Below are 288,358 nucleotides of genomic sequence, written 5' to 3'. Positions count from 1 at the left end.
TCAGTTGTTTGCATTAAATATTATCTTGAAATAGTGATCTATGATTATATTTACTGACTTGTATATGCTATTTTTATTTTTATTCAGTTCATTTTAGATGTCGAAAGGATACCCTAAAATGTTCACTTTAGTGACTATAGTCGTTTATTATTTTTCTCTTACTCTTGTGATTATTTTTTATTTCTTCATTTCTATGGAATATTCATCTTTTTGTTTCCATAATTTGTGTTTTCTTTTTTTCGTTGTTTGTATGTATGGATATCTTATCTCTTATAATAGAAAGCAACTGGACTTTAAAAAAAAATAAAGATCAACCGGACAAGCACACACACATTATCATTCACAACACCCTTCACCATTTTAAATGATTAAATTATGTACTTTAAATGTAAAAGGGCTAAACAATAAAGATAAACGCATAAAAATCTTCAAATGGTTAGACAAAAAAAAAATAGTATATGCCTAATACAGGAAAGTCACTTGACACATACTTTAGCACAAACCTTAAAAGATGAATGGGACGGAGAAATCTATCTCAGTGGACAACATACTAATAAACAAGGCATTGCCTTTCTGATAAAAAGTAACATAGGGATCACAGTTGATAACCTTAACGAAATAATAATTGGCAGACTAGCAAGTATAGATATAAAAATACATGAAACACAACTAACATTAATCAACGTTTACGGTCCTAACATAGATGACTCCACATTTTACGAAACATTACAATCCATTATAATTAATAACCAAGATAAAAATATTATAATCGGTCGTGATTTCAATACTGTCCTGAACCCAGTATTAGATAAAAAGAATGGAAACCTTTATACTCATCCTAAAAATAGAAATATTTTAAATAACATAATTGAAAACTACAATATGATAGATATCTGGCGTACAGTACACCCAAACGAAAGCAAATTCACCTGGCACTCAAACACAAAACCAACAATATTTTGTAGACTAGACTATTTTTTAATATCTGAATCTCTTTGCAACATTATTGACACATGTAACATAAAACCAGGATTTATGACTGATCACTCTCTAGTTGAACTTAAACTGCATAATATACAACCTGAAAGAGGCCCAGGATACTTTAAAATTAACAACAGCATCTTATTGGATACACAATATCAAACACAAATAAAACAGGAAATATTAAATACAGTTCAAAATAATAAAGATGCAAACCCAAACACCTTATGGGAAGTAATTAAAGGAAATATACGTAACACAACAATTAGATACACATCATTTAAACAAAAAGAAACACACAAACTTGAAACTGAAACCATCAAAACCATTGAAACACTTGAAAAACAATTGCATCAAACAAACACAAATGATACCACCGACATTGAAAATGAAATAACATTTAAAAAACAAATATTAGATGGAATCTATCATACACGTCTCAATGGAATAATACTAAGAGCGCGTGCACAGCATGTTGAACACAATGAAAAAAATACAAAATACTTCGCAAACATTGAAAAACGTAGAAGTGAACAAAAAACTATACACAAATTAGTAGTCAATGGCAAAGATATAACAAACATGACTCAAATACTAGAAGAACAACGTTTATTTTTCGAAACCCTCTATAAACGAAAACATGTTGAAAATAACACCCTTTTTAAAAATACACATCATGCTTTAAACGAAGAGGAAAAACAACTGTGCGACGGATTGCTTAATGAATATGAATGTGGATTAGCCCTAAAAGATATGCAAAATAACAAAAGCCCAGGATCTGATGGAATCACAATCGAATTTTATAAAATATTCTGGAATTATATAAAAACACATCTAATTAATTCACTAAACTATTCATTTAACAACGAAAACTTAACTACGCTACAAAAACAAGGTATTATATCACTTATTCCAAAACCTGTAAAAAACTTAGCATCCTTATCAAACTGGCGCCCGATTAGTTTACTAAACAATGATTATAAAATTGCAACTAAAAGTATAGCAAACAGAATAAAAAAAGTATTACCAGCAATCATTTCAAGATCTCAATCTGGTTTCATAATGGGACGTTACATTGGTGAAAACGTTCGTCTTATCCAAGAATGCATAAACTATTTCAACAATTCAAATAATCCTGGTCTAATATTCTTTGCAGACTTCGAAAAGGCATTCGATTCGCTTGATCATTCATTTATGTTCTCTTGCTTAGAAAATATGAACTTTGGTGAAAGTCTCATTCAATGGGTCAAACTATTCTATACCGATATTAACAGTTTAATCATTAACAATGGCTTCTTTTCAAACAGTTTTAACATCGAACGAGGGGTTCGACAAGGATGTCCACTCTCATCATCGCTTTTTATTATCTGCATCGAGTATCCATCACATCACATCCAATCAAATAAACACATAAAAGGCATATCACTAGAACCTGACGAAGAAATCAAACAGTCCCTATTTGCTGACGATGCAGCTTATTTTTTAAACGACAATTACGATTCTTTCCATAACCTAATAAAATCGCTAACCCTTTACGGAATGACATCGGGTCTGAAACTAAACAAAAGTAAATGTACTGTGCTACGAGCAGGTACATTAAAACAAAGTAATGTTCTATATAAAAAAGAAATGAAATTTAATTGGACATCCGATGAAGCCACAACGTAAGGAATTACTTTCACAAATAATGACAAGATACAGTTCTTAAAAACATACTACCTAAATTACAGAATTTTAAAAACTGCTTAAAATCATGGCATCACCGTAAACTTACACTTATCGGAAAAAACACAGTATTGAAAACGTTTGCACTTCCTAAATTAATTTATGTATTAACAGTCCTCCCAAATCCACCAAATGATATTATTAACGATATAAAATCAGCAATATTTAATTTCATATGGGACGGTAAGCCTGATAAAATAAAACGAACTCAGTTAATTCAATCTGTAGAAAATGGAGGTATCCAATTAACGAACATTGACTCATTCTTGAATGCAATCAAATGCAGCTGGTTTAAAAGATACCTAGACAATGCCAATACAAGTAAATGGAAATCATTCTATCAGAAAATCCTAAAAAAATATGGTGACTCCTTACTCTTTGAATGTAACATCAGCAAATCTATCTTACATGAAATTGCAAACGAAAACATGTTTCTGTCTGATGTTCTATCAGCATGGTGTGATGTCACGCATAACCTAGAAACCCAAACAAGCAGTAAAACTATTCTATGGAACAATAAAGACATAACTTCAAACAATAAGACGTTTTTCTATAAAGATTGGTTTGAACGAAGCATTAAATATGTCGACCAATTATATGACTACAGAATTAAGGATTTCTACTCTTTTAATGATATATGCTACATATACGGAATACCTTCAAATAATTTTCTGAAGTACTACACATTAATCAAAAGCATACCCATACATATTAAATCTGAAATCAATACAAATAATACACCATGTACTCAAACAACATTCGTAGAAAATATACTTGGAAGAAAAAAAAACAAATAAAATATTTTACACACTACAAATTAAAAACCCTACAGAAAACTCAAAAACCCAAAATAAATGGCAAGTCCTTTTCGGAGTACATGAACTTAATTGGAAACACATATTTACCATGCCATATAAAGCAACTATTGAAAGCACTCTGAGAAATTTTTAATATAAATACATACATAGAATTATAGCTACAAATAAATACCTCTTTAAATGCAAATTATCTAACTCAAATCTGTGTGACTTCTGCAGTGAAAACATCGAAACTATAGAACACCTGTTTTGGGAGTGCAAACACATCCAGCCTATTTGGAATCATTTAACATCTTTTCTTGAACAACAGCAACTAAACGTTAAATTATCTTTCTTAAATGTAAGTTTCGGAATTTACTCATTGAAATCAAAAGATTGTAATAATATTGTGAATTTTATTCTTATAATGATGAAATTGTTCATCTTTAACATGAAGTTCAAAAAACAAGTACCAAATTTTAATTGTTTTATCCATAGTCTTAAACTTAAAGTCCAGATTGAGAAAGAAATAGCCCTCAGTAATGACACATTACAAAACTTTGAACAAAAATGGAATCGGATTAAATTATCATGATGCTTGTCCACTTATATACATTTCACTCTAATGTAAGTTATCTTTCTAAAATATTTGTGTATGTTTTTTTTTTCAATCTTATAAGATCATTTTGAATATACAACGAAACACACAAGTCCAGTATGCTTTCTTCCGACTTTATACAACTCATCATTTTTCATAACAATTCTTCTATTATTTTTTTTTCTTTTCTCTTTAAAAAAAATACATATTAGCATATCTTGTATAGCATGTCTGAACTTTATTGCTTTGTACAATCACTATGTTGTATATATTCATGTATACATTGTATGTATTATATTGAAAAAAAAAATGAAACAAAATAAAATTCTTCAACTTCGAAAAACGCATTAAAATATTGACACAGGGGTTGAGGTGTTAGAAATCTGCATTGCATACTGACATAATCCTCAGACAATGGATTCTGATTGTGTTCAAAGGACATATCTTCCTATTATCAACTCTTATTCTTTCTATGTGCATAGATTCTAGCTCGCTTCTTTTCACGTGACTTGCTGTTACAAGTTTACATTAATCTACATGTAGATCTACTTGTCTCCATTTCAACACTACAGTAAGTTGTAATCGATTATCGTTGGATTTTTAAGAAACATTCCGAATGATGTTTATGACCGCGAAAATTTAAAATGGAGCACTTGCCCTCGTTTCACGATCCATTGACTAAATCCGGGTAGGTTCGGTCCCTTGATGCACAACATAAATAAAATTTAGTTCTCTGACATTTAGATAAAACAGTAAAAAATCATAGAAAAACTGACCAAAGTCTTATATATTTTCTTATCTTATTATTTGTCTAGATATGCTTTTAATCTTAACACAGCCGTTATAGGATTTAAAAAAAAATTCTGCGGGAGAACCCCCGTACTTATCTATCAAATCCGGAAATACAGTTAAAAAATGCTATCTATGCCCCTGGTCGCCACAGCGAAAAACACTCGTCATCACTATATGAGTACATTCCGCAAAGGGAATCAAGACAACCATGTGCGATTTGGTGCCCGTATTATTAACTAATTCGTACGTAAGCAGGGCATAAGCAAACGTCATTGTGAAATTATCGCGAACTGTAAACATCAGCACGGGAGTTACAATACAGTTACGTAACATTAATTAAAAACACAAACACAAGTATTTAATTTAATGTTTAACTTGCTCTAAATGTAATAAATAAAGTGAAGCTCTCTGAAGTACATTATTTGATTAAGAAAAATTAAGTTTAATTATTTGTAAGTGGCATTTATGAATATTTATATTAAATAGTTTATTACTATAATAATACTAAAATATTGTTAAAATGTATTACTTTTGTCTTTAATAATCATTTTTTCTTTTTGGATCGGAAATGATCAATCAGGACCGGCAAAGGCTGCATAATTATATGACCTCCTGGCCGGCAATTCCTTTTAATTTTAGGAAGGACTGATAAATGTATTCAAGAAGACCCGGCGACGAATGTGAAATCAATCAACGTGTAGACAAAATTTAATTATTCCGATTTTGGTTACGTCTTACGGCATATTTTTATTCTTTTAATGCTGCAGACATTATAACAAAGTCTCTTTTTCTACGCTTATGTTACGATACCTTTGTTGCAAATAAAAACCAGTATTATAGTGATATAGTTCACGGTACCGAATTTCTATAAGTTGCGCTACGTGGTGAAATTGAAAGAAGCTTCTATGGTACGAAGCGGGGTAGCATCATATATAAACCAAAATTGACTGTTTTTGAGATTTGTTTTTAAAAATAAAGTACTTCTTTACAAGAATGCTTATTGAATTGCTGTGTTATGCTGTCTTTTTTCGTGTACATTTAGCAATTAAACAGTAACAACGACATCTAATACTCTCAACAGAATTAAGACATTTAATCAAAAATTCAAATCTTACGTGTTTTATACACACAAAAAGAAACATCGATGTTATATAATTTTCTAAATACAGACAATAAACTTAAATTTAGAGTTTATAGTTGTATAGCATAAGTGTAGGCATTTTAAAACAAAATTCATTACATCGACAACGGAGGCTTTTGAGGCTCTCAAAGATACACTGATTTGTAGTTGATAAAACTATAGGATTTCATGGTCTTTAAGCTTGACTAAAATTTCGTTTAGTATTAGACGGATTGGTCAAAGCATAGTTATGATATCAGGATGTTTACTAAAGGTCTTCTATTGCGGACCACGAACTAGTCAACTGAGCGGTAATACTTGCCCATCATTCCAGGAATATAAACTGTAAACAGCTTTATGTGAGCTTTTTAACATATGCCCACATATGGGTAGGTTATTTAAATAAATAAATGTGTATGTTAAATGTGCGTGTCATCTGCGTATTTGTCAACGTGATTAAAGTTTTCCATGTGTTGTATCTCTTTGACGAAAAAATGTTGTGCTAATTTTTTTATATAATAACGGCCGTTAATCACGCGCGCCACATCTTTTTTGAGATGCATTAATAAATGAGTCAATGCTACTTCCGAGGTGGCGCTCAGGCCCGGATGTTTTGAAATTAACGGATAATTTTACAGGGTGATTAGGTTTTATATGGGGGTTTTTTTCAACATATTTCGCATTATTATTAAAAATCGGCCAATGTAGTGCGATTCTGCGAGTATAAATTCATTCAAAGATGTACAAAAAGATACAATCAAAACCCATTTGGAAACGTGAGGACCTTTATAAGTTGTGGCATGGTAGAATTCGTAAAAGCAAATCGGTGTCTTTTGCCTGTGTGACGAGCCAAATCCCAGCCAATTAAATCGCTTTTTACATGAAGCGATTGCTTTGAACCGTTACAAGTTAATGGGTGCACAAACACATCGGCTTCTAACCGATCTTATAGACAAATTTGCATGTTTCAAAAAGAGATGGAGCCAATGCCAAGGAGGTGGCGCTCAGATTAGGAGCTGGCGCCAATGCACATCTATAGCTTTTTTTTAAGTGAAATATTTTATGTCATGGTTTCAATTATGTTTACAGGACTTACATACATTTTTGTAAGTTATCTACTAAAGCACATTTGAGTCGCGTTCGTTTTTAATTAGTATAAGTAGTTTTCTTATAATGTCTTGATGGGTTTAAACGTTCGTCTTTATAAGATAAGAACATTTAAAATCTATTATACAAAATAGTTGACGAAAAAAAACCGAGTTGTCTTCATTTTTTGAAGTTGATAGTTGGAAAAACGACATGTATGAGCCTAATTAAGATTCGTTGACCTTAGCCTTTAAGTTAAGTAAGCATTTGAATTAAGAGACACAAATCATCGTTTCAAGAAGAAATATTATCTTATATTTATTTCGTGAATTATCATACTGTATACAAATATTGCTGTCGATGAATTATTTTGATAATGTTGATAATGTTGAATATTAAGTTATTGGTTTTATTGAGAATTACAAATTTAGGTATATATCGTGCAATATGTTTTATTCATGTTGGTGACTTCTTAATTGGGTTGATTACTTATGTATTTAATAAACTACATCTTATTTGACATAGAATGTATTTATGTTCTGTAAAGATTTCGGACTATGTATGTAAGTTTTAAAATAAATTATATATAACACATAGCATTATCTTTCAAGTGTACGTCATGTGAGAATGACATTTCGATACGACTGTTAAAAATACATCCTGCATTGGCGCCACCTCCTATCATTAGCGCCATCTCCTAAGCATTGACTCCATCTCTTTTTGGGAAAATGCAATATGATCTTCTACGTCGACAAGAAGACAATATTGTTGTGCATGCAAAATCTAATGTATGTTGTACGCAATCGTTTGATGCCGTTTGCGATTTAATTGGGTGGAATTATTCTCGTTACACTGGAAAAACTCATCTAAATTCTTTTTAAAAATCCACCATGCCACAACTTATAAAGGTTCTCACGTTTAAAATGGGTTGAAAATGTATGTTTCTGTACATATTTGGACGAATTAATCTTCGCTAAATCGCACTACATTGCCCGATTTTAAAAATAATGCGAAATATGTTCTGTTGTTTTAAACATATAAAACATACTCACCTTGCAAAATTATCCATTAACTTTCAAAACATCCGGGCCTGAGCGCCACCTCGGATTTTGCATTGGCTCATTTATTAATGCATCTCAAAAATAGGTGTCGCGCGTGATAAACGGCCGTGATAATTGGCGAACAAAAAGACTGTTGACATTTCTTTAACTTTTTAAACGATAAGAACAAAATAGAGTATTGCAAATGATTAATATGACAAATACATCAACGGTATTTAATAACATTTAACGAATGTTATAACCGATTCATCTGAGAATAGCACGTTATGGTTTGTGACTCGTTGTGCATTGGCTGTTTAAATAATAAAACATGATACTTTTATGTCATGTCAGTGCAAGCGAACTATATTATATTATTGTACTGTGGTATTTAAATGGGGTTTCAAATATCTTAGTAGTGAATGCACCGTATTTTTATCCCAACTCTTTTCCTACATGTAAATATTTTAACCTTATGATCACGTTTGCAGTAACTTATATCGCAATCTTGATTTTCTTAGTATATGTGTGAATAATCAAAATCAGGGTGAACATGATTGACATATTCCGTTGTTGTTGTTGTTATTTTAATTTCGTTTACCAAAATGAACCCTGGTTATTTTTTACAATAAAAAAAACAACAACCTTAGGTGCAGGACTGACAATAATTACGGCCATAACTTCATTTCAGATAAGAAACAAACAAAATAAAGTTTACTCCAAAAGGATAGCTCCTTCTTCTAACACGTCCCTTTCGTCAACATATGCTAACCACAGAGCATTTGTATCACGTATATTCAATTAACAATATTTTTTAAGTGTTCGGGATATGGAAAAGCTATTAACGTTCTTCACCAGTTGATCTCTCCATACATTTCTGTTGAATCGTAAAGAGAATTATAATTGTTAAACAACTTGTGACTAGTTTTATTTTAAGTGTTTGGATATATGTATATAATTTTCCTACTAAAATACCCACTTCTATTCATTGGCAACAATCGGTTAATGGATTAAAATCGGTGACGCCCGGAAACTCATTCCGTCAGCCATATAAAGAATTTGATTAAATAGTTGATACAGAATAATGAATTTATTTGTTGAAATCTTAATTTTAATTTCGAACCATGGTCCATTTTTATTTACGTTGCAATTAGTTTCCCTAATCTTCGTAATGAGTATACCTTGACATTTACTCAGGTCTTAATTTAGCAGCCTCATACAAACAATAATGTAGTATTCAATTTGCGCCGCCAGATTAGCTCCAGACAAGGCACCACCAGTACAGTCAGGTGTAACCTTTCCGCTATAATATAACGCATTGTTACGTGATCCCAGCAGCCTACATGGTATCGCCTGGCCAGTCTGGTCGCATATGCCATGAGACCAATATGTACATGGTGCGGTTTTTATAATCAATCTGGTTATTTATGAAACAATATTTTTAAGTAAGCAATATTCCTATATTTAATGAAACATCTTTTAAAAAAAGGATTTTATTGTTTTAAGTTTAAGGCCATTTTAATATTTGTATTTATAAGAAACCACAGGTTGACGGGAGATAGTTAATCGAGTATTAAATATGAATTTCATTATGAATGCATAGCTGTAGATTGATTGATTCATTCTAGAACCGTATTATGTTACGTTGGGAGACAAGACATTGGCTTAAAACTTTCAGTGATCATGTGGTACTCTGTAAGTCAATTATAGGGGCGGACGATTAATTATAAAAAAACAAGCTCTGACAATAGATGTTAATATCAAAATATACACATTTGAACCAACTGTATATTTTTACAAAACTTATCACACATTTAAAAGTCCCAGTCTCGTCGAAGGCTGTAGATGATTAGGACCGCGTTTTAAACAACACACATCATTTTGCATGCAAACTGTTGCCTTGATATTTGGGAGATTTTGTAAATTGATTTCCGTATTGCTGTGGGTAATACTTTATAATTCATAAAATATCAATTCAAATGTGCCGCTCTACTTCCCCGTTTGAACAAACAATATTCGTGGACTAACAATCATTACCAATTATTCACTTATATAGTCATCTTATCATAATTAATTTAATGATCATTTTAAGGCACGTTACCTTGTGGGGGGTCTAACCCATTTATGCCTAGTGGACTCTCCCATCCTTCTAAATTGGATCAATTAATTTGAGGGATGTCTAGTACATTTGTTTCCATATTTAGAATATTTCTTACATAAATTCATTTAAGCAAACAGCGAAGACCCAGATGAGACGCCGCATCATGCGGCGTCTCATCTGTGTATACGCTGTTTGCCAAGGTCTTTTTTCTAGACGCTAGGCATAAATGGGTTCTAATGTTCCGAAGTATTTTTGTTCGTTTTGGCGAGCCTTTAATACTAATACTTCGGCTCATTTTATTCAGCTACTCACGTAATTTACTTCATCGTTTGCATATCCTGATGTGCAGAATCAACTGGATGGCACTGTCCATGTGTGCGTACGTGCGTGTGCGTGAATCTGTGCATTTGTGGCTGTGTGCGTACGAGTGAGTCGTGTTTTAATCGTTTGGTCGTTGATCTCGTGCTTTATCTGTTTAATAAATATTAAGCTTTAACCATTCGATTTTTTGTACGCCTTATTGCTGGTTAAAATGACAGTATTATCTAAAGCCTCGATGCTTTTAACACGTATTTACGGATTTGAATGCAACGGACAAAAAGTATAAAAGCTTTATAAATTTTATACGTTTATAAATAAATTAGAACAAATCAATTGTGTAGTTTGTTTCTTTAAAATTAGACAAAGTGATAATACATTACCTATTCAATGTATTATACAATATTGAGACTATTAACAGTTATTGAAATTGACAAAACTAAACACCTTTACACAAATCATATGTCACTGTCATTTATTAATAACAAAATTAAAGATTTCATTAAATATTGTTTACATTAAGCCTTTAAATGAATGTGTCACTTTAACAATCGTCCGTGTCTTATGTCGCTTATCGTTTGCTATAATCAGTTAAATTATTAGTTTCGTCTAAATCGAATACCATGCATAGAGAAACAATGTATTTATAACCGACTAACCGACTAATGACGTAACACTGTGCAACTTTCAATTTACATTGCTATATTTCAACAACTGGAGCTAGGACAATGGTAGTGTTTACGTGGTGTAAGTTTTTATAAACATTCTTCTAATACAATTAGTTATTTATGTTCAATAATTCTTGCATGATTATTCTGTGCTGTTATATGAAGTTGCAGCCGCTAAAGCTTCCGACATGACTTCATAGAAATTATTATTAGAAAATATGTTTTAGATACAATATTTTATTAAAAGCCGTTCGTGCACATATACACTAATATATATATATATATATATATATATATATATATATATATATATATATATATATATATATACCAATACATAGTGCCAGTTACGCGGTCTCTGTAGTTTTCAGACTGTACTTACGAGGTCAATAAAAAAAACGGGGTCTATATACAACCCCGCAATCTAGGCTCCTTTAATTACTATGAGGGGGGTGTAGGGGAGGTAATGCAATCAAATCTCACAATAAGGTCTTAAATCGAAAACCACAATCACGTCTGAAATTGAAATTGTATATACCTCGCAAATAAGTTCGCTATATATATTCCTTGTATAAGACGTTAAATAAATGGCGTGTTCATAAATAACAATATATAAGGTACCCTTATATACCTTAATTCGTGTTAATATCGGATAAAAAAGGGTATGGAGATACACGTGTTTAAAGTGGGAACCCCATGACCTATGTCTAAATCAGAGACCCCGTAACTGGTCATATGTGTGAATATATATATATATATATATATATATATATATATATATATATATATATATATATATATATATATATATATATATATATATATGTGTGTGTGTGTGTGTGTGTATTTCAAATTATGTAAGAAGAATGATGTTTTAGCAGCATGGATACTTTAACATTGCACATTTTAAACTGTTCAATAAAGAAGAAAAAAACTAGGAAACGTTTGGCTCGCAGTTTCTAGGGCTGGAAGTTTTGTCGTGCTTGCCGCGAATTTAACCTTGTTAGTCAATTGTTTATTCCAAATTTAAACAGAAACATGATCAATTATTCGTTAAAGACGTGAAATTGTTTTAATAATGTTATTTGCAAATGCCAAACGCTCGTTGTACAACGTATTATAATGTTCGTTCACATATAAATTTTAATTGGGTAAAACATGTACGGTCGTGAAATTTGAATCCGTCTTGAGGACGTATGGTAACACAGTCCTCGTGTTGGTGGTTATCGCCAGTATCGTCAGGCTGGCCACGCCCCCATTCAGTTGAATGCGATGGCAGTGATGCGTTATTCAGCCAGTAGAAAGAGCGGGTTTTGTCAACAACTAAGGCACCAATCCATATATCTGAAATAATGTTACGAGCTTGTTTTCAAACTTTGGGAATTAACATTATATTTGCTATATTTGTTATTAAAGGGATCTGGTTATCTTATTCGAAAGTCTGCCACCATAGATATTAACCCATTCATACCAAGTGGACTCTCCCATCCTTCTAAATTGGATCAATTTATTTCCAAAACTAGGGATGTCTAGTATACTTAATCTAGAATTTATAATATTTCGTACAGAAATTCCTTTAAGCAAACAGCACAGACCATGATGAGACGCCGCACCATGTGGCGTATCATCTGGGTCTAGGCTGTTTGCCAATACCCTTTTTTCTAGACGCTATGCATAAATTGGGTAACCTTACAGATCATATTTGACAAGAATCGAATATTCTACTAGAAGCTCTCCAGACAATCCAGATACACATGCTTGTGAACAGGAAGTTAAACGTAACGGAAAGTTGTTCATGGTAATAAAACGGATATAATTTATTACCACTTAGGATGTGTACGCTTCGAAGGTGAGATGTCATTGCAGCGTGTTTGTCATGACTGTCCAAGACTACGAGATCTGCGTTCTCTAACATGCACGCATGGCGAGCTACGCCCCATTCCTTGGACTCATTATGTATTTTAATACAGAAACGTTTGTTGATGTATGACAACTGATGATAGTTGTTGCTCGAGTCGCAATTGGAGGTAGGGGTTGGTGTCATGGTCGTCCCTGAAGTATCATAATTTATTACAACAGGTTGAAATTTGTTTTGTTTAAAAAATCATATCGTTGTTTTGTGTGTGTTTTTTGCATGTCAAATATAGCTACGTTTTATATCTGAATGTTATAAAACCAAAATATGTCATGTTAATATACAATAAGTCAAGTACGTAATAAAAAATATCCTACTTATCGACGTGGTGGTGGTGGTTGCTGCGTTACATAAATCAGACGAGCAACATTGGATGGCAACGTTTCTGGTATTGATGCTTCGACGACCAAAAACAACTTGCATCAGTTCTTGACCGAGACACACCTTTTAAACGTACGTTAAAATCTAAATCAATAATTAAACTAAAGGTCTTTTAAGAAAAGTAAAGTATATAGATTATTATCCATGTACATAACATTTTATGTATTTATGTTTGATAGGTAAATTGTCGATTATATGTTTAAGCTATTAAAAACAATATAATGCGAGTGCATAACGCTCGAGTCTTGGAAGTCAGAAGATTCCATTTTGAAATAATAGTAAAACGTTACATACTTTGTTACTGGCACACGTTGATATGTGTTCTGTTGATCCCGTGAGTGGGTCTGTAATCTCTCTGTATACGCATTGCTAACAAATTAAAGTGCGATACAACTATATCGTCTGCTTGTTTATTTGTCCATCAAACACAATTAATTAAGGATAAGATGGTCTTAAAAGTATTTGTTCATGTGCTTTAAACAATACACTGATACATTCTGGTGATAGCTTGGTTGTAAAACATAAATAAAATAACATGACTAAATAAGAGTGGAATTTTATCCCATAGTAAACATTTGAATAATGCGAAAAATCGTAAGAAATGTATCTAATTGTGAATTTTTAACTGACAATGGCTATACTTGCCCACTAAAATGAGACAGTGTAATTATTGTGCATATGTGGATCTACTCACCTCGCCTACTGCGCATGTTTTCTGTGTTGTACACGGTACATTGTTTTGTCCGGTTGTCTGACAATGGTAGCACGTTAAGGCTTTAAATATAAAAGACAAGACAGTGAGTGTCAATTTGGTCGCGTCGTTACTTGGCGTTTTAAAATTACCTGTTAGATAATACATTTTTATAAATTTAAGTATGAATGTTATTATATTATATATAAATAAACACATTAGTTTACTTTTTTATGTGTAATCATATATACCATATATCACAAACGAACAAACACATTTACTTAAATAATAGAGTGACACAAGTCCATGAACTTGTTGTATGATCATATATTTTAGAATTATTATTAAATGAGATCTGTATTCAGCGGCTAGCGACTACAGTCTAATATCATCAACTTTGCGTGTGCAATAGGGTGTACACTTACGACACTTTTTGCAGTAGCTGGGACATGCAGTGGTGCTCAACACTGGATCCTGGCACATGTTCGGGTCGGCCGCGGCTTGTTCTCGGCACGCAATGACGTCAATGTCAGCGCACGCTGAGTTCACGTGGCTGATGCACGCAATCATTGCTAGTTGTCCTTTTATAAAAAAAAAAACATGACGCATATTAAAAATGATAAATACCACGTTTCGCTTTACAGTTGTTCAATTACATTAAAGTGACATTCCATCGTTATACACATGGGCAGAATCGTTAGAAAACGTGTTTTTATTGAGAGATCTTAATACAAACACGTTTTCTTACGATTCTTCCCATGTGTATAACGATGGACTGTCACTTTAATGTAATTGAACAGCTGGAAAGCGAAACCTAGTATAACTTTTTGTTAAAGTCACTTTAATATTTAAATAGATAACGACTTTCAATTGAGTTCATTTCAAGAAAGTAAATGTTTATATTTGAAATAGCCCGACCCCGAAGAGTAATGCCACTAATGAGGTATGTGTCAAATCATATGGGACAGGCCGTTTCAAAAATAGAAATTAAAATATAGTAATATTTAATGAAAAACAAAACGGAAAGGTATATGTTAATTTTTATAAATAACTTACGTAAAAGTGTGTTTGCCATCGTTTTGACACAATTTCTTGCTATCTATGACTTCGGTAGAAATGTCGCATGTATGTGCTGAAGGTATCGTACTATATAGTGTCTGATAAGTTTGGGCGTTGAACACGATAATGAAATTTAAAGGTAAACTAGTGAGTACAATAACCATATTTGTATATGATTTGTGCAAAGCGATGTTGTTTGAAAACATAAATGACAATTAATGAAAGTCTCATTTAAAATGTGCTTCCGGTTCATACGTCGAATTATACTTGACAAATCGCCCGAAAAAGCAGCAACAAAACAAAATACAACAACAACAAACAAATATTAATGACACACTAACAATACTCAAACAATTAAACACACAAAACCACATTGAACACAACAAAACACAAACAAAACGTTCATACAACATGTTTTTGCAATCGCAGTGTTGACAATCAATTGACAGTCGTCATCATTTTGAACTCTTTTCAACATTTTGTGGTAATTATTTAACTGTAAGTCATAGTGTTTGTTTGTTTTTTCGAATGTCAACCTATCCTTCCGATATGTCGTTATTCCCGTTTTTTATCTGCACGATTTCCGGCCAGGTGGTGTTTGCCGACGGCTATGGCGTGACAGACGGACAAACAGACGACCAGTGACCAGCCAAACGCTCTTCGGATTAGCTTCCATGGCCAAGGCTTTTCAATCGGGCTCATGTTTAAACAGCTGCGTGAGCGGAAGTAAGTTTTGATATTTATGGTTTTGGGATACCACATTTTTAGCATAATAATATGAGGTAAATCCGAATTACGCTATAATTACAAAAAATGTAATATAAAATGAGTTGTTTTCATGAATCTCAATTTGATTGGTCATTATTATTTAACAGCACAGTTCAGCAAAAAACAATTCTAATGCGCACTTTTTATGAGCGAATATAGTCAATTTTTTTGTCTTTAAGTGCGTGTGCTTGTCGTCAAGTTTTCAATAAAACATATCGCCTCCTTAAACATTGGAACATTTGTTAGGACATTTTAAGAAAGGAATTACTTATAAATGAAAACAGATTAACAAAGCTCTATTTTCCATAGACAATGTAACCTATGGAGGCAAACAGTATATACTGTATTTAGCGTAATTGTATGGGCGCACGTAGACACACTCGAGTGTCGATAGTCAAGACCTCCAAAACTCCAACAAGTAAGATCAAACCAGGGCCCGTATTCACCAACAATTCTTTACTTGAGAATAAAGAATAAAGAAAATGCTTTATTCTTTACTTTTCTAAGAACGTTCTTAGGTCGATTCTTTATCGGTATTCACCAACGCTATTTTTAGCGTTCTTTACTAAGAATTATTTGTTATTGATGTAAGCGACCTTGGTACCCGGCATAAAATAATAATACATAATTTATTATACTATTAATTTTTAATTATACTGATATCATAGTGAATAATGTTAGTGCTATTGAAAATAGAATATTTAATATTAGTTATTGTCATACATCAGTGATAAAAAAACACATAATTATGAGTACTGAAAAACTTTGTTGTGGCAAAAGCAAACAAGATAACATACTTGCACGTTCAAAGAATGGTAGCCTTTTCTATTTATGAAATCGGCTTCGTGGTTCTTTGGCCTTTGAATGCGAACATGAGTTCCATCAATCAGTCCGATTACATTTGGAAATCCTGAATAATCAATAAGATTATTATTTAACAATTATGTTCATTTATTTAGGACAGGTAAATGAAATTCAGCTGGCATGACTGAATCATTTCTTCAGCACAACATCTTAATTCCCGTAACATTGGAGTACCATTTGTAATAAAATCTGCAAAAAATGGTCTTATAGACATGGAGCGGAAATAAAATAGGTATTGAGGACCTACAGACTGATGGGAAGACTAACAGCGTTGTTAAAATCCCACACATCCTTTGAGGGGGGACTTTACAAAGACAGATACATATGCAGGTGTGGAGGATACCATGCTAAAACCAAGAGTGAATTGAGATTAAAAGAAGGGTACATAAATGTATAATTATTTAATCATAACACTGTTATATTCCATGGAGTGATATCAAAATGGCATTTACAGTAAAGAGTGAAGATATAATATTACAATAACTGCGAATTAGGAACGTAATGAAACAAAGATTCAATTTGGACTAAACTCGGGTGACATCACCCTTATGTTTATATATGCTAGGCCTCTATCCCCTGTGAACTTGCCCTAGGCATAATTGCATAATGTACCAAGCTATACATAAAACTCTTAGAGAAACACACATAATAAATACTTATATTCTCATTTTGATCGATAACGCTTAACGGCAGATTAATAACCACAATGCCGTAATTATCAAAATGTCATTTTCAGTTAAGAATGAAGATATATAATATTACAATAACTGTGAATAAACGACATGAGAGAAGTATCCACTTTGGACTAAACTCAGGTGACATCGCCCTTCAATTAACGTATGCTTCACCTTTCTGTGAACTTGCATTTGGCCTAATGCAGAATGTATCATACAAAACATGAAATGGATACAGTGATAAAAATTACTGAATAAAAATAGTGTATAAATCATTTGATTAAAAAAAATCACATCAAAAAATTGTTGGTCCTAACTGCGTATGTTGTTTATGCAATAACGACTACAATGCCCCCACAAAAATGAAGTGCAAGTGAATGATTTCCCTTGGATAAATGTTCTCAGTCAAGGTCATTTAGACAAACACAAATCTGGCACTCACCAACAATGGACTGAAATCTGGATTTTAGAGTTTTGCACTCTTCACTGTCAGGAAACCGTACGTAACGGCGAGCTAGTCGAGCTATTGCTCGTCCAACTCGTCGGCAGCATCTTGATACGGATGGCTGACTGACTCGAGCAGTGTCTCCTACGACGAGTTGGAAGGATCCAGTCGCGATGGCACGAAGAAATATGCACAGCTGCTGGATCGGCAGGAGAGGAGAATTCCTCAGCGTTCCAAAGTCCAGAGAATCGGCGACCAAATTTAATAAGGTCAGTATAGTTGCCGGAATAAATCGGTATCTCCTATAAACCTCCATTTCCGACAAACCGTCTAGAGGATTTTCTCTGTCAAACAATCTTCTACGCGGGACATTTTCGACGTTTTCAAACAAGATATTGGCGTAACGCATAACGCGAACGGCCATCTTGGAAGCTTAAAGAATTATTCTAAGAATGCCCCGAAGCATTCTTAGAATTTTAAAGAAAATTCTTTATTCTTAAGAATTTTCTTTAGCAAAATGAGTTCGTGAATAAGACTTAAGAATTTTTTCATAGACTTAAGAATTTTCTTTATTTTCAAGTCTAAGAATTGCTAAAGAATTGTTGGTGAATACGGGCCCAGGGAGCTCCCAAGTCGCAAAGCGGAAATCATATCCATTACCTCATCGCGACCTCTCACATTTGATATGGCATCATCTAAATGTCCTGAACGAGTTTTAAGGTTATTGGTGATCACAAGGGTCTCATTATATCGATTCATCAGAGTCACCTAATAAGTTTTCATTGAAAACGAAAGGCCCAGAAGGTATGTAAATATTTTGTCTCATGCATAGTCGTCCTCTTAAAATATACTTCAGATGATTTCCTTTCTGACAATACTTGCCGCGCTGACGTATTTACATATGGTTCAGGCGTTTTTGCGCATTATAATATGAATATTTTCCAGAACGACATACATACCCATCGAACAAAAGAATAAAAATGTGAACCATATTGGTAACATATGGGTTTGGCAAACGAGTTTACCCAAAAAGACGCATATTGGTCCTATATTGGTTGCATATGAGAACTTTATGGGTTCACTAAAGACGGCCGATATACATTCTATTTTGAGCTTAATGGCATATTTTTGACAAAACAAATGTTTCGAGAAGTCCAACTTCATTTAACAGCAACATTGTATTGCGGATAAGGCTGTGTTTGTCGCCATTTTGCCATGATTTTGACATAATATGTCTTCCAATCTCCGTTATCGGATCGTTGTCTCGCGGCTACTTTAACTTCCGTGCTCATTGTATTTATGGTTGTTAAATGATGTAGTACATAATACAGAAAACATTAAATATTTACGCTCTGCATTTCATGGCTACCTCCTCCTTGCAACATGTTTAACAAACTGTGTACACAAACATGAATATAATGCAAATCGTACACAAATCTAGATAGTATCAAATGAAACATGTTATCAACTGTTCTTAACATATGAAATGTGCATGAATTTATGGCAGATTGATAAGGTCAAATATCAACGTCATGAATAAAACGTTTTCTTTTATTAACCATGTAGATTTGCAATAATCGTTTGTGCATACTAATTGTCTGCCCTTCCAAAAGTTTAGTATTTCCTATTTAATTTTGATCTACTGTTAAGGAATATGTTTAGTTCCAAATGCGGCACGTTGCTCCCACATTGGCCATACATAATTTGATTTTAAGTGTTATTTAAATGGTATAGGATAAAATAACAATTGCATACAACCATGTACTCACAAATGCGCGCATACTCAAGGATTAAAAAAACTAAAGACACGTCAATCAATTCAAAATTCCTTACAGTGCTGCATATGGAATGTTTCTTGACATTTCCATAACATCTTGACCATATATGTATCATATATGTCCAATATGGGTTTGTACAAATACGGATCGCATTGTATCAATTTTTGTGCAGCATAAATTAGTCATAATAGCAATCTATATGCGCATGTTTACTGCGCACGTGTCGTTTCTGTTTCGTTCTTTCAGATTGAAAAGCTTATCGAAATGTTAATAAGCACACGAAGTTAATTTTAATTGAAGTTGGAAAGATGTTGGCATATAATCTCTTTGACAATACGATAGGATAACGTATATTTTCATCGAATTTTGTTTTGTTTTATTTCAAATACTCAACACAATATGAAATGTCATATTTTTTAAGTGCATGTCAATAAACAGTACCTGCATGTACTTAAAGGACGATGTACTAAAAGCAAGATTTCTAAATCGTAAGACAAATATATTCGTTTGATCAAATCTTTTGCAGAACTTACCGACGCACTGAGAGCGCTGCGCCATCACTCCCCGGGTTATCGTGTGGTGCGTTTGACGATTTGCTATTTATAAGATTTTGGTCAGGTGGGGAGGGAGGGGGGGGCGTCAAACAAGTGGTTTCCGGTCAATTACTTTAGATTATATTGACCAATATTTATCACACTTTGAAAATAACAAACATTGTGAACGACCTAACTATAAAATGTATTTTAGTCTAGACAAGGTCAATGATATTGTTACTTAAATTTACCATACAATTTCCGCTTATATGGAGGAATTGCACTGAAATTGTGCGTGTAGGTAGCTTGCATGCAAAGATGGGTTGGGATATATAAGATGCAAGTTCAGGTCAAATAAACTGCAACTTCTTTAAACGGGAAACATGTGAATGATTTTCAGTCAATAACTTAAGTTGCAATGACCAATCTCAATGAAACTGTATATAGCGAGCTTGAATCTGGGAATTGTATTTTTGAATTTTCGGGTAAAAAACTGGTCATGCTTAATTACTTGAGTTATTGTTAAGAGAGTGTTTTATTACATACTTAAATGCAGAGATAGCTAGATTTTGCATTTGGGCAAAAATTTAGAAAAACGTTTTCCGCTAATAAACTTGGGTTTTATTGGAGGTATTGAGCAAACATTTTGTACGTAAGTTGCTTACATGGAGGACTTATTTTGGAGTTAAATTGGTGCAAATGGTGTAAAAGATAACATTGTCAAATTGCAACAAAACAGGTAGCTTACGAGCAGAACCGCAAAGGAATTTACACGGTCATGTGAAAGCAAGTAAATTAATTAGAAAAGCTTGGAAAACATGGTTTTGTTGCATTGCCATGTCTTTTCTTTGTCGTCTAGTATAGATACAAAATGTGAATACCCATCAATCGCTCATAACAATAAGAAAATTAACATACTGTAAGCTGATGCTCGATCTGTACTTCAAACGTTTTCTTATTCTGTATATATTAAATATAAAACGTTTCAAATTTCGCGACGCGTAGACACAAACCCGTCTGGGTGTTATTAGTCATACAGACATGTAAAATCACAGCTAGTACCGTATACTATAAATAGAACGGTGCCTTATAAATGTTTCCATCCTTAATTGTTTGAGTTTGGGTGGGATTAAAGACATACACACAATTGTGTATGTTAGCAAATTGTTATTCAATACTGAAGTTTTGAAATTGTGTTGTTTTAGATCCGCTGTCCTTTTTTAACATTTGACTATCAAATTACAATAATTAAGTAGGTTATCAATTTTAAATTGCATTCAAAACTTCAGCCTGTCCATATACACGAAACCTGGCGACATTATTAAGGAAGGTTTTGCGTACAACGATACAATCTCCACGCAGAGTTGTCGTTCCTTGCTCTCACATACAACTCTGCATAAGGCTCAGCACGCCATTTTGTCTACCAAATAGCTAAAACCGAACAAACGCATACAATGTATATTTGTGTGGATATTTAAGATCGCATGCATTTGATTAAGAAATATGACTTTTAAATGTACGATAAATCGTGCAAAAACTTGTGAGTTTTAATGCAACTCTTTGGAACTATTTTATTGCCCATTTACACAGATGTAATCATTCCACGCACTTCACAAATGTAAACAATTGTACATATTTTTTATTGAGTGACGTTATGCATTGTTTCGACGTATTTATGTATGTTGGTTTCTTAACATAAAAAAAACATATCAATTTTATAATAACTAATTAAGACTGATATAAGATATCATGGTATGAGATGGTTTTCTTTAATGCAGTTAATGCAATGTAACCGTCGTGCAAGAGATTGTTTAGTATACTGTAACCTCAATGATGAACGCTTGGAATAATCATGACATAAATGAGACGCTTTCATAACAATAGTCCGTTCTGAGCCCAACACAGAGGTGAATGTAATGTGACCGTCGTGCAAGAGATTGACAACGATAGCGAGCACACGAATTTCGTGACCTTATGACGCACTGTCTGGGCGTACCGACCAATCAGCTTTTGCGCCTGGATAAGAACCTAACGCGAAAAGAGGCGACATGGTTTGCACTTGTAGTTTATCGGGTTGAACTTAATTCCGATTTAAAAAGGAAACAGATACTAGAGCATCGCTGGTCAAATGATAATAATCCATACATGTACATACTATTAACATTAAAGGTCTTATGGTATTATATTTTGTACCTTTTATGCCAAGATCCTTCTCGTATCGACAATATATATATATTATATTCTGTATTTAAGATGTAAGCTCATTAAAATTCACATTTTAATCCTACTTTTTTCAGACGCATCAGGGATTTTCCACCGATCTACAAGTTCGGAACGCGTAACCTCTACAGCAACCTGCATTATGCAATTTTGTCTTATATAAGCGAGGTCCTGGATGAGAAACCTTGGGAAGATCTCATCCAAACGACCTTCTTTGACCCTCTAGGTAAACTTATTTTTATTTTTATTTTATTTGCATTCGGAACGATAATAATTTACTTTAACAAAAACAATCACATAGTTCGTAAATACAACGAGTCCTTGATGCTTAATGCAGATATGCGCAACTCTGACTTCACGTTTCGCGTCGACAGAAGGGCTAAGGTCGTGGCCACAGGTTACAACGATGACGAAATAAACGGTGTGTTGGTCCCTGTTCCGGAAGAGGTTTAAAAGTAAGTAGCAGTTTCTACGTTGGCGGACCCATAAAGTCGTGCATGCATCGACGTTGCAATATTACTTGTTTATGTTTATGCGGATACCTGGGGTGGAAGCTCTCAAAATAAGTTATTTGGATAATGAAATATGCTTTGTTAACTGCTACAAGACTTATGATAGTTTGAACTTATTTATTTAAGCTCGATTGCATCAAAGCCTTATTGAAGCGCTCACAAGTCTCGAAACGGTACTTCTGTTAACTATTATAATGTCGTTTTTTTACATGAGCAGTTGCAGCTGTTACATCAGAAGTAGGTCGACTTCAATATTCATTCTGAATTATGTAAATTGTTTGGTGAATATGCAATCTAGTAATTTAATGTTCAAGGGTTATAAGTCATTCCATTGAATTAGATTTGAGAACTGTTACCTCGTAAATTCCCTTACATTGTTTCCCATATGCGGCCTTTTTCGTTGTTGAATTTAAATGACAAACATGCGTATTAATATTTGACGAATGATACAAACATTAGTAGTAAAATATTGTCTAAGAAGGTTTTGGTCGCATGGTCGAGAACACCATAGAAGCGTGTGGTCCTTAGTTACGTAGAATAAATGTATTATTTCAGGGACCGCTAAAGTGATAGTTATATCAAGAAAGTAATACTCGAACGCACACATAAAAATACTTTTGATAACAATCCTTAAATGACAAGAGCTATAACACATCAATGATCTATTAAATGTGATTAACAGAATGCGAACAAATGTACAGAGCCAAAGTAAGCACTTTATCAAAGTATATATATGTTAAGACATTGGAGCCATTACGCCGGATCTACCGGTATAATGAGCGGCTCGGAGGACTTCGCCAAGTGGATGCTCATGCATTTGGCAAACGGCCGCAGTCAGAGCGGGCCGCAAGTGCTGAACGCCGATGACCTCCAACAGATACACACCCCGCAGACGGTCATTCGACCCTCCAAGGCAATGAAGATCTTCCGGCGGCCACTGGCTCCCTTCACTGTCACAGAGACGGGCTACGCATTCGGATGGAAACTGGACATTACAAAGGTAAGTAGAAAAGGCCTAGATTGACCGAGGTGGACAGGCTTAATACGCCGCATCCTTACAATAACACTAAATCCAAACTATTGACAAAATAAACACCCAAATCTGATTTATGTATGGTAATTGTAAACCATCAAGCAACACTCCGCGTATATGGTAATAATTCTCAACAAGTTGTCCTTTTTCTTAATTACGTTAGAATACGTCTTTTTATTTGTTTGAAGCGATACATAAGGCTAATAAAACATTTTCCCCCATAGTGAATTATTACAGGCGTATTCAAAAAGTATCACGTAACCAAACCCGGGCCGCTAACACAGCTATTATCGCTCATCCCTATTAAGTTCGGATTCGCGACAGATTAAAACTGTAAAGGATATTATTACTTCGCTAAAACAAAAACAAATAGATGAGAGACATAAGTCAGTCAGTTAAAAGTATCATCTGAAAAGGCAAGAGCCAGGGATTCAGTATTTGTTTTGTGACATTGTATATTGATCATCTACCGATTTTTGTGTGACAACATTACCTTTGGGTTAAAAGTGGACCCGCCCTAGGAGTATGTTGATTTCAGATCATTGTCAGCAATTGGAATATCTTGATTTTCATCCGCCGTTTAACTTTAATCTGCTTCCCCTCCTGAACTACCGGGCAGATGTTTATTGTCACTGTACATGAATGTTTTTAATAGTCCTTTTTGAAATTTCTCCAAATGGATCCACTAAGTTTATTAATTAAGGCAAGGGCTTAAAATGTTTAACCATGATAACTTTACAAAAAAAATACGTTATGAAATGGCATGGTCTTTATGTCTTATATTTGGTATGTAACATTGTATTCTGGTCCCTCGTCGAATCTGTTCAATCATCGGCCCAGATGTTTGGTCATTGTTATCTTACACGGTACATATCATTTGGATCCTTTACCAAGTGTATTCATGACAAGGCACACCGGTTTTGCATTGCCCTATATGGATAATATTATTAAAAAATATAATTATCTGAAAACCAATCCAAGGCTTTTATAATTTGTATGAAGCCTCATATAGTGGCCCTCTACGAAGTTAATTCAAATCATACCCTGGGATAAACAATTGGTAATGCACTAGGGCTCGCCAGCTTTAAATACACTCATTGGGTGTGAACTGCCATCGTCCAAGGGTCACATATGTCACTGGAATCGAAAATCTATCAATGAATATGATTAGGAGGAACGTTTAAATTATTTAAAATGACAAAAAGGGCCATCAAATATGTTCAACAATCACGTATCTACAGAAGAAATTCAAACAAACTAGATGTAAGAAAGATCGTTAATATGTTTCCAACATTTCACAGATAACTCTACTGTTTACAGCCTCTAAAGACTGAAAAATGAACAATAATAGCGTGCCTTAATTTACTAACGTTACTTCATATAAGAAAGCATTCCATTATATTTTTAACAGATCTCTGGAGATGATGTTTAAATATTAATGGAAAACTATTTAGTGTAATTCATCACAGTATGCTAAATAATAATCATGTGTCAGGAATAATGAAATGTTATCTCACTCATTTACTAATGAACTTAGAAACAGACAATTTAGATTTATCACGTATCTTGTCCTTCTTTCTGAATCATATGTGTCTACCCACTGGAAGTGCTTTCAGTTTCTTTCTAAAAAAACATTAATGAACAACAAAATTTTGATGATTGTAATGTATTCTTTAAGCTAAACATTCTCTCGGCTGCTGTTAGTTTTGTTCAAAAATGTTACTAAAAGCAATAGGCTGAATGCTTTTTTCACCTCGGTGACTAATAAACATACGTTTTAAACTAATAAAAACCGTTTTGATACTTATTTATATGATGAATCAACCAGTAACAACAACTTTTCCTGCGGTATAAGCAGAATAAGGAGCATGTCTTGTGATGCAAAAACGACTAAAAAATGTTGGTAGTTCGGTGAAAAATAGTTTCTGGTTAACCAGATAAAATGTGTAATATATTATAGAAAACTATACATAATCAACACCAAGAAGGTCTCATTCATTGCCAGTTAATAAAAACATTAAAAGCTAGCTAGTAAACATAAGTTAATCTGATTATTGTCTTTAAAATCACACACCATATTTTAATTCATTTCAGAGAAAAGTTAAATCTTTATTAAATGACCCATGTAGCCAAACTTTGAATTGCATTTTTTTCTTGAGTGTATTTACTCAAGAATTTCAAAGACGAAATATATGAGGACCTTTTCACGGATCATCATAATAGGGATTAAAAAAATCATAAATCGAAATTAGAAAATTATCAAGCATATAATTATTTTCATCGAAAAGGACATTCAAATTAATCTCACGTAATAATATGGCTCTAAATTGCTGGAGGTGGATATCGAAAGTAAATCGTAAACGACAATATGTACAAATGATAACTATTTAAGACAAAAATTCAATTCGCAGTGTCAAATTCGATTGGCAATTAAAAAAGCCTTTCTGTTACATGTTTTGGAAGTGCAAATATCTTCAAACGGCTACATTCAATATTGAAAGAATTAAAGGACAAGTTTAACCTTTTTTATCATCACTTTTTTATCTTTATAGAAGCAGTACTGCGGAATAAAAATATTTCACATCATCCTGGTGTGTTAAGCTTGACTAAACCAAAATGTGAAGGGAACTTTATTAACAATTTTAAGTGCATTATAATCGTTATGATTCAACAAGATAAATTATTTAATTTTACTGAAAATCAGTACAGGCTTTTACAAATAAAACAAACAAGAACGAGTCTAATACCAAAGGTCAGGGATTCAAAAATCATACGCTTGAGTCACAGACCCAATACATTACACTGTGTTGTGTTTTTATACAAAATTTAACAAATTGTCAATTTCAATTGTTTTTAGTCACAGCTACTTTTGGTTTATGCGGCAATTGTTAATCACAAAAATGGACCGAAAGGATTAAAAACGGTTGTACAAACACGACTTTTTTTGTTTTATAATCTTACGTTTAATGCGTTTCGGAAGAATTTGATAGACGGGTTAAACACGTAAGTTAAAATGGAAAATTAAGGTTATAATACACATTTTTAAGGGTGGCTTTGCATAAAATAAACATATGTTATATTTTCATAGCATTTTTCTGGAAAACACTCATGTCTAGTTGGGCCAAAAGCATGTTTAAAACTGTATGACTTAAGATGGTGTGCTCGTTTTTTTTATCGTTGTTCCTAATACTCTAAATAGTGCACAGTTTCACGTTTAACTCTAAACAAATGTAAAGCTTCTAGACTGCACAATTCACTACTTTCTTTTAAAATATATATGTATAGACTATTTTATTGTTGAATACTAAACTTAAACTATCTATGACACAAAAGACAATAACACCCTGCAATTTCACAATGGCTAGCACAAATAAAAAAAACAGGATTGTAACGTGTTGGACCAATATACAATTTATCAACCTGCTAAGAGAGATAATATAAGGTCGAAATATTATTAAATTGTACCAAACAACATTTTACAGGATACTACATGCTGCGAAACACCGGTACGACGTTCGGTTTTTCGTCTCTTGTAACGCTGTTGCCGGAGGTTAATATCGGCGTGTTTACCACCATGAATGGAAAAGACGATGATTTTATCGGACGAACCTTGCTGCACAGGTGAAGAATGCTCGCATTACCAAACATAATGAACATCACAACCAAGACATGCATCATTTGCACAGGGATACCGATATTGTGCGAACGTTAAAACATAATTCTAATAGTGCAAGCATATGTATATATTTATTATCGAACGTCGTTCGACTACGCTCATGCGTTGTTGAGTAAACGTTTCTTAATTCATTGTTATTTTAACTAGATTAAGTAATTCGAAGTATATACAAATATAATTAACTAGAACTTATGGAAGAAATTGTTTATCTGAGTTATTTCTGTATATCCCTTGTTTACATATTTCACCCATTTTATTCTATTTGTTTTTGGGCGAAAGTTTTCTCTGAAGGGTTGTGTGTTTGTGTTCAGTTTCCTCCTGGACACTACTGGGCGAGGAACCAACCATCAACGAGACAACCGTGTGCACGTATCCGGAGCCCTGGTTTCCGGCCAAGGACACCACACCAAAACCATTCGTTAAGACGATAGCACCGAGTCGTGCACTCTCCCAATACACGGGCGTGTACAATCACATTGCTTACGGAGATCTGGTTATGTCCATTAACCACACCGTCAATTTTCTGCAGGTCATATTGCCTAACCGTTTCATTTGTAAATTGTATGTTAGTTATCATACAATGGAAGCTTACATAAGATTGCACACGTGCATTACATTAAAACAATTTAAACGAAAAATTATTGAAGCGGGTGACATGAGCGGGTGACATGATGACAAGTTAATAATGTACATATGTTTTTTTATGATTATCACTAAAGTTACTGATGCCACATCTATGATGATGATGATGATAATGATGATAATGATGATGATGATGATGATGATGATGATGATGGTGATGAAGATGATGATTATGATGATGATGATGATGATGATGAGCATGATGATGATAAGCATGATGATGATAAGCATGATGATGATAAGCATGTTGATGCTGATGCTGATGATGATGATGATGATGATGATGATGATGATGATGATGATGATGATGACGATGATGATGATGATGAAGATGATGATGGTGATGATGATGATGATGACGAGCATGATGATGATAAGCATGATGATGATAAGCATGATGATAATGATGACGATGATGGTGTTGATAAGCATGATGATGATGATCATAAGCATGATGATGATACGCATGATTATGATAGTGATGAAAATAATATCAATAACTAACATTCAAGTGATATGCTTATGGAAAAAAGTGATTATTTTGGTACGATTACAATGCCAGCAGTATTGTGTGTACATCAACTTGCCTGTGGTCATCGTAAATATTAAATGCACTTTACCGCGAGATGTAATGGCATGTTTAATACCAAATGCTTACCAGATTATTTAAAACGCGAACATACAATATTACGACATAGGTCTTAAAACTTTATGACGAAAACGCAAACGGAATACGAATGAATGATGATGAAAACGTGAAAATATGATGACGACATCCATCAAACCACGATGACAAAACATGTTATAGTAGTAATATATGCGTTTAAATAGTCATGCAATTGTCATCGTGCTCCGACGTTTTCATCATCGTTGTTTTACGCTGTTGTAATTGAACCATTAAGAATTCGTACTATCGCGTCAAAGACGAATATTCATGCATTGTTCCTTTTGGAAATTCGTACTTTATATTACAGCTGGACTACGGTATTGGCCAATGGATCTTGTACCCGACCCAAGGACAGGACACATTTGTTGGAGAAGCGTTTGGGCTGTTGTACCGTCAATGGGAACTGTACACGGAACTGCGCTTCCACATGAACACCCATTCCCCTGTCACAATCGTGATACCAGACTTCGAGCCGATGTATCCGCCAGTGTTCGTGAAGACCTCCAGACATGCACCCGCCAATCCGGGCATCGTCGGCTAACTGCCCCATCACATCGTCGAAGCCCACATTGACTTTAATATTCTTGTAAAAATTTATGATGGTATTTGTTTCCCATACGGCGACCGACCAAAATAACCAACAAAATTTTCATAACGAAGAAAAAATATTTTATTAAGAAAAATATTAGAGAAATATTTAGTAAGAAAAACCAACCCGCAATATGGTGTAATTCGTCGTATTTAAGTGCATACCTTTCGAAAACGGCGCAGTTCGATTTCTTACGAGCAGCATACACGGACTTTTCAAACAAAAACATATAAAATAGCTTACATGTGTTTGAAAACACACACAAACACACAATTAGCTTCCTATACACCCTTTATTGGCATCGGTCGCGGTACGATAAACAATAAATTACTGTTATTTTGATTCCATGCTGTTTGATCAGCTTATGTTAGTTTTGTAGTGGTGACGGGATACATCGTGGGTTTTGACGATAGCTCCACCAGTGCACGTACCATGTCCGAAATAAATGATTTACTGTACAAAATAAAAAGAATCGCAAGAAAGTACCGTGTGTCTCCTTATTAGTATAGCATATATGTTTACCGTATTAAGCACATGGTGCTTTGAATGTTATCGAAGAAAAATGTGAAAAAGTTCATTGGCCGCAAGAATTACTATCAATGGCCATGTATTTTAATTAGCAATTAGCGATCTGCATGTGATGACCAAGACACCTGTCACCTTCTCGAAAAAAGTGTGTTCATTATATATGCGATCACACTCATGAAGAATTAATGTAAATGTGTGAAACTCCGTGTAAATGTTGGGATGATAATTTGCCGATACAAAGCAGTTCACAATAAATGTCGTCTTGTTTTGCCAAAAGAAATACAGAGCTGGTGATGTTCCCAAATAAAAAGAATTAACGGCTTCGCACATTCCAAAATTACCTGAAAAGAAAATGCAAAAATGTGGTAGTTTTATGTTTTAGTATCAGAAGCAATATGCTAGCTAGTAAAAATTATATCTTAACTGTACCGACAGTTTACAAGATTAGTGAGCACTGAATACTAGTAAAAGGTATTAATTTCGTAAATCGCGGTTGAAAGTCCCTTTAATATAACAATTAACATTATCAGCAACTCCGATGTTGTATGTTCATGTAAAATGACCCAGTCTTCATTTCCTACCATAATAGTTGGTTTTGATTTTCTGATGCTTTAATTATCTAATAAGTGAAAGGTTGTGTTTGTATCTGCCTAGTAATGCTTTGTCTGCTCTTTTAAGTCGAACATACAGCTATATATTATGTTTTTCATCATTCACCTTCGTTTAGTTTCCTACTATACGTTCCTAAAAATGTTCTGCATTCTCAGAACGGAATTGTAACAGTCACAGAATGTCTTTTTCTCCATTGTTTATTTATTGTTATTTCTACAAATAAATATACCTGACACCGACATAAAAGCAACTTATCCAAACTAATGTGCACTACATTTATCATAGATGCACCGTGAATAGTATTTGACACTTATTCATGTATTTCTGCTTGAAACTTTAATACTGAACATCTCTTATGACAACACGGTCTATCTCGACCATCCATGTCCACATTACCCACCCCAGGGCCATTGATAAAGGTAAAGGCAGCTTGGTTCCCGTCCTCTTTCAAATTTATCGAGAGGTCCACGGGTACTACTTCCCCGTACCCCCAAATTTTTTGTTCGTACCCACAATTTTTCGTACCCAATTTTTTTTCGAACACAATTTATTTTCTGTGCCCAAATTGTTGTCGTATCCAAAAATGTTCGTACCCAATTTTGTTTCGTACCCAATTATTTTTAAGTACCCAATTATTTTTTCGTACCCAATTTTTGTTGTACCCAAATTTTTTCGTACCCAATTGTTTTTCGTACCAAGTTTTTTTGTACCCACATTTTATTTCGTATCCAATATTTTTTTGTATCCAAAAATGTTTTTCGTACCCAAATTTTTTCGAACCAAATTTTTATTTCGTACCCATGTTTTCTCACCCAATTTTTTTTTCGTACGCAAATTTTTTCGTACCCACATTTTTTTTCGTACCTTAATATTTTATCATACCCAAATTTATTTTCGTACCCAAATTTTGTTTTGTACCTTAATATTTGATCACACCCAAATTTTTTTTCGTACCCAAATTTTTATTCGTACCCCAAAAAAAATCGTGCCTAAATTTTTTCGTACCCAATTTGTTTTCGTACCCAATATTTGTTCGTACCTTAATTTGTTTTCGTACCCAATTTTTTTTCGTACCCTAATTTGTATCGTACCCAATTTTTTTTCGTACCCAATTTTTTTCGTACCTTAATGTTTTTTCGTACCCAAATTATTTCGTACCCAAATTTTTTTCCTACCCATTTTTTTTCCTACCCAAAATATTGATTTAGCATAACTTCTTCATTTATTCACATATTAACTTCAATTTAATACTGAACATCTCTTATGACAACACGGTCTATCTCGACCGTCCGTGTGCACATTACCCAACCCGGGGCCTCACCAGCATAGGCCCCATCCAAAATTGCCTTTAATATAACATCTTTTCGGCTTGGGGATACGCGTCAGCCTCTTCCACGCCACTCCTATTGTTAACATTAAAACAAATACATGTATTAAAAATACATTAAAATTTAATTTGGTCGTAATAAATGGTAAAACGTAACACATACATGATTTATACTTAATATAAATAATACATTGTTTTGCTTTGAAAACTGGATACTAAAATATTTACAACAAACCACGTAAAATGCATTGGCAGATATCCATTTCATCGTTAGTCCTATACATACAAATTAGTGAGTCTATTGGCATTCAAGACTGAAATATGTGAAGCGTTTCCCATTCGCACTGCATCTCCGAAGGCAAACTATTGCAGAGGCGTATCCAGAAATTTTTTAGAGGGGGGGGGCTCAACAGGGGAGGGTGCGGGAGGGGTGTCCCCTTCCGTCGACGATTTTTTTTTGTGAATTGGCACCTTGAAATAATGCGATTTCCTGCTATCTTATCAGCATTTTGCATGATAAAAGTGCATGTAAAACAAATAAGAACTTGAGTTCACACATCAAGTGTGACAGACACACGGACAGACAGACACACATGGGTAAATCAAATGTCTCTCAAACCACTTAAGTGGTGGGAGACATTATCTTTATAAATAACTTTTTTAACAGAGTAAGATGGGTGGACCTCCTATTTAACCATGCTGGATATCCTACTAGGTCAACTTAGGTACAACATTAAAATGTTTATGTCCATGTCCCTATGAATGGAAAGTAGGCACACAGCGGATAACCTGTTCTGACCCATTGATGATCTTAGTTTTGTCTTAACAAGTGCTTTGGCACTAATACTCCTTTCACACTCGCATGATGTAACAGGGAACACACATGATATGGACAAAACAGTGTCAATGGTGGGGTACAGCTGGGAATAACAATGTGCAACAGAGCCCTGAAGGGTAGTAGGTGGGTTGGGTACACCTTTCCACCTAGCCTGCCATATAAAGTGCAACTTAGCAGGGAGGGACTGAGGGGAAGGGAGATCATCAATGAACCATTCAAGGTCACTAGCACTGACAGGAGAGGCGCACATTTGTTCAGGTATAAACTTCAATCACATGGCTGCCTTAGTCTGCAAATCACTGAATCGGGTGTCCATTTCGTTCACAAAAGTGTTAACAAAGGGAGTCGTTAGGTTTCTGTGTAGTTTAATTCGGGTGTTGCTGCCTCGATGTTGTCACGCTTTAAGAAAATGATTTAGTTTCATATAGCAAAGCAATTCTTCATTTTTGAGTCTTTTTTAATTTTAAAAAGTATGGATGTACATCAAAGCAGTAAGCCCGATTTGTAAAAAATATAAAATAAAAAAATAATAATTGCCATTCATTAAGTGTGCAGTTGAATTTCGCTGGCAATAACTTGTTACTCAAAAGGATTATCACTCTAAAGAGCTTATACCAATTAAATTCATCAAGTTGAAAGATATTACCGAAAAAATAATTATGATTGTTCATTGCGTTCGTCTAAACTCTTTAATTGTTACAAATTGAAATATTGTTTTTCACAAGTCTCATGCAGCAGCCATTTGTAAACATTTATCTATAGCTTAAATGTGTGGATGAATTTCATTAGTTGAATGTATCTTCATCAGCCAATCAAATAGCGCAGTTTATTACTTACAGTCAATGAAGCGTTTAGCTGACGAAGGTTAGATCGTCTGTACACATGCCTGGGGGGCAAATCACACAAATCGACAGCTGTTTATGGCTTAATTAGGGACATATGACAGGAAATACACAAGTGGATTGAAACTGTAAGGGGCTCATTTTTATTAAAAATCGTGTCTAGCCAGCCAGCTGGGGGGGCTTTAGCCCCCTAGCCCCCCACCTAAATACGCCCCTGTATTGTGTACGATGCTGGTGTACGTTTTTTTCAGACGAGAACAAGAAAAAAACTTAATTCATTGACATAAAAGATAACTTTTTAAGAGTAGTTTTGTTTAACAATCCGAAACATTTACTCGTACGTTGCTAAGAAAACTTTAACCTTTTCCTACTCAGGAAATAATCTTATATTTTTTCGACATGCGTCTTTTATTATTTAGTCTCTTTTTCTTAATCGGCGTGATTTTATTTTGAACATAAAAACAATACAATTTTAGTAAAACGCAATTTACAGCAATTTACATCTTCGAAATCTTGAATTAGTTATAAAAACACGACATAAAATTGTGTGTTTAATATCTGCGTTTCATAAATTATGCATTAAGTCGCCGTTAATAGAAATAGAAAACCTCACTGTGGGCCCTATGGCAGAAAAGTGACCAGCAAAGCAGCCCCGAATAGTATATGGAGCGAACTTTTTTTGTTCAGATAAATGTAAATAGGAATAAAAATAAATAACACAATATAAGTGCCATCAATATTTATCCGTTACTACTAAAAATATGTAATGTATTAATGTGTTGTGCGCAAGTTGCCTCCCTGCGAAATTTGGACAAGAGAGAGAGAGAGAGAGAGGGGGGGGGCATATATGGCTTTAGTAAAACCTTGTTTACACTGTAGAGGCCACATTTATTGTCCAATCTTCATGAAATTTGGTCAGAAGATTGGTCTCAATGATATCTTGGATGAGTTCGAAAATAATTATGTTTGCTTGAAAAACATGGCTTCCAAGGGGCGGGGCATTTTCCTTATATGGCTATAGTAAAATCTTGTTAACACTGTAGAGGACACATTTACTGCCAGATCTTCATGAAACTTGGTCAGAAGATTCATCACGATAATATCTTGTAAGATTTACAAAATGATGCGGGTTGGTTGAAAAACATGGCTGCCAGGGGGCGGGGCATTTTTCCTTATATGGCTATTGTAAAACCTTGTTTTCACTCTAGAGGCCACATTTATTTTCCGAACTTCATGAAACTTGGTCAGAAGATTTGTCCTAATAATATCTAGTTATATTAGATGAGCGACTTTGGGCCTTTCATGCCTTCTTGTTTAATTTTCCCAATATATTGATAAAATAAACAATCTAACCCAAGTTGTTTTAGAGGTTGGATGTGTTCTCTATAGTGCTTACAAGACATTTTCTACGATTTGAAATTGTGATTGATTTTGTGAATGCACATGACCCAGATTTAAAATCGACCTACAAGTAGCTATTGTCCAGATGATCATTCTAACTTAGTTTCGTTGAGATTTGAATAAAACTATTGTTGAGTGTCTACAAGCTGAAAGATAACAGACCACAACTAAGGACATAGGGTGACCACACATCATGCTCCTGTGGGCTTAACAGTGAATATTTATTTAAATATTTGTTGTAGCAATGGTTATTATTAAGATGGTGCAGACAAAAGTTAGCTTTGAAAAATATTGTGTACAAAAAGGGAATAATTCTGCCAAATTGCAGATCGGAGAATAGGAACATGGTCATTGAAGTTTAAATTGAATTCCTGAAGTAGCAACTTAATCTAACCATAAAAATAAACAGAAACCAATAAATGACATATGTACCTGCAGTTTTATCATGGTGCACATGTGGATGAAAGTATGTCAACAGTAATGATTTTATAAGCTGTGTAAACGGTCCTTTTAGCTCACTTGGAAAATCACTAGCATAAGGTTCCGGACTGGCTGCACACTTATTGCCACTCAGTGATAAAATATAAATGACATTATTTACAGCAAAATCGAACCCATCAACCTTGATATAAATAATACACTTCTAATTGATCTTATTGAGCTTTACATACACCCTCTAATTCGCAATTTGCATTGCCGCATGGGTTGGTTAATTAATTTCTGGTTGAGTTTTGGATCATGCATTTAAGCTGAATTCGATCATAGTCACTATGATTGTTATAATGTTTGGTTCATTAGATCATTTTCGCTAAATAAACTTTTATTCAATGAACTAAAATAACTAAAAAAGAAAGTTAGAGATCCAGAAGATTTCAGCATGTCATTGTCTATCCTTATTAAACGTATTAAAGACATAAAGTTATCATAAACAAAAAAGTTCCACGGAAATACCAACCCCTTTTGCAATGTTAGTGGAAACAGATGATGTTTTGAATAGGCCTAAAATGAATTTTTTAAAGTTGGTTTACATACACTTATGAACTTCTCAAAACAATATATAGCTGTAGTATAGAGTGTACATGTTCATATGATCAATAATATAATGGTACAACAAACTATTACACATACAACATACCGTATGTGAGAAAGCTTTATTTTATTGTAACTTTTTGTCTGCATGCTCTAACCAAATTATTCTCATCTAACAAAAACAAGTTTTACCGGAGAAGTTAATATCTACATATCTCTAAATAATAGGCATTTATTTACATGCGTACGATAAAACTATAAATAATAGAAAAGGATAAAACAATGACTGTTTGTAAAACATGCATGTCCCCAATATGGGCTGTCAGTTGTAGTGGCAGCCATAGTGTGAATATGTTTTATTTGTTACTGTGACTTTGATCTTTGACCTAGTGACCTGAAAATAGGGGCCATCTGCCAGTCATGATCAATGTACCTATGAAGTTTCATGATCCTAGGCCTAATTATTCTTGAGTTATCATCCGGAAACCATTTTACTGTTTTGAATCACTGTGACCTTGACCTTTGACCTAGTGACCTGAAAATTAATAGGGGTCATCTGCAAGTTATGATCAATGTACCTATGAAGTTTCATGATCCTAGGCATAAGCATTCTTGAGTTATCATCCGGAAACCATTTTACTATTTTGAGTCACTGTGACCTTGACCTTTGACCTAATAACCTGAAAATCAATAGAGGTCATCTGCCAGTCATGTTCAATGTACCTTTGAAGTTTCATGATCTTAGGCGTAAGCATTCTTGACTTATCAGCCGGAAACCATTTTACTATTTCGAGTCACTGTGACCTTGAACTTTGACCTAGTGACCTGAAAATCAATAGGGGTCATCTGCCAGTCATGATCAATGTACCTATGAAGTTTCATGATCCTAGGCCTAAGCATTCTTGAGTTATCATCTGGAAACCATCTGGTGGACGGACGAACCGACCAACAGATTGACGGACCGACATGTGCAAAACAATATACCCCCTCTTCTTCGAAGGTGGGCATAATAAATAAGTGTTTTCAATCTAACAAGTTCTAAACAAAAACAGCATTCGGTATAAACATGTAGACTAAAATTATGTATGTATGTTTAAGTGTACTTAAGTAAGTTGATAATGTAGAAAATCTCTGATAATGTTTTTAGTTTCAAAGGTTTAAAATTTAAAGATGAAAGCGTTCACAGCCAGATCATGTCGACTGTTCCACTTGTTTTAACATTGCTAAGATGGCAATCCGTAGCCCTTCTGCCATCTCGTGTACTGTATATGGCGTGTTCAAGGGAGGCACATGCACAAACGCGCACCTGTTGCGGTCTATATGTAGCGATGAGTAGAAAGAAAAATCACAAAGGTATCTGAAACGGTAAAGTATGGAGCTGCAGACACTAAAAATGTTACCTTTATTGTAATCAGTCAGAAGTTAATTGCTGCTTACCATTTGCGATGTAACGTTATTGTAGCAAATAATCGAGAAGTAAACTGCCAAGCAACAGCCTTACATCCAAATTACAATATATTTCAATTTCAATAAAATTGTTTGAAATTAATTCATTACCAGCGGTTCCAGCCATAAATAAAAGAGAAGAAACACAGGAGAGAGCTTGACCACGTACAGACAATAATTATTATGATATAACAGTAATGTAACGAATATACATTTAGTAAGATAAATCTAATATACAAATCATTGCCCATATTGAATCACAATAAAATGTGATAAATTGCATTATGATTTAAAAATGATAATAACCTTCCTGCGTCATTTGATATAACGGCTTTAACTTTGATGTTAGCTTCATTCAGTTCTTGGCAGACGAGAGCCATATTTATACCAGACGTGATGCAATCGTCTGCACCATCAACACAACACATGCTGTCTGCTGGGCATCCATCTACATCCAGTCTGTGGTATCCCGTGTTGCGTGCCGTCTGCTCTAGTGTTAGCTCACGTGCAGAACCAGATACGCCTACGTGAACCACAAGCTATTAAAACAACAGCTATCAAAATTAGTCATAAAAACAACATCAGTTCCGTTTTCTGTGGCCATCTTCCAAAATAATGTTCAAATTTACGCCATTGTGGTTTGGATTAAATGCTATTGACAGAAGAAAAAAAGGAGCAGCATACGTCTTCAATAGTAAACGCATCTTGCAAGTTATCATGAAGACCAGTTACACAAGAAGCTTAACACAATGGTTTTCACACTGTATTAGACCAACGTTTATATATTAGTGTAATATAACCATGTATGATGGTTTGCAATATAACATCTTAAATCATGTATGCTAAAATATAAATTAACAACAATTTGCTCTTACATCCGGCTTGTGATCAGCCCATATTTCCGGAACTTTCTTCTTCACAGTTGTGTAAACCACAGGTAGCTCATGAACAAATAGCCTGATGTCATCGCCAAGCGTCATCTCTTGAAGACATTTAACGCATTCCCAGCTGGCATTGACTGTGTGGTCTCCGAAAGGGCCAAACCCTATAAGTTTAAAATAACATTTGCAGTTGTATGCGATGCTATTATGTCCTAATAAAAATGTTTTAACTGAAAGGTAAATTAAGTGTTCTTCATAGAACTGTACTGGCTCTAGGAATACCCAGAACAAAAACAAGAAAGATCAGAAAATGTTTATGTTAAAATTAGAAGCAGTACTCTTTTGAAGTAACTCTGCCTTAGCTTTCACCAAGGTGCCTGTACCAAGTGACATTTTTGGCTATGTGTGGGACAATCGGATGTCAACAATCCATCGCTTCAGGTAAAGTTTTTAATAATCTCTTCATTAATTCAAAACCATTTTCAAAAAAACAAAGACGAGAGCCCGGTCATTGTAAAAAAACACAACTGTGTTAAGTTTGCGCAAAATTTATTTAGTATTTTTTCCAAAAAATGCAACCGCGCATTTGAAAAGACACGAATAGAAATGCTATGTGTGGTATATTTTTTATTCAATCAACAAAAAAGTTCATTATAATATTGTTGAAGGTTTAAAAAATAGGGCGGACATTGTAATTCTTCATAGAGAAGCTACATACATTGTATGTTTGCACAAATACTTCTGATTCGGAGTGTGTGCTTAAAAATGCAATAATGCTATGTGTGGGACACGTTTTTGAAATGCTATGTGTGGTATTCAAACAAAACTATAGAATCGAAAGAGTGACATAAACATCAATAATAGTTTAAGTCTGTCTAAATAACAAAAGTTGGTCAATAAAACATTGTTGGTACTGTTTTGCATGCTTTAAATATGATAATCACGACGTTCATGTTACTCAAAATTATCATGATTGTCGATAATTTATATTCATATTTTTTACTTGTAGAATGCCATTTGTTTGGGAACAGTGTGGTAGAGAGGTCAAAACACAGTCGTGAATCTCCAAACACAAAGCCACCCACGCACGGGAAGGAAAATATTTCTGTTGCGGCAAACCTTTTCTTGTGAGTTTCTATAAAATTGATTATTACAAAATGTTAAATTTTCAGTTAATTGTTACTTCCAACTAAAGCACTTGTTTAATACAAAAAAACGTAAGGATTGTTTGTGCAAGGTGTCATGTGAATATAAGTGTAACAAAATTACAAAAAGTGTTTCTGAACTTTATAATGGTTGTGTGCTTTTTATCAGGAATGTGTAAACATATAAGACCGTAACGAGAGTTATTAAATAAGCATAAAGAGATAATACAGCATTATTTAAACAAATAGACAAAAGGATCAATAACTTCTTTTTCTGTAAAATCATGTATTCCAGTGTTTTTTTCACTTATAGGGGAATGGTGGCGGGGCCCGTCCAATGGGGAAAAAATGCGTCTTTTTTTAGGAAAAGGTGAAAATTAAAAATTCACTTGTTTATATGTAATGTTATTTATTATATTAATACACATGTTTGTCCTTTTTCTTAAAATTAAAAAAATATATATCAATGATATTTTCAACATTAGTTTCAGTCAGTTCAGCCATCATGCACAGTCTCAGTTTTCTTAGCCATTTTGAGTCTAATTGGGATCTTTTAAATCAATAAAATGGCAAATTTGAGCATTTTTATCAATAAAATGGACCAAATTGGAATGATTTTATCAACAGATATTGACACAATATAGATACATCAGGCCTTTTCTTGACCATTTTGGGAGAAAAATGCAATTAATGAGAAAAGTCCACTGATTTGGGAAAAACTATTTAATACAACTCTTTAAAATAATTCAAAATAATATAATTATAGTTATATACTTTGTTAAATGTTTATGAAATAAATTTGAAATATATTTATCATGAGACAGTTCTTTCTAAAAAAAAAATAAAAAAAAAAAATAAAAAAAATTGCCATACAATTTTTTAAAAAACACTGTATTCGTATCTAAATCCTATTGAGCTATCTTATATGTCACGCATGACAAATATTTATTTATTTTTTTAAGTTTTACAGTTTATTGCATGTGTATTTTGTTCTTTTCAGGGAGATTAAAGTATTTTTGGAAGCGCTGCACCTTCAAGAGACGTACTGATATCTTGATCAATGAAAAGTTGTCATTTATAGTTAATGTTCAAAAGTTTAAAAGACTGTTTGTTTTGTTACCAGATGGTGCAAGTATTGCAGTGAAAGAAAACAATGAAAGTAAACATTAAATACACATTTGACAATTCAACAAATTGAACAACATGTATTGTTTATTACTTAGTGCGGTGGTAACAAGATCTTGCAGCCCCTTTCATGACCGGGTCGAATGAGTATTTTCATTAAACATCTTACACTAATTTCAGTTATTCAGATTTCATTTGAAATTGAGTTCATGAAGTATTTATACAATTAAATATGTTTGTTGGTATAATAAACCCCCAAAGCCAAGACTTTTTTGCGATGATCATTTGTTACGTGTTAATTAGATCATTTATATGTTTGTATAGCAAGATTTTTTACTTTGCGAATACTGATGTACTTCTTTATGTACTTGGTGCTTTAATTTCTATTGTAACATGTGCATGCTGGTTATATAGCAATGTTATTATTAATGAAGTGTTTATTTTGATATACATGTACTTAAGATATTCATATGGAGATGATATTGGAAACTAAATGAACTTAATAGACCACAAACAATCATCATTGGATTTATATTGTTATTTGTTATGAAACAATTGTTTAATTAACATATATACTCAGATTTTATATTCATCTAATCAATTTCATTAATAACATAGATACAAAACACATAAATATACACAAATATCAATACATACACTTTGATTTTGATTATGCCAAAATACATATTAAATGGTATGTTTGCATAGTTAGTTGAAATAGCTTTCCGTAAACATCACAGAATGAAGCTGGGTCCGTCTCTGTCACTGTTGTTTTGATAATTAACTTGCCGCATAACACCTTCCGTGTGGTTTGATGGTGTTCATCTAATTCTAACACAGCTTCACGCCTTAAAGCGTTACAAATCCTTCAACTTATCCTTGTCAAGTCTGAAAAACAACAGAAGTAAAACCTATTTTAAAGCAAGTGCTTTTACTTTCTTTGTCATTCATTTATAAAAAAAGGACCGAATTTAATAATCAGGCAGAAATATTAATCATGATATTTATTTAAAGACAATAAGTAAAAAAAAAAAAAAAATATTATAGTTCAACATAACGTGTTTGTTAAAAAAGATCATTGGTTGGATAACAATTATGCAGTGTATTTTATTTAAAATTTATGTTCAATTTAACATAAATTGTTTAAACATTACACAATTACTTCAGTATTCCATCATGTAACATTTGGTTAATTTGATATATTTGCAGTACAGACTGAAGTATATGTTTTAGATTCTTACAAAACTGTGTTAAGATTAAATGCAGAACTGACAGGAACATTCTTGCATACCACACATAGCATTTCAAAAATGTGTCTCACACATAGCATTATTGCATTTTTATACACAGACTCCGAATCAGACGTATATGCGCAAACATACAATATATGTAGCTTCTCTATGAAGAAATTATTACAATGTCCGCCCTACTTTTGAAACCTTTAACAATATTATAATGAACGTTTTTGTTGATTGAATAACAAATATACCACACATAGCATTTCACTTTGTGTGTTTTTAAACAAGCGGTTGCACTTTTTGGAAAAAATACTTAATTAATTTTGTGCAAACTTAACACAGTTGTGTATTTTGACAATGACCGGGCTCTCGTCTTTGTTTTTTTATAAATGGTTTTGAATTAATGAAGAAATTATCAGAAACGTACCTGAAGCGATGGATTGTTGACATCTGATTTTCCCACACATAGCCAAAAAAGTCACGTGGTACAGGCACCTTGTTCACAATACCTTAAATACCCTTGCAAAAAGTTAACCCACTTTCATACCAAAACACACTTAAACCAACATAAAACTGTGTTTTTTCTAAGTTTTTCTGAGCGGAAGTTGGTTTTTGCTAATAAAAGCAAGTTTTATGTGAGCTAAACTGTGCTTAACTGAGTTTAAAGTTGGTTTTTTAAAGTAGATGTGTGTTAAAGCGAGTTTTTTTGCTGTAAGAAGTTGGTTTTTTATGTGACAAAAGTGAGTCTTTTTATTTATGAGTTGGTTTATGTGTGTTTAAGTGTGTCTTTTTGTTTCATAAGCGAGTCTTTTACAACAGAAGTGGGTCTTTTTATAAACAGAAGTGGGTTTAAGCGAGTTTAAGTTGGTCTTTTTATAAATAATTTGAAAGCCGCAACAAGGCTAAAAGACTCACTTTAACACACTTTTCAATAAGTTGGTCTTTTGTTTATTAACATAACTCAACAATAAAACAATAATTCTTCAACTAGGTCTTTGTTTCATGTTTATAGCCATATATTATCAAGGTGAATTGTAAAGGGGCTTTTTTACAGCTTGTTTGCCATTGCACCTGTTGTACATTTGTGGGTTCCCCATAATTTTAAGGAAATATTGGATAAAAATTGCTCTTTCAGAACATCACAGGTTCACAGATACTATAAAAATGTTAAAATGTTCAAACTTAGTTTTATACCTGAATATGAAATTGTTTGTCTTTCACTTTGAATCAATACATAAATATTAAATATATTATGAGAACAATCACACATCTATAAAAATGTGAATACTTCCATTTAATTCATGTTCTTTGGAGAATTCAATAGACTTACAGTGTGTTTTTTTATTCATTTTTTTGAGGGGGAGGGTGACACTGTTTCTATAATAAATAAAACTAGTTTCAGTGTGAAAGTGTTGATTAATATATGGAAACTTATGTGGGCTTGCCAGCATCAATTATATCTCCTCAACACAAAAACAATAACTATTTTAACTTTCTTATACTGATATTTAACCCCAATACAATTAATGTCTACCACATTGACCTTTAACATACAATTTAAAAGGCAATAAAAATAAATAATATTTATAATATTATTATTTGCTAACACCATTCAGCATGTTATATTGAAATATTCACAATTGAATATAATATGCTAAGGGTGCTGTGTATTATTCAATAAATACATATATGTTGGTGTTGAAATCAGTAGATATTTCTCAGATTTAGTAATTGGCTGACACACATAAGAGATTAGCCCTCCCCCCCCCCCCCCATTAAATCATAAACATTAATCCTTATCACTGTATCAGTGCTCCATCTATAGGCCTAACAAAGGGGTGTTGATAGACTTTTGATTGGCTGAGCCACCATCTATTTGAAAACAAGCGACTTTGATTGGCTGGAGACAGGAAGTTATGTTTTGAAAACAAAGGGGGTTTTCATCAACTGACTTTGAGCGAATGCCGGACAAAAACCCTCCCGGATAAAAACCCTCCCGTCAGTTTTATAGGGGCCGGACGAAAACCCTCCCATGAATGAACGGGGACGGACAAAAACCCTCCCATGAAAAAAACGGGGAGGACAAAAACCCTCCCATGAAAAAACGGGACCGGACAACAACCCTCCCGTGAAATCTGAGCCACGAATTCAAGTACCAACGATTATTTATGAATTTTTAATCATTGCTTTTTATATGTTGCAGATTCACAGTATGATATTTTGAGCAAATGTTGTCAGCATTGAGTGATTTTTTCGGATTAATGAATGCAACATTGTGTGAAGCAAATACATTTGTCGGCGTTTAATTGCTTTTAATTGATTCTGTGATTAAACTAATAAAAACTCAAAGTAGTTGCAGATTCACAGTATGCTATTTTGAGTATATTTTGCGGATTAATAAATGGAACAATGTGTGAAGCAATTATATTTGTTGGTGTTTAATTGCTTTCACGGGAGGTTTTTTGTCCGCAGTTGCAGATTCACAGTTTGCTATTTTGATATATATTATTGTATGACATTAACTAGTTAATTGTTATGATTAGCTGATTAGTGGGCCTAAATAACCGAATCATTGACATATTTGAAAATACAGTATGCTTTATATATTGTCTGCAAAAATGCAATTGAAAACTTGACAGTCAAAGATAAATAAAATAAGTAAAATAAGACAAATTAGTTACATGCTAACGAATTGTTAGTTGTTAACAGAATTTTACTTTCATCTTCGCAAAGTTTTTAGAAACTTCCTGTAAAGCATGTTTTTTGCATGAATGAGCGTATGACGCGATTAAACGTTGCACTGTATCGTTTTGCATTCAATCTAAATTTAAATTCACTTGTCTATAAATGGCCTCATTTTATGTTTTAATTGATGTTGTTATCATATTGGATTATCGGATATATATGCACATTAGAAAGCGGTATGTTTGCAGTTAATGGATACACATTTTCTTTCAATTTCACACCCCTGAAAACACAATACACACAATGTGTAATTTTGTCGGATTAATGAATGCAACACTAAGTGTAAAATTTCTTTTACCGGAGGGTTTTTGTCCGCCTCCGTTTTTTCATGGGAGGGTTTTTGTCCTCCCCCGTTTTTTTCATGGGAGGGTGTTTGTCCGCCCATGTTTATTCATGGGAGGGTTTTCGTCCGCCCCCTATGAAAATGACGGGAGGGTTTTTATCCGGGAGGGGTTTTGTCCGTATTCCACTTTGAGCTTTAAGTTATAATTGAGTAACATTAAGACTTATAATTCTAGTTTAAAATGTCATGAATAACTTTAAGCATGAAGTATTGTGTGGTGAAAACAATGTGTATTTACTACAATGTGTAAATCAACAATAAGTTTGTTGCAAAGGAGATTCAAAGTGGATGGTTAAAGTGATATGGTCTCATAATTCATCAACTGCCTGTTATCTTGGAATACTGAAGAACAGTTGTTTTAGGTTTGTATTTTCATTTTTACATCACTTTTTTATTTAGTTTTATATTGAATTAATTATTATCATTATCATATTTATGTATTGTCACTGGGAAATGTAAATGGATAAGTATAAATGTAATGCAATTATAAGGAAAAACAACACCATTTGAATAATTATGGCTGTATTTTATGATTATTGTCATCTTAAATGTTATTTATACCTATTTCTGGTCATTAATGAACAGATTTCTTTCCCACATATTCAATGAAAATTTTCATATTTTAAATTTGAAGGTTTAACTCCAAAGGTGAAATTTACATTGATTGGAAGATTCTTTGGATAGAATATTCCTGCCAAAAGACAGCAGAAGGGGGACTAACTGATGTATGGATTTTGACACCAGATTTTACCCTGCACGAGTAGGCCAACTTGAGGAGATCAGGAGTGAGAAAACCGAGCCCTGTCCTTGATCAAGAAAAGTTGGATTTGTTGAGAGGTAAAACTAAACAGGTTTTAGCATTTGAAAGGCGTCACACTTCCGACCAGTCCACACAGCCAAATGAGATCACATATCTTGGTACATTTTCAAACAGTATTTTCTACCACACGTAATTTCTTTTAATTATTTATGACAAGCGTTAAGTCACATGTGATCACACGATTTAAATTGCAAAAATAAACAAACAAAAACAACAAGCAAACAAACTTGTTTTGATTTAAATTAATAATATTTATAGTAACAAGATATACTATAACAGCAATATTTATCACTTACATTATAAAATATCTTTCAGGACCTGATCTCAAATGAGATCATGCACAAGACGCACCTCGCAAAGGCCATGACAGTATAGTTTTCAGACCTGATCAGCTGGTGACTGCTCTATGAAGTGTTGTTCAACCTACCCTAAGGGGGAGATTCGAGAGGGTCTCCTGATTGCTGAACACTACGCCATGGTTGGTATGATTCTTTTTTTTAGGGAAAAAGGGGATTTAAATATATAGGTGTTCTACTGCCTCCATATTCATTTTGAAACAAACATAATGCAATTAATTCAAATTTGACTCCAGCACATAATCTGTCTTGCGTTAATTTAATACTACTGCTCAAATTTAAGAGTTACTAAAAATTGTGTTTGTGTATAAAAAAGTTTTGAGAATTTAACACATAGGCAGACAAAAATAACCTCAGTATAAAGTTAACGATCAAGCTCTCATTTTGAACGATATAAAAAATTAAAGCAACAGTAATTTGCCTTCTTGTTTCAAAAACCTCTTTTGAAATCCTTCTAATGTAGATGATGTTAAAATGGGATATCTGAACTGATGATATTGATGTAAAAGTTTATTCCACCAAAATCAAGTCATTCAGATCAGACTTGATTTGGGTGGAATAAACTTCTACATGTTTTTTGAATAATGTAATGTACAGTAAAATCCTGCATTGATTGTTCATATACATTTCAGATGTCATCTCCAAAAAGTTTGCCCTGCCCATATCAACAGTGGAAGAGAACATGAGATTGGCCTTGAGGAGGCTTTGTGTCATGTACTGCGGGGAGAATATATAAACTGTGTAGTGCTGAGCACTATGTTCTTTTGTTCATAGGTGTAAATATGTGTAAAGGGCTATTCCAGGAAAATATAGGATGAAGGATTCCTTAATGGCGTCATTTTATAAATCCGGTACCACCAATACAGTTAAAAACAATTATAATTAATTTTATCCTCTGTATCACCCCTCACTAACTGAAACTGTATATATCATGGTTCATACCCTTCCTCCCATTTTACCTGTGGTAGCCCTAAGAGGAGAATGTTATTTATTTTAATTTATTATGCTAAATGTGCTCGCATATTGTGATAATGTATCTTGGGTAGATGTTTTCCTGGTTATGTTAAAAATGCACTGTAAAAATGTTCACATTATTTGTTTTTTTAATATAAACATATTTTTTTGCAAATTGTGTGTGTCTTTTCTTTTTAATCACATGGGGCTTGTAATGATCTGTTGTGATTTTATCTCAAATACCCTTTTTACCATAAAGGTGAAAATATATTTTTTTACAAAGGTTACAGGTCAGACAAGCAAAATTTTATGATCCCTTAAGCGAACAAAAGACTCACAAAAACAAACTTAAACACACTTTTGTAGACAGAAGTGTGTTTAAGTTGGTTTTTTGTGAGTTTTGGTATGTTGGTTTTTTGTGAGTTTTGGTATGTTGGTTTTTTGTGAGTTTTGGTATGTTGGTTTTTTGTGGGTTTTGGTATGTTGGTGTTTTGTGAGTTTTGGTATGTTGGTTTTTGTGAGTCTTTGTAACACACAAAAAACCAACATACCGAAACTCACAAAAAACCAACTTACCAAAACTCACAAAAAACCAACTTACCAAAACCCACATGTGTAACAAGTGAGTTTTTTCTGTGTTTAACTCAGTTTTAACCAAGTTGTTAAAAACACCCACTTTAAACACAGAAAAAACCAACTTACCAAAACTCAAAAAACCAACATACTGAAACTCACAAAAAACCAACATACCAAAACTCACAAAAAACCAACTTACCAAAACCCACATATGTGTAACAAGTGAGTTTTTTCTGTGTTTAACTCAGTTTTAACCAAGTTGGTAAAAATACCCACTTTAAACACGGAAAAAACCAACTTACCAAAACTCACAAAAAACCAACATACCAAAACTCACAAAAAACCAACTTACCAAAACCCACATATGTGTAACAAGTGAGTTTTTTCTGTGTTTAACTCAGTTTTAACCAAGTTGGTAAAAATACCCACTTTAAACACAGAAAAAACCAACTTACCAAAACTCACAAAAACCAACATACCAAAACCCACTAAAAACCAACTGCCAATACCGCTTGGTTTAACACGGATAAAACCCGTGTTAAACTCGAGTTTTACACACTTATTTGGGAAGGGTAGCTTGCACATACAGGATTGTTATTCTAGTTTCTACACCCTGGATAATAAAGTAATTGAAAGATTAGCATTTTTTATGTTTGTAGATACACAGGCAATATGAAATTTTGCTTCACCTGTCACAACCACGGTTTTTGATGGCATAGAATGGCTTCCCATTTCTGAAAGCTCAGAGGATTCTGAAACATTTTACAAGCGAATTAAAGGGTGCCGGTCAACTTGTACCAAAGTCAACTCCTACTGTGCTCAATGCGTAACTATTTTGGTGAACTTGTACCTATTCTTTGGTTAACTTGTACCTATTGAAGTCATCCGAAACACAAAAATAATAGAGACCATGTCTTCTTTTCTCTACATGTTTCCACTTGAATTAATAAGCAGACGTCAATTCAAGGCCTGATATCTCAATTCCTGTCATTGTACTCTAGTACCAAATGAATAGTTTGAATAAGGTACAAGTTGACTACAGTATGATTATGAGTTGACCAAAACTGGTACGTGTTATTAGGTACAAGTTGACTGTAAAAATGAAACAAATTGGAGCTTCTGGTGTATTCAACACTTTAAAAGTTAACAGTGTCTTGAAACATAGTCAGTCCTTTTATGTTAAGTAAAATTATACCGACAGGATCGAGTACATGTTTGGACAAATTAATGTTACATGCAGCATGTCCATACAACAAAAGACCTCTGCTTAAAAGGGCTATGACATTTCAGTTCTATTTCAAACAGCGGAGTAGTCCAGTCCTCCAGCTAGGACTTAATCGAAGGGCGCCGCGCCCTGCCCTCCCGAACCTCCGCCCTGCTCCCCCTCCCCTCCGCCCTGCCCCCTCCCCCCCCCCCCCAAAAAAAAATATAATTTTTTTTTTTACATTATTATGATTATTCATAAATCTCTTATTACATTGTAATTACTTTAATCCTCATTGTAGACAGTATATTTGAATGGTTTAATAATAATGGGAATAATACAATTATTTATAACATATAAATTAACATGCAATAGGAAGCATTCCAGAAACACCCGCGCGCTCATACGTGCCCTTTTCACAAAATACTGCGCGTCGAAAGTGCCCTTTTGACAAAATACTGCGCGTCGAAAGTGCCCTCTTGAATAATAAGCCCCCCTGCCCTTTTCAAATCCTAGCTGGAGCACTGGTAGTCGTTTATGACATCAAGATTTCATGCAAACATCGCATTATGAAAACAGAAAATCTTATTACCCCACTAGCACTCAGTTATTTGTGTTCACTATTCAAACGAAACTTAGTATACAATTCAGTATATTGGTAATAATGAATTTATAAAAAGTACATAAAGAACACTTCCTTGTTTGCCTTGCGGTTTTTATGATGTAAAAGAATTTCGCACCGACATATTGAGCGAACAAGAAAGTGTGCGCCTGGCAAATTTTGTTTATGAATACTTTCAAACTTTAATCGTTTCATTAGCTTATAACTGAGTAAATGTATCTATAAACTCAAATCGTAAGTACATCAATTCTGTTGTTCTTATGTGTATGTAGTTTTTTGTTACATCAAACTTTTAACACTAACAGATGAAAAATAATAACTTTTCGATGTTGTTGTTTTCAAAATACAGAGCGTTGACGTTGTCGTTGATATGACTCGACGCTTTGAATTGAAGAATGTTTCTTTTGCAGTTACAGATAAAATCAAATAAATGCTTTAAATTCAATTCGATTTGGTTGTTTGCCTCGCACTTACCATCATCTAAATCACAATGTATGGGATTCCACAGGGGAAACCCCTTAAATGATGATTATGTAGACCTTCGATTTTCAAAACAGTTAAGCAGAGCATAATAGAGTTTTTGTGAATTCTCAGTTGGGGAAAAGTCGCATCACTTTTTATGGGGCTTGATACTTAGGTAAAAAAAACAATAGACCAGTTGAATGTTATTGTTTACATTCGGGATTTTCCGCGCATGCGCACTGACTGGTTGGCAAAAACACTGGTTACAGTAACGTAAAACATGTATAAAGGGCTTTTGTTTAGTCAATAAATTGGTAATAAAACCGAAATAAACATTAAAACTCTTAAAAAATAGTGCAAATATAATATTTAGTACCAAATAAATGTATATTCACAAATAAATTTCCTCTTCATAAAAATACAAAGTAATTATAAGCATAGAGTAAACGTGATCAGAAGACTTAATACTGACAATTCCACAAAACAAAACAATAAATTAGCCTTATTCTTTCTGATAGTAACTTACTAAGACTTAAGACTTAGTAAGACTTAAATAAATTATATTTCAACAATAATAAAACATATATTAATTGTATTATAAATTTATTATTATAAGTTATGTGGATAGTGTTATTTTTCATCAGCGATCGATAGTGTCAGAGATACATTTAATCAATTATAAAACAAAGCTCTAAAAAGCGGAATACATTTCAATTTTTTAATATTGTGGGTAATTTTATTTTACATTGAATGAATTTTCGTTTCGTTTACATTGAATGACAATATCAATACAATTTTGCATGCAAACGGAAAACCCCTGCATATTATGCAAATTGAACTCTCTTTGCATGTATATTGAAATCTCTTTACTAGTAATAAGGAGTGATAAAAATCTAGCGTTATATGACAAAAGCATATATGTAATTGTAATTTATTTAACGCAATGATTTTTTACCCTATTGTGATTGCTTGTGTTCATGATAGTGTTTCGTACACTGCAGTAATTTACAAACATGTAATAGCGAAGTTTACTTTTGCCGGTACCCGTTAAATACCTTAATTGTGCAGCAGTAAAATTGCAAATTATTTTAAATGTATAGTTATTAAACAATGTATTATTATGATCAGACTGGCTAATATGTATATATTTATATATATATATATATATATATATATATATATATATATATATATATATATATATATATATACACACTAGTTCCTGTTAATCCATTTCCGACAAATGTATTCTCTTTTTATCCCCCGCCAGAGGCGAAGGGATATTGTTTTGGCGTTGTCCGTCCGTCCGTCCGGCTGTCCTTCCGTCCGTCCGGCACTTTTGTATCCGGAGCCATATCTTGGAAGTGCTTTGGCGGATTTCATTGAAACTTGGTATGAGTATATATATGCATAAGAGGATGATGCACGCCAAATGGCATTGTACACCATCTGTTAAAAACAGAGTTATGGCCCTTTGTATCTTGAAAAAATGCTTTTTACTATAGGCACTTTTGTGTCCGGAGCCATATCTTGGAAGTGCTTTGGCGGATTTCATTGAAACTTGATATGAGTATATATATGCATAAGAGGATGATGCACGTTAAATGGCATTGTATACCATCTGTTAAAAACAGAGTTATGGCCCTTTGTATCTTGAAAAATGCTTTTTACTATAGGCACTTTTGTGTCCGGAGCCATATTTTGGAAGGGCTTTTGCGGATTTCATTGAAACTTGGTATGAGTATATATATGGATAATAGGATGATGCACGCCAAATGGCATTGTACTCCATCTGGTAATAACAGAGTTATGGCCCTTTGTATCTTCAAAATAATGCTATTTTAGTGCCAAACATAACACTTTTGTGTCCAGAAGTATATAGGCGGGGGATATCAATTCAACGAATTTGCTTGTTTAATGTTAAAATATTTCATTGTAGCAACTGTTCAGTATTTTAGCTTTTAAATTTGGCTTAAATGACTGCTCAATATGCCAAGAGATGACATATGGAGGTATCATAATTTGTGTTTTATGACCAGACACTGATCTGCCACATGTGGTTTATGCAGGGACCCAAGTATAGGTCCCTATGTTTATGACACCATGTTTTCTTTGTAATTGTTTGGACAGTATCCGATCATAACGAGATAATCGGTTTGTGATGAACACAGGTGCAATTAAACACCGGGATATAAATGCTGAAACAAAGATTGTCAAAATTAGAGTGAACAATTAAATAAAACAATTACATTAATCAAGAGAATTTAATTAATGTGTAACAAGGTTAGTTTTTTCCAAAGACCTATAAAATACATTTTATGGGTCTTTGTTGTTTTTTTTCAGACATATAAAGGTTCAAATCAGTTACCCTATGTTGCGTACATAAAATTGACCTATTGGTTGTTTGTTATCATCTTTATTTGTTTTCGTTCATTAAATTTAATTTATTCTGAAAGAATTTCAATTTCAGAGAATGTTTAAACTAAAAATGGTCGTGAATAAAGTGCCTAGTAGAGATTTTTGTGGTTACCACATATCGAGCTCTTAGATTGTGTTCTACTCCCGAGTTCGTTGTTAGTAAAAACAAAGAATAACAACAATATAATCGTTCCAATGATGCATTTTCTTGCATGCTTATGTTTTATTCAGACATAATTAGTAAAATTATATTTGATATTGTGCATGATTATCCTTAAAAACGATGATTTTGTCAACATTCTCTATATGCGCTTATATGATTTCTACCTCTTTTTTCCAACCAGTGGGCGGAGTCTAAACTTTGCAGGTGCGCGTTACGTCACTCGTCAACTGGTCTATAGGAGGTTTTGGGGATTCCGATAATTACTTCACGTTTTTCTCATGCTCAAATTTTGGCCGTCAAAACTGCGGCCATTTTTCTATTGCCTTTGATGATCGTGATAAGGTTACCATAACAATCTCTTATGACACATATTCGCGACCCTTTTTAACAACAACAAAATACTCAGAAATTGAAATTCTTCAGAATAAATTAAATTCAATGAACAAACACAAATAAGGACGAAAACAAACAACAAATAGATTGATTTTATGTAATTAACATATACTAGAAACTGATATGAACCTATATGTCTGTAAAAACTTACCTTGTTACAGATTAACTAAATCCTCTTGATAAATGTAATTGTATTTAATAGTTCACACCAGTTTTGACACTCTTTGTTTCAGCATTTTTGACCCAGTGTTAAATTGCCCCTTTGTTCATCACAAACCGATTATCTTGATATGATAGAATACTGTCCAGACAATTACTAAGAAAACAGGGTGTCATAAACCCAGAGACCTAGACTTGTATAGGTCTTTGCATAAACCACAATAATGTGTCTCGTCATTAAACACAATTTATGATAACTCCATGTCATCTCTTGGCATATTGAGCAGTCATTTAAGCCAAATACAGTTGATTTTATAAAATATTTGAACATATTTAAAAAATAGACATTTGTCCGAAACGGATTAACAGGAACTATAAAGTGTATATATATTAGCCAGTTTAAACATAACAATATAGTGTTTAATAACTATAAATTTTAAAATATTGTACAAATTTACTGCTACACAATTAACGTATTTAACGGGTACCTGCAAATGTAAACTCCGCTGTAAGGTGTAAAGATCGTGTGTTACTGTTACTGCAGTGTTCAAAACATCATCATGAAAACAAGCAATCACGTTTAATTAAAATAGGGATATAAAATACTTGGGTAAAATAAATTAAATGTATATATTTATGGTATCAAAAAATGCTATATTTGTATTGCTCATTATCACTAGTAAAGAGTTTTCAATATACAAGACAGTTCAATTTTCAAAATATGCAGGTGGTTTTTTTTTCCATTTGAATGCTCAAATTTCGTAATATTTTCAAATTCATTCAATGTCAGCGAAACGAAAATTCATTCAATGTAAATGAAAATTAAAAGTACATTTACAGATTGTAATGTATTACGCTTTTTAAGGCTTTGTTTTATAACTGATTCAATGCCCCTCTTACACTAAATTTCGATCTCTCATGAATAATAACACTATTGCATCCACAGCACTTATAATTATAATCAAATTATTTTTTGTTTTATTATTTTTGAAATATCATATATTAAAGACTTACTTTAAGAAAGAATACAGGTATTTATAGTTTTGTGTAATTTAGTCTTCCGACGACCTTTACCCTGATACAATTTAAATGGCAGCGATTGAGAGGTGTGACGGTCAATCTATTTTAAGTAACGGAAAACCCCTCTTGTGACGTCACACCAAAACCTCCTATTATTGAAAATATGTTACAGTCTGTTGTTAATAATTCTCATCTTCTCATGATTTGTTCAAGTGTTTGTTGGAAAGTAGGTCATGTTTATTACAGAGTGATGCTATGATTTTTAATTATGTTGTATGTTATTTTGTTTATAAATGGATTAATAGTAGTTTTATCAAATGTTTTATATGTTGTTATGTCCAACAATACACATTAAACTATAAATTGACATATAACACATGCATGTTTTTGTATTTGTTCACTTCCAAAATTCATATGTATTCATTAAAAGAGCCAATACTACAGATAGACATGCTCCAAAACTTGTCATGTTAATTAACATACACAGAATTTGTAAGTAAGGACTGTACCAACCTAACATACAGAAGCGTATGTTTTAAACACTGCTTTAAGTACTACTGGGTTCATCTTGCTTAGTTTCACACTTGAAAGCCAGGGTTGGCATAAAACCCGGGTTTTATAGTATTGACCGGCCCGGGCGGGTAATTCTGGGAAAACCCGGGTTTTACTGGGCAATAGTGGGCAATACTGGGAAATAAAGATATTGCAATATTGTATAACTTGTACGATAATAATGAGTTTGTACATATTAAAAGAACATATCTATTAACAATTTTTAAGTATTAGTTACATTGTCAACTACTAATTCATGTGAAAACAATTCCTTCTCATTTTCATGAAAATGGAAATTCTTTTTCTTTGTCTGTTTGGATGGGCATTACTTGGGTATCAAAGATATTACACAATTATACAACAGCACAACTTGCATAATGATAATAATGATTTAGTACATAACGGAAAAAAACTATTAAATTTAGCAATTCTATTATATTATTTACACTGTTAACTTCTACTTCATGCGGATGCATATTAATAATTACTTTTTTCTGCAAAAAAAGGGCAATTCATTTTGTGTTTGTTTTGGATGGTTTGGATGGGCTTTATACTGGGTAATAAAGATATTACACAATTATATAACTTATATACATGTAATTATTAGTCTCTATAAAAACATATCCATTAATTATTAATAATTAGAAACTATTTGTTACATTTTAACCAACTACATCATGTGGAAAGTTTGGAATCCTAATTTAAAATACTTTATTATTTTGACATAAATGAAATTCAATTTAATGGTCTTTATGGACAATACTGGGTATAACTTGGTATCTGTGTTTTATCTGATTTACATTTTATTAACTCACATTGTTTTTCTAAAAAATATGATATGATATGTAACAGAATGGTATTTATGAAGGAAAAGGGAAATGGGTAGAGACATTATCATTCAAATAATTTAGTTGATCTTATATTGCATTAAGACTCATGCTCCTATTAAGTGTTTTAAATTATTGACACAGTTTTGTGTCATCATTTATGAAACACAGTTTGTACAACTAACAGTAACACTGGGCCACTTAGATAAACATTAGACCTATTCGGGCCACATAAGGGCCCTATTTGGGCCAGACAAAGGCCCTCTAACTGTTTAATAGGGGCCATAAAAGATACACAGACTAGTGCCAATCAGGGCCCTCCCATAAACTGTGAAAACATGCTTTGATTGCTACAGTAAGTGACAGAATCTGTTAATTGTGTTTCAATATAAAAAGTATTTCTTCAATGATCACTCATTATCAATTCTGACTTTATCGTTTAATGATATTGTAATTAATAAAACAACAGTCACTTTGAAGTCTGTATTAAAATTTTATCTATCATACAGTGACAATATGTAACTTCTATTTCAATATTATTGCCAACAGCATTTGCTCTTTTTTCTTTACAATAGAGGCTAGCAGAGAAGTAAGGATGATAAAAAACAATTAAAACTGCATGTTTAATGAAGAAAAAATAGTATTGCCCAGTATTGCCCACTTTCAGAGTATTGCCCGGGGCGGGTAAAACCGGGTTTTCCCGGGGGCGGGTTTTTCATGCCAACACTGATTTCTAGTTATATGTAGGTTAAACAATAAGTTATATTTGTTATAAGATATTGCATTAACCAAAACTAAATTATCAACTTGAAATTATCTAGGTAATATATTTCATTTCAGGCACATAATGTACCACCAAACATCTCTGCCTGGTACCAGCTACCAGCCTTACAGCACTTCAGTTCCATCACATTTTGTGTTCCAAGAGCCATATGTACAACGTCAAGTACCCCAGCGATTAATTGCACAACAATATCCAACATATGGTAATTAACAGGCCAAAAAAAATAGGTCCGTTTCTGGTCCCCCGACCGTGTCTCCCAAATCGGCTTCAACCCTCAACTTTTTATTGAGGACGCCAAAAAAAAAAAGTGTTCATTTTTGTTAATATAATTCATATAAGATATTATATCATGCAAACAAAGCATATGTATACATGTATTTCTTATTATCAGCTTTAGTAGCCCTCCATTCTAGTACCACCCCACACAAAAAATCCCTACCTACTGACCCAGTTTTTTCCAAGGAGACCAGAAACGAACCTTTTTGGGGCAATAGTGTTACGATTTTCGAGGGGGGGGGGAGTTCATAACTTCACAACACAGTATATATACTCTACATTTTATTTACACACTACAAGAATGAATATATACACTAATAATGTTTATCTGTTAACTGTCTTCACAATCTAGGTAAATTCCATTCTCTCTCAAACTGCCACCAACTCTTTCTATACTACTAGTATCTTTACATCTCCACATCCAATTCTACTCTCCCTTAGCAGCTCCCTCACAGAACCTGGCTTTCCATACAAATCTGCCCACCCTCCCATATTTGGATGTGTGGAAAGACACTGATAGGACCTAACATTTTATTGATATTTATTATGGCAACTGTTGAAATATTTGACAAGCAGACTTTGCAGAGCAACACACCAGACTAGTCTTTATTATGAAATGATGACCACATGGTATCCTGTTCTGATAACACATGTCCACCATGCCCTGATGGCATCAAACAAAACAGTCTAAATTGAGTTCATAAACTAAAAATCACAACACTAGGAAAAATATAGAGCTTACACTGCCCTTTATTGAGGCTCATCAGGGACAGAACCTCTGTCTTAACTGGATTTTCATTTAGAAGAGACTTTCTTTCAACAAAAAAATCATACTAGTGTAAAGTTTATCCGAAGATTAGCTTGTGTTAACTGCACAGGTAAATATTTGACAACAATCTACATACATGCATAGAGCCCACTTTCACAGAATGCATTGTTTCCATCAAACAAAGTATATTGTTAAAAGTTTCATTCTCTAAATTTTAAAATGTGGTCCTACTCTATTGGCATTTTATTTTATGCATGTTATCATTTGGACATGCATGCTTTTTATAAGCTACTGGTTTATATTATGTGTGTACTTTTGTGCTTTTTCCTTGTTTATGTATCAATTTTAATGGATATGGGTATTAAACATATTTTTTGTAGTTAATATTTTCTTATGCTAATAATTTCAGGAATGCCTAGAGTACATCAGTGGAACAACCAGCCAAGTGTCAATTACCCCACTCCAGTTGTGTACCCACAAACGTCAGGGTTCCCATCACAGTCTAACAGAAAGTCTGCATTTATCTCACACCAGAGAGATGGCCCTAATCCTCTTGTTCACACGCCAGGAAAGTATGTGTATTGGAAACCTTATGACTTTTTTACTTTATCAGGGGCTGAAGTAGGCCTATTTCCATATGTCAATAAGTTTGCAATGATGCATTTTTCTCCAAATTTCAAGTTAAACATAGAATTTAAGAAAATGTCTTCCCATTCTCTCAGCTCTCTTGATGAAATAAAATTCTCCAAAAGGGAATGCAAGGTTCTCTCCTCAGATCAAGAAAAAGACCTGACTGTATGAGTGTGCAAGCTCATATGCAGTTAGCAACTTTCAGTGGCCTTGGAGCAGTACTCTGATACTAGTTGGCTTAGCAAGAGGCAATTAAGATTTATTCAAAAATGTTGCATGGGTGCTTTTGCCTTTAAATGTCCTGGGAAAAACACTAGCAAAGGGTAGATTTTGAGCTTAAACATTAAAAGTGGCATAAAAATTGTGATTGTATATGTTGATATTAATGTGAAAAGGATGTGAAAGATTCTGTAGTTACTAAGTATTGTTCAATTGAGCATTATAAGAAATTATATTTTTAGATATTTTTTTCTTGACAAAAAACTATGCAAGATTGAATTGTGACAAGTACCCCCACTATAATTATCTTACGGGTACTTGTTCTCCCTTCTTACAATTTCTTAACGATATTTGGACATTTCTAAAGGTTATCATCTAAAAACGGGAGCTCTGAATTCAGATTCAGTTCATTGTTTGGGATCATTACCTTAAGCAACTTAACAGAAAGTATTGCAGTAACATATTTATGGAAACGAAGCTTTGTTGATTTGCAGACGATCACATGACAGAATATCTTCTAGTACAGTAAAAATTACAGATGAACCAACATTAAAGAAGAAAAGAACAGAAAGATTGCCACCATCAATAAAAAACGACCTGAATGGCACGGTAATAAAATAATTATACCTTTATTTTACGACTGCAACGATATAACAACACATTACTCCATTTAACTAGTTTAATGAACCGATTCCAAAATATTTGCCTCCCAATAAACATCACAAAAATGTAATAGAATGCACAAAGTATTCACAAACAGATCTCAAAAGTGGGATATAAAAGGCCGCAGCGAAAAAACAGCCGGTGGTAACCACGAGCCCAACGAAAGATCGGCTACTCACTCGTGGAAACCTGTTACTTTGAAAATATACCTACCGGAGGTGGATGAGCACACGATCAATTTACAAAACGTGAAGTAACACCGTTATAGTAGCAACACCGCGTACCCAAAATAAAAAATGCTATTGCTCAACAAGCGACCGAACTAGGAAGAACCATATACTTTGCTGGGCTAAACCTAGTTCTACCAATCGCTTGACCATTGGATCCACTTTTATATGATAATCGCCTTGACACTTTTAATAACACACTAAAACTTTTACTTGATCACTACACTTGTGATCACACTTTTTTCGCACTTGCGAATTACATACTTAATCGGACATTGATCACTACACTTGTGATCACACTTTTGCGCACTTGCGATAACACTTACTTGATCACTACACTTGTGATCTTTTTCATACTTAATCGGACATTGATCACTACACTTGTGATCACACTTTTTGCGCACTTGCGATAACACTTACTTGATCACTACACTTGTGATCCAATACTTTTACTTGTACCTTTTACATACTTAATCGGACATTGATCACTACACTTGTGATCACACTTTTTCGCACTTGCGATAATATACTTAATCGGACATTGATCACTACACTTGTGATCACACTTTTTCGCACTTGCGATAATACTTTTACTTGATCACTACACTTGTGATCACTTTTATCGCCACACTTGTGATAATATTACTTGTACCTTTTTACAAACTTAATCGGACATTAAAATACAACTTATCGCTCAGCCAGCGATTTGACGCCTAAACGTTTTTTACCCTACGGTATTGCTACTATTTTTTATTTTGTTTAAGCTTAAACTTTAATAACTTGGAATTACCCGAAAGGACAAGGATGATAAACTACGCAAGTAGTCACAGAGTCCATTCAGATAAATGTATAAATGCGCATGCCCATCCGACCCCCGGCAAACAGAATTTTCCGCCACAATAAATTTTACAAATTTATCCCCCACAAATTCTGGATTAGCCCTTTAACAGAACTTTAAGATGACGTCGCGAATGCAATCCAAATACGATTCGAGGCCAATATCCGACAGATGCACACCATCGCTCCGAAAAAACCCTGGTGTCGCGGAATCGATCGGCCCCGACACTATTTCGTGCTTGGTAAACTTTTTCGCGCGCAGCCGACCCCAGCGATTGATGTGCGATCACACTTTTACTTATCACACTTTTACTTGATCGCTACACTTGCGATCATACCACTTTTTATACCAATGGTCACTTGACCATTACACACTTTTTAACTCGGACATTTAGTACCAATGGTCACTTGACAATTACACGCTTTACCAATGGTCACTTGACCATTACGCACTTTTTAACTCGGACATTTAATACCAATGGTCACTTGACCATTACACACTTTTTTACTACGACATTTAATACCACGGACATTTAATACCAATGGTCACTTGACCATTACACACTTTTTAACTCGGACATTTAATACCAATAAGCGCACTATTTCGTGCTTGGTAAACTTTTCAGCGCGCAGCCGACCCCAGCGATTGATCTGCGATCACACTTTTACTTATCACACTTTTACTTGATCGCTACACTTGTGATCATACCACTGTTTATACCAATGGTCACTTGACCATTACACACTTTTTAACTCGGACATTTAGTACCAATGGTCACTTGACCATTACACACTTTACCAATGGTCACTTGACCATTACGCACTTTTTAACTCGGACATTAAATACCAATGGTCCATTACACAATTTTTAACTCGGACATTTAATACCACGGACATGTAATACCAATGGTCACTTGACCATTACACACTTTTTAACTCGGACATAACTCGGACATTTAATACATCTCGGACATTTAATACCAATAAGCGCTATACAAGTTTTTCCCTGCGGCATTGCTACTATTTTTAAAGCCTTACCTTTAAATTAGGTTGATATACTACGCCTGAAACCCAGAGTCCATTCGAGCCAATGTATTGATTCATAGTCGCTAAGGTTATGGACCGACTTTATGGGGTCGTACTGCGAGGTAGTCTGTAAACGACCGAACTGGACACAACGCAGACTCCGGCTCGTATGGGATCTTAATTGTGACCGGAATACCGCGCTGATTTGTTTTATGTTTCCTGAGTGTGACCAGTATGGCGTGTTTATCCCCCGTGACCCTAACGTCGGCTATTTGCAACTGATAACTGTATGTTGCTGTTGCTACCAATTCACTGACTCGGAACGGACCGAAATATGCCAGAGTAAACATAGCATTGAATAGTGAGCGCTTGAAGTCATTATAACACACCTTTGCTAATTGCGAGATAATAACCGTCAAGACCTTGCGAGTGATTGGTGCCCGCGTATCAACCATTTGTCGCGAGCGAGAACAGCCCTCAAGCATTTTCTTCACTACAAAAAATGTTACTTATATCGTACTAGCCCATGTATTTATGAATATAACTCAATCCAGAAATGTAGCTCTTGATAGATTTAGGTGATAAACCCTTTTCAAAACAATAGGCTACAAAGAGAACAAAATGTTGTTGATCCGCGGGCCAATTGTTGTTTAGACTATATGCAGATCGAAAATTGTTGAACATAATTTTTTTATTTTTTAAATCCTCGCCCAGAGAAACAGTGCAACTACAATTGGAAATAATTCGAGAACAGTTATGACACTAGTTACGCCCTTTTGCCGCCATAAATTAGGCCAACAAGCGTTACACCAGTGACCTTTAAAATAAATCCCAAAAACCGAAACCAGACCCGCCAGCACTATCTGTAAACAATTCAGTGTCAACATTGAATATCCAGTATCGGTCATGGAAAACCGACACGCCGTTGTAATCGCGCAAAAATGTCAACCAGATTTCGAGGTCTTGCCTAACAGCACGTGTTATACGTATGCGGTGGAATGCTTTTGTTATGTCACAGGTGGTGTTAATTAATCAAAACGGGCGGCCGACTGGGATTGCCCTGCACACGAAGTTAAGAGACCTTATTAACGATTGCACTTGCTTTAGGTTATTTTTTTTATTTTATTTTTTTTATTTTTTTTTCTGCACGATGGTGTGAATTTGTTTCCCGTAACTCAACGATTGTTATTTAAGAATGCGGACTACTAGTTCCGCCGAATCTTATTCTAAGCCTAAGAACACGATTATTTCCGTGGGCCGTTCTGTTTTCTCCGTGGCTAACAGCACGTTTAGCTCGTCCATGCAATTGATAAACGAATCCATCACCTTGCGGCAACCTAGCTCAGATTTATCGCCACCCAGAAAATCGTCTAAATAGTGTATAAGCTTGCCCAATGACATTTTACTCTTAACGCAGAATTCAAGGAATGAGAAAAACTGTTCAAATGTTTTGCAACTGACTGAAGCTCCGAATGGTAATGCTTTTTCCACATAAAACATACCATTAAACTGTATGCCCAGTATTTCGAAATCTTCTCGCCGAACTGGGAGTAGGCGAGATGCAATCTTAAGATCCATTTTGAAAAGTTTACAGTGTGGCCCTAAATCTTGAACCATGTGAACCGCCTCATTGAAATTTGTGTACTGAGCGGATGAGTATTTTTTATCAATGAAGTCATTCACCTGGTGTCTTTTTTGGCACCAAGCCAACTGGGGAAACCATGAAATTAAAAAAAGGTTGTTCGCTGAAAGGCCCAGCCAACCTCCCAGCCAAAATCTCCTTATTTATCTTATCTTGAATTATGTCAGCATTTGCGATTGCAGACTTTAATTTTTTACTAAATCTACTGACTCTGGGTCCGTTATAATTCATTGAAAACCCATTTGTAAAAAACATTTAAAAGGTCATTTCGATCTGTAGAATTATACGATGTTAAATATTCACGTAATATTTTGCTATTCACCGGCGATGGTGCGAGATTAAGTAGGTCATTACAGGGAAAGTTATTGTAAAATCTCCTGCACTTTATCGCGTCGCGTGCTATGGTAGATTGACGCATAAATCAAGAAAGCGTCCGACCACCGTTCGATGTTATGAATTTTATCCCTACACTCCTTAGGGCGCTGTTCAAGAGTTCGCTCTGCCGAAAGTTGCAAAACACTACCGTTACAAAAAGCGGATAATTTGAAGGCACCTTTTAACAGTATAGCCAAATTGACATATTCGCCTCCATAAATTTGTTGTTTCAATGCGGCTGGCACGTGTGCAGCCAAGTCATCGTTTGATAAGTGCGTTAATTCCTGACAACTATATCATGTTTTGACCCTGATTAATAGCCGAAGCAAGAGATTGAACTTGTGTATTTTCGATTACCGGGAAACTTAGAGTTGATTCCCCGCTAACACCGCACCCCTCAACGTTACGTGTATTAATTTAATAGGAGGAACGATTTTAGATGCCCTTAGATCTATTATCTTCTCAAAATCAATAAAGCCTCTACCTGGGTCCGGTTGTAAGAGCCGGGTATCGTCCTCTCCAACCTCTTCCACATTTTCCGGTAATTTCCGCTTTGTTCCACGCGGCATTATTTCAGATGATTCGAGATTTAATTTAAATTAAGTTTGTTTACGATCCGAACAAAAGCACAGGCAGTCTGCAAAAGGCGGAAAGACGTAATATCACGTGGTACGGAAATGCGTAATTTCATTTTTTTAACGAACTCAACCGAAGCATTTCGTCGTACATAACGTTACATCCGTAATCGTATCTATAGAAACCAGCAAACAACATTCTTTTCCGCGAAAATAAATATCATTAATTTATATTCAGAAATTAATAAGTCTTATGAACACAGTTTTGAAGGGTAATATAGGAGTGAGTTTGTCTGTCGGATAGTTGTCATGTTTTCCGGAATATTACTCAAGGATGGCTTGAAACTGTCAAACTATGTTTGGTACATGTACATACAGTCAAAACTGAGAACAGTGGTCAGTCAAGGGAAATCAGTCAAAGGCTCATTGCCAATAACTAGGCCTAAGCATATTAACATAAATAATTCTATTTAATAATAAAGAATAATGTTTTATAGATTGATTTAACAGTGTTTTTTTTCATTCAAAATCAGGTCCGGTAATCAGCCATATTCCCAATTGAAAAAGTATATATTTTTCCCAAATGGAATCTGAAAATTCCCAATGAGAGGTTTCCAAATTTTATTTTTTATGCCCCCTTTCGAAGAAAAGGGGGTATATAGTTTTCGCACTGTCCGTCTGTCTGTAACACTTTTCGTGTCCTCTCTCTAATTCAAATAGTTTTCATCCGATCTTTACGAAACTTGGTCAGAAGTTGTATCTAAACTAGGTCACCGGGTCGAAAAAACAAATCCAAGGGAAGTAATAAGCTTTAAATTGACATAATTATCTGACCTGCCAAATTATGTATTTTTGTTAATTAAATCAAAGCGGCGCAGTAGGCGGCATTGTGTTTCTTGCAAACACATCGTGGTATAAGGTCAAGGTCATCCTTCAAGGACTAAGGTCAAAAATACAAATCCAAGGGAAGTAATAAGCTATAAAGGGAGATAATTATTCAATATTGAACATAGCAACTTGATATTTGGCATGCATGTGTATCTCATGGAGATGCACATTTTGAGTGGTGAATCTACAGTCACGGTAGTGGCTTTTAATTATTTGCCACTAAAAATAAAGATTTGTTAGAGACAATTATTTTCAAGGGAAGTAATTTATATAATTATAAATCTCAGATAATATATTTCCTTACCAAGAATTTAAGTTCTTTTCACAGTTACTGTACAGATGTTTTATTTTGATTATTTATAACTCAAATGATTGATTTGTCAAAGTTTTTTTTTAAATGATTTAATTATCATTTCTTTCCTGTACACAGGTTTCTCAATAACTTTTGAGCCAACAGGCCGAAATGTGGAACCAACAGGCCTTTTAGGGGGGTTCGGAATTGAGTGCTTGATTTCCCGCATTTTGGGCCAATTTACGGCTATTTTAATGGTCAACAAAGCACTTATATTTGAGCATTTTTTGTGCATTTTATAAAGTTTAGCTTTTTAAACTAACAACACTTTTGTAAAATTTTAACTCGTATAAAATGCAATTTTTCATAAATGAAGTGTATCATAATTCGGATAAATACGACTTTCGGCTACGTAATTGCACTCGATTTTTAGGGTCAATTTTAATGTTTTTTTGCACAAGGTTCCAATTTGGACATTTTATTCTGATAAGGAAAAAAAAAGATTTTGGATTGGGAATTGGGCCTAAATTGGGCCCTACAGGAATGGGGAAAAGGCCTGATCGTCCTTCTACCATGCACATTTTGCGTGGCTTTTCTTGTTTGAAACATAACTTAATTAAAAACAAACTTTCACAAAAACAAAAACTTTGCATTAACACAAAGAACGCAAGCAATCAGAAACAAAAATTCACCATGTGATGAAAAGAACGTCAAAATATTTTACTGGTTTTTGACAGATTCCAATTTGCACCATTTCATTGTTGTTGTTGTTGTAATGCATTAAGGGAGATAATCAAGCGAAGTCTTTGCTTAATAGCAAAAAGGAGCAAAATTACCAAAAAGACACACACATTTTGGAAAGTAAATTGCCGATTTTCAGAATCTGAGCGATTTTCAACCGGCCAAAATCTGATTTCTAATGGCTGATTTGGCCGGCTCTTATTGAGAACCCTGGTACTAATTTGTGAATGGTAGGGTTCATTACATACTCGTGGACTTATGTCCATAGATACATGATGAACTCTGGCTATGATCTCTTTGATAAACCACAGGCCTTGGTTGTCAGTGATGTTTGACTTGGTCATTCTTGACTGTCTATAGACCCCCCCCTGGTTGGATTGGACAAAAACCAAGGGATGTAAGCTTTAAAGGGAGAGGATTTCTATACCTGCAAAATGATAAATAGAAATTTTATTTCTAAGCACTGCAGTAGGGGGCATTGTGTTTCTGACGAACACATATATGTATCTTGTTTAGATCTCAATATTCTGTTCATCTTCCATCCTTATAAGTTCAACCGTAGTAAATATAATGCTGAAAACACGTGCAGTGTTTTTTTTCACCTATAGGGCAATGGTTGCGGGGCCCGTCCAAAGGGAAAAACACATGGTTTTTTAGGAAAAGGGGAAAATTAAAAATTTACTCTTTTATATGTAATGATATTTATTATATGAATAAACATGTATGCATGAATGTAATATTTACAGCTGTATGTCTTTGTCCTTTTTCTTAAATATATATCAATTAGTTTTCCTAGCCATTTTGAGTCTAATTTTGATTTTTTAAATCAATAAAATGGAAAAATTGAGCATTTTTTATCAATAAAATGGACCAAATTGAAATGTTTTTATCAACGAATATTGACACAATATAGATACATCAGGCCTTTCCCTGGCCATTTTGGGAAAAAAATGCAATTCATGTTAAATTAACTGATTTGAGAAAAACTAGCTTAATATAACTCTTTATAATAATTCAAAATCATATTAATTATAGTTATATACTTTATTAGTTGTTTATGAAATAAATTTGAGATATATCAGGGCTCAACATTAACCGAAAAACCAACTTGCCCTACCGGACCACTACTTCCAAAATCTACTTGCACTGAACATAAAGCAACTTGCCCAAACATGAAATATCACATCAACTGTAAACCTCATATTGTTTAATAAACCAAAATGATAAACCACAAAACCTTTTTTATTTTTGAACATATAACAAAATGATTACAGCAATTAAAGTCTAAATTAAATGCTGTTTGTTCTTTTTTGCATTTTTCCGGGCGGACAACTAGATTATAAAATAACTTTCCCAGACCCAACTTTTAATTGCCAGGGGCAATACGACAACCATTAATGTTGAGCCCTGTATATTTATCATAAGACAGTTATTTCAACAACAACAAAAAATAAAAAATAAATTGTTTTTTTTTCTTTTGGAGGGGATTTTTTCTACAAAATAGGGGAAAATATATACTCTTTTTTGAGGGGAATGGGGCTGAATATCGGCCCCGAAATTGCCATAATAACACTCGCCAGCTTAGTGTTGTTTTTAACACCTTATCAGCAACAAACATCTATTGACTTTGTCACGCGCTCATGCTTAGACATCATGAATGCAGCCGATAATTGCTACTAATACACATTCTTATTGTTACGTGCACCTGTTTCAGTTGTGTTCTTGATTTTCACAACTCAACCAGAAAGAGAGCATATATTGTTTGGACCGTCCGTCTGTCTGTCTTTCTGTCGATCACACTTTGCGATTAGGTTTTGAAAAATGCTCATAACTTCGGATAGCAGCTTGATATTTGGCATGCTTGTGTTTTTCATGGAGCTGCACATTTTGAGTGGTGAAAGGTCATTCTTCAATGTCAAAGGTCAAATATATGGCTTCAAAGCGGCGCAGAAGGGGGCATTGTGTTTCTGACAAACACATCTCTTGTTTCAGTTCAAACATGACTTTGGGAGTGAAATATACTGACTGTTGGCTGTTATGGATTATTTACCGTTATTTTTGAGTGTAATATAGAGTTATTTTTGTTGGGGAAATCCAGACTGACTGTTGTCTGCAATTGACCGTTATTTTCAAGTGACTGTTAGGTCAGTTTTTACTATACCATCAGTAATATTATCAAATGCAAGTCAAATTTGATTTTTCATGATAAAACACCAAATAATGAATGTGTTACAAACTGTTTGTTACTTTCCTGAACAGAACAGACCTGGTGAACTTTTTGTTATCACCAGTCGTCTGTCATTTACCATGTGAACATTCTAGAGGTCACATTTATTGCTCAATCTTCATGAAACATGGACCCAAAATTTGTACCAATAAATTATCTATGATTGTTTCCTGAAGCCTACATGCACATTTTTCTTGGGCTTATGGTTGGTTGGTATTTTTGCATTTCTAAAAACATAACAAATAACAGACTTGTTTGCCCTCTTGGATTAGGGTTTATCATTTTAACTTCTTCTTCAATATTCTTGTATTTGTAAGTTTTGTGTTCATGCATTTTTTAGCTCGACTATTACATATTAAATATATATAGTGGAGCTATCCTACTCACCCCAGCGTTGGCATTGATGTTCCCATTCCCGTGTCCGTTTGCGTGCAAATGATAAAGTTTGCGTACTACCCCAAATACAGTCCAACCCCTCTTAAGCAGCCAGTCAAGGGAAACGGCCAAATTGGCTGCTTAAGCGGGGTGGCCTCTTAAGAGGGGTTGGGTCATAGGGAGTGGAGTTGATGAGTTCATGGCCAACTGTTCAATTTTTGTATAAACAGAATGGTAAATATGTGTACATATACTAAACAATGTATAGACTTAAAATAATTTTATTTCTTCCCTTCTAAAATCAGCTATAAAACAATTTGAGAGAAACTAGCGAAGATATTTCGTCAATTGCAGTCCATGTCAGTACCATCTGCTAACAAATCGGAAATAAATAAATAAAATACCGGAGAAAATCGGTACCAAATGAACATTTCCGAAATGCCGAATTCATTCTCAAATGATCGCGCACGCGAACAAATTTTCGTAAATTGATAATTTGTCGGTTTATTTCCAAACTGTCTTTTCAGATTTTTGCTATCTCCAGAGCCGAGATTTCATCACATTTGCGATCAGGGGATGGGTTAATTATGCAGACTGCTTATTTTCAAATGCGTGTAATCAAAGTATTATCCGAAAAAATCAGGATTTTACTATTCACGGAAAGTTACGAAAATTCTAGCAACAAATAAACATTTCTCGTGTATTTCGTGTACAGATGAAAATCATGCAAAAATTAGACTTCATGCACAACGTAACGTCATTCTTCCACGGGGAAAGCGTGGACTCAAATATTTGATTGCTGAATAAAAACTTCGTAACGCAGAGGTCGCTAATATTGCTAATATTATTGTATACAGCTTCACGTGGGGTCGGCGTGTATTCGGTTGCCTGAGCACTGATTGGCTGATGCGCTTACCAAGAAGACTTTGATTGAGAGCTGGAAAAATCAATATTGGCCACTCGGTGAGAAATTCATTGAAAACAGTAGCTCTTGTGCGGAGTTAACGGTCTGAATAACCCCATTTACTGTTGACATTTGAACGTGTTGTGTATAAGAAAATAGGGTACATACATGCGGATTATCGGACGTCCAAGGAACTTCCACCATTTGCATAATGGACGTACGACTGCCAATTTCGGGCGTAATTTACGCCCGGACGTCCACTAACGGAAGCGCTGCTTATTTTTGAAAGATCATCGATTAAATAAATGATCACACACCCACATTATACCCCCCCCCCCTCTCCATGATGGCTTACGTTATACTGTCAAGCACTAAAATAGTCGAGCAAGCTGTCCTCTGACAGCTCTTGTCTTTGAATCTTTTAATGTATGTTATGAAATTAATTCTGTATTATTATTAGTATTTAAAATATAATCTATATATCATGTAAGTGCACCAGACAGACCAGATATCTTAAGCATGCTCAATAGTTCATAGTTCAAAGTCTTGTTTTTTTGTGTGTCAAATCTTTTATTTGTATTAATGCTGCAGATAACATCTGAGATATGGCGATACTTTGAACAGTACAAACAGTCAGATGAGAATTATGAACACAAGGTGGATCTGAGGAACGCTTTGTATGCAGTCTTCAAGGAAATATTCCCATGTAAGAAAACAGTAGAAAAAAAACTAGAAAAAAACAACATATTTAATGACAGATATTTTTAACCGAAAATTATTAAAAACTACAAAACTTACCTCTAATCATTACTCTGTAACTGTCTAGCCTAGTAAGCATTATGAAACTTACGATCATTTGAGTTCTGCATTGTAATGCTGATAGCACTCAATCCATTTCATGCCTTGAAATATGCCAAACTAAAACACAATTAATTTAAGTTTAAACCTATTTATTTTAGCTTGATTGCATCGAAAGCCAAAGGGTTATTGAAATGCTCACGAGTCTGTTTCCTCGGTAGAACCAGTACTTGGTGTTGAGTCTGTTTCCTCGGTAGAACCAGTACTTGGTGTTGAGTCTGTTTCCTCGGTAGAACCAGTACTTGATGTTTTTAGAGAAATATCTAAAGAATAATCACACAGTGAGGATCTAACCTGTGACCTCTCAGTCACTAGTTGTGTATGATATACGGTACACTGTATGAAATGTGTGACACTGTATGGTATATGTTACACTGTAGTGTATGTTAATTGGTTCACTGTATGATATGTGGTACTCTTTATTTTATGTGGTACTTTGTCTGTTAAGTGGTACTGACTAACTTAGTATGTTAAATGGTATTCACTATTCTGTATGTTATTTGGTACTCTGTATGTTATTTGGTACACTGTATGTTATGTGGAAACATGTATGAAGTGTGTGGTGTTCTGTATGTTATGTGCTACTCTGTATGTCCAGTGATCCTTTCAGTCTGTGGGCTGTACATGGTGGGATCCTCCATGAGTGGGTTTGCCACAAAGACCAGCGATATGGACCTGTGTCTCATGGTCAGCAATCAACAGGTAGGAACCCAGCAACTGTGTCAGCTGAACTTGTGATATTTTGTTTTGGATATCGGACCTTCATATTGAGTGCATCTCAAATTACCTGAGGCAGCAGACTTTCCAATTTCTTTGTATGTGTTTAGCAATTATAAAATGTGTACTGGCACAAGAATAATGTGTGAAATTGCTTATGGTTACCAGTTTTTAGCAAGGCTGTTTTCAAGAGAAAACCCGAGCTATTGTCATAGCCAGCTAGTCGTGTCGTGTCGTCCGCTGGCGTAGTGCTAAAACCTTAAAATTGGCTCTAAAATCAAAGTGCTTTCACCTTCAACTTTGAAACTTCATCCACACCCATTTTTGGGTCACTAGGTCAAAGGTCAAGGTCACTGTGACATCTAAAAAAAAAAAATCTGACAAGCTTTCGCAGCAGAGCGTGGCACCCGTTTTGCGGTGCTCTTGTTCAATTGAACTGTTCTGAGTTTGTAGCAGTTTGCATACAAAATGAGTTTTGGGTAAACACCTATTTTTGGGTCACTAGATCAAAGGTCAAGGTCACTGTGACCTCTAAAAAAAAATAATATGACAAGCTTTCGCAGCCGAGTGTGGCACCCGTTTTGAGGTGCTCTTGTTAAATTTAACTGTACCGAGTTTGTAGCAGTTTGCATACAAAATGAGTTTTGGGTTAATGATCCCAAATTGTTGGACGAAGAAGCACTGTACGAAAGATCAGTGGATTGCAAGTGCATTCCTGGCCTGGCTAGGTGTGGTGGAATAGGTCATGCAATTCTTTTACAGCAATTTTATCCCTTCATCTCATTTAAGTATGACAGTTGTCAATTACTTGCATATAAATATGTGCCCTTATTACTGTTTAACACACTAACCCAGTAAAAGCGTGACTAACTAGCTGTTTTATGGAAAATCCAACTAAACAAACTTAGTCAAAAGTGTGTCTACTGTAATTTGTTCAACAGATTGATGGTAAGAGGGAAGCAGTGGAAATCCTGATGGCAATACAGACAGCGTTGAGACGATCAAGTAGGTACTGGTAATATGTAGAAGGAAAGGGAGACGATCAAGAAGGTACTGGTAATATGTAGAAGGAAAGGGCGACGATCAAGTAGGTACTGGTAATATGTAAAAGGAAGAGAGATGATCAAGTAGGTACAGGTAATATGTAGAAGGAATTAGAGACAATCAAGTAGGTACTGGTAATATGTAAAAGAAGAGAGATGATCAAGTAGGTACTGGTAATATGTAGAAGGAAGAGGAGATGATCAAGTAGGTTCTGGTAACATGACCAAGAAAGGGAAGATGATCAAGTAGGCACTGGTAATATGTAGAAGGAAGGGGAAACGATCAAGTAGGTACTGGTAATATTTAGAAGGAAGGGGAGACAATCAAGTTGGTATTGGTAATATTTAGAAGGAAGGGGAAACGCCCAAGAAGGTACTGGTAATATGTAGAAGGAAGGGAAGACGATCAAGTAGGTATTGGCAATATTTAGAAGGAAGAGAGACGAGCAAGTAGGTACTGGTAATATGTAGAAGGAAAGGGAGATGACCAAGAAGGTACTGGTCATATTTAGAAGGAAGGGGAGACGATGAAGAAGGTACTGGTAATATTTAGAAGGAAGGGGAGACGATCAAGTAGGTACTGGTAATATGTAGAAGGAAGGGGAAACGACCAAGAAGGTACTGGTAATATTTAGAAGGAAGGGGAGACGATCAAGTAGGTACTGGTAATATGTAGAAGGGAGGGGAGACGATCAAGTAGGTACTGGTAATGTGTAGAAGGAAGGGGAGACGATCAAGTAGGTACTGGTAATATGTAGAAGGAAAGGGAGACGATCAAGTAGGTACTGGTAATGTGTAGAAGGAAAGGGAGACGATCAAATAGGTACTGGTAATATGTACAAAGAAGGTGAGACGATCAAGTAGGTACTGGTAATGTGTAGAAGGAAGAGAGACGAGCAAGTAGGTACTGGTAATATGTAGAAGGAAAGGGAGATGATCAAATAGGTACTGGTAATATGTACAAGGAAGGTGAGACGATTAAGTAAGTACTGGTAATGTGTAGAAGGAAGAGGAGACGTTCAAGTAGGTACTGATAATATGTAGAAGGAAGGGGAGACGATCAAGTAGGTACTGGTTATATGTAGAAGGAGGGGAAGAGATCAAGTAGGTACTGGTCATATGTAGAAGGAAGGGAAAACAACAAAAGTTCATGGAGATGAGTTATGGACTGTAGGACTGCGCTTGTGTTCGTGTAGGTGATATATTTAGGTTGAATTGGGTCTTTTCAAAACTGTTTTATCTTTCTTCAATCTGTGGACATAAGTTTTAACAGTTTGAAAACATTTATAAATATATTTGAGCTGTGCTATTGGAAAACCATTTTAAATGAATGTGCATATAGTATTGCCCAAGATTATCGTGTGCTGTCTGCACAGGCTAATCAGGGACAAGCCAGTTCGCCTGAACTGGATTTTCTTTTCAGATTTTCCTATGAAAATTTCCATAAAAAAGGGAAGAGTCCCCGGTCATCCTGTGAGGACTTCATTATACTAATCTGAGACAATGCTTAAAGCCGTGCTTAAAGCCCAATATCCCAGAGGGCGTCCTCATTTGGTTTGTAGGCTAAAGGAATGACTAAATGATATTGGCATAACAAACTGGTTTAGGTCTGTCTGAAATTTTAACTCTTCCACAACATTCTATTACAATTTATATGAATGATAATTACAGATATTCAATTTGAAGTGAACGCATGACATACACATAATGTAAGGTCACTTACTCAGTTCATATAGGCTGACTGAAATTTAGTATAATCCTGCCTCTTGTTGTACTTAATACTTCTACTGACCTGGTATTCATTTGCTGTATATTGCAAGGTTATGAGCTGCGTAGTTAATTTTTATGTCCCCCACTATAGTAGTGGGGGACATATTGTTTTTGCCCTGTCTGTTGGTTGGTTGGTTGGTCTGTTGGTTGGTCTGTTGGTTGGTCTGTTTGCGCCAACTTTAACATTTTGCAATAACTTTTGCTATATTGAATATAGCAACTTGATATTTGGCATGCATGTGTATCTCATGGAGCTGCACATTTTGAGTGGTGAAAGGTCAAGGTCAAGGTCATCCTTCAAGGTCAGAGGTCAAATATATGTGGCCAAAATCGCTCATTTAATGAATACTTTTGCAATATAGAAGATAGCAACTTGATATTTGGCATGCATGTGTATCTCATGGAGCTGCACATTTTGAGTGGTGAATGGTCAAGGTCATCCTTCAAGGTCAAATATATGTGGCCCAAATCGCTTATTTTATGAATACTTTTGCAATATTGAAGATAGCAACTTGATATTTGTTATGCATGTTTATCTCATGGAGCTGCACATTTTGAGTGGTGAAAGGTCAAGGTCATCCTTCAAGGTCAGAGGTCAAATATATGTGGCCCAAATCGCTTATTTTATGAATACTTTTGCAATATTGAAGATAGCAACTTGATATTTGGCATGCATGTGTATCTCATGGAGCTGCACATTTTGAGTGGTGAAAGGTCAAGGTCATCCTTCAAGGTCAAATATATGGGTCAAAATTGCTCATGTCATGTCACTTCTGCAATATTGAAGCTAGCAATTTTATATTTGAAATGCATGTGTATCTCATGGAGCTGCACATTTCAAGTGGTGAAGGGTCAAGGTCATCCTTCAAGGTCAAACGTCATATAGGGGGACATTGTGTTTCATAAACACATCTTGTTTTTTAGTATTTTGCCTTGTGAGGCCTCCCTGTCAGCTATTAAGTTTCCTATAAAGGTTTTGTTGTCTCATTAGTAACCATTATGACTCCTCATCAGACTGTACAGGTGGTGAGGCATTCCTGGAGCTGTGCTGTTAAGATATGTATAAGGTCCATTTTCCACGACGCGACACATGCATAACCTATAAAGACCACAAACCTTGCATGACTTTATGGCAGATACAGTAGCTCCTGACATGACTTCAGTAATAGGAAGGCTGGCCATGTTAGGCAAATACCCTTTTTGCAAAATGCGGCTTTTAAGTCACTGATTGCACTCTTGTTTCAGAGTTTGTACGCAAGGCACAGGTGATAAGAGCTAGAGTACCCATTCTCAAGTTCGAAGATTATTTACAGTAAGATTAAGTTCTTGTACGCATAATTAGTTGAAACATTTTTTTTAAAGTTTTATTAGGTCCCTTACCAGAAAGTTGTTTGAAAGTGTAAAGGAATCGACATAGATTTCTATCCATCACTGTGTGTTGATTAATGGTCTACACTGCTGGTCCAATTGTGAGAAAACCTTTATTTTAAGCCAGTTTCAATTACATAAATTTATGGATATTAAGAACTGTTTTTAACTTGATACTTTTGTATAAAATAGCTTTTATGATTTGTGTTTCTATATACATACCTTTCATATAAAGCTTGTCATGTGAAAGTTTTGTGTTTTTATATTGAAAGTGTAAAAAAATAGAATAAGCTTATCCTTTTAAAACAAACTCATCATATTCAAGAAACTGTGGCCATTGTTTTACAAGCTGGTGAAGTTGATAATTCAGTGAAGTGCCATTCAATTGCCATCCCAATTAATGATTAAAAGTTGAATTTTGTATTGAATATAATATTCTAATGTTTTCATGATATTCTATGCAAATTATCAACATATTTTACAAAAAATTTCAACAGTATTTTTTGTGTGGCTTTGCATCTAGGAACATGTGTACTCATCAGCATTTGTTTTTCTAGTGGCATAGAGTGTGATCTCAACATCAACAATTCCGTTGGAATCAGAAACACACACTTACTGCGATACTACGCAGCCAGTAAGTACCAGTGTTCTTTCAGAATGTGTATGCCCCGGATAGAAAGATCGGGGGTATATTGTTTTTGGCCTGTCTGTCTGTCTGTCTGTCATTGTGTCAGTCAGTCATTGTATGTGTGTGTCACAAACTTTTACCTTGGTTAAAGTTTTATAACTTTTGCAATATTGAAGATAGCAACTTCATATTTGGCATGCATGTGTATCTCATGGAGCTGCACATTTTGAGTGGTGAAAAGTCAAGGTCAAAGGTCAAATATCATTGTATTTTTCGTTCCTAAAACTTTAACCTTCGTTAAAGTTTGGTCATAACTTTTTGAATATTGAAGATAGCAACTTGATATTTGGCATGCATGTGTATCTCATGGAGCTGCACATTTTGAGTGGCTAAAGGTCAAGATCAAGGTCATCGCTAAAGGTCAAAAGTCAAATTTATGGCTTCAAAGTGGCGCAATAGGGGGCATTGTGTTTCTGACAAACACTTCTCTTGTTATTAGCTCATCTATTTTTTGAAAAAAAAAGAAGAGCTATTGTCATCACCTTGGCGTCGGCGTCCGGTTAAGTTTTGCGTTTAGGTCCACTTTTCTCAGAAAGTATCAATGCTATTGCATTCAAACTTGGTACACTTACTTACTATTATGAGGGGACTGGGCAGGCAAAGTTAGATAACTCTGGTGTGCATTTTGACAGAATTATGTGCCCTTTTTATACTTAGAAAATTGAAAATTTTGGTAAAGTTTTGTGTTTAGGTCCATTTTATTCCTTAAGTATCAAAGCTATTGCTTTCATACTTGCAACACTTACTAACTATCATAAGGGGACTGTGCAGGCAAAGTAATGTAACTCTGACTGGCATTTTGGCAGAATTATGTGCTCTTTTTATACTTAGAAAATTGAAAATTTGGTTAAGTTTTGTGTTTAGGTCCACTTTATTCCTACAGTATCAAAGCTATTGCTTTCATACTTGCAACACTTATTAACTATCATAAGTTGACTGTGCACGCAAAGTTATGTAACTCTGACTGGCATTTGGACGGAATTATGGGCCCTTTAGACTTAGAAAATTGAAAATTTGGTGAAGTTTTGTGCTTTGGTCCACTTAACCCCTAAAGTATCATAGATATTGCTTTCATACTTGGAAGACTCGCAAACTATCATAAGGGTACAGTAAAGATCATCTCACAAATTACCACCACACCCTCACACTATACACCCCACCCCCAAATTTTAATTTTTTTTTGAAATGGTTAAAAAACACAAATATTTATTTTTATTATTTTATGTTTGAAATACCGTCCAACCATCGCACCCAAGAATCCCCCCCACTCCCCCCCCCCCCTGAATTTTTTTTTTCTTTTCGCATTTTTGGGAAGATAGTGTAATAAATTCCACACCCCCACACTATACACCCCTCTTCACTACACCCCTCCCTCCTTTGTGATTGAAAATGAGAGTCCCTTCACCTTTAAAAAAAAAATAGATGAGCGGTCTGCACCCCCAAGGCGGTGCTCTTGTTTTATATTTTCACAGTATTTACAACAGTACCGTTTTTAGTATTTTTTAGTTGTGAAGATAGGTAAATGTAGGTAATATAATTTGACTTTCATATTTTAAGCTTTTTATTATACCAAATCATCGTTTAGTGTGTAAAACAAAATATTGATAAACTAAAATACCATACATAGAATACAGGTAAGTACATTTAGTATTGTTCTAGTAAGATGCAGTATTCCCAAAATAGAAAGTTTTGTTTTACTATGACATTAAAACTTCATAAGTAATTATACACTACCTGCTTTTTCTTATGTAAAAGTGCTTGTAAAAATATTGATGGTCCACCTTTACTAAAGTATTTTTTTCTCAGTTTTACCCTGAAAGCATACACATATCTCCTATGTGCAGCACTTAACTCTTTCAGTGCTGGAACCGAATTTTGAAGGCCTTTGCAAACAGTTTGGATCCAGATGAGACGCCACAGAACGTGGCGTCTCATCAGGATCCAAACTGTTTGCTATTCTGATAGTATTCTTTGAAAAAAATTGAAGTAAAAGCTAATTTGAGAAATTCAGCAGAAGAAATTTTAGCAGACGACAAATTACCCAGCATGCAAAGGGTTAATAAAAATCTGGGAACAATGGGGCTTTATGCATGTGCGTAAAATGTCCCAGTGAGAATGTGCAGTCTGCATGTGCGTAAAATGTTGTCCCAGTGAGCATGTGCAGTCTGCACAAGCTTTTCAGGGACGACACTTTCTGCGTTTATGGAAATGTTCATTGTAGTCTCTACTTAACGAAAATCCTGTATGGGGAAAGTGTTTTCCCTGAATAGCCTGTGCAGACTGAACAGGCTAATCTGGGATAACACTGTACATATGCACTAAGCGCCATTTTCTCCGAGCTTGGTTTATATTTTCTCCAACTTAATACCAGTGGACTGGAGGGTGCGTCCTCTGATACTGTATGCGAAGAAGTGGGCACGGTTTCATGACATCAATGACGCCTCCAAGAAGACCATCTCCAGCTACTCTCTCTGCCTCATGCTGATCAACTATCTCCAGTGTAAGGCTGTGCTGTAGGGTATCAATGTTTTGTTTTCATCTTTTAGAGAATCATCTTATCTTTTTGGATTGGAAATAATCATGTTGTTTTCACTAAAATTGGAAGAATAATTTATTTATTTTTTGTAACAATGATATTTAAATTGAGGATTAAAGTGTTTTCAAAAATATATTTACTATTAAAAGGTTCAATGTATAGAGCTTAATGGGAGATGAGTTTCTTTTAATGATTTTTTTGTTGTTTGCTGGACACCTTCAATTTGTAATTTTAGGCTGTAATGTGGGGAAAATGTGTACTTTTTAAGATGGGGATTGGGGCACAATTTTGGCCCCAAATCTGACCAAGAAACTTATTGTTTGAATACTACAGTTTCAAATGGGGATTGTGCCAACATGCAAATATCCAACAAAGCATCGGCTTGCAAGCCCTTCTCTGGTTAATTTCAGACTGGGCTTTGCTCAGATTTTCAATTTCAAAACAGGTTTGTAACATTCTTGCTCATAAGTAATTACATAAGAATTCTGGCTTGCCTAATTCAGCTGCAAAATTTAATGAATTTAACAGTGTGTACCCCTATGTTTAAAACACAACACAAAGTACTTTTAATACGATGATACTTCACCTTTTATAGAGTTTCATTTTTTTTAACAGAGATAAAAGAAGCTTTTGTAAACCCTCTGTGTGTTGTATTAACACATAGTTGTATTTTCTTATTCAGCAGGTTGTGAACCGCCGGTGGTGGAGTCTGTGCAGAAACTGTATCCAGTAAGTGTTCCTCGCTTAATTGTCCCCTACCGGTGAAACCGGAGGGGACTTATGGTTTGCGCTCTGTGCGTCACACTTTCCTGGATCTTGCGATAACTTTAAAAGTTTGTCATATTTTTTCATGAAACTTGAAACATGGGAAGATGGCAACGTCAAAATTTCTGGTTGCTATGGCAACAAATTAATACAAAAAATCTGACAATGGTGGAGTTTCACCGGTAGGGGACAATATTGCTTGGCAATCTCTTGTTTACTTCATAGACTTATTCCATGTTGAAATTTTACTTATCTGAATGATGAGTGTTATTGTCTTCCATTGATGATTCATAACGTAACCCTCCATTACTGCTACCTGTTGTCATGCTTGTATTCAAATTTGAGAAGAGTCATTTTGTTGTCGATTTAAAAATTGTAAGAGAAGGTGTAGACACATGGTTTGTATGCATGGATACAGCTATGTTGCAGTTGTTGAATTGTTAGTGTATTTTTTTTATTTAAGCTGCTTGCAACATATTCATGTAACATTTATATAGCTAGACTTTTTGAAGAAATCTAGCTAATCTGCTTGCCCAGCCCTCCGCATAAGGGCTAGGTAAAAGCTTTTTGTAAGCTAGTTTCTCAGCAATGGATTTTCATGAATTGGGATGTGGGCTTGTGATCTCGCTGTATTTGTGTGAAAATGATTGTAAAAAATGATATTTTGACTAAAAGTGTCTTTTTAACGAAACTTGTTTTTAAATATTGCTTTTCTAATTTTGCCATGTCTTCAGTTTCTTTTTGTTTGCAGGACCTTTTTGAATATGGGGACGACATTCGGAACCTTCAGATGAATGTGAAGATTGAATTCAAGAGCAAGAACTCTGAAAGTTTAGGGGATTTGTTCCTTGGTTTCCTCAAATACTACAGTACAGAGTTTGAGTAAATAGATTTCTTCGAGTGTAAAGTTCATACCATGCCCCATATTTTGTCCCCACTTTTCATAGCTTACAACTTTGATTTCTAAATAATAGATTTTAATGCTCCCTGAAAGGGTAGAATAGTATAGTCGCAATTTTGTGGATATGTTGAAATTCTAATTGTGATGGAATTGAAGTTGCATGGGTCTGTAATGCTCAATGTCCTTTCCTGCCTTCTGTCTATCCTTCCATCTTTCACACTTGTAGTCTTTGTGCAAGATCTCAATTACTGATGCTTGAAATTTGATGAAAGTTGACATTCAGTGTCCCTATAAGGTTGACATGTGCATCCTTGTAATGGTCATTCCATTGCAGTACTTGTTGATGGAGTGTTTCGATGTGGCCCTCACGTTTTCACGCAAGTTGTCTTTCATTTATCATAAGAATTTGATGACCCTTGATATGCAGAATCCCAACAGAGGGTATCATTGTTAGGGCATTCCAGTCCAATTATTTTTCAGGAAGTTATTACAGTTTTATTATTAATAATATGTTGCTTTTTATTCACACTTGCAATCACAGACACTTAATGACCATATTTAATGAAAGTAGATATGCTAGACATAAGCATGGTTGCAAGGTTCGTCTGTCAAAAGATTTTTCAGGGAGGTATTGCCCTTTGAGTTTTTATATGTGATTTTCTTATGATCTCATGAAGTAATAATCAGAATTTCGTTAAACTTTATACATCCTTCCCTTTAAGGGTTTACATTGGCAACTATTGTCAGATGGTTCAGCTCCATTGATTTTAAAGGGAGATATGGCATGTTAACCCTTTCAGTGCGGGAACCGAATTTTGTAGGCCTTTGCAAACAGTTTGGATCCAGATGAGACGCCACAGAACGTGGCGTCTCATCAGGATCCAAACTGTTTGCTATTCTGATAGTATTCTTTGAAAAAAATAGAAGAAAATGCTAATTTTAGAAATTCAGCAGACGACATTTTAGCAGAAGACAAAGTTCCCAGCATTCAAAGAGTTAATAATAATTCCTTTTCACTTATGATCTTGGGCACTTATATTCCACATTTTATAACACTTCATACCAAGCAACCCAATTGGCTCGACATGCGTATATTTTCAGGTTGTTCTGCTATACTTATTTTTTAGGCAATCATTGCCATTTGGGTGATAATATAACATTTTCTACTGAATTTTACAGTTCTGTGTCAGAATTCTGGAACAAATCATCAGAATCTGATAAAACTTTATATGCAATATCTTTACATGGTGGAGTTTTGCAAATTGTCACGTCTTTCCACTCCTATGAGTTTTCACGTGAGAGTTGTTGCCCTTAAACAATATTTTATTTTCACACTACTAGCCATATTGTGATAAAGTTTATCATCTGTAAGCATCCATCATTTCACTGATGTTCTTGTTTTGGGTTAAATTAACTACCATAGTGCTTTATTGTATAGAAACTTCAGAACAACAAATAAAGGTCAGACTCCACAAGAATTATAATATATAAACAAAATGCAGAAAGTAAAGCAATATTCAGCAATATCTACTTGGGTAATAATGTACTTCTTTATTGTCCCCTTCCGGTGAAATCGGAGGGGATTTATGGTTTGTCACACTGTCTGTCACACTTTTCTGGATCCTGCGATAACTTAAAAAGTTCTTCATATTTTTTCATGAAACTTGAAACATGGATAGATGGCAATATGGAGATTATGCATGTCATTTCATTTTGTTCAAGATTTCTGGTTGCTATGGCAACAAATAAAAAAAATAATCTGAAAATGGTGGAGTTTCACCGGTTGGCAATCTCTTGTTAATTATTAACAAGCAAACAATAAAAGCCTTGATTTCAATACATCAAATGGCATTTAAAAGTAGAACATGAAATATTAATATATTTCAGTACATTTACATGGAACTCTCACTTTAATTAAAAATGACTTCACATGTTTTCTTGTATTCAGCTACATACAATCTTCAATGTGCATGTCTGTTGAACTTGACAACAAAGTTTTTCCAAGTAAAATTAACACCTAACCCTAAATGTTTGTGTCCATTGAACATGACAGCCCAGTTTCTCTGTTTATATTTTTCAGTTTTGATCTTGATGTGGCCAGTGTGCGGCAGGGTTGTAGGCTGCCAATCCACCTAGCCAAGACCTGGACGCCATCAACTGAACTCTCCATGTGGAAGTGCCTCAAAGTGGAAGGTGAGCCGACAACTTTGGCAGTCTTAAAGAATTGTATGCTCATGATTTCCTTGCATAAGGGTGTGGGTTCCCTCCTTTTTATGCCCCTGAAGTAGGGCATATAGTGATCGGACTTTCCGTCCGTCTGTCTGTTAGTCTGTCCGTCACACTTTTGCGTAAAGGTTTTGAAAAATGCTCATAACTTCTATGTCACTTCAGATGTAACCTTCATATTTGGTATCGGCTAAAACACGGTATTGGTGCACATAGTAGTCTCACTCACCTAAAAAATTGAAATTGTAGATACAGCATTTCCTTGGTGTTATTTTTAAAGCTCAAGGTATCCCCTACTCATATCAAGTTGAATTTTATTTGATCATGCATGCATTATTTTTTTATCTAGCATTTTCATCCTATGGTATAATACAAGTTACAGACACTACACTAGTCATATAACATGCAAGAAAAACATAGCAGAACTTCAAAACTTCAGATATTTTCACTTTAACATCAACTACAGGTTATAAACTGTTGAAATAAAGCAAAAAAACATAAGTGATTACTATCTTAACCAAAAAAATAAAAGCATTAATTAATCAGGTATCAGACCAAAAGAGAACCAATCAAGAAACTTTTCTATAACTTGTATTATAGACACACAAGATAGCTAATTAGGCATTTGTCTGAAACCAGGAAGTATATTCAAACAAAATAAATTGAAACAATTGGTTTGAAAAAGCATAAGTTTTAATAAAAGGTAGAATTGCATGCTCATAAGTTTGGTTACAGACACTACCAAAATATATGATTCCAAAAACAGTTGCAGAATGGCATAAAGCATTAAAAAATGCACTATAAAAGCAAGTTTACATAAAAACAGTGACTTGAACATTATATCAAATGATTTTTGATCTGTTAGAATTTAAGTTAAAACACATTTTTTGTGTACATGATCTGAGTTGGTTACAGACACTACACATGGGGTAACAATAGCTGTCCAGGAGACGTGTAGCTAGACAATTCTCAGTGCTGGGCACATACAAGTCAAAGAAGACTAATCTGACATTATGAGTTTGGCATCTCATATGAATTGGCACACCTGTATAGAGTTTCAAATTAATATAATCTAGAATTTCATTATGCAGCAATAAGCATTACCAAATAATGTGCGGAAAACTTTTCAAGCATTTCAGTGTAAAAAAAATAATGTAATTTTGCAAGCAGCAAATCAGTGATGTATTTATAACCCTTTGTTTCTCTAGCTATCAAGATAATCACAGAGAAGTTTAAGCTTTAAGTAATGTTTGCACTGAATTTGAATTTGCGAAGTCCACTTTCAATAATATCTCTGGATCTTGTGCGCTATAAACAAGATGACATCTATTGATTCCTGTAAACAGTCATCTCTTCCAGGACAAATTTGCTTAACTTTCAAAATAAATGTATTTCAATCTGATTTCTGTTTCAAAGCAAACACTAAAATGTTCTTTGATTCCATTCTTTTGCTCTAGCCTAGCAGCTACGAAGGCATCATAGTTGTATTTTAGCTTCTCATATTTTCGTTTGTTCTCCCAATGCTTAACCTTCATGCAGCCAAACCTAGTCTTATTTTATATTTTATGCTTTCCGGTGGTTAATAGAGAAATATCAGTGAATTAAAACTGATCATTTCACTGTTTCAAACAGTGAAAATTAACAGTGAAAATTATCGATAATTTTCACTGTTTCCTGTGAAATGACGTCATTGTTTTACGAAATGACGTCATTATCGCAGCGAAATTATTGAGTTAAACTCTTTAAAAATGTATAAAAAGCATAAAATAAAAAGAAAATTTGTTGGATTCGGTGGAATATCGATTTTAATTCACTCGTGATCATAGAAGAAATATATTTTCAATCGTGGCTGCGCCACTCGTGAAAATATTATTTTATATGATCACTCGTGAATTAAAATCGATAATCCACCGAATCAAACAAATATGCTCTATATCTTTTCTTTTTTACTTGATTTATTTTTGCTTCCTGAAACAAGAACGGAAACAAAATTCATTTTCCTTTCTTCTTCTGCTACTAATTAAAGTATAAGAATGTAAATTTATATACATGTAGTGTAAAGCATACAGTGCGCATGATTGTCTTCATTGAACCATTCATAAGCAAAGGAAATGATTAAATGCAGCCATTTGGATCAAAGTAAAAAACAGAAGTTACTTCAGACATGGTTAAAACTCATCACTTTAGCTTTAAAAATGATTTCATATGCTCTTTGATAGCATGAACAATAATAAGTTAAATGTGTAGGCATTGTAGAGTCTGTAACCATATGACCATCAAAACAAACTGTTTGATATTGTGTCTGATCTCAGTAAATTCTCAAATGGTTATGTTTGGATTTACTGTTCTCATGATATTTAATGCAGAAAACTATGTTTCCAATTGCATATTCTAGGAGATAATTGAAACAATGCCAGTTTATAGAAAGCTACACTATGAAGACAATTTATTTACATTTGTATGATAAATATTTCAAATTTCAGACAGAAAATGTCTAAATAATGCACCTTAGACATCAGCAATGTAATACGAAATACAATTTTGTTTCATTTTACTCACATATAACAAAAAAAGTTTAAGGCTTACAGAAGGAAGTTAGTGGTTACAGACACTACGAATTTTAGCGTAGCATAATCAAAATGGTAGATACATACCTGAATCATTACAAGAGGTTTGCTCTTGTCTTCTCTCCATATTAAAGGGTTGTATGATCGTAAAGAACACAGACATATTTAGATAAATCATTTTAGAAAAAGAAAATCAGGTTATATTGTTCCTAAATAAATTGTTCATAAAATAATTCCACAAGAATGCTTAAAATATTTCATCCCAAGAGGTCTTGCTTTACCTTTTTTTGCACATTAATCTATTGCACAATGTATGATGTAACATTCCAACATAAAAGATGGAAGTTTCTCATGAGTAAAACAAAATATTAATGAGAAATAGAACAGGGATTTTTTTCCTTCATTTTTTACACATTTTTGTAGTGTCTGTAACTTTTTTTATTGAGTTGCTGTTTTTTAATGGTACAATACAGCACCACCAATTTTGGCCAACTTTGACATCACATGGATACACATGAGCCAATGTAGGATTTATACTTTTTCATAATGAAACAACAAAATTATTGCCATATAAACTTGTAAAGGTTACAGACACTACAAAATTAAGAACTGGAAAGTTTGACAAAGAACAAGCTCTCATTCGAATATCTTTGCTAGAAATGTGATTTAAATGGTTTAACTACTTATTATAATATGCAGTCGAGTTCTAGATGTCAATAAAAGTTATAATTAATGTCATTTTGTACACAATGTTGGCATATAACAACAGATTAGTGTTTGAATTTCAGTGTTGAAACAAAACTTCTACTGACGGTATTTTGCTTATAAAATCCATAATATTTTACCGATTTCTTTAATTCAAGAAGCAACATTTGCAGGATAGAATTCTGAATAAAACCAGACCAATAAATGCACAATTTCAGTATGATATTTCGAGAATTCTCTATTTTATATTCAAGCTTTTTTCGAGTGAGACTGCATAACGCTAAAAAATGGCCATTTTTAGAGCTTGTTTCCATGCATATCTCAAGAATGTGTTACACAAATCTCTTGAAATTTTCAGGAAAGTAAGAGAGGTATATGCCAGGCTTACCAATCTTTAATATTGGTTCTTATCGTGTTTACTTTTTCTTTTTCATGCATGTAACATGAAAATTCCGTTATGAGCACCAATACCGTGTTTTAGCCGTATGCATGTGTATATGGACAAGGCCTTTCCATACGCACACAAATGTTGACGCCTTTGACCTTGAACTAAGGGTCGGCGTTTAGGTTTCGAAAAAGCGTTTTTCAGGAGCATATGTCTTCCTATGGAGACAGCTCTTGTTACATATTTTCTCAATTTCAACTTGGGCCTCCTGTTTCCTTAAAATAAAATGATCCTTGCTTTTTATCAAATAGGTAAAGATTCTCTGAAATTTAGGTAAAACTCACAGGTTAGTTACCTTATGTTATTAAATAATATTTGACAACAGGTATCAGCATATATGTGTGATTACTATTCCAGAGCCATTTGACAGAAGCAATACGGCGCGATCATGTTTCGATGAGGCGACATTTGCGCGAGTGATGAGGGTGTTTGGTCGAAGCTTTCGGGCACTGAGCACAAAAAGAGATCCTATCGTCTTGTTTAACGAACCATTCTGATGCCTGTGCACTGTGATAATTAGTGACCTGCTTTGGATACCCGCTATGTGGCGACCAAAATTGCAATACTGAATAAATTGGTCAGCATAGCATTACATGAATATGTATGAACTATGAAAGCTGACTTTGTTCGTTTGTTCTTTTGTTATTTTCATGAAGTGAGTAAAAGTGTTTAAAAAGATGGGGAAAAAAAACAACTTGTGAGGATTCAGGAAGACTGTAACAATCATATTGCAGACATAAATTGCATAGTTTTTGTTCATTTAGGTAATTTTTGCTGATATATTTTGGATGGTATGGGTTGATGCCAAGGAAAAAGTATCAAGTTGAAGTGTTTTTTGTTCTTCTTTTAGTGAAAATAACACACATGTATAATATTTTGTACAGGTTTTTAAAAAAAATGTGCAGGCCTATGCCAAGCAAACATGTGTACAATGCTTTCAAATTTGTAAATATTTAACAAATAACATTGTTAATACTTTGAAATAAATATTATTTAATTATTTTGGTAACTGAGTTGTCCTATTTTTGTTGTACAACAGGAGCTGTTGTCATATTTATTGTGTAAGGGTTCATTTGGATTTTTGTTTCCATTCAATAATGTCTAGGAGCTGGAAGGATTTAAATGTTACATAAATTAATATTCTCCAAGGTCAGATGTGTCGAGTACATGTACATGGCCCATTCTTCTGTCAGGGGTTATGAACCCAATTACTAGTCAATGTAATAACAAGGGACAAAATTGTCACAAAACCAGGTTTTCATTGTGAAAAAAAAATCTGATAAAGGGAGAAAACTCAAACTGAACTTTTGAAATGAACAAAAAAAATTAACCCCCTTTGTAAGTTTTTTTTTTTTTTAAATCTATTTTTAGTCGTGGCGACCTTGACATTGGAGATATTGACGTGATTCTTTCGTGGGACACACCGTCCCATGATTGTGAACAAATGTGCCAAATGATTTTAAAATCTCACAATGAATGACATAGTTATGGCCAGGACAAGCTCATTTATGGCCATTTTTGACCTTTGAACTCAAAGTGTGACCTTGACCTTGGAGATATCGACGTAATTATTTCGCGCGACACACCATCCAATGATGGTGAACAAATGTGCCAAATGATTTTAAAATCTGACGATGAACGACATAGTTATGGCTCGGACAAGCTCATTTATGGCCATTTTTGACCTTTGAACTCAAAGTGTGACCTTGACCTTGGAGATATCGACGTAATTATTTCGCGCGACACACCGTCCAATGATGGTGAACAAATGTGCCAAATGATTTTAAAATCTGACAATGAACGACATAGTTATGGCCCGGACAAGCTTATTCCGCCAGCCCGCCAGCCAGCCAGCCAGCCAGCCCGCCAGCCAGCCCGCCCGCATTCGCCAATCTAATAACCAGTTTTTTCCTTCGGAAAACCTGGTTAAAAATTGGTTCCATAACCTTAAACACTGTAGAAGTCACATCTCATGCTCATTCTTCATGTAACTTTGTCAAAATGTTTGTCTTAATGATATGTTGGTTGGGTTCAAAAGTGGTTCCGGTCCGTTGAAAAACATGGCTGCAGTGGGCAGGGCAGTTTTCCTTATTTGGCTATAGAGAAACCTTACAAACACTAGAGGCCACATTTCTTGTCCGATCTTCATGAAACTTGGTCAGAAGATTTTCCCAATGATACCTCGATCGAGTTTGAAACTGGGTCATGCTGGATAAAACTAGGTCACTAGGTCAGCAAAAAGGAAAAACCATGTAACACTGTAGAAGTCACATTTCATGCCCAATCTTCATGTAACTTTGTCAAAATGTTTGTCTTAATGATATGTTGGTTGAGTTCAAAAGTGGTTATAGAGAAGTATTTGGCTATAGAGAAACCTTGTAAACACTCTAGAGGCCACATTTCTTGTCCGATCTAAATGAAACTTGGTCAGAAGATTTGTACCAATGATACATCGATTGTGTTTAAAACTGGGTCAAAAACTAGGTCACTAGGTCAACACAAAAGAAAAACCTTGTAAACACTGTAGAAGTCGCATTTCATGCCAAATCTTCATGTAACTTTGTCAAAATGTTTGTCTTAATGATATGTTGGTTGAGTTCAAAAGTGGTTCCGGTCTGTTGAAAAACATGGCCGCCAGTGGGCGGGGCAGTTTTCTTTATTTGGCTATAGAGAAACCTTGTGAACACTAGAAGTCACAATTTGTGCCCAATCATCATGAAAATTGGTCAAAACATTGGTTTTATTGATATCTCAGAGGAGTTTCAAAATGGTCGAGATCGGTGAAGAAACTTGGCCACCAGGGGGCGGGGCAGTTTTCTCTATACAGTGAATGTATATAGTGAAAACATATGAACACTCTAGAAGTCACATTTTTGGTCCAATCTTCATAAAATTTGGTCAGAACATTTGTTTTCTAGATACAAGAGTTGAGTTCGAAAATAGTTCTGGTCCGTTGAAAAACATGGCTGCCAGGGGGGATGGCGCATTTTCCTTATATTTATATAGTTAAAAAAGCTTGTGAACACTCTAGAAGTCACATTTTTTGCCCAATAATCATGAAACTTGGTGAAAACATTGGTTTGATTTATATCTCAGATGAGTTTGAAAATGGTCCCGATTAGTCTAAAAACATGGCCGCCAGGGGGGGGGGCAGTTTTCCTTATATGACTATTGAGAAACCTTGTGAACACTCTAGAAGTCACATTTTTTGCCTAATCATCATTAAACTTAGTCAAGATATTGGTTTTATTGATATCTCGGACAAGTTGGAAAATGGCTCAGATCAGTGGAAAAAAAAACTTTCGCTCACCTGATCGCTCAGGTGAGGTTTTAGGATCGGTCTTTGTCCGTCCTCCTTCCGTCCGTCCACATTTGGTTTGTAAACACTCTAGCATTCACATTCTCAAGCATTCTTTATCAAAGTTGCTGAGAAGCTATATGGCCACAAGTTTTCAGTCATGTTTGATAATGAGCAAAATCGCATATTAAATATCAGAATTATTGCACTTAGATTGTCAAAATTTTCATTATATTATACAAAATCCTTGTAAACACTCTAGAGGCTACAATTATGTTTCAGATTTTATGAATCTTTGTCTGAATATTTATTTTTGTAAGCAAAGTTTGATGTGGTCATGAGGGTTCAAAATATAGGTCAAGTTTGACGTTTGGAAATGTGGGATCAAAATCTTGGTCATGAGGTCCAAATCTTACAAAAACCTTGTAAACACATGTAGAATTAGCATTACTTGCAAATATTTGCATTGCAAAAAACCCATGCAAATGCACAGTACTCAATCAGAATTAATCATAGTGTTCACACTGCAAAAGTAAACAGAAGAGAACCAATCTAATATGCTCGTACTGAATTTTCAACTAAGCAATGAACAATCCCTTGTAAAAAAAAGGTGAGCAAACTAGGGCCATCTTGGCCCTCTTGTTATTTCTTCTGTTCAATTGTCTATGTAGGTCAAAATAGCTAAAAATAGATTGACAAAATTAAAACTTTAAATATTCTTAAAAAAACACAAGTGTTAGGGATGTATTATTTGTGTAACAATGTCTACTGGTCCTCTATCAAGCATGTTCAAATCATGCACTTGGGGTCAAAACTGGCCATTGTCAAGGGGTCACATGATGTGTTTGGAGTTGAGCAAACAAAAAATATTTGATGTGTAACATTGTATGCTAGTCCTTTATGAAGTGTGTTGAAGCAATGCCCCTAGCTAGGCTCAGAGGTTTGTATTTTGGCATGTAACTTCATATAGTGGTCCTCTGCTATGGATGTTGAAATCATGTCTATAGCGTCAAAGCTGGCCATTCCGCAGGGGTCAAATTATATTTTTAAGACTGTTGAGGGTTTTAGTATTTGGTGTGTAACATTGTCTAGTGGTTCTCTATTAAGTTGTTCAAATCATGCTACTCAGGTCAAAACTTGTTATTCCCCAGGGGTCACATGATTTATACAGATTTCTATAGTTAATAAAAATCCATTAAACAGCTGGGTTTGGGGATTTGTTATTTGGCATGTAAGTTAATGGTCCTCTGCAAAGTTTGTTTAAATGATGTTTTAGGGTCAATATTTGCTATTGCCAAGATGTCAAATATTATGTAAAGACTTGTATACTTTATTTCTATAAAAGTCAAAAATCTTTGAAACCACAAGGATAAGGGTTTAAAATTTGGTGTGAAGAATCTACTTAACTCGCTCAAATTATGTCCCTCTGGTCAGACTTGGCCACAGTCTAGGGGATCTTGTTTTTTTTTATATATGTTTACAGAAAAAAAGTCATTGTGTTCTAATATTGTCATGCCACATAAAGTCTGTGTCATACAGAGTAAAAAAAACACTAGATAAACAACACAAAATGTGCACATAACAGGTTAGTGTTACATGTCCCACAGGTAAGCAACGTTTATGCCATCTTATTTAAAAGGTAGTTGTAAGCATGGACTCTCAAATTTTTACATTGGCTTTCACAAACCTTAATCTACTTGTTTTGGGCCAACAGGCAACTGCAAATTTCTTTCCCAGATAATCGTGACAACAAATAGAGGAAATCTGAAATATCTAATATAGTTTGCTCGAGAGACATAATACTAGTAACCAGTATTATTGATTACTATTATTATGATTGCACCATAGCCTGTGGAGACTGTATTAAATGACAAATAGCTGAGTTGTCGATGCTCTCGGTGCATGCTTCTAGATCATTACCATAGTCTCACAATTTTTCTGTTAATCATGGTACAGTTCCCCAACATCAGGCGACAATTTTTTACAAGAAATTTCTGGTAACTGTCTACTGGCCAGTAAAAAAAAAAGAAACTACCGGTAACTTACTTATAGTATCAGTTGATAATGAATTGACAATTACGAATATAAACTGTTTTTTTATGCCCCCAAAAGAGGGCATATAGTGATCGAACGGCCCGTCTGTCTTTCCGTCACACTTTGTGTTAAGGTTTCGTGTTTAGGTTTCCATGAATGCTCATAACTTCTATGTCGCTTCAGATAGTAACTTGATATTTGGCATGCATGTGTATCTCATGGAGCTGCACATTTTGAGTGGTGAAAGGTCAAGGTCATCCTTGAAGGTCAAAGGTTAAAAAAAAAATCAAGGGAAGTAATAAGCTTCAAAGGGAGATAATTATCTGTACCTGCCTAATGATACCCAAAAAAAATCAAAGCGGCGCAGTAGGGGGAATTGTGTTTCTGACAAACACATCTCTTGTTTATTTTTTTTTTTCGAATGCAAATATTTAAGTAGCTGAGCTAGGATAAATGTCTTTAGCCTGTTAAGTATTAACTGCAAATCGTGCATATTCAACTCTTCAATAAGCATTAGATAAGCATCAGTTCGCTGAAGCAACAAATCGTGATAGATCAAATCAAGTCATTCATGCACATATGTAGATACATGTATATGTGTGTGTGCAATCCATTAGCATAGTTAGACGATCTCACATGATGTTATTAACCTACCTTTTTAACGCCCCTGTAGAAAGGTAAGCTTAAATTAAAGTATTGTACTTAAAGTAAATACCTACGTTTGTCCCAAAACGTGTACTTAATTCCAATTTAATAACTGTGAATTGCACTTATTCCATTTATGCCTAGTGGACTCTCCCATCCTTCTAAATTGGATCAATTTATTTCCAAAATGAGGGATGTCTAGTATATTTATTTCTATATTAGAATATTTCTTACAGAAATTCCTATAAGCAAACAGCGCAAACCCAGATGAGACGCCTTATCATGTGCCGTTTCATCTGGATCTATGCTGTTTGCCAAGGCCTTTTTTCTAGACGCTCGGCATAAATGGGTTAAAGTTAAACTTTCAGTCTATTGACCTCAACTTGTATATGATCGGATGGAATTTTGACTGCAACCAGTTTGGGCTGAATTATGACCATTTGTCTTATTTCCAGTGTAGAATATAAAATGTATTTGTTAAAACATTTGTTGGACGGGGGATGGGGGGGGGGGAATCAGTGTCTGTGAAAATTGCAAATTGTTACATTCAGTATGACTGTATTGTTAGTTATATCCATATTAGAAATATTTCTTTGTACTTTAAAATTATTCCATGTAGGTATTTTTAATAAATTTTTTACGATTTTTAAATAATGAGTGATGTTAATTTTGGTCTGAAATTTTGAAGAGTGAACATGTGTGTTATTTTGGACAATTTTTTTTAAAACTACTGGAACAATTTTCAGACTCACCTTGCAATGATTTTTCAAATTGAAACCACAATAAAATCTGTTAAAATCACAAATCTTTGATAATCATACAAACACTATCCACTGACTGCAAACTGTATAAATGGTGTTCATCTGACATATAAACAAAGGTCTTTGATGTGAGATCCCAGTTTATTAGGGCAAATTCCAGGAAGCTTTAAGAAGGCTATGTAAGAAGGCATCAATCAACACTAGTGTACTGCAACAATGCAAGCATAGGTATAAAAGAGTTTTAAAGAGTAAGATCAGTGAATGAAAGGTCTTAGAAGATTCATATGTAACAATTCTTGTTGTTTTACTGGTTTTACATCTGTACATAACTAAACTGTATATAACTTGAATTGTGTTTGACCTCCAATCATGAATGCATGGCTTGTCAGGAATGCACTCTTTAATCCATTCAGCCACCTTCTTATCAGCAACTAATTTATTCTCTATTGACTGTGCCTGAAATGTGCTGGTACAGTAGTATTCATTGATGCCTTTTGAAATGGTAATGTGATTGTGTAATAGGCTTGCAGCTTAAATGCCCAGTCCCTAGAAATAGGCCTCAGCTGGGAAATTGTTATGGCACACAGTTTATCGATGAGGTCAGTAGCTTTTGTGTAATTACCGGTATCAAAGTTTTGTGTTGTAAATAGGGTTGATTGTTGTTTTAATTTGAAATATCATTGCAAGGTGAGTCTGAAAATAGTTACAGTTTGTTTAAAAGCAAGGCCTTGAGGTGGGTGGCATATTTCTTTTTATTGCTATAGTGAAACATTGTGAACTCTCTATAAGTCATATTTTAGTTCAATCTTAATGAAATATGCTGAGAACATATGTTCCTACAATATCTTGATTTAGTTTGGAAATGGTTTCGGTGCTCTGAAGAGCATGGTTTCCAGGGGCGAGCAAATTTCTTCTTGTGAACCTTATGATTAAATATTTGTTTCATGAAGTACTTTATTTTTTTATTATTTTGAACTCCACCTTCCCAGAAAAGTTTAGTTCCTTCAATCTCAGGTGAACGCCTTAGGGCCCATGGCCCTCTTGTTTTTGTTTAACTACAGTAGTTAGTCATAGCTTCATATTTGCTATGGACGAGACAAACACCAATATCTGAATAAGGTTCAATGTACCAAGATGTAGGCAAATTGTGTGTGCATGGCCTAAAAGCTGAAGCAAAAGATATTAACCCTTTCAGTGCAGGAACCGTATTTTGAAGGCCTTTACAAACAGTTTGGATCCAGATGAGACACCACAGAACGTGGCGTCTCATCAGGATCCAAACTGTTTGCTATTCTGATATTCTCTGAAAAAAATCGAAGAAAATGCTAATTTAAGAAATTCAGCAAACGACATTTTAGCAGACGACAAATTTCCCAGCATGCAAAGGGTTAATGTTTTATTAACCCTTTCCCTCTTAGATAGGTATTTTCACGCATTTGCAGTCCCTTAGAAGGTTATATTTAATTGAAGGCCTTTCTCACTAAATTCAAGTTTTAAAGGCTTCATTTCCGACCCTTAAGTTACCGATGAGCAGCAAACAGCACAAAACCTGAACAGACTGTGAGTTACTCGCAGGCTGTTCTGGTTTTATGCTGATTGCAAAATCCATTTTCATTTTGCTTCTTATGGGGGAAAGGGTTAAGGTGAAATTCATCACTGGTATTGTGACCCCACACTGTATTTCACCACATCTGAAAGTACCATGTTGTCCCCACAAAACAAGTACACTCTGTACTGTAACATTTTATTGTCTAAATTCAGAGTAATTGGCATGTTACATAACATTTTATGGACTAAATAATCAGAACAATACAAAAGAAATGCAAACATGCAACATAAGGATGATAAATCAAATAAAGGTATAAGCATAGTGAAACAGATAACAAAGTGCTAATAGCAGAGTTATGTGCTGGGACCTCTAAACTGCACTCAAAATACCTTTGGTAAAATGGACAAGTTCAAACCCGAAACACATATACATGGAGCAACTGAATTCATGAAAGACAAACTAATTCTGATTGAAATTAAGACACATGGAAATTAATGAAACAATTCTTGTAGATATAATCGATGTACTCAATTATAAGCAGCTTAGTCAATCAAGTTTAGCTTCTTAAAAAAGTTTTAAAATATATTGTCATTTCTGTCCAGTTTGCATAAGATTTATTTGTGTAAGTTTTTGTGTACGAATTTACATAAATGTACTTTTTACTTAAAAAAAACACTGGGCCTGTCCAACAGCAATTGTCCACAGACTTTCACCTTAACAAAAATAGACATAATTTGATCAGTTATGGACTTGTTAGCAGAATTGTTAGTATCAGTCCTAATATAGCAAAAAAAATACAATTCTGTCAACACCCTGCATTAAATAACTGAGCAGAGACTTATGTAACACATATAACAACTGAGACAAACAATAGATAATTCACAGATAATGTATATCTATTTAATACATTGCACATTTAATATTTACATGTATTTTTATTTTTGTAAATCAAATATTGTAGTTTACAAAATGTTCAATACAATAGAATTCAACAGTCCATTCACAAAAATAATTCCAACTACAAGAGTTCCGCGGTCGGAGATGACCGCATTGAAGCCGGATTTTTGATTTAAATGACAGGAAAGTACCTTTCGTGTTTTTGTCAATGCAATACTTAAATTACTGAAATATTGTTCAAAGGTCAAAATGAAATGTAAGTACTTTTCAAGGCATGAGCAAACCTTGTGTTATGTTTTGAATGCATGCATATACATGAACAACAATAACATTTAAGGTCACAAATATGAACTTGAATTGACAATTAGGAAAGTTTGATCTCAATTTTTTTATTAGCAAATTAGTAACATATTGTTTGAAGTTTCCATCAATTTCATTATCAAATGTAAGAAAATAAACTTAGATGAAATAATACTATTTATTGTTTTGCTTTCACATACCTACACAGAAATCCAGACAGCCTTATGATCACTCCAAAAGGTTTCTATCACACCAGTTCTAGCAGATAGATTGGACACATAAATATGATCCAAGCTTGAATGATAGTCTGTGGTTTCACTTGGCGGGGTAGCCTTCAGTCCACTCAATTTTAACATTTAAGGTCACAGTGACATTGACCTTCAAATGAATGACATTGAAATGACCAGTGGTCATCTTCTAGTACTGGCCAATCTTTATTTCAAGTTTGAAGACTCTAGGTCCAAGCATACCAAAGTTATAACAACTTTAACATTTTTATATTGAAGGTCACAGTGACCTTCACCTTCAAATGAATGACCTTGAAATGACCAGTGGTCATCTGTTAATCCTGGCCAACCTTCATGTCAAGTTTGAAGACTCTAGGTCCAAGCATACCAAAGTTATACCATGAAATAAGAACTTTAACATTTTTACATTCAAGGTCACAGTGACCTTGACCTTCAAATGAATGACCTTGAAATGACCAGTGGTTACTAACTAGTTATGGCCAACCTTCATGTCAAGTTTCAAGACTCTAGGTCCAAGCATACCAAAGTTATAACAACTTTAACATTTTTTATATTGAAGGTCACAGTGACCTTGACCTTCAAATGAATGACCTTGAAATGACCAGTGGTCATCTGTTAATCCTGGCCAACCTTCATGTCAAGTTTGAAGACTCTAGGTCCAAGCATACCAAAGTTATACCATGAAATAAGAACTTTAACATTTTGGAGCACGCCGCCACCCCGCCCGCCCGCCCCCCCCCGCCCGCCCGACAACATCAATCTATAAGCCGAGATTTTTTCGAAAAAAATCCGGCTAAAAATGATGCATAGCAAGTAAATTAAGCAAATAAAATCTAATTTGAGGAAATCTTTGGAACTTTATTATATGTTAGGTTTTTCATTTGTTTACATTCTATGTTATACAACCACCCTGTATTACATCAAGTACAGACTAAACTGAGTAAAGTTTAAAATGTGTACCATTCCTATAACTACATGTACATTGTGTACATATAGAGCATCATATCCGTGGAACAAATATATACATAAATAGAAAATTCAAGAATAACAGCAACTTGTGTTGAAGTACCTACAGAGGAAATTAATTTAAAAATTAAAAAAACATCATTTAAATATAATTAACAGAACCAAGCAAATTGATTTAAAGACCACAATAAATTTAATACATAGGCATAAATCCCTGGTTAAAGTTGTCTAGCCAAAGACTCCAAGCAAACTTTTCATATAACCATGTGACATTCTTTCCCACTGGAACAAAAACCCATCATTTGTCTGATAAATGTTTAGTGACAAATAGTGACTGGTTAACTACACAGCGTTTTCATTTATGCATGCTGCAATAGTGCAATCATGCCATAGACCATAGAGGGATGTAATAAACAGGTTTTCTTAAAGGATTCACTTAAAGTTATTGTTCCAATAAATAAATTTGTATTTAAAAAACAAATAATCAAATCAGTGAATAGGAGGATTTTGACGAAAGTAAATAATCATTGTGAAACCCAGATGACATCCTTGCTCATTTTTTCTTAAATGCTTTTTAGTATTTAAATAACAATTCTATTTACTTCTTTAATACTGCTGGCAGCTGAAAGAAGCTTAAAAATTTTGCCATGGTTATTTTCAATAAAAAGTACTTGCTTCATACTATTAAATAACACAACATCAAACTAAATGAAGTGCAAAATTTGAGAATCTACCCTTATAACAACAACCAACTCCATTTGCTTTTCATTTAAATTAAATACAGCAGATAATATGGAATGAGGTTTAACACAACATTCTATGAAGTCACATCTATGTACAGTAAGTTAATGTAAAGTGACTACAAACACCCACAAAGTTCAACAGTTTTAACCCTAGGGATGAGCACAAAATATAAGACATGTTTCAAACCAGAGTTACGAAATGAACACTTATTTTTGTTTACTGATACAAACAATATAATCTTAAAAAACAAAACATTATAACATAAACAAACCAAATGCAAAGCATAGTATGAAGCTCTGTACCGGTACATCTTACAAATAATTCAGCACATTTGAAAACTAAATGTCAAAATGGGTCTTATACGACGTGCAACCAGTGAAGCTCGAGTACAGCCTTCGCAATTTTGCAGTGTGGTCAGGAGCTACACTGTCTTTCTCAAAGTCATGTATGGTGTCACAGTTTCATGAGTGGACAGTGTAGCTAGGCTGATCGCATATGGCAGAAGACACATTGTAAAATAATGCCGCTCATTTTACAGATATATCTTTATAACATATTCCACAAATGGAATATACTTCTTAAGTATGAAGAAACTGCTCACATTGCATGCGAAATTAATAAATGTATACTAAAAATATGAACACTAAAAATATCAACAAACCATCCCACAAACTTTTATGTTTTCTGATATGTATGGTAACACAGAACAACCTATTTGGAACATGGTTCACATGTATGTTATTTTTAAACTCATCAATTATCTTTAACTGTTGAACATAATATTAGTGGACAAATATTCCTCTTATGACTTGCAGCTGTGTCAAGATTCAGTCAAGAAAGCACATGAAAGTAATATTTTACGGGTGAGCCTGTTCTATACTGCCTAGTTTTTTATATTAACTATTCTATGTTATAATGTATTTGTGCTTCCATTGTTAAGTAAACTTGTATCTATTAAATGAAGATTTAGAATTGCGCAAAAAGATAATCTTCATCAAGTATGTGCAAGTCATATGATACATAGTAACATAAATCAGAAATGATATCAATTACACAAAATGTAAAGCTGACACCATTGAAAACTATATGTATATGTGTAATTCATGCATACATAGGTTAAAATTAAAAATTATGCAATACACAATAAAGTAATAAATGTTCTACTTTCCTGTCTACAATATACATGTACAAAACATCTGATTCAAATTAACTTGGGATAAGATTTACTGGCGAGAAAGGTAAGTTAAAAAAAAAAGGTTAAGTAACAAAATGGAAGAAGAAAAGCTGTTTGAATAATCTGCAAGCTAACATTCATTTTATGAATATAGTTATATATTGTATTCTTTCCGGTAGTTTATAGAGAAATATCAGTGAATTAAAACTGATAATTTCACTGTTTAAACAGTGAAAATTAACAGTGAAAATTATCGATAAAACTGTTTACTGTGAAATGACGTCATTTTTTTTTTAAGAAATGACGTCATTATCCTAGCGAAATTCTTTAGTTAATCTCTTTAACAATGTATTTGAACTGTGAAAAAAGCATTAAATAAAAAGAAAATTTGTTGGATACTTGAACGCTCGTGATAATAGAAAATATATATTTTCACTCGTGGCAGCGACACTCGTGAAAATATTATTTTCTATGATCACTTGTGAATTAAAATCGATAATCCACCTAATCCAACAATATCCTCAATTTCTTACATGTGTTTCAATAATTATTACCAACGTTTCTGTTATATTGTTTAAGGTTTATATTATCAAATCCGTCACAAACTTCCATGTGACATGTACATCAAATTACACTTAACCTGCTTAGGAATAGATTTGCATTTCAAACACTTAAACAAATATTTTAAATGATGTAACATGTTCCCTGCATTACAATGATGCATGTTCACACGGTTGTTATCAGTTTTTGAGCACTTGGTGCCAAATGAAAGATGCATGTAAAAATGAGTATTACTCCTAGAAAAATGCTTTTGGTGTGGGAGTTGAAAAAATAAACGCATAAAAGGAAGCTTATTTGCTTGAGGGATTTTATTAAATACCCATTTATTTGCATGCATCAATTTTTCAGCAACTGTAATCATTGCTTTATAACCAATAGTCTTCTTTTGAATTAAAGTTTACTTATAAATACATTTTCTGTTTTTTTCTCTGATGTTAATAAGTATAGGAATTCTGACTTGCTCGCCCAAAACAACCACTGGTATTTTCAAAGACCAATAAGACATACAACGATAGTCATATATTATGTAGCACATTTTTATACAGGCTACATTGCAACAATTCTTACTGGTGACCGCACTGTTTGTTGAAGCACTTTAAGGGTAAATATAACATTTTACATGCATTTAACTCTAGCATGTATTATTGCTGATATAATTCTACACACCTGTACATACTTTATGAAGGAATTCAAACATTGATCTTATCAGTACACTAAAACCATACGCCTGTCTCATGTAAACATATGCACATTCATAAGGTGCAGTAAGACATTATCCAGACATGACAGGAGTACAATGCAGGTTTGATAGAACATTGGATAAATTGGGAACATTCAGCCTTCAACTGAGTATAAAGTAATTAGTAAAGCACTCTCATCTGTAATGTGATAATTACAAGTACAAGTATGCAATTCATGATGATGTACATGTACACTGCAGGTAAGAGTAAATAAAAGAAAAAGACCTGAATTTCCTGGATAAATATTTGACTATTTTGAATTGTCCAAATTTTGTATTTGTTACATTTTGATTTATTCTTAAAAAAGTGCAGAAAATATAACAAGGCATTCAAATTCCTTTAACACAATTAAATTTTAATTAACCCCAAAAAGCTGTCAAAATAATAAATAAAATTTTCTAACAACTCGATGCAAGTTTTTTTAAAATAACAAATAGCAAATAGTTACACCAGTACAAACAAAAATGTTCTTATTTTGCAATTTTTACACATACCAAGTACAAGTATAAAAATATACCAAGAAAATTAAATATTCAACTGAGTGAGACTCAGTGACTTAATGATTATTCACTATAGTAACTATAGCAACAAGATGTGTTTGTGAAACACAATGTCCCCCTATATGACGTATGACCTTGAAGGATGACCTTGACCTTGTGAAGGATAACCTTGACCTTGACCTTTCACCACTCAAAATGTGCAGCTCCATGAGATACACATGCATGCCAAATATCAAGTTGCTATCTTCAATATTGCAAAAGTATTCATAAAATAAGCGATTTGGGCCACATATATTTGACCTCTGACCTTAAAGGATGACCTTGACCTTGACATTTCACCACTCAAAATGTGCAGCTCCATGAGATGCACATGCATGCCAAATATCAAGTTGCTATCTTCAATATTGCAAAAGTATTTATAAAATAAGCGATTTGGGCCACATATATTTGAACTCTGACCTTGAAGGATGACCTTGACCTTTCACCACTCAAAATGTGCAGCTCCATGAGATACACATGCATGCCAAATATCAAGTTGCTATCTTCAATATTGCAAAAGTATTCATAAAATTAGCGATTTTGGCCACATATATTTGACCTCTGACCTTGACCTTGACCTTTCACCACTCAAAATGTGCAGCTTTATGAGATACACATGCATGCCAAATATGAAGTTGCTATCTTCAATATAGCAAAAGTTATTGCAAAATGTTAAAGTTGGCGCAAACAGACCAACAGACAGGGCAAAAACAATATGTCCCCCACTACTATAAAGGGGGACATAAAAATCATTGATACTGGTAGTAATTTATTCACAGTTGATAAGGACACGGCCCGGCTTTGCTGCAATAGCTGCATCACAAAAGTGTTTCCAGCTCCGTGACCAAATCTAACTGGGCAACAGTTGCATTGTTACAATCCCCACCCTCTCCCGTCTGCTGGCGTCAGTTGACAGCCAAGTCCACAGTCACAAACTGTTTCAGTCGCTCAAGATATGGCCCAAACAATTCCACATCGTTATGTCCAGCTCCCTCTACCCACAATGGTTCAACTGTACGTGGGCAGCGTTCAAATATTGCAAGGCCGTGGGAGAAATCTATCACTTCATCTTCAGTTCCATGAATCACTAGCACAGGTGATGTTATTTTCTGTACTTTGTCAATGCTGCAAAACAACGATAAAGATTTGTTTGAGGGAGTAAATAATGGCTTATAACATACAGCAGGGCCCTCATTTGGCATTTTTTGGGGCCGAAATTCAGCCCTATTCCCCCCTTAAATAGTATACTTTTTTCCCCTTTTCAGCTAAAACTTCCCCTCTAAGAAAAATAATATTTTATTTACTTTTATAGATATTCTACGATTCCCATTTTCGCCCAAAACAGCGCAAAATTCCCCCATGTAACTGTAAGGACCCCGGCCCCAATCCCCAGTTTTATTATTTCACTTAAGTTAAAATTTACAAAACTGAGCAAGTCAGTGTCAGCTGCATGATTACCAACCGCTTAATCCTTTGGGACAAAAAGCCCAAGGAAAATACCAGAAAAACCTGTTTAATAATAATAAAACAAATACTCTTACTAACCAAATGAAATTACACCTGCATCAAGGTTACTATTTCTTCTTTAAATTGTATCAGTCTCCCACATGTTCTAACAAAATCTATATTGTATTGAGACTCGACATAGCACCATTAAACAACTCCATATTTGCCAAAACTAGAAACAATAACAGAAGACAAGATATTATTGGGTAAATGCTCAGATTTTGAAATGTCAATATGTCCCAATAATTGATATTAAATCAGCCAAAAAATGCCTAGAAAAGAATTAGATCTTTATCAATTAAATAAAGATTCTGAGGCTATTGGTCCTAGATCATTATGTTGAAAAATACAACATTTTCACTAGTAAGAAGTACTAGAATTAGGACATTGAAAAAAAAAGCATGAAAATAAATAATGGGCAAAACTATGCAAGAATAATGTAAGTACAATGTAATGATAATTTGCATTGTTAAACTGTAATTAATGATATATCAATACATAACATGCTGCCAAAATTTATTAATTAATGAAATTATAAATAAATTAACTCTACAAACAAGATACATTATATATAAAATTAGATCAGCTGTTGTCATCCTTCAAACAAAAGATTGTAGACATACAGTACTGTCTACAAGTTTTCCCAAAAAACTTACTCCCTCTGGGGGCTTTGGTCTGCTAGCGAGTGCTTCCGCTGCAGTGAAGGCAAGGTGTACGCGCTTAAACGCTTGGCTTTCCGCCGAGTTAGCTAATACCCGCGACATGTATTACTTTAGCCTAGTCGGTAAATGCAGACGATTTCTTTTATCAAGACACCGCCGGGCAACACCGCGGTAGCAGTGTGCTACTGTGCATGCCATAAAATAAAAACATTGTAATTATTTTTTTTTTAAATACTGTGGCTAATCAACCGAATCGTATCGATAAATGTATACATACTGCTTTTCTAATGTTCACATTTATCTGATAATCCAATATAATTACATCACTTACGAAAAAATAATCTTAAACATTTATGACGATAAATATGTTTAAGAATTTCATAAACACAACCTTATGCCTATGCCATTTTTCATTAGTGTAAAGAGTACAGTGCATTATGGGATGCAGCTTTCATTGGACGAGAAAATTTAAATTTTGATTAAATGCAATACGATCATGTACAAAAAATGTTTTATTGCGTCATACGCAGTATGTACAAAAACTTGTAATAAATGAAATTTTATTTAAATCAGGAAGTCAAGCAAAGTTAAATTGATCGTTATCTCGTTAAACACGAGTTTCCTCCGCGTTGCCTACAACGATGGCCGCCGCGTCGGCTTATCAATTTGCCGATTGTTAACCTCGGAGACCCCAATCAGGCAAACTCCAAGTATCACGGGATGTTCTTAATCTCCCTCCATAAGCGTGCCCGCGGAGTAGCGAGGAAAATTGGGGAAAACATGTGGACTGTACTGTAAACAAATGCAATATCATTTATTACCTTGGAAATGCATCAAAAAACCATGTGCGTTTTGTTTCTGGGAAAGCCACTCTCATTCCTGACATTAAGGGAGAGTGCAGTACAACAGCAGCTACCTCATATCGGGCGGCAAGATCTACAGTGGGAACTGTCCCTATACTTTGTCCATAGAGTATAATGTTTTGAGGGCAAATTCCATATCTTGACCTAAGCGACTGCCAAGCTGCATCAATGTCTGCATACAGATTTTTTTCTGATGGCTTCCCTGTACTAGTACCATAGCCTGAATAATCATAGCTAAAAATGTTACAATTTATTCGGGTTCCAAGTCCAATGTAGAAGCTGCTCATTTGCCCCAGATCAACAGCATTTCCATGACTAAATAACAATGTGTACCGTGCATTGGGTGAACACTTAGCGTACATGCACGAGATCCTATTCCCCTTTGAGGTTCTAGTTTGAAAGACTTCTATTAAGTCCAGTTCACGTTGTGAATACTGCCATTCGGCGCGGTCTGTGAGATGAAAACTGTATCTTGAGTTTGCTTCATCGTGGACCAGTGAGTAGGTTGGATCCGGAGGCAGAAACGCCAATTTCGCAGCAATTCTGGATGGACATGGCGGACAACAAAACAAACAACACAACTCACTAAAGGATAGCCCGTTCATTTTAGCGAGTCACAGAAGACTATTTTGTAGAAACGAACAATATGTATTACCGCTATCTAATTGACATGACTGAAAAGAAGCTGATAATTTTCATAAACCTCTCCCAGATCGATGACAATTCCTTTGATTTCCGGTGACGTCATAGAAGGAAGTTGTCTTTTACTGTAGTTTGTTCTATCTGCAAGTGTTTCCAATAAATAATGTAATGTGTCAAAAAAAAATGATAGATTTTTATTTTTAGAAGCGATTTTACTTCACTCAAAACATCTTCGTAAAGATATTTTACGAATTGTGAATACAAATGCACCAAATAATCGATTAGAGGGTTACTGATAACTACATTTTGTATATTTTGACGGTGTGTTACGGTTGATATATATATTTGATAATAATGTCTAAAAATTGAATGAAATTTCAAAACATTGTCTTTTTTTCAACTCTACATTCATATCAGCGAATTTGACAAAACAACAGGCCATCCTTTTGAGTCTAAACGTATCAAACAATATATTTATTGAGGGTCATGCAGATCGACCGACGGACGAACGGACGGACCGACCGACCGACTGCATCGATTTTTTATATTTATATTTTTACAGACGTTGAAATAGTCTAATACTAATTGCAAACAATTATTATAGTTTAAGTGTTTTGTTTCATTTCAAATTAAAACCCATGTGCCGTAGTGGCACTGTTTTACGATACCGAAGTCAAGGCCGCACGCAGGAATTTTTGACTGGGGGACCGAACCGGGGAGGGTGCAGTAGGGGTCTCCCGGCCCTTGGACTTTAAAAATTTCTCTACAATAACTGTTTTCCGGAGGCTTTTTACGAACCTCTTTCATATATTGAGCTGGTTTTGATGCCCCCGATAGAATGGCATATAGCAGTTGGACTCTCCGTCCATTTGGTCGTCCGGCATATCATTTTCCGGAATTATTTGCAAAACACTATAAGGTCTACCTACATTACTTACAAATGACGTATGAGTTTCGTTCCGGTCCATTGATTTTTTGCGAAGTTATGGACCTTGGACTAAGACAAAGATGTGTACCTTTTCAAAAAATAACGAGTATCAATACCTATAATTAATTCTCAACATTATTTGTTCAAACCGCGTGTATAAGTTACTTTGATTCGCTGATTCTCTTTCCTTGACCAATCAAAAGACGTGTTACATCAATCATCGATAGATAAAGCATCCATGATCACAAGGGGTAATTGACTGATTGAATATGTGGGGCAATTGCACTTTACCGGTACGTAAAAAAGAACGGAAAAGCGTACACTAACCCTAACCCTAACCCACAACACCGAACACTTACAGCAACACTTAATAATCCTTTTTATCCGATATATTTCCTTAGTATCGGGGGCTACCGCCCCCAAACCCCCGCTTTGTCAATAGTGGTTAACAACTGCGTACCGGTAAAGTGCAATCTAGCCGAATATGTGTGTACACGGCGATAAGAAAACATTGTCTTGGGGCTTATCTCCATAAGTAAGCGCTAATCCGCGCTAATCAGGGACAATAAAACACATCTGCTATTTTGTATTGAGAAAAGGTGTTCTGTTGGCCGTTTTATGAGAACAATTCGAAGAAGGCCCATTATTTAAAAAAAACAAACATAACTCAACAGCCAGCTGGAGGGGGGGGGGGGGCGGGCCTCAGGGCCCGCAGCTGGGTACGGGCCTTAAGTAACCAGGTGTCATAGTAACTAGACCATCTTTAAAAATGACTTTGGGGACGTTTTGACCAAAGTGGGGCCGTTTTGACTAGTTTTGACTTGGGGACGTTTTGACTTGGGGCCGTTTTGACTCTAATAATTTACGCGGAATTCAAAACTGAGCTACGCGGGAACTGGAAACAATTGTATATAAAACTGACTTTTTATGTGTTAAACATTTATAGGGGTGTCGGTGCATCTGTTATTGTGTCGTTACTTGATCCTATTGTGCCACTCTCTTACACTGCGGTTCATGTTGAGGTACGAACGACAACTCTGCTTAGAAAATGTGTGTGTCTGTTGTTACTGCAGTGTAACCAGTAAGGCTAAAACATAAAATCGGTTTATGGGAGAGCAGGTCAACCAATAATGCCATCAAAAAACTTCCTGTTTATTATTTTGTATTGCACAAGTGACACAAAATAACCAGCTTCAAAGAGCATATTTGTGTGTACTCATTTATAAAGTAGCGTAAAATACAGGTATTTTTTCTCTTTATCTTATTTTTTTTATTATATGTATACACACAAATGTTGTCATTGTCCAATAGACCAATTCACGCGTGACGTCACGCGCACCTGCGTGTCTTTATCCGTGCTACTCTGGTAGGCAAAAGAAAGACACGATCAAAGGGGAGATATCGAGCACGATATTTATTGTCACGCTCTACATCTATATTAAATACATTATTTAATATATTTTGATATGTATACGATCATTTTTAGATTTAAACATCCCAAAAGTTGTTGTACTGTACTCAAACAAATAAGAATAAAAACAAACAATAAATAGATCGATTCCATGCACACAGCATATATTAACCTACCACTATGATAATCCATAATCCATCTGTTATTAAGTATGTACAATTGCTGCAACTAAAGAACAGGGTCCGAACTAATAACACTTTGTTTATGTGTTAAGGAATCTTTGAGTATCAGATCAAATTTGTTAAATCGTATAACGTAATTTACCCATTGTTCATCTTATGTACCCCAATATACATTTGATTTATTCATACTCGTGTTTGTTGAAATATGTTTTCTGGCGCGTATCAATATCAACCACATGACTGTGATGTTGACGAGGTACATTGTGCAAGTCAACTAAAAAAAGTCTTCCAAAACATTGAACTAAATTTTACAATTATATCATTCTGTAATCTGACCATAGCTGATTACATCAATGCACACATTATAAACTCGGTAGTATTATTGGCAAAATATTTTATTTTTAAATGCAAACAGGCAAACGGGAAAAAAAACAACACCATAAATAGATTTTCTTGTGTCCTTTTAATAATATAATTTAACAAAAGGAATTTATCGCGACTTTACAAAATAAATTACATATATTGTATATTCGTTGTGCGCTTTTTATGCTCAATGGGTACACCTACCCTAAAAAAAATGTAAATATACTTTGTGGCATAGTTTCACCTACCTTAAAGCAACATATATGTATTTTTATTGTTATATACAAAACATATTATGTTGACGATGGGAGTAAAAAGGAAATTACTAAAAAAAGTATTGTCTGTCTGTCTAGAAAACTAACACTTTGACACATTAATTTAATTTAATTGGTTTGATTTGATTGTTTGCATCAATCTTAAAATCGTGTTAGCCTTTGTATCCCGATGTTTAATTGCCCCCTTTGTTCGGCACAAGCCGATTATCTCGTTTTAATCAGATATTGTCCCTACTTAACTAACAGCAAAGTGTCATAAACTACAGCAGGGACCTATACAAACAATAGGTCCCTGACCACAGGTGGTATATGAAAGTCTGGTCATTAAACACAATTGATGGTACCACCATGTCTTCTCTTTCTAGTAGTATTGAGCAGTTATTTGGGGTTGAGTAATATACCGCCAAAGTTCAACTGTTCAATTAGATATGCTACATATCGTAAAAATAATAATAATAATAATTTGTCCAGTATATATTAACAGAAAATGTACGCTTTGAAGATACTAGCCTGTTTGCTGGTAATTTATAACAAAACGTATTTAATAAATGGTAAATGTACATATAATCATTAAACGTATTTAGCGGTACCGGTTAATGAAAACTACGTCATTCCGTTTGAAGATTGAATGTTACGGCCATGCACAAACGACATCATGAAAACAAGAAATTACGTATGACTACCGGGGTAAATAATATTTACGAAAAATAAAAAACAATGTAGATATATATTATAAAATGTAAGATATTTGTCACTCATATACACGTGTAAAGGAATTTCAATATACATGAATTCACAGGTTAATTTGCATCATGTGAAGTTGTGTTTTTCAGTTGTATATTACGATTCATCTATAGTGTTATTCACCTTAAAAACAAATCATCCAATTTAAAAGAAAATGATCATAACATTTAAATACTGTCATGCACTTCGCTTTTAATAGGGCTTTGTTGTACCGGTATGTCAGATTTTAATGCACCCTTTTCTTTCACTCATTTTTTTTACCACACTTTCATACTCATACAATTGATAATTATAATTATATAATGGGATGCTTTATTATTTTTTGTAATTTTTGAAGTCCTTCTGCAAGAAATACAACGGCTAATGCATAGCTTTGTTTTGTGAAATTGTCGGTGTTTAGTCTTCAGACCACATTTACCTTGATGCTAATGACTAACGAGTATATATTTTTTTATAGATAAGAATACATGTATTAATTAAACAATATTGACATTAAAAATGCAATATATTTAATAGTATTTAGGTGTTATGATGTTGTTGTTAATGTTTTCGATATATTGACTAAACACGTGCCGTTATCTATATGACATAGTGTTTATCGTAACTGTACCCAGTGCTTTTGCCTACCAGCGCATCGCGCATGCGCGAAAATTCGGAATCAAAACAATAACAATGAATTGGTCTATAGTATGTTTCAATAATTAAAAGGGGGGAAAATTGTTCGATCTGGCTGAGGATAATCTTTGTGGTCATCACTTGAAACTAAGAGGCAAGAATTCAAAAAGTAATGTAAGACTCAACACCTTTAGTCAAAGATCAATTCATTACTGGAACAGTTTGGAAGAATCAACAATCGCTGCCACAAGTGTTAATCAATTTAGCCTTCTTTCCTATACATTCGGCCTAGCTAAAGAAACTTCAGCGTACAGTTTATATAGTATTGACATACCTGTACGCTGAAGCCAACCCCCTTATTTAAAGTCAACCAGAGTTGTAACATATTTATGTCAAGCTATAAATCAAAGAAAGCTCATTTTCTTGAATACATTTCTGTAGTGATTTAAGGTCACTTCCAACAGCCTTGCTGTTGAGCTAGCTTTTTAGCGACGCGGTTAGAGTGTCTGACTACCACTCTGGAGGTCGTGGGTTCGATCCCCATTGAAGCTCCGTATTTTTACAATAATGGCGACGAGGCAAACACGAACTGTGATTCAGAACGTGGGTGTGAGCTTTCTAATGGCTTCAAGGAGCCGCTTGTGAAGTGGTCGACACTATCATATAGCAAAAAGTGTCATATGACATGCTGTGGCAGGCATGTCTGGCCTGGAAACATTTCTAATGGCTTCAAGGAGCCACTTGTGAAGCGGTCGACACTATAATATAGCAAAAAAAGTGTCATATGACATGCTGTAGCGGGCATGTCTGGCCTTGTAACATTAAGAGGGGGAGGATTGTAGTGATTTAAGGTCACTTCCAACTGCTGTTGAGCTAGCTTTTCAGCGACGCGGTTAGAGTGTCTGACTACCACTCTGGAGGTCGTGGGTTCGATCCCCATTGAAGCTCCGTATTTTTACAATATTTCTACATATATTGGTGAATGAATATAAATTACTGCATCGGGGAATATTTTAAGTTTCAAATGCATCTTACAGTAGATGAAAATAGCTACCATCAGTCTGAAATTCACAATTTTGACGCCATTGTCGCTTTGTCATGTGACAAGTTTTCATTTGGATACTTTCGGATCGACCTTGACATTTTTTGCTGAAATTGTAAACATTACTTTCGTTTCCTGAAATCTATTATTTTTGATTAACAACTTACGTTTGGTGGTTTATAAGACTGATTTCAGTGTGAATCAGGTAGTTTTAAATAATATGCACTTTGAGTTTGTATTTACACTACCATTTGTTTACAAAACAAGCCAGAATAATACTGGGAAATGTCATTCTGAATTTGAAAACACTTGAGCACATGGTATGTTACTAAAAATAGAAATAACGTCATATGACAGTGAAATCTCAGGAGATTCGCATTTCAAGAAAGTCTGTCACATCGCTGTTTTTGTTGATATGTAAGAGCAGAATAGATAAATTTTAAATGTTTAAGATAGTATTTTGTGAAAGAAAATACAAATACAGTTAAATGTGAAAAATGTCAATCTTTCCAATCAAGTGGTTGATTTAAGCCAATAACTGCATTTAAAAGCTGTTTTGGACCGGTCTTTGTTTCCTGTCAACTTTTCGGGAATTTCTGGTAGACTTTTCTATTGGGGTTAGTCCATAACTATAAAGTCGCGCCAGTCAAAAATCATAAAAAGCGACATTTAAAGTTATGGAAGCCAGAACTACATTCGACCATTCCTATACATTCGTTATTTTTGTATTCGTGTTAATTTGCATGTCATCCGTGCAACGTGCGTGACCGAATTCTTTGCAAGTTAGTAAGAAAGTTTGTTGCTCGTGTAAAAAAACTGAAAAATGCGCACTAAAACGGTATGTACTGTTATTTAAACCCTATCCTACATGTAAATCTTACCTTCAAATCAATAATTCAAGCTATAGTATGCTTTAAAATCCAATGTTTACATTTTTTGACCCACATTCATGTCGACTTGTTTTGCAAGTCACGTGACCAAGTTGATGCAAAAGCTCATGATGTATTTGGGGCCGCACACAGGGTATTTGTATTGTGCGCATTGTCTTTTACAGCGACACAGTTAATTAAAATCCAATTTAAGCGCTAAGACAGCGTCAATTCATTTCATCTTATTTGAATTCCTTTTTATGTCCCCCACTATAGTAGTGGGGGACATATTGTTTTTGCCCTGTCCGTTGGTTGGTCTGTTGGTTGGTCTGTTTGCGCCAACTTTAACATTTTGCAATAACTTTTGCTATATTGAATATAGCAACTTGATATTTGGCATGCATGTGTATCTCATGAAGCTGCACATTTTGAGTGGTAAAAGGTCAAGGTCAAGGTCATCCTTCAAGGTCAGAGCTCATATATATGTGGCCAAAATCGCTAATTTTATGAATACTTTTGCAATATTGAAGATAGCAACTTGATATTTGGCATGCATTTGAATCTCATGGAGCTGCACATTATGAGTGGTGAAAGGTCAAGGTCAAGGTCATCCTTCAAGGTCAGAGGTCAAATATATGTGGCCCAAATCACTTATTTTATAAATACTTTTGCAATATTGAATATAGCAACTTGATATTTGGCATGCATGTGCATCTCATGGAGCTGCACATTTTGAGTGGTGAAAGGTCAAGGTCATCCTTCAAGGTCAGAGGTCAAATATATGTGGCCCAAATCGCTTATTTTATGAATACTTTTGCAATATTGAAGATAGCAACTTGCTATTTGGCATGCATGTGTATCTCATGGAGCTGCACATTTTGAGTGGTGAAAGGTCAAGGTCATCCTTCACAAGGTCAAGGCCATCCTTCAAGGTCAAACGTCAAATAGGGGGACATTGTGTTTCACAAACGCATCTTGTTTATTTTTAATAATAGTGCACAAGAAAATTCCATTCCAAGTACAAGAATTATTTGCCAGAAAACGTATTAAAAGCAGAGGTTGAGGTAAATAATAAACAACGATCGATCCGCGGGCTGCCCAAGAATATGGCATTCCATACAACACCCTGCGAGATAGGTTGAATTGTCGAATTGACAGTGATACTTATGGAAAGGAGATGCTGTTCTCATCCGAGGAAGAGTTGGGGTTAGTTGAACATGCAGACAATTCTGCTAGACTAGGCTACGGCTACTCAAACACCAGCTAGCAAAGATTAGCCGGCGAACTTGCATACAAGTTGGGAAAGCGGCCGTCAGATAAGCCGCTCAGCAACTGCTGGCTCTATAGCTTCTTGAAGCGATGGGGTGACAGGGTGTCTTAGCTAAAACCTTCATCCCTCGAGACCACCAGGGCTAAAGCCACCACTCCCGAACATATTGGGGCTTATTTTGAAAATTTAGAGAAGGCGGTAGCTCTCCACATGCTCCAAGATAGGCCAGAACTAATATACAACATGGACGAAACAGGTATAAGCCCCGAACACCGACCCCCTAATATTATAGCACCGACAAAGGAAAAGGCCCATGCTGTGACCTCACCACGTTCCGCTACAACAACGGTGATTGCTGCTGCTAATGCTAATGGAGTTTAGTTTACACATATTTATTTTAGCTATTGCATGGAAAGCTTCAGCTTATGGAGACACTCTCAAGTCCGTTTCCTGGGAAGAACCAGTGTCTATTGAGAATATAATGAGAACACTCCCTAAGTAAGGATCTAATCCACGAACTCCCGATCGCAAGGCGGACACCATATCCACTACACCACCGTGACCTCAGATGTTTGAGAGCAAAGCATACACACTTTAATGAACAGTAAACATACAAAAACCTTTAAGGGATTGAAATTACACAAAAAGTAATTCATTTACAAACGTTCGTATTAATTGTTTCATTTGTATACAATATTCTAATATTCTAAAGGAGTATGTAAAAAATTTGGGTTCTCGGTAAGTCATTGAACATAAAACTTAATAACACCATCTAACATTGCTAATAGATAACTAAAAAAATACGGCGCGTTTTCATCCGCAGGTAAGAGATACAATGAAGAGCTGATGGAAGGTGCGACACCGGGCGCACGGGCTACAATGTCGGATTCCGGATGGTCAACGACAGACGTTTTTAAGGACTACCTTGAAAACCATTTCCTTAAGTACGCAGCCAGAACCGACGAAAACCAGCCAATCCTACTTCTTTTAGACGGCCACACTACTCATACGACACCAGAACTGACCAGATGGGCGAGGTCTAAAAACCTGCACCTGTTTTGCCTACCCGCGCACTCATCCCACTTGCTGCAACCTCTTGATGTCGCTGTCTTTGGGCCATTTAAGAGGTATTATTACAGCGAGTGTGCAAGCTTCATGAAAGAAAATATAGGCAAAGCTGTCACGAGGTATGACATGGCCCGCATTGCATGTAAGGCCTACTTGAAGGCAATGAGCCCATGGAACATTGTTTCGGCCTTCAAGAAAACTGGCGTCGTTCCGTTGAACAAGCACGCCATTTCCGATGTTCAACTCATGCCATGCGAGGCCTTTCGAGATGAGACACCTGTGTTGAAGTGCAGGGCCATCCAGAGCGGAAAACATACGGTGGATGCATATCTAGAACGGAAGCTAACCGTCAACGCAACTTGTTTCTGCTCATGCAACTGCCAGAAGAAAAAGTCGCTGCCTTCCATTAAGGCGCCTGACCCCTCTGGCAAAGAAATCACCAGTGACGAATTTCTCGAAGAAATGGAGGTTTATGCTTCACAGAAGGAAAACCTGCCACCAAGCTCCGTCATGTCTACGGCAGGCACGAAAAAGCAAAAGCAGACACCCGTGGCCTCTCACATAAGCCCGAAACCTAGCACCAGTGTTCTTACAAAAATTCTTTACTGAACATGTAAACAAATGACCGAGGACCCTATTAAAAGACTCGGAAATCTGTGTGAATTGACAGTTTGACGTTATCAAAAGCCGCTTCCTGTCTGAATGCATAACTTACTCAAGTAAACATGTTTAAGGAATGCATAAGGAATGGTTTTAATTGTCAGAACAAAGTCAATTCACTGCTCACTAAAGCATTTATTTTCTCTTCGTAGGTAGGTTAATCCATTGATTGCTTAAAGAAGGTGGTAACTATTGTGTTGAGAGTTGCAATAAATATTCACAGTTGTGTCCTAGTTGCGTCAACATTCAAAACAATGTTTACCAGTAATTATGGACCAAATCGGCAGAGTGACATTCACACATGTTAATCCCTTTTGTCAAAACAACACATAACGCGAAACACTTTATCCAGTTCCGTCCAGATGTTCTCTTTAATCAGTATACAATACAATAACTGTTTCAATAATTACTATACTAAAATACCGTAACGATAAAGATATTTGAATTGAAATTAATTTGGAGGAAATATAAAATTATTCGTGATATAATTGTGTTAAAAAATACCAAAGAAACTTTTAACCGAAATCAACAGAATTCAGTGTTCTCTGCACTACAAAGTTTGTATCAAAAAATCAATACACGCACACTTTCCACGCATAAACCTTGAACTTGTACATTGTAGAATATTTTACACGCGCTTTTGTCGGGAAATATACATGATGACTATATATTGGAAGCATTTCTTACCATCGTGTTAACATTAAAAATCGGAAGCGTGTTTTGGATTACGAACAATTATTCTCATTTGGAAATTAAATGGAACATTTTTTCTGGTATTATATGTGTTATGAATTAAATAATAATTGGTAAAGACGCTTTATGTGTCGTATATTCATTCATATTGTCGATGTACCTGTGAAAAAAAACATATATGAATTGTTTATACAATTATCTTTATTTTTATAAGCAACAGTATTTAAACAATTTTAATGACAATGTTTTTATTTTTTGGCATGCCCAGCAGCACACTTTAAACGCGGTGTTGCGCGGCGGTCGCTGATAACAACGGAAATTGTCTGCATTTACCGACTAGGCTTAAGTACATGTAATACACGCCGCAGGTATAGCGAACTCGGCGGATCGCCGCGTTATACCTCGCTTTCAAACTCCGCATAAACACTCGCTAGCAGGAATAAAAACGCTGAGTGAGCGCGATTTTTGGGGAATATGCGTGGAGTGTATTGTCTGATCAGCATGAAACTTGGTCAGATGATTTGTTCCAATGATATCTTGGATGAGTTTGAAAATGGTTCCGGTTGGTGGAAAAACATGGCCACCAAGGGGGTGTGGCATTTTTCCTTATATGGCTATAGTTAAACCCTGTTAACACTCTAGAAGCCATATTTATTGTATGATCATCATGAAAATTTGTCGGAAGATTTGTCCCCATGATATTTTGGACAAGTTCGAAATTGGTTCCAGTTGCTTGAAAAACATGGCCACCAGTGGGCGGGGCATTTTTCCTTATATGGACTTATGAATCTTCATGAAACTTTGTCAGTAATTGTTTGTTTAAATGATATCTTAGATGTGTATGAAAATCTTTCTGGTCTGTTGAAAAACGTGGCTGCCAGGGTGTTCACTAGTCATGAAAGTTGGTAAGAACATTTTGTTCTAATGACATCTTGGGCTGCACAGAACAGGTCAGTGAATCCTTTTAATCTCAGGTGAGCGACTTTGGACCTTTCAGGCCCTCTTGTTTCTTTTGAACTCCTGCTGTTTCCAAGTTAGTAGTCCTTGGACTCATAAACCCTAAGACTCCTGTTTTCAAATCCTAGTGAGACCCCTGGGTAAAACCAATGACTTGGTTTGCTACACTCTCTAAGGTTCAAGTCCAACACTGGATGCCTTTTCCCTTCCATGTTTATAAACATGATTTACTAATTAACCAATCATTGCTTTACCCTAAATTTGTATTTTCAGGCATGCCTAAAAAATTTAAAGGGGAGAACTCAAAAGCTGCAGAGGCAAAAGAAAGGAAATCTGCACAGAAAGCAGATGAGGCAGCTAGGAAACAGGCAGCAGAAGAAGACGCCTTCTGGGCAGATGATGATAAGCATATTGTCAAAAAACAACAAAGGAAGGTTGGTAGATTGTGGTCATTTGGAATGCTTTTTATCTCACCTGAGCTCAACATGCTATTGGTGAGCTTTTGTGATCGCCCTTTGTCCGTTGTGAAGCATATTGTCAAAAAACAATAAAGGAAGGTTGGTAGATTGTGGTCATTTGGAATGCTTTTTATCTCACCTGAGCTCAACATGCTATTGGTGAGCTTTTGTGATCGCCCTTTGTCCGTTGTGCGTTGTCTGTCGTCAACATTTACCTTGTTAACACTCTAGAAGCCACATTTATTGTCCAATCTTCATGAACATGGCCAGAACGTTGTCCCAATGATATCTTAGATGAGTTCTAAAATGGTTCCTGTTGGTTGAAAAACATGGCCACCAGGGGGTGGTGCAGATCTCCTTATATGGCTATAGTAAAAGCTTATTGACATTCTAGAAGTCACATTGATTGTCCAGCCTTCATCAAACTCCATTTTATAATAATATCAATAATAGGTGGGAAAGATTTCCCTACATGAAGAAACCTTGTGAACACTGTGGAAGTTACAATTTTTGCCCAATTATTATGAAATGCACAGAATATTTTTTGTAATGATAATCAGCAAAACTTGGAACTGGTGCAGGTCCATTAAAAGGCAATTTTATTGCCACCAGCGGGGTTGGGCGATTCTCTTTATATGGTTATAGTGTGACCGTGTGTCTCAATCTAGAAGATTTATAATTGTCCAATATTAAAAAAACTTGCTAAAAACATTTGTTTTAATAATATCTCAGCCAAGTTTGTTAAGTTATTACAGTAGCTTATCACAACAGTTCAGTTACATATAAAAGTTTAATAGGAGTGTGACTTTGTTTAATAGCATGTCCTGTCTAGTAGTTTACCCATATCATGATTGGAATTGCCTTTAAATACTAGTATCATGTTATTAATTAGTTGAACTCATATCAGCCATGTTATTGACCTGACAACAGCAGTCCTAGCCTGAGGGTGCTGTCAAAAGTGCCTTTAAAACTGTCTGAAGCCCAATATGAATTGAAACAAATTCAAAATATTATACTAATTTTATTAAAGGCTTTTATATAAGTATGCATTTAATTTACAGTGTTATTAGCATCAAACACACATTTAAATATAAGTAAACATAATTTTCATCAGCTTGCTGGTCTGGTAAAAAATTCATGCAACTGATATACATGAATATAAATTTATAATATTGTTTAAAAGTGGATAACAAGTACTTCTGTGGACTAAGTCATGTATGTTACATGAAATCCTAACTAAGGTTTTTTTCTCTTTCTTGTCTTACTTTCATCATTATTTCAACTGAATCATTTGTTGTGAAAGTGAATAACACAGCTAACTGGCAAGTTCCGTTTCCTGTCTAGTGTGCATTCAATTAAATTTTAATCCAAATGATTGATGATTTCAATAAATTCATATCAGTACACAGAATGGACAAATATTTGAAGGGCAATTTATCTGTCATGCTGTGTTACATTGGTTTTTGTTGTCACCATTGGGCTTGACCTATTTATCACTCAATAGACTATTGCCAATACATGAACACTTTTCTTAGCTCACCTGAGCACAATGTGCTCAGGGTGAGCTTTTGTGATCGCCTTTTGTCCATCCTTCAGCTTGCTGTGTGAACATTTGCCTTGTTAACACACAAGAGGCCACATTTATTGTTGATCTTCATGAAATTTGGTCAACAGATTTGTGCCAATGAAATCTTGATTTTTAGCTCACCTGTCACGAAGTGACATGGTGAGCTTGTGTGTCCGTGTGATGTTCGGCGTCTGTTGTGCGTGCGTGTGTCCGTCAACAATTTGTTTGTGTAGACAGTAGAGGTCACAGTTTTCATCCAATCTTTATGAAATTTGGTCAGAATATATAAATGTTTATCTTGGTGAAATCTGGGTTGGGATTGTATTTGGGTCATCTGGGGTCAAAAACTAGGTCACTAGGTCAAACTAGAAATGGCGCGGCAGAGGCCGACGCGTATCCCCACGCCGAATGTTCGACCTAGGTGTGCCCCAGGGTTGGTAATGGGGCCATGCATAGCTGAGATTGACCGTATTGTCATAAGAGAAGTTCATCATCAATTAGAAGTGAATTGGTGTAGAAATGAAGAAGTTATAGTAAAAGGCAATTTTGGGTGGGTGTGACATATGTGGGCAGGGCGCCCCAGGGTTGGTAATTGGGCCATGCATAGTTGAGATTGACCGTATTGTCATAAGAGAGGTTCAGTATCAATTTGAAGTGAATCGGTGTAGAAATGAAGAAATTATAGTAAAAGGCAATTTTGGGTGGGTGTGGTCTATGTGGGCGGGGCGCCCCAGGGTTGGTAATGGGGCCATGCATAGTTGAGATTAACTGTATTGTCATAAGAGAAGTTCAATATCAATTTGAAGTGAATCGGTGTAGAAATGAAGAAATTATAGTAAAGGCAATTTTGGGTGGGTGTGGTCTATGTGGGCGGGGCCCCAGGGTTGGTTATGGGGCCATGCATAGTTGAGATTGACCCTAATGTCATAAGAGAAGTTCAGTATCAATTTGAAGTGAATCCGTGTAGAAATGAAAAAATTATAGTAAATGGAATTTTTTGGTGGGTGTGGCCTATGTGGGCGGGCGCCCCAGGGTTGGGATTGGGGCCATGCATAGTTGAGATTGACCCTAATGTCATAACAAAACTTCAGTATCAATTTGAAGTGAATCCGTGTAGAAATGAAAAAATTATAGTAAATGGAAATTTTTGGTGGGTGTGGCCTATGTGGGCGGGGCGCCCCAGGGTTGGGAATGGGGCCATGCATGGTTGAGATTGACCGTATTGTCATAGGTGAGGTCCAGTATCAATTTGAAGTGAATCGGTGTAGAAATAAAGAAGTAAATGTAAAATAACCTAAAAAAATGAGTGATAATTTCTGACGCGGCCCCACCCCAACCCCTATAACTTTTGACCCAGGGGTCAGATCAAAATTCCAAATAGTGCAGGGTCGCACATATGCTCATAGCTACCATGTGTGTAAATTTCAAGGTTCTAGTGCTTTTAGTGTAGGAGGAGATAGTGGCCAGGACGGACGGACGGACGGATGGCGGAGATCACCACAATATCCCCACCTTTTTTTCAAAAAGCGTGGGGATAATAATATAAAAACCTTGTGTAGACAAAAGAGGTCACATTTTTCATCCAATCGTTATGAAATTTGGTAAGAATGTTTATCTTGATGAAATCTGGGTTGGGATTGTATTTGGGTCATCTGGGGTCAAAAACTAGGTCACTATGTCAAATAATAGAAAAGCCTTGTTTAGACAATAGAGGTCACAGTTTTCATCCAATCTTTATGAACTTTGGTCAGAATGTTTATCTTGGTGAAATCTGGGTTGGGATTGTATTTGGGTCATCTGGGGGTCAAAAACTAGGTCAAATAATAGAAAAACCTTGTGCAGACATTAGTGGTTATAGTTTTAATCTGATCTGTCTGTCATTCATTGTGTGTCCCAAAACTTTAACCAAGCAAAACTTTAACCTTGGTTAAAGTTTTGCAATAACTTTTTCATTCTTGAAGATAGCTGCAAATTGATAATTGGCATACATGTGTAACTCTAGATACCCCAGCAGATCTTATCAGTGGAAGATCTAAGACAATCAGCTAATCTGCATAGTGGTTCCATTACAAGTTATTTTAATAAAACATCTTTATTAAAATCAAATTAATATAAATGCAGATTGAAAGAAAAATAAATTCTCTTTAATATGATATAAATTTTTATAATCTTTAATTTATATTCGCTGCTTAACAATATTTATTGGATTCAAGTACAATGTCTGTGTCCCATTTCCTTTGTTAACTGCATTTTGGAGTATCTGCGCTGACCCCCGGTTGTTTACAACACATTTGCAACCAGACAAGGTTATTTGAATATTAATGATGTTGATATATTTATGTTCACCACCGAAAAACGTTTCCAATGATATTCGTGAAATTGTGCTATGTTAATTTTACGCGACGAAAAGTAGTCCAAAAGTCTATGAAAGTTTCTTCAAAAAGTAATGTTATTTTTTTATTTCACATAGAAAATAACAAAATATAAGCTCTGATCTTTCTTTTGGTACCAGAATAATAAATCAGAAACAATATTAAGTACGTCGCATTTATCATTAAAAACCACGTGTTGGGGAATTTTCAACAAGGCTAGAGGTCGAAATAGCGGCGCCATATTGGAAAATTTGATTAAGCTGATAGCGTGATCGATAACCGTGATTTCTTCAAAAATTACTTTATATAAACCTAGAAAAACGATAGCAATCAAATGGTAAGTTACTTTTTATTTTAATTATATCATTTTTATACGCCCGTTTTTAAAAACGGGACGTATTATAGTTTCACCCTTGGCGGGCGGCGTCCACAGCAGTGTCCGCTATCTAATTCAAATAGTTTTCATCCGATCTTCACCAAACTTGGTCAGAAGTTGTGTTTAGACAATATCTAGGTCATATTTGAATATGGGTCATGCCGGGTCAAAAACTAGGTCACGGGGTCACTTAGTGCATTTCAAGGATTAAGCATGGTGTCCGCTCTCTGATTGAAGTAGTTTTCACCCGATCTTCAGCAAATTTGGTCAGAAGTTGTGTCTAGATGAAATGTAGGTCAAGTTCAAATAAGGGTCATGCCGGGTCAAAAACTAAGTCACGAGGTTACTTAGTGCATTTCAAGCATTTAGCATGGTGTCCACTCTCTAATTGAAGTAGTTTTCATCTGATCTTCCGCTAATTTGGTCAGAAGTTGTGTCTAGATGATATGTAGGTCAAGTTCGAATATGAGTCATGCCGGGTCAAAAACGAGGTCACGAGGTCACATAGTACATGTCAAGCATTTAGCATGGTGTCCGCTCTCTAATTGAAGTAGTTTACATCTGATCTTCACCAAATTTAGTCAGATGTTACATCTAAATGATATGTAGGTAAAGTTCAAATATGGGTCATGCTGGGTCAATAACTAGGTCTCGAAGTCACTTAGTGCATTTCAAGCATTGAGCATGGTGTCCAAAACCTTCGAACGGGCGTATCTTGTGACAGTTTGGCCCTCTTTTTTATGATGATTTCCCTTTATTCATTACAAAACAGACGATCAAATTTCATTCAGATTGGTCGTGTGGATATTTGTACCGAGTTTCAACAGTCTGCTGTCAAAATGCCTCTATTTATTGCATTTATGTTGCAAAATACGTAAATCTAATGCAAATACACACAACCGAAGAATTTTAATATATTTCTAAGTATATATTTAATGTCAAATGACCTATAATTGTAATGTTTAATGCGTATGAAATACTTGATTTAATGTGTTTATTTCGAACTCAGTACGTTCGTACCATTGACTGGCATTGTGTTTTTGTTCTCATTAATTGTTTTATAGTTTAATTTGTTGACTCTCGAACGTTTTTTTTTTATTTTAGAAAATATTTATTTAAAAACAATCATTAATCGTTATTTTAAATAATGAATAATGCCTTGTTACAGTTTTATTTAATTGTTGTTGTTTTTTAATACATTCATAATCGGTACTGACTACAGTGTTTTGTATGTTCAAAGTATTTGTAATTGATAATTGCTGGTTAAGGAATTTAGACAAATAATGGTTTACATTTAAGGATTTATTTTTAACAAATCCTAGAATTTTATATTTATATTACATTAAACCACATGAGTTTGAAATTCTATCCATAAAGCCAATCTAATGGCTAAATAATAAAAAATATACCCCTAAATAATATAGTCTATATATTATATAGGGGTATATATTTTTATTATTTAGCCATAAGATAAGCTTTATGGATAGAATTTAAACTCCTGTGATTAAACATTGAAAACTAAAACTATATTTATTTTAGCGCAATTTCATTGTTCTTTTCAGGATCAGCTGAGGATATTACACAATGGCCTTTGTTCCCTGGACCATTCTGTGAACAGCAGAACATCACCAATTGTGATCTGCAGAATGAGACAATTAGCAAATTTAACCATGATTTTGCACTATCAAAAGGACTTGGACTACATTGAATGTTAAGTTTTTTTATATTAGTGATGTTTTGTTGTATTTTGTGATGTCTTTATTTGAGAAAAAAAGTCGAAAATAAAAATATATTTTTTGTGATATTAATGTGTCATTATCTTAATTATAGTTCATACTATGCAAAAACTAAGTAAAGAAATGAAAAGAGCATGAAAAAAAAACATATACTGCTAAATTTGAACTCTGTATCTTCTTTAGAACAAAAGCTATGTCAATTTCACTGTAATAACATAAGGCGAAGTTGCTGTGATTTAACGCATAACTATGTAGTAATAAGTACCAATATTTTCCAATAAATCGACAAAATTTCCATGACAAAAACTGTCATAACTTCTCTTCTGGTGGGGATATTTTAACAATTCAAACTGTTTTGGAAAGCTTTTTGAAATATCTATCTAGCAAAATTAATAAAACTTATGTATGACAAATTTTAAAATTTAACAGGGGTTGCTAGTAACTCATGGAGCTGCACATTTTGAGTGGTGAAAGGTCAAGGTCAAATATATGGCTTCAAAGCGGCGCAATAGGGGGCATTGTGTTTTTGACAAACACATCTCTCGTTAATCTTGAAAAACAAACCTTAAGGTCACAGTTTTCATCACGTATTAATGAAATTTTGTCAGAATGTATTAATTAATTAAATCTGGCTTGGGATTGTACACTTTAACTCCAATATAACGCGGATGACGGGGTCCAAGCCACGCCAACAGCGTTATAAACGGATCCGCGTTATAAGTTTTGAGCTCATTTATTGCAGGAGGCTATAAAAACATGTATAGTATAGCCTATAATATAGGTCCTGTAGGCATGCTGTGTTGTCATCCAAAAATACATGCATATCAACCGAATCTTATCGATAACATTATACATACCGATTTTATAATGTGCACATTAATCCGATAATCCAATATAGTTACAAAATCACTTAAACAAATAATTATCTTCAACATTTATGACGAAAAATATGTTTACGAATTTCGTAAACACAACTATATGCCTGCACCATTTTTCAGAAGTGTAAAGAGAACAGTGCATTATGGGGCAGAGCTTTCATTGGACAAGCGAATTTAAATTTAGATTGAATGCAATACGATACATGTACAAATTGCGTCATACGCCGTCATGCAAAAAACGTGATTTTCAAGGACTTTCTGATACCGGGCAAAAGTAAATCTCTGTTAACAATTACACTGCGTTAGCATGTAAATAAATCGTTTGTATTTTTTTCATTAATTTCTCGTACACGAACTGAATTAAATGACTAAATACTAGAATGATAATGAAATGACAGAAAAACTTGTTTTATACTGAGCGCAGTATATTTCAAAGCGGCTCCTTTAATATAGAAACTGCAATCATATCAAAGTAAAAATGTTTTTATCGTTTTGAATAACTTTAATTTGATAATTATCCCGCTTGCACTTACCTTATTGAAATAAGCACACTGAACCGCTCTGATAGGGAAAACATGCAATAAACACTGACTTGCGAGTTTTCACATCTTTATTGACATTACACAACAGATTAACACCAATTAGCTGTCGAGTGGCATTAAACCTCTAATCTATTAAAATCAGTTACACAGACGGATAAAACAATCAAGCTGTGATCGCTGCTGTCTTTGAATTTTCTGAAAATACATGAAGTTGCATAACATATATTTGAATCAGAAATGGATGGTTGGAGAAAAAACGGGATCCAAGCACCCCCTGCGTTATATTGGACACAGCATTATAACAGACCGCACTATATTGGAGTTACAGTGTATATGGGTCTGATAGAATTTAAGTTGATGTAGCAAGGTTAGTCAGGTGAGCGATTTAGGGCCATCTTGGCCCTCTTGTTTTCTAATATGGCTATATAGGGCTATAGTAAGACCTTGTTAACACTCTAGAGGCCACATGATTCATTGTCTGATCTTCATGAAACTTTGTTCCAATTATATCTTGGTTCCGGTTGGTTTAAAAACATTGCCATCAGGGGGTGTGGCATTTTTCCTTATATGGCTTAAGTAAAAACTTGTTTACACTCTTTAAGTCACATTAATTTCCAATCTTCATGAAACTTGGTCAGATTATTTTTTTTAAAAGGTATCTTGGATGTGTACGAAAATGGTTCTGGTCTGTTAAACTAATGTGGCCGCCAAGGGGCTGGGAATTTATCCTTATATGGCTATAGTAAAACCTTGTTAAAACTCTAAAAGTTACATTTATTTTTCACTCTTCATAAAAGTAGGTCAGAACATTTTTTCTAATGACATCGTTTATTACATCAGGCTGCACAGAACAGGTAAGTTCCTTTGTATCTCAGGTGAGTGACTTTGGGGCTTTTCAGGCCCTCTTGTTTTGTATCAATTACTGTAACCACAGGAAATATTCAACAAAGATTAAGCATAAATTAATACCATTACAACAAATCACATAACACAATTCATGTAATAACTTGCATGCTCTCAAATTTAGTGAAATACATATTTCCTATTCAAAACCTCAACAAAAAATTGTTAATGCATAATATAGTTGAAGAAATGCCTACTGTTTCGATCATTGATTACATAATTTACACTTTTTATATGCGCAATTTTCCAATTTAATCACAATTTCAATTTTAAACATTAATGTTGTCAATCCGGATAAAATAATTCCATTAACACCAACATTTTCCATTTGCATAAGAACTAATAAATTGAATTTTGAACATTAATTTTTATCATTCGGCTTCTTGCATACAATATGGTGGACTTTGTTTGGGACACTTTTGCTTAGTTCGAACCATTTGGTTTTTTCTCTGTCAATCCTGTGTGTACTTTGGCTATTAAAACTGGTGTGTTGAACATTGCCTCAGATGATTTTTTGGCTCACCTCAGCATGAAGCGCTAATGGAAAGTTATTGGTATTTGAAAAAAAAAAACACTGCGGGGTCTGTTGTGTGGTGTTAGGTGCCAACTTTAAGCTAATTACAATTCAGTGGTGTACCTTGAAGTTAGGTGGAAGCTTCATGGCCATCATGGCTCCACTTATCGCACAAGTGTGGGATTTCATGGATATTTTCACACCTGAAACACTTGTGACTCCAGTAACATGGTGTGTGAATGTCGAAATCACTGAAGAATTTTAAACACCTTTTCCGAGGCACGTCTTTTGGCCCATCAAGCATGCTGAAACTTATAAAATGGAAACACACAATAAGAAACATTAATAAGCATAGTTGTGGGTTGTTAAAATAATATGAACATATAATATTAGTAATAATGTCAGTTTTAAAAGGCAGGATCAAAAATCACATCCTAAACTTTACATTTATTATGCCCCCCTTCGAAGAAGAGGGGGTATATTGTTTTGCAAATGTCAGTCTGTCAGTCCGTCTGTCTGTCCGTCCACCAAATAGTTTCCGGATGATAACTCAAGAACGCTTAGGCCTAGGATCATGATCATGACTGGCAGATGACCCCTATTGATTTTCAGGTCACTAGGTCAAAGGTCAAGGTCACAGTGACTCGAAATAGTAAAATGGTTTCCGGATGATAACTCAAGAATGCTTAGGCCTAGGATCATGAATTTTCATAGGTACATTGATCATGACTGGCAGATGACCCCTATTGATTTTTAGGTCACTAGGTCAAAGGTCAAGGTCACAGTGACCTGAAACAGTAAAATGGTTTCCCGATGATAACTCAAGAATGCTTACGCCTAGGATCATGAAACTTCATAGGTACATTGATCATGACTGGCAGATGACCCCTATCGATTTTCAGGTCACTAGGTCAAAGGCCAAGGTCACAGTGACTCGAAACAGTAAAATGGTTTCCGGATGATAACTCAAGAATGCTTACGCCTAGGATCATGAAACTTCATAGGCACATTGGTCATGACTGGCAGATGACCCCTATTGATTTTCAGGTCACTAGGTCAAAGGTCAAGTTCACCGTGACAAAAAACATATTCACACAATGGCTGCCACTACAACTGACAGCCCATATGGGGGACATGCATGTTTTACAAACAGCCCTTGTTATTTTAACATTGTATATATATTTTTCAAGCTTTGTGCTGTTTCTTGTGGCAAGTTTTTATAAGTTTTCACAAAATTTAAATGACATTTTAAACTAGAATTTTGAATTAAAAAAAAAAACATGACTTAGTAATACCCCATAATGTTTTGTCACATTGCGATTGGCTAAGATCAAAGGCACATAACTCGGGAATAAGTGGGTCACTGCTCTGAGTAAATAGTGTCTTGCACAAACACATATTATCTTGATCACATTTAGAAAGTTTAAATTTAATCTCTAGAGAAAAAAAAGCATTTTGAGAAGAAATCTGTGCCCATGGCTTTAAGTTCCGTATCGCCCCATTATTTCATAAAGGTACCATGTGAAATTAGAAAAGAATATCATACCTTGTTGCACCAATGGGGTGATATATATAACCCAAGAATCTAATAAAATTGTTCCTTTCACATCCATACTTCATGATGATGACTTTTGTCAAGTTTTAAGTTAATGAGATAAGAAATGAGGACATGTATTGCTCCACAAAACCCATTTTAAATGGCAGTAAGATAAGGTTATTGTGCAGCTAAGTTCAAGGTCACATAAATAATGGAGAAGGTATTAATTCATATAAAACTTGTGTCTTGGCACATCTGCACTTCTTTTTGATAACATATTTAAAGTTCCAAGTAAATCACCATGAAAAATGTAGAAATAGTTCACTTCACTTATAATATTTGATAGTTAACTAACTTAACAACATGGTCACTCTATTAAAGGGGCCTTTTCACAGATTTTCGCATGTATTGAAGTTTGTCATTAAATGCTTTATATTGATAAATGTAAGCATTGGTTCTAAAAAGCTCCAGTAAAAAACAATAATAAAATTAAAGAAAAAAAAAGTAACTCGCAACTGGGCTCAAACCACTGACCCCTGGAGTAAAAGTTTAGCGCTATCACCACTTGGCCATCCCCGCTGATACAATCATTGATGTATTTTTTACTTTATATAAGTATTCCTCGTAGTATCACAAAATATAACGACAACAACAGAACTCACCAAATTATTCAATCTTTTCGCGTTGCAACGCTTTTTAATTTTCAGGTTTTTAAATCGTCAAAAGATGCATAAAATGGATATTTTAGAGCATGGTAAATGTTTAGTATTACTGTCTCCTCACAAATATCATAACTACAACGAAAATTTGCGAACCTGATAGATTTTTTTATTTTGTCAATTTACAAAAACGTGAAAAGGCCCCTTTAACTTGTATGTACCCATTTTCAAACTTTTTTATTATGAATTACACAAACTTGTTCATTATACAACATTCAAACTTACAGGCATGTTCCTTATGATATTAAGTTGTGCATGTGGGGTTGTTTGGGTTGTTATCATATATAAAATTATATACAATTAAGTAAAGCCCCTTTTGCTTTCTTCACATTCTATATCATGCAATATATAATGACATGCTTGATGTCAAAGGTATTTAATTTAACTAGTGTAAGAAATTCTAGATGCTTAAATGAATTATAAAATATAAGCTACGTGCAAAAATATTTAAGGTCAGGTTTTTTAATCATAGATATACAATGGTTTTAAAATTAGAGCAAACAGTTAAAGAACAAATAATTTAATAAATCAGTCTCGCTCTGAGAAAAAGGGGTTGAATGCATGTGCATACAGTGTTGTCCCAGATTAGCCTGTGCAGACTGCAAGGACAACAGGGACAATACTTTCTGCTTTTATGATATTTTTCGCTTTAAAAAAGTGTATTCTTAGAAAAACTCCTGTTTATGTGGAAAGTGTTGTCCCTTATGAGCCTAACTGCACATGCATTAATCTAGGACAACACTTAAAGCACATGCATTAATCTAGGACAGCACTTGCATTAATCTAGGACAACACTTAAGGCACATGCATTAATCTAGGACAACACTTAAGGCACATGCATTAATCTAGGACAACACTCAAGGCACATGCATTAATCTAGGACAACACTCAAGGCACATGCATTAATCTAGGACAACACTCAAGGCACATGAATTAAACCCCTTTGCACAGAGCGAGGCTCAAATAAGTCTCACATTCTGTTGTCGTCTTTCTCTCTTTCATGTCTCAGGCTTGTTGTCGCTATTTCCTTCCACTTCGATAATGTTTTAGTTCCTTTCACCTCCATTTCTTTAAAGAACTTCTCCCAACTGTCTGCGCCATTGAGTATGGACATGCAAATTCTGTCCTCACCTCTGATGATGGGATTGCGAAGTCTTAGCAGACCGACATAGTTGGATGGCTTAGTGTGCTCGTAAAAAGTGCTGAAGGAAATGTTGATCTGGACATCTAACTGATCATGGAACTCATTGGCGAAGGTTATCAGCTGATCTGCGCAATCCCCACAGGGGGAATAACTTAGATATATGTTGAGAAAAAAGTGGCCCAAAGGCTTTATAGATCTGTCGTTTTCTGTGTGCACGTGCAGATTCTTCTTCAATTCGTCTTGTTGATTTTGGAAGTTTTCATATCTGAGTAAGAACATTTATGTTTCAGTTTAAAAAAAGAGGAGGGCAGTATAATAATGTTTCACTTATCATAAAAGCAACCAGTTTGCACTGATCAGTTTTTATGTGTGTTTGTTCTTTAATGGGAGGTTTTCAAAAATGTTTAAAAAAATAGGTTAGTTTGTTAAATATAATTAAATATTACTTATTTAAAGATGACAGACAATCTCGGAAAATAACAAACAAAATGCAATTTTTTAAGATTGTAAATTTCGTGTAAAATTGTTTGCAAAATAGCAGAACACTCTTAATGTACTTGAAATCAACAGAAAAAATATTGAAAGAAACAATAAATCATCTAATCGTCAACACAGTATGTGCTTGACAAATATAAATGATTCATAAAGTCTTGATTTGGTAACCTTAATTAAATATATTGTATCAATTGAATGAGTGGCATTAGAATGACCATTTATTGATGAACCATAAACAAATGTTGTTAGACAATGAGTCATTTTAACTCTTTCAGTGCGGGAACCAAATTTTGAAGGCCTGTGACAACAGTTTGGATCCAGATGAGACGCCACAGAACGTGGCCTCTCATCATGATCCAAACTGTTTGCTATTCTGATATTATTCTTTGAAAAAATCGAAGAAAATGCTAATTTTAGAAATTTAGCAGACAACATTTTAGCAGACGACAAATTTCCAAGCATGCAAAAGGTTAAAACAATGCGTCTGTTGAATGTTACTGACATTTTGGAAAATGCCTAGCCTTAGGAGAGCAAAAAACAACGTTTTATGAGTAATAAATAGTTTGCAGTTTTCCTAATATATGTTAAGTATTATAATGACATGTGAAAACCATTGCAAAACTGCAAGTAAAGATATATTTTTTACAAACAATTCATTATTTAAATAAAGAGCAGTTAGGTTTACATTATGAACATTCAAAATGTTGTATATATCCTCAGGTTTATAATGCATTTTGCATAGAATTAGGTTAGTCTCATGTCCAAGTATATGATGTAGAATTTAAAAAGCAGTTAGGTAACAGAGTAAACTTTCTGTATTTGCATGATCTTTTGCACGTAATATAATGATTTATACCTAAGATTGTATAACTTTTTTATGCCCCCGGATCGAATGATCGGGGATGTATTGTTTTTGGCCTGTCTGTCTGTGTGTCTGTCACTAAACTTTAACCTTGGTCATAACTTTTGCAATATTGAAGATAGCAACTTGATATTTGGTAGGGCTGCAACGAATCCAAAAAATTTGTTCGGATCAAAATCCGAATCCAAATATGGTTTCTTGCAGTTTTTCGGATCCGGATCCCTCAGATAAGAGAAAATTAGAATTTTCTGTCTAAATTAAAGTAATCAATGTTTTAGAAGTATAATTTGACTAAAAAACATTAAACATTTATTAACAAAAAACATAACACATTTCTCATTTAACATTGTAGCGATGACCAAATAAAACGAAACCTTAACACTTATTCACTTAATAGTTTGCTTGTTAAAATACACTTTTCACTGTTCATAAGTTTGATGTTTGTTTTCACAAAAATTAACATATCAACATTGCCCGGGTCCAGGCAAGCCCTTAATGAGCACTGACAGGGTCTCCTGCTGTGGAGAAGATTCTCTCACTGGGCACTGAGGTTCCTTGCATCACAAGATAGCATTTAAACTTGTATATGACGAAATATGCTTTCAAGACAATACATTATGCAGGAACACAATTTGACAGGTCACGTAATTATGCAAAATTTACCTGAATCACCTTCTAGCTGCACTGGATCCACTACCGTTGTTTTTTATACAACTCAGAAAGACAATGAGGATTGAAAACTTACTTATTGCATTTGTAATGTGTAGATCCTCCATGATTTCAAATTAGTTTTGCTTTTGGGGCTCATTACGAAATGTCCCATGACAATAAAAGCCTAAGGATCTCGAATGATCTGCTATTTGACTGCCACTCGTCAATAAATATCGACTTTTACACATATGATTTATCTTTTAAACAGAACAAGTCTGTATAAAAAACAAAACTTGTGAAAACAGCGCTAGGTTACATACAACTATGAAAATAAAGATCCGGAACCGAAATTTTTAGGGGTGGATCCGTACCCGCGAATCTGAAGCTGGATCCGATATCATCGGATATTTCGGGTAACCGTTGCAGCCCTAATATTTGGCATGCATGTGTATCTCGTGGAGCTTCACATTTTGAGTGGTGAAAGGTCAAGGTCATCTTTCAAGGTCAAAGGTCAAATATATGGTTTCAAATGGGCGCATTAGGGGGCATTGTGTTTATGACAAACACATCTCTTCTTTACAAAAAAATGCAGTGACATATCAGGCACTGATACTTTTAAGTGTCAAAATTCAAGTTTTATCACAATCAGAGTAGTACAATTTTTATGCTCCCCCAAAATTTATTCGCCGCTTCGTCTGTCCGTGCGTGTGTCCGTCCGTCTGTGCACAATTTTTGTGCGGGCTATTTCTCAGCAACTAATGACCTGAATTCAATGAAACTTTATGGGAAGCTTCACTACCAAGAGGAGATGTGCATATTATCAGCGGGCTCTGGTCGGATGATTTTTTACAGAGTTATTGCCTTTGAAATTTTCTATAAAAAAAATTATTTCCCCCCCCCCCCAACTACTGTGCCCTCACGACGTTTCCTTTTATCTGAATATATTGACCTTATCGCAACATCCGGGCACTTGCGTCAGTTAGAGTTACATGCCCCTTGACGACGGTGAAAACAAAAGCGCTGTCGCCATTTTATTTGCATTGAAATATTTAACACTGCTCGCAATTTTCTTAAGTTAAAGCACATCTTCGCGACTATTTTTTATAATAAAAATACCCAGAAATAGAAATTCTTTCATAATAAATTTAATTTAATGAACGAACACAAATAAGGATGAAAACAAACAACCAATAAATTTTAAATATATGCATCATATAGTATAGCTGATTTGAACCTCTGTATTTGTTACCTTATTACCTTGTTACGTATTAAATAAATTCTCATGATAAATGTTATTGTTTTTATTTAATTCACACCAATTTCAACACTTTGTTTCCGCATGTTAGGCATTTGAATGCCCCTTTCTTCATCACAAACCGATTATCTCGTTATGATCGGATACTGTCCAGACAAAGAAAACACGGTGTCATAAAGCCAGCTCGGGACCTATACTTGGGGCTCTGCATAAACCACATGTGGTCATTAAATACAATTTATGATACCTCTATGTCATCTCTTATGATACTGAGCAGTCATTTAAGCCAAATTTTTAATGCCGAAATAATTGAATATACAGTTGCTTTATAAAACACGTTGACACCTTAAATAAACATTTAATTAAATTAAATGCAATATTTTTCATTTGATTGTTTGCATCAGTCTTAAAATCGTGTAAGCTTTTGTATTCTGGTGTTTAATTGCCCCTTTGTTTTGCATAATCCAATTATCTCGTTTTCATCAAATATTGTCCAAACTTAACTGACAAGAAGGTGTCATAAACCACACTGGGTGGTCCAGACAGTGTCATTTAACACGACAGATGCCACCATGTCTCCTCTTTCTGGTAGTATTAAGCAGTCATTTGGATGAATAATTAACGCCGATGTACTTAACAGTTGCTTAAATTAGATATGTGACATATGGTCAAATATAAAATCATGTCCAATTAGAAATTTACACCGTAAAGATACAAGCCCGATTAATTTATTAAAGTATTTAATAATTATAAAATTTACGTAAAAAAAAGTAATGTATTTAGCGTGTATCAGTTAATTAAAAAGACGTCATTCCGTATTAAGATTTAATGTTACGACAATAAACGATCGACATCATAAAAAAGAAATTACGTTTGACAGCAACGGGGGTAAAAAATGTTTGAAAAACAAATATTTATACAGATATATGTGTGTTAATTTTAATATTTGTCACTCGTACTTATTACAATGAACACAACTAAGGCTTTCAGTAAGTCATGTACCAGATGTCCCTACGTATTTTACAGCTTCACATTAGCATGATAAATTGACATAGTAGAAATATAATTATAATGTTCGAAGATGAATGAACCCTGAAAAGAACGACAATACTCATTACATCAACATCTACAAGGATACTCCCATTATTACAATAAACGAATTTACCCGGTGTCTCAGTGAGAAAGTTAATCATGAATTTCGCCGTACTCGATCATCGGCCACTTGGTCGGGTCATTTTTCCACCATCCAGCTTGCAATTTGTGCGGACATTCATTAAGTCCAATTAGTTTTATTTTCTTATTATATCGGGCTTTCGAAGTGCAATCTAACCCTTCATAATAGTCAAAAGACATTTTAAACACCAATTACAGGCCATTTAATTACCTATCGACTTCCCAATAAGAATGCAATTGACGAAATATCAGCAGAGGTGCTCAATCAGCGTAGTAAATCGACCGTATCTAGGGCATTGTTTTCACCGTCGCTAAGGGACTGCCCCTTTTGTGACGTCATCGCGATAAGGTCATATTGCAATATTGTGAAAAAAACCTTTGGGGAGCATCACCCGTCCCCGACGGTTTCTTGTTTTATTCCAATTTGGTTCTGTGACTGCTCTTATGTCATTTGTCCTATTAAGTAAATCATCTGTTTCCACTTAGTAAAATTTTTATATTTACATTTAAAAAAAAGAATTTCATTTCTATCAAAAAAACTTGGTGAAGTCTCTTAATACTTGAATGTATGTTATCACCTTACTGAACCAAAAAAGGAAACACAGAAAAGTGTATTTAAATGTCGATAACATTACTTCAAATGTACAGTTACTGTCTTTAAGATTGTGAAGATGTAAAATAATTAAATAAAATCCTTACTGACCTGAATGAATGATAGGTTTTCAGTTTCTCCCTCAGTGAATTCAACAAATATGTCTCCGCATGGCAATCTTCCTCATTCTTGATTACTGACCATGGTATCTGGCCTTTGTTGAAATGTCTGTCACACTCTATGTCCCATTCGCATTTGTACACAACAAGGGTTTGTCTAGGCAAGCCATCTGAAGAAGATCTGCCATATTTGTTGACGTGTACAAAATTTCTCTTGTAATCCTCTATACTGAGTACAGGCATGTTTGAAATCTAGAAATTTTTACTAGACAGCTGTTGAAGCCTATTACTCCACTTTGTCACAATTTAACTCTATACTCAGTCACTGGCGTATGCAGTTCTCTTACTTTAACCCTTTCCTTGACAGGTACGCGTTTCTACGACCCTATCGATTCCCTATGGCAAGCGAAATGCACATTAATTCCTTAAACCACGGTTTAACAGTTAACTATATAGTTAAGATACTTTGAACCCGGGTTCAAAGTGCCGTTTGCACATTAAATCCTTAAACCCGAGTTCAAGAGTTTGAACAAAGACCTATCAATATACATATGTATATTGATAGGTCTTTGGTTTGAACCGCAGTTCAAAGTGTGTCTAAAAATAGATAAAATCTGTTATCTGAGACAACCGGACCATGTGAGCTCAATCGTATGAGCACTTGACTATCCGAGTTCGCCCACGAACATATGGATAAGTTATCTAATAGCGAAATGACCTTATACATGTATATGCTGAAATCTAACAATCGAACGAAATATCAAACATGGTATGTACACTTAGGTGGTTGTGTAATTTCTGTTAAAATATCGTATTCAATATGTAAATTTTAAATGATTGTGCCTGCACTTGAGTTTGTTGCCTTGTTTGAGTCTATACGCGCCTAGGCTGCACCCAGTGTGTGTATTTGTGTTTTTCCAAGGTAATGAGTTATCTCCGCGCTGAGGCTGCATAATGTTGGGACCCGGAGTGCGTCCAGCACTCCTACCTAATAAGATTAGATTGACGACAGTTGGGACGAATTTTGAATGATAGCTGCAATTTCCAGCTGTTTGTTTTGTACTGAAATACTTTTTAATTAACATTGCGCCGGGAGCGGGAATCGAACAGGTGTCGTAAAGGTGAAAGAACGAACGTCCTTACCACTGCGCTAGCGGGACGGACAATCACGCAAAGAAATGTTGTTTTATCTATATATATCATAGCAGTGCAGCGTTTACAATTTGCAGGTTCGAAATCGTTCGCATTCTTTAGTTTTGTGATCACGTAAAAAGTTAATTTTACATGTTTTTATTCGCGATTTATTTACTAAATCGAGAACAAATATCAAATAAAATAGAGAATATATATAGTTATTTCATTGGTCCATAAAAATAAAATGGATGTAAAATTACTAATTTGAAATTAACGTTCTGATACACTTATTGAATCTGTTTCCCCAGGATATGCTGTTCTATTAATATTTACCTTTATCAACACGAACGACAACTCTGCTATGAGAATGTTATCAATGAAAAATCAACGAGCAATCTCCTACGCAGTGGCGAATGCCAAGGGAAGTAACTGAAAAATCGAGTTATCTCAATCGGACTGGCTCGGTCTTTTACATAGGTCGCCATTGTGAATATTTTTTTTACTGGTTATCAAACCTTGGACGCTGCTGTTCCAGCATCGTCAAAAACATCATTTTGAATGAAAAAAAATATCAAATTATAGCGAAAAATCAATTTCTCTGAAAACACTATTTTCACTATCAAATATTCAACTCAAAATGACCCGAATATAGGGTGCATCGCTTTGAACAGCTATTACTTCATCAAGTGTGAATCGATTTCCATGGACTCGGTCTTATTAAACGCAGAAATAAGCGATCCTGTAATGGCTGAATCAGTGTACCATGACATTCGCGCTGTAAACAAATAATATTTGTTGGAAATTTAAAACCGCTGGCATGTTTCAATAAGAAAGACATTTGTCTTTCGAGGTTTAATGATTTAAATACTGAATGCATTATGCATCCGTTGCAATGAGGCTCGAAGTCACTAGGCTTAGCTATCCGTTATAGACGAGTTAATTGTTATTGTTTACATTCGGGATTTTCCGCGCATGCGCACTGACTGGTTGGCAAAAACACTGTTTACAGTCACGTAAAACATGTATAAAGGGCTTTTGTTTAGTCAATTAAACGATAAAAAATCCGAAATAAACATTACAACTCTTAAACAATAGTGCAAATATATCAAATTTAGTACTAATAAATGTATCATCATATATATAATTTCCTCTTTATAAAAATACAAATTAGTTATTAGCATCAGAGTAAACGTGGTCGGAAGACTAAATACTGACAATACCACACAACAAAACAATAAATTAGCCGTATTCTTTTTTATAGTAAGACTTTAAAAAATGATATTTCAAAACTTATTATACATATATTAATTTGATTATAACTATAAACGGTGTGGATATTGTTATTGCTCATCAGCGACCGAAAGTGTATTATAAGAGGCGCATTTAATCAATTATAAAACAAAGCCATAAAAAACGGAATACATTAACAATCGTTAAATGTTGTGGTAATTTTCTTTTCCATAGAATGAATTTTCGTTTCGTTTCCATTGAATTACAATATTAATAAATTGTAATATACAAATGAAAATAAAACCTGCATCTTGTGCAAATTGAACTGTCTTTGCATGTATATTGAAATCTCTTAACAAGTACTAAGGAGTGATACATTTAACAATCTAGCATTTTATGATAGATATATATATTAATTTAATTTATTTTACGCAAAAATTGTTTATCCATTGTGATTGCTTGGTTTCATGATGGTGTTACGTGCAATGCAAGAACGTATAATCTTTACACTAAATTGACGAGTTTACATTTGCCGGTACCCGCGGTAAATACATCAATTGTGTAGCAGTAATATTGAACAATATTTTAAATTTAAAGTTATAAAGCACTGTATTATTATGATTAAACTGGCTAACATATAAATACACATGTTCCTGTTAATCCGTTTCGGACAAATATCTTCTTTTTTTTAATATGTTAAATTATTTATTAAAGCAAATGTTACGTATTTTGGCTTTAATATTTGGCTTGCTCAATATGACTGCTCAATATGTCAAGAGATGACATGGAGGTATCATAAAGTCTGCCACATGTGGTCTATGCAGGGACCCAATTAAAGTATAGGTCCCTATGTTTATGACACCGGCATGTTTTCTGTGTAATTGGCTGGGCAGTCTCCGATCATAACGAGATAGTATGCTTGTGACGAACAACGGTGCAATTAAACACCAGGTTAGAAATGCTGAAACAAGTGTCGAAATTGGTGTGCACAATTAAATAAAACAATTGATTTATGAATTTATTTGTTGTGTAACAAGGTAAGTTTGAACAGATATATTAAGATTAAAATCAGTTACTATATGTTGCGAACAAAAAGTGATCTATTTGTTGTTTGTTTCCATCCTTATTTGTGTTCTTTCATTAAATTTAATTTATTCTAAAAGAATTTCCATTTATGAAATTTTGTATCTAAAATGGACGTGAAAATGCGGTTAGTAGAGATTTTTGTGGTAACCACATACCAAGCTCGTAGATAGTGTACGTTCCACTCCAGAGCTCGTTTTTAGTAAAAACAAATAATAACAACAATATAATCGTTCCAAAAATGAATTTCTACGCATGCTTATGTTTTATTCAGACATATATAGTAAAATTATATTTGATGCTGTTCATGATTATCAATAAAAACGATGATAATGTCAACCTTCTCTATATGCGCTTATATGAATTCCACCTCTTTTTGCCAACCAGTGGGCGGAGTCTTAACTTTGCAGGTGCGTGTGACGTCACGCGTTAACTCGTCTATACAGTCAAGTTACCATTACCGGATCAGTAGCGTAATAAAGTTGTTCTGATGAAAAGCAATAAATGTTTTAAGACTTCTTTTACACCAGTTTGATTAAATATTACTTTGCTTACTGATTCAGCACATAGTTTTATTTTAAATCGCAGGCAAAATGTATTTGTGATACCTTTTTTTTGCCGCAGAATTCATGCATTAACGGATCAGTTGTAGCCATAACGGATCACGTGATCGAAACCACTCCGGGGGCATCTAACATGCTATTTGAATTGTCGACACATGAACTGTGTTGTTAACAATGACCAAGTTACATTGCCAGTTATAAATACGCATATTATCACGCTTGATCCGTTATTGCCCTAATTCTTCATTTCATTTAAGGTGTTGCAAAATCTTAAACACGAATCAAAACTGAAACGGAGTTTTGCAGGGAGAAAGACTACTAAATGGCCTTTAAATTAATGCGTAAACTCTTTCCTTTTCAACAGAGTTTTAGAATGTGTCCGCGAATAATGTTAAACCTCTTTTTGGAAACGAGACGGAAGTAAACAAAGTCGTATATACATGTCGCCAAAACATACCAAAATGTTAAACAACGAATAGCTCCAATTACGACTCAATCAATGCATTAAAAAAAAAAACGGCATTGAAGATGCTGTGTGCAAAATATCATCTAAAAATGTCAACTATTTATCGCGATACGCATAGTCTTCAACATCAAAGTGATGCGCTATGGGTAATGATCCGGTAATGATAACTTGACTGTACAGTCAGTCAACCAGTTTAGAATAACCTGGCAAAAAACGTTAATTCACAAGTCCAGTCCACAATAATTTCTTTCGGGATTTAGTGTCAATGTGAGATGATGTAAAAATAAAGGGTAAAATTTATTTTGTATGATAACAGGTTAGGCCAGACGGCATATGCATTTTTTTGTCAAAAATAGCCAATTTAAGTTCACTTTTTCGGAAAATTATTTAAAATCATTCAACTTACAGAATTTGTATTTCAAAACATTATCATGGCATTTGTTTTCAATCAGCAATTTTTGTATTTGAAAATAATAAAGCCTTCTATTTCCATATGCGCATTTCAAAACATAACTCATTCAATCAGTTCTGGTTAACTTTTTGCTGCATTTATCCCCCCCCCCCCCTGTAAGCATAATACAAAAGCTTTCTTACTAAAACGTTGTAACTTTATTCCTTTACCTAATGTATACCTTAGACACTTATCATTTTGTTTTTAGTGGGGCATTATGGAAAATTAAATACAAATTTATCGGAACTGCTGATTTTCCAGAGCTGATTGACATACTGTACACTAATCCGAATCGACTGTATTTCGGTTAGGGGTATTTCTATCAGATTTATACCATAAAAGGATCACAAAGAAAATATATAAATATAACCTTATTTTCTGCAATAACCTCACACTTTTGACGAAGTCTGCGTTGTCTGCAAAACCACTTTGAAGTTTTCTTTCTATATCTTGGAATGCTGTTTCAAGCGTACGTAATAATTCACTAACTTCATCCGCCGCTATCTTGATAGAAATGCGCCAGGAACAAAACAATATCACATGACGAAATTGGTTAATAATTAATGTGCAGAGACAACCAAACACCTAAAAGTCTTAACCTATTTTTCAAAGTCTTCAACAATCGTGATACATCGGCTATCTCGGATTCCTCCGTAAGATAGGCCTCGTGGCTAACGGTCGCCATATTGCCTTGTATTACTACTTTACTACCCAAAAGGTTGTCAGTCTATTGTTATGAGGCTGTATACGATGCGCGATGCGCGTCTAGAAATCTTTTCCAAAATGTTTTTATAAAAGAAAGAAATTCATCATTATAAATTGATCCATTGATTATTGGCTTCAAAAATATCCAGATTCGGTTAATGAAAGGTTTTCGCAACGGTTTATAAAAGAAGGCATAAAAATAATACTTGAAAATAATAACTTCAATTTTGATGATAAGTACTACAACCAATCTAAAGGGACTGCAATGGGTACTAAATTCGCGCCAACATACGCTACATTGGTAGTGGGATTTTTAGAACAAAAACTATATGCAAGAATTGGATCAATTTATAATGATGAATTTCTTTCTTTTATAAAAACATTTTGGAAAAGATTTCTAGACGATTGCTTTATTTTCTGGACAAAATTTCCCTATGAACTTCAAAACTTTTATACTATTTTAAACAACTTACATTCGGATATCAAGTTTACAATGCAAACAAGCACACTCGAGTTACCATTTCTTGATATATTGATTATAAAAAACAATACTGAAATTAATACTGATATATATTACAAAGAAACTGATTCTAAACAATATCTTAATTTTACCTCGTGTCATAATAAACACACAAAGATAAATATTCCTTTCACTTTAGCGAAACGGATCTGCACCATAGTTTCGAATGATAAACTTAAACTAAAACGTTTAAATGAACTTAAGCATTCACTTATTCAAAGAAAATATCCACAATCTATTATAAATACAGGTATTAAAAAAGCACTTTCCATCCCTAAACATGAATTACTTTCAAAATCAACACAAAAAGACAAGAGTAATATAATTCCATTTATTTCAACACAAAATCCAAAAAATAAAGAACTGTTTGGCGTATTAAAAAACAACATTGACATTTTACAAACAGACCCGGTTATGAATAAAATAATTTCAAATCAGAAGATAATAAAATGTAAGCGACAGCCACCTAATTTAAAACGTCTGTTAACCAAATCTTACTTTTCATCTCAAGAACCAAGAGTATCCAAATGTAATGACTCTAGATGCGCCCTGTGTGGTTATATTATTGAAGGGAATTCTTTTGATTTTAATGGCAAAATGTTCAAAATAAAAACTAATATGTCATGTGATATACAAAATGTGATTTATGTATTATTATGCAATGGATGCAAACAATATTATATAGGCCAAACTGGCGATAAACTTAGAAATAGGCGATCTGTCCATGAACAACAAATGCGAGACCCCTCAACAAGACAGATGCCTTTAAGTAAACATTTAGATGAATGTTCACATAATGAACCAAAATTTAAAATATTTCCATTTTATAAGCTATTTTCGAACAATATTTCAGCTAGGTTAGCAAAAGAACAACATTTTATACATGTATTTAAACCCAAATTAAATTTCATTTAATATTTATTGACGTTATGACGTCATAATTGATATGACGTTATCTCCATGACATTTTGACGTTGTAATATATTGTATTATGCCCTGATGAGCTATGCGAAACGCGTTGGCTAAATCAATATATATTTAAAATCCCAGACACGTGTTTTTACTTTTATTATATAATATTCACAATCTGGATTATTACATTTTACTTATATAACTATATATATATATATATATATAAATAAATACATACATACACATTATATACATGTGTATGCTTTGATTTTTTTCTATTGAAGCCAAATTAATATCCCATTAGATAGATAGATGATATTACAGCAGTATTCCTAGTTTGTCTGCAAGTACTGCAGAAATCATGGATTATTATTTTACTGAGTCAGCCTTAATCTTTATATTATAATTGTTAAAACAGATTAAGATGTGCAAAATACAATTGAGGATGCATCAAGATTAAAAAATGGTACATGTATAAATTAATAAAGAATCAATAACAATCAGAAACTGTGCATTTTTTTCAGTATTGTGTGAAAGGATTTGAAGTAATTATGTGTTTTTGATATATGATTTATGTGAATTTGAATAAATATATAAAATTTAGTGATTTTCTCAGACAAAATTGTTAATTACATACCAAAGTATTCAGAATGTATTATTGTAATAGTCATTCGAATTTTTTAGTACAAAAGCACTTTTCCCTGGCATTTGTATTTATAGTAATTGCATATTTTATTATTCTGACAGCATTTATAAACTGTGTTCATGCAAGCATGAACACGGTTTCATTTTTTGAGTATTTAAACAAGAGGGCCATTATGGCCCTGTATCGCTCCACTGCTGAAAAAAAGGCTGAAACAAATTTCTCTGCATGTGCAAATACTTAAATATAGGCCCTATTTAAGCACATGTACACTTTTGTGACCTTCTGGGCTGGGTCAAATTTAACCACAGGGGCATAATTTGAGCAAACTTTGTAGAGGACTACTATATCTCACTTCATACAAAATGTGGTAGCCCTAGGTCCTAAAGTTAAGGACAAAAATATTTTTAAAGTTTTCATAAAATAAGCAAGATATAAGCGTATATAATGTTCAATTTTGTGACCCGCGGGTCAGGATCAAATTTGAGCCAAAGGGCATAATTTGAACAAACTTGGTAGAGGACTATGCGATGTTATTGCATACCAAATTTGGTAGCCGTAGTCCGAATGGTTTTCGACAAGAAGATTTTTAAAGATTTCACAAAATAGGCGCTTTATTAGCGTTTATTCAGTTTTGTGACCTCCTGGGGCAGGGTCAAAGTTGACCCCAGAGGCATTATTTGAACAAATTTGGTAGAGGTTTATTAGATGTCACTACATACCAAATTTAGTAGCCCTAGGCTCTATAATTAAGAACAAGAAGATTTTAAAAGTTTGCACAAAATAGGCCCCATATAAGCGTATGTTCAGTTTTGTGACCCCGGGCAGGGTCAAATTTGACCCAAGGGGCATAATTTGAACAAACTTGGTAGAGAACTATTACATGTCACTACATACCAAATTTGGTAGCCCTATGCCTTATGGTTAAGGACAAGAAGAGTTTTAAAATTTTCACAAAATAGGCACTATATAAGCATATAATTGATTTTGTGGCCCCCGGGGCAGGGTCAAATTTGACCCCTGGGGCATAATTTGAACAACCTAAGTAGAGGACTATACAATGTCACTACATACCAAATTGTGTAGCCCTAGGCCTAATGGTTATGGACAAGATTTTTTTTTAAGTTTTCACAAAATAGGCATTATATAAGCATATGTTCAATTTTGTGACCCCCGGGGCCGGGTCAAATTTGACCCTAGGGATTAAATTTGAACAAATTTGGTAGAGGACTATTAGATGTCACTATATACCAAATTTGATAGCCCTAGGCCGGATGGTTATGGACAAGAAGATTTTTGAAGTTTTCACAAAATAGGCACTATATAAGCATATGTTCAATTTTGTGACCCTCGGGGCAGGGTCAAACTTGATCCCAGGGGCATAATTTGAAAATACTTGGTAGAGGACTATAAGATGCCACTACATACCAAATTTGGTAGCCCTAGGCCCAATGGTTATGGACGAGAAGATTTGTAAAGTTTTCACAAAATATACCCTATATAAGCATATGTTCAATTTTGTGACCCCTGGGGCAGGGTCAAATTTGACCCCAGGGGCATAATTTGAACAAATTTGGTAGAGGACTATTAGATGTCTCTACATACCAAATTTGATAGCCCTTGGCCCAATGGTTATGGACGGGAGATTTTGAAAGTTTTCACAAAATAGGCCTTATATAAGCAAGTTTTCAATTTTGTGACCCCCGGGGCAGAGTCAAATTTGACCCCAGGGGCATAATTTGAACAAATTTGAAAGAGGTTCACCCCAGGAACATTCCTAAGAAATTTCATCAGAATTGGACCAGTAGTTTAGGAGAAGATGTTTAAAGGAAAAGTTAATGCACGGACGCACGATGGACACAGGACCTTTGGCCAGTGGAGCTAAAAATCAAATAAAACATTTAGTTTTGATGTAAAATCAGTTTTTATATGCAAGTGTCTATTTCACTTATAAATTAAAACAGCATATTATACATTATTGAAAAGATTATTCCAAGCTTGATGTCATATTTCAACTTTGCATAGTGTAGTTAATTGAACATTGTATTGAACTGTATGGGCAGCTATATTTTTTAATTTATGTATGTTGTATTATACAAAATGCATTATTTCTACCACAAGTAGACCATATAAGGCCTACTGCTACTAAATAGGCACTGGTATGAATTTGACACTGTTTTTGATGCTCATACAAAACTTTAATTATTACTTCACTTTAGTATATTAAATATTTTCAAGTTTTTGTTCAACATTTTTTGCAAAAGAGTGTCTTAATGCATTTGAAAATATACTTAAAACAAACTAAAAATGCATTTTAACATACCTTTTTCCTGGTAAAGTGTATTTGGGATGATAAAAAATACACTTGAAGAGTATTAATGCTGGAAAAATGCAGAAAAAAATACATTTGTTTCTGTTAGAAGTGTGCCTGGTCTGCATTTTTAAGTGTATTAAATGCACATCAAATGCAGATAAATACAATGCCAATACTGTTACATGTATTGTAATGGACATAAAATGCACTTGTTCTTGTAATTAAATGCTTTAGTGAATTGAAATAACCTTTTATAACGTTTTAACAATTAATAATACCTTTTTATATAAATTTTCTTTTGAAATGTGACACTTAATTGATTTTTGCACCACTAGTAAGAGATATAATTTGTGCTCATAATGCTTTATCATTACACTGTATAATATCATTTGTTGTATGAAAATTGCCCGTAAAATTCATGTGAAAGCTCAAGAGACCAATAGCAGCGTGCTATACCCTGCTCCTTTTTACATGACTTGATGGTATTTAGTCCCCAATTCTACATGGCCAAGGGCAAATTAATGTGCAGATTTGACAAATAAGTCATAACTGGGATCCAATAGGCAGACTTTCATATTACTTGTATTTAATTTAAATCATGATCTGAATTGCTCTTTGGCAAATCTTCCTTGGTCACAGTATTCAACTGAATTTTGTTCATGTTGTAGTGATTATATTTTCAATATTTATCAGACAACATCTTTCTTCAAAAGTTTAACATGATTGCTTGGTTAATTTAGAAACAAGATCAATGCAACATAACATAAAATGAAAAAATGTGTAATAGTAAAAATGGCAGCAAAAAAGCACTAGATTATCTGCCTTAAATCTGAGACGTTATGTTCAGGGGATTTTATCTGATTTAGGGGAAAGAGCCTGGCCTTTTTTGAGGGAAAAAAATTGCGCGAAATTCCGGATTTTGGGGAAAAAATCACGCTAAATTCCAGATTTTGGGGAAAATAAGGAAAGTCTTAAATTATCAATTTAACATATTTTGCTGTTTTTAAAACAAATTCAAGGCAACAGATAATTTAATTATGCAATATGTTATTTTTTCTACACTGGATCAGGTTAACTTATGTATTTAAAGTTAAAAAAACACATTTTTTTTAAAGGGGAAAAAAATGAAGTCTGGGGGAAAATTAACCAGCTGAGGGGGAAAAAAAATCCGAGGGGAAAGGGCCGTTTTTCGGCGTGTCCTAAAGAAGGAAAAAAAGCCCTGATGTTGATGTATTGGAATTTCTCATGAATAATGTGTTCCATAGTTGTATAATCGTATAGTTGCATGCATGAGTGTTGTCAATGTCACAATACCAATTAAAGCCTATAATTTACTAAAACAATTTGAAGTTTGATGTGTGTTTTTTTCAAGATCTGTTATATATAATTATATATATATATATATATATATATATATATATATATATATATATATATATATATATATATATATATATATATATATATATATATTGTTGAAAAGTTAACATGCAATAAGTTTACTGTAATTAAGTGACAAATAGTTTTACTGATTTGGTTGGATGCATATATGCAGATATATCATGGTTTGTGCAGAGGACAGTAGCAAAAACAAGAGCTGTCTCCGTAGGATGACATACGCCCCCGATAAACGCTTTGATAGAAGTTATGAGCATTTTTCAAAACCTAAACGCCGACCCTAAGTTCAAGGTCAAAGGGGTCAAAATGTGTGTGTGTATGGGAAGGCCTTGTCCATATACACATGCATACCAAATATGAATGTTACATCTGAAGCGACATAGAAGTTATGAGCATTTTTTCGAAACCTAAATGCAAACTGTGACGGATAGACAGACGGACAGTGCGATCACTATATGCCCTCCTTTGGGAGCATAAAAATGTGTTTCACTGTCACGTAATCGTTCATAGTTCATGGACGACACATAGTTACTAACAATGTTCATTACTCTTTAATTACCGGTGTGTAGCATATCATTCGATATCTCGTCATGCGCGTTTTGCCAAGATGACGAGATTTGCATTAACTACCATTTTCTCGTGTCACGCATGTCTCTGCATAATGTAGGATAAAATATTCAACAACACCACGTATCAGTTTTTAGTCCAATTTAATGTCTAACATACTTAATATTTTTGGTTATACAAATACAGTCTGATAGCTACATGATTGGATCTTTACCGATCCGTTCTCCTCGAAACCCAAACCAAGTCTCCTTAACTGACTATCTTAATGTACTGTACTGAGAGACTAATATTCAGGTTTTTACACGCTTATCAAACATGGTGATATAAAGTCTTAAATGCAAACAAAGCATCACCCAAAATCCCTTATGTCAACAGTGTTGGTCACTCCATCAAATAAATGCCTCGTTAAACATACAGACTTAAGATATAAATTATCTTTGATCTTTCACCATGTTGACTTATTGAACTGTACAATGAGTGCAGGGATAGGTCATGTTTACTTTCTCTTGATAAACTGACCCGGCAATTTGAACCAGTTTCTACATGCAAGAAATCAACCTAATGTCTATCTGTAATTAAATATAATATAATGTTTATGTTATATATGGATACATAATTAATTTATGTATTAATCTATGTTACGTTACATCACATTGTTTTGGTAAATTAGTAATGTAGTTAAAAGAACAGAATCATCAATTATAAAGTTATTGATTATAAAGTGTTGCTGGCATATTTGATGCATTCATCTAGCTATAAGAAGGTCCCTGTTTTATCCCCACTGGCACTGAGCGAGGGTTCTCAAAATCTTTAAACAATATGAATAAGTACATATAGGGTCGAGAAAGCCTTGTTGATATGGGGGCTAAACACCTGAAATCAAAGCGACCCAGGTTAAAGGCCGAGGCCAAATAAATAAACCAGAGTCCGCATGAGCCTGCTATACTCTGAACAAGTATTGTTTCTTCTCAGAAAACAGGCTTAAGTGTCTTACTAAGCTTTAGACTATGAGTTTCAGTGCAATCTATCTAAAATAAATTGGTTAAATTAAATAATAATTTGTAAAAAATAAACATTCTGCACAAATCCAATTATTTACTTTACCTGTGTGCATGAATCATTTCAGTCTTGATGGTTAGTGAACTATGTCAAAAGCACCATAGCTATGAAACACTTGTATTTTGAATATTGCAATGTTCCACAGAAATGATGCTGATGATAATTCTACACGATCATGACATGAAAAATGATGAATTATTAGATATATTTCTAAATTCCATTTCCACCAACAATTCGGTTATTCCACTACCAGTTCACATGCTTCGTACACAGTTGAAAATAATACTATTCCACTCAACAACCGTGACACATGTACTCAATTTTTCAACTTTTCGCAATTAAAATTGTCTTCTACTGTTATTGTTGTTGTTGTACTTTTGAAAGTAGTTCGAAAGATGGCGACTATTAACCCAGAGATTGATTTATGAAATAAATCGTCTGCTGATCCAGAGTGAGTCTTCAACTGCGGTTTAAAGTCTTAAACTGGGGTTAAGACGCGCGGAATGCACATTAATTATTTAACAGTTAACTATAGAGTTAAGAGACTTTGAACCCGAGTTCAAAGTGCCGTTTGCACATTAAATCCTTAAACCCGAGTTCAAGAGTTTGAACCGCAGTTCAAAGTGTGTCTAAAAATAGATACAAATCTCTTATCTACATAATTCAGAGACAACCAATCAGCGGAGCTTAAACCACAATTAGCTATATATAGAAGGTAAATGCCGCGATTTCATTGGTCCTCTCTTAACTATAGGGTTAAGAGACTTTAAACTGCGGTTCAAAGTCTTAAACTGCGGTTAAGAGGCGCGGAATGCACATTAATTATTTAACAGTTAATTATATAGTTAAGAAATTTTGAACCCGAGTTCAAAGTGCCGTTTGCACATTAATTCCTTAAACCCGAGTTCAAGAGTGTAAACTGCGGTTCAAAGTCTTAAACTGGGGTTAACAAGCGCGGAATGTACATTTATTATCTAACTGTTGAATATATACAGTAATAATTCTAGTTGTTAATTCATGTTGTCGTTTTATTACCAAATTTATGGATGTAATCGCTAAATTATCTCAATTTCTTAACCCGGAAGTGGATAGTTCCGATTTATTTACGGAACCACATACATTGATAAATATGAAAAAACACTAGTTTAATAATATAAATCCTTTATTAATCAAAATCATATGTTCAACCTCTCCTATACCACTTTACCATCGTAACGATTTGGAAACAGACCGGACTAAAACATCCGTATTAATAATAATAATCACAACAAATAAAAGCTTTATTTTCAAAACGTTACACAAAAAAGAAAAATGGAAAAATGACATGTCAATATTTTTTTATGACAATTTAACTTAACTAATACAAGAATAATGGTTATGCATTAATTAAAAATAATTTAACAAAGCGGGATGCTAAGAGTTCTTTATCGACGCACTCCCACTCAATGAGGTCTATTAATGTATAAAGTTTCAAACTGATGCTATTAATACTTTTTAACGAGACAAACGACGGACAAGTGATCACTATAAGAAAACATTGGGTAGAAAACAATATTGATGCACAGTATTCGATACAAAAGCATTTGTTCGTTAACAGAAAATAATTTAAGTGTAACATAATTATACTTTGTACAACAACCTCAAGGTAGACACAATGTAATACAAATTTGTAGTTAATTAAATAAATAAACTATAAAATGAATCATAAACATAATAGTCTCGCGTTCTGAGAAAACTGGACATAACGCTGGTGCGTAAATTGTCATCCCAGATTAGCCTGTTCAGTCCGCACAGGCTAATAAGGGACGATAATTTCCGCTTTTATGGAATGTTTCGTTTCAATGATGTCTCTTCTTAGCGAAAGTCCAGATAAGGCGGAAAGTGTCACTTTACGCACAAGCATTATGCCCATTTTTCTCAGAACACGCCACAATTATGCATGTTCAAAACCATTTCTAGCTACATTTTCCCACATTCTCTTTCACTATTGCTTTAACTTATATTTTTATGGGACCGTTTCATCAAAGATCGTACGACAATCTTAATTTATAACTTTAATTTAAAAACTAAAAATATACAAGCTGTTGAAAAATAGCTCCGCAAGATATAAGCCATCGGTAAGAAAATGATGAAATAAATGATTTTACTTGAAATAAGCAAAAATATGCTTCGGTCTGTTAAAATAATGTTTCTTTGAAATTCGTATCGTATTCTAAATTTGTCGTACGATGTTTGATGAAACGGGCCCATAAGAATATAAGTTAAAGCAAGAATTTGACAGTGATCTCAGCTATATCATACTCTTGGACACACTCAAATACTGTTTACAGAAAATACTATATTTGTAACATAATTATACTATGTCCAACAACCTCAAGGTAGACATAAGTGTAATACAAATTTGTAGTCAATGAAATTAACAAACTATAAAATGAATCATTAACATAATTGTGTCGCGTTCTGAGAAAACTGGTCATAATGCTGGTGCGTACATTGTTATCCCAGATTAGCCTGTGCAGTGTGTAAACTAGGAATAAATCGGCCTTATTTGTGGAGATAAATAACGAAATACACTTTTGTACAAAGTCTACATCTTAACGTGTCTTTTTCGATCGTAATCACCTACCATTTATTGACCTTTTTGCCATTCAATAAAGCATACAATTAAATTAAAAGTACGCTTTATGGAATTGCAAAAAGGTCAATAAATAATAATGCCGGTTTCACGGTCCTGAACAAGGGGTTTCCGCGCGTATATATGAAAAAAAAACTGCATATTTTACAAATTGAGCTGTCTTTGCATGTACTTGTATATTGAAATCTGTTTACTAGTGATAATGAGTGACAACAATCTAGCATTTAATGATACCATAAATCTATACTTTTAATTTATTTTACGCAAGTATTTTATATCCCTATTGTGATCAAACGTGGTTGCTTGTTTTCATGATATTTCGAACACTGCAGTAACGTACGATCTTTAAACGTAATAGCAGAGGTTACATTTGCCAGTACCCGTTAAATACGTTATTATTATGTTAAAACTGGCTAGTATATATACTATAATACTATGTAGTTCATGTTCATCCATTTCGGACAAATGTCTTTTTGTATGCCCCCGAAAGTGGGCATATAGTGATTGCACTGTCCGTCTGTCTTTCCGTTACACTTTGCGTTTAGGTTTCGAAAAATGTGAAAAAAGGGGCATATGCCATCCTATGGTGGCAAGCATTGTTTAAACATGTTAAAATATTTTATTAAAGCAACTGTTTAGTTATTGGCTTTAAACTTTGGCTTAAATGTCTGCTCAATATGCCAAGAGATGACATGAAGGCATAATAAATTGTGTTTATTGACCTGCCACAATTAAATAAAAACAATTACATTTATCAAGAGGATTTATTTAATCTGTAACAAGGTAAGTTTTTACAGACATTTCCATTTCTGAATATTTTTTTGTTCTTAAAAATGGTCGCGAAGATGTGCCAAATAGAGATTGTTATGGTAACCGTATCACGATGCGGTTCATCAAATGCAAACAATAGCGAAATGGCCGCTGTCTTGACGGTCAAAACTTGCGCATGTGAAAACCTGACGTCATTATCGGAATCCCCAAAACCTCCTATGATATTAATAAGTAATCAAAGTACTGGCAGTACTGGTGTGACGATGCTTTTGAAGAGGATGGATATAAAACGTCAATTTAAGTTTATCTATATCACCACAATTGTGTATGTTGATACGAACATTTGGGTACGATAACAAATTTGGGTACGAAAATTTTGGGTACGAAAAAAATTTGGTACGAAAAAAATTTGCGTACGAAACATTTTTGGTACGAAAAAAAGTTTAGGGGTACGGGGAAGTAGTACCCGTGGGTAACTTGACCCATTGAGCGAAACTGGGAGGCGGGTCACATTCTTGTTCATTAAGTATGGCAATACATTCATGATGATTCTCGAAAGTAGGTATGAGCACATAGCCGGACCATGTGAGCTCAATCGTATGAGCACTTGACTATCCGAGTTCGCCCACGAACATATGGATAAGTTAACTAATAGCGAAATGACCTTATACATGTATATGCTGAAATCTAACAATCGAACGAAATATCAAACATGGTATGTACACTTAGGTGGTTGTGTAATTTCTGTTAAAATATCGTATTCAATATGTAAATTTTAAATGATTGTGCCCGCACTTGAGTTTGTTGCCTTGTTTGAGTCTATACGCGCCTAGGCTGCACCCAGTGTGTGTATTTGTGTTTTTCCAAGGTAATGAGTTATCTCCGCGCTGAGGCTGCATAATGTTGGGACCCGGAGTGCGTCCAGCACTCCTACCTAATAAGATTAGATTGACGACAGTTGGGACGAATTTTGAATGATAGCTGCAATTTCCAGCTGTTTGTTTTGTACTGAAATACTTTTTAATTTTTTATATGGTCAAATGCTGCGGGGGGGGGGGGGGTAATGAGATTTTCCGGAAAAAAAACAACTGTCAGGAATGGTGACCACAAAACATACAAAATATAACATTGCGCCGGGAGCGGGAATCGAACAGGTGTCGTAAAGGTGAAAGAACGAACGTCCTTACCACTGCGCTAGCGGGACGGACAATCACGCAAAGATTTGTGTGTGTATTTGAGATTTATTTACAGGTCGTCCAGCGTCTTCTCGACTACAGATGTATCGACCTGCCCCTGTGACCCTTCAGGGGAGAAAATAAGGTCATATTATACATCATAGCACGATGGCCAATGAGACCTCAATGTGACTAGATGCTCTTTTTTTTTTTTTTTTTTTTTTTTTTTTAATGGATTATGTAGTGGTTTGCCTTTTATCAAAATGGTTTTTGCAGTATTCCTATTATCTCTAGATTATCATTATCCTTATTGGCATTAATGTTAATTCCTTATAGTTTGTGTGTGGTTTTTGTGCTCTCCGCCCCAAGAGGTGTTAGTGGGGGTTCGAGCGGGATACAGAGGGCGCCCCGATTCCAGAGGCGCCCCTGGTTCTTTTAAGTGCCCGGTGTACAGCACCGATACACTGCACCCCCGTTTAACGTCCCTCGCGGAGGACTTGTTAGTACATAAACATAGATTAGTACAGATATAACTCTATTGCCCTGTGTCTTGTTGTAAATTCACATGGGCTCTCTCTGTTGTGCTGGTGGATATTGTCAGGTGTTTAATGGTGTTGCAAGGGTCAGAATAGTTTTGAAGTTTAATATAGTAGAAAAGGGGCTGCGTTTGTGTGGTTGGACCGAGATGACTGGTTGGTTGTTGGTGGTACAGGGAGGACAATATCTGGTTCTACACTTTCGTTCTTTGGGAGAAAATTTTCGCGCGCCTTTATTTGTTTTTGAGAGAGAGAGAGAGAGAGAGAGAGAGCGCACGTTCTTCTTCCTGTTTATATTGCTAGTGGTTACACAGATGGTAATTATATGTATTAGTGCATTTTGTTCAGGAGGGAATAGATCTGGGATGTTAATGCTGACCATCCCTCTAATTCGATCTGATCCTCATAGTGACAAGGGTAATACGTGCAGGTTAGCAATACAAGGTTTGCAATTCAACGTCAAACGTAACAAGGCACAGGCATGCAAGGAAAAAACTTACACTACTCTACAAGAAAACATCACCTACGCTACAGTAGGGGAAACAACAACAACAAATACCGTCACCATTCTCTTTTTATTTTTATTTTTGTCATGTTGGGTATGTCATGTCAACGGGGCCAGAGTGCACGGATGTCATGTCAACGGAGCCAGAGTGCACGGGCGAGAGATATCTCTTCAGGCGCGCCCTCTGGCCCAGCTGACACGCTCTACTCAACATGTTTAAGTCTTGTACATATGGGAAAAATGTTAACTAATCGCATTTAATTACAACAATATTTACACCTATAGGGGTTGCACTGTGGGTAAATTTGCCCACGTGCGCACTTACTGCGTCTTCCGATCCTGCGTGGAAGTATGTTGTCTGTGTGCTTTTCCCCTACCTTCGTCGTTGTTGCTGATTACAGCTTAAGAGAAGGAAAGCGAGGGTCTCGCGGAACCCTGGGTTTTGTTACCTAGAGCGCTATTTGGTTGTAAAAGAAGGCTTAGAGCTTATCCATAGTGGTCGAAAGGGGCCAAGTGACATATGTATTGGGGGAGGGGGGACGTACCCTTCCGTCGTTTTAGTATTATTAGTCTTTATCTATTTATTTATTTGGTGTAATTTTCCTATATATCATAAAGCGCAGACGAGGAAACCGCGAACGTTCGTTATAGACAGCTCCCTCATCTTTGCCTTGTTTATAGTATTGTTTATTTATGTATTGACGTCAACAAGGTGTTATTGGACACTGCATTGTAATGTACTACCAATCCAAAGTACATTTGGACCCCAAATACAAATATAGGTTCTCGGCGTGCACATTACATGCAGTGTTTCTATATCTATTTATTTATTGATGCAATTTTCCTCTTGTCATAAGTACATAAGTCATTATTAATTGGAATCTTTAAAATTACATATATCATGGATTGTTTTACGGTACAGTTTTAGAACCAAATTAATTAATAATAGTATATAAGTTCGAGCCGGGCCCAGACGAGTGGCCATATGGACAACACCGGAGTGACCATCGTCCGAGACCCACCCGTCATTAGTACATAAAGTTGCCATTATTGATCTGAGTTTTTATTTATTTATTTATTTATTTTAATTTTTCCTATAGGGCCGGGATAATATGGTTAGGTTCAGTTCGGGCCCAGACGAGTGGCCATATGGTGCACACCGAAGTGACCATCGTCCGAGTCCCGCCCGTCATTAGTACATAAGATTGCTATTATTAATTTGAATAAATGAAGCAGTATATAACTGACGGTATGTGTTGTTATTTCTATCTACCGCTAATAGTCCAACGGAATATTATATTTTATCTAAGTAGCCCGTGTCGCGCAAAAATTTAAACACGTGCAGTCGCACAACAGGAGCGATTCCGCTTGGAGGCATCAACAGTGAGTCGCGATTAATGATAAGTGGGTTTTTGAAGGCCGCTATTACCCCTGCACTTAGTTCTAGTCTCTGTTCAGCGTGTTTAGGGCATATAAAGAAAAGATGTTCAAACGTGTTATGAATGTTGCACTGGGGGCAGAGGACAGTTTTGTAATAGTCGCCGTGCAATCTGGTCACCCTTAGGCGCATGCGCGAGTAAGCCCTGTCCTCCCTTTTAATGGGACTATAGATGTTAATCTTATGGCTAGGGTTGGTTAATATCGGTAAATTATGATCGGCGCAGTAAATTGACCATTTGTGATCCTGTTCATTATACCCTTTTTGGTTAATGATTGCAATTAGTTCGCGCGCGCTAGGCTTTAAATCAGAGGGTAGACCTTCATGGGAACCTATTCTGGCAAGTTGGTCAGCGTGTTCGTTACCCGGAATGCCTACGTGACTCGGGATCCATACGAATTGGAGAGTGATATTGTTGTTTGCTAGTTTTGTGATTCCCTTTAATGTTGCACATATAAGGTCGGGACGCGTTTTCGATGATCCTGCATTAAGTGCTTGTAAGGCGCTGAGAGAGTCGGTTAATATCGCGTAGTTTGAGCGTTCGTGGGTTTCAAGTTCATTAAGCCACTTTATGGCGCTGTTTATTATAGCTAGTTCGCAAGCAAATATAGACAGTTCTTTATTGTATTTTACCTTGCACTCATGTATAATGACATTTTTGGGTTGATACACTACAAAAGCCGCGCCTGCTATTTCAAGTTCCTCATTTTTGCTACCGTCAGTGAAAATCTGGGTGTAATCCCCATATTTATTTGTTACATAGTTTTGAGCTATAGAGCCACTGTTTGGGTCGTTGTCGGATTTTTTAATTAATGTTGTCAGATGTAAGTCAATATTTGGTTTTGATAGATTTCTTAAGCTAAAGTAAGTAGGTTCCTGAGTTTTAATGTCAATAGTCTCATAATAATTTCCTAGCTCGAGCACGTTCTGCGCGTACGGGAGACCACTCTTCTTTTTCCTTTTTTGGTAGGCCGGGTCTTCAGTAACACTAAGGTTAATTGGGAGGTGTGGTCCCATAGATAGCGTGCGCGCGCGGTATTTTAGTTGGTTAATTTGCCTTTGTTGACCCAGTTCTATCATTCCACATTCAGCGTGCAACAGAACGGTGCTTGTAGATTTACGTGTACCAGTTATAATTTTAAGTGCCGTATTTTGGATTACTTGTAATTTATTGAGTAATGTTTCACTGGCTGAATTGTACGCAATGCTTCCGTAGTTTATTTTTGCCCAGATAGTGGCTTTATAGATACGCATAAGGGCTTTTTTATCCGTACCCCAGTTGTTTCTTTGGATGCATTTTAGAAAGTTGAGGTCCTTTTGGCAGCGTACAACTAGTTTAAGGATGTGGTCTTTCCATGTTAAATATTTGTCAAATGTCATACCCAAAAAAGTAATGTTGTCAAGAAGCGGAAGAGGAGCACCACATAGAGTAAGTTGTGGGGGGTTAGGGGTTTTCTTAGATCGAGTTGCTTTACGTGCATTGGCCGCTACTTTTTGTGCACTGGCAGGGAATAAGATTGCTTGGGTTTTTGTGGGATTTATTTGGAAGCCATACGATGCGCTCCAGTTTTCTATTGCAGTTAGGGCTTTTTGGATTTTAGTAATTGCTAGATTCGGTGATTTAGATGTGGTCCATATTGCACTATCGTCTACAAAAAGTGATAAATTGATTAGATCAGTGTTATTTTGTGAATTATGTGCCTTAATTTCTCTGTCTAGGGTGTTCATAGTCACGGAAAATAATATTGGAGATAGGACACTACCTTGGGGACAGCCGTTTATAGTCTCAACTGATTCTGATGTCGCGTCATGCAGTCTCACTTTTATTTTACGCGTTGTAAGAAAAGCTGCAAGCCAGTTGAGCATTTTACCCTCTATTCCTAAAGTAGTAAGTGTTTTAATGGCGTTTTCGTTCCATAGTTTATCGAATGCGGCTGTGAGGTCTAAAAATACGGCTGCTACGGTTTGACCAAGATTTTGGGCTCTTTTAATATCAGCTTCAAGGCGTACTAAATGATCTTCGCAAGAGTGGTTAGATCTACAGCCCGATTGGACTTCTGAAATTTTGTTATGTTTTTCTAGATACGCGCAGAGTCTCGGTTTTATCATTTTCTGCATTAGTTTGGTGAACGTAGAGGTTAAAGAGATCGGCCGATATGAGGCTGGAGAGTCTTTAGGCTTATTGATTTTAAGGATCGGAATTATTGTGGCCTCGTGCCATTCATCAGGAAGAGTACCTTCAGACCATGATTTATTATAAAGGGCAAGTAATTCTTGTTTCCCCGAGAGTGGAAGTTGTTTAAGTATCTTATAATGGATGTAATCGTCGCCCGGCGCGCCGTTTTTGCATGTAAGGAGAGCTGATTCGAGCTCGAACAGGCTAAAAGGAGCATTGTACTTGTGAGTTTTTTCCTCGGTAAGAGATTGTAACCAGACAGGAAATTCATTTTTTGTTTTAATTTTCTTTGCAATAAACGTTTCAGAGTATCCTTCGTCACTGCTTACTTTTTGATAATGTTTTACCAGGGCAGAAGCTTTATCAGCGTTAGATACAAGAACTTCGTTGTTAACCCGAAAGATAGGTGTATTAGTAGGGGGTCTGCCTTGCATGCGCTTAACTTGATCCCATAGTTCTTTGCTAGTTGTTTTATGTGAGAGATTATTACAGAATTCGTTCCAGCTTTCTAATTTTGCCTTTTTTAATACTTGTTTAGCACTTTTGCGGGCTTCCCTATATTTGTCATACTTAGGTCCGGTTCTGATTCGGATACATTTTCTCCTACATTTTTCACGATATTTAATGGCGTCTGTGCATTCTTGATTCCACCATGGTACAGACCGTTTGAGTTTTTTAGGTGTTTTGCTTACAGGGATTGAGTTATCAAGCGCAGTTTTAAGTTTTGTTATATAGGATTTAAAGTAAGAGTTGGTGTCAGTATTATCTACATAAGGAAGGAACTCATTATTACACTGAGTTTTAAAGTTGTTCCATGGTTCAGGTGTGGCTTTGTGTATTTTCCATTTGTGTTGTGTGGACGGAAGGGTATTCTCTATTCTTGTCTTAATGTTTATTATGATTGGAAGATGGTCACTTCCAAACGAGTCGTCAATGACATTGAAATCGCTTATAGCTTGAAGATGGGCTGAGGTAAGAGCTAGATCGATCGCGCTGTCGGGTTGATCTTCGCGATCAGACAATCTCGTTATTTGACCGTCGTTAAGGAAGTTTATGCTGTTATTGTTAATTAATTTAAAGAGATTTTCAGAGTTATCGTCGCATCGTGGATCACCCTCGGGGTTCCAGCAGGGGTGTTTTAGATTGAAATCGCCAACAATAATATTATTCTTTCTATGTTCAACTGAATGGAATATTTTTGCATAATTTTTACACGTATTATCTTTAGTTTGAGCATATACGCATTGAATGCGGAATGATTGGTGCTTAGTCAAGTACAGTGTGAGGGCACACGATTCAATAGGGCAATCTTGATCAATGTTTATTTTAGTAAATGAAATGCCCGATTTTACATATATTGCTACCCCAGTGCCTATAAGTTTTTCTCTTTGTTCACCTCTCACAGGTTCTTGATATCCTTTTAAATGTACTTGTCTGTGATTACTTTTGTAGTTCGTTTCCTGGAGACATACTACATGCACTTCGTTGTTATTAACATAATTTTGAAGCTCGTACATTTTTGCATTTGAGTTATGAGTAACCCCTCGGGCGTTCCACGACATAATTGTAAGACTGTTTATATTATGAATATGAACTGTCGCAGACATTTGGGGTTTGGTGTGTTAAATTGACCTAACGTACGGGCTTAAGGCTACTGGATTAACTTAATATATTCCGTACGCGTGGCGAAAGAAGACCGGAAACGGCGGTGCAATCGCGTGTCCTTTTCGGAGGCTATGGCGCATGATCGGGGTCGAGCTGTTACGGGCCATGCGTAGCCGGTTTCTATGTATAATGAAGGGAGAATACGCGGGGTGGTCGGATATCCTGTGTCGTTGCTGATGATGGCGTTGTTGCCTAGGTTGTTGTTGTTGCCTTGTTTGTTGCGGTGATGGTATAGGATTGAGCATTTTTTTAGGGTGATCTGAAGTTTGTGAGCTGGAGGGTAGCTTATGCTGTTGTTGTTGCTGATGGCGGAATGTATGTTCAACATTGTTTGTGGCTACATTATTTGTGGTTGATGTTGATGCCGGTTGTTCGGGCGGAGTAGGAGTGGTATGCTCAATATTATATTGCGCCTCATTTTCGGGGAATTTGTATTTGAGTATGGACAAAATTTCTGTTTCAGATTTACCAACTAACTGTTTAGCTATTTGGGCAAGATTGGGTCGCTTATTTATAGCTTGAAGGTTATTGATGTATTGATTGGTAACCTTTAAGTTTTTGCTGTTGATAGTAGATTGGTATTTGAGATAGATCGGACACCCCTTATACGCCGCGCTGTGCCCGCCGCCACAGTTTGCGCATTTCCTAGCGTGCCTGGTATTGCACGACGCGTGCGAATGATTCCCCGCGCAATGTGGGCACTTCGCGTTATTGTTACAAACATTGGACGCATGGCCGAACATCTGGCATTTAAAGCATCGAAGAGTTGCTAGGAGCGCGGGCTTAACGTTGTGGCCTAGTATATTTGTTGGGGCGTTTTCCGTCTTGAATGTGACCGTAATGACATTGTTTTTAAGACCACTATGGACTGCTTCTACATTGGATTTGTTTTTTAGATCGTTTTTTAATTTGTCTATATCCGCGTTTTTGGGAACCTGGATGACACCCCTTGCAAGTTTAGTTTGAGCAATTAGCTTGAAGTCAAATCTATCAAAGGAGAAATGTCTAGCTTGGTTGAGTGCGTCGTCCCTAATTTTGAAGAGGAGACCAGCTTTGGACTCTTTTAGGGGTCTTACTCTCTCAGAGCCTAGCAGTTTGATAAAGGCTTCCCCTATTGCCTTAGCCTTCTCTCGCGGGAAGATCACCGCGACAGTGGTAAGGCAAAAGGTAAGCCATATTGCCGGGGCATGTTTATGGGTTTGGGAGCATGATGGCCCGTTGGCAGGGGGAGTAGTCTGCTTCGTGGTCGATGGGGTTTTGGTCATATTGTCATTAATTGTCTGGGGAGTCACGGTTACAGGGACGACTGGGGTTATTGAGGTGTCATCGGTAATACGCGTCGCTGAATACGGAGCGCCAGACTCGGAGTCAATTGAGATGTCCCCGGGGCGGAACATTGCGCGCTTGATTTTAGGGGTTTCCGTCATTGAGGTTTCCTTACTGGAGAACGACCTCTTCATTCTCCTGAGAACTTTCTTAAATGGCCCGGACATAGTAATGATAGGAAGTGCGGTAAGGTTTGATTTAGAATAATACGTGTACGGTAGTCGTTTTTCTTAAGTTTATCTTAATTATTATTTCCCTTGTAAAATCTCAGTCTTGTTTTCCTTAAGCTGTTTGTATGTAATGGAAAGAAGCAATTGGGTACTTATGTTTGCGATTTCGCCGCTCGCGCAGTGTTCGGATTTAAGTTGATTGAGGAAAATTCTTTGTTCTTTACTTGCGAGTAGTTAATTATCTATCAATTATTTGCGGTTTGATAGGGACTTCGCGAGTAGTCTAATAGGTCTTAATTGAGAACTAAATAGGGCCCTTTTGATCTGTTACTTAGTACAGCGGTAATTAGTAGTAAACAGATGGTCCCTGTTTTCGCGTTCTAGTTAGTTTATTTTCAGTTATTAGCGGTTTGATGAATGATTCGCGAGTAGTCGAATAGTAAATGGTATCTACTTCTAATTGGTCTTAGCCTAATAGGGGTCTTTGGGCGCTTAATTGGTAGTCCGATAATTGGTAGTAAACAGAGGGTCCCTGTTTTCGCGACAATTGCAAGTGCTAATTGTTACGCGATCTCTAATCTTAATGAGCGTAGGTTTTTATACTGTAGAGGGTCTTTTTGCATTACACTTAAAGCGCTTATTCTGTATCTTATTTTCTTATCAAATAGCTTTTCTTGGAAAAATATTGTATGTTGATTAACTGAATACAATATTGAATTGATATAAAACCATGTATTATACTGTTTTCTATTGTTAAAACTTTAAAAGCACACTCTAATGAAAAACTATTGAAATTGGCGTTATTATCTTTTAAATGTTAAATTGGCTAGATTCTTTTAGAAAAGGTTGGCGTACTACGCTATAGACTTACTACTTTTCCGTAGCCCTTCTTTTTCCCTGATTCTACCGATTTTATCCACACAATTATCACTTAAATATCACCTTTCCTTCTAACACTGGAGCACTTGCTTTTAACTTAAACACTTAGATTTAATTATATCCCATTAATTAATTAGATAATTTTCCTTCTTGCACTGAAGCACTTTAACGCTAATTACGTTTTTATTTAACTCCACTTTTCGCCTTCAAATAGAAGATCTTATTAGACCCTAAATTTGATTTATTATTTCCAAATTAATTTTACTATTAATCCAATTTTATTATTTAATCCAATATTTCCAAGATAATCCGCTTAATTTCGCGACCTAACCTAACGCAACGAAAATGCCGAGGTGCGAAGAATACGTCCGAACACCGCGAGATGAGCGACACGAATGGGCAATCACGCAAAGAAATGTTGTTTTATCTATATATATCATAGCAGTGCAGCGTTTACAATTTGCAGGTTCGAAATCGTTCGCATTCTTTAGTTTTGTGATCACGTAAAAAGTTAATTTTACATGTTTTTATTCGCAATTTATTTACTAAATCGAGAACAAATATCAAACAAAATAGAGAAAATATATAGTTATTTCATTGGTCCATAAAAATAAAATGGATGTAAAATTACTAATTTGAAATTAACGTTCTGATACACTTATTGAATCTGTTTCCCCAGGATATGCTGTTCTATTTATATTTACCTTTATCAACACGAACGACAACTCTGCTAGGAGAATGTTATCAATGAAAAATCAACGAGCAATCTCCTACGCAGTGGCGAATGCCAAGGGAAGTAACTGAAAAATCGAGTTATCTCAATCGGACTGGCTCGGTCTTTTACATAGGTCGCCATTGTGAATATTTTTTTTACTGGTTATCAAACCTTGGACGCTGCTGTTCCAGCATCGTCAAAAACATCATTTTGAATGAAAAAAAAATATCAAATTATAGCGAAAAATCAATTTCTCTGAAAACACTATTTTCACTATCAAATATTCAACTCAAAATGACCCGAATATAGGGTGCATCGCTTTGAAACGCTATTACTTCATCAAGTGTGAATCGATTTCCATGGACTCGGTCTTATTAAACGCAGAAATAAGCGATCCTGTAATGGCTGAATCAGTGTACCATGACATTCGCGCTGTAAACAAATAATATTTGTTGGAAATTTAAAACCGCTGGCATGTTTCAATAAGAAAGACATTTGTCTTTCGAGGTTTAATGATTTAAATACTGAATGCATTATGCATCCGTTGCAATGAGGCTCGAAGTCACTAGGCATGGCTATCCGTTATACAGTCAAGTTACCATTACCGGATCAGTAGCGTAATAAGGTTGTTCTGATGAAAAGCAATAAATGTTTTTAGACTTCTTTTACACCAGTTTGATTAAATATTACTTTGCTTACTGATTCAGCACATAGTTTTATTTTTAATCGCAGGCAAAATGTATTTGTGATACCTTTTTTTTTGCCGCAGAATTCATGCATTAACGGATCAGTTGTAGCCATAACGGATCACGTGATCGAAACCACTCCGGGGGCATCTAACATGCTATTTGAATTGTCGACACATGAACTGTGTTGTTAACAATGACCAAGTTACATTGCCAGTTATAAATACGCATATTATCACTCTTGATCCGTTATTGCCCTAATTCTTCATTTCATTTAAGGTGTTGCAAAATCTTAAACACGAATCAAAACTGAAACGGAGTTTTGCAGGGAGAAAGACTACTAAATGGCCTTTAAATTAATGCGTAAACTCTTTCCTTTTCAACAGAGTTTTAGAATGTGTCCGCGAATAATGTTAAACCTCTTTTTGGAAACGAGACGGAAGTAAACAAAGTCGTATATACATGTCGCCAAAACATACCAAAATGTTTAACAACGAATAGCTCCAATTACGACTCAATCAATGCATTAAAAAAAAACGGCATTGAAGATGCTGTGTGCAAAATATCATCTAAAAATGTCAACTATTTATCGCGATACGCATAGTCTTCAACATCAAAGTGATGCGCTATGGGTAATGATCCGGTAATGATAACTTGACTGTACAGTCAGTCAACCAGTTTAGAATAACCTGGCAAAAAACGTTAATTCACAAGTCCAGTCCACAATAATTTCTTTCGGGATTTAGTGTCAATGTGAGATGATGTAAAAATAAAGGGTAAAATTTATTTTGTATGATAACAGGTTAGGCCAGACGGCATATGCATTTTTTTGTCAAAAATAGCCTTTTTAAGTTCACTTTTTCGGAAAATTATTTTAAATCATTCAACTTACAGAATTTGTATTTCAAAACATTATCATGGCATTTGTTTTCAATCAGCAATTTTTGTATTTGAAAATAATAAAGCCTTCTATTTCCATATGCGCATTTCAAAACATAACTCATTCAATCAGTTCTGGTTAACTTTTTGCTGCATTTATCCCCCCCCCCCCCCCTGTAAGCATAATACAAAAGCTTTCTTACTAAAACGTTGTAACTTTATTCCTTTACCTAATGTATACCTTAGACACTTATCATTTTGTTTTTAGTGGGGCATTATGGAAAATTAAATACAAATTTATCGGAACTGCTGATTTTCCAGAGCTGATTGACATACTGTACACTAATCCGAATCGACTGTATTTCGGTTAGGGGTATTTCTATCAGATTTATACCATAAAAGGATCACAAAGAAAATATATAAATATAACCTTATTTTCTGCAATAACCTCACACTTTTGACGAAGTCTGCGTTGTCTGCAAAACCACTTTGAAGTTTTCTTTCTATATCTTGGAATGCTGTTTCAAGCGTACGTAATAATTCACTAACTTCATCCGCCGCTATCTTGATAGAAATGCGCCAGGAACAAAACAATATCACATGACGAAATTGGTTAATAATTAATGTGCAGAGACAACCAAACACCTAAAAGTCTTAACCTATTTTTCAAAGTCTTCAACTGCGGTTTAAAGTCTTAAACTGGGGTTAAGACGCGCGGAATGCACATTAATTATTTAACAGTTAACTATAGAGTTAAGAGACTTTGAACCCGAGTTCAAAGTGCCGTTTGCACATTAAATCCTTAAACCCGAGTTCAAGAGTTTGAACCGCAGTTCAAAGTGTGTCTAAAAATAGATACCAATCTCTTATCTACATAATTCAGAGACAACCAATCAGCGGAGCTTAAACCACAATTAGCTATATATAGAAGGTAAATGCCGCGATTTCATTGGTCCTCTCTTAACTATAGAGTTAAGAGACTTTGAACTGCAGTTCAAACTCTTGAACTCGGGTTTAAGGATTTAATGTGCAAACGGCACTTTGAACCCGGGTTCAAAGTCTCTTAACTATATAGTTAACTGTTAAACCGTGGTTTAAGGAATTAATGTGCATTTCGCTTGCCATAATTCCCTGTCAAATACGCTTATCTACGCCTGTATCGATTCCCTGTTATCTACGCATTTCTACTACCCTATCTATTGCCTGATATATACGCGTTTTTACGGTTTACTAACGACTCGCCCCCTTAACGACTCGCCCCATAACGACTCGCCCCACTTTTTATAACGACTCGCCCCACTTTTATAACGACTCGCCCCACATGTATAACGACTCGCCCCACATAGTTTAATTTCGATTTTATTAAGTCGGTAAAAACTGGTGGGGTATTGAAAAAATATCTTAAGATTTTTAGCATCTATGTTAAATGTAAACAGTACAGATGAATAGAAAAAGAAATATACAAGAAAAACTTTTTTGTGTTGATGGTTTATTAGATACTTATGTACTTATATTCAACAACAACAACTTATAAAAATAGAAAGTTACGCAGTGTGTATAATAATATCAATACATTGAATTAATAAGAAAAGTTTACAAAAGACAGTAATACATCTGTAATCAATATAATTATATCTTAATATTATCAACATTGAATTTATGAAAATGATTTTATTCAAACGTTTTATTCGTAACAAATTTAAACACTATTTACACAAACAACAACAGCATCAACAACTTTTAACACAGGTCCGTACATGGCTGAACACAAGTCCAGCGGCTGACTAGTTGAGATGGAACGCTCGATGTATCTTTTCCACACTCCCCAGAGCTTCCCCTAAATTTATCTTCGATTGTACGTTTTAGAAGTACTTACCAGTGTTACCACATTTTATGTGATGCCACCGTGAACAGTTGTCACATGTCACCGCTCTGGAGTTTTGGTACACCCGTCGTAGACAAAACAAACAAGGAGGCGCAGGCATGGTGTTAGTCGAATTATCAATTTAAAAAAGTGGTATACTATAATCATGTGTACATCTTTAAATACTAAACTCCGCAGTGGCACGTATTACTCAATTAAAGTTATAACCATTAAAGTAATTAAACAAATCGTGGTATTAATTGATTTATCACAAATGGTTTTTTGTTTATTTGAAATCATTGCAAATTTTCCGCGATAATTGTTCACACCTACAAATTAAAAGAACCGCCATTTAATTAGCATTTAATGTTTATTTGAAACCATTGAAAACTTTCCGCGCTAATTGTTCTCACCAAAATTTAAAAGAAACGCCATTTGATAAGCATTTTAAAGTAAAGTTTGTGTGAAAAACACAAAAGGACTGATGCGCATTTTATAATATGAAAAAAGATTTTTAAATCGTGCGTTGTGTATTCAGATCAACAGGTAATAAATAGGTAGATTTAAGATTATAATGGTAATTTTAAAATTATAAATAAAAAATTATCTTACAGATGAATTGTGTCCGTAAAATTTCTGCAAAAAATAAATTTCGGCAAAGACCTTTTTTCATTTTTCTTACCTTTCAATACCCGTATATATGAAAATATCTTTACCACGAAGCAAGGTATTCACGCTTTCGCGATTATGACACGTGTATTGTTGATTGTCATCACCCGCCCGCGGTTATGTACCTGTCAATTATATTGTTAATTCATCGGTCTCCTTTATAACGATAATCCCTAAATTCTTGAGTAATTTAACATGGGAATCTTTAATTGTCGATATGATCTTAGCCTTTGCTTCTTTTTATACATATAAAGGAAAGTATGACATGAGACACATGTGCCGATATCCAATAGTCTTGCTTTATGATAATATTGTCACTGAACAAAGATGTAAAAAAAAGCATCATAAAATAAAAATTATTACTTTTCAGAATATGCCTGCAATAGACGTATATAAGGTCAGGTATAAGGCAAAAAAACGCTGAACGATGGTTATCAAACAATGCCGAACCATAAATTCATATTATGAATTGATTTCATTTATATTACCATATATAATATAACATTTTATTTTAATAGGGCGAGTCGTTATATATGTGGGGCGAGTCGTTATGCATGTGGGGCGAGTCGTTATAAAAAGTGGGGCGAGTCGTTATGGGGCGAGTCGTTAAGGGGGCGAGTCGTTACATTACCGTTTTTACGCGTCACGATTTAATTTGCTATTTAAATGCTTAAACTGACGTTTTAAGTGTAACAGAAATGCATATACACCTGCGTTCATCATTTTTCTAAACTGTCGAGTAAACATCCGGTAATGTTGCTATTTAAAGTTATGATGCAATTGGCGACCAATCAAAACGAGGGTTTACCATTTGACATGCGTAAATCACGTTCCGGGATGTGCGCGCTTCAGGCATTTCGTAATTGTCATGTATTGTAATGTAAGGGACACAACTCGTATTGTCTTGTTAAAGCATGCAGTCATGAGTTACTTGTATTGAGATTTATATATATGTGAATCTATGAATAAAGCCAGTTGTGAGTTACCCACCGACGAGTTCAGAGTTATTACATGGTGTCAGAAATCTATTAAAAATCGGCGCAATCAGGCGATTGCATGACAATCGTACGTTGCAAATCTGTTGTTAAAGGTTCATTTTATACAACAGCGAAATGGCTTCGAAGGGAATCAGGCCATTACCGGAATTTAACCCGTCAGAAAGTGCATCAAGTTGGGAAGACTACAAACGGGACTTCATAATTCATTTGGACGCGCTAGGTCTGGACGACAAGCCTGGAAAAAGAAAGGTTGGTGTCCTACTTGCCAACATGGGGAGAGAGTGCGTAAAAATTTACGATTCGTTCGCGTGGGCGCCGGAAGTTGTTGCCAATCAGGATGCTGGAATCGCGGCAGTGCCAGCCGAGGATAAATACCATCTAGAAACAGTTTTCACAAAATTTGACAGACATTTCGGAGTGCATAATTACCGTAACATTAAAAGACAAGAGTTCCTCAACACAAAGCGTGGTAACCTGTCAATAATGGATTACATTTCGGAATTAAAAAGAAAGGCCGAACACTGTCAATATGGGGAACAAAAAGAAGGGTTAATATGTGACATGATCATTAATGGCGTGAATGACACAAAGTGTAGTGAAAAGCTAATGGAGATACCGGTTACACAACTTACCATCGAACGTGTCGTGCAGGTTTGTAGGCAAATAGAATTGACCGCGTCTCACATCAAATCACTGGGCGAAAGCCCTCACGTAAACATCGCTAGAACGCATCAAAACCCTCATAAGCAACAAAAATACTGTGCCAAGTGTTGCAGAAAACATGAAGTAAGGAAATGTCCCGCCTATCAAAAACAGTGTGACAATTGCGGTGAGTTTGGCCATTTCAAGGCATCCAAATTATGTCCTGCAGTCGGTGGGACATCGCATCAACAAATGGGGATATCACACAGAGGGGCACGTGGCTATGGACGTAGACTGCGTCATCGCGGAAGTGATCGGGGAATCCACCGTGGATATCGGGGCCGTGGAGGTCAACGACGTGTCAACTACACCGAAGCCCAGGAAGACCAGGTCGAGGAAATGTTTAACCAGTTTGAACATGCGGATGTGAACGACGTATTTATCGCAACATCGAGTGAAGATAATCATGAATGGTCCGCTAACTTGAAAATAGGGTGTAAAACGATAAAATTTGAAATCGACAGTGGCGCAATGTGCAGTGTCATGTCATATGGAACAGCGAAGCTATTTGAAAAGATTGCACCAATCACAAGGAGTGATGTTATTATTAGCGGTGTCAATGGGCCAGCAGTGAAGGCGCTAGGAATGATTACATTGCTGTGCGAGCATAAAAATATCAAGCGTTCGGTTAATTTCCAGATTATGAACACTCCAAGAGGCATAAACTTGCTTGGAAGGGATGATTCAGTTGATTTTGGGCTGATCATGAGAATACACACCGCAAGACTTGAAACAGAATCTATCATTGAGAAATATAGTGACGTCCTTGGGGAAGAGATTGGGTGTATACCGGGCGAGTACGAGATTAAAATCGATAAGTCAATAGAACCAGTAGTTCATGCACCAAGACCGGTTCCAGTCGCGATTCGTGAACAATTGCAAGCTGAACTAAAACACTTAGAGAAATGCAACATTATTGCTAAAGTAACAGAACCTACGCAATGGGTCAGTAGTTTGGTGTGCGTAAGGAAGAAAAACGGAAGAGTGCGAATATGCATTGACCCCACAGATTTAAACCGCGCAATCCGAAGAGAACATTACCCAATGAACAGTTTTGATGATGTTGCCACAAGATTGAATGGGAGTAAATACTTTACAACGCTAGACGCGAATATGGGTTATTACCAAATAAAATTAACTGAAGAGAGCTCGAAGCTCACAGCGTTTAATACTCCGTTCGGCAGGTACCGATACCTGCGGATGCCGATGGGCGTGAAGTGTTCGAGTGAAGTGTTCCAACGGTCCATGGAACAGAACTTTGGTAACATTGACGGGGTAGAAATAATTGTTGACGACATTTTGATTCATGGTAGAACACTGGAAGAACATAACAGGCGCTTGGAAACGGTGCTTCAAAAGGCACGTTCAATTAATCTGAAGATGAATAAGAAAAAGTGTATGTTTGCCAAGCCGGAGGTGGACTATGTAGGTCACAAACTGACTGGAGACGGAATTAAACCGACAGATCAAAGAGTGAAGGCGATAGCAAACATGAGAGAGCCAGAAAGCTTCAGTGAGCTGGAAACCGTGTTAGGCATGCTATCGTATGTGTCTAAGTTCATCCCAAATCTCAGTGAGTTGAATGCACCACTGCGCGATATGAAAAGGCTAGAAACGTGGAGCTGGGGTGACGAAGCGAAGCGCGCGTTCAATAAAATAAAAGAAGCTCTTGTTTCAACAAAAGTACTTCAGTACTACGACTTGAAAAAACCTGCACACTCACAGTAGACGCATCAATGAGAGGCCTGGGAGCCGCGATAATCCAACAGGACCGTGTTGTGGCATATGCGTCACGTGCGCTCACACCGACAGAGCAACGGTACGCTCAGATCGAAAAAGAAATGCTAGCCGTTGTATATGGCTGTGAAAAATTCCACAAACTGCTATATGGCCGAGATACTTTCCTAGTGGAATCTGATCACAAACCGTTGGAGTCGATTTTAAAGAAAGAAATACATAAAGCTCCGCTAAGGATTCAACGAATGATTTTGAAGCTTCAACCGTATGACTTCAACCTCGTGCACAAAAGCGGCAAGGACATGGGTCTAGCAGACTGCCTCAGCAGATTACCGTTAGAAAATCATTATGAGAAAACTATCGATGAAGAGTTGATGGTTTTGAAGCTCGACACGCTGTCGTGTTCAAACCATGACAAAATTGCACGCGCAACACAAGCGGATGAACAATTCCAAGTACTGGCAAAGGTTATCATTCGAGGATGGCCAGAAACGAAGTGCGAAGTTCCAGTTGAAGCCGTTCCATTTTGGGATTACCGCGATGAAATATCAATTTACAATGGAGTTCTGTACCGAGGGGAACGCGTGTGTATCCCGAAAGAAATGAGAACAGAAACGTTGAAAGCGATACATAAGTCGCATTTAGGGGTAGTAAACTGTAAAAAGAGGGCGAGAGAGTTAGTATTTTGGCCCGGCATGAACAAACAAATTGAAGATCTTATTGGCAAGTGTAGTGCGTGTTTAATGCATCGCAAGATGAGCCAAAAGGAGCCAATGATCATCCAACCAGTACCTGAGCTACCCTGGAGCAAAGTTGGAATGGACTTATGCGAACTAGAGGGTAACAATTACCTAATCATTGTAGACTACTTCTCCAACTTCATTGAAGTAGCACCATTGCAAAGAGACACTCGAACGAGCACCATCTTAAAACACATCAAGCAAAACGTGGCTCGTTATGGAATCATGGACTCAATCATCTCGGACAACGGTCCACAGTTCACCAGTGCTGAATTCCGAGAATTCATCGAAAAATATGGCATCACCCATATTACGTCGTCGCCTTTGCACCAACAAACAAACGGCCTTGCTGAAAAGGCTGTACAAACCGTTAAAAATCTAATTAAAAAGTGTAGCGAAACAGGGGACGACATCTACTTAGCCCTGTTAGAACTAAGAAACACACCACGCGATAACATCGGATCACCGATGCAACGTTTGATGGGTCGACGCGCAAAAACACTAATACCTATGAAACAAACATTGCGACAACCAGAAACAACCAGTGAAAATGCCGCACCAAAGTTGTTAGAATTTCGTGAAAAGCAAAAATTCTACTACGACCAACACGCGAAGAGCAAGGACAATCTTCAGCCAGGGGACGCAGTAAGAATTAAAACCCCATCTGGTTGGAAACCGGCAGAGTATGTGAAACCGTCCGAATACCCACGATCACATATCGTTAAGGCAGGCGAATCGGGGCGCGAATATCGCCGAAACACGGACATGCTAATGAAAACAAAGGAAAGACCACACATTATCACCACAAACAATGACGTGTACATACCGGCACCCACAGCGCCAACAGAGACGGTAGCAGAACAACCATCAACAACTCCAAATCACGAAAACAGTGCTAGTGCGAGATCGAGCGAAACTCGAGACAAACCGGGGAAAGAGAGTGTACAAGACACTGTTAGAAAGAAAACGAGGTCAGGAAGAGAAGTTCACAAACCGATACGGTTAAATGACTATGTGTAAGATGTGAAGTGCAAAACATGTGTCATATGACTGCCTTATTGTAGTGCAAAATAAACTTATTAATAAACTGTTTAATAACTATCATTCGGTAATATTGGTATTTGTATAAGTAAGATGTATTGTGGTGGTAAATGCATAATGTTCTTGAAACTGTACTATCATAACGAGTAAGGAACAGTTTGTACATATTTATTTTTATCATATCAAACTCTTGGTTAAGGTTTAAAGATTCAGTGCCTTCAGCGCTTTGATTTTTCTTCTAACAACAAAATGTTCATGAAATTTTCTTCTCACAAAAATCCAATATTAATTATTTTTGGGTGTATCTACTTTCTAGCTTGTTTTCGGTGTTATAACAGTCTGTTATCATTTCCTAGCTGAAACCCGACATTTACTGTATCTGGCATTTGTCATTTTGTCCTGAACAAGCTTGAATCCGAGATAACAGAGACAATTTTTTGGAAAGTTAGCAAACATGTATTTTAGTGAATAATTTTGTCTTACATGTTGTTTTATTGTTAATTTGATTTAATGAAGTTCAATTGCATATTTAATTTATAAGAAGTTCTTCATTACTTAGAGTGCATTTTATTCATATAGAATATTCTATTTTCAATAACAATTTAACACTCAGAGGCGGCTTAAAAGAAATTCCCACTATGGTTTTATAAAAAGAACAGTTTATAATGTGTTACTACAGGTTATGTTATTTGCTTTCTTTCATAAACCTCTTCGCATATGTAACGATAGAGTAGTTGGTGTATCATGTGTTTATATTTAAAAAAAAAAGAAAGAAAAGGGGATGTCATGTATTGTAATGTAAGGGACACAACTCGTATTGTCTTGTTAAAGCATGCAGTCATGAGTTACTTGTATTGAGATTTATATATATGTGAATCTATGAATAAAGCCAGTTGTGAGTTACCCACCGACGAGTTCAGAGTTATTACAGTAATGTCCTAAAATAACTGCTATTCTCGAACCATATTTAATTTGGACATTTTCCGAAAACGTATTAATAACTCGTTGAAAAATGTCGCAAAAATAAACACGTCCCATAGGGATATAATATCATTTGGGTGTAAATCGATTTCATTCTTATTGTTGTTTGATTCCATTATATCGTAAATGTTTGTTTCCGAGATCATATACGACTATTACATCGATATGTTAAATGGCATGTACACTAAAATGTTTTTACAAACGACACGTGCTTATCTAAAGTTTGTGTTTCGTAATTGTGTTTGTGTTTTTGGATATTGGATTATCGGTGCTTGATTGGGCAATAAAACAAAGACGCAGTCGGCAGTCTTCAATATGCCTTTGAACTGACCAATAATAATTAATAGCGCACATGCTAATCTAACATTTAGGGATAAGAAACACGGGTTCTAGACACTTTGAATAAACATGTTTACCGGACGCAGCAGTAGTCTTCAGATGACATTGGCGCGCGTGCCATGTTACCTTGGCGTTTTGTAATTTGGTACACAAATACACGGGTTTGTTGGCGACTTCTGGGTTATAAAGTTATATGTCGGCGATCAGATAAACTGGAGTATTTGATAATAAACTTGGAATTTTGCAAATAAATACACAAATTGAAGACTTATTGAAGACGCCGACATTGCCGGATTTCGATCGGTAATAAAATGCAAATTAATTATATGAATATTCATGGCACATTATGCAACATCCAATTAAATTGTTACCGGTATCTATAAATGTTTATAAATCATTAGGTGAATTAATGTAATAGAAATACCAAGTATCGTACGAATTTTATAAGAAATAATACAATTTATTTTGAAAATGCATAAAGTTGTTTGAGAAACTCTGTGTTTTTCTATAGTTATTTATAAGAATTTACATGAATTTTGAGGCTTGCAGAATGATTTTATAAAATAAAAAAATCTTCAAGAAAGAAGAATTGTAGTTTGGAAAGTAAGAAAAAAAAATATTCCAAAATATAATTATTTGTATTTGATTCAACACACCAACTTCGCAAAGTTTCTATATGAGCTGGAAAGAGATTTGCATTTAAATGCAGTAAAACACACAACGGTCAACTTTGCATGACTATAACTGACCAATAAATTAAGGTATAAACATACAGGTTACACCACAGGAAAGGAAATTTTATTAGCTTAAACTTTCATATTGTGTATTTTTCAATAATATTTCAATTTTTATGAGAATGTCAGGTTTAAAAGCAATGAGGGTCATAAAACAGCGTTTTTCCAATAATGCCTGTAAAGATGGGGTACTGATATTGATAAGATGGCTATCAGCCACTGGTCAGCAGGGAGCTAGGTCTTGTGGTAACTGGAGAGGCTTATATTGGCTAAATGGCTGTCAAGGAAAGGGATAGATGACATGTACTAGCCACTTTGTCTCAAGTGTGGCAATAAGTCTTTCAGTACTGTAACAAAAGTTTGCATTTTTGAAATCAAAGTCAAATAAATGAGACATATTTATGGAATGTCTTATCAAATTGATAAGAGACCTGGTAATGTAGATATTGATGTAAAAATTGTAGGTGTTTATAGTTTAGGTAAATACATTGAAAGGAAATGTTCACAGTTTGGCAAAATGAGAATTAAATTTGCAAAAAGATTGTCATAGTTCAAAAAAGCTCAATAACACTCCTGACTAAGAAAAAGAATTACATAATTATGGTTGTTTATTAATAATCATCAATAAAAATTAATAAAAAGTATGCAGTGTTAAGCAATATATATAGCACTATAGCCAAATAGCCAAAGTTTCAATGCTAGATGTGGTATGGTAACATAGATTGAATGAGATACAAAATGCTGGTTTTTATTTTTAGCTCACCTCAGCACAATAAGAGCTTTTGTGATTGCTTTTTGTCCGTCATGCGTTGTGCAGCATAAATATTTGCCTTGTTAACACTCTAGAGGCCACATTTATTGTCTGATCTTAATAAAATTTGGTCAGAAGATTTGTGCCAATGATATCTTGGATGATTTCAAAAATGGTGTCGGTTGGTATAAAAACATGGCCGCTTAAGGGCGTGGCATATTTCCTTATATGGCTATAGTAAAACCTTGTTAACATTCTACAAGCCACATTTATTGTCTGAACTTTATGAAACTCGGTCAGAAGATTTGTCCCAAAGATATCTTGGATGTGTTTGTAAAATGGTTCCGGTTGGTTGAAAAACATGGCCGTCAGGGCGCGGGGCATTTTTTCCTTATATGTCTATATATTACTATAGTAAAATACTCTAGAGGCCACATTTATTGTCTGGTCTTCATGAAACTTAGTCAGAAGATTTGTCCCAACGAGTTCAAAAATGGTTCCATTTGGTTGAAAAACATGGCCGCGAGGGGGTGGGGCATTTTTCCTTATATGGTTTAATTAAAAAAAATAAACACTCCAAAAGTCACTTGTATAGTCCAATATTCATGAAACTTGGTAAGAACATTTGTTCTAATGATATCTTGGAAGAGTAGGAACATAGTTCTTTTCTGATGAAAAACATGGTCGCCCGAGGGGGAAGGGCATTTTTTCTTATATGGCTATTGTAAAACTTTGTTAACACTCTATAGGCCACATTTATTGTCCGATCTTCATGAAACTTGGTTTGAAGATTTTTCCCAATTATATTTTGGATGAGTTTGAAAATGGTTCCAGTTGGTTGGAAAACATTGCCACCTTGGGGCGGGTCATTTATCCAAATATGGATAAAGTAAAAACTTGTAAACACTCTTAAAGTCACATTTATTATCCAATCTTCATTAAACTTGGTCAGCATATTTGTTTAAATGATATGTTGGATGTGTTCGAAAATGGTTCCAGTCTGTTGAAAAACGTGGCCACCAGGGTTTGGGGAATTTATCCTTATATGGCTATAGTAAAACCTTGTTAGCACTCTTAAAGTTACATTTATTGTTCACTTTTCATGAAAGTTGGTCAGAACATTTGTTCTTATGACATCTTGGGCTGCAAAGAACACCTCAGTTCCTTTGTATCCTAGGTGAGCAATTTTGGGCCTTTCAGGCTCTTGTATGTTGTTGGTATAAAAATGTGTATGGAAACGACAAAATATAAGGCCATTTTGTATTTTTAACATGGTGTCTAAAATTGTTATTATTTGAATTTTGAAAGATCAAATCACATATTGTCAACGTGTAATGAATTTTGATTGGTCAACTTTTGTGTTGGCTGTCGTATTTATGCATTGTTTTTCTCAATAATAGAGTTTGAGATTTTCCTTGTACTTGATAGCACATGAAGGAGATTCTCGTCGAATCTAACCATGTTAATCATTGGTATTGCATGAAAATGTTGAAACATGACTATTGCTTCTGATTGGTTCTTAGTACAAATCAAGTATGCTAATATCATTCGTGTTACTATTCATTTTAGGAGGACAAAGAGAAAAAGAGACTCGAGCAGCTTGAAAAGAAAAAAGAACTTGCAAAGATGGCAGATGAGGAGCTGGAAAGTCTCAAGTCTGGGAAACCTAAACAAACAAAGCTAACAAGAGCTCAGATAGAGGCTGAACAAGAACGACAGAGACAAGCTGCTGCTGCTGGTACTTAAATTTGTTTAAAACTTACATATTGTCATTTTTATGCCCTCGAAGGAGGGCATATAGTGATCGCACTGTCCGTCTGTCAGTCCGTCACACTTTGCGTTTAGGTTTCGACAAATGCTAACTTCTTTGTCGCTTCAGATGTACGCTTCATATTTGGTATGCATGTGTATATGGACAAGGCTTTTTCATACGCACACAAATTTTGACCCCTTTGACCTTGACCTTGAACTTAAAGTCCGCTTTTAGGTTTCAAAAAATGAGTTTAGGTTTCGAAAAATGCTCATAACTTCTATCAAGGCGTTTATTGGGGGCATATGTCATCCTATGGAGACAGCTCTTGTTGTAATATATTATGATGAGATTTTAATGAACAATTTAATTTAATTAATCTTTCATATCAACAGATGTGTGTTTTCTTCTTGTAAGAATTTGTAAGTTTTTTTAAAATGAAATTGTCATTCTTTTAAATTATGACTTTTTATTGTTTATTCACATGGTCGAACCTTGTATACTTTATTGCCTTATTCATGATTATTTTTGTAAGTAACGTTTATTTATCTTCGCAGCTGCTAAAGAGAAGGAACGTGTGCACCATGAAGTTCCCCTGGAAACAAACATCAACAGGCTGGAGGATGATGCCGAGGCAGCCAGGACAGTGGAAGATGCCATCTCAGTACTCAGGTATACTGCTTTACATTAATTACTTAACCCTTTACCTCTCAGGCATGCATTTTGACCTTGTTTGTAGTGTTCTAGAAAATATAATTATATCAAAGACCTTTTCATACGCCCGTTTTTTTTAAACGGGACGTATTATAGTTTCACCCTTGGCGGGCAGCGTCCACAGCAGTGTCCGCTCTCTAATTCAAATAGTTTTCATCCGATCTTCACCAAACTTGGTCAGAAGTTGTGACTAGACAAAATCTAGGTCAAGTTCGAATATGGGTCATGCCGGATCAAAAACTAGGTCACTGGGTCACTTAGTGCATTTCAAGGATTAAGCATGGTGTCCGCTCTCTAATTGAAGTAGTTTTTACCCGATCTTCACCAAATTTGGTCTGAAGTTGTGTCTAGATGATATGTAGGTCAAGTTCAAATATGGGTCATGCCCGGTCAAAAACTAGGTCACGAGGTTACTTAGTGCATTTCAAGCATTTAGCATGGTGTCCGCTCTCTAATTGAAGTAGTTTTTATCTGATCTTCACCTAATTTGGTCAGAAGATGTATCTAGGTGATATGAAGGTCAAGTTGGAATATGGGTCATGCAGGGTCAAAAACGAGGTCACTAGGTCACATAGTGCATTTCAAGCATTTAGCATGGTGTCCCCTCTCTAAATGAAGTAGTTTTCATCTGATCTTCACCAAATTTAGTCAGATGTTACATCTAAATGATATGTAGGTCAAGTTCAAATATGGGTCATTCCAGGTCAATAACTAGGTCTCGAGGTCACTTAGTGCATTTCAAGCATTGAGCATGGTGTCCAAAACTTTCGAACGGGCGTATCTTGTGACAGTTTACTTGTTTACTATAGATTCAGGTTTTAAAGGCTTCATTTCCAACCCTAATATACTAGTAAGTAGCAAACAGCTTAAAAGCTGAACAACCTACGAGTTACTGGGAGGCTATTCTGGTTTTATGCTGGTTGCGTAAAGCGATTTTTACTTTGCTAAAGTGGAAAGGGGTTAAGTGAAATGATTCACTTAGTTTCTGAAATCCTTTAAAAATTGACTGCATGGCACAAAATGTTTAAACACGTATATTTTTCTGGCAACTTCATTTCTGTAATTCCCTTGGTTTGAATATGAAATGCTTGATATATCTTTCACATTGTTTGAGTGTATGTTTTTATGGTTGTCGTCATTCATGGTTACACTTTTAAAGTTGTCACTAGTATTGATGACGTGTTGTATGTAACACTTGTCTCTGTTGCTGAATGTCTCATTTAACTCGTTACCACTCAGATATGCATTTTAACCTTGTTTGTTGTCCCTTAGAACATTAAATTAAGTCAAAGATCATTCTTAATAGATTCAAGATTTAAAAGGCTTCATTTCTAACCATAAGATACTGATGAGCAGCAAACAGCACAATACCTGTCAGTGAGTAGCCAGCAAGAAACTTGCTGGCTGTTGTGGTTTTATGCTGGCTGCACAAAGCGGTTTTCCCTTTGCTTCTGAGTGGGAAATGGTTAAGAGATGCAAGGGTTGGACATAATACAACTAATGCAGACAGTCCATCATTCATCATTCATCATATCGCAAATATTCAATATCCGGACATTGCGTGTCCCTGTTCCTGTGTCCCTAGCTTAATGGATGATCAATGGTTAATACCAGATGCAATTTATGAATATTTTACCACAAATGTTCAATAATATAATTTGTCGACGGCATGTAGTCTGAAATAACTGTACTTGACCTTCTTTAAAAAATTGACTTACTCAGGAATTAGTTTAATGTCCTTATAATGTACAAATGTGTTGAAACCCAGATTACAACTATTACATGTACAAGTATAATATGAAATGGGCTCAAAGTGCTTAAGGTTAGTGACTGTGATCACTATAATGAGGCTATTTAGTGCGATTGTTGTAGTGTGCTCAGTAATGTGTTGTAAACGTTTACCGGTAGCTCATTACCAATCTAGATGCCACATTTTTCTACCAATCTTGATGAAACTTGGTCAGAATGTTAATCTTGACAATATCTTTGCTGACTTTGATTTTGTGTCACGTTAATTAAAAATTGCCACCAGCCAAGTCTTAGTTACCTCTCTAGATTCATGTATGATGCAATCTTGATATAACAATGTCAGTTTGTTCATTTGGACAATATCTAAGCTAAGTTTGAACCTGGGTCATGTGCGTCCCAAAACTAGGCCACGAGGTTAAAATCTTGTTACTTCACTAGAGGCCACATAATTGATTCAATCTTGATTACCGGTAAACTTAGTCAGAATATTTATCTTTCCAATATCCGGTAATAACCATCTCCCTACCTGAAAGGTGAAGGTCACACATTAAGGTCATAATTCAAAATTGGAGATTAAACAGCATAAAAATTCCTGTCACTGCCATTGACTGTGACACATTGATGGATTAGGAATAATTTAACAGAACTGCATCAGAAGACAATGGTCATGATTATAACTTTTCACACTAAAGGTCAAGGTGACACTTACTAGTTCAAAGATCAAAATTGGCAATAAAACAGCTTGTTTGCACTGTAGTTTTTAAATTAATTTTGCTTTTTAAGAAGACTTACCACAAAGGACAATTATGAGGATGTGCAACATTTGCCTCCCTACTTTACCATACATTGATGAATTAAAAAAATAACATCAAGTGCAATTTATTACAAGACAACATGTCGATGTTTAAATACGTCTCACTACCTCAAATGTCAAGGTCACATTTCAAAGATCAAAGTTGATCTTATAACAGCTTTTTTGGACAGTAACAACGATGGCGACTCTGTGTGTTAGATCTGTTACCCTGCCTAAAAGGAAATGGTCACACCTAGAGGTCAAAAATCTAATTTAGCTATAAAACTGCTGGTCCAGGCTGTAACTTTTTCATTCATCAATGCAATTACCTTGTATATGCCAAGTGGACTCTTCCATCCTTCTAAATTGGATCAATTTATTTCTAAAATTAGGGATGCCTAGTATATTTATTTCTATATTTAGAATATTTCTTAAAGAAATTCCTTTAAGCAAACAGCGCAGACCCAGATGAGACGCCGCATCATCATCTGGGTCTACGCTGTTTGCCAAGGCCTTTTTTTCTAGACGCTAGGCAAAAATGGGTTAAAAACAATTTAAAACAAATGATTTAAATGAGGATATTGGATGTTCCTTGTATCACCTCACCTGTATCAATACATAAAAGGTCAAGGTTTTGGAATGTGTCTTGTTCATTTAGGTCTATTTTATTGATTTTACTTCTATCAGGTAAAGTGTTCAACAATTGGTTTGCGTGACCTCAGGTAAGCGATTATGGGTTGTCTTGTCCCTCTTGTTTACAAACTCAAGTCAAATGGCTATTTGAGCCGATATCTTGGAAAACTGGGCTAATATTAATGTGCGTAAAGTGTCATCCCAGGTTAGCCTGCGCAATTTGCACATGCACATCAGGACGAGACTTTCCGCTTAAACTGTATTTTTTACTAATAATAAACTTTATTTAAACAAAAAATTCCTTAAAAGCGGAAAGTGCGAGCGCTGATTTACTAATGTGGACTTCATAGACTACTTAGGGATGATCTCATTTCTGAATCTTGTTGCAGTGTCAAGGAGCCAGATTTGGAGAAGCATCCTGAGAAGAGGATGAAAGCAGCCTTTATAAAGTATGAGGAGGACAATTTACTGAGGTTAAAACAAGAGAATCCCAATATGAGACTATCTCAGTTGAAACAAATTTTGAAAAAAGACTGGATGAAAGCTCCTGAAAACCCTATGAATCAACTGACAGCTGCTTACAATGAAAAACGTTAGCTGGCGTTGTTGTTTGATGGTGTAGAGACGGAATGAAAGTATTTATTTGAAAGATTTGTTGCCAGGTTACATAGTGGTTATAAGTTCAGAACCAGCGTTTATTTTTGTTAAAAATAGTTCTGAATGGAAGTCGCACAAAAAGAATGGGTAATATATCCTAATATAGTAGTTCAGCTTTATGTTTTGGGTTGTCTTAAAATAACTAAAATAGTTTTATTTCAAATACAATGTTTGTACACTATTCTTTTATACAAGTATTAATGTCTAATAAGCATAAATCTATTGCCAGTTACAGGTACAATTAAGTTTGAAAAATCATTTATTGTCCCCTACTGGTTTCACCAGAGGGGACTTATGGTTTGTGCTCTGTGTGTCTGTCAGTCTGTCTGTCAGTCCGTCAGTCTGTCACACTTTTCTGGATCCTGCAATAACTTTAAAAGTTCTTCATAGTTTTTCATGAAACTTAAAAGATGGATAGATGGCAATATGGACATTATGCACATCATTTCATTTTGTTCCTATGTTAAAAATTCTGGTTGCTATGGCAACAACAAAATTCTGATAATGGTGTAGCCGGTAGGGGACATATATTGCTTGGCAATAGTCTTGTTAATACAAAGTTTGGGCTGGTTATACAGATAAGTGTCATCAATTAGCTTTCAATGCTACATTGATGGCATCTGTTGTTGATATAATAAAATGTTGAAATCAACTTTGTATAAGTAGCCGGTATATATTTGTCAATAATCAGCTAACTAATAAGTGCCATTCCAGTATGTCACAGAAGACGACTTCATGGTTGCCTTAATTCATTGTGTCAAAGCGCAGATCTTCGAAGAAGAGGGGGTATATTGTTTTGCACATGTAGGTAGGTCGGTCGGTCTGTCCGTCCACCAGATGGTTTCCGGATGATAACTCAAGAACGCTTACGCCTAGGATCATGAAACTTCATAGGTACATTGATCATGACTGGCAGATGACCCCTATTGATTTTGAGGTCACTCGGTCAATGGTCAAGGTCACAGTGATTCGTTCTTGTTTTTAACAAAGGCTCTGTTCCTATGAAAATAGAAGAAACATTGTAACATGACCTGCCTTTTGACCCTGAAGCATATGCTTGTCAGGGATACAATACATTGATATCTGAACATAAAAATTAACAGTAATTCTTGCAACTGAGCTGCATGAAGTTTGTATTCAATATATGTGTCTTGTTCTGAGAAAACTGGGCATAATGCATGCGCGTAGTGTCGTCACAGGCTTATCAGGAACGACACTTTCCGCTTAAAACTAGATTTTCGATATATAGGGACTTCCTTTTAACGAAAAATACCATTAAAGCGGAAAGTGTCGTCCCTGATTAGCCTGTGTGGATTTCACAGACTAATCTGGGACGACACTTTATGCACATGCATTTTTCCCAATTTTCACAGAACAAGACACATATTGTCTGGTATTGTGGAATTTATTTGTATTCCTAATAATAATTCAAAGTTATACTACAAACTTTGTGGAATTACAAAGTTAGAATGTAAAACAGAAATTCACGACCTTGAACCTTTAATGTTGGATTGACCTTTTACCAAGGAGCATAATTAGTTTGGTTATTTGGAACTAAAATTATGAGTCAGAATAAATCCTTACAAGCATTCAAACGATATAGAGTTCAGATAAAACTTAATACCCTTTGACCTTGACATTTCATAGGGAGGCATGTAAGATGTACACATCTTAAAAGGTCAATAGGAAGACTTATCATACGTAAAATAAAATCCTCACATGCATAAAAACTTAAAAATAGTGGAATAAAGTCTTGATGGACAGATTCATCCATCTACCCAAGGTCAGACATGCACTTTCTACAATGTACATGCCTTTCGTCGAGGTCACACAAATATATCAACGCTTATACTGCTATAATCTATTGATATAGAAATTGATAACAAATTATTAAACTTGTAGATTTGTACCTATAAAGGTTATGCACTGTCTTGAATGGAATGGGGTTTTCACAGGTATAAGACACTTTCTCTTCTGCCAAAGCCATGTTAAGGTAATAATTGTTTTTAGTTTTCTTTTTGTTGATTTCAAACTCTTAAATAGTTAATGTTCTTGTCCTTCAGTTTAATGCTTGCATATAGCTATATAACATCGATTCCATCCATTCAGGTACTGGAAATTATGCCTCAGTGACAGCAAATGTATTTTTTGTAGGGACAAATTATCTTGATTTCATAATCCAGCCACTTTGCTGCTGCTTGCTCGTTCTGAAGGCCCTACATGTAGTTCCAACATGTCCATCACACTCTGCAGGCCTCTATAGCCATGATTCTATCATTGGTCGTCTTACTTTGGCTTAAAACTTTGTCTCTGCTGCCCAATTAACGCAATCACTGAGCAAAGATTTCAATGGATCCGAGCATCAAACCATGTGATGATGATCAATTCAAAATATTTGTTGTCTAAGTTATCATTTTAAGAAGTTATTTACAGTTTTTATTTAAGGTTGCAAACAAAAAATACGAACTAACCTTTGACGGCAATCATAGTAACCATAAACTCAAAAGGGAGGTAAATGCTGTGAGGAATGTGCAACTTACTATGTTAAATGTCATAAGTTTGTGAAGAGAACTGCTTCCACATGTTCACGCCAAACCAATTAAACAGACAATTTAAATATGTTATCATCTTGAAGTGTAGATGTGCAAAAAACTTTTCATACCCAATGATCCACGTGTTATAGTCAAATGCCCTTGAACTTGGCACTCTATTTATAAGCATAAAATATGTAAATTACTACTTAAACATTTTAAAGCGATTAAACTTAACATACAAATTTATAACAACAAATTTCAACAAGAAACCGTCGGAGACGGGTGATGCTCCCCAAAGTGTTTTTTTGTCACAATATTGCACTATATATTTAGATAAAAGGTAACGTCTTGAGGGCACAGTAGTTTGGGGGATAAGAATTTTTTATAGAAAATTTCAAAGGGCCATAACTCTGTGAAAAATCATCCGACCAGAACCCGCCGATAATATGCACATCTCCTATTGGTAGTGAAGCTTCCCATAAAGTTTCATTGAATTCGGGTCATTAGTTGCTGAGAAATAGCCCAGACAAGAATTGCACTATATGTACAGTTAATGGAAAATTTCACAAATTTATAAGGGCCATAACTCTGTGAACAAGAGCACAGCCTTGCGGGTGCAGACCGCTCATCTATTTTCTTTTTAAAGGTGAAGGGACTCTCATTTTCAATCACAAAGGAGGGAGGGGTGGAGTGAAGAGGGATGTATAGTGTGGGGGTGTGGACATTTATTACATTATCTTCCAAAAATGCGAAAAAAATGAAAAAAAAATCCGGGGGGGGGGGGGGGGGGGGGGGGGGGGGTTTTAGTGTGAGGGTGTGGTGGTAATTTGTGGGATGATCTTAAAAAAAAAAATGGGGGGGGGGGGTGAGGTGGGGGGGGGGGAGTATAGTGTGAGGGTGTGGTGGTAATTTGTGAGATGATAAAAAAAAAAAAATTAGGGGGGGATTCGGGTGGGGGGTGGGGGGGATTCGGGTGGGGGGTGGGGGGTGGGGGGGATTCTTGGGTGCGATGGTTGGAGGGTATTTTAAACATAAAATAATAAAAATAAATAGTTGTGTTTTTTAACCGTTTAAAAAAAAAATATGGAGGAGGTGGGGGGGGGGGGGGGTATAGTGTGAGGGTGTGGTGGTCATTTGTGAGATGATCTAAAAAAAAAAAAGAGAAAAAAAAAATAAAAAAATAGGGGGGGGTGGAGGGGGGGGGCACGGGGGATGGTTTGGGTGGAGTCTATTGTGGTATGTCAGGTAAGAGTAGTTTTGTCAAAGTATCAATCAAATCTAATCATAAATAAAGAAGTTATGGCAATTTTAGCAAAATTTAATAATTTGACCTTGAGAGTCAAGGTCATTCAAAGGTCAAGGTAAAATTCAACTTGCCAGGTACAGTAACCTCATGATAGCATGAAAGTATTTGAAGTTTGAAAGCAATAGCCTTGATACTTAAGAAGTAAAGTGGATCGAAACACAAAATTTAACCATATATTCAAAGTTACTAAGTCAAAAAAGGGCCATAATTCCATAAAAATGACATCCCGAGTTATGCAACTTGTCCTTTTACTGTACCCTAATCATAGTTTGCGAGTGTTCCAAGTATGAAAGCAATATCTATGATAATTTAGGGGTTCAGTGGACCAAAACACAAAACTTAACCAAATTTTCAATTTTCTAAGTATAAAGGGCCCATAATTCCGTCCAAATGCCAGTCAGAGTTACATTACTTTGCCTGCACAGTCCCCTTATGATAGTAAGTGTGGCAAGTATGAAAGCAATAGCTTTGATACTTAAGGAATAAAATGGACCTAAACACAAAACTTAACCAAAATTGTCAATTTTCTAAGTATAAAAAGGGCACATAATTCTGTCAAAATGCACGCCAGAGTTATCTAACTTTGCCTGCCCAGTCCGCTCATGATAGTTAGTAAGTGTACCAAGTTTGAATGCAATAGCATTGATACTTTCTGAAAAAAGTGGACCTAAACGCAAAACTTAACCAAAATTTTCAATTTTCTAAGTATAAAAAGGGCACATAATTCAGTCAAAATGCACGCCAGAGTTATCTAACTTTGCCTGCCCAGTCCCCTCATGATAGTAAGTAAGTGTACCAAGTTTGAATGCAATAGCATTGATACTTTCTGAGAAAAGTGGACCTAAACGCAAAACTTAACCGGACACCGACGCCAAGGTGATGACAATAGCTCATAATTTTTTTTCAAAAAATAGATGAGCTTAAAATCATCTGACTAGAACCCGCTGATAATATGCACATGTCCTCTTGGTAGTGAAGCTTTCCATATAGTTTCATTGAATTCCGGTCATAAGTTGCTGAGAAATAGCCCGGACAAGAATTGCACTATATGTACAGTTAATGGAAAATTTCAACGGGCCATAACTCTGTGAAATATCATCCGACCAGAACCCGCTGATAATATGCACATCTCTTGGAAGTGAAGCTTCCCATAAAGTTTAATTGAATTCCGGTCATTAATTGATGAGAAATAGCCCGGACAAAAATTGTGCACGGATGGACACACGCACGGACAGACGAAGCGGTGACTATATGCTCCCCCCAAAATTTTTTGGGGGAGTTTAAAAATGTTAAAGCATAAAATTCATTTTCAGTAAATGGAATGAATGCAAAATAGAAGTTCAAATATGTGTTAGAATTTTCAAAACTATCAAATGTTTGTGAGGATTTGTGTAGAAAAGCATGGTAAATCAATGTTGAATAGCCATTTGCCATTTAAATTACCACACAATTTGCAGTAAACAAAGCTATAGGTTTAAAGCAGTTAAACAAAAAGGACCAATTTGTTTGTAATAAACAATCCAGCATACAGTTTATGACTGTTTCTTAAAACATTCTTAACAAACAATCCAGTCTGAACTTTGCCATCATGGTCTTAAGCTATAAAATTTGGTAAGGAACACTTTCAGAAAATAACACGTTTTCAGGGAATAAATTTATTCAAAGACAATCTCATATGTTTACCTAATAGAAATATGCTATGTAAAAATGTATTACATCCAAATCATGCATCAGAATAACAATATTCAGTCAGGGCAGAATGTTTACAAAATTACATATTTAAAACTCCCAAATATAATTTTCTTTCTGTATCAAAAAGCTTTGTATTAAAATAATCATGGTAACAATAAAACTATGACTTTGCTATATATTAAGCTGATAATTGTCCCTTTCTAGAAAAGAATTTCTGTGTTGTATTTTCAGCCACAAATGCAAAGAATCCCAAACCCAGTCACATTTATATTAATAAATTATTATTATAACACTATACATTTTATATTCTAAACTACACATCAATATAAGAAATACCCATTTACCAAAATGATGCCATGACTTTCTTAACTATAAGCTTAAAAATATATTTATATGAAGACATTGTTTAGAAACAAATATTTTATATCGACCAAAATAGAAAAAAAATGTAAACAGTATGTAGATACAAAAGACATTAGAATGAATGTATTGAGAAATATGTGTAAACCCTGTAAAATTTGCTATTAATCTCCAACTGTAAATATTTTAACACCAAGTTCCACAAGATTAGATGAAGTTGCTTAAATGACATGCCTATTTTTCTAAACAGTACAAACTTTTATTTATTGCAGTGCTCTGACAACAATTTTTGTATAAAAAAAATCCCTAAGCTGTGTTGTTTAGATATTTTTAACAGTTGCTGTATGTATTAACATACAGAACCTTTTCTATGTAAAGTTATTCTGGTCTGCTACATTTTATATTGAAACATTGGTACTGTTGCTCCGGTAAACATCTTAACCCTTTGCATGCTGGGAAATTTGTCGTCTGCTAAAATGTCGTCTGCTGAATTTCTTAAATTAACATTTTCTTCGATTTTTTTCAAAGAATACTATCAGAATAGCAAACAGTTTGGATGCTGATGAGGCACCACGTTCTGTGGCGTCTCATCTGGATCCAAACTGTTTGCAAAGGTCTTCAAAATTCGGTTCCAGCACTTAAAGAGTTAAATTGCACATTTTTAGCACATTGATGCACAATCTGATGCATGTAAATCGTGTTTTCAAAGTATTCTCCATAACTTACATTAACTTAAATTCACATAAATAGATCAGATCCACTTATAGCACAACAAAAACTCAAGATATGCACACTGTATATGCAAGTATATACATAAATGTATCAATAAACATGCCTATTATAATTGTATAAATATGAAGGACTTGCAAGTTCTACACAACACCGATAATAATTGAAGGAGACAACACACAGGTTCTTTAAAAAAAAACACTTTGTTATTATGCAATTGAAGTCTACAATATTTCTAATATTACAACTTTCCCATTTAACCAATAATACTTTGTAAAGACGTAACAAAGAAGTAAATCACGTGTTCTTACAGTAATTATCTTCAATGCACGTGTGCGTTTATTTAATTCATCATTCACATACATAATGTTTAATTCATTTTTCTGCCATAAAACTAGTGGAAAATAACAAACTTGGTCATAACAAATTTTGAATAAATAACTTTTTAAATTCTATTTGTTTTATATAAATACACACAACAGCAACTTCATACTTATACAGAACAAGATATATTGACAGCTTCACCTAAAAAAACACTTGTCAGAAAAGCAAGACACAGATTTGTTTCCATTGCAAACAAAAAACCAGTGCATGTGTAAACCAATGTAAGCAGCAAACAACAGAAATACAAGCACTTACTTGAATGCTAAATTTGACTAATTGAAATGAACACAAAATTCAAAGACAATAATTGATCAACAATAAGAGAATATTTGAGCAATCATCAACAATGAAATACAGTCCAAATAATTAACTGAACAGAATAAAATAAAGGTATTTTTTGGTTTGTATTTTTAACAAATCGTTTTTATGTCATGTCTAACAAGAAAGGGAAAATGTTATTCATTTTAGCAAACTTACACACACTTCATGTCTTGTAAAAAATTTAACAGGTTGCGTAAGAATAAACGGTATAAATAAAGGGAAGGTACGAATTCCAGGAATAACTACTGTTGGTGAAAACAATCTCTATGCTGAAGCTGAGGGCGTTTACTTGGACTTTGTTGCATCATTAAGTCGTCGACGTGCCACGTCTGCTGCCACTTCAGAGGCCTCATTGGACACTATGTCTTGCACTGAAACACATCAAACAACAGGGGCATGACATATGGCACAATTAACAACTTAGTTTTGACAAGTAGGACCAAGTCAAATAGACCCTCTTAAGCTAATTATCAAGGATTCAGTCTGGAAGTATTTATCTGCCATAGAAATTATATGAAACACCGCAATTTCCTTGAACATTTTTTTTTTAACTCGTAATAGGCCATTTTTTGTTGAGTTGATTTTCAATATACAAACTTAAATTTATTTATTAAGTTTAAATTCCTAAAATAAAATTTATTACAGCTCCAGGATTAAATGCCATTTAGACAGCAGAAAGATCATGATAACCAGTAATTGAATAATCTAAAATAAAAGTACCATAAGAGATTGTATTTAAATTTATTGACTTTGCAATATTAATGAAAAAAAACATCCCAGCTTAAAGACGCTGTCCTGGAAAATGATTATGTAATAATAATTTTGATCTAAGGCCACAACACACATGTGCCATGCTCTGGGAAAATGGATCTTATTGCATGTGGGTAATGTGTCTTTCCAGCTTAGCCTGTGCAATGAACACAGTTTAAACAGGGAAAAAACTTTCCACACTTGATTTTCGTTTATAAAGACATCCCTTTATACAAACAATTCCATAAAATGGGAAAACAAGAGCTGTCACCATAGGATGACTTATGCCCCCTATAAACGCTTGATAGAAGTTATGAGCTTTTTTCGAAATCTAAACGCAGATTTCGAAACCTAAACGCGGACCCCAAGGTCAAGGTCACAGGGGTCAAATTTGTGTGCGTATGGAAAGGCCTTGTCCATATACACATGCATACCAAATATGAAGTTTATATCTCAAGGGACATAGAAGTTATGAGCATTTTTCGAAACCTAAACGCAGATTTCGAAACCTAAACACGGACCCCAAGGTCAAGGTCACAGGGGTAAAATTTTTTGAGCATATGGAAAGGCCTTGTCCATATACACATGCATACCAAATAGGAAGGTTATATCTCAAGGGACAAAGAAGTTATGAGCATTTTTCGAAACCTAAACGCAGATTTCGAAACCTAAACGCAGACCCTAAGTTCAAGGTCAAGGTCACAGGGGTAAAAATTTTTGTGCGTATGGAAAGGCCTTGTCCATATACACATGCATACCAAATATGAAGGTTATATCTCAAGGGACATAGAAGTTATGAGCATTTTTCGAAACCTAAACGCAAAGTGTGACAGAAAGACGGACAGACAGATGGACAGACGAACGGACAGTCCGATCACTATATGCTCCCTTTTCTTCGAAAGGGGGCATAAAAAAACACAGATTAGCCTGTGAAGACTGCACAGGCTAATAGTGGATGAAACTTTACGCACATGCATTAAGCAAGGTTTTCCCAGAGCATGGCTCAAATATAAAATGCAGCTTGCTCAGTGATTTATGATAATTAGACTTTAAATGAAGGTAAATATGTGTCTTGTTGTGTGAAAGCTGGTCATAATGCATGTGCGTAAAGTGTCGTCCCAGATTAGCCTGTGCAGTGCGCACAGGCTAATCAGGGACGACATTTTCTGCATACACTTGATTTTCGATAAGGAGGGACTTCCTTGAAACTAAAAATATCATAAAAGTGGAAAGTGATGTCCCTGATTAGCCTGTGCGGACTGCACAGGCTAATCTGGGACGACACTTTACGCACATGCATTAAGCCCAGTTTTGTCAGAACATGACTCATATTATGAACTCGAAAATTAGAAAACAATCAGTACTTATTCCATAATGAATACAGAGGGATGGACAAGATTGTGGGAACCCTTGTTAACCATCTCCAGCATCAACCATACACATCTGATAAGAAGCAGGAGATCGATACAAGTAAGGGAACCAATACATATCAAACAATATATCAAATTGTGGGAAGGGAAACATCCTGATCCATGTTGATTTGCATTGATGTAAACATCAGTTTAATAGGAACAATAACCAGTAATGATACAATCTAGGAGTGTGTATTTTCTGAATATTTATAAAGTCACTACTGACTTGAATTTATCTAGATATTTTTGCACAATCTATTTACAAACAAAATTCTGGTTCAAGTATTAAGCGGCGATGTAAAGTTGCATACCATTAATATAGAACATGAATTTTTATAGAAATAATTAGAAAAATGATAATCAAAGCTTAATTTAAATCAAACTTAAGTTATCATTAAGACCGTTTAAGTCCATCAAAAGACAAAACAGTTCTAAGTGAATTCTAAATGCTGTTCAAAGAAACCATCCCAAGTGAATTCAAGCTTTTGAACTCAAACTTCTTGCAAATCAATGCCTGCTGAAGATCAGGAAAAGCTTTCATCAATAGGAGAAACACGCCCACTTGGTTATAAAGATGGAACAAAAGCAGCGTTTTTCCTCTATATAAAGTAAGTACCGTTCCCAATGCAACCATTCTTCCAAATTTCAAAATGAAAATTCCCAATTCAAATAAAATAATTCCCAATTCGCAGGAAAAGAAATCGGCGATGTTTACTTTTTGTTTTAACGCGAAAATCGAGTAAAACTAAAATCAGTGCTTGTTAAGCAACACGGGAAGTAACCGCAGCAAGAGTTGATGATGATATATCGATTGGTTTCTGTTGTCTGAATACTCCTGTGCTTGATAAGGGGAACCTTAATCAAAATGCAACACATTTTCGCGAATTACCAGCAACGTCGCATAATTCAGAAGGTTGTTGATTGCATTGTGAGTTTAATTTGCAAAGAAAGACAAGATTTAAATTTAAATGTACCAGTCCCAAAACGGTGAGGAAAAATGCTGAAAAGGGAAGCAATTTACACAGATGTATTAGCAAAGCTTTTTAATACAGATTTTCAAATCCTCAGGTTTCCATAACAGCCTTTTAATCAGTCCATAAATTGATAATATTTCTAATGAAATAAATATTTAATGAACTTTGTAAGCTATTTTGAATAAGATTTAAAACCTGCATTTTTGCAATAAAAACTGGGTTTAAGCCGGGATTAACGCAAGGAAAGTCATAAAATGTAATAAAATGTATACCGGACAGCTTTGCTAACTGTGGAAATGATATGAAACAGAAACCATAAACAAAACAAACTAACAAGTGACATACACAAACCAGCACGAGTCATTTTTGCAAACAATTTAACTAAACAAAATTTCATATTAAACCCAGAAATATGCTTGTGCCGGTTAAGCATAATTCCCAACAAAAACATACTTCAGTTATAACTAGCAGCATGATAAACACTCACAGACTGTTGGAAATTTCAAAACTGAAGGGCCGTAATAGATAGTGGGGAAATTGACCTACAGGTAGAATATTGGTGCAAGACCTGCGAGTGTAATAATCAACAATTTTTAAAGATAATCTACGACTCATGTGTGCGAATATCATGCCTCAAAATTAACAAGAAAGGGAACATAACTCCTTAACTCACCTGTTCGTTTTGCAAACCCAAAGACTTTTAAAGACAAAAATCAAAGAGTCAACATTCTCAAAAATAAGATAAATTGTGCATAAATTAAGTAATTTGAGATCGAAACTGCTGTGAAAAACTCAACAGTGTTTAAACAATACTCATGCAACTGTAATAAAACACAAGCCACAAACTTTACAACATATTAGGGATGTAGTGGAGAAAAGTTTGCATAATGCATCTGCGTAAAATGTGATCCTCATATAAAACATTTCAGTCAGCAACAGATTATCCAGGACTCCACTTCCACCTAAAGTGCCTGTGGATTTAGGTTAAATCTTTCGGTTAGAACAGAAAACACATCAAAAAAGAAAAATAATATTGGGATATCGCTTTTTGCACATGCCGGAAAGCTGTAAATTATTTATAAATAATATGAAGCTTCATCATAGCAAACTAATTATAACATAAAAGGGACAGAAACACAGCTTTTGCTAGTTTGAGCATAATTTGCAGGCTGGACAAGCAGATTTTCTCAGAAATATTTTTTGGAAAAAGATATGCACTAATCTGGTTTATACATTAATAATGAAAACATACAAATACTTAATACTATTCACCAACAGTTTCGTGGGAAACAGGAAGAATTTGCGCTTTTAAGCAAACAAACTACGAGAAAAATTATCACATTAAAACATACAGCATAGGGCAACAATAAATTACGAATATTTCCCAAAGCAAATGTCCTCACCATCTTTCAGCTTATCAGCCGCCTGATCTAAAGCCTCGTCAATCTTCTTCTGGTGTCGCAGCACGAAGGGACGAATGAGTCTTTTGTAGATCATGTCAGAGCCGTTCCATGTGGCCGAGCACATGCACCACATCAGAAAGATACACTGTGAACAGAGATTGGAGGGCATCATGAAATTATATTGCCTCAGAAGTAAAGTTCCAGATGCAAATATAGGTTGAAATCATGCATAAATTAAACAACAAATTCTGATGATCATAATTTACCAATAGTTATTTGAAATAAGAAACATGGGGGTTAATAAAAGTTCCAACTTTATTTATCATTTTTACATACATTTACATAACGTCACAATAACCACAAACAAGAGAGCCAAATGCGCTTACCTAAGACCCAATTTAACTGAAAAGTTTGTAACAGTTTTTGTGATGTTTCAGTTTGTGTAATTAATGTGGCTTCTGACATTGCATTTTACCAAGCAGCATGTTTAAACGCAGCTGAGATGTCATAAGAACAAATATTCTGATCAAATTCAAGCTGATTCGACAAAAAGTGTAACTTGTAGTGGGTTTAAAAGGTTTTAATACAGAGAGAGACATGTAAGGAAAACTGCCCCACCCTGTTGCGAAAATGTGTTTCCATTTTTTTTTTTTATTTGAACTCCCCAAAGATATTATTTAAACAAATGTTCTGACCGAGTATCATGAAGATTGCACAGAAAATGTAACTTATAACAGTGTTTACAAGATTTCGCAATAGCCATATAAGACAAACTGGTGGTCATGTTACACAACAGACTGAAACCATTTTCAAGCTCTGCTAATATATTATTGGAATACATGTTCTGACCAAGTTTCATGATGATGGGACCTATAAAATTTACTTCCAGGATTAAAACAAGGTGTGAAACCACAGCTACATGTATATGAGGAACTTGCCTGCCCCTCGTGGCCATTTTTCAATGAACCCAATCCATTTTGAAACTTGGCTGAGATCATATCAATAAATTTCATAAAGATTGAACTAAATATGTGACTTCTAAAGTATTCTTTTTTTTCCCGTTTTTTTACCAAATCACATGGTTTTCAACCTCCCAATACCTACCTAAAAATAGGGGTTTACAAACCTCCTTATGTTAATGTGAATTGGTTTCTTTCTGGTTTTAAGACTAAAAATAAAAGTCTTTAACTGTCCAGATGTTTTAATAGATAAGTGAAGTCCAATTTGATCCTTTACATTATGAAGATAATTTTCATAATCATGGTGTGTTTTTTACACTTTGTCAGAAATGTCAAGTTTGCTGGGCTTAAATTCATTTCATCAGGCGCACAGCTTTGGATCATAACAAGAGCTGTGTAAGGCCCCAGTGTTACCTTGAGGAGCCAATAGAAGGGGATCCAGAAGAGGAAGATGTCAGTGAAGAACTCGAGCAGTGAGAAGAAGCTGTAGACAGCCCAGTACATGAGCCACTGGGTATCATCCTCCTTGCTGGTGCTCTCTATGGCCTTCACCCTGCAAACATAAAGAGCAACTGTGTGACACTAATAGTCAATGGTTACCAGCATTTTTCTTTAGGCCTTAGAAAATAAGTAACTAGATTCTCATCCAAATTTTGCCTCAACAATCGAGTAAGGCTCAAACCAGTGATTGTTAATCAACAGGGGAAGAAACTGCAATAAGCTTTGATGATGGAATTTTGTGGTTCCCTGTGTCTGAATACTTTGTTTTGGTAAGGGTATCGCCACAAATAAAACAAGAGGGCCTGAAAGCCCCAAAGTTGCTCACCTGAGATAACAAGATATTATTGGGACAAATCTTCTGACCAAGTTTCATGAAGATCGGAAAATAAATGTGGCCTCTAGAGTGTTAACAAGGTTTTACTATAGCCATATAAGGAAAAATGCCCCGCCCCCTGGCAGCCATGCTTTTCAACCAACCGGCATCATTTTTGAACTCATCCAAGATATTATTGGGATGAATCTTCTGACTAAGTTTCATTTAGATCGGACAGTAAATGTGGCCTCTAAAGTGTTAACATGATTTTACTATAGCCATATAAGGAAAATTGCCCTGCCCCTTGGAAGCCACATTCAAGCAAAAACTTTGACATTGAAGGATGACCTTGACCTTCCACCACTCAAAATGTGCAGCTTTATGAGAACGCCACTTTGAAATAAATTTGTTTTGACCTTTGACCTTGAAGGATGACCTTGACCTTGAAGGATGACCTTGACCTTCCACCACTCAAAATGTGCAGCTTCATGATAACGCAGATTTGAAATTATTATTGTTTGACCTTTGACCTTGAAGGATGACCTTGACTTTGAAGAATGACCTTGACCTTGAACTTCCACCACTCAAAATGTGCAGCTTCATGAGCACGCCGCTTTGATTTTTTTTTTTGACCTTTGACCTTGAAGGATGGCCTTGACCTTGAAGGATGACCTTGACCTTGAACTTCCACCACTCAAAATGTGCAGCTTCATGAGAACAGCGCTTTGAACAATTTTTAAAAATTTTGACCTTGAAGGATGACCTTGACCTTGAACTTTCACCACTCAAAATGTGCAGCTTCATGAGATGCACATGCATGCCAAATATCAAGTTGCTATCTTCAATATTAACAAGATGTGTTTGTGAAACACAATGTCCCCCTATATGATGTTTGACCTTGTAGGATGACCTTGACCTTGTGAAGGATGACCTTGACCTTTCACCACTCAAAATGTGCAGCTCCATGAGATACACATGCATGCCAAATATCAAGTTGCTATCTTCAATATTGCAAAAGTATTCATAAAATAAGCGATTTGGGCCACATATATTTGACCTCTGACCTTGAAGGATGACCTTGACCTTGACCTTTCACCACTCAAAATGTGCAGCTCCATGAGATGCACATGCATGCCAAATATCAAGTTGCTATCTTCAATATTGCAAAAGTATTTATAAAATAAGCGATTGGGCCACATATATTTGACCTCTGACCTTGAAGGATGACCTTGACCTTGACCTTTCACCACTCAAAATGTGCAGCTCCATGAGATGCACATGCATGCCAAATATCAAGTTGCTATCTTCAATATTGCAAAAGTATTCATAAAATGAGCGATTTTGGCAACATATATTTGACCTCTGACCTTGAAGGATGACCTTGACCTTTCACCACTCAAAATGTGCAGCTTCATGAGATACACATGCATGCCAAATATGAAGTTGCTATCTTCAATATAGCAAAAGTTATTGCAAAATGTTAAAGTTGGCGCAAACAGACCAACAGACCAACAGACAGGGCAAAAACAATATGTCCCCCACTACTATAGTGTGGGACATAAAAATGTTATGGCCAATGTTAAAGTTTTCGGACGGACAGACGCCATATATTTGACATTTGACCTTGAAGGATGACCTTGACCTCCACCTTTCACCACTTAAAATGTTCAGCTCCATGAGATACACATGCATGCCAAATATTAAGTTGCTATCTTCAATATTGAAAAAGTTATTGCCAAAGTTTTCGGACGGACAGACACAATAAATTTGACCTTGAAGGATGACCATGACTTTGACCTTTCACCACTCAAAATGTGCAGCTCCATGAGATACACATGCATGCCAAATATCAAGTTGCTATCTTCAAAAGTGAGAAAGTTATGGCCAATGTTGAAGTTTTTTTCGGACGGACGGACAGACTGACTGACATACTGACGGACAGTTAAACTGCTATATGCCACCCTACCGGGGGCATAAAAGTTATTTTTTTGGGGTGGAAGGTGGTGGGGTATAGTGTGAGGGTGTGGTGGTCATTTATTAGATGATCTTTAATTAAAAAAATAAAATAATAATGGGGGGGGTTTGAGGGGGGGGGGGGGGGGCGTTGGGGATGGATTGGGTGGAGTCTATTGTGGTATGTCAGATAAGAGTTGTTTTGTCAAAGTATCAATCAAATCTAATCATAAATAAAGAAGTTAAGGCAATTTTAGCAAAATTTAATAATTTGACCTTGAGAGTCAAGGTCATTCAAAGGTCAAGGTAAAATTCAACTTGCCAGGTACAGTACCCTCATGAAAGCATGAAAGTATTTTAAGTTTAAAAGCAATAGCCTTGATACTTTAGAAGTAAAGTGCATCTAAACACAAAATGTAACCATATATTCAAATTTACTAAGTCAAAAAAGGCCATAATTCCGTAAAAATGACAACCACAGTTATGCAACTTGTCCTTTACTGTCCCCTTAAGATAGTTTGCGAGTGTTCCAAGTATGAAAGCAATATCTATGATACTTTAGGGGTAAAGTGGACCAAAACACAAATCTTAACCAAATTTTCAAGTATAAAAAGGGCACATAATTCTGTCAAAATGCCAGTCAGAGTTACATAACTTTGCCTGCACAGTCCCCTTGTGATAGTTAGTAAGTGCTGCAAGTAAGAAAGCAATAGCTTTGATATTAAAGGAATAAAATAGACCTAAACACAAAACTTAACCAAAATTTTCAATTTTCTAAGTATAAAAAGGGCACATAATTCAAAATGCAAGCCAGAGTTATCTAACTTTGCCTGCCCAGTCCCCTCATGATAGTAAGTAAGTGTACCAAGTTTGAATACAATAGCATTGATACTTTATGAGAAAAGTGGACCTACGCCGAGGCCGACACCGACGCCAAGGTGATGACAATAGCTCATAATTTAAAAAAAATAAAATAGATGAGCTTAAAATGCCCCACCCCTTGGCAGCCATGTTTTTCAAGCAAAGGTTACCATTTTTGAACTCATCCAAGATAACATTGAGACAAATCTTCTGAGCAAGTTTCATGAAGATCGGAAAATAAATGTGGCCTCTTGAGTGTTAACAAGGTTTTACAATAGCCATATAAGGAAAAATGCCCCGCCCCCTGGCGGCCATGTTTTTCAACCAACCGGCATCATTTTCGAACTCATCCAAGATATTATTGGGATGAATCTTCTGACCAAGTTTCATGAAGATCAGACAATAAATGTGGCCTCTAGAGTGTTAACAAGATTTTACTATAGCCATATATAGCCATATAAGGAAAAATGCCCCGCCCCTTGGCAGCCATGTTTTTCAAGCAAACGTAACCATTTTCGAACTCCTCCAAGATATCATTGAGACCAACCTTCTGACCAAATTTCAAGAAGATTGGACAATAAATGTGCCCTTTAGAGAGTTAACAAGGCAAATGTTGACGCCGAACAACGGACGACGGACAAAAGGCAATCACAAAAGCTCACAAGGAGCACGTTGTGCTCAGGTGAGCTAATAAAACAATACAAATGTCCATAAGTGCAGCCTTCTCACTAGGTAAGGGTTTTATAATACAGAATATACACATTCATTGACAGCACACATAAATCAATTAATTAATGCCACTCCCGAGGGTAATAAGGACTGTAATGTCAGATGTTGATTATAACAATGTTTCATCTACAGCTGAGGTATTGATGAAAACCTGCTTTAGTCAGTGGCAGATTGTCCTACAGAAACTGAGGCATAGAATCTGGATTTAGACCGTGAAAGCAGTTACCCTCAAGCATGGCTTCATTTGAAAGAGTTTTTAGTTTAATAAACTCATAGTATACTATTAATAGAAACAGGCTTTCGCAGGACTTACCTACACAACTGCTAGTAAATGAATAAAATTAACTAGATGTTAAACAGTTTCTTTTTTTAAGTTTATTAAATGCAATCTTATTACATATATGTTCATACTTTATGAAGTTTTTAGCATAATCATATATTTCCCAACTTTGATGAAACTACGCTAATTTTGCCAATTAGACTTGCACCAGTCCTGTACCAGTCCCAATATGGTGATGAAAAACGCTGGCTTTTAAGATAGAATTTTAGAGTTTGTTGGAAAAATTAGGGATATATCTTTGAACAAGAGAGAACACTTAAAAAATACATACTCTGCTAAATGTCTGGTAACATTGATCTTTACAGGTTATATTATTTTGTTATACAAATTTGTTATACAAATGATGGCATAAACATATTGAGGACAACAGGAAACACAGCAATGCTGTGAAACATTACAAGATCTTCAATCTTTAATATGTCACGTTGTTTTTCTTCTTTATAAAGTACCGGAAAGCGGCACTTTCCCAATTACAAAAAACAACAACAAATGTCCATTTTACTGTCAAAAACATTCCCAATTAAAGGTTTCCAAAAAAATAATTAACAAGGGCTGTTTATAAAACATGCATGCCCCCCAAATGGGCTGTCAGTTGTAGTGGCAGCCATTGTGTGAATACGTTAGAAACCATTTTACTGCTTCACTGTGATATTGACCTTTGACCTAGTGACCTGAAAATCAATAGGGGTCATCTGCCAGTCATGACCAATGTACCTATGAAGTTTCATGATCCTAGGCCTAAGCATTCGTGAGTTATCATCCATAAACCATTTTACTGTTTCGAGTCACTGTAACCTTGACCTTTGACCTAGTGACCTGAAAATCAATAGGAATCATCTGTCAGTCATGACCAATGTACCTATTTAGTTTTATGATCCTACATGTAGGCCTTAGCGTTCTTGAGTTATCATCCGGAAACCCTTTTACTGTTTCGAGTCACTGTGACCTTGACCTTTGACCTTGTGACCTGAAAATCAATAGGGGTCATCTGCCTATGAAGTTTCATGATCCTTGGCCTAAGTGTTCTTGAGTTATCATCCGGAAACAATTGTAATGTTTCAAGTCACTGTGACCTTGACCTTTGACCAAGTGACCTGAAAATCAATAGGGGTCATCTGCCAGTCATGAGCAATATACCTATGAAGTTTTATGATCCTAGGCCTAAGCATTCTTGAGTTATCATCCGGAAACCATTTTACTGTTTCGAGTCAGTGTGACCTTGACATTTGACCTAGTGACCTTAAAATCGATAGGGGTCATCTGCCAGTCATGATCATTTTACCTATGAAGTTTCATAAACCTAGGCTTAAGGGTTGTCGAGTTATCATCCTGAAATCATTTTACTGATTCGAGTCAATGTGACCTTGACCTTTGACCTAGTGACCTGAAAATTTATAGGGGTCATCTGCCAGTCATGATCAATGTTCCTATGAAGTTTCATGATCCTAGGCCTAAGCGTTCTTGAGTTATCATCCAGAAACTATTTGGTGGACGGACCGACCCGACCGACAGACATGTGCAAAACAATATAACCCCTCTTCTTAGAAATATATATGAAAGCTATCGGTAAAGTATTGAAGGTGCTATGAGAAACTGTAACAAAAGTGTGACAGAAAATTCTATAATTAGCCTCGGTGACCTTGACCTTGACCCCAGTGACCTCAAACCTCATCAAAAGGTAGAGGTCCATGCAAGGTACGTACATGCTAAATATTTAAGAGATCGGTAAAGTCTTGAAGGTGCTATGAGAAACTGTAAGAAAAGTGTGACGGAAAAATCTATTATTAGCCTCGGTGACCTTGACCCCAGTGACCTCAAAACTCATCAAAAGGTAGAGGTCCATGCAAGGTACGTACATGCCAAATTTGAAAGAGATCGGTAAAGTATTGAAGGTGCTATGAGAAACTGTAACGGAAGGAGGGAGGGAGGGAGGGAGGGAGGGAGGGAGGGAGGGAGGGAGGGAGGGAGGGAGGGAGGGAGGAGGGAGGGAGGGATCTTTCTTCCTTCCTTCCTTCCTTCCCCCCTCTTCCTTCCTTCCGTCCTTCCTTCCTCCTTCCTTCCTTCCCCTCCTTCCTCCTTCCTTCCTTCCTCCTTCCTTCCTTCCTTCCCCTTCCTTCCTCCCTTTCCTTCTTTCCCTTCTTTCCTTCTTCCTTCTTTCCTTCTCCTTCTTTCCTTCTTTCCTTCTTCCTTCTTTCCTTCCTCCTTCCTTCCTTCCTTCCTTCCTTCCTTCCTTCCTTCCTTCCTTCCTTCCTTCCCCTTCCTCCTTCCTAAGGAAGGAAGGAAGGAAGGAAGGAGGGAAGGAAGGAAGGAAGGAAGGAAACCTGGCAACTACATGCTCCACCGAAAATATTTCGGGGAGCTTAAAAAAATGGAAAAAAAAAAGAAATATAAAGTTAGTTTCCCTATGCAGCTCTATGGGTTGAACCTAAGTAAATATAATATTGACAACTTGACAACACTTTATATTTATCAATTGTATTTGGTAGAGAAAAAAATCAAATACACCAATTTCCCCAATATGTAGACTTCACAACGCAAATTTTCCCAATTTAAGTTTTTTTAGAACACATTTTTCCCAATTGGGCTGGTATTGGTGCTTTTCCCAATTGGGCAACATAAATCGCTGTATGTATATTTGATTTAAATTAAATGATTTTACATGTCAAAATGGGTCTGCAGATAAGCTACAGTATGTAGCTTCACACAAAATGTCAGCACAAAACCCTTGTTGGATCAAGGTATTTAGAAGAAACTGTTCTTAACTTTCAGCAACAGTGACCTCGACCCTTATCCAACTTGCACATATGATATGTAATCCCACGCTAGTTGTTCATGTATTAAAGCAACCTGTGCAGAAAACTTTAGTGCATTACCTGCATCCTAATGAAAGTTATTGGGCTGAAACTGTTTTTCTATTTTTAGTTACAGTATTTGCTGTAACTTTAACTGGACTGTTCCATAATGAAATCCTTTGCTTGATCTGCAGGCAAGCTAGCTTCAGTACACACACAATTTCCTTGTAATATTTTGTTGCAAACTTCAGTTATTGATTGGAAAAATTCTCTATTTTTAGTAAAAGTGATCCTTACAGTCTAACTTAAAACAAACTGGAAAAAAATGCAATCCAAAGCTAGCTCTCCATCTAAGTTATATACATAGAAAATGTTGATGCAATACTTCCATAAAAACATAATTTATTGAGCATAAACCATTCCTCTATCTTCCCAACATTGGCCTTTATTAAAGCTTTCTAGTATATCTAACTTTGTATCAAGATAAGTAAATGCAAACAAACATTATTCAGCAGAAACCACAAATAAGAGAGCAGAAATATATTTAAATTAAAGGTGATATGGTGGGTTATCAAGCTTTGCTGAGATTCTATGCCCATAAATGTTGCCACCAAGTTTAATGATAATGCAATTAAAACTATATACGTTAGAGTTGTTCCAGTAAAATGCAATGCAGTAATGATTATTTGCATATTTTAATTAATGATTAATTGCATACTTTGATAATTAATTGCAAACTTATATTTTGCAATCTTTTTGCCAAGAATCAAACTTAAACCATTTGCTGATACTGTCATAAAAAACAGGTATACCAAATATTGGTTTTTCATTATTGAATACAATTTGAACAAGGGCTGTTTGTAAAACATGCATGCCCCCCATATGGGCTGTCCGTTGCAGTGGCAGGCATCGTGTGAATACGTTTTTTGTCACTGTGACCTTGACCTTTGACCTGAAAATCAATAGGGGTCATCTGCCAGTCATGATCAATGCACCTATGAAGTGTCATGATCCTAGGCAAAAGCGTTCTTGAGTTATCATCCGGAAACAATTTTACTTTTTCTGGTCACCGTGACCTTGACCTTTGACCTAGTGACCTGAAAATCAATATGGGTCATCTGCGAGTCATGATCAATGTACCTATGAAATTTCATGATCCTAGGCGTAAGCGTTCTTGAGTTATCATCCGGAAACCATTTAACTATTTTGGGTCACCGTGACCTTGACCTTTGACCGAGTGACCTTAAAATCAATAGGGGTCATCTGCGAGTCATGATCAATCTACCCATGAAGCAGGGGGTTTTTTTTAGAAAAAGGGGAAGACGCTGGAGGCTGGGTAAAAGGGGAAAATCGAGCGCGAAAGAGACATATTTGGGAAAAATAAAAACTGTTCATTTCAATGTCTATAACTCACCTACAGACTTCAGGGTTTTTTTAGAAAAAGAGGCATGTCTCTGACCTTTTTGTTCTTAAACACATGAACAAGTATGATATTAAAGTCAAAGTCCTAAATAAAGTTGCAGGTGTAGATCTAATAATGGGAAATGTTTTCAACTGGGGCCGGGGAACGATGTCAATATTATGATTTCAATTTCATGATGAATGGGTTGACGATCTAGATCTGCTACAGTATTGGAAGGGAAAGGTGCGGCAGCTGCCGATTGTCTACTTTCACTTTCACAATAATCCGACAGTATTAATCGATGTTGATAACATGCACCTCCAAATCCTGCTGGGTTTAACGGTTTTTGATGATTCATTCTTAAAAAATGCAATTAATATTTTCCGAGTCCAAACGTTTTATTTTGTTCGTGTATGAACGCCAATTGTGAGACTTTTCTGTTTTAACGTTTTTATCCTGGCTTTCACATAACCCGGATGAAAAATTGACTGGTTTCCGGTAATTAATTGACGAAACACCCTTCTCGCGCAAGACCGGAATCCAGTAAAATAGTCACATGATTAAACATGATTAATACGATTAGTTGCCCGGTTTCCATAACGTAATTGAAGAGCTATATATAGAATCACTGGAATTCCCAGATTTGAGTGTTCGTTGGGAGAGAGAGAGAGAGAGAGAGAGCGAGATCGTTGTACATGGTACAAATTGGATAAATGTCGACTTCCCAAAGGAAAAAAAACATATTTTTGAGGGTAAAATATTATATTTTGGTAAAAAATTATATTTTTGGAGGGGAAATGGTATTTTTAGGGGAAAAATTCTGGTAGGGGAAGACGCCGAATATCGGCGTCACTTTCTTAGTAAAAAAAAAACCTGCATGAAGTTCCATGATCCTAGGCATATGTGTTCTTGAGTTATCATCCGGAAACCATTTTTCTATTTCGGGTCACCGTCACCTTGACCTTTGACCTACTGACCTCAAAATCAATGGGGGTCATCTGCGAGTCATGATCTATCTACCTATGAAGTTTCATGATCCTAGGCGTATGCGTTCTTGAGTTATCCAGAAACCATTTTACTATTTCGGGTCACCGTGACCTTAACCTTTGACCTAGTGACCTCAAAATCTATAGGGGTCATCTGCAAGTCGTGATCAATTTACCTATGAAGTTTCATGATCCTAGGCATATGCGTTCCTGAGTTATCATCCGGAAACCATTTTACTTTTTCGGGTCACCATGACCTTGACCTTTGACCTAGTGACTTCAAAATCAATAAGGGTCATCTGCGAGTCATGAGCTATCTACCTATGAAGTTTCATGATCCTAGGCCTAAGCGTTCTTGAGTTATCATCCGGAAACCACCTGGTGGACGGACCGACAGACCGACCGACATGTGCAAAGCAATATACCCCCTCTTCTTCGAAGGGGGGCATGATTATATGGTAATTATTGCAAGGTCAAATTAAAAATCATATTTTTTATAATTGAACTTTTATTAACAAATCATCAAATCTCCTGTGACAAGAACCGTAAATAACTGTCCTGGCCAATCGTTAACATTTTATTGCTCCATTAAAATCCATCGGACATTTTTGACGGATATCATTTGAAATTAATATACATACGATGCATATGCTGGGTACAGGAAACCAATGAAATTGCACAGGAATTGGGCTCCATAGCCGATCATCAAGTACAAGGCAATTATTGCAACGAGACCTGAAAGTAAAAAAAGAATATTTTAAGATCACATTTACAAAATTTAATATAAAATTTATGGTGTGCTTGCATGCACATGTAAGCTTATATCCTTGATTTAGCTAAGTCTACATTCAAATTTGAGGGTAACTTCTCCCTCAGCTGAAATTAGGGAGAAGTGATGCAACTAATAGGAGAAGTGGTTTATTAACTTCACTTATTTTATTTCCCTCATTACACCATGCCCTTCATAATACATGATTAATCAGAAACAATACATATTTGGCAGGTTAGGGAAAACATTAAGAAATATTAACAAAGACACTATTTTATAAGTGAACGTGTTATCATTGTATTTAACTGAACTTAAATACTATATTATCTGGCAACATCTGGCTCAAAGTAAACAATCAACAAGAGCACCGCATAACGGGTGCCACGCTAGGCTGCGGTTGCAGTTTTGAATAAATGAGAGCTTGTCAGATTTTATTTTTTTTAGAGGTCACAGTGACCTTGACCTAGTGACCCATAAATGGGTGTGGCATGTAGATCTCATCAAGGTGCAGCTACATATTAAGTCAGGCTTTTTCCGCTACATTTTGGGAAAACGCCACACTGGAATTTTGGGAATTTCGCGTCGTGAAAACCCCCATTTTGGGAAAAAAATTAATCGCAAAATTGGCTCAATTCGGAAAAATTATCGCATGTAAATTATTTAAAACAGTGTTTCTTATATTTCAAAGAAGCCGTTAACTGGTAAATAACGACTATTTTGATAACTTATTATTAAAATTTTACAAAATATTATGATTATGTGTGATTAATGCAGGTTTTTTAATCTGAATTAATTTGGGGAAAAGGCTTGGCCTTTTTGAGGTGAAAAAAATCGCGGGAAGCGCCGGATTTTGAGGAAAAAAAGAAAAGTCTTAAATAATCATTAACATATTTTACAGTTCTTAAAACAAATTCAAGGCAACAGATAATTTAATTATGCAATACTTTCTATTTTCTACACCAGATCAGGTCAACTTATATATTTAAAGGGTAAAAAAAAAAAAAAAAAAAAAAAAAAAAATTTTTTTTTTTTTTTTTTTATTGGGAATTTTTTTTTCAATTGGGAAAAAAACAACCAGATTTGCATTGGGAATGGGGCCGAATTTCGGACCCGTGGCATAGGGCGGAAAAAGCCTGTAAGTTTCAAAGTTGTAGGTTGAAGCACTTTGATTTTAGAGCCAATGTTCAAAACCTTAACAAAATGTTAAGGTTTTAGCACGACGCGGACGTCGGATGACACGACAAGCTGGCTATTTCTCCGAAAACAGCCGAGCTAAAAAGAGAAGTCACTTCTCCTTCATGATATAGAGGAAGTAGTTACTACATGTATGTCCAGGGAGAAGTTATCTCCCACTAATCCCTCATGGCTCCCTGGGCTCAACTTACAATGAATGTAAGACATATTTAATTAAGCAAACAATAAATCCATTGCCAAATGTGGGTCTACATGTCCACCCTTTAACAAAAATCCTTGGGAACAGGCTATGTTCTCAAAATAGCATCTAGATCATTGATGCATGCTTTGTTTTGTAAATGACCGGTCAAGTTTCCATCTTGATATTATTTTGTAATCTCTATAGGAAAGAACTGACCTACGTCATTCATACATGCAATAATATTTTGAGACTACATGTAGTAGTGGTCACGCTAAAACTGTTTTAACAACTATTGGCTTCAAAAGAGATTCATTGTACCCGTTTACAAAATCAAAATATATTGGGGTTGTGCGATTAAATGAAAGCATTTGAATCATTCATTTAGTTTAAATTAGTACATTGCAACCAAAAGTTTAAAAGTAAATGTCCTTGAGAATGGAATACATGAAAATGTATTTCAATTGGCTTCCAATTCATAACTGACCTTACATGTATATGAATTATTTTAAGAAATGTATGTATTTGGTTGTATTAGTAATGTTGACAAGAACTTATTGTCTGTGTTTTATTGTCTCCAAAAAACAATAATATGAATGAATAAACAAGAGGACTATGACCCCTAAGGTGCTCCCCTAAGATCGAATGAAATAAAATATTCTGAGAAGGTGGAGTCCAGTACTTCATTACACATAATACTTAATTTTCATATTTTGATTTTTAGTGTGAGCGTTAGCTCACACTAATTTAACAGAGCAAGTTTTGCTAATCAGTATGCGCTAAACTGCTTAACTGAGCTATGGAAAGACAACCACTGCCTATTGCAGTAAAATTATGCAGACGACAAATGCTATGAGCGTCTGCTAGGAACGATAACCACCACATCTGCCTGTTTATAGTTCACCACTGGTACACTGCAGTGTGTATATGACTAATAGTGTTTAACAGCTTGTAAGACAACATTGGCCAGTCTAGTGTTTATCATTGCAATCTGTACATATTGGCTGCTTTCAGGGAAAACGGGGCTTAATACATGTCAAATAAGATTGGCCTGTGCACACTGATTAGTCTGTGCAATGCTCACAAGCTAAAGGACGACACATGATTGTATGGTGTTTTTTGTTTAAAAAGAGTCTCTGGTACTGGGATGACAATTAATGCATATGCATTAAGCCCTGTTTTCCCAAAATGAAGCCTAAATTATATTTTTTATTAATAATAAAAAAAAAAACACATCTGGACCTGTGCTTTAAGAACACTCTTTATACATTTCCATGGGTTGTGTTCATTTAAAACTTGCAATATAACAAGCTGTAACATAATTTTTCGGCGTAAGCTGTATTAAGCCAGCTTTTCACCCTGACTTGACCTTTGTAAGTGTCCAATAATATTCAAATAAAATTTCCTGCGGCTAGGTACGAATGAATACACTTCATTTATTCCATTGGCTGATTTGAGTTTAACACCATAACATTGGAAACATATCCGCGTCTTTGTAACACTGTTTTACTGCATGAAACAATTTTATCTCTAATGAAAAGGCTCAATAGATAGAGCAGTTTTACAATCAATTTTCGACATAAATACAGTTTGTGCGTTCACCTTTTATTTTCAGAAAATTACCAGCGCAAAAGCTTTTATACTAAAGGCTATATTCTCATATTTAGTACTTACTTGCATTGCATTTCAACCCGCGAGGTTTCGGGTCAATTCGCGGCCAGTGTGTGAAAGTCAGAGTTTATATACAGTTCATCACCGGAGTTCGCAGAAGGGGTTGCGATCTTTTCATTGAAGGAAAAAATTGGAATCTATGCTATTTTTGTCTGATGGAGTAAATAGTTTGTTTAGTCGCTTTGTCGATATATCAATATTTTAGGCACAGCTGTTGCCTTGGTCGTGTACAGTTGGCGTAAACAAGCCGTCGTTTCAGCAGCAGAATTGTTACCTAACTTTATGCTTTGCATTCCAATCCGCAAGGTATCAAGGTCAGTTTGCGGTCAGTTGCAAAAATCTTTATATAAACGCCGTCTCGTAAACTTTGTGCACTTGAAGTCTGTTTTGATCAGAAAGATACTAAATAAAGATATTCGGCGATATTATTGTGGTATGTCAATCATCGATTTTTAATATGTTTTCAACATTTGCATGTTAAGGATTAATTTTGATAAAATCAATTAGAAATATTTATCCATTTAGACCAGTTTATTAAGCACAGTGCTCCAGCTAGGCCTAAATCGAAGGGCGCCACGCCCTGCCCTCCCGAACCTCCGCCCTGCCCCCCCGAACCTCCGCCCTGCCCCCCCCCCTAAAAAAAAAAAAAAAAAAAAAATTTTTTTTTTTTTTTTTTTTTTACATATGATAATTCATAAATCTCTTATTACATTGTAATTAGTTTAATCCTCATTGTAGACATTATATTTGAATGGTTTAATAATAATGGGAATAATACAATTATTTATAACATATAAAATAACGTGCAATAGGAAGCATTCCAGAAACACCCGCGCGCTCGAACGTGCCCTTTTGACAAAATACTGCGCGTCAAGTGCCCTTTTGACAAAATACTGCGCGTCGAAAGTGCCCTTTTGACAAAAAAGCCCCCTGCCCTTTTCAAATCCTAGCTGGAGCACTGAAGCATGAGCACAATAATTCACTACTATAATTATGCAATTAAATTAAGATTCGAGTATTGCCGGCTGACCTATATGCACTCGTTTATTTTCATGTTTCTTGTGTTTTTCTATTCTGTAAATATAGATATCTGAGTAATAATATCACATAAAGCAAAATAAGCCACGAAATCTGGCGCAACACCCCGTAATTGATTTGCTTGTGATGTAGCTAAGAACTGCGCAGAAAAAAGGCATCCGCTACTTTTTATCTCATAGAGATAACTTTTGATCGTTCATAAACATCGACCACAATCAACGCCGTATATCTTTTTTAAAGATATTTCTTGTTTAAACTGCGTTGCGTCTTCACTTATACAACAGTGAACACCTACAGTGCCTTCATGGCTTTGATTGAATTAGGCTGACATGTCATTGATAAAGTTCAGACCAAGTTTCATAACAATTTTACATGAATTATGACTTCTAGTATAAGTAATGAAACTTTACACATAATTATTCAGTTTTTGACCTTATGTGCCCAGTTTTAAACTCAGCTGAGATATATGGGACAAATGATCTGACCATGTTTAATGAAGATTGGACAATAAATGTGGTCAATAGAGCATTACAATGTTTGACTATGGCTACATGAAAAACAAGAGCACCGCCTTGCGGGTGCAGACCGCTCATCTATTTTCTTTTTAAAGGTGAAGGGACTCTCATTTTCAATCACAAAGGAGGGAGGAGTGGAGTGAAGAGGGGTGTATAGTGTGTGGTTGTGGACATTTATTACATTATCTTCCAAAAAAGCGAAAAAAAAAAAAAAAATCGGGGAGGGGGTGGGGGGGTGGGGTGGGGGTATAGTGTGAGGGTGTGGTGGTCATTTGTGAGATGATCTTAAAAAAAAAAAAAAAAAAAAAAAAATTAGGGGGGGGGAGGGGGGGGGGAGGGCACGGGGGATGGTTTGGGTGAAGTCTATTGTGGTATGTCAGGTAAGAGTAGTTTCATCAAAGTATCAATCAAATCTAATCATAAATAAAGAAGTTATGGCAATTTTAGCAAAATTTAATAATTTGACCTTGAGAGTCAAGGTCATTCAAAGGTCAAAGTAAAATTCAAGTTGCCAGGTACAGTAACCTCATGATAGCATGGAAGTATTTGAAGTTTGAAAGCAATAGCCTTGATACTTCGAGTGGATCGAAACACAAAATTTAACCATATATTAAAAGTTACTAAGTCAAAAAAGGGCCATAATTCCGTAACAATGACAACCAGAGTTATGCAACTTGTCCTTTTACTGTACCCTTATGATAGTTTGTGAGTGTTCCAAGTATGAAAGCAATATCTATGATACTTTAGGGGTAAAGTGGACCAAAACATAAATCTTAACCAAATTTTCAATTTTCTAAGTATAAAGGGCCCATAATTCCGTCCAAATGCCAGTCATAGTTACATAACTTTGCCTGCACCGTCCCCTTATGATAGTTCATAAATCTTGCAAGTATGAAAGCAATAGCTTTGATACTGTAGGAATAAAGTGGACCTAAACACAAAACTTAATCAAATTTTCAATTTTCTAAGTATAAAAAGGGCACATAATTCTGTCAAAATGCCAGTCAGAGTTACATTACTTTGCCTGCACAGTCCCCTTATGATAGTAAGTGTTGCAAGTATGAAAGCAATAGCTTTGATGCTTAAGGAATAAAATGGACCTAAACACAAAACTTAACCAAAATTGTCAATTTTCTAAGTATAAAAAGGGCACATAATTCTGTCAAAATGCATGCCAGAGTTATCTAACTTTGCCTGCCCAGTCCCCTCATGATAATTAGTAAGTGTACCAAGTTTGAATGCAATAGCATTGATACTTACTGAGAAAAGTGGAACTAAACGAAAAACTTAACCAAAATTTTCAATTTTTTAAGTATAAAAAGGGCACATAATTCTGTCAAAATGCACGCCAGAGTTATCTAACTTTGCCTGCCCAGTCCCCTCATGATAGTAAGTAAGTGTACCAAGTTTGAATGCAATAGCATTGATACTTTCTAGAAAAGTGGACCTAAACGCAAAACTTAACCGGACGCCGACGCCAACGCCGACGCCAAGGTGATGACAATAGCTCATAATTTTTTTTCAAAAAATAGATGAGCTAAAAATGCTTGGCTACCCTGGTCACCATGTTTTTCAACGGACCAAATCCAATTTTGAACTCAGTCAAGATATCATTAGAACAAATGATAGGACTTTAAATGTGACTTCTAGCGTTAACAAGGTTTCACCATAGCTATATATGGAAAACAAACCACGCTACTTGTTTTTTGACGAACCAGAAATTTGAAATCATTGGGCATTATACCCTGTGTACTGGCATCTTGGTGTAGACATAGTGTAATACAACCAGTTCATCCATACACTGTGAAAGACTCCCTAAAGGAACAAGACATTTATTAATCAAGGCTACAATAAAACACTGACTATGGGTAATGCCAAAGTTGTAGCTGATGCAGAGCTCTTGCTTGGCCTAAATGTAAGGGCTGTTCGCCCTACTAATAAGGCCCCGCCCAGCTTGAGGTCTGCCATGCCCTTCCAAAGACCAAAGCCTATAACTCCCGCCACGCCTTTAAAATCTGTCCTTGTCACAATTTACAAGTCACCTAAGAAATTGAAATGTACTTTATAGGTTAGAACCGTTGACTGGTCGTTAGTCACCAAACTGATGCAACTGATCCAGTTCCAGGCAGGTTAAATGCAGACATTTTTTTTTCTACTGCTTTCTTCATTCATGCTCATTAAACATCATGCACCCAAAGATCAGTATAATTGTATTCTAAAATTTTGGCTTAAAGTTACTTAGGAGACTGATGATGGCAAGCATGTGAATACATCAAGGAAATTTTGCATTTCATGCACAACATTGTCAAAACATTTTATTTACACTTAAAAACTAATTGTTTTAATAAGTCATCATTGAATTCATTACGGCTCGTCCAATATGACTTCAAACTGCCTGCTTGTCCAAATATATCTCCGTATTGTACAATGATACTTCTAATAATCTATAAATATATAATGCAATCTTACAGCAATACTTGTGATATGAAAAAATATTTATATGAATAACAAATATTATTTATAATATGTAACTTGGGATTATTGTGCAAGATTCAACCATGCTCTCGAAAGTGCCCTTTTAACAAAATATCCCCTCTGCCCTTTTCAAATCCTAAGATGTAACTGAAGCACTTACATGAATTTGTGTTTGTTTGTTATTATTTGTGCTGAACTGTCTGCTTGTTTTTCATTGTTAATTTGGGGCCTTATTTAATATTTCACTATTTTCAATTCAAAATTTACAACGTAAGCATATGTTTATTTTCTGTTTGTGTGCTGTGAGTAATTGCAATGCATTTGTTTTCAAATTACTTTATTTAGTACGCTATTTTTGCATTAAGACACGGATGGTATATTACACACTGTATTTATGACATTTGGTTAAAAGCACAATGAAGTCTGATTTTTTCAGAAGACACAATATATCAATTGATTTGTGACCATAGTAATATAAATAACAGCATGAAAGTGTTACAAAACCAATATCCAATAAGTTGTCATGAACAACATGTTAGCAAGAATTGATATTTTAGGGTTATAAAGGGATTAGTGGGTTAAGGTTCTGCCAAACTGAGCTTAAATGACAACTTTCATAATAATCTTAACAAATTTTAGCTTTGTATTTTACAAATGTTAAGACAAATTGTCTCATGTCCAGAAGGAGGGACTAACATCCAAAGTGCTCATCTCTCTCGTCAAAAAGGGACCATACGGCATGTGTATAATATTTACCTAAATATCTATCAATATTGGTGCAGTTTTCATGCTTTGACTATTAAGGGAACAATAATAAACATGTACTATGATTATATAGAGTCCAAAAACCACATACTTCTAGATGATCTGCTCCCCATGGGAATCAATTCTTGGCACTGGAGTGGAGGATGCTTCAGTAAGAATTGAAAAGGGTTTGCTAACTTAAACTGCTGTGTTAGTTGGATCAACTCCATTTCTTTCCCATTTTTATGATATTGTATCACCAAGATTGCAAGGATATGCATGGACACAAACTTTTATCTAATCAAATGATAAGGATGCTAAAAGATTTCAGGGGGTTTTCAGCACTGTCTGCGCCTCCGGAAAACGGAGGCATTCCCAATGCAAATGGACCTGATCCCAAAACAAAATAATAACAGCTGATCCAGCTGATGTGGATCATACCAACAAGCACTGCTGTGGTTGAGCGAGGATTCAGCACCATGAACCTGCTGTGCTCCACATTTCACAGCACATTCACACAAACCAAACTGACTCATCTGATGCTTACCTGCATTAAATGTCAAAATAACAAATAAAAACAAATTATTTGTTAAACCTCTGACTTATTTAAGCATGATAAATTCACTATGTTTTCCCAAAATGAGCCGTTTCATCGAAGCAAACATTCCCAAAATGGACAATTTTGTCGATACAAAATTCCCAATTAGGTCAGACTCCTTTTCCCAAAATAGGCAGATAAACCCCTGGATTTTACTGACCAAACCTGTTTGCTGAATCTAACCCCTTTTCCTACCTCTACGACACTTTCAAACAAGAGTGCAACACTGTCACAAGATACGCCCGTTTGAAGGTTTTGGACAACTTGATAACTTAACCATTTAAGTGGCAAAATGATATATTTTTGATAGGGATGGCATCGAATACCGGTATCGGTATTCGAATGTTCGCAAATTCATTCAATCGAATATTTGAATATTCGCATAAAACGGCTGGATTGATTTTACCTTGTTATGTATTAATTTCCATTGGTTTGTAAATTATATCCGTTTGCTAAATACGAGGCTGTTTATTAAAGTTGCTATCGAATAATTGTATCGCTGTCGATTAATACTATGACCGATACTGTGATCGGGCAGAAATAGAATGAAAAACATCGTGTCATAGAATTTTATTTTTTAAATGTGCCACAGATTTGAAGCAGACCGCGCATATGTAAAACTAAGTTTACACACATTACACGTTGCGGTCTTCTTATCCACAGACCATGTAAAATATTCCATACTGCAGAAAGGGCTGATGGCATTTTCAGATTTGAATTATGATTCCTTGATGAATGTTTAATTTATATTATCTGTTACTTTTGAGTAATTCACATATTTAAATGTCTGTTCAAACTGTGATCACAAAAACTAATTATTATTCGCAAGTAAATTGAAGCCCTTAATTGGTATCTAATTGACAAACAACAGTTCGGGCCCTTTATATAGTTAGTATATTGCATTGCGCGATTTGTGTGATCACAAAACTTAATTATTATTCGCCAGTCAATTGAAACTGTTAATTGGCACCCCATTGGCAAACAACAGTCGGGGCCTTTCTTAGAGCGTGTATATTGCATTGCGCAATCAACACTGATATGAGCCACGTTATCAGTTTGACACGAAGAACGTCACGTCAAACATGTTACTCCCAAGAGATTTTGGTTGCTTTTTAGTAAGCGGTTCGCAGTTCATTAAATATTGGTGAAATTACGTTTGGAAAAAAATGCGAATATGCGAATATCATTTTTATTATTCGAATGCTGACCATTCAATCGAATATTCGATTATTCGAATAATTTTGCCATCCCTAATTTTTGAAAATAAAGCAGCACATATTTGAACTTGACCTAGATATCATCTAGACAAAACTTCTGACCAAGTTTGAAGATCGGATGAAAACTACTTCAATTAAAGAGTGGACACCATGCTAAATCCTTGAAATGCACTAAGTGACCCTGCAGGGCCCTCACACTACTTTGGGGGAAGGGGTCCGCAGCCCTTAGGAGGGGGAATTTTTGCAGCGTTTCCCTTTTTGGGGGATTTTTTTACTTACTTTCGCATTATTTCATTTGTACATGTTTTCACTATATTCAATGCATTTTTCATAATTTAGTATGTTTGAAAAGATTAAATTGAAATAGAATTGAGATATAATAATCATGAAACACATCTTTCTATTAAAAAAAAAAAAAAAAAAAAAATTTTTTTTTTTAGGGGGAATTTTTACCCCCAAAAGGGGAAAAAAGTATACTTTTCAGGTGGGGGACTGCCGCCGAAATTCGGAGGCAGATTTGACAGATTGAGGGCCCTGCCCTGTGACCTAGTTTTTGAACCGGCATGACCCATATTCGAACTTGACCTACATATTGTCTAGATACAACTTCTGACCAAGTTTGGTGAAGATCGGATGAAAACTATTTGAATAAGAGAGCAGACACCGCCGCCGCACACCCGCTTGCCCGCCAAGGGTGAAACTATAATACGTCCCATTTTGAAAAACGGGCGTATAAAAACAATTATTGTATACCAAGTACTGTCTCTTCTTGGCATACGATGTACAATTAGGTAGCTATTGTTGTTTAATCATTGATGATGTGAGGAGAGTTTCATTGGAATATTTTTACTCAACCTTGACGGCGTAATCAGATTAAATAACATAACTTTTGGTTTCAGTAATGCACCTTTTGTTCAATATTATAACTCAAGGCTAACCGATGTACATGCAGATTTGAATCTTTTATTCTTGTCTATTAATAAAAAGTATCATGTTTTCTCCAAAAAACAAGAGCTGTGTGTTCTTGAAACACAATGCCCCCTACTGCGCCGCATTGAAGCCATATATTTGACCTTTGACCTTGAAGGATAACCTTGACCTTTCACCACTTAAAATGTGCAGCTCCATGAGATACAAATGCATGCCAAATATCAAGTTGCTATCTTCAATTTTACAAAAGTTATGAACAAGGTGAAAGTTTTGGGACACACAAATTAAATGACAGACAGACAATGACAGACAGGCCAAAAACAATATACCCCCGATCATTCGATCCGGGGGCATAAAAAGACACCAGCAGGCTTAAACTTCTAAAATTATGTTTTCTTTCAAACAAGAAAGTGTGCATGTTTTGTTTCTTACAATAAGTAACAAGTCATGTGACACATCAGATTACAAATGGATATGCTTTTGCCAACAGTTGCAACATGTGAAACAAAACAGGTATTTAAAGATGCATTGTAATTAGACAGTGATTTGTTGAAGTTTTATGCTATATAGGTGTTGAAACATACATGCCAGTTGTCCCTCTCTTCACGGGACAGTCCTGCTTTTTGGGGTGTTTGTCACGGTGTCTTGATGTGACACAATTTGTCCCGACATTTGTAAAAACAAGATACGTTCAATAAGTTCACAATAAAATTCGCTATTCACGCTCTTTTTGGCTTAAATTAACATCACTTATCCCTATATTGCCCCCTACTAACAAACCATTTCTACTAGTCGAGTGATCCAGTGTTGTTTTTGGCGCCTTATTAGGGATCTATCGGCAAATTAATGATTTTATCAGGCATGCACACCATGGTGTTTGTATGATAGGGGTCGCTAATTGCTAGCGATATATGCATCGTAGTGAATTAAAAGCAGACTTCTGTTGTATTGCCAAAATCAAGTCCCTAAGATACTATTAAGCAGTATTCAGTTTATTATACCACCTGTGCCTAAAAAACCTGTCAAAACATCAATTTTGTATAATAAAACAAGAGCTGTCACCATAGGATGACTTATGCCCCTTATAAACGCTTGATAGAAGTTATGACATTTTTTCGAAACCTAAACGCAGATTACGAAACCTAAAAGCGAACCCTAAGTTCAATTTCAAGGTCACAGGGGTCAAAATTTGTGTGCTTATGGAAAGGCCTTGTCCATATACACATGCATACAAAATATGAAGGTCATATCTCAAGGGACATAGAAGTTATGAGCATTTATCAAAACCAAAAGGCAGATTTCGAAACCTAAATGTGGACCCTAACTTCAAGGTCAAGGTCACAGGGGTAAAAAATTGTGTGCGTATGGAAAGGCCTTGTCCATATACATATGCATACCAAATATGAAGGTTATATCTCAAGGGACATAGAAGTTATGAGCATTTTTCGAAACCTAAATGCAGATTTCGAAACCTTAACGCGGACCCTAACTTCAAGGTCACAGAGGTAAAACATTTTTATGCGTATGGAAAGGCGTTGTCCATATACACATGCATACCAAATATGAAGGTTATATCTCAAAGGACATAGAAGTTATAAGCATTTTTCGAAACCTAAATGCAGATTTCGAAACCTAAACGCGGACCCTAAGTTCAAGGTCAAGGTCACAGGGGTCAAAATTTGTGAGGGTATGGAAAGGCCTTGTCCATATACACATGCATACCAAATATGAAGGCTATATCTCAAGGGACATACAAGTTATGAGCATTTATCAAAACCTAAAAGCAGATTTTGAAACCTACTAAACGCGGACCCTAACTTCAAGGTCAAGGTCACAGGGGTTATAAATTTTAAGTGTATGAAAAGCCTTGTCCATATACATATGCATACCAAATATGAAGGTTATATCTCAAGGGACATAGAAGTTATGGGCATTTTTCGAAACCTAAACGCAGATTTCGAAAACCTAAACGCGGACCCTAACTTCAAGGTCAAGGTCACAGGTGTAAAAAAATGTGTACGTATGGTAGTGCTGCAACAATACGCCAAAAAGCGTATTGCGATGTATTGTCAGTTCAAAAACCCGTATTGCAATATATTGCAATATATTGCTTACTTGTACCAGTATTATAACTCGCCAATTACCCGATAATCCCGTATATTCCAGTTTTAAAGCAAATTCTGGTAAATGTTTACTATAACAAGAGCACCGCCTTGCGGGTGCAGACCGCTCATCTATTTTCTTTTTAAAGGTGAAGGGACTCTCATTTTCAATCACAAAGGAGGGAGGAGTGGAGTGAAGAGGGGTGTATAGTGTGGGGTTGTGGACATTTATTACATTATCTTCCAAAAAAGCGAAAAAAAAAAAAAAAAAAAAAAAAATCCGGGGGGGGGGGGGGGGTTGGGGGGGGGCGATGGGGGGGGGGTTTGGGTGCGATGGTTGGACGGTATTTCAAACATAACCATTTTTAAAAAAAAAATGGGGGGGGGTATAGTGTGAGGGTGTGGTGGTAATTTGTGAGATGATCTTAAAAAAAAAAAAAAAAAAAAAAAAAAAAAAAAAAAATTTAGGGGGGGGGGGTGGGGGTGGGGGGGGGGGGGTATAGTGTGAGGGTGTGGTGGTCATTTGTGAGATGATCTTAAAAAAAAAAAAAAAAAAAAAAAAAAAATAGGGGGGGGGGGAGGGGGGGGGAGGGGGGAGGGGGGGAGGGGACGGCACGGGGGATGGTTTGGGTGGAGTCTATTGTGGTATGTCAGGTAAGAGTAGTTTCATCAAAGTATCAATCAAATCTAATCATAAATAAAGAAGTTATGGCAATTTTAGCAAAATTTAATAATTTGACCTTGAGAGTCAAGGTCATTCAAAGGTCAAAGTAAAATTAAAGTTGCCAGGTACAGTAACCTCATGATAGCATGTAAGTATTTGAAGTTTGAAAGCAATAGCCTTGATACTTAAGAAGTAAAGTGGATCGAAACACAAAATTTAACCATATATTAAAAGTTACTAAGTCAAAAAAGGGCCATAATTCCGTAACAATGACAACCAGAGTTATGCAACTTGTCCTTTTACTGTACCCTTATGATAGTTTGTGAGTGTTCCAAGTATGAAAGCAATATCTATGATACTTTAGGGGTAAAGTGGACCAAAACATAAATCTTAACCAAATTTTCAATTTTCTAAGTATAAAGGGCCCATAATTCCGTTCAAATGCCAGTCAGAGTTACATAACTTTGCCTGCACGGTCCCCTTATGATAGTTCATAAATCTTGCAAGTATGAAAGCAATAGCTTTGATACTGTAGGAATAAAGTGGACCTAAACACAAAACTTAATCAAATTTTCAATTTTCTAAGTATAAAAAGGGCACATAATTCTGTCAAAATGCCAGTCAGAGTTACATTACTTTGCCTGCACAGTCCCCTTATGATAGTTAGTAAGTGTTGCAAGTATGAAAGCAATAGCTTTAATGCTTAAGGAATAAAATGGACCTAAACACAAAACTTAACCAAAATTGTCAATTTTCTAAGTATAAAAAGGGCACATAATTCTGTCAAAATGCATGCCAGAGTTATCTAAATTTGCCTGCCCAGTCCCCTCATGATAGTAAGTAAGTGTACCAAGTTTGAATGCAATAGCATTGATACTTACTGAGAAAAGTGGAACTAAACGCAAAACTTAACCAAAATTTTCAATTTTTTAAGTATAAAAAGGGCACATAATTCTGTCAAAATGCACGCCAGAGTTATCTAACTTTGCCTGCCCAGTCCCCTCATGATAGTAAGTAAGTGTACCAAGTTTGAATGCAATAGCATTGATACTTTCTGAGAAAAGTGGACCTAAACGCAAAACTTAACCGGACGCCGACGCCAACGCCAACGCCAACGCCAACGCCAACGCCAACGCCGACGCCGAGGTGATGACAATAGCTCATAATTTTTTTTCAAAAAATAGATGAGCTAAAAATGCTCAAGAATAACATAAAACACTAACATTCGCCAATTTTCTTAAATATCAAATACATTTTGGCATTTGTTACTATTTAAAGATGTGATGAAATAACTTCCAATCGGGCGTTTATTTTCCCACTGAACACGCGTAAATCGCCTGACGTGATGTTCCCGTTTTATACAACACAAATACACCCACACTTTCTACGCGACGTTCTACATGTCTGTATAATTTTCGTGCGCTTTTTATTGAGAAAAAGAATAAAGCACTTTTTATTGTTGCTTTGGCATTATATTTCGGAAGAGTGTTTCTGGAATTCGGATTACAAATTTTATAATGCTCATTTCAGAATCGAACGAAACATTTAGTTGTGCGTAATTAATTCAACAATAATTCGTTTAAAAGCATAGAATAAATGCTCCCATGTAACAACGCTACTCTGTATAATAGACTTTTTAGAATGCCATTTTTACGTAACAATTTATTTTTACAAAATACCGCTTTGTTTTGTTTACCTTGATATCATTATTTTGGATGGCTTTTCTGAACGAAATGTAGATGCATGTTTGTAAAATTTTCGAACCGGTATGACGAAAATCGTATCGCAATACAATATGCGTATTGCGTATTGCGATATATACCGATATACCGGTAAATTGTTGCAGCACTAGCGTATGGAAAGGCCTTGTCCATATACACAAGCATACCAAATATGAAGGTTATATCTCAAGGGACATAGAAGTCATGAGCATTATTCGAAACGTAAACGCAGAATTCGAAACCTAAACGCGGACCCTAAGTTCAAGGTCAAGGTCACAGGGGTAAAATTTAGTGTGCATATGGAAAGGCCTTGTTCATATACACATGCATACCAAATATGAAGGTTATATCTCAAGGGACATAGAAGTTATGAGCATTTTTCGTAACCTTAACGCAAAGTGTGACGGAAAGACAGACAGATGGACAGTCTGATCACTACATGCCCCCTTTTCTTCGAAAGGGGGCATAAAAATTAAGAGCTGACAGATACACATCGATGTTTCACATAAATATACTTTCATTTTTGACTGATTATTAGAAAATTATTTGTATATATTGCATCAATCCAAATTTAGAGTTAATTGATGATTGGTTTAATAAAAACAGCAGGCTTTTTCCGCTCCATTTTGGGAAAACGCCACACTGGAATTTTGGGAATTTCGCGTCGTGAAAACCCCGAAAAAAAAATAAATCGCAAAATTGGCTCAATTGGGAAAAATTATCGCATGTAAATAGTGTTTCTTATATTTCAAAGAAGCCGTTAACTGGTAAAAAACGACTATTTTGATAACTTATTATTAAAATTTTACAAAATATTATGAACATGTGTGAAAGTGCAGGTTTTTTAATCTGAATTTGCAGAAAAGGCCTGGCCTTTTTTGAGGTGAAAAAAATAGCGCGATCGCCGAAGCGCCGGATTTTGAGGAAAATAAGGAAAGTCTTAAACAATAATTAACATATTTTACAGTTTAAAAAAAAATTCAAGGCAGCAGATAATTTAATTATGCAATATTTCTATTTTCTACACCGGATGAGGTAAACTTATATATTTTAAGGTTAAAAAAAAAAAATTTTTTTTTTTTTGAAATTGGGAATTTTTTTTTCAATTGGGAAAAAAACAACCAGATTTGCATTGGGAATGGGGCCAAAGTTCGGACCCGTGGCATAGGGCGGAAAAAGCCTGAACAGTGCTCGATACGCGCACATCACGTTGAACGATTACACATGCCTCTGGCCCAAATGGATGTTTAATAGAGGCACGCCCCACATTTTATGTTAAGGATTCATCCACATAGTGCACATGCGTGTTTACTACTGGAAAATTCGAGAATATCTGTGTTCATGATATTCTTAAACACATTTGTTGTTAATATTTACCAGAAATGGTGAGGTTTTGGAAGTAATATACTGATTACTGACTACAGATAAGGTGGCATGATTGATCGTTTTAGGTGTCCCAGTTTTTGGTCAAAAGTCCCAACGTTTTTAATGGAATGTAAATTATGTAGCTACCGATACAGACATGAACAATTCTGGCATGTATGGCTGCAATGATCCATTCAATATAATAATGCTGTCTATTTCAGGCAGTTCTGCATTAGAAAGCATTGTTGGAGAGGTTAAATGGTGACTATAAATCAACTGTCAAATCCTGCCTGTCTTTGCCATAACTTTTTCAGTTTGTAAAGTAAGAAAATATAAAGATTGACATTTTAGGCTATATATATATATGGTTGATATGTGCGTCATTATACACATACACGAAATTTGTGACTTCCATGACCTTATTTACAACTGATAGATAGGTTTAAAGAATGAAAATTAAGAGGAGTGGGGCCACATTTTTTCACAGATGTTTCACGTTTGAGTGACCATTTCCGGTCAAACCCATTACAATTTAACGTACCTAAAGCTAAATAGAGTCGACGAACTCCAGTTTTGGCTTCTACTTTTTCTAATAGGTCGGTAAAAAAGTTCTTCTCGTGCAAGGCTTTGTCAAGCTTTTCTTTCCATGTTTGAACATTCTGTTGCATTGCGTTCGCCATCTTGCTGATGAGGTGAATTCGCCGGTTGCTGGCTGTATCAGAAATGGCGCACCAAATGGCGCACTGTGGTAGTGCGGGAACCAATCTGTTACTGACAAGACTAAAAATAAAAAGCTATTTTTAGAAACCAATTAATTATATATGAAAATGTTTACACTTACACAGACCAAAAATGTGTACATTTGGAGTTGTTCATGGATGAGGAATTTGAACAAAATGGAGTCGGAAAGATGTGAATTGCGTTCTTAAATAAACATGAGCACCACACCAAAGGTTTCAACGTCCTCAACTGCAAGCAGCAGAAATGGGCCAAGGGTTTATAAAATAGTGATTTTAGGAGAAGGTGGAGTAGGTAAAAGTGGTATGTATCTAGCCTTCTAGGCAATAATAATTAATATGTTAATTGTAATATTAATTTCTTTATCAAGTGGCAATTAATTAATTATGTTTTCAACTGTCATTCAATTAGAATTTCAAGACAATAGTGTGTATTAAATTTAAATTCAATATGACATACAATTGGACATTTACCAAACTAATTTTATTTTGAACAGTTGTTTCATAATCATAATTATCATATTGCATAATAGTTGCAATAATCCAAACCTCAGCTACTGTCACTCTTAAGTGGACTCCCTGTACTTTTTATTAAGCTCAAGCATTCAAGAAGAACCAATTTCATACATGTAAGAAAAACAATCAGAGATGAAAACCTTGAGTCAAATGACACTCGGGTACTACTTTAATGTACCCCAAGTACTCTTAGGTATACTTAAATGTACTCAGTGTACGGTATATATACTGAAATGTATCCGGGAATTCTAAGACAGTATTGGTCGTTGTCGACTTATTTTTGCAAATTATGTCACTATTATGTTAAATGTCCTCTATATTATCGGAACTCCTTCTTAAAAAAGCAACTTGAGGCAGTTTTTGTTCAAACAGAATTTGTTTCGTATTCCATGTATTCCGTAGCACATTTTATTACATCGGAATTTTTTGCAGGATGAAAACACAGGTAGCGTCTTAATTTGCTGGACAAGTACCTGTTACATATAGTATATTTTCCGTATATACCCGGGGGTACATTAAGGTGTACTTACGACTACCGGGGTACATATACATTTAAGTAGTACCCGAGTGATAGTGATCAGGGGCGTAGATAACCTCCAAACATTGGGGAGGCGGACGCAAGGTCCTGGCTCTGAAAAGAATAACATTGTTGATGTAATAAATTTTGTGTTAAATATTAATGATAATAATTAAAAAACATTATTAAGCAACAATATGAGTATTATTTGTATGTTGTGTTATTTTCTAAATTTCGCTTGTATTTAGATCGACGTAAGGTTTATAAAAGATAAAAACGGTCGCAAATTAAAATTTAATACTAATATACATACCTCATCGTAGTGGAGCCATGTGAACGAATCAAACCAACTTGATTGGTATGAACGCTGGTCTGGCTTTTCTTCCCGAATGTACGCTTAGGAAAAGCAAAATTTCGAGTCTGATTAGGAATACTCATTTTCAACATTGAACAATTACATATATGATATTGTTTCAATGATTTCTAATCAAATAATAACTGTTATACTTAGATAACAAAAATGTTTTCAATCAAATTAATGTTTTTCACGCGTATATTTACTCAAAATTGTTTTAAGTGGCAGTAACCTTTGAATTAAAGCAATCAATTTAAATTAAAGAAAAGCCTGTCCTTAATCAAAACACCGACAATGCAATCACGGAAAAGAACAATAAAACAATTAACGCATTGACATTTACCCGGGCCCCTGGTTTATGACACCTAACAAGAGATATTGACACTTCACTATTGGCAACCTCGGAGCAGACGGGGACACATTGCATCTGCACTGATGGCCCGTGATTAAAAAAATCTGATTTTGGGGCGGCAATTTTTGGGGATTTTACGTTTTATTTATATAACGACAACTAGCCAAAATATTGGGGAGGCTATATATAATATGCATTTTATTATAAATAAAAGGTTTTAGGTTAAGTTCATTTGCATAATGCTGTACTGTCATGATTGTGAAAAGAACATGTCTACATGTATATACATTTTTGAGTATGATTTGTACATAAATTGATGATCATGTACTATGTTGTGCTGTATGGAAGAACTGGGTCTGTTTTTTAATAGAGCAAAACCATGTTTGGGGCAAACATCATACATGTACATGTAGTGGTCGTTGGTTAAATTTAAATCAACCATCCATATATCATTTCCAATCGGTAACTTCTACAATGCCAATAAGGGTTAAATGATATTCCCTCTGGGCAGAGTTAAGTGAATATTTCAAATGTCAAGGTTACATACATCTGTCTTGAGTATAATAATATTTGGCGTTGCATGATTTTCAAATGGCGTAGCAAAAAACAGACCATGATCAGTACAGCTTGCTACAGGGCCTGTGGATTCATGGTAAAGGTTTCATTCAAAGGTCATAATGTTGAAGGAAAAACACCAGTAGGATATTAGGATTTTCATATAACTTAATATTTTACAGAATTTTTTTACATGTGTATCTTCCAGCTATATCATCATAACTTATTTTATTATTTCCCTCATATCTTAATGTTTTATGCTTCCTACCATACATCATTGTCTTTCTAAGTTCACTCATATGGTAGGTCAAAGGTAATATATATATTTGGATTACTAACATTTTCTGGCATTAGGGATTTTCAGAAAACTTTAATAATTGCAATCCTGACATATACAAGGTACATGTATATATTAAATACACTTAAAGTCCTTAAGTTTATAGAATACAAATGTATAGCAATCGTAAGAAAAGATATGACAAGAATGGGGTCGTATGAATCCCATATATCACTTCAAGGTTTATTTTGATGAAATGTTTCTAGGGACACAAGAATTATGTTTCAGCCTATGTTGTCCAGATGTTCTTGTTTTATAAAGGTACAATTATACTTCAATACCTGTACCGAGTCTGTTTAAAAGTGTACATGCAGTCACTTTTGTGTTTCAGCCCTTGTGATTCAGTTTGTCAGTCACCGGTTCACAGATTATCATGATCCAACAATTGGTATGTTTTATGAGCTAAATACTTTGTAAAGATGCAAATATTTATAAAGAAATATAAAATTACCATAGTAACAGCTTGTACAACACAGTACTTCAAGACTATGCACTACCAGTTTGCACCATATTGTAAGCTCACCTGAGCACAAACTCACAAAAGTGCTCTTGGTGAGCTATTGTTTTAGATGGCCCTCCAGTGTCCATAATAGTCAGTGGTTGGTCACTAGATGTCTACTATTTGCACGAAACTACATCTCCTCCTCAACTGCTTAGCTAATTTTCACCTAACTCTACAGGAATGGCTCTTGGGGCATCCTCCTTCAAAGTTGATTAAGCTGTTCTGGTCAGCTCTTAGTCTATATGATGGGTCACCAGAATTTAAATAGCGGAAACTAACAAAATATTTTTTTTCAAAAACTCAACAAAGATTGTTCAAATCATGCCCTGTGGGTCAAAACTGGCCTTGACTGAGGGTTCAAGTGATTTATTTAGGCTTATAAAGTTTGTTCAAATCAATCTTGCCCCTGAGATAACACTAGCCATGCCCCAGGGGTCAACGGATTACAAATCAGGGTAACCCCTTTCTATAAAGTTTCAAGTGGTATCTTTTTTGTTTAGTTTAAACTCTTAAGTGACACAGAAATGTATATGGGACAAATTGAAAATCGTAGTGACTGCTATTTTATGGTCCTGTGCCATAACTGGCAAAGACTTGATAATTTACCACTGAAATTAAAACTCACCATTGGTCAGCCTGATCCTTGATTGTCAATTATCTACAGTTGTATTGCATGACTGTGATTAATATCTACAGATATTTTGCATGTGATTGTAGAGGACTCCTATCAACAGCAGGCCCGTATTGATGGAGAGCCAGCACAACTGGATATCCTGGACACTGCTGGACAGGTATGTATACAACATCACGGAAGTGCTGTACACGGGTGGTATGGGAAAAATTGTAGCATTGTAACTGATATATACTTTCTTAATATCTGAAATCAAATACTAGTACTCTGGTAATTGACTCATTAAACGGGTGGGACTGACAGCATTGGGCATTTGTGTATGCATGCTTGACATTCAAATGAATGATGTGAGGACAACTTGATCAAATGGCTGTGGGCATAGGTTGATTGAATAGCTATCATTCATGATACCAGTATGTATTTGATGTTCAAACATGTAACTAGTTTTGGGCCGGATGAAGGCCTGCTTCCTTGTGATGGTGTACAGGGTGAGCATGTGTAAAGTTTGTAGTACTGGTATTTACTAGTATGTACTTTAGTGTGCTTTTTCTTCAAAATTGGGTCTGGTAATCGGCCCCATTCCCAATGTAAAAAGTATATATTTTCCCAAATGGGAGCTAAATATTCCCAATGGAAGGTTTCCAAAAGAAAAAAAATGTTTTTTTTCTTGACCTCAATATTTTGTTCATCTCCCATCCATTTAAGTTCAACCATAGTAAATGTAATACTGAAAACACTTGTATTTTCAGGTTTGAAGGATTTTGTTAGCAGAACAAATACAACAACACTTATTTCCCAATTTCAGTAAAAAAACTGCAAAATTTCATTATCCAAAGGGACCCGGCCCCATTCCAAAAATATTGAAAAAACACACTGTACCTCTCTTTTTGTATTCTAGTAAATGTATTTTGCCGTCAAAATGTGCTTGGAATAAAAACTTATATTTTGTTGATATTTAAAGCATAAACGGAAATCCAATTTAGACAGAAAGTGTTGTCCCAGATTAGCCTGTGAAGGCTTTTGGTGATGTTCATACCAAATCTCAATTAATCCTAACTTCTGTTCAAGTACATTTGTAATTCCATGAGAGAGCCAGAACATGTGTGTGTGTGTGTGTGTGTGTGTGATTGTTCTTAGATTAATGTACAATTGGATGATAACATAAAGATGTTTGCTGCATGTTAACATGGATCTAAAAATTGGTTTCAAGATAGTTATAGTTTTGCCCTCCTGTCTTACATAAATCTTGTTCAAAGAGTTGACTAAGCCTTTTGTACTTATGGTTATGCTCAGCTACATCTAAGTAGAGATAAATGTATGCATATAATAGGTAGCATACAAGTATATTGATTTATTGGTGTCGTCCCGATTGTCCCACATTTAGAAATTCAATACACCGTACAAATAGGTGTGAAGAGGCGTAAGATGGGTAATACAAGTATAAAAAATATCATGTCTAGGATTTATTATGATTAACTACGATCAAAGTATAAAACGATAATTATCTATTGTTTGTCTGCTGTAACATAAATACAATTTAAATTTAAAAAAAAAATAAGATAAATAAAAACTGTTATTTTATATAATTAAATAACAGTTGAACATCTCAAACATGCAGTAATATATATCCATGCGTTATCAATAAATTAACCTAACTTCACTTTTTTCAAAATTCCACGTTATTTATTTACTAATAAACACGAAGGGATGAGCATTATGCTTGACGGATTCAGATTTGTATTTTAATATGTATACTTGTATACTCATTGATCTTATAACAGTGTTACTTATAACTAAGTAGTGTTAGTATGCCATTCGAATTAAAGTATACAGAATCTTTATTCAGAGGGGAGATTAAATAACGGATTGAATGATTGATGCTTTGAATCGAAATATTAAGATTAAATGGAGATTGTTAAATAAACAAATTACCTGAGATTGTTTGATTTTTTAATACATTAATATTTCATTTTATAGGTATTAAATCGATTGGTGATTAAATATAAAATGTTAATAAAGTGTGTCTATATTCCCTCTATTGGAAGAAAATAAAAATAAAATATTTATCGAGAAACACTTTTGTGTTTATGTTTTGTTAATTTAATCAAATAAATACACGAAATAAATACCCCTTTTCGAGCCCCAGATATGCGACTTACCTGTATTTTCCGTTATCGATATTTTACTCTTAAAATAAAAATGTGGGACAATCGGGAGTAAACCGATTTATTGAATGGCATGCCAGTATATTGATTGAGAGAATGGCATACCAGTATATTGGTCTCTTAAAAAGGTAACTTAACTAGTTGGCCAAATAGGTGGAGTATCGTATTCAGTAAATGTTAAACATAAGGGTTGTTTCAGATCAGAAACGAAAATAACAAATAAATTGAATTAAATGTATGTGTAATAAATGTTTGCAGATGTTTGCAGACAGTAAATTATAATTTCTGTAACTGGTTCTGTTGTAATAGTTATACTATCTACATAAGTACAGGTATAGCGTAGATGAAGGTCATTCTTCGTAAAATGATTATGATGCTATGAAGTAATTTAATTGGTTAGGGTTGTGATTTCATTTATATTGAAAGTGAATTATTAGTGTTATTTTATTTAATGAAAAAGTATTAACATATTATGTCTCTGATTGCAGTTGGAGTTTACAACAGTGCGAGAGCAGTACATGCGTCACGGGGAGGGGTTCATCCTGTGCTATTCAATAACAGACCGTCGGAGCTTTGACGAGCTCCTTGCACACAAGAATCTGATTGACAGGGTCAGATGTAACGAGAATACGCCTATCATAGTTGCTGGGAACAAGTGTGACTTGGAACAAAAACGCAAGGTATAAATAAGTTAACAATTATAAATTAGTTTTTGCATTTTCATTTCCTCATAATACACCCCACATGAACTTATCATGATACATTCTCAGGTACAATATAACAGTAAATAAATTACCCTTTCCTGCTTAAAAGCGCATTTTGACACGTTGGCAGTCCCTTACCAATTCAAATTAATCAAGTGCTTAGTCAGTTATCACGGCTTAATTTACAACGCTAAGATAATGATGATCAGCAAACAGCATGAAACCTTAACAGACTGTGAGTTACATGCAGGCTTTCCTGGGTTTATGCTGGTTTGCTTTAAAGTGTGAAAGGGTTAAAATATCATTATTATTGCATGTCAGGTATCTACGGAAGAAGGTCGACGACTAGCAGAGCAGTTGGGCGCACCATTTTTTGAGACGTCGGCAGTTAATCGCCAGTGCGTTGACGACGTGTTTCACGGCATAGTGAGAGAAGTCCGTCAGAAAGAGTACGATGAACTTGTGGAGAGCGAGAGACTTGCTAAGAAACGACTCAGAAAGAAGCGCATGCACGCCTTATTCAGTAGACTTAACATTTTCAAGCGTAAATCACCCACTGCCAGTAGTGGAGATTAATGAAATGATTTATGTTCTTTCGTTTTAAATTTATTTATTTGTTTCAGTTTTTTGTGTGAATTAATTCGTTATTGGTAAATTGTTATTGATATTTTTCTCTGAGATGGTATTTTGTAAGAATTGAGCTTTGAAATGCATTTAAGCCATCTACCTAAACAATTTTGTTTTATGACCATTGTATAATATGTAATAAGCAAGTAACATTTCAGAGTGGTTCAAGAAAGTGGAGGAATGGGGAAGCTTAAACTTAGTCTGGTCGTATCAGTACATGTTTTAGTCCTTTACCACTTAGATATGTATTTTACGCATTTGTAGTCCTATAAAAAGTTAAATTTAATTAAATACCTTTCTAACTAAATTCAAGTTTTAAAGGCTTCATTTCCAACCCTTAGATACTGATGAGCAGCAAACAGTATAAAACCTGAACAAACTACGAGTTACTCGCAGGCTGTTCTGGTTTTATGCTGTTTGCATATAGCCATTTTCACTTTGCTTCTGAGTGGGAAAGGGTTAAGTTTTGTCTTACAGACTTACATATACTGGTATATGATTGTAGTTTTGTAAGCTGTTTTTTCTATATTGGTTTGTTTTCCTGTACATAACCATAATAGGTTATTACTCTTGAAATGTCAACAGGGCTTGCGCTGCCATTCACCAAATTAGCCAAAGGCTACAAATTAGCAAATTTGCCTCAAGAAAATTGTATTTGGCTACAAGAATTTCTGCATAAAACCGCCATACTGAAAATAATTACTATGTTTTAAGGTGGCTCAAGTAAACTTTCAGCCAGGGGGAGCCCCGGGCAAGATGGCATTATGTATAGCTTGCATACTTATTTGTGGATTCCCTTTTTAGGTAATGAAACATGTTCAATACCAGTTTGTGTTGTATAAACTATCTTGAAAGGTGCTTTTAGTTTAGATATTAAGATGTGTTTGTTTTCTCATTTTGAGGTCATATCAGAAAATTGAATACATGTATGATTCACCATGGCAGAGACGTAGATAACCTTATCTACCGGTACGTCTCTGACCATGGTTTTAACTTTCTGAACTTTCATTCATTGCATTCTATGATAACCCAATATGTATACTTTTACTATTTCACTTTGTAATAATAGTGTGTGGGCTATAAGACGATCTTAATCAGGGCTAAACATTAATATTTGTCCACTAGCCGATCACGATTTGTTTTCTTGTCAGGAAGATTTATTTTTATGATAATTAATTATAAAAAAAACAAGATTATACTTGAATGGTTCCAGGTTCATTATGCATACAGATGATTAAGTTTCATTTATGTTATAATGCTTTTCAATGATGACAATTTCAAGCATATTTCGTAACAAGATTTCAAAGAATGTTCCCATTTATTTATACTTTCGTGTAAGGAATATCTATCTTGCAATTTGCAAGGTAGTTTTTTCTTTGTGATTTTTAGTGGAACAATGATAAGTTATGTTCTATAAGACATAATCTTTTTAATTCTGACATGGAAATAAGGTTTTGTTGTGTCTACCTTGTGTAGGACCTTGTTATCATTCTTTTGTTTTCAATAATGATACACAAGTGTTTCCAAAACCAGATATTTGTTGTGCAATAATAAAGGTCAGTAGCCTTGTGATAGAAAAGTTATTGGCATTTTTCTATGCAACAATATTTATCAGCTGTTGTTAAACACAGTTTCTATTTTGTTTAACTGTTTAACACAATATTTTCAAACACACAAGTCTACACAAACTTATATTTTTTTGTGTTTTGAGATATTTTCGAAGAAAAAACATTCCTGTCATTCATAAACACACTGAATACATATAGCACCGTAAATGTTTGTAAATAACACCTGTATATCATGACAATGCCAAAACGCTAGCTATTCTGATGAGCCTATATGTCAGACTGTACAATCTTATCTCTTTCAGTGCTGGAACCAAATTTTGAAGGCCTTTGCAAACAGTTTGGATCTAGGTGAGACGCCACAGAACGTGGCGTCTCATCAGGATCCAAACTGTTTGCTATTCTGATAGTATTCTTTGAAAAAATCGAAGAAAATGCTAATTTTAGAAATTCAGCAGAAGACATTTTAGCAGACTACAAATTTCCCAGCATGCAAAGGGTTATCCGAGACGACAATTAGTGCACATGCATCCAGTCCGGTTTTCTCAGAGCACAGCTAATATTGGTTTTATATGAAGCATCAGGTTATTTATGTTCTAATTGCAGCCAAATCATGTTCGAATAGTGTCCTGATTTGCTGATGCTAACTTTTTTTAATGTTCCAAACATCTAGTTAACAAAAAACAACCAAAATTATGCAATTTTAAATTAATGAATGTCGTAGTGAATAGGTGAAAAACTTATTAAACATTTAGATAATTTAGTTATGTCTGGCGACTTTCAATGACAAATTCAACAACATCAAAGCTTAATTTATGTTTTTCTATAATACATGCATAATAATTTAAAACCACCAGCAACATTTTACATGTATTTGATGGAATATGATTACATGGTGCTACTGTATTTAAACATAATACATATGGAAAAACTCATGTTTAAATTGGTTCTAAATAATGTTTCCATTTTTGTTTGACTGAACACATAGCATAATTTATATTTACTTGTGACTGTGATAAAAACATCTATAATGTGGAACAGTTTCACATAATAATGCTTCATTTACTTCTTCCAGATGGATGGCTTTCGTGCAATGACATGGCAATAAGTAACTTAAACACTTTTTCATGCTTAATTTGATGTGTAGATGTCAATTTATTACAAGTATGAACATTGTAAAGTGCTTTTGTATATTTGGAATGAGTAGTTATATTTAGGTATGAAGTTCAAGCAAAATGTAGCATTTATATTAAATAGAAGAGTAAACTTCACAGCCTAAGTTATTATTTGCAGGAATTATTTGCATCGTTCAGTGTCCTTTGTGCCTTATTTGTACTTGATAAAAGATCATTAGAGAGTGCTGATGTTGTTGGTTCCAGACATCATCATCAATGTGGCTTGGCTGATACTGCTTCTTGCTTAGGATTCATTCATTTGATTGTGCTGTACAGAACATTGACCCAATTCTTGTGCTCCCTAATCTTTAAAAGGCATGTTATTATTGCATGGTTTAGTTTGGTTTGTTATATTCTAGACACTATTTATAATATTGTTGTCTTCAATTTGTTTAGATAACAGATTGTACTTAAGTACTTTTGAAAAGTTTTACTAAAGTAAATAGATTTTACTGTTAATTTTGCGGTGTGTATTTTGCCTTAGAACTAGTTTATACTTATTTCAGTTATTTTGTGTACAAATACGTCGTATTATTTAAAACATTTGTGATATTGAACAATTTGGTGTTGTTTATATTATTTTGATATTGATTTATTTTTGTGTATATTAATTTTTAGCGAGGCTTTTTTCTGAGAAAACCCGAGGTATTGTCATAGCCTGCTCGTCGTCAGCCGTCCGCCGGTGTCGTGCTAAAACCTTTACATTGGCTCTAAAATCAAAGTGCTTCCACCTACAACTTTGAAACTCCATATGTAGATGCACCTTGGATGAGTTCTACATGCCACACTCATTTTGGGTCACTAGGTCAAAGGTCAAGGTCACTGTGACCTCTAAAAAAAAAAAAATTCTGACAAGCTTTCTCAGCCGAGTGTGGCACCTGTTATGTGGTGCTCTTGTTTGTGTTCTGTCATGCAAGCCTATAGTGATGTCTAAAATCAAATATTATTTATTACATTTTTTAGGTTTATTCTCACCATTAACAATACTTTATAGTCCAAAATTGTATATCTAACGCAGTCCTTATTGGAACGAGTTTACTTTCTCTTAAAATAGTTTGTACAGCACATACTATTAATTTCGTTTCGATAACACGAGTTCTAAACCTAACCATGTCAAAAAACTTTTGTGGGGATTTGGCATGAGTCTTTATTCCCCCTTCCATTGATGTAGGCATGGCATTTATCAGTGACCAGTTAACGCACCAGTATGTGCACTTTGTACAGGTGAACTCGGCTAAGCTTTGTAAGGAAGTGTTAAATGACTGCTGTGTTATGACTGAAATTCTGTATACAAAAAAATCATGTACTAAACATAATAGGTAAAAGCTATTTTGTATTTAATCCATTTTGTGAAGATATGGCCAGTAAAATGACAGTTTAAAATGGCAAAACTTTACTGAAAATAAATAATCTGTGCAATTCATATTGTGTGTTTTAAGTCCGATATAAAATGAAATGACTCATTTCCTTGGGCAACGGTTCAGTGTTTTTTAAGTCACTTATGTTACAGTAGTTAATATTATAATTATTGTAGTAAACTTGTAATAAAAACTTGTTGCATTTCTGTTAGCTTTCATCTTTCATAGTTGTGCCTGTAGTTTCATCACATATTCTCAGTTAGTTCAAATTCTGTGGTATATCTGTCTAGTCATTTCAGTAAATTTATTAATTAAACATTGATTTACACAGTATGCTAATGTGCCTTTATCATGCATATATTCTTAGATGACCACATTATATGTCGTTCATTTATGTTAGATATAAAATAAAGATTAAAATACAACATCATTTTGCTCTTTTCTCTTGACCATATGCCACAAGATTTACCAATATTTTGTTACGAGGTCAAAGGTGCGACCCAAACTGTTTACATTTTATGAACAAGGCTTGCATTTACTTTCAGATATGATGAAACTTACATGACAGCAATTTCAGAAGTCCCAGGACAAACAGACTGTCAATTACTCACACATTTATTTTACTGCATGCCCTGTACTCAAGTTATTTACAAGACATGCACATCAAAAACCATGAAGTCCCGGCTGTTTGCACAGTGTGACACAAGTCCCCACATAAGCTTAGTAAAAACAAGAGTTAAACTTAAATAAGAAACCAAAATAACTGTTTTGATACAAGCAGTTAGCTTAAAATAATAAATTCGAATCATTTTCCAATGCTGATATAATGGTTCCTTTTTTTAAAACGATCACTAAAGAGTTTTTTTCTGCATACATTTCTCTTTATTTATGAAAAAGCGTATAACAGCTTAATCTATTTATTTAATTAAAACAATGCTTATAAGAATTGAAACTATTTTCATCATTTGTTTCATAATCCTCAACTTATTGAGACCCTTTTAAATACAATGTAGTTTTTTGTGGGAAGAACTAGCACCTTTTGTCCTCATAAAGATTGTTCCAATTTAAATGGAGAAGAAACACTATTCCATTAGAAAGGCGATCATCAAGTTCAGGCCATCCTTACTACCCACAGGTAAATGAATCCAAAATGTCCAAGGTTAACAATTCGTAAGCACAAGCTTCAAATGTTTATTACAAAAATGCTAAAAAAGCACAGTTTTATGTTAGTACAATAAAATGAATACTTTTGTGTGACAATTTCAGTATAATGCATAACCATTTTGCATTTTAAAATGATAAAATATTCAATAAGCATTAATGCTATAGACAGTAAGGTAAACAAATGGTTTCTTCATTTACCTGCCATGATCATTTAAGGAAATCAATCATAAATACCTTCATTTTTTAATACAAAGAAAACACTATAACAATATCTTATTGCAAACGGAATACAATTTCAATGGTGCCTTACTTAAACCTTTCCAATATCAAGCACATTTTGTTCAAATTCAAATAAATTAAAAAAGTACACCTTGTAGACAATTTGTTTAATATTAAAGTCCTATAAGTTCAGGTTGCCATGGAGATTATTCTTCACCCCCCTCGCCACCCTGTGGGGGTGGGGCACTGTGACCTCCACCAGAGGGCGCATTTAGGGCATCCATCTGTTTCTTGGTGCCAGACACAATGTCGTCAATACGCAGCAACAGGATGGCAGTCTGAAAATGTTATAGACCCTTTACAATCAGTAACACACTTTGATGGGTTTGTAGTCCCTTGAAAAAACAAATTCAAGTTAAGACCTTACTTACTATATGTAGATGCAAGTTATATAGGCTTCATTTTCAAGCATAAGGTACTGATAAGGAGCAAACAGCATAAAACCTGAACAGACTGCGAGTACTTGCAGGCTGTTCTGGTTAAAAGCTGGTTACAAATAGCCAATTTTTCTTTGCTTCAAAGCAGGAAATGGTTTAGTTATATTGTATTTATATTTTTTTTATTAAAAAAGTTAAACAAGATAAGTATTGATGCAAAGCATCGAAGGGCGTCGGGAATTTCAGTGTAAAAGGCACTCAATGAAGTTACATGGAACGATTTTTTTCTACTGTAAATATTAATATATTGGCTGATTATTTTAAACAAAATAGAAAAAGATACTAGTATAACCATTATATATTTTTTTGAGTTATAACCCCCAAATAACCATTATTTATAATGTTGTGTTATAACCCCCAAATAACCATTATCTATGATTTTGTTTTGTAACTCCCAAATATTTCATAGTTCATTTTATTTACATTGGTTTCTTTTTTTTTTTACTGGTATCCGTGTGCAGTTTTCATTAATGGAACAGAACTGTGTAGGTTTTAAACAATCTGCTTCATCTTGTAAGCGTAATTTCATATTTTTCTCAACTTCAAGGGGAGATGATTCTGATCTTATTCTTACGTTGCTCATTTACAATAGGGGTTGAGTACTCATTGATATGAAATTACTGTAAAAGTTTGAAAAAAAATTGAATGAAAACTGTAAATTGTATAAAGAAGCTGCATTTCACAATACTTTGAAATTCAGTAAAAGATCATAATAGATTTATTGCTCCGATATTCATCATTTTCAATAGGGTTCGAGTAATACTGATATAAAAACACTTAACAAGTTTGGAAAGATTCAGACGAAAGTTGTGAAATCTTTTAAATAAGTGGAAATTGTTTATTTTGTCAAATTTAATAGAAAAAAATTCTGGACCTATTGTCCCGATGTTTCTCATTTTAAATGAGGTAAAAATGCTCATTGACATGAAGACACTGTAAGTTTGGAAAGAATTAATCTGGTGAAAAATGTTGACATAATCACCTAACCAAGCAGTTTTTCACTTTTATTTTTAAATTCAACATTGCTCATATAGAGTTTGGGGTTGGGTCCACATTGTTAAAAAAAAACCTGTGAAAAATTGGGAACAATCGGATGAAAATTTTGGACTTTGAACAACGATTTCAAAATTTCTCAAATGCTAAGGAAGATAACTATGGACGTAATGGTCGGATAATGCTAAAGGGCCCATACCACCTGGATAGTTATACGTGTCCAGCTTCGTGCTCTATATGTGGTTCTTAAAAAAAAACTCTGAGGAGTGCTTAACTTGACTCTAGGGAACAGGTTGCCGGGACACAGCTCCTCCTTGATAAGTGGCTGCTTCCTTTATCGCAACTCATTGTTACAATCAATAATACGTGTCGCGCTTCGCACTCTATATGTGGAAGGGATAGTACTTAGGGTCTATGATAGGCAACCATAAAAAAACATGGATAATAGATGTGTTGTTTGCATTTATTTGTTAATATAAAAACACGTTTATTTTTTTATAAGATATTTAAGTGATGTTAAGTGATGTAAGAAATTTTAATTAACGTTGTCACCACGAAGCATCCATTAATTTTAATAAAAATGTCCAATTGTAGTAAAATGGATTTAAAATGTCTACATAAAATAATGCTTTATTATATTTATTAACCTGACTAAAAAAAATTGTCAGCCGCCGAACTGTTCCGTTCGTGCCGGAACCTGGGATGGAACCAGGGGCCTTTAGATGATTGTTGCGTAAACAACTTCAGTCTAACGCTCTCCCAACTGAGCTATTCCGGCTGTCATTATTTATGTACTGCTATTTGGTGAAGTTGTATATAGCAATCGTTATTATATGTCTATTAATAAACTAATACATTGTACGTTTTCGTACCACTACCCCTTCCAATAAACTTGCTTGCTCGATAGGTCGTCAAATATCGTACTATATAGGCTAGGTATATTAGCCCAAAAAAACACTTAACCTCAAACTAATTCCTTCACAATTGGTATCTACAGTTTTCAATTCTAAAATGAAAGGAGAAGCTTAGAAAAAAAGTCCTAAGCTGTATTTTGATGGGAAATGTGTTTTTTGGGGGAAACACGCCCTTTTCATAATTTTCATCACACATTTTTGGAATTCATCTACTACGAAAGAATAATCATACATGTTCCATTTATTTCAATGTTAATTTATCATTTTATGGTGGAATATGATATATATGTAACATTTTTCAAATTATCTATCTTGAATAAGTGATATTTTTTTCAGAAATTACATTTTTCAGTCATTTTGTAAGTAATTTGATGAAATAACATGTGATAAAGCATGAACCCTTATCGTTTCAACGCTAGCAATTATACTAATCAATCATAGTACATTCTAAGACTTTGCATGAAAGAGAACTCTAAATGTATGACAGTTGATTTAGCTTAACGTTAACATGAAAATATTTCATTCAACATATGACAAATTGACTAAAAAATCGAAATTTGCGTTAATTCGATGAAGTTTTTTTATAATCAAGATATTTCTGCATTTTCAATATGCTTATTGAATAATTAAAACATAACAACTAGCATTAACAACTTAACAATAATTCTTTGTTAATGGCAATATTCAAGCTACATTACAGTTTCGGTATAATATTATATTATATGTCATATAATATGATATATATTAAAACATTTAACACCGAAAGTGTGTTTGAAATATACAATCTCATCTCATTATTGATTTGAATTTTAAAAAAGGATGATACGTAACAATTAACACTACTAGCTGAGCAATTATGCTTTGCTTATGTAAAGTTACAAAACATTTGATGGTTTATGTTGAACACTTTACCAATTGCATTTACATTGAAAGATATCTGATTTTTTTAATTCTAGATATCCAGCTCTTCAATAATTGACTGTACGTTACTACAACTTGTTCCTTTGCATTCACCACAACAACCTGTGCATTTTAAACCATGTTTCCGACAGCTACATCTTTTGGTATCACAACCGGTTTTACAGTTACATCGTATGACATTTAATAACCGCTCAGGCGCTGCTAACATACACTGCAACGCCGATGTATCGCGGACCGTTATATCGCGCTGTCCAATATATCGCGCTTTGGCTATGGCTCCCAAAAATCCGACAAGCATAATCACTAAATGTCATGTTTTAATCTGAGAATTCGCTAACTGGAGCAAAAAAAACCGGTTCTTGCAAGTATTAACACCCTATATGTCACGGCTTACTATGGCACGCAGTGAAGCGTGAAAAACAGTCGATAAGTGACAGTGTTGTGTACACACGGCTGGGGTTGTTTTTAACACTTAACAAATAACCAATAAGTGTCATTTCAAAGGTAATTATGGCAGTTTACTGGTATATAAATCGTTTAATTTCGGTACTGGTCATGAATTTCTTTGTTCTAATAAAAAGCGCGCGAAAATTGGCGTGGGTGTATTTATTTGTAAATAAAAGTTTCGTTACGGGTACAACATTGAGATAATTTAATTTCCATAAAAAGTTTCGTTGTAAATTTCAACTAAACTACCGCGGTATCTCGCGAATTATGTGGCATTGACATTTCCTCTTAATAAAATATCATTCAAACACGCTGTATCGTTAACGTTACGCTGTTTCAGTTTCTTCATTAGGACTATTTATAAGGGTAAATTCGAATCTATGCACAATTATATTTTAGACTTTTTTTTAAGGCAAGAATTTTTTTTTAACTGTTTCGCGAGCGATCGTTCAAGAAAATGAAAACAATAATTTACATTTTGGTTTTTATGATAAATACAGATACGTATGTAGTTATTAAAAATGTTTATTGTAGAATTGGTTTGCAATTATTACTATAAAAATATGTAGCATCGCCGTATATAAAATGAAAACATTGGGGAAATTTGACAAATTAACCGCAATACAATTTAGTTAGACATTTCTCGAATTATATCGCGCGCCGGATATATCGCGCTCGCGATCTTTGGATCCCAACAACCGCGATATATCGGCGTTGCAGTGTATTACACTTTACAGGTGTCAACAAGTCATTCTCTTTTCTCCAGCCCCACTCTTATGGATTTAGTTCACAACCGACCCAGGTTTGGACTTGTAAATATGTTCTAAAGCTATGAAACATTGCTGCCGCCTTAGTTGGAGGAAGAGTTTCAACTTGTACCACATTGTTACTTGTGTTAACCTTTTGCACAAATTTTCTAAATCGAAGAGCGTCAAAATCCTCAATCTGATTTCCGTTGTAAACACATTTGAATGCGTTTTCTCCTGCTTCCTCAATTGTAGAATGTAAAGAAGTGTTCATAAAAACTTTTGCTTGGTTTTTGAAGTTCGAATCATTCAAAGCTTTTTTCAGAACAACACCCTTTCCAATACCATATATCCTCCATGTGGTGTCACAACCTGTAAATGCATGTATAAATGGTAAAATGTAACAAATATCAGACCCCAGCACTTTTTGTGTTTCAGTAATATCCCATATCTTCTTTCTTTTAACACTAGTCTTTGTGTCCGACTTTAGGTATATTCTTTTTCTGTTCAAATGAGCATGATGACAAAGCAACACAAGCAGGTCAGTGTCCTCTCCAACAACGACTACATTATCATCAGTTGAAATATCTACAGCAGTTTTAGCGATCAGAAGGTCGGCATCATTGCTGGCATTAAATACATGACAACCTTTATCAGTTAGATGTCTACCTAATAATTCAATAAAGCATTGTTTGTTGTTTTGATTAAGGAGAAACTTTTCTTTTTTGGTTTTGAACGGTGTACTTTCATTAAATAAAATTCTAATGCCTGTAGCTCCCTTTGATCGACGCTGATGTGTAACATCTTTTATTGAAGGTCCATTAATGTATCCGTCAAAAACGATATGTGCTTTTCCATATTTTTGTTCCACCAAATTTGTATATCGAGTACATATTTCGCCAAAAGATGCACCATACGCCCAAGGTATACGATGTAGAAGTGAGCCACCATCAAGTACATATTCAACATCTTCTGGAACTTTATCTACTCCACAAGCTCCCAAATCCCAAATTCCATTTGCAAGTAATGGCTTCTGTGCTTCCCGAAGGAGACCAGACGAATCAAATATTGAGGATGGATTGGCTCATAACTCATAGCTAAAAAGTGTTTCTGTGTCTTCGATAGTATAATCTGCTGCAGTGATCAGTCTTTGGAACAGGAGCTGTGGATCAACAGAAATTTCATCACCGCCAACCCTCAAATTGTTCTTAGAACCAAGAGTCACGACCTGATTGGTGCGCTTAAAGCAATATGTCAATACATTTTTTTCTTCCATTTCTTTAATTATATTCTTTCCTATACTTTTAGCATCATCCACATTAACATTATTCTCAGCAAGGGCACCAGTTTCAATGTTTCTTAAGCATTGTTCATCAAGGAAGGGATTATGCTCTTGTAGAAAATCCTTGACGGTGGCCCTGTCCTTATTGTCATGCTGAATTCTAGATTTAGAGCACTCTTTGTGTTGGGGACTTTTTTCATAGGTTTGACCGGAAAAGTCCTGCATTGCACTGTTCATTTCTGAACAGGCAGGCATAGAGAGCAGCCATTGTGCTCGTTCCTCAGACATTCCTCTGCCACGTGTCATCCCCCCTACTGACTTAACACTTCTCATTAGAACTTGTTCTATTACTAGGTCTGTTGAAAGACCCACCCAATAACGCTCGCTTCTTCGTATAACATGATTGCCTTTACAAAAGTGATGGTAAATGTCTGGGTTCATTTCTTCCAAATTTAACATTTGTTGTAGATATATGTAACCGGATTTGAGATAGAGGTTGTGTCCAGCGGAGGCAAAGTATGGAAGCATCCGAAGCAAAGCATTCAGGTGTCCTTTCCAATTTCCTAAGCGCTCAGCTGCTATGAATTGTTGAAGGATGTGAACCATTTCCATGTATTGTAGCCATAATTTTGCAGTTCTGGATTTGGCTACCTCTATTTTAGTTTTGTCATATTGATCCATCATGTTGGCTATCATCAGGTTTCCATGCAGTGTCTCTGGTTTGGTTTCTTTAGTGAGAATTTTATCTATTAAGTCTTCAACAAATATGTTATTGTTTGCATCAATATTAGGTTGTGTATCAGCAAATGATTGCTCAACTAGCAATGTTTCTAAGGAATCATTTACAAGTATATGTCCTCTGATCGCTCTGCTAATCGCTTTACCATTTAACATGTGACCTACTGCATTTGGAGCATACACAGTTGAAAGAAGTTCTGTCAGTCCAGTATTTTCCATTAATTTACCGATACAGCCTAGGAAACTCATTTCTGTGTGAAATCCACCAAGTCTTACAATGACATCCTTTACATCACTTCCTTCAGGTTCGTTGATGACAATATGTAATGCCTTCCAGTATAGTGGTTGGTCAAAGGTTACCACTGGTGTTGTGTTCATCTTTCTTGACTGGCATGCTATGAAGTACAGGGTTGAGAAGATACAAGACATGTCACTAGGATTTAGGTCTAACATTGGCATGAATACTACGCTTGATTTTCCAGGAAAGTTTCCTGTTTGTACTAACTGCATCGTTCCTGACCAACCTGGAAGTTCAGGTTTTAAAGGTCGAGCAAGTTTAATCAAAAAGTTCAATTCTTCAAGTTGATCTTCAACATCGTCAATACTTGACAACTTTTGAAAAAAACATCGATTCCATTTTGTTTGTTGATTGTTTGTAAAATTTAATATCAATTTTTCCAACAGCAATAATATCTTCACCTGTCGTATGTATGCGTGGAATGGTATGCCTTTGTTCCTTACCAGGTGTAATTGCAGCAATGATTCCCATGCCATGGAAAGTGTTAAGTCCATCAATAGTACCAGTGTTGTGGTCTACATTATCGCCAATAAATTGAACAAACTGTTCGTTTGAACTTTCTATTTGTATTCCTTGTGAAACAGCTGCACTTTGTTCAAAACGTTGGACTTCATGGTAGGAAGAGCAAAATCCTAGGCTGTTGAGGGTTTCTATCAGAAACTTGGAACCGAAGTGATGGTGCATTTGAACACCTAACCCAATTTGTAGGGGTGCGATGACTTTTCTTGGTATTGCTGCCTGAATTATAGCTTGACCTATAGATGAAATTTTTCTATTTTTATTTGTACTATCAATGAGCTGCTGCAAAAAGCACAGAAGACCTTCAGGTAAATATTCATAATTTGAATCAATAGACATTATATCTGCTGAAGATGGATACTGTTCTTTTGTTATCTCTGTCATGTTTTTTATTTCATTCAAAATAAGTTTACCTGCAGTTTTAATAATAGCTCTCTTTTCACATTCCTTATCATTTGCATTACTTCTTTTGTAAAATAAATGCAATATAGAATGGGCAGTAGTTTTAAATGTAACAACATTTTGTTTTCCATTAAGTTCAGTTATAACAACATTATTATCAAAATGTTCTAGAATTTTCTTCTTCATATATACGTTACTATAAGAAGATTCACCACACAATTTGTTCTTTTTCTCACAAAGGTCATTCACTGTCATTTGATCAGATTCATGCTCTTCAAAATAATTCATTAACTGAAGAAATGCTTGATCAGAAGAAGTATTAATTGGCCGACCCTTTTTAGGCGTGACATTCTCATTCATATACAATTTTGGTACATTATAACCTGATCTGAAATTAGCAGAACAAGCTTGGTGGTAACGTGCTTCTACAGCAGGAAGGTCATTTGTGGACTCAAGTCCCCCAAGAACAGTAGCACCCCATTCATCACACCTAGATTTACATGATTCCCTTACAGTCAACTCAAATTCTAGAGTCATAACAGGATGAACGTCAATGCCTCTTTTTCCATTTCTTAATTTAGCATCAGAACCACAAAATAAGCATTTTGTTCCAAAGTCAAACGAATTTCCATTTGTTGATTGCCTGGTTTTGGGACTTGACATTAAGTTTGATGTGGATTTCCCTCTACTACTGGTTTGGTTTGGGTGGCAATATGTCTTACGGCAGTCGATATGCACATATTGTCCCGGAACAAACACGATAATCTGGTCTGAAAAAAAGTTAAACTTTTGTTAATTGTGTGTTACAAGTATTTAATTGCTTGTATATAAATATATAAAGTGTTTCATTATAACAGTGGACTATTTAATTTGATAAATACATTAACCTTGATAGCAATGTGTTATTATATTAAATATTATTATATATTTAATGGACATTGTTGGAAACCATTATATAACTTTAAATCTGTTTTATACAATGATGTCGGAATATGACAGAACGAGTGTAATTGCTATTGCAAAATATATGCATGAAGCGTTTACTACTCGACAGAAGTTTCTGAGTGATTATTATATAAAAGTGTTTCACAACGTTATAATTACTCTTATTATGAAAGATATAACTTCAATTAATTGCATGTCAAATTATTATACGATATATTATATACATTGTATGCCCATGTCTTTGAGTTTCATGTTGTTCTGCGTGTTGATAATATATTATTAATAACATATCTCGGTTTTCATCACATTGGATGATTGTTGAATAATTCTATTTTGGGTCGGAGGCCTTGCATAACAATAAACCATTTGTTCTGTCAGGTTATGTTATTATTCGTCATGATTTTAAATGAATACTAATTTATTAGTTAGAATACCTTTATAGTTTTTTGCAGCTAATGAAAGTCCTTGACATCCCTTTTCTCCAAGTTTTGAAACTTGACGGTCATCTTGCTCTCCACAGATGACACACACCTTTTTAGTTATGTCTATACTGGTTACTTCCAGGCTGTAAATATTGAAAATATGTTTAAAGCTACATGCATTTTACACAAATAGTATATTACTATATATGATCAAGTACTTTTTTTCCCCTCAAAAAAATTTTATAAATGCAGCCAGCAGGGCTATGGAAATATATACAGCTATAATCCTAATATAAAGATAGACTTAGCCATTTACTGATGTTTTTGTAAATGATCTCACATATTACTAGTTCATCTTCTAAAACCATATATATTGTTAATTTATTAAAGTACAACACAAAATTTGGTTACCTCATTTTTTGTTATATACAGTTGTTTCCTCATATGCAGGGAAAGCACAGTTGTCTCATGACATCACACACAGGTAAATAATTGACGATCACAGCAGACATGATTCTGAAAAAGAAGGGACAAGCATATTTGTATTAGTGTTTTGTTTGATTCTTTATCCAGACATTATTGTATTATAAGTTAAAGTATTAATGTTACAGTTGCATTATTACATCTGTATATAATAATTAAAAAAACAACAACAGAAACTAGACCTTATCCAGTTTATCATGTATATCTTATTTTTATTCATATAAAGTTTCTTACGTGTAGAGCTATGTCTAAATGGTTTAAAGATATATAAATATAAAGTTCAAATACCTTCATTTTATCTATATGAAGCTGAAAAACCAGCAAGCTCATAATAGCAGACGTGATTTTGATAAACAAACATCTCCCCCTGAAAAAGAATTAAAAACAAAACATTAGTTCTTTATTTAAATTTTCACTGTTTTTTAATTTTGATGGCACTTTCACGCTTCCGTAGTTTAAAAAATGAATCGTGCGATATATTGTTGTTTGTCTATTTAATAATTTAAATATCAATCATATGTGCATATATTATTGATATTTTCATAATATACGATGTAGAAATCTAAACAAATATATAAAGCCGAAAATTGAAAAAATATATAATGTAAAGCGAAAACGAGTTTCCGTCGTCTGCAACGATTTTCATTTTTAAGAAATGGGTACAAATATTAAAATTGAATTTACATAAGACTAGCGTTATTTGTATTATATATTTTGGATTCTGAAACACATTACTTACCTAAAAAATGCTGCTTATGGCTGGAAATAGCCAAGAAAGTGATCTAAATAATGAACGCTGCTCAGAGCACATTGTTTACATCTACACCGGTTCCGGTAAAATACGGTTGTATGGTGTAGTAACGGTACCATCGCTAATTCTTATAATTGACTTCACTTTAAACAGTGATATCTCGGAGACTGCACGGAGATTTTTTTAGGACTTTTTTTTTGGAGTTTGACATGTTATTGATAAATCGGTTGTTGATAAAAACTATTGTGAAGGAATTTGTTTGACCCCAAATTCCTAATATACCTAGCCTAATATTGATTCTCCACTAAATAAGGAAATTAGGAAAACCACATAAATATATTTTGATTATGTTTTGTTTTTATACAAAACCAGAAAGTTTCGCGTATTTGCCCAGTCCCTGTGATCTTTCCCCTGTGATCAGTTGTGAATCAGTTATTAATTAAAACAATTAGCTTTGCATTATTGGCAATAAATGTTGTAATTTATGTAATAGGCACAAATGCAGTACTTATTTACACTAATTTACACAAAAAATCACCACTATGCAAGATATTCTTAAAACAAAAATATACATTGATCTGTAAAATAACTTCTCCTCCCATAAGCGAAAAAAAAATGCATTACATACTAGTCGCCGCTCTCCAGAGCGACGCCAACAAAGGTTTCAATTATTGACACATATTGACAAAATGGGTAAAGTATTTGAACGACACCAATGGTTTTAAAACCCCAAAACTTACAAAAACAAATCTATGCCAATAGGTCAGTTATAGGTACTTACAAACAGGTTTTTTTTTAGATGTTCATACTGCGATTTAAAGAAATATAGTTTTCTTGCACTGACCCCAAAATTAACATCTTCACATAATTTTAAGATGAACATTACGAAAGTTAGGTAAATGTATAAATTATTGTGGTGCATTTGAGACCCTCCGAACATTTAAAGTGCATATTAATTTTTATAAAAAATAATAATAATTTAATGATTAACAGTAGGGTTTTAATTGATAAAACTGTATGTATAACACATCTTATCAGACAGCTATTATTGTATTAACACGATATAGATCAAACCAACCCAACATACGTCTACCCTGGCAAGCTTGCAGTCTCACCTCAATGGCCGTCTTGTAGACCTGTGCCTTCACTGAGTATGGTTCCCACACCCCGTAGTCCTTCATGTCCACGATGTTACCCGTCTCCCCGTCCACGCCCCAGGACCTGCTGTCTGCCTGCGCATGCTTAGCCTGCGCATGGAAGTGTAAGTTAATATTACGCTAGTGCTTTATATATGTTATCAAAAATGTTTGACTAGGATAAACTTTCTGCTAGAAATTCTTCACACATTCATAATACGGTTTTGTATGGTTATATATTGAAGAGTTAAATGAGTTTATGACATTTCGTGGTTTCTTTATGAATTCATTTGTAGCCTTGCTCTCAGAAAATGGGAAAATGCATGTGCCTAGTCCGCACTGGCTAATTAGACAAAACTTTCTGCTTTTATGAAATTCTTCATTTACAGTAATTCTCCAGACGAAAATCCAGTCTAGGCTGAAAGTGTCGTCCCCGATAAGCCTGTGAAGACTGCACAGGCTAATCCGGGACAACACTTTGTGCACATACATTAAGCCCAGTTTTTTCAGAATGAGGCTCATTTACAAACTGGTTCAGCAGCTCATTTAAAGAATGGTTTAGCAGCTCATTAACAGACTGGTTTAGCAGCTCATTTACAGACTGGTTTAGCAGCTCATTTACAGAATGGTTTAGCAGCTCATTTACAGACTGGTTTAGCAGCTCATTTACAGACTTGTTTAGCAGCTCATTTACAGACTGGTTAAGCAGCTCATTTACCGACTGGTTTAGCAGCTCATTTACAGACTGGTTTAGCAGCTCATTTACAGACTGGTTTAGCAGCTCATTTACAGACTGGTTTAGCAGCTCATTTACAGACTGGTTTAGCAGCTCATTTACAGACTGGTTTAGCAGCTGCGCAAGACATTATTTGTTGGCAAAGAATTTAAAGAGAAGGAGAGCCAGCTCTACCCGAAGAGCTGTGAGTGTTCTAATGGTACTGGCACCGCAGTTCTGGATGAGGGTCCTGGGTATAACCTCTAGAGCCCGCGCCACCGCCCTGTATGGCCACTGATGAACACCCGTGATACTCTTGGCTTTCTCATTCAGCGCCTGAAAAACAATACAGAAATTAAGCACTGGGCCAATCTCTTTGTCTGCCATTCAAATAACAGCACTGTAAGGATCAAATTAAGGATTATGTTAAGCTTCGGTACAGATCTAGATAGACAGAAATAAGGGCAGAACATTTATTAACAAACTCTCACATAAATACAGATCTCAAAAAGCATGTTACAGAAACAGACATACGTTTATGTCCTATGGGTGATGAGCGTAATAGTTCATTTTATATAACATCTGAATTGAGTCAAATTACTTCTATACAATTTCTGAATTGTGTCAAAATACTTTTATACAACATCTGAATTGTGACTTATTACTTTGGAACAACCTTTGTATTGTGTTGGCTTTTGTGCATTGATGGAAAACAAATGGGTCTAACTGGTTTATTGTAACGAATTAAATTCCCTTATTATCATTTGATACATCTGATTTTACAACATTTATACAATTTAGAACCAGGCTGATTCAGTTTTTAAAAATCCCACTTATTTTTTTTCTGAGACAATTAAGCACACAAACAATTATCGCAATAAAAAAATGATTTTTTAACTAGTTTTTACTAGTTTTTTTACTACCGCAACACTATTGTGATAGCGATCCTATCCATTGTTCTCAACAAAAGCCTTTTTCAAAGAGCAGAGCTCATATTTAAAATTTGTTTATTAACTTGATTATTTTAACAGTATTTCAACCATTTGACAGCTGTCAGTTTTCTAACTACGACTGCCTGGGTAAGCTTACTTAACCAGCACTAAGTGCAAATACTTATGCCTGCCTTTAACTGAAAACTGCCCTACTTGAATCACATGTAATGGATTATTGGCAATCAAAAGAATTTCATGACAAATGCCCAAACAAGTTTTATGTCCAGGCAGGGAATCAAACTTGCAATCGTCAGATTAGTAGTCCAGCCCTCTAGCGACTGAGCTAGCTGGCCATCATTGTGTCACACCGGTCTTTACTGACCTGTGTGAATGCGCGCTAAGCATTGTGGGAAACGGACTTTTTTCCATCATGGCGTTGGTAAACATAATAAACACGGAAGTGAAAAATGGTAATTAATTATTATCAAAAACAGGCCCCATCAAACCGGGCCAGCTGTAATATATAGTTGGATGCAGTTTGTGCTTCAAAAGGAGCCACTTTTCATGTCAGTCTATTGTTTGTAAGAATCACTAAACACGTAACTTAGACTAACTAAACATGTTGCAAGACTGTAGCTAAAGAAACTTCAGCGTACAGTTTATATAGTATTGACATACCTGTACGCTGAAGCGAACCCCGTATCGAAAGTCAACCAGAGTCGTAACATATTTATGTCACGCTATAAATCAAAGAAAGCTCATTTTCTTGGTTACATTTCTACATATATTGGTGAATGAATATAAATTACTGCATCGGGGAATATTTTAAGGTTCAAATGTTTCAAATGCATCTTACAGTAGATGAAAATAACTACCATCAGTCTGAAATTCACAATTTTGACGCCATTGTCGCTTTGTCACGTGACAAGTTTTCATTTGGATACTTTCGGATCGACCTTGACATTTTTTGCTGAAATTGTAAACATTACTTTCGTTTTCTGAAATCTATTATTTTTTATTAACAACTTATGTCTGGTGGATTATAAGACTGATTTCAGTGTGAATCACGTAGTTTTAAGTAATATGCACTTTGAGTTTGTATTTACACTACCATTTGTTTACAAAACAAGCCAGAATAATCTAAAATACCGAGAAATGTCATTCTGAATTTGAAAACACCTGAGCACATGGTATGTTACTAAAAATAGAAATAACGTCATATGACCGTGAAATCTCGGGAGATTCGCATCTCAAGAAAGTCTGTCACATCGCTGTTTTTCTCGATATGTAAGAGCAGAATAGATAAATTTTAAATGTTTAAGATAGTATTTTGTGAAAGAATATATCAGTTAAATGTGAAAAATGTCAATCTTTCCAATCAAGTGAGCCAATAACTGCATTTAAAAGCTGTTTTGGACCGGTCTTTGTTACCTGTCAACTTTTCGGGAATTTCTGGTTGACTTTCCTATTGGGGATAGTCCATAACTATAAAGTCGCGCCAGTCAAAAATCATAAAAAGCGACATTTAAAGTTATGGAAGCCAGAACTAGCAAGACTGTATCTTCGAAATAGTTAATAAATCTAAATCATAAATAAATATTTATAATTAAATACCTGCTGAAATTTGAGAATGTATACGATTTAAAATAAACTCTGTGAACATTGCAAGGAATCTTACATGTAGGCCTAATGTGTGAGAGGATTAGTCAGGGATAAAATAAAATGGAGTTCGAAGGATCTAACATTTTGAGGAAGACGTCATGGTATCTTGGACATTTGGCACTTTCATATATTTATTTAGTAGATACTGAAAATGCTGAATGTGCTAATTGCAACATCAAAGACAAGCAGGTGAGATTTTTACAGCTTTTTTTTCTTGACATAATATTGTATGTTTTCCATTTAATTTATATGCCAGTGTTTTTTTTCACCATTTTGGGAATGGTTTCCGGTCATTTCCCCCCCCCCCCCCCCCCCCCAGACGTTTCCTCCCCAAGACGTTTCCCCGCAAAGAAAATTCCTCCCCAGACGTTTCCTCCCCATTTTAGTTTTAGTGCAGATGTTCCCCCCCCCCCCAATAAATTTATAATTGTTCGGTTGAAGTACAATCTTTGTTTATTATCAAAATTATTATTTTGTTTATGAAGTCTTTAATTAACTTTTAATATCTATGAAGCAGCTTGTATGGTTTTTTGGTTTTAGAATTGTTTTTTGGAGGGTTTAACTGTGTAATGATTGCATGTAAATCATTAGTAAGTGCATGTTGGTGTACTAGTGGAATACATGGAATATCCTCAAAATCTTACTGAGTATCTTATACATGTTGCTCAACACAAATGCAACCAAGAATAATGTGTAATCAAGACCCGTTTTGAATACACAATTAACACCTTATTTCAGTTTGAGTGAACCTGGGCAGGGTTGTGCAAATGTAGTGTTTGTTGTTTTTTATCCAATTAAATATGGTCAATTGGTGAAATGAAAATGGTAAAATCAAATTAAAATTAATTTCAACACTGTTTTCCTTGTAACAGATAAATATGATAAAGAAATATTTACTTTGTAACTGTCAACATTTTTTTCATGCATTCATATGTTTATTATCAAATTATTGGATGTCACTGATATTTTATTTTTTACTAATAACTCATTTAGACTAAATAAAACAGAATTGAACTTTCCGTGCACATTATTTCATTATTAATAATATAATTTATTAGCAAATGTAATAAAAACTTATTGATATAAGAAACACAAAACACAATTACCCGTTTTTATTAAATAAATTTGTGGAATTTAAGGAAAAATTAATAACTTTATGAATTAAAAAAAAGGTAAATTTAAAGCAATTTATTAATAATAATTAAAACAGTGATAAACTACATAAAAATGTTTTTGTATGATAATGTACTAATCTCATCTTATGAATGACTATCCCCCTTCAAAGATGTCACCTAATCTCATCAATGATGATTAATGGGCCTGTATATTGCACCATAAGTACCCCTTTATACAATAGCTGTTATCTTGTTATATACACTTGCTAATCCAATTAACGCTTGTATATTGCACCATAAGTGCCTGATATATTGTTCAATGGTAGGTGTGTGTTGTTACTTAATATTAGTGAAAACATAACTTTCCTATTATTTGCCTGGTTCTGAAAATATTTTCATCGTTGAGTTTCCTTTAATTTTTAAAGAATATTTTTGAGAGGTAACACCTGAGTACTACAAATCAATGTAAAATGTTCATACTAGCTGTATTGGGACATTATAATTTAAATGTTACAAAACAATTTTATTTACTTGTCTCAAAATAAATATCCCAATATGATATTTATTTAGTCAAAATAATTTGTGTTTCAGTTAAAACTTGGATATAGTTATTATTCTTCATTAAAAATCACAACTATTCCACTTTAAATGACCATCAAAGCTGTGTTTTTACTCAATTTTTCAAGGATCTCAATAAATGAAAGAAACAATACAGTTACTTATAAAAACAATTCTAATTAGATCTATTTAATTGGTAAAATTTGTTTGAGGCTTCCCTAAAAACAACCATAATAAATCATTTCACTGATCTATTGATATATCTATTTAATAGGCAGAATGACAAACAGAACTAGTGTGGTTTCTAGGGTCATAAATCTGGTCCCTAAGCCTTAATTGGTAATAATATGCATGCAGTGTTATGTCTCTGAAAGTGACAATGAAGCAAATCTGCCCTTAGGCTATTTCATTTCACTCACACAAAAGGGGATAACTTGCTATTAATTTAATAGTTACTTCTAACTTGTCTCCTTTCTGTATTAAGAGGGTTTTCATATTTTAAAGTTCAATTGGTCTTCAAAAGAATAAGCAATCAAAGTTCTTGATTTTGCCAACAAATAATGTTTACCAATTGTGGGTCTACTCTACTTTCTTTTAATAATTATTTCTAATTATGTTTTTTTTAATTTTTATATCAATGGAAAATGAAATATTATTTCACTATTTTGTTTAAAAAGTACTTAAAGAAATCCAGGCAAGAATACATGACAAGTAAGGGTTGTGTCAAGAAGGTGCCATTTAAGGCCCTATTATCAGTTTTGGATGCCCTAACCTGTATAGGTGAGAAGACTGTGAGAAGACTGGGGACGTGGGGCATGAGGAACAACTAATACACAGTAATTGACAGGTTCGTGTTGAATCAAGCACAGAATTTCTGAGCATTCATGATTCATTAGAATTGAAAAAAAACAATCAACCAGAAAAATCCAGTTGACCAACTTTGACTTATTTGCATGAACAGGTATAAAATAGTGGGTATTAATAGCTTAAGACATTATTGGCAACATGTCTGTTTAATTTATATTATCAATATTGTTAATTAAGCATGGAATATTAATCAAAATTGGGGGTATAGTTCAATCGACCAGTATTGACCAGTAATGACAAATTTGGGAGTATTGACCGGGGCGGTTTTAACCAGTAAAAACCGCCGGTTAAAACCGGGGGCGGTCGATTGGTGCCAACCCTGGGTGTACTAAAGGAATACTAGAGGAATACATGGGATATTCTCAAAATCTTACACATGTTGTTTTTAATATAATTAAATAGGATCAATTGATGAATTAATTCAGTTTGTGTAAACTTGGGCTGGGTTGTGGAACTATAGTTATTTGTTGTTATACAATTAAATAGGGTACTATGTAACTGTCAAAAAAACATATGCATTCACACGCATATAATTCAATTATTGGATGTCACTGATAATTTCAATTTTACTAGTAGGTAATTAAGACTAATTAAAACAGAATGGGACTTTCCTCGCAAAGTATTTCATTATTAATAATATAATACTATAATTAGCTAATGTAATCAAAACATATTGATATTTTAATAATTTAACTCAATGATATTAATAATATTAAAATTTTCCCCAAAAAAACTAGGGCAGGAAGATAGGAAGGATTTTTTTTTGGAAAATCAACAGTGTTGTCAGTGTAAAATATTTGCAAAGCTTCTTCTGAGTTTGAACTTCAGTTTTGCATTTTGTGACCTGCAACATATTCTATGCTACTTTATTTCACTATGGTAAGTCATTAAAGTGTTATTTATTTTTCAACTATATAATGTGCTAATCTCATATAATGAATTACTACCCCATTTAAAAATGACACCTAATCTAAATTCATTAATACAATAGTTATAACTGTTTTATTGTAATTTGTAACATACTATTCCACTAAAAATGACCATCATAGAACATCAACGCCGTGCTTTTACTAAATTTTCAATGATTTCAATTATTTAAAGAAATAAATTTATCAGGCACTTATAAAAAATATATAATAAGGGTGTCAAAATTTAACAAACTGAACAAGTCAATTTGAACTTCTCTTGCAATGCAAATGGAGCCACTTGAAATATCAAATTGTTCCCATACTAGTCGGCAATATAACTATGACATTGTGTCTTTTCAAAACATGCATCAGACACACCTTCTGAAACTTTTTAAGCGGTTTTGAAAACGCTATTTCATTGCAAACTTTCGTCAATAAAGGATACATGTTGTTATACAACCGAAAGTGAAAGTTCTGTTTTTAAAAAAATGAATAAAGAGCGAAATAGTTGAAAACTAACGAAAATTATAATTGATACTAACATAAGACCGTAAGACTGAACAAAATAATACTTAACTTTTAAATCATAACATGAATGTTTACTTATAAAGCAAATTCTTCATTCATCCGCGGACTTCTTTGTGTCGTAGTCATAAATGCCTCCAAATGGAGGTGCGTGATGCGTCTAAGTATAGAGGTGACAATAACGTAGTGACGTCACCATCTATGTATAGAATGAGCTGGCCATTACATTTTACAACATTGAACAAAATAACCCAACCACAACTGCAACAAAACTATACTGTTCAAAGTAAGAAGATCCCATTTTTATTCAGCTTTAAAGGGATCTTTTCACGCTTTGGTAAATTGACAAAATTGAAAAAAGTTGTTTCAGATTCGTAAGTTTTCGTTTTAGTTATGATATTTGTGAGGAAACAGTAATACTGAACATTAACCATGCTCTAATATAGCCATTATATGCATCTTTTGACGATTTTAAAACCTAAAAATTATAAAGCGTTGCAACGCGAAACGATTGAATAATTTGGAGAGTTCTGTTTTTGTCGTTAAATTTTGTGAAACTACGAAGATTGCTTATATAAGGTATAAAATACATCTAGAATGTGTACACGGCGGAATAGCTCAGGAGGCTAAAGCGTTTTAACTTCAAGACTCTGGCAGGACTCCAGGGGTCACTGGTTCGAAACCTACTCCGGGCAATGTTCTTTTCCTTTTTTAAATTTTTTCTTGATTTTTTACTGGAGCTTTTACGATCCAATGTTTACATTTATCAATATAAAGCATTTAATGAATAAGTTAAAAAAATGCCAAAATCTGTGAAAAGGCCCCTTTAATACTAAAAAATAATTGGGGATATGCTACAAACTGTTAAGCTCGTCTTGGGTTATGGTTAATCAAAAATCACAAACATTACGAAGGAAATGCACGTGTTCTTTTGAATAACATACTTGAACCACTTAAGCTGTGATGTCCAAATGCCATAATATATTAACATGGAATATCAATTTAAACACGAATATCATTCGCAGAATCATCTACACTCAAACATTCGTATTCTCACCTGAGCCAGTGCCATCTCAGCAGCGCCGCCCCCAGGCACAAGGAAGGGCTCCTGCATCACATTACGTGCCACGTTCATGGCATCCTGCAGGTTACGCTCCACCTCATTGAGGATGTCCTTGCTGGCTCCACGCAACAGGATTGTGCACGCCTTCGGGTTATCGCAGTTCACGAGGAACGTGAAGTACTCGTCGCCAATCTTCCTCACCTCAAACAGGCCACAGCCTGTGCCCATGTCCTCCTCCCTCAACTCATCTGTACGGTTGACAACTGTCCCTCCACACGCTCTGTAAGCGAGGTAAAATGTTAATGGTGACCATGCATAAGATAGAATTAGGGAATGGCTATATACTGGTATTTTATAGTTGACAACTGTGGCTCCACAGACTCTGAAAGTTTGGTACAATGAGCCATGTTTTAGAAAAACTGGGCTGAATTTAAATGCGTAAAGTATGACCAAGATTAGCCTGTGCAGGCCGCAGAAGATATTCAGGGCAGACACTGTCCTGCTTTATTGAATGTTTTGTTTGAAGGAAGTCTCTTTTAAACAAAAATCCAGTAAAGGCGGAAAGTGTCATCAATGATTAGCCTGTGCAAAATGCACAGGCTAATCTGGTATAATGCTTTTTCCACATGCATTAAGAACAGTTTCCCTAGAACGAGGCTCATATGTTAATAATTTGGTGACCATGCATTAAATAATAATGCACAATGGCTGTATTATTTTATTGAGCATTGATGAAAAAGAAAATACTCTTGAAGTTCAGCACAAGTAATTTACTGTGGGACCAAGAATGGACAGCTGACAGCACTCAGTAAATGGCAATCCTCAACGCCTTAACTGAGAATTAATTATATATTTTTATCTGGGTCAAGCAGGATACAGCAAGACCAAGTCTGCACATTTCACCATTCTACGTTCTATACAAGCCTTTTCACCTGGCTATCCTGTTATGTTTCCCCCGATATAACAAAAACAAGCAAATTCGTTGAATTGATATCCCCCGCCAATATGCTTCTCGAAACAATAGTGTTATATTTGACACTCAAAAAAGCATTTTTTCAAGATACAAAGGGCCATAACTCCGTTATTAACAGATTGTGTACAATGCCATTTGGCGTGCACCATCCTCTTATCCATATATATGCTCCAGGCCTTAAAGAATTTTTCCAGAGCCACTCGCCCTGCAGGGCGAGTAGGCCTGACAATCCACTCGCCCTTCACTTTAATCTACTCGCCCTGCATTAAAAAAATAGATATCTATATTTATAGTTATGATCAACCAGAACCTTTTTAACCTACGTATCAAAGTGACACTAAACTGCAAACAAATTAACTACATTATCTGATAGACTTTATTTGTCTCCACCACCTTGCAGATATTTTAAAATAGAACCCTTTTCCATGCTGAGTTTTAATATTTCAGACGAACTTTTACTTAAAGACACGCTTGATTAACAAATTGTTACAATATGGTAAATTTTGGCTAAGGCTACTGATCACGAATTATTCTGTTTATTAATAATTATTGTTTCTGTTTATTTTTAATTAAATATATAAGAAGTATTACAATTTACCAGTTATGTATTATTTTTTTATTGATATTAACATTAAAATGAAATTTTATTCTTCACGGAATGACCAATATTATTTTTTTTCACTTTTAATCGATTAGCTATTATTAAAGAGCACTGACACCTACGAAAAGAGCGCAGCCGATTTCGAGAATTTTTTTTTACTGTGCCCGTGACGTCATTTTTCATTGTCAAAACAAAACAGCAGATTCTTTGTGTACTAAACCTATTTTTTGTTTGTTCGAAAAATTGTTCGCAATTTGTATCGATGTGGCAGGAGTTCTGGAACTGAATTTATATTTCTCAACTTGAAAAACAGCACTCGCCCGGTTGGTCGAGTATTTAACAAACTTTACTCGCCCGACCGTCAACTTCACTCGCACATGCGAGCAGTCGAGTGGATTCTTCAAGGCCTGTATTCATACCAAGTTGAAATGAAATCCGCCAAAAGCACTTCCAAGATATGGCTCCGGACACACAAAAAAGCATTTTTTCAAGATACAAAGGGCAATAACTCTGTTATTAACAGATGGTGTACAATGCCATTTTGCATGCATCATCCTCTTATCCATATATATACTCATACTAAGTTTCAATGAAATCCGCCAAAGCACTTCAAAGATATGGCTCCGGACACAAAGTGTCGGACAGACGGACGGAAGGTCGGAAAAACGGAAGGACAGACAACGCCAAAACAATATCCCTCCGCCTATGGCGGCGGATAATTACTCTCCTGTCTCTACTCGTGCCTTCATCTGGCTATCCTGTTATGTTACCCCGATATAACACAAATTACTCTCCTGTCTCTACTCGCCCCCTCACCTGGCTATCCTGTTATTGTCTGACTTCCTGACACGGCGGATGGCTGTGATGCCGGCCCTGATGAGATAGTGCTGGGCGAGGTCAGACACACCCTTCTCGGTGATGATCAGGTCAGGTTTCAACGCTATTACATCGTTGCACATCTTCTCAATGAACTCTTCCTCCATGCGAAGGATCTTACTGAAATATTGAACAACAGGAATCACTCGGAGAATTTAGTATCAGGCACCATTCTCAGCAGTTTTAAAGTTAACCATATGACTTTTAGATTAACTTTTGTTTGTTCAATCTCAATTATAATTAACAGTTGAAATTTACATACAAGTATTAAACAATTATAAGTCAGTGATCGTTTAAGTTGTCTAGTAATGACAAATAATGAAAATCAGGAACATTAGAAGGACATAATATAGCAACAAAAGACAACAAAATAGTATATAGCCAAATTTAAATTAATTCAGTATAGTGTGCTAAACAAGTAATTTCTTTTTAAAAATTTCCATAATTCACTTACGAAAAATCTTCTTCCTTTGAGATTTCAATGTTAGTCTGCAATTAACAATAAACACATCAATATATATATATAGACTTGAACCTTAAAATTAATGAGTACCAGTGATTACAATGCATTATTTTATTTTCAAAAACGTTATCTTGTTTTAGGACACAAATTATATAAAGAAATGCCCACATTAATAAAAAAAAGAATTTCTTGTAAAATATCATAACAACCTAAACTAATTCTACACATACAAGTAAAATCAGACAATATCCTGTCTATTGATTGCTGCAAACAAATTTCCTTGCTTATTCCTTTTTCATAAACAAGCGCAACCCACCTGGCTTTCTCCTTTCTTGTACTCGAGGTTACAGTCCATCAGAAGGATTCTGGGATTCTCTATACGCCTGATATACATCATAGAAGTGAGTAAGATACATTGACCACATTATATAAAAATTCATTATCTCTTTTATGTTGTCTGACAAGAACGCACTGGAAAATTGCTTGAATTCATTGATAACATTTCTGTGTTATGTTAACAACCAGTTTGACAAGTTTGTATACTTTGAACAATGTGTTGCATACGGCTTTTACAAGCTATGTATTGTGTCTGCCAAAATATATAAAATAAAGTCCTGTATACAACTTACCTGAAAAATCTATTGAAATTAAAAACTTATTTTTCTGCAATGAATCATTTTGGTAATAACTACTAATCCCAAAGTATGTGTACATATTCAAGGAAGCAGTTATGGTATTAGAATCATTGTATTAAAAAAATAGCTTGTATAAAAATGAAATTCCTTTCAGGTCATCACATATGTGCATTAAAAACATTTCCACTCTAGACCCCACACTAAATGCACCTCTTCATTTTGGGGTGAACCACATCTTTGTTGATCATGATCCCAGTCAACACCTCGGAGTCCTCTATTGTACCACCTGGAATCTGTAACAAACCAGTACAAAGTAGACATCTTATGACGTGTAGCAAGTCTTGCAGAATAACCCAAAAGAGAAAAACATACCATTGTTCCGTAACAAAAACTAAGCAAATTCTTCATGATACACAAATTGGAAACAGATCGGCTCTACTTTTTAAAATAAATAAAAAAACAAGAGATTGCCAAGCAATATGGTCCCCTTCCGGTGAAACTCCACCATTTTCAGTTTTTTATATATATATATATATATTTGTTGCCATAGCAACCAGAATTCTTGACGTAGGAACAGAATGAAATGACATGCATAATCTCAAAATTGTCATCTATCCATGTTTCAAGTTTCACCAAATAATATGAAGAACTTTTAAATTTATCGCAGGATCCACTATTTTTAGCAATATTTCTAGTCTATTTGTTGCTTAAGCAACCAGAATTCTTGATGCAGGAACAAAATGAAATGACATGCATAATCTCCATATTGCCATCTTTCCATGTTTAAACAAGAGGGCCTGAAAGGCCCAAAGTCGCTCACCTGAGATAACAAGATATTATTGGGACAAATCTTCTGACCAAGTTTCACGAAGATCGGAAAATAAATGTGGCCTCTAAGAGTGTTAACAAGGTTTTACTATAGCCATATAAGGAAAAATGCCCCGCCCCTGGCAGCCATGTTTTTCAACCAACCCGCATCATTTTTGAACTCATCCAAGATATTATCGGGATGAATCTTCTGACCAAGTTTCATGAAGATCGGACATAAAATGTGGCCTCTAGAGTGTTAACAAGATTTTACTATAGCCATATAAGGAAAAATGCCCTGCCCCTTGGAAGCCTTTTTTTTAAAGCAAATATAATTATTTTCTAACTCATCCAAGATATCATTGAGACCAATCTATTGACCATATTTCATGAAGATTGGAAAATAAATGTGGCCTCTAGAGTGTTAACAAGGTTTTACTAAAGCCATATATAGCCATATAAGGAAAAATGCCCCGCCCCTGGTGGCCATGTTTTTAAAGCAACAAAAACCATTTTCGAACTCATCCAAGATATCATTGGGACAAATCTTCAGACCAAGTTTCATGATGAATGGAAAATAAATGTGACCTCTAGAGTGCTAACAAGGTCATACATTTCAATATAATTTAAAATAACAGATAAGAAGAACATGTGTTGAAAAATGCAAAATAAGCCAGATATTTAATTCTGAAATCGAAAATGTCTGTAAAGTTGAATTTGCCAGCATGTATATCATGCATGTACAATGTCAATCTTAATTTAGTTTAATGGTTGTTTTTAAATTTCTGCAGCGATGTCTATTCATACGACACACAAACACTAACTCCGATCCTAATAAAAAGATGAATTCTTCGGTTATTGTAGGAAATTATTACGAAATATCTTTGTCACCATCGGCCCGGGGCGCTAATTTGTCTTTGCTGCATTTTATGAAATTCGTCTTCAATATCTTGCCTATTTTGTGTTATTGTAACATGTATTTATCAATATATTACAATTTAACACATATAAAAATCGTATAGTCTCACTTTAATCCTTTGTCAAAAGAATGCCATATTGTACAGAATCATCAAACAATAAAAAACATATTCAAACGTTTGCTATCTTCCGGAATGTAAAACAATCATTTATAATTAATTCCACTTAATCTTCTTGTGCTTAAAAAAATATTTTAAAAAGGGAGACAACTCTGTCAATTCAACATAATTTTTCAAAAGCCATTTTGCAGTTACTTCCCTTTACATGCTAAACTAGAGTGTTCACAAGCTGCTTTACTATATAAATATAAGGAAAATGACCCCCCCCCCCAGCGGCCATGCTTTTTTACCGATCCAAAACATTTTCGAACTCAACCGTCATATCCAGAAAACATATGTTCTGACCAAATTTCATGAACATTGGACCAAAAATGTGACTTCTAGAGGGTTCACATGTTTTCACTGTATATATATAGAGAGAAAACTGCCCCACCCCCTGGTGGCCATGTTTTTTCACCGATCTGGACAATTTTCGAACTCGTCCGAGATATCAATGAAACCAGTGTTTTTACCAAGTTTCATGATGATTGGGTAAAATTGTGACTTCTAGAGTGTTCACAAGGTTTCTCTATAGCCATATAAGGAATACTGCCCCGCCCCCTGGCAGCCATGTTTTTCAACGGGCCAGAACCATTTTTTAACTCAACAAACATAACATTAAGACAAACATTTTGACAAAGTTACATGAAAATTGGGCATCAAATGTGACTTCTACAGTGTTCACAAGGTTTTTCTTTTTTTTGACCTAGTGACCTAGTTTTTGACCCAGCATGACCCAGTTTCGAACTCAGTCGAGGTATCAATGGGACAAATGTTCTGACCAAGTTTCATAAAAATCAGACAATAAATGTGGCCTCTAGAGTGTTCACAAGGCAAAATGTTGACGACGCACAAAAGGCTATCACAAAAGCTTACCATGAGCACGTTGTGCTTGGGTGAGCTAAAAATATGAAGAACTTTTAAAGTTATGGCAGTATCCAGTAAAGTGTGACGGACTGACAGACAGACGAGCGCAAACCATAAGTCCCCTTCAGTTTCACCGGTAGGGGACAAAAAAAGCCTATATCACTTTCCTCTCTTTTTGTGTGTGGAAATATTACATTCAATTTTTTCTATGACATTGTGCTATCATTTTATGCCACCACTTACGTAATAAAAAGACTAAGCTAAAGAATGAAAAACATTCGACAGCAGCCAGTTATACCTTTTCCACCTTGGCATAGCGCTTGATGTCAATTTCTTTCCTGCCCCCTTCCTCCAAGGCGACTGTAGCTGTGGCCTCAAGGGCAATCTTGCAAGCCAGGTCAGACCTGCACAAACACATCGATATAACATATGCAATGTGCGAATTAATTACTTTCAAGTAAAAATGAAGTTAGTCTACTGCTATGGTTATTTGAATTGAGCAATTTACAAGGCTATGAAATTTTAGTCAGACATTCTTTACACAATGACATATGAAAGAAAAACAAGCCTATGTGAAATGTTCTAGCAACTACTTTTCTTAATTAGCCTGAAAATCAATGACATCATCAATACCAAAGGTGAATGACTTTTTTAAGATAACCTTGAAAGCAACCATGAACAATAATCAGTTTAAATTTATACAAAGTACATTCCTTATTTTACAAGGATGCAATAGCAAACAAACAAACCATTTGCTCATGAACTTGGTTCCAACGCAGCTTTTGACGATCTTCATCATTTCATCTTTATTCGTTATATCAACAGGTGTGCTGAAATGAACATTTACATGTCAATTTTGTAATATTATGATGATGAAGTGTATAACCATAAATAAAACAAGAGCACCGCCTTGCGGGTGCAGAACGCTCATCTATTTTCTTTTTAAAGGTGAAGGGACTCTCATTTTCAATCACAAAGGAGGAAGGGGTGGAGTGTAGAGGGATGTATAGTGTGGGGGTGTGGACATTTATTACATTATCTTTAAAATGCGAAAAAAATGCAAAAAAAAAAATTCCGGGGGGGGGGGGGGGGTATAGTGTGAGGGTGTGGTGTTAATTTGTGAGATGATCTTAAAAAAAAATAATAATAATTAGGGGGGGGATTCGGGGGGGGGGGGGGGGGGGGATTCTTTGGTGCGATGGTTGGACGGTATTTCAAACATAAAATAATAAAAATAAATATTTGTGTTTTTTAACCGTTTAAAAAAAAAATTGGTGGGGGGGGAGGGGAGGTGGGGGGGTATAGTGAGAGGGTGTGGTGGTAATTTGTGAAATGATCTTAAAAAAAATTACAAAAAAATTGGGGGGGGGGGTGAGTTGGGGGGGTATAGAGTGAGGGTGTGGTGTTAATTTGTTAGATGATCTTAAAAAAAAAAAAAATTAGGGGGGGGGGGATTCGGGTGGGGGGAGGGGGGGTGGGGGGGGATTCTTGGATGCAATGGTTGTAGGGTATTTCAAACATAAAATAATAAAAATAAATAGTTGTGTTTTTTAACCGTTTAAAAAAAAATGGGGGGTGGGGGGGTATAGTGTGAGGGTGTGGTGGTCATTTGTGTCATGATCTTAAAAAAAAAAAAAAAAAAAATAGGGGGGGGATTCGGAGGGGGGGGGGAGGGGGGGGCACGGGGGATGGTTTGGGTGGAGTCTATTGTGGTATGTCAGGTAAGAGTAGTTTTGTCAAAGTATCAATCAAATCTAATCATAAATAAAGAAGTTATGGCAGTTTTAGCAAAATTTAATAATTTGACCTTCAGAGTCAAGGTCATTCAAAGGTCAAGGTAAAATTCCACTTGCCAGGTACAGTAACCTCATGATAGCATGAAAGTATTTGAAGTTTGAAAGCAATAGCCTTGATACTTAAAAAGGTAAAGTGGATCGAAACACAAAATTTAACCATAAATTCAAAGTTACTAAGTCAAAAAAGGGCCATAATTCCATAAAAATGACATCCAGAGTTATGCAACTTGTCCTTTTACTGTACCCTTATGACAGTTTGCGAGTGTTCCAAGTATGAAAGCAATATCTATGATAATTTAGGGGTAAAGTGGACCAAAACACAAAACTTAACCAAATTTTCTAAGTATAAAGGGCCCATAATTCCGTCCAAATGCCAGTCAGAGTTACATAACTTTGCCTGCACAGTCCCCTTATGATAGTTAATAAGTGTTGCAAGTATGAAAGCAATAGCTTTGATACTGTAGGAATAAAGTGGACCTAAACACAAAACTTAACCAAATTTTCAATTTTTTAAGTATAAAAAGGGCACATAATTCTGTCAAAATGCCAGTCAGAGTTACATTACTTTGCCTGCACAGTCCCCTTATGATAGTTAGTAAGTGTTGCAAGTATGAAAGCAATAGCTTTGATACTTAAGGAATAAAATGGACCTAAACACAAAACTTAACCAAAATTTTCAATTTTCTAAGTATAAAAAGGGCACATAATTCTGTCAAAATGCACGCCAGAGTTATCTAACTTTGCCTGCCCAGTCCCCTGATGATAGTAAGTAAGTGTACCGAGTTTGAATGCAATAACATTGATACTTTCTGAAAAAAGTGGACCTAAACGCAAAACTTAACCAAAATTTTCAATTTTCTAAGTATAAAAAGGGCACATAATTCAGTCAAAATGCACGCCAGAGTTATCTAACTTTGCCTGCCCAGTCCCCTCATGATAGTAAGTAAGTGTACCAAGTTTGAATGCAATAGCATTGATACTTTCTGAGAAAAGTGGACCTAAACGCAAAACTTAACTGGACGCCGATGCAGACGCCAAGGTGATGACAATAGCTCATAATTTTTTTTCAAAAAAATAGATGAGCTAATAAATGATTTTTCTTAAAAAATCAAACAGACTATATAAAATGAATATGAGAACAAACAAAGGAAGGCTGACAATATCAATTAGATCAACAACACAAAAATACACGGTGAAGTGCTTCCCATCAAATATGACCAGCGTCATGCAAAAATATGTCTTGTGCCATATGCCACCAGCATAGCTCAATACCAGCAAGCGTATCTGCGCAGACTGGTCAGGAGCAATCCTGTCTGCTAATGAGACCAGAAAGTCTTCTGTGACTTTATAGCTGACATTGTAACAGCACAGTCTAGTCTGGAGCTACACTGGTCGCGTATTACATACAACCCATATTTGCTTGACAACAATTATTTTGTTGTAGAACACCCTAGACTCATTGTCTCAAAAGTATCAGAGTGCGTTTACCTGACTTTGGATTTCAGGGTTTCCAGCAGGTCCTCTAGTGCCATACGGAAAGCACTGATTATGACTGTAGGGTGCATCTGCTGTTCTAAGAAGGGTTCTGCCACTGACAACACCTCCCCACCTTAACAAAAAACGCACAATTCGGGTAAATTGTAGTTAGAAAGAGGAAGTGTTACATACTCAGCATGTTTAACACGCACTTCAGTTAGAATGGACTAAAGAGACAACTTGAATTATCTGCTTTAATTTAAAGGGGACAGCTTTATTTTATGTTCTTCACTTCTAGCACATTTGCACAGACTCACTCTCAAGCAACGTTCATAATAATTCAACCTTGCAAGCAAGCCATCATAAAATCACTACATATTAGATTCAAATACGATACCAAGAATAATGACAGATGTGGTTCCGTCCCCAACTTCTTCATCCTGTGTTCTGGCTACTTCAATCATGGACTTGGCTGCAGGATGCTGGACATTTATCTAAAAGAGAAAATGTTAGCAATTCTTAAAACCATTTTAAGCAATTTTTTTCTTTGATTTTTTAAGCAAATGTTACTTGATACATTTTTGCTTTGACCACACAACAGAATTGAAATGTTATGTGTTGTGTACTGGTGAATGGATTGGAAAGAAAATATATCAAACAAGAGATGTTTTTGTCACCAACACAATGCCCATTACTGCGCCGCTTTGAAGCCATATATTTGACTTTTGACCTTGAAGGATGACCTTGACCTTTCACCACTCAAAATGAGCAGCTGCATGAGATACACATGCATGCCAAATATCAAGTTGCTATCTTAAATAGTGCAAAAGTTATGTGCAACGTTAAAGTTTTCGGACGGTCGCACAGACTGACGGACAGACTGACAGTTCAACTGCTATATGCCACCCTAATGGGGGCATAAAAATACATACCAGAAACAAATATTATATTTATTTTTCAAAAAGCGTGGGGATATTGTGCTTATCTCCGCTGTCCGTCCTGGCCACTATCTCCTCCTTCACTATAAGCACTTGAACCTTGAAACTTACACTCATGGTAGCTATGAGCATATGTGCGACCCTGCACTATTTGGAATTTTGATCTGACCCCTGGGTCAAAAGTAATAGGGGTTGGGGTGGGGCCCTTACAGAGATTTTCATTATTTTTTTTATTTTATGAACTTTAACATTGGCCATAACTTTTGCAATATTGAAGATAGCAAATTGATATTTGGCATGCATGTGTATCTCATGGAGCTGCACATTTTGAGTGGTGAAAGGTCAAGGTCATCCTTCAAGGTCAAAGGTCAAAAAAACAAATTCAAGGGAAGTAAAAAGCTTTACAGGGAGGTTATTCATGAACCTGCCAAATATTTTTTTTTAATAAATCAAAGCGGCGCAGAAGGGGGGCATTGTGTTTCTGACAAACACATCTCTTGTTTTATGTTATTTTACATTAACTTCTTCATTTCTACACTGATTTACTTCCAATTGATACTGAACATCTCTTATGACAATACGGTCAATATCAACTATGCATGGCCCCATTACCAACCCTGGGGCGCCCCCCTGGGTCAAACATGCGGCGTGGGGATACACGTTGGCATCTGCCGCACAGTTTCTAGTTATATACCTCTCTCAGAATAGCATTGCCATCATTTGTCATAACAATGCCTCCCATCGGGTCCATGAGCATCTTCAGCATAGATCTTGGACCAAGACATGTTCGGATCACATCTGCAATCGCCTACAACAGAATGATAGAGGTAAAAACACAAAAACACTACACAAGCACAAACTTGATGTACAATAAAGACGAACAATCTGAACCAAACTGGATTTATGAATGTTTGATTATACAGAAAATTATAGTGGAGGTTAAATAAATTGGGGTCCAAGGCCAACTCGCAATATTAGATCCTGAAATAGTGGATCTGCAGTAAACATGTACTTCATCTGACATCACACAGCTTTGACCATTATCGGAATTTATCCTAATGAAATGTCACCCCGGAAGCATGATGAATGTAACCCCGGAACTAGAAATGGCGCGGCAGAGGCCGACGCGTATCCCCACGCCGAATGTTTGACCTAGGTGTGCCCCAGGGTTGGTAATGGGGCCATGCATAGCTGAGATTGACCGTATTGTCATAAGAGAAGTTCATCATCAATTAGAAGTGAATTGGTGTAGAAATGAAGAAGTTATAGTAAAAGGCAATTTTGGGTGGGTGTGACATATGTGGGCAGGGCGCCCCAGGGTTGGTAATGGGGCCATGCATAGTTGAGATTGACCGTATTGTCATAAGAGAGGTTCAGTATCAATTTGAAGTGAATCGGTGTAGAAATGAAGAAATTATAGTAAAAGGCAATTTTGGGTGGGTGTGGTCTATGTGGGCGGGGCGCCCCAGGGTTGGTAATGGGGCCATGCATAGTTGAGATTGACTGTATTGTCATAAGAGAAGTTCAATATCAATTTGAAGTGAATCGGTGTAGAAATGAAGAAATTATAGTAAAGGCAATTTTGGGTGGGTGTGGTCTATGTGGGCGGGGCCCCAGGGTTGGTTATGGGAACATGCATAGTTGAGATTGACCCTAATGTCATAAGAGAAGTTCAGTATCAATTTGAAGTGAATCCGTGTAGAAATGAAAAAATTATAGTAAATGGAATTTTTTGGTGGGTGTGGCCTATGTGGGCGGGCGCCCCAGGGTTGGGATTGGGGCCATGCATAGTTGAGATTGACCCTAATGTCATAACAAAAGTTCAGTATCAATTTGAAGTGAATCCGTGTAGAAATGAAAAAATTATAGTAAATGGAAATTTTTGGTGGGTGTGGCCTATGTGGGCGGGGCGCCCCAGGGTTGGGAATGGGGCCATGCATGGTTGAGATTGACCGTATTGTCATAGGTGAGGTCCAGTATCAATTTGAAGTGAATCGGTGTAGAAATAAAGAAGTAAATGTAAAATAACCTAAAAAAATGAGTGATAATTTCTGACGCGGCCCCACCCCAACCCCTATAACTTTTGACCCAGGGGTCAGATCAAAATTCCAAATAGTGCAGGGTCGCACATATGCTCATAGCTACCATGTGTGTAAATTTCAAGGTTCTAGTGCTTTTAGTGTAGGAGGAGATAGTGGCCAGGACGGACGGACAGACGGACGGACAGACGGACGGACAGACGGACGGACGGACGGCGGAGATCACCACAATATCCCCACCTTTTTTTCAAAAAGCGTGGGGATAACAAATGAATTGATTTTGAATACATTTTGCTTTCAGTTTTATATTTTGGTTAGTTTCCACGCACTTGATATTCATACATTCTTAATTCAAACAGATTTTGAGTAAGCATCAACATTGACTTGTTTATTTCCTGTCAGTCACCATTATCTATTCAGTAAAATAAAATCAGATAAGAACTCGTAACATAAGAACCCGCAACTAGTTTAAATGTAAGTAAGCCGTGGTATGGTGGCTGCAGCCCAAAAAATAAGTTATTTCACTATTTATCAGCTAAATTTGCATCTTGGTTTACAGATTAAAGACTGAAAATATTACTTCTTTAATTTTCTGCAGGATAACGTGCAGCACTACTTGGTCACAAACTTGGTCCCTAGTAACGCAGAATTCATATATTATTTCTACTATTTCAGGGTTCTGCTATAGTGGATGTGTTCCTTGAGATGCAAAGCACTAAGTCAAAGGCTTCTTTAATTAATTAAAACAAGACTATATTGCCAAGCAATAAAAGTCCCCTACCGGCTCTACCATTGTCAGAAAAACCACCATTGTCAGAATATTTTTTTTATTTGTCGCCAAAGCAACCGGAATTTTTGACGTAGGAACAAAATGAAATGACGTGCATAATGTCCATATTGCCATCTATCTATGTTCCAAGTTTAATGAAAAAATATTAAGAACTTTTAAAGTTATCGCAGGATCCAGAAAACCACCATTTTCAGCAGTATTTCTAGTCTATTTGTTGCCACAGCAACCAGAAATTTAGATGTAGGAACAAAATGAAATGACGTGCATAATGTCCATATTGCCATCTATCCATGCTCCAAGTTTCATGAAAAATATTAAGAACTTTTAAAGTTATCGCAGGATCCAAAAAACCACCATTTTCAGCAGTATTTCTAGTCTATTTGTTGCCATAGCAACCGGAATTCTTGACGTAGGAACAAAATGAAATGACGTGCATAATGTCCATATTTCCATCAGTCCATATTTTAAGTTGCATGAAAAAATATGAAGAACTTTGAAAGTTATCGCAGGATCCAGAAAAAACACCATTTTCAGCAGTATTTCTAGTCTATTTGTTGCAATAGCAACCAGAATTCTTGGCGTAGGAACAAAATTAAATGACGTGCATAATGTCCATATTGCCATCTGTCCATGTTTCAAGTTGCATGAAAAAATATAAAGAACTTTGAAAGTTATCGCAGGATCCAGAAAACGGCCATTTTCAGCAGTATTTCTAGTCTATTTGTTGCCATAGCAACCGGAATTCTTGACGTAGGAACAAAATGAAATGACGTGCATAATGTCCATATTGCCATCTATCCATATTTCAAGTTTCATGAAAAAATATTAAGAACTTTTAAAGAAATCACAGGATCCAGAAAAAAAACACCATTTTCAGCAGTATTTCTAGTCTATTTGTTGGCATAGCAACCAGCATTTTAGACGTATGAACAAAAGGAAATGACGTGCATAATGTCCATATTGCCATCTATCCATGTTTTAAGTTTCATGAAAAAATATTTAGAACTTTTTAAGTTATTGCAGGATCCAGAAAAAACACCATTTTCAGCAGTACAGTACACTCCAAGCGTTTTCCCCAATTTCCCTCCATACTCCGCGGTGATTGACCTGGAGGGAGATTAAGAAAATCCCGCCAGATGCGGCATTTGCATGATTTTGGACGCGGCGGTTAACGATCGGCAAAACTGATAAGCCGACGCAGCGGCCCTCGGCGTTGGCAACGCGGGAGAAACTCCGCGTTTTACGAGATAACGATCAATTTAATTTTGTTTGACTTCCTGATTTTCAAATAAAATTATATTTATTACAAGTACATACATGTACATGTAGTATAATATTTACAATTAAAAAAAAACAACCAAGATAGATCAATCCCGACGTGTTTGTACAGGGATTTAAATAGACGCAGAATCCTGCGTTTTGACGCGAGCAAATTAAAAACGATTGCTTTTGACGCAACCCTTTTTTCTGCCGTGCGTCATTTTGACGCATAGAAAATTTGACCCATGCGTCAGTCAGTTAGCATCTTGAGTTCCATGGTAATAAATCCCGTTGTGCTCCTAATTGACATTAATGTTTCAGTATTTAAAACTCGGTCTATAATCGAAGGAATACCCTGGTCGTTGTTTATCTTATCTCATCTCTTCCAATACACATGTCACCGTCAAAATAGTGCGTGCGTAATTAGCAGCAGTGATTACGTGATAATTGATTGACAATCCAATAATTGCAGGGTTTTTGCAGACTTTGCAGATGGCACGGTTAAAGAAAGTCGGCAAAAATAATTAAAGAAAAAACAAAATTGATCTAAGGTCCATTTATTACGTAGATCCACTAGTAAGTCAAGCGAGTTTTGTCAGTTTGTAAATCCACCGATCATTACGAGTAACACCCATCTTATATAAACTGGAATCACAGTGCATTTGTTATACTAACAAGTCATAATACTACACATAAACATTGAGAAAACACATTTCCTTGATTAGATATAAATTATCCGAGTAGAATTAAATTGCTGCGTCATGACCTTCGACATGGTAAATGCCTAACGTATTGTAAATTAACATTCAACCCGCGTTCAATTCAAAGCTGGCGATTCAACAACAACAGATTCAATTTACGAGTAATGGTTATTCAATAATGGAGAAAGCATTTACTGGATTTAACAAACATTTGATTAGGTTTTTTAAACCAGATAACAACAAGGAAAATTTGGATTATTAAAGTTAAACTTCTACAGGTAAGGCATTCTTAAGTGTACATATTTCGGACATGAATAGTATTCGGATAAACAGTAATAGATATACTAGATGGTGACGGTCCATGCAGTTTGATTGTATTTTGTTACAAAAGCTATGATAGGGATGATGATAATATACATGTAATGATGATAAATATAATGTATATTTAATATATGATGAAAAGGTGCTACCGGTACATATCTTAAATTACTTAAATGTGTTAAAAGACTTAAATGTGTTATGATGAAGTAGATTTTAATGAGCATTTATTGCTTTTACATATAAACATAGTATAGTGATAGAAATAATAAAAGTTGTGAAAGGAACATGTTTTGTTTTTGAAAAACTTAGTCTGTATTGTTCGCACCAATTATTTATATTTTGTCATTATCTGTGTGTACCAATTCATTAAAATATGTTGTGTTATGTTTCATGGTATTGTTATTTCATAATTGAAGCAGTATAACTTTTAAAGATATTGTGTTACTCTTAGAGCATCTTTTTATCTAAAAAAAATGAATAATACAGACAAAAACATAATTAACGTGCTTCAAAATTGACCCCAGCATTTTTCAATTTGACTCCTCAAAATTTCAATCCAGGGGTCATTGACTCCTGGTTTCTAAAATCTATTGAAATCCCTGGTTGTAGAAGTAGTTGTTGTTGTATAGAAAACTTGTTGATTTACGACAAACAAAACGTCGTCTTTTCACTAATACTTACCAATTAATATAAACACAGTTTGCAACATTGTTTTTATTTTGATAATTTAATCCAAAGTTTTCATGTTAGCAGGTGATTTTCTATACTGAACATGTAAACGAATGACCAAGGACCCTAAAAATCTCGCAAATCTGTGTGAATTGACAGTTTGACGTAATCAAAGAAAAGCCGCTTCTTGTCTAAAGGCATAACTTACTCAAGTAAACACGTTCAACGATGCATATGGAATGGTTTTAATTGTCGGAACAAAGTCAATTCTCTGCTCGCTAATGCATTTATTTTCTCTTTGAAGTTACGTTATTCCATTGATTACTAAAAGAAGGTGGTAACTATTGAGTTGATAGTTGCATTTAATATTCACAGTTGTATTCTTGTTGCATCGACATTCAAAACAATGTTTACCAGTAATTATGGACCAAATCGGCAGAGTGACATTCACACATGTTAATCCCTTTTGTCAAAACACCGCAGACAGCAGTCTACACAATAGATCAGTAGACAAGCTTTGCGTGTTTTCATAACGTCAAACACTTAAAATCCAGTTCCGCCCAGATGTCTTCTTTAATCAGTTTACAGTACAACTACTGTTAAAATAATTACTCTACTAAAATACCGTAACGATAAAGATTTGGCGTGTATGATTTGAAATTATTTTGGAGGAAATATCAACTTATTCGCGATATAATTTTGTTAAAAAAATACCAAAGAAACTTTTAACCGAAATCAACAAAATTCAATGTTCTCTGCGCTATAAAGTTTGTATAAAAAAAATCAATACACGCACGCTTTGCAGGAGTATACCTTGTACATTGCAGCATAATTTTCGCGCGCTTTTGTTGGGAAATATACATGATGACTGTATATTGGAAACATTTGTAAACGTCGTGTTTACATTAAAAATCGTAGTGTGTTTCGGATTACTAATTATTATTCTCATTTGGAAATTTTACGGAACATTTATTCTTGTCTAATATGTGTTATGATTTAAATATTAATTTGTCATATGTCTTATATTCATTCATTATTGTAGACGTACCTGTGAATTAAAAAACATAATTTTTATACGTATTAATTTTCTATACAATTATCTTTTTTATACATGTACTACAGTATTTAAACAATTTATTATAACAATGTTTTTATTTTTTGGCATGCCCAGTAGCACACTGCTAACGCGGCATTGCGCTGATAAGAACGGAAATTGTCTGCATTTACCGACTAGGCTAAAGTAATACACGCCGTGGGAATTAGCGAGCGCGGCGTAACGCCGAGTGTTTTATCAAGTTCACCTCGCTCTCTCAACGCCGCGTGAACACTCGCTAGCAGAAAAAAAATGCGGAGGGAGCGCGTTTTTTTGGGAAAACGCGTGGAGTGTACTGTATTTCTAGTGTATTTGTTGCAATAGCAACCAGAATTTTTCACGGAACAAAATGAAATGACGTGCATAATGTCCATATTGCCATCTATCCATATTTCAAGTTTCATGAAAAAATGTTAAGAACTTTAAAAGTAATCGCAGGATCCAGAAAAGTGTGACAAACAGACGGAGACAAGACCATAAGTCCCCTCCGGTGAAACCGGTAGCGGACTAATAAGCACACACAGTCTCGGCCAAACATGGCCAGACCGACGGACAAGTCCTGTATAATTGTGTAATCCAGCCTGTGGGTCTTATTTACAAGACCGATTGTTTTGTTATTTTTTTAGAATTAGTTTGATGGTTTGTTGATGTTTGTTTTTTATCATCTGTTTGTTTTGAGTATTTATCAACAACACGCACATTTATATCAATGGTAAAAGGTATTGTGTTTGTTGCGATGTTTAAGGTTGATTAAATTTGATTGGAGAAACTTGAAACTTAAATTATTGACATCGAATTTTGTTTTATCAGGAAGAACTATGAGCTGTACGCTGTAAAAGCACAAAGCATTCAAGAAGAACTTTACAAAAGACCTGCTAAGTACTGTCCTTTACAAATTTGACAAGTTCGGATTTGACTCAATGACTTCTCACAGCAAAGCTTTGGGTATGTTTAACATTAAAAATTATACCAACATTGAAAGGTGTGAAATTATAAGTTTTTTAGTCTTTATTTTTATTTAATTACGGTAATTCGGTTAATTATCGACATCGAACATTCCGGAATAAACAACATGGCGACCGCCATGCAAAACATGTCCTACCTTGCCAGCATTTATGTTGCCGAACTGGACTTTCTTTCCAGACTCCCGCTTGGTATTCTGGTCTGAAACAAGAGATAAATACTTTAAAAATGTCATTCCTTATAAATTTAGCGTACTTATTAAAAGCAAACACCGGATTTTACTTACTCAAAACGATGATCGGTTGGCCGTACATGCTTGCTTATTTACGGTGTTACAATTTAAATCTGTTATAAAGGTTGCTTTTGTGGGTTGGAGGCTACAACGCACTAAATACTGTTTTAACTAAATCAGCCATACAATATATGATGCAAAAGACATTTAAAACACGTTTGACTACAGCCCGTTTTTGCTATCTATTGATTCTAGTTTTCCGCTCTACGATTTAAGTGCTTTAATACAGATACTTACAGATATGTTTTGTACTATATATAAATGGCTTACCTCTGACTAACCTTTAAGTATGACTTTCATACATAGTAATTTAAATCTTAATTGAGTTCAAATCTAAATGCAAACAAAGACCTATAAAATACAGGTATTATACGTTTTTGAAGCAAATGACGCATTTTTACTGCTTTTAACTCTGCATCTTACAAACCAACGACTCTCATACCGACTAACGCGACGGCATGTATAACGATACTATACACAATATAATGATAATTTGTTTTAAATCGCATACATAATCGCTAGACCGAAGTTAAACCAGATTACGATTTAAAACTTTCAATTACAATTTGCAAACTCACTTGTACGAAAAACAATTTAATATTATATGCAAGAAACCCATATACATTTTTTATAGGTCATACCATATATCCAAATTTATGTTGTTAATGCTGGAAATGTCAATGACTGCAATTAAAGCGTGATATCATATTCATATGGAGAACAATTTTCAAGTTTTTTACCATTATATTGTGATATTCGTTGATTCAAACCCATGCTTTGCATAAGTTTAGCTGTACTTGAAACCTTAATCAAATTGCAATATGCTCATATATTATATGTATCCTGTTTTTTTATTTATTATTATCACCACGGGCTAAACTTTTGTGTTTATTTTCTGTTTCAAAGAAGTGTTATTATGATTGTTGAAAATATTTATTTGGACATAATTATACCGAGGCCCGAAAATACTTATAGAATCTACAAAGGCAACAATCGATTGGAATGGAAAAGTACCATTGAAGTCCTTTTTTAACAGTTTTGTGTTGCATTAAAATACGCAAGATATGTATTAAAAAGATGCAAATAAATTAAACAAATATTAAAAACTATTATTCTTATATCATACTTATCCTCGAAGTTATATAAAGCATTATACAAATGGTATTATTATAATTACAAATAATGTATGTATCGCCAAAGGCCTGATTGGTCATTGTCGGATCGGGTACTTAGTATACTTAAATGTACCCCGGGTACAGAAGATATACTAACACTTAACCGGCAAATTTATACTGTACCCGAGCTTTATTCCCCCCACCCACCCCCAAAATCCGATGTCGTAGAACGCGCTAACGAATACAAAACAAAATTATCTTTGAAAAAAAATCTTTGAACATGATTTTTTAAGAAGGAGTTTCGACAATATAAAGAATAATAATAACAAAATCACAGAATATTGATATAAATATGAACATGATTAATTCGAAAAGATTAGCCGACAACGACTAATTTAGCATTAGAATTCCCGGGTGCGTTTCAGTATATTTTCCGTACACGGGGTACATTTAAATATAGTTTAGAGTACCCGGGGTACATTTAAGTTGTACTCGAGCAGACAATGACCAATCGAGCTCCACTAAGCTAAAGCAATAAAAATAATTTTCGACGTATCTCAAAACGTCACAATTAATTCCACTATAATTTACTCATAACAAATATGTACAGATTGAATAACATTTACTAAATTAGTTTAGTTTAATTTATTTCCCAAAAGTAAGCAGGCGGCTATACAGTTTTTAGAGGGTGTGGAATATTAAACCATTGCGAATCGTTCAAAAACACAACCAACTGCACATACCATTTAAAAACGCAAAATGGACAGATACTGGTACTTGCATTAACAACTAAAACATGCATGTCAAATTCTCTTAAATACCAACGTGAACACGTGATGAGATCGGCTGAACAAGATGGCTGGAGGTTATGCCGAAATTTCACCTACATTTGCCCGATTAAAAATCGGCCTCTATTGCTTCTACTAAACTTTTATCACCGTTTATGAGCTTAAATTTTGCTACCCAACAATCATTACTGTAATATCTGATTTTCATTCAAACATTATTATGTTATTTATAATAATACTTTTTCTTGTTGTTTTAACAGTTTTAAAATTATCAACAAAATCAAATGTCGCATTTATATATAAACGCATAATACACATGTATGTGATTTCACAAGTTACAGGGAAACTAAAGACGGCATGTGTACATTTTCAGTTAATCTTGTGTTGTTTTAATTTTCAATATGTCCTGACAGCTTAGGTATTACATTCTGATCATAAACTAATACAGGGCTTATGCGTTTGGTGTATTTTTGTCTGGCTGCAATGTCATTGTGAATGATGCAATGAACAATCACAAGCAAAGGTGATGTCGGGCCGATTTCGGACAGATATCGGGCCAATATGAAACAATATCTCCTTCTCTCTTGACATATGACCGTTATATTCGAATGCATTTTCAAATAGCTTTTAAATAACTTCATAGTTATGAAATAACGTGTCATAATTGGAATATAATGCCCCAAATCATTTTTTTTTCTTAAACAAATATATACTTTCAGAGTCAGGACGATATCTTCCCATAACCAGCTTAATATCAGGCAATGCAATCATCTAAACTAAGGTAGGCCCGATATAACTATGTTTGTCGAGGACGGAAATATAATGACAAATCCATCCTTGAAGTTTGGAAAATAAATACAAACGCACCTCTGTGCTATTTTCTCCAAGTCTCATCAACAAATATAATTGATATATGCATTTTTTTATACAGATTTCGTAAGCAAAATAGAAAAATACAATTTTATTAACCAACGACTAGGGATTTGCGTTAGATTGATGGGAATTCAAAATAGCGAAATGTTTTCTTCGTGCTTTTTATGTCCTTTTTTTTATTTTGAGCGAATACATGAATTGGCGAAAAGACTTAAACGTAACGTTGTTGATACATCATTGATTTGATACCCAACATAACATTTTGGAATAGCCGTATCGCTCACTGTGTGATATACCTATTACTTTTTTGTGTGAGTCACAATAAACTTCTGATACTAATATTTTACTGTTTTCACCAGAATGAAGTTTTCGTATCCGATTCAGACAGCTTTTTAACGCCATTTGTTATTTTATGTTTAATTACACAAAAATAACATAAAAAGAAGGAATGTGCACAGAATTGTCTCTATAACAATCATCGTCATCGTCATCATCATCATCATCATCATCATCATCATCATCATCATCATCATCATCATCATCATAATCATCATCTTCATCATCATCATCATGATGATGATCATCATCATCATTATCATCATCATCATCATCATCATCATCATCATCATCATCATCATCATCATCATTAATCCCTTGACCGGTTTTGCCGTTGGGGAGAAATGAGGGACGACGATACAGAAATCCTTCTCCAGTCAGGTTTGTTGTATGCTGCTGAGAGTCATTCATCTATGGGAAGAGATGTCCTTTAAGCGTCCGGGTCTCGCAGCCGTAGAGTAGGATGGAAAATACGAGGGACTTTAGAGCCTGTATTTTTTAGGGGAAGCTGATCGAACAGCTTGTCCAAAACCTGCTCAATCTGGCCATCGCTGCCGTCGTCATGGCAATTCTTATTCGGACCTCAGCGGTACTGGTACCATCCTTGTACAGGGTTGCGCCCAAGTACTTGAAGCTGGTCACTTCTTCTAGCTTCTCGCCGTTCATGGTGATGTCTGTGTTGGTGTTGGTCGTGCTTTTCACCATGATCTTCGACTTTTCCGTGCTGACCTCCATCCCGTATACTCTTGCTCTTTTATAGAGTCTGTTGGTGGGATCTTGAAGTTCTCTGCTGGTGCCACCCATGAGGTCATTATCATCAGCGCAACTCAAGTTGGATATTGGTCTTCCACATATGGAGATAGAAGTGTGGTGGTCACGAAGAGTCTCGTGCATTATCTTCTCATGGAAAAGGTTGAAAAGGACGGGAGAGAGCAGACATCCCTGACGGACGCCCGCTGATGTCCTGAAGAAGTACTGCACTGGCAGCGTTTCATTGAGTTCTTGAATGACTTGTAACAGTACTTCGTCAATGTTAAATCCTCTCATAACATGTCATAGATCATCATGCCACACGAGATCGAAAGCTTTCTTTAAGTCAACGAAGTTGTGGAAGATGTCACGTTGATGTACAATAAACAATAAAGGGTAAAATAATAAAATAATATTAGCGCGATTGAAACAAGTACAACCTTTGCAAATTTTAGGCACCGTTTCCACTCCTCACCCTTTTAAATTCACCTATGATATTAAAATATTGATTTTGTACGCATAACAGAGTTGTTGTAGGTTTGCATTAGAAAAATCATAACATTTCGTAATGTTTTTTTTACCCAATATCGATCCAGAGTTATCTTAATCAGTTAAACTGGAAAACACCTTATCACCCCCTGTACGTCGATAATCCAAACTTAGTTGGATAATTCAAACTGAAGAAAACAATGGCGGACGAAAATGAAACTGAAACTGAAAGGTAGGTGATTATTTTATCATTTCTTCTGATTAAGTAACTATAAGGACGTAATTGTTCTACACATGTGATAATGAATGTCTGACACACACATGCGTTTTGAGTTTTGCAATGATTAAATAGTTTTCTAGTATAAAACGATACATTTGTCTTCGGAAATTGCTAATTTTCATGAAATGCGACCTATGTGTTGAATTATTTACACGTTAATTGACAAAAGAGCGAACGAAACTGTAACAGAGTCATGCCAAATTATATCATGAATGTCCAATAAAAGTTTACTTTTAACACCTAGTGTGTTCTGTGTTAAAATCATGTGTTTGCAGGACGGGTATGAAAGTTTATGGATAAATCCAAACCGATATGAAAATTTCTGTGGATAATAACCAAACTCATAATGGATAATTCACAAACTGCGATGTATTGAGCATGTTTTCCAAAGACAGGTTGGATATTAATCTTTGAAAATAACTATTTATAACCCAAAACAGTATAGCATTTTACTTTCCGAAATATATTTACACATTGAAAAGAACATATTAAATTATTTCTCAATACACAGACATAGATATTAAAAATCTTCTGTAAATTATGTATTTTAATAACAATAAAACGTTTTCCCCGTGACCCTTTTCGCCGGCGCGGCAAAGTGAATTGTACAGTACCCCGCTATGCGCATGCTCACTGACGATAAACAACTTTTAACGGGATTTTAGCATAGAAAGCTTGCGACTGCTTTATGGAATGACTTCGAACCCTATTTAAACCTTGGTGGGAATAATATTTGTGGACTTTTAACTATTTTTTCCCCGATTTCATCAATTACGTATTATTCCTTCCGATTTAATTTTAATAAAATTTGGACTTTTTGCAATTTTGAAATTTTGATATTTCATTATATAGGGAAATACCGTCGATTCGCTCCTTTAAACTGGTGGCAAATATTTTAGTGGGGCTTGGGCACATAGTATTGGCTTTATTTCGCTACGTGGTAGGACCAGACTGATAGAGGCATTCGTATGAAAATGCTTATTTATTTTCAACATTTGAATACAGTTTTATGAAATATACATTTTTCAGTACAGCTCCTTTGGCGGAAATGGAGATTGATCGTCATGACGAGGAATTTGAGTTGTCATTTCATGACGAAGAAGATAACATCGGTGATGAAATACCTGTGCTTGAAGGTTCATTCGTTGAAGTAGATGGCGAAGGTGAAATGACTCAAAGTACTTCGGCATATGCATGTTTAAAATGCAAAATAACATATAAACACGAAAAAAAATCTAAAAACCCACTTGAAGGTACATTCTGAAACTTCAGTGAAATGTTTGAAATGCTCACGTCCGTATGGAAGTGGCCAACAATTAGAAAGACACATGCTTAAGTTTTCAATGTCATTTTCAATAGTGAGTTGCTTATGTTGTTCATCTATGTTTTGTGGACTAATGTCAGCATATATTTTTGTCCGATAAAGTAATTTGCCGGTTGTTTCATCTAACGTAAGTTCTCTAATTTTTAATTTTTCTACGTAATGGTTAGTTGTGTTATGTATAAGTATTTCTTTCAGGCATTTAAAGGCCTCTGTACAATGATAACATCTGTAGTTTTCCATTTTTCCTGTTTGACCTGAAAAGAAAACAGAATCATTTTTTTGTTATGATGATTGTTTAACAATGTGCTAAAATGCTTTTGTTGTCAGCAATTAAATAAATCTCGAAATATTTTACAAGAGTATTCATTTTAAATAGATCTTTACATAAAGACATCTTGCAGTTTGGTCATTATCCATCGACTTTCTAATGTTAGTTTGCAATTATCCATACACTAGTTTGGTCATTATCCAATTTGTACATTCTTGTCCCAAACAAATACAAATATTTTGCGTTTTCGAGCATTTACGCCAATAAAATTTTGAAATCGACAAGACGGAAAATATAGCGGATTTCTGTTAACCATACCATATAAAATAGAAGCCCATAGCTTAATCTTCCTGCGCTGAAAATTTTGCGACGAAGTTAAGTTGAAATGGACATCTACAGTATCGGTGATGAGAGGACCCTGAATGAGTTCATCGAAGACACAGTGAAACCGGACACGGAGACTCTACAGAGAAATAATGCGATGTTGGACCCGCTTGTTCATTTTCTTCAGAACAATGTGCCACAGCGGCTTCGACCGAGACGTGTTATACAAGTATTAATTATGGTTTAGTTTTATGAAGTTCAATTATTATATCGACGATTAAAAAAATTCATAGTGTCGTGTAGTGTAACAAATCAGAAAGTAACACCGTGTTGTTAAAAGTAGAGTAATGGAGAAGTCCATAGCGTAAGTTCAAAGCGACATGACTACCTTGGTATAGACAAAGGAGGGTTGCGAAACATGCATGCGTAAAATCGCAGTGTCGTAATGTAGCACAACTTTAAGAAAGAGTGTGATGCAGTGTATAATTTGCGCAGCTCAGCACTTGCAGATTTACATAGTAGACTAAATTTTCTACTGATAACTGGTATATGTATAATTATTATTTAACATTTTCAATGCGTGATATATTATTTGCTGTAACTATGGACATTCTATTCTGTGGATATATTAAAACAGTAAGTTAGCCGACACCATCTTTGTAATTTTTACTGTTTATTGAGTTTTACGTGAATTAGTATAAAAGTCTTCATAATTGATATTGAAACACACATTTTCAGGTTGGGTCATTCGGTAAAGGGACAGCGGTCCGCTGAAAAACCGACATCGACTTGGTTCTTATGCTAGCCGAGTACAACAGCATGGGCGATTACAGGCGGGATTCAATAGCGTTGCTGCATGAGCTGAAAACATATCTGACGATGTATGGAGAGGCTGAGCTAGAGAGGGTCACCAAGTACGGTGTAATGGTCAAGCTTACAAATGGCAACTTCTCGCATTCAGTTGATGTGATTCTGGGCATTGACTTACTCGATAGAGGTATACAAAAATAACCCTTCGTACTTAAAATGTGCTTGAACTATAATTTAGATTTAAAGTTTCAAATAAGCTGCCGTTGTTTGTTTGTTTCTTCGTTTGTTTATTCATGTGTCGTTTGTATGTTTTGTATATAGTTTGTTGCTGTTTTGACAGTATTACATTGATATCAAGGCGTGCGGTCTCATGTTTACAACAGTCAAGCTTACCCGAATCAAACGGTGATTAAGTAAACTGAATACGCGACTACGCATACTTTTTCTATTAGCTGACAAAAGCCCAGGTGAAGAATGGCTGAGTTAATTGAGCCACGTTCTGCGAAAATTGGACTTAATGCATGTGTATACTGTCATCCAAGATCAGCCTATGGAGTTTGCACGTGCTGATCAGGAACAAACCTTTGCACCTAAAGTGGATTTTCGTTTAGAAGAGACTTAATCTAAACGAAAAAATCCATAAAAGCGGAAAGTGTCGTCCCTAATTACCGGTAACATGTGCGGACTGCACACGCCTATCTGGGATGAAATTTTACGCATATGCTTTAAGACCAGTTTTAACAGAACGAGACTCAGTGTTGAAACCAATCACCGAACAAGTTGTGTGGTCGAGCTGGGATTCTGTCTTACGACTTCCTGATTGTCAGAGTCAAGCGTTTTACCAACTGCAAGAGCTAGCGGGGCTACTTGTACCACATCGCAGTTTATGATATCAATCGTGATCATTACAGGCATGGCCCCGGACCAAGTGTTAGACCAGATGCAAGGCCCAGAGGTGGACAAGCATTTGTATTCAGTGACCTTAGCGCCATTGCAGGTCGAGGTCATACAGGCACTGCCTACGAAGGTCAAGGACTTAATTAGAATCATCAAATACTGGGAAGATGTCAAAATGAAGGTGTGAATGCCTAACACCGTTTTACTTCATATATCTTATTTAAATCGACTGTCAAATAAGGATAGAATTAATGTGTGTGAATATGGGATAAAAAAGGACACCTCGAGCATTTCAATAAACCGACAACTTATTAAAGACCAAGTGTAAGACTCTAACACATACCATTTTATGAGGTGCACGCGCGTGTGCACACATTGTATCAGTATCAATATCATTTCAGGCGGTTAGATTCAGGCCTAGCTTCTTCGCCATGGAGCTGATAGTGATGCATGCATGGAACAACGCCGGAAGTCCCGAAACAAACTTCAGTATGGTCCGCGCGCTACACGCCGTGTTGACTTCACTTGTAAACCATCGCCAGTTCAATGCCACATTTCCGAGCCAGATGAAATACTCCCCAGCCAAGCTGCAAGAATGTTTACAACAAAGGTATTCATAAATAAGATCGAAAAAATATGAAAGCTTTATAAAAGTAAATCGCAATTGTGTTGTGGATATAGTGTCAGCCTTTCGACCGCAATGTCTGTGGATCGATTTTAACTTTGGCACCGTTCTAAAGGTTATTCCAAAGACGCAAATTACTGGTTTTTGCCAAGCCAAAGCCTCGAGACTGTATGTGTGTGTCCCTTAAACCAAAAGCGTTCAATGCAGTTGTACTTAAATTAATCAGTTTTAACTAAGTATCATCTATATTCTGGTAGTTTGAAATGCGGTATATCTCACTGAAATCAAACCAATGGGACATAATGATAATATGATATTGCTGTTGGTTAAAGTGTAAATGTCCACAGCTCTTTCCTTTTAATATGTCTGGAATTGTTGCTATATACATATATATATATATTATTTTATTTTTATTCTATTTTTTTATTTATTTATTTATAATTACGCTTATATTGAAAGTTATTACTTAAAAAAAACCATTCATCAAAATTACAGGAGCCCTCCGTTTATAATAGACCCGACGAACCCCTACAAAGACGTTTACCACGTTTTGTCCGACATGGCCTGGGACTGGGACGACGTTGCCACGGAGGCGAGCACGTGGCTGCGACTTCCGTTGTTTCGCGGCGTCACTGGCACACACTCAAGGTGGCAATAGGGACCTCTCGGCCCATCAGAGCAGAGATATGACTGGATTCGAGAAGAGCCCGTATCAAATCCCCGCCGCCAATACATACAACGCGTGATGATGATTGATACAACTATAAAAAATTGCTAAAGTTTGTGATTCTTAAAAACCATTATTTTCTATCGACAATAACATTTTGAATTGTTATTTCATAATTAAAATTCTCAGGTTTGCAGATAAATGCACTGATTGTTGAGTTTGAAACAGTAACAAACCAATAATCTCTCCATATCACGAATGATTTAACTTGCGAATGCAGTATCTATCGTAAACCCATTTGACATTTAGCTGACTAATGAACCCGCTTTTATCCTTAAAAGCGGATTTTTTTTTGGAATATGTTTTTTATGAAAGTTTCAGACCTAAGTCTTCGTTTGAGGCTTGGACATTAATTGCGGTTAATTATTTAAAGGTTAATGGCGTATTTCTATTTACCTTTAATCAGACGATAGGTTACACACAAAACCAGAAAGATAAGAATAACTTGTTCCATCTATATTTTCTCATGTATACATGCGCAGCGATTTCAAAATAATTTGGCATAAACGTTACCTTATTCACCGTATATAAAAATGGCATTTGAAGCTTCTTTGAGCTTTATTTTCTTTATTTACAAAAAAAGAGTTATTCCGGTATGTGGAATCGTAATGAGTTCAATTCCAGGATATTAATATGGGCCGAAAACAGTGATGTTGTTTTGTTTTCACCAGGCCTAATATTTTTTTACAAACAAAATGTTGATGATAGCCTTAAGCTCTCTGGCAGTACATTGCTCAATTAATTTTGCTGTAATTTTCAATTAATTTGATTGCTAATATAAAATCAGTTAAAAACGCGTTTCTTAAATAAAATCTTTATATAGACAAAAAACGAAAACACATTTTCGCATTAAACAAAATTACATCAATGATATATTTAAGGGGGTATGTAATACATGTGTAGTTCAAAATTGATTTCAAAATCGCGTGAGTGCGACTCGCAAAAGAATATTGTTGATTCTTCTTAGATCTACTATAGACATGCGCTCCAGTAAAATGAATACGGTCAAATACACGGTAGGTCAAAAAAGAAGTCTTGGTATGTTACTTCCCAGTGGGCAGCCAACGTTGCTGCAACGTTGTATTTAGGTTGCATTCGAACGTTGCAGTTTGGTTGTACCAATGGTCTATATGAAAGTTTTCCCGACGTTTTTTCCCAACGTTGCTGCGACGTTTTTTCCCAACGTTGCTGCAACGTTGTATTTAGGTCGCATTAAAACGCAGTATTTTTAAATTCTATTTTTTAAATAATATAAAACAAATATTTACTGCCAACCGCTCTTTCGATTGTATCGGCAGTTATGGACATTTGCGTGTCTTTGAAAGAACCATTAGTTGATGTCTATATAGAGGAGTTAATGAAACGCTCCCCGAGTGGGAAACGAACCCACCAACTCCCAATCTCTAGGCGAACACCTCATCCACTACACAACGGCGACAATTGAAATTTTCAGACAAAAATGTTGACTATTACTTTTTTATTGAAACTTTGAAACTAGATTCTACCATTTGAATGCATAACACAACTTAAACAAAATATTTTATCCGGCGATTTTGAGTTAAAGTTCATCTTAAGCATGTTTAAGTTTAAGCAACTGATCTGTAAAATTAAAAAAATTTTTTACAAGAAATCATATTTTCATTGATGCTATGCTTGAACTGCATTATTATAAAGTACTATTCCTACTCTGGGAGCGTTTTATTATCTCCTCTTTAGGACTCGACAGTGTGCATATCTACCGATAATAGTCGAAAGAGCGGTTGGCAGTAAATAGTTTGTTTATTTATTGTTTTTATATTATTAAAAAAAAAGAATTAAAAAATACTACGTTTGAATGCAACCTAAATACAACGCTGCAGCAACGTTTGGAAAAAACGTCGGGAAAACTTTCATATACACCATTGTGACAACCAAACTGCAACGTTTGAATGCAACCTAAATACAACGTTGCAGCAACGTTGGAAAAAAACGTCGGGAAAACTTTCATATACACCATTGTGACAACCAAACTGCAACGTTCGAATGCAACCTAAATACAACGTTGCAGCAACGTTGTAAAAAACGTCGGGAAAACTTTCATATACACCATTGTGACAACCAAACTGCAACGTTTGAATGCAACCTTAATACAACGTTGCAGCAACGTTGGAAAAAAAATGTCGGGAAAACTTTCATATAGACCATTGGTACAACCAAACTGCAACGTTCGAATGCAACCTAAATACAACGTTGCAGCAACGTTGGAAAAAATGTCGGGAAAACATTCATATACACCATTGTGACAACCAAACTGCAACGTTTGATGAAACGTCCGGGTAATGTTTTGTATGCAACGTTGAGGCAACGTTCGGTAATGGTTGCCGACGTTGCGACCTAAATATTACGTTGCCACAACGTTGCATACAAAACATTACCCGGACGTCCGGGTAATGTTTTGTATGCAACGTTCGGTAATGGTTGCCGACGTTGCGACCTAAATATTACGTTGCAGCAACGTTCGCACAACGTTTGATGCCCACTTGGTTTGTACCGTGACAAAATACGATAAACATGACATAAAATAACAAAAAAAAAAACGTAATTATATTTTAAATTGCCTACGTGTTAATGTTTTTTATCACAAGATATAACAGAGACTATAGTGTTCTGTTTCAAAGCAGGGCTTTAAAAGACAATATGTAAGTTATATGCATATATGCTTGTTAAGTCGTGGGTAATTTTCATAAAGTTGTTACATCACAAATATTTTATAAATATATTAAATGACTATGAATCATTATTAACATAATGATTAACTTTTGGTCGTTATATTTGTGTTTTTTTCACATGCTTTTTGTCTGTAATAATACTTAATAATCGTTTGTTTTGATAGTGTCAAACCGCCATCTTGAAAAAAAGTTTCTTCTTGACCCGTAGATTCTGATTGGCTATTCCAATTTCAAGATTTGCATTCTAGAAATAGCCTTAAAACTGATATTGCTGGGAAGGTTCATTTTTTCTGAAAAAACATGTTAACAGACGATTTAGTATGAAAAGTACTCATACATAAACGATTTTGTGTTAAGAACACTATATGAACAATGCATAAAAGAGGAAATATTTTATAAGAACGTATTGAGTTCTGATTTTTCGAATTACAATATTGACCTGTTTTGTCGCATTTTTGATCATCAAAACGATGGTGACTATCTCAGAACTTTTTTCCGTAATGACTGCATCATGCGGAAATGTTCTATCACAAGATCTCTATAACCACGACCCATAAACAACTCACGACTCAACAAGAACCTACCATACACAAGTGATTTAAGATAAGTCAAAATCCCATGGGCATTAAATAGTTTTATATAATCAAAATCATTTTTCCAAGAAAAAGGGACAGTTACACAGGGCACTGTGGCCTACATCGTAGTATCAATCTTATGTTTATTGTCATAATTTAAGATTTTATGGATACACGTTAGATAACTTACAAAATAACCAACACTGTATGTGAAGTCAATCTACAAAATACTCAGTAAACTTTTTTCAGGAAAAAATGATAACAAAAAATGTTCAATAAATTATGCATCATGGAAAGTTGAAACAAAAACCTCAAATAGCTAGCGGCCCAAAGCCTATCTTTGTCTTTCATTTTTGCTATGGATAGGGACAATGCTCAATTATAATGTCTTTAATGTGGCTTATTATCAACGATAGTTTCGGTAATACGCCACATATGCAAGTTTTGTCATGATTGTATGAAAACGTTCGAATCAAAGAACAAACCCAAATGTTTACTCTTTATGGACAATTCATACAGTCATTATGAGGTTACCTCCTAACAAGTTTATAACTTACAAAATACACAACACCTATTCTGCCGCCAACCTGAAAAAAACTCAGTAAACATTTAACATTCAGACAAAAAATAAATTGTGTCCCATACATGTCTATGGGAGTGATAAAGGCAAATTAAAACTTCGCGTAACCAGCGGCTTTAATAATAAAATAAATAAATAAAAAAGCAAAAAGGGCATAACTTAATTACTCATGGTCAAATTTGGGATATTATATATGTTATTAAACATGTTATGATTATACACAATATATACACGTTTGGTGTAGATTGAATGAAAAATTAACTTTCTACCAAATCCACATATCTGGGTGATGAAACTTTGCATATTTTTGGTACCCTTTTTGAAAGTTATGCAACAAACACATATTGCGCAATCAAAATGCACATTCCTTGGTCAACATATAACTTTAAGAAAACACAACAAAGCAAATATCCATTGCCAAGTTTGCCTTTTATTTTTGCAAAAATTAGTCATATATCATGTTCAAATGTGGTTTATTATCATAAGATTTATCATAAACATAATTTTATATTTTTTTTAAATGTATGCAATTCTGGTCAATATTGAATGAAAACATAAGTTTCTATCACACCCACACGCTATGTGTTGATCATTTATTGATATATCAATATACTGTCAGGATAACCGATAATATCGGCCGAAATGTGCAGTCTTAATTACTCCTGGGGACGAGAGTGGTATTAAACATTACCTAACCGATAAAATAAACAACACCTACTGTGCAGCCAACTTGTAAAATACTAAAAAATATATCACGTTTTGAAAAACACAACAACACATTTTCCACTCATTACCCATTGGTTGTGAATTTTCAGAAAAACACATCAAAACATGTTCCACATACTCCTCATGACTGTGGAAGTAAAGACGATGTAGCATACGACCTAAAGTCCGTTTTTATTTTCGCAAGGCAAAGAGGCGATAACTCAAGTACACATGGTCTAATATGGCTTATACTCAATGATATACAAGATTTTATATTACCAAGTTTGGCCAGGATTGAATGATAAATAAATTTTCTATAGCAACTACGTGCACAAGTGCTGACGTGATACATACGCCGGATTTATTTTGAGGTTGCCCAATTAAAAAAAGCACATTACTGACCAAAACACCTACTGTGCAGCTAACCTTCACAACTCGATAAAAAGTCACTTTTGGATAATAACAACACAACTTTGCATGTTCCGAGCATTACCGACTGATGTTGAAATTTCCGAAAAACACAACAAAACATGTTCCACTCATTTCCCATCGGTAAAAACTGTAAATGAATCGTTTTGTTTCCATTTGTGTTACAGTCAATAAACTGATTTAGTTTTTTTACGCGAATAAGCTTCATTTTGTGATATGACTTATGATGATAAATATAATTGTACAGCTTCTAAACTTTTATTAAATAAAATACATGTAGACATGATTTAAGGTAGAACATGAAAATGTAATAAACCAGTAAGCACTAATATGGACATAATATCAATGGTTAGATGCAATACATAAAAAGCTGCTGTAATTCATTAACCATTTGCATGCTGGGAAATGTGTCGTCTGCTAAAATTTCGTCTGCTGAATTTCTAAAATTAGCATTTTCTTCGATTTTTTTTTTCAAAGAATACTATCAGAATAGCAAACAGTTCTGTGGCGTCTCATCTGGATCCAAACTGTTTGCAAAGGCCTTCAAAATTCGGTTCCAGCACTGAAAAAGTTAACCATTTGATATGCTTGTCTTTAAGGCTTGTTGTTTATCATGAACACATGTATGATGTTAAGTTATAAATTAAAGGCAAAGATTAAAATATTTTTTTATTGACAGATCTTCGCTTGACAGTGAACTTTGATGTATAATTTATGTAAATACCCGACTACACACGGAAATACCCAACCTGACTAACCATACCCGGCTCTCAACAAAAAAGGCTATACGTTGCATCCCTACTGTGTTATCTTTTTATTGTATCGCTGCCTCACCAAAACGATATATATGCGCATTGGTATTTCTCCTCAAATTTGTCAGGAAGTAAAAACGACGTGGCAGATAACGGTCACCATAGCTGACACCACGTGCCAAAGTGTTCGCACTATCATGGCAATGATGAGTGCGGTAAATACATGTAATCATAGAGCAAGTCATGTGCTATTTGATATCCTTTTGTCGATCGTATTTGGAAAGTTGCTACGTCATTGATAAGACACGAGTTGTTAAGGAATAATTAAATACATTCGAGTCGCCCAAGATGATAAAAACTGAATTTGAACAACGCATTTATACCACCGCCCACAGTAACGAGGTCATCGCGAGCAAATCATGGTTTCACATTTCAACTAAAATGCCTATGTATTAAATACATACAACAATTGTCCTGGCATTTTTTTGTTTGACTGAATTAACAATAGTTTCAAGTTATACAAATATGTATGGGTAATGTCTTTAGTGAATATCAATTTCAGACGAAAAAAATGGTATGGGATTGAACCTCGAGAACTGCTGATTCGTCGAATTTGCCGGATATTGATACGTGAAGCGATTGTCAATGTCTTATTTGGCGGATGATCCCTGAATAACATAAAATGCGGTGCCCCGTGGCACACCTGCCTTCACGGACACATGCAATTGACCTTAGGCAGATAACCAACCATGTCAAACAAATGCATTCCAGTTTATGAACCACATCAACCAGTTGCAAGTCTAATCCACGTTTCATAATTAATTGATCGTTATCCGTCATGTAAGAAATAATCGTTTAATTAACGGTTGGGACTCTTGCTTAAACAACAAAGTATCGTTCGGCTCCCGATTAACCTGAATAGATTATAGATAAACAATACATGATGAAAAAAAGAGTTAGAATATATAGAGGATATTTGTTGGATTCGATGAAATATCGATTTTATTTCACGAGTGATCATATTAAACAATATTTTCACGTATTTTTATGTATATGTTATGATCACGAGTGACTAAAAATCGATATTCCATCGAATCCAACAAATTTTCTTTTTATTTTATGCTTTTTTTCACCGTTTATTTACATTGTAAAAGAGTTTAACTGGATAATTTCGCTGGATTTATGACGTAATTTCGTCGAAAAAATATCGTCATTTCGCAGTAAAACAGTGAAAATATCGATATTTTTCACTGTTTATAACAGTGAAATATCAGGGTTTTTTTTCACTGATATTTCTCTATAAACCACTGGAAAGCATAAAATAAAGAGTATTAACAGCATGAACACAAGACTAAAATAAGCTCTGCGACTTTTTTTTGGATATTATTGCTTTTATTCGGTGCGTATTAAGTAGTCGAGACATGTCCATCGGTCCACATGTTTGCCTGTCAGATTGCTAATTAATACTAGTATAACAGCTATGCAAGTGTTCAAATAGCTATACTCAGCTGTCAATAAGAGTGCTGTTCTTTACTTTCAATCCGCTGCGACATTGCCGCACGTTTAAAGGGGCCTTTTCACGTTTTTGTAAATTGACCAAATTTAAAAAAGTTGTTTCAGATTTGCAAAAGTTCGTTTTAGTTATGATATTTGTGAGGAAACAGTAATACTGAACATTTACCATGCTCTAATATAGCCATTTTATGCATCTTTTGACGATTAAAAACCTGAAAGTTATCAAGCGTTGCAACGCGAAACGAATTAATAATTTGGAGAGTTCTGTTGTTGTCGTTATATTTTGTGAAACTACGAAGATTGCTTATGTGAAGTGTAAAACACGTTAGTCATACATACTTGGCAGAAAGGCCGAGCGGTCTAATTGGTTTTTACTCCAGGACTCCAGGGGTCAGTGGTTCGAGCCCTGCGGAGGGTTACTTTTTTTCTTTTTTAAATTTTATTCTTGATATTTTACTGGAGTCTTTTAGATCCAATGTTTACATTTATCAATATAAAGCATCTAATGACAAACTTCAAAACATGCCAAAATATGTGAAAAGGCCCCTTTCAAACATGTTTTTGATCTTTCTTCAAGTCAATATGTCTTCTATGTACATAAAGATATGTACGCAATGCTCGTATTATCAATGTCCAAATAGCAGCGTCAATCGTTAGCTTGCGGTAGACCACATCGGAAAAGATGTCGCCGTAATGAATAGATCTCTGTCTAAATACGAAATATATGTTCATCTAGCCGGTTGATTGCTGTATCGCACGACTAAAAAATAACTATTACTGATATAATATTTACAAAGGAGATATATTTATTGTGAATACTTTATAATAATTTCAGATTGTCGTGATTGAAACGTGTTTTATGACGATGTACAGGTAACCTAAGTGCGTATACACTTGGAGACTTTTCTAATGCAGCACTTTTCAAACTTGAATATTTCAGTAATGAGTTAAGATTTTGATTACAAATTTTACATGTGATCATTTGACTATATTCTATGCAAAAACAACGATAAATCATTCATCCGTAACAATTGGGCGCTTGTGCACGTGGGGTTGGTGTGGCTTCGTCGTTTTGCACGTGAAAATGGTGAAACGCGGTATGATTCTAATTGTATGTCATTTTTTTTCATTTTGGGTTGATTCAGCAGGAAAACATAAAATTAATTTAAAAATCAATATGTCTCGTATAAAATTTCAGGAGCGCAACAGCGCAATCGGCATGTTGCAGGCTACCTTCCCCACCTGCTGAAGCATCCGATCGTCACGGATGAATGATTTAATCGTTTGCTTGCACATACTGTAGTCAAATGATCACATGTACAATTTTAAATCAAAATATTTACTCATAACTGAGGTATTTAA

The 288,358-nt window shown here is 35.1% G+C and overlaps 10 protein-coding genes, 1 long non-coding RNA gene and 2 pseudogenes across 21 annotated transcripts in view; 6 read left to right on the top strand and 7 right to left on the bottom strand.

Annotated features, from left to right (window-relative positions):
• LOC127880130 (pyroglutamyl-peptidase 1-like) overlaps nucleotides 1-49,821 on the bottom strand; it is a 483,820-nt gene extending 433,999 nt beyond the window's left edge. The window contains exons 1-5 of one of the 2 annotated variants that reach the window (XR_008049430.1): nucleotides 49,676-49,821; nucleotides 48,569-48,631; nucleotides 38,572-38,741; nucleotides 38,003-38,235; nucleotides 37,076-37,607 (exon numbers count right to left, since the gene is read on the bottom strand). Coding sequence is in view for 1 of the 2 variants with exons in the window: in XM_052427370.1 (XP_052283330.1) it covers nucleotides 37,442-37,607; nucleotides 38,003-38,235; nucleotides 38,572-38,741; nucleotides 48,569-48,611 (612 nt within the window). In the remaining variant the exon portion in view is untranslated. Of the gene's footprint in view, nucleotides 1-34,544; nucleotides 37,608-38,002; nucleotides 38,236-38,571; nucleotides 38,742-48,568; nucleotides 48,632-49,675 lie in introns of those variants that run through there. The other variant, XM_052427370.1, reaches the window with a different exon arrangement.
• LOC127880121 (uncharacterized) lies at nucleotides 12,227-15,863 on the bottom strand. The gene is made up of 7 exons (XM_052427355.1): nucleotides 15,270-15,863; nucleotides 14,639-14,794; nucleotides 14,217-14,296; nucleotides 13,817-13,891; nucleotides 13,459-13,585; nucleotides 13,051-13,278; nucleotides 12,227-12,570 (listed from the first exon to the last, which is right to left on the bottom strand). The coding sequence occupies exons 1-7, from the start codon at nucleotides 15,286-15,288 to the stop codon at nucleotides 12,344-12,346; spliced, it is 912 nt and encodes a 303-aa protein (XP_052283315.1). The 5' UTR covers nucleotides 15,289-15,863; the 3' UTR covers nucleotides 12,227-12,343.
• LOC127878413 (uncharacterized) lies at nucleotides 15,330-30,159 on the top strand (annotated as a pseudogene).
• Nucleotides 49,788-86,738, top strand: LOC127880118 (poly(A) RNA polymerase gld-2 homolog A-like). 3 transcript variants are annotated; one of them, XM_052427352.1, is made up of 14 exons: nucleotides 49,788-49,939; nucleotides 56,540-56,685; nucleotides 57,938-58,100; nucleotides 58,872-58,986; nucleotides 69,741-69,855; nucleotides 70,618-70,709; nucleotides 71,666-71,729; nucleotides 74,783-74,849; nucleotides 75,463-75,539; nucleotides 77,965-78,093; nucleotides 78,812-78,858; nucleotides 79,646-79,776; nucleotides 81,876-81,988; nucleotides 86,096-86,738. In XM_052427352.1, exons 2-14 carry the CDS (start codon nucleotides 56,547-56,549, stop codon nucleotides 86,233-86,235), a joined length of 1,392 nt encoding a protein of 463 aa, XP_052283312.1. In that variant the 5' UTR covers nucleotides 49,788-49,939; nucleotides 56,540-56,546; the 3' UTR covers nucleotides 86,236-86,738. The 3 variants fall into 3 exon arrangements, with proteins under 3 accessions (XP_052283312.1, XP_052283311.1, XP_052283310.1); XM_052427351.1 differs by having other exon boundaries at nucleotides 57,932-58,100; nucleotides 78,815-78,858; XM_052427350.1 differs by having other exon boundaries at nucleotides 57,932-58,100.
• A 12,975-nt stretch (nucleotides 86,739-99,713) lies between these two features.
• Nucleotides 99,714-178,896, top strand: LOC127880124 (coiled-coil domain-containing protein 124-like). 2 transcript variants are annotated; one of them, XM_052427359.1, is made up of 5 exons: nucleotides 99,714-99,855; nucleotides 115,218-115,378; nucleotides 173,564-173,732; nucleotides 174,302-174,416; nucleotides 178,023-178,896. In XM_052427359.1, exons 1-5 carry the CDS (start codon nucleotides 99,822-99,824, stop codon nucleotides 178,228-178,230), a joined length of 687 nt encoding a protein of 228 aa, XP_052283319.1. In that variant the 5' UTR covers nucleotides 99,714-99,821; the 3' UTR covers nucleotides 178,231-178,896. The 2 variants fall into 2 exon arrangements, with proteins under 2 accessions (XP_052283319.1, XP_052283320.1); XM_052427360.1 differs by lacking the exon at nucleotides 99,714-99,855 and adding an exon at nucleotides 105,871-106,038 and having other exon boundaries at nucleotides 178,023-178,894.
• Nucleotides 99,994-104,117, bottom strand: LOC127880123 (alpha/beta hydrolase domain-containing protein 17B-like). Of its 3 annotated transcripts, none has more exons than XR_008049427.1 (3): nucleotides 103,184-104,117; nucleotides 100,634-101,319; nucleotides 99,994-100,335 (listed from the first exon to the last, which is right to left on the bottom strand). XR_008049427.1 is itself a non-coding variant. In XM_052427358.1 (2 exons), exons 1-2 carry the CDS (start codon nucleotides 103,828-103,830, stop codon nucleotides 101,100-101,102), a joined length of 867 nt encoding a protein of 288 aa, XP_052283318.1. In that variant the 5' UTR covers nucleotides 103,831-104,117; the 3' UTR covers nucleotides 99,994-101,099. The 3 variants fall into 3 exon arrangements, 1 of the variants encoding a protein (XP_052283318.1); XR_008049429.1 differs by having other exon boundaries at nucleotides 99,994-100,329; XM_052427358.1 differs by having other exon boundaries at nucleotides 99,994-101,319.
• Nucleotides 122,924-133,438, bottom strand: LOC127880122 (uncharacterized). 2 transcript variants are annotated; one of them, XM_052427357.1, is made up of 4 exons: nucleotides 132,830-133,438; nucleotides 127,521-127,955; nucleotides 124,414-124,601; nucleotides 122,924-123,068 (listed from the first exon to the last, which is right to left on the bottom strand). In XM_052427357.1, exons 1-3 carry the CDS (start codon nucleotides 133,078-133,080, stop codon nucleotides 124,421-124,423), a joined length of 867 nt encoding a protein of 288 aa, XP_052283317.1. In that variant the 5' UTR covers nucleotides 133,081-133,438; the 3' UTR covers nucleotides 122,924-123,068; nucleotides 124,414-124,420. The 2 variants fall into 2 exon arrangements, with proteins under 2 accessions (XP_052283317.1, XP_052283316.1); XM_052427356.1 differs by having other exon boundaries at nucleotides 122,924-124,601.
• A 4,873-nt stretch (nucleotides 178,897-183,769) lies between the features above and the next one.
• On the bottom strand, nucleotides 183,770-218,910 carry LOC127880128 (receptor expression-enhancing protein 5-like). 3 transcript variants are annotated; one of them, XM_052427363.1, is made up of 6 exons: nucleotides 218,714-218,910; nucleotides 201,633-201,726; nucleotides 191,529-191,667; nucleotides 190,156-190,300; nucleotides 189,426-189,449; nucleotides 183,770-185,987 (listed from the first exon to the last, which is right to left on the bottom strand). In XM_052427363.1, exons 1-6 carry the CDS (start codon nucleotides 218,850-218,852, stop codon nucleotides 185,902-185,904), a joined length of 627 nt encoding a protein of 208 aa, XP_052283323.1. In that variant the 5' UTR covers nucleotides 218,853-218,910; the 3' UTR covers nucleotides 183,770-185,901. The 3 variants fall into 3 exon arrangements, with proteins under 3 accessions (XP_052283323.1, XP_052283325.1, XP_052283324.1); XM_052427365.1 differs by lacking the exon at nucleotides 189,426-189,449 and adding an exon at nucleotides 189,025-189,040 and having other exon boundaries at nucleotides 218,714-218,909; XM_052427364.1 differs by lacking the exon at nucleotides 189,426-189,449 and having other exon boundaries at nucleotides 218,714-218,908.
• An 82-nt stretch (nucleotides 218,911-218,992) lies between these two features.
• Nucleotides 218,993-230,693, top strand: LOC127880125 (GTP-binding protein Rit2-like). The gene is made up of 5 exons (XM_052427361.1): nucleotides 218,993-219,213; nucleotides 221,873-221,929; nucleotides 222,761-222,834; nucleotides 225,328-225,519; nucleotides 225,865-230,693. Exons 1-5 carry the CDS (start codon nucleotides 219,108-219,110, stop codon nucleotides 226,117-226,119), a joined length of 684 nt encoding a protein of 227 aa, XP_052283321.1. The 5' UTR covers nucleotides 218,993-219,107; the 3' UTR covers nucleotides 226,120-230,693.
• Nucleotides 230,694-231,445: 752 nt separating this feature from the next.
• On the bottom strand, nucleotides 231,446-270,211 carry LOC127880116 (T-complex protein 1 subunit gamma-like). Its single transcript, XM_052427348.1, has 15 exons — nucleotides 270,121-270,211; nucleotides 269,974-270,035; nucleotides 262,693-262,806; nucleotides 261,458-261,554; nucleotides 261,073-261,193; nucleotides 258,538-258,618; nucleotides 258,087-258,192; nucleotides 255,249-255,331; nucleotides 254,720-254,786; nucleotides 254,395-254,429; nucleotides 253,881-254,060; nucleotides 251,485-251,770; nucleotides 244,056-244,196; nucleotides 243,125-243,256; nucleotides 231,446-231,989 (listed from the first exon to the last, which is right to left on the bottom strand). The coding sequence occupies exons 1-15, from the start codon at nucleotides 270,146-270,148 to the stop codon at nucleotides 231,858-231,860; spliced, it is 1,665 nt and encodes a 554-aa protein (XP_052283308.1). The 5' UTR covers nucleotides 270,149-270,211; the 3' UTR covers nucleotides 231,446-231,857.
• On the bottom strand, nucleotides 236,569-241,390 carry LOC127880114 (uncharacterized). 2 transcript variants are annotated; one of them, XM_052427345.1, is made up of 3 exons: nucleotides 241,187-241,390; nucleotides 240,788-240,918; nucleotides 236,569-240,178 (listed from the first exon to the last, which is right to left on the bottom strand). In XM_052427345.1, the coding sequence occupies exons 1-3, from the start codon at nucleotides 241,189-241,191 to the stop codon at nucleotides 238,788-238,790; spliced, it is 1,527 nt and encodes a 508-aa protein (XP_052283305.1). In that variant the 5' UTR covers nucleotides 241,192-241,390; the 3' UTR covers nucleotides 236,569-238,787. The 2 variants fall into 2 exon arrangements, with proteins under 2 accessions (XP_052283305.1, XP_052283304.1); XM_052427344.1 differs by having other exon boundaries at nucleotides 240,885-240,918.
• A 4,584-nt stretch (nucleotides 270,212-274,795) lies between the features above and the next one.
• On the top strand, nucleotides 274,796-276,438 carry LOC127879142 (uncharacterized). Its single transcript, XR_008048934.1, has 2 exons — nucleotides 274,796-275,152; nucleotides 275,787-276,438. It is a non-coding gene; the product is annotated as an uncharacterized LOC127879142 (long non-coding RNA).
• A 232-nt stretch (nucleotides 276,439-276,670) lies between these two features.
• On the top strand, nucleotides 276,671-279,807 carry LOC127878411 (2'-5'-oligoadenylate synthase 1-like; annotated as a pseudogene).
• The last annotated feature ends 8,551 nt before the right edge of the window (nucleotides 279,808-288,358 follow it).

The sequence above is a fragment of the Dreissena polymorpha genome, chromosome 4, assembly GCF_020536995.1.
Source record: "Dreissena polymorpha isolate Duluth1 chromosome 4, UMN_Dpol_1.0, whole genome shotgun sequence".
Classification (NCBI taxonomy): Eukaryota; Metazoa; Mollusca; class Bivalvia; order Myida; family Dreissenidae; genus Dreissena; species Dreissena polymorpha.
The sequence above is the reverse complement of the archived record's forward strand: the minus strand, read 5'-3'. Positions and strand labels throughout refer to the sequence as shown.

Bases quoted from the DNA above. Each gene is read 5' to 3' on its own strand.
- LOC127880121 (XM_052427355.1), bottom strand. The intron at 13,586-13,816 runs GTATGTAACGTT...TACGTTTAAAAG, and splicing joins CAACGTGTGCCAGTAACAAA to GTGTGTCTCGGTCAAGAACT. The intron at 13,279-13,458 runs GTAGGATATTTT...ATGATACTTCAG, and splicing joins CACCACCACCACGTCGATAA to GGACGACCATGACACCAACC.
- LOC127880114 (XM_052427344.1), bottom strand. From the start codon at position 238,981: ATGGACTTAACACTTTCCATGGCATGGGAATCATTGCTGCAATTACAC.
- LOC127880123 (XM_052427358.1), bottom strand. From the start codon at position 103,830: ATGAACGGGCTATCCTTTAGTGAGTTGTGTTGTTTGTTTTGTTGTCCG. The intron at 101,320-103,183 runs GTAATAAATGAT...GTTGTTTTGCAG, and splicing joins TTTTTTGATGCATTTCCAAG to CATTGACAAAGTACAGAAAA.
- LOC127880116 (XM_052427348.1), bottom strand. From the start codon at position 270,148: ATGTACGGCCAACCGATCATCGTTTTGA. The intron at 270,036-270,120 runs GTAAGTAAAATC...CTCTTGTTTCAG, and splicing joins CCAACCGATCATCGTTTTGA to ACCAGAATACCAAGCGGGAG. The intron at 254,430-254,719 runs GTGGGTTGCGCT...TGTTAATTGCAG, and splicing joins ACAAGAAAGGAGAAAGCCAG to ACTAACATTGAAATCTCAAA.
- LOC127880118 (XM_052427350.1), top strand. From the start codon at position 56,547: ATGTACCACCAAACATCTCTGCCTGGTACCAGCTACCAGCCTTACAGC. The intron at 75,540-77,964 runs GTAAGTACCAGT...ACTTAATACCAG, and splicing joins ACTGCGATACTACGCAGCCA to TGGACTGGAGGGTGCGTCCT. The intron at 81,989-86,095 runs GTGAGCCGACAA...TTACTATTCCAG, and splicing joins GAAGTGCCTCAAAGTGGAAG to AGCCATTTGACAGAAGCAAT.
- LOC127880128 (XM_052427363.1), bottom strand. From the start codon at position 218,852: ATGGCGAACGCAATGCAACAGAATGTTCAAACATGGAAAGAAAAGCTT. The intron at 191,668-201,632 runs GTATGTATATTA...TTATGTTTGCAG, and splicing joins CTGTACCCAGCATATGCATC to GGTGAAGGCCATAGAGAGCA. The intron at 185,988-189,425 runs GTGAGTTAAGGA...GATGTGTTTCAG, and splicing joins TGGGTTTGCAAAACGAACAG to TGCAAGACATAGTGTCCAAT.
- LOC127880125 (XM_052427361.1), top strand. From the start codon at position 219,108: ATGAGCACCACACCAAAGGTTTCAACGTCCTCAACTGCAAGCAGCAGA. The intron at 219,214-221,872 runs GTATGTATCTAG...TTTGTGTTTCAG, and splicing joins AGGTGGAGTAGGTAAAAGTG to CCCTTGTGATTCAGTTTGTC. The intron at 221,930-222,760 runs GTATGTTTTATG...ATGTGATTGTAG, and splicing joins TTATCATGATCCAACAATTG to AGGACTCCTATCAACAGCAG.
- LOC127880124 (XM_052427359.1), top strand. From the start codon at position 99,822: ATGCAATTCATGATGATGTACATGTACACTGCAG. The intron at 115,379-173,563 runs GTTGGTAGATTG...TATTCATTTTAG, and splicing joins TCAAAAAACAACAAAGGAAG to GAGGACAAAGAGAAAAAGAG. The intron at 173,733-174,301 runs GTACTTAAATTT...TTATCTTCGCAG, and splicing joins GAGACAAGCTGCTGCTGCTG to CTGCTAAAGAGAAGGAACGT.
- LOC127880122 (XM_052427356.1), bottom strand. From the start codon at position 133,080: ATGCCTGTACTCAGTATAGAGGATTACAAGAGAAATTTTGTACACGTC. The intron at 127,956-132,829 runs GTCAGTAAGGAT...GTTCTTACTCAG, and splicing joins AAAACCTATCATTCATTCAG to ATATGAAAACTTCCAAAATC. The intron at 124,602-127,520 runs GTGAGACTTATT...CCATTTTATAAG, and splicing joins GAGAAAGACGACAACAGAAT to TTTCAGCATGCTTGATGGGC.